Below are 251,652 nucleotides of genomic sequence, written 5' to 3' on the forward strand. Positions count from 1 at the left end.
TCAAATATTTAGTCACTACTCAAACCAACAGTTTCATTTTTGTACTCTAGAATTGATGTGTCTCCACAAGGAGACAAGCTGGTCCCACACTTCATTGGCAGGTTTGAGGGTTCTCTTTGAATGTATACATGCCCCCCTTCTCTTTTTCCTTGAAAAAGTTGTTGTTGTTGTTTGGTTTGGGGGGTGTGGTGTTTTTGGAAACAGGGTTTCTCTGCATAGCCCTAGGTGTCTTGGAACTCACTCTGTAGATCAGGCTGGCCTTGACCTCACAGAGATCTGCCTGCCTCTGCCTCCCAGTGCTGGGATTAAAGGCATGTGCCACCACCACTGGATGAGAGCAATCAGACATTTTATACCTTTATCAGAAACAGAATATAATGACAATTGCCAGGATCATACAGCTGTAGTTGCCAGGATACAGTGACGTTTGCAAGCCATACAGGGTACACAAGGTTAATGTCTAAGACCAATTGTCCTGTCAAGCCTTCATGCTTCCTTGACTACTAAGGGAACATACAGAGAAAAACAAAGTGGTGCTTTGCTGCCTGTGGGAGTGCATCCGTCTCTCAGGAACTGGAAGGTACATTGTGCTCCAGGAGCCATGAACTCTAACCTGCAAACCCTGTGATGCATGCCTCTCAAGGCAGCTAGGCCAGGCCAGCTCCATGGTTCCCTGCAACCTGTAACTCCAGTTCCAGAGGATCTGGAGCCCTTTTCTGGCTTCTGAGAGCACATTCACTCACACACACATACATCCTTACACACACACACACACACACACACACACACACACACACACACACACACAATTAAAAATAAAACTAAAGAGAAAATATAGCATGAATTCATGTTAACATTTCCATCCCAATTTACACTGAGTTTTCACTTAATTTTTTTTTTTTTTTTGGTTTTTCGAGACAGGGTTTCTCTGTGTAGCTTTGCGCCTTTCCTGGAACTCACTTGGTAGCCCAGGCTGGCCTCGAACTCAAAGAGATCCGCCTGGCTCTGCCTCCCGAGTGCTGGGATTAAAGGCGTGCGCCACCACCGCCCGGCAATTTTTGTTTTATTTTTATATGTCTCTTATGCAAAAAAAATATAGGTTCCTAACAACAGCATAATTATTAATTGGCTTTATTTCCTAAAATAACATCAATATTATTTTTGAAATGCTGATAAATGAAAGATGGTTTTTGTTACTTTCCTACTTAGGGCATATTCACCAAAGACGTACAGTAAACTTCTTCCTTTTTTTTTTTTGGTTCTTCGAGGCAGGGCTTCTCTGTGTAGCTTTGCGCCTTTCCTGGAACTCACTTGGTAGCCCAGGCTGGCCTCGAACATAAACTTCTTTTTAAAGCCATTCGGAATATAAATTCTGTGTGCAGTTAGCTTACTCTGTTAGTTTTGGTGTGATTTTTAGAAACTTTGCGGGAGGGGTAATTTATTATACAATATGTAAAATGTTTACAAAGTTCCAAATCAGTACACGGAAAAATAATAAAGATAACATATAGAAGTTTAGTTTCCACTTCCTCCCTCTGCTGCCTATAGTAATTTTCAAAGGCAGACAACTGTGCCCTCTAGGGGACGTTTGGGATGGCTGGTCTGCATCATTATTCAGGGAGGTGTGAGATGCTGCCACCCTTCCTCCCATGCCATCTGCTATGACAAAGACCCATCCAGTCACAGCTACTGAGAAGCACTGCTGTTGTTCGAGTCTTAGATGGTCTTGTTAATGGAAAACCCAGAGCTGGATATTGGGGTGAACGCTGAAAGATCAGAGAGGCAGAGCAAGCCACAGCCACCACCTATCACCTCACCAACTCCAAGAACTCTCTGACTGAAATTCTCTAACTCCTCACGCAAAAGGGTCTCAGCTGAACTGCTTTCGTTCCTGTTTCCTCACGCCTTACATACCTTTCTCCGCCCTGCCGTCACTTCCTGGGATTAAAGGCATTTGTACTTTCCAAGCAAAGGTATGTGATCTCAAGTGCTGGGATTAAAGGTGTGTGCCACCGCTGCCTGGCTCTGTTTCCAGTGTGGCCTTGAACTCACAGAGATCCAGACGGATCTCTGCCTCCTGAGTGGTAGGATTAAGGTTGTGTGTGCCACCACTGCCTGACTTCTATGTCTAATCTAGTGGCTGGCTCTGTCCTCTGATTCTCAGGCAAATTTATTAGGGTACGCAATATATCACCACACACTGCCGTGTAAGTAAGCCCTTTTCTCCTAGATTTGGGTTCCCCTTCATTTATCTTAATAGCAACAAAAAAAGTAGTCCTTCAAATAAAAAGAAACTATAATGTACACAATCTGCTCCTCCATTATTCCACTCAGTATCTAGGAGCATTTCAAAGCAGTAGACAGATATATACATCAATGCTTTCTGCAGGAAGACTACACTTCATTGTGCAGATGGATGATAATACATTGAACTCTTTCTTTCTCGTAGATATTTGTCTTTTCCTCTGTGGAAAATAATTCTACAGGGAAAATTTTGGCACATACACCTTTTTGTAGTTTTACAAAATCCACATATTAAGGTGAATTTCTATAAGTATTAATACAACTTTGCTAAGTGCCCCTGATCACCCTCCATGGAGCAACAGCAAATTTGTACATTCTGGTCTAAGAACTTAATATATTGTTAAAATTTTGGTTTATTGCCATCCTGCTATCTGAGAAAATTATGTCTACATAGTTGTAATTTGAATTCCTTTTATCTATAAGATTGGACATCTTTTTTTTACTTTATTAGAGGAAATGAATTTCTTTATTACTCTTATTAGTTAAATCTTTTTTAATTTATTTATTCTTCTCTCATCCATCACATTCTGACCACAGTTTCCCCTCCCTCCTCTTCTCCCAACCCCTCCCCCTACCTTCCTTCTCCCACAGATCCACTCCTCCTCCATGTCTCTTCAGAAAGGAGCAAGCCTAGAATAGGACCAAGCATGACTGGCAAAAAAAAAAAAAAAAGTCAATGAAATAATTCCTAATGGTATTCTGCTATACTCATAGACTAAAACCTCATCATCAGAGAGGTCCCATCCAGCAAATTATAGGAACAAATGCAGAGACCCACAGCCAAACATTAGGCAAAGCTAAGGGGTGGCATCACAGATGACATATATCCACCAACATATAAAGCTGTACCTGTAACAAAATATTATCCTGCCCAACACCTGTGTAGAGAATGTGTTGCAAAACACTCATTGAGACCAGGGGTGTGCTCATGGCACATTTCAAATACTGGGATATTTGCACATTCCAAGAAATGTAATTATAGCTACATTTTACTACAGCATTCCCTTACATAGCCCTCAGCATTAGTTTCCTGTTTGTGCCTTTACTGTCTTGACTCTATCTCATGAACTCATCAGGCCAAGTTCTTACCTGCTCCAATAAACAGAAGCATTTCTTTAGCTACAGTTTACTGAGACTTGTTACCTTCTCATGTGTTCCTTGCAGTTTGCAGTATCCCACTCTTCCCCACCCCACCTCCACCTTTCTTTAGATATATTTGACTACACCACATCCTATGACACCACAGAATTGGTGTGCCAGACATCTCCCAAAAAAGTTTCACTTCCCAGTTGTGGCCAAAACACAATGCTCCAAATCTCTTCTTTACCACGTTGGAAAGAGATCCACAGGATGCATAAGCCAGGAAACCAACTGAGAATCAATGGCATACACACTGTTGGATTTTGGTTTTGTAAGCTTACAGGTATCTTTCCCACCTCTTCATTTTCACATGCTATGACTTCCTTTAATAACTTTACCAAGGGAACATAGATGCTCTTGAGCAACATAATTACCCAGGAGCCTTACTTAAACTTCTGCTTTATTGTTGTTATTGTTATCTGCAGCCTTTTACAGAAGAATGCTGTCTCGTCAACAGTGATACCTACCAATCAGCTCTGCTTTCTATTTCTTCTTCCACCTACACACCCACAGCTAAAAAGGCTTGATTGTCTTGGGGTGCTAATTAAACTCCTTTTCAATAACAGGTAGCTCAACAGTTGTTGAGATTTGATGAATCATCTGCCCTTATTCCAGACTATTTGCGTATTCTTATTAAATGCAAAGAAAAATGACGAGAGAAAATGTAGAAGAAAAACACTACACAAAATTGTTCTTCAAAGGACTTTCTAGCCTTTGTCATGAAACTAGTAATGTGTTCAGAAGCTGGGAATTCTAGTATTTAAAGAGCTTAACAAGATGGAGGTAGGGTAGAAATATACAATTTACTGACATAAACTGTAAATGGACTTTCTGAATTGTTTGGCAAATGAAGATCTATGGGCCAAATCCAGTCTGCCACTGATTTTCAAATGGCCCAGAAACTGGTAAATGTTGCTTACATTGTTGAATGTTTCAAAAGAAAGCAAAAGGACAGTAATATTGTCGACATGTAAAAATAGAAGACAATTTAAGTCTTGTTTTACTGAAGTTTTATTGGGACAGTGTAAAGACTGTTCATTTGTCAATAGCTCTTTCTGTACTTTAAGAGCAGCCTGGTGTCACTGCCACAAAGACCACATGGTCCACCAGGCCTAGATTATGACCACATGCTGCAAGTCCATATGCCTGTATCCCAGCTCTTGGGAAGATGAGGCAGCAAGATCAAGAGTCTGATGTCCAACTGGGCTCTATTACAAAGCAAGATTCAGCCTCAAAAACTAAACGGAACTAATAAATGACCAATTAAAACATGGAAACCTAAACCAGTTACTATATGATCTTTTAAAGAAGTAAATGTAAATAGTGTCAAAACAGTTTAATCAGAACTGGGAGGCTAAGAGCACTGGCTGCTCTTCCAGTTCAATTCCCAGCAACCGCATGGTGGCTCACAACCATTTATAATGAGATCTGGTGCCCTCTTCTGGCATGTAGGCATACGTGCAGACAGAACACTATACATAATAAATATTTCTTTTAAAAAAACTGTTTAATCATCAAATAGATGCTAAATATTTCCATTTGAAAGCAGTAACAGTGGGACCAGCCCTTGACTCATGCTCCAGTGCTGACTCTACAGCAAATATCTTCTAAGTTCAGTTTGCTTAAGTGTAAAATAAAGATGCAAACATGACCCATCTTCTTAAAAATAAACAGTCTCACTGAAGCACAACATAGACAAGAGCACATGCATACAGCTTAGTGGACATTCACAAGGTGAGCAAACTATTGTAACTCCAACATCATCAAGGACTAAAATATTAGCAATGCCCCACAAGTTCCCTGCGGGTCCCTTTCCAATTGTAGTTAAGGCTGTGTCAGTTCACTGAAGCTAAAAGGTGCCTTGGAATCCTTCTCATCTGTCTTAGTTAGGGTTACTACTTCTGTGATGAAACACCATGACCAAAAGCAACTTGAAAAGGAAAGGGTTTATTTCACTCACAGTTCCATATAACAGTTTTATCATCAAAAGCAGTAAGGTCGGGAAACATGGAGGCAGGAGCTGATGCAGAGGTTATTGGGAGGGGGGGTGTTGCTTACTGACTTGCTCCTTTTGACTTACTCAGCCTGTTTTCTTATAGACTCCAGGATCACCAACCCAGGGATGGCACCACCCACAAAATGCTGGGCCCTCCCCCATCAATCACTGATTAAGAAAATGCCCTACAGGCTTGCCTACAGCCCAACCTTAAAGAAGCATTTTCTCACTTGAGGCTCCCTCCTCTCTGATGACTCTAGCTTGTGTCAAGTTGACATAAAACTGCCAGCACACTGAGCCCTTGTCAGTTGACACACAAACACATCACTGTTAAAGTCAAAACCTTTCCTTTGTTTTTCATCCCAATGTCACACATTAATATAAACGTCAGAATACAAAACATTATATAAACTTAAAAAGTCCCACTGTCTTACAGATTTAAACACTTTAAAAAGTCTAGCTCTTTAAGAAATCCAAAACCTCTTTTAAAATACAAAAGTCTCTTTTGAAATTGAAAGTCTGTCAACTATAGGCTCCTAAAACATCAAAAATAAATACTTTCTTATTTCAAGAGGGAAGAACCAGGGCAGTCTCACAATCAATTCAAAGCAAAACCAAATTCCAACTGTGTAAAAAACTCAATGTCCAATGTCTGGGGTCTACTCGTGATTTTCTGAGTTCCTCCAAAGGGCTTGGTGACTTCTCCAGCTCCACCCTCTGCAGCATCACACAGCTTGACTTTTAGGTTCCAGCTGGCTCCATTCCACTGCTGCTGCTGTCCTTGGTGGTCATCCAAGGACACACACCATGGTACTGGTGTATCTAAAATGCTGGGGTTTCTTGCTGCAACTGAGCTGCATTTTACCAGTCACCTCTCCTGGGCTCTCTCTGGGGACTCCAGAACTGCCACACAGAGCCAAGCCTTAGCTGTTCTCTTTGACTCCTTCAACCTTCAAAACTAATACCACCTGGATGACTCTTCTAGTACCAGGTTTGGCTGACAACAGGAGGTACCCCTTGGCTGCCTCTGTGTGCTGACCCTGAGGAAACACTTCCCAGAAGACTTCACCTCAATGATACTGGTCTCTTCTTAATCACAGTTGATCCTTCATCCCCAGATGACCAGCATCCATGGTCTCAGCTAAGCAAAGCATCTACTTTAGTGGTTCTGGTTTCTTGATCATCACAACCTATTCTTCAGCCAGTTGACCAGATACCACGGACTCTTCACACAAATTGCCCAGTAGAGTCTTTACTTCGCTCTGAAACTTCACAAGCCAGGTCTTCATCATCTGCACTACTCTCGACTTTTTTAACTTTTTTTTTTTAGCAACAAAACATAACAAAATAAAATACAATAAGATAAAATGAAAACCATCACCTTGAAGTTGGACATGACAAATAAACAGAAAAATAAAAAAAGCCACAAAAGCAGTCACAAGAATCAAAGACCCACTCATTCACACATTCAATGAAAGGTGTAGCACATGCGCTGGTGACCTGAACAGACCCATGTAGGCCCTATGATTGCTGATTCAGTCTGTATGAATTGATATGAGCTTTGCTCAGTTGTTTTAGAGGGCCTTGTTCTCCTGGTGTCCTCCATCCCCTCTGTCTGCCCTACTCCTTCTGCCTCCTCTTCCCTGAGCTCTAAGAGGAGGGATTTGATGGAGACATCTTGTTTAGAGCTATGTGCTCCAAGGTCTTTCTCTTTGCTCTCAACTTTCTTATTTTCCAGGCTCTTACAGAACAGCCCACTGAGCTTTCAACACTCAACGGTTTTTCTATTCCAAAGTTCCAAAAACCTTCCATAATCCTCCAAAAAAAACATGGTCAGGTCTGTCACATCATCCAACCCCCTCCTCCCATCTTGTTGATGAAAAGAACAAAGACTGACAGAGATCAAGATTTTCCAGCTTGTGAAATGGCCAAAGTCAGTCGAGCTAACTCTGGTCACAGAAACATGTTTAATCATGCCCCAAAAGGAAGCGATCTCATGTCTGTGATCACAACAAATGGTTGTCCCCTGGTTATATAAAATGTATAAAATATATGAGCACAAATAATTTAAATTGATACATATCTTGATATAATGAGCTTCTCCAAGTCCTTACATTTGTACCATACAAGATCTTCATTGCCCACAGGTAAAGGGAAGGATTGCAGTGCCCTCTGGAGTTTCAGCAAAAGAAAACAGTTTGTAGGGGAAAATAAGTGAATTAAAACATCAATGTGGGCCAGAAATTCACTTCCCCTTCTTAGATGAGATGAAAATATCTATATAAGATCCCACATTTTAAGCAGAGTACATCGTAGAATCATTGAAGATACCTATTCATATAAAAACTAAATGAACCATTAAATACATGTATGTAGATAACTATAGATTATTTTGAAAATGGCACAGTTACCTTTAGAAAGTAAAGGTACTGGCAAACCAGTACCTTTAGAAATCAAATTCAGGAATAGTTTTCACGTTTACTCTTTCATTATTTGAATTTTAACTATACACATACATTAATCTTATGGCAAAAAATTAATAACTACCTACTAAGAAAATACCATGTACGCACACTTTAAGGGTCTCCAGTGTGGAGAGAAAGGAGAGAAGGAGCAAGTGACAGGACATTTGCTCCCCCATTATAACATCATGGCTACCAGCTCAAGATTTTAAATTCCCTGTGGCTGCTTCTTAATATGTTTAAAAATTCTCCCGAGCTCCAGAACTAGCTTGAATCCACCTGTACGTGTCAGATCCACTCCAGATAAGTATAATTCAAACTTTCCTGGTCCCAGGACCCCCCCTTCCTCACCCTGGTACCCCTTGGGGAACCTCCAAGCTAAAATTTTTTCTAAACTTCCTCTTCTGCCTCACAACAGCCACAGAACCCTAAGCAGCAGAAGGCAATGGATGACTCCCAAAGCAGCGGACATCCGGCTACCCCAAAAGCTCCTTTCCCCACCTCCAAAAGTTAACCGACACCCACCGAGTCAGCTGGAAGCAGTTTTGGGAGACATGGCACCCCCATTCCCGTTCACTCACCATTTTTATAATAAACAAAGAGTCTGGAATGATAGAATTCCTAGCCACTCCCCCATGACCATGCATGTACTGGCAAGATGCTTAGTCATCCCAGGGCCTTACGTCCTACGTAATCCATGCGCTGCATGATCACATAATTTGCGTGCAGCGTGATCACATAATCTATGCACATGTGTGGCTTAGCTACATAAAGCCGTATGTGCATGTGTGGGGGAATCTATAAAAGTAGGTCCCACATACCCGTCTTCGCTTCTTCCTGAATGATCATTCCCATAGGATGCCTAAGCATCCCTTCTGTTCACTTCCCTTAATAAACTCTTATAGTGGGCTTTGTTGTACCTCTTGGCTTTTCTCACAAGGTAAACAGTGCCACTTAATAAATAGCATTGGTGCTGAGACAAAGCAGGCCCTCCGAGCGCTCTACATCTGGGATCCTGTACCCAGGTTTAGTCTGTCTATGACTGCCCACTTTTCCATTTGCCTGGCCACCAGACTTTGCACAACACCGACTGCTTTGATTGGTGAGTTTTCCCTTTCCAACCAGCAAAAACAGGCTTCAATCTCTAGCCATTTCCCACTGTGGTCTGAGATATTTTCATTGTCAGACCCCTTGGGGGTCCTCGGGAGAGGTTTCCAGAGTAAATGGTTGCCTTCTACTCACAGCCTAGGAAAAAGACATGTGGGTACAAGACAAGCAGATGAGTAGACAGTATTAGGAACTAGTACAAAGCCTCCTCCACAAGCTTCTATGTTCCTAGTGAAATGGTACAGAAAGTCTTGAAGAAATACATGAGTCGTTTTACTCTTACTCTCTCATATAAAAAATTCTGTAGGCTTTTCCTCAACATGAGAATGAGATCCTTATGTTTTATTATAGACTAGAAGACCCATAAGACCTTGCCCCACCTTCTTTCTCCACTACCCAAAATTACTAAGTCCCAAGGGTGGTACAGGCACATAGCAAACTCTAACAATCCCTGGATTCTTTGACATACTTACCTGTCTAACTGGAAACCTCTGTCCTTTTCCCTCCCACAACTGATTAGTGCTTATACAGTGTACAGTCCCAAGCAGCTTCTCTAAATCTTTCTGAAACAGCCATCTGAAATTCACTCCCCCAACCCAGAGCAGTGGTTCTCAACCTTCCTAATGCTGCCACGCTTTAATACAGTTCACCGTGTTATGGTGACCCCCAACCATAACATTATTTCATTGGGACTTCACAACTGTGATTTTGCTGCTGCTATGAATTGTAATATAAATATTTTTGGAGATACAGGGTTGCTAAAAGGGATCACGACCCAAAGGTTGAGAATCTTGGCAGAGGCTTTATGGCTGCAAGAAAGATGATTTCTCACCTGAGCAGCAGAGGTGAAGGAGATGGAGTGGAAACATCTAAAGATTGTGTCTGGTGGAAGAAGGTATTCTGGGAAATCTGGGAAGCCTTCCTTGGAGGATCAGCCTAAGAAAGGTTCTGACTTTGAGAAAGAAGAAAAAGATCTGGGTGCTTTGGAAGAGGGTGTTGACGAAGAAAAGACTCCAGTAATTGATAAACATGGAAAGAAAAGACCTTCTGCAAGAATAATTGGAGATACAGGAGGTAAGTTATAGAATATGCTTGGGGGAGGGGGGAGCTGGCATTAACAAAGCTCTTCTTGCCAAGAGAAAAAGAACAGACATGTATACAAGAACTTCCTTCAAAGCCAGTAATCAGAAAATTGAGCAAATTTGGAAAACACTAGAAGAGCAAACATAGAAGCTTAACAATGACTATTCTCAGCAGTTAATGAGTGTGCTGCAGCAGTGGGACCTGGGTATGCAGAAATGTGAGGAACAGAAAGAAAAACTAGCTGATCTCATTCAACAAGAGTTTTCAGCAGCCAACAACTGTTCAGAACCAAAGACTGAAAGCGATCAGAGAGCTACATGAGCAGTTCCTAGGGTTTGGAGTATGTGGAGAAAAATAATGATAATCTCTTTACTGGCTGTCTTAGGGTTTTCATTGCTGTGAAGAGACACCATGACCATGGCAACTCTTATAGAGAAAACATTTCATTGAGGGTGGTTCGCTTACAGTTTCAGAGATTCAGTCCATTATGATCATGAAGGGGAGCATGGCAGCGTGCAGGTAGACATGGTGCTGGAGCTGAGAGTGCTACATCTTACAAGCAACAGGAAGTCAACTGACAGTCACACTCAGTGAAGCTTAAGAAAAAGACCTCAAAGCCTGGCCCCCCGCAGTGACACACTTCCTCAAACAAGACCACACCTACTCCAACAAGGCCACATCTTCTAATAGTGCCACTTATTTTGGGGGCCATTTTCAAGCCACCACACTAGCACACAAAGTGAACTTTAAAAAGAAATGGCTATGTTGTATTTAAAAAAATATAAAATAAAATAAAATAAATAAAAATTTTAAAAAGGTTAAATGAAAACTGTAAATTCTACTTAAAATTGCAAAAATATGGATTAATGCAAGCCCTGGATGTTTTCTTTAAGGAATTTTTTTCTGAGAAAGAGTTTATCTGTGTACCTCTGGCTGTCCCAGAACTTATTCTGTAGACCAACCTAGCCTCTGAATCACAGAGACCTGCCTGCCTCTGCCTCCCAAGCACCAATATTAAAAGTGCACGCCACCACTGCCTGGTAAGGTATTCTTTTGTTGGTTGGTTGGTTGGTTGGTTGGTTGGTTGGATGGTTAGTTGGCTGGTTTGGGTTTGGGTTTGGGTTTTTCCTAGACAACATTTCTCTGTGTAGCCATGACTGTCCTGGAATTTGCCCTATAGACCAGGCTGGGCTATTTTACTATTTAGTATGTACTTCCTGCCTCTTCCTCAAGAATGCATTTCATGAGAAGCTTGAACACTTACTAGCTTCTCTTGTTCTCTCTCTCTAGCTTTATTTTTTTACTCTGTACCCTGGGATAAACAGATATTTGTAGCTGGAGTTGATCTCCAGTTCCGCCGGGGCCCGCTCAGACTCAAGTAAACACACAGAGACTTATATTACTTATAAATTGTATGGCCGTGGCAGGTTTCTTGCTATCTAGTTCTTATATCTTAAATTAACCCATTTCTGTTCATCTATACCTTGATACGTGGTTCGTGGCTTACCGGTATGTTTACGTGTTGCTTCTTTTGGCGGCAGCTAGCAGCGTCTCCTAACTCAGCCTTCCACTTCTCACAATTCTCCTTGTCTGTTTATCCCACCTATACTTCCTGCCTGGCTACTGGCCAATCAGTGTTTTATTTATCAACCAATCAGAGCAACACATTCAAAGCATACAGAATATCCCACAGCAGATATTTGTGCTCATTACTACCTCTCCTAAGAGAATAATAGCCCTAAGACCACATGCACTAGGTCTAGTCTAGTCATTCTTGTGTGTTCTAAGCCTAGAAAAATATCCAACATAAAGTAGTTTCTCAATGGATATCTTTTTTTTTTTTTTGCACTGCTAGTGATTAAACATAATGAGGCAGAATCCTCAGCCCCAGCCCCCTTTTTATTTTTTATTTTGAGACTGACTAAACTGCCCTTGAGGCCTTGAACTCAGTCCACAACCCAGACAGGTTTTGAATGTGGCCATTATTATGCCCAGATCGCAGGGACCTCCAAAAGACCACCACAGAGAACGAATCCTGTATGTAAAAGTGAAGAGCCTTTATTTTCAAGCTCCAAGCTTGGTCTCTCTGTCTGTCTGACACAGTGGTGAGAGCAGAGAGCCCTAAACTCAGGCAGGGTGGGATTTTTATCATAGCAGAGGTTGGGGTGAGGGTATTTCCAGGATTCAGGACCCTGATTGACTGACATTTGTCTAGGTGTATCTACAAAACAGAAATAGGTGTGTGCTAAACTCAGGGACATCTGGCCATCTTATCTAACCTTATCTAATAGTTGGAATGTTTGGGATGTCAGGTACTTCCCCTTAGATGTAGGCCCTTCTTGGGTGGGGTCAGCTTATTACTTTTCCTGGGTCTGTTTCCTGCCAGTAAGCCTGTCACAGAAGCTGTGTCTGGGCCTCCAAGCCTGTCATGGCAGCTGTGTGGTCAAGCTGTTTGGGAACCCATAGCCATCCTGCTGCCTCAGATTGCTGAGTACCTGGGGTTACAGGCCTATACCATCAGGCAATATCTTTTTCATTAGTGTAAATTAATTGTACAAGACAATTTGTTTTGTTATGACATTTTTATACCTGCATATTATATCCTTTTATCAAATTCGACTCCTCTTACCTTCTCAGGCCCCCTCTTTTTCCCTCTAATGAATAATGTTAGGAATTATATGTGGCAGGACCCCCCAGATGCAGCAGCGGGCTGGCAGGAGGCCCAGTCCATGTGGGCATGGCAGTGGGGTGGCAGGTAGAGATACATAACCCAGACGCTGCATCTGCATTGAAATGGTTTCTTATAATAGAGAGATGAAGAGGCAGAAAGACAGAAAGAGGGAGACAGACCGGGGGGGGGGGGGGGGGGGGGGAGAAAGAGAGGGAAAAAGAGAGGGATAGAGGGAGGTGAGGGGTTCGAGAGGTTCGCACCTAGTGGGAGGAAAATGGAAGAGAGAGAGAAGAGAGAGAATTGGGTGGAGTTTTCCCTTAAGAATAGGCTTCTATGCCGGGCGGTGGTGGCGCACACCTTTAATCCCAGCACCCGGGAGGCAGAGCCAGGTGGATCTCTGTGAGTTCGAGGCCAGCCTGGGCTACCAAGTGAGTTCCAGGAAAAGGCGCAAAACTACACAGAGAAACCCTGTCTTGAAAAACCAAAAACAAAAAAACAAAAAACAAGAATAGGCTTCTATGTCAGGGCATAAGGTGGCACCAAATGGTGGGATCAGAATATTAACATTTTTCCAATTTCAATTATATAAAAAGGAGGTGAGTTATGGGACCCAGTAGGGGAACAAGGGTCCTGAATTCTCGAGGCTACTTCAAGCTGATGAGGGCAAAGTGGGAAGGGGGAACCCAGGAGTCACGCACGGCAAGGGGTGTGAGTGAAGAAGCATCCAGTTAGCTGTCATTGTGGAGATCTCGTGTCTGTTCCTTGAGTGAGCTGAGGGGGCAGGTTACAGCAGTGAACTGAGGAGTGTGTTCTTCAGGATTATAGGAGCCATCACATCTGCCGTTTCTCTGGAGGTGGGGGTGCATCCATCTCAGTTGGTGTCCTTGGTTGGGGGTTGGCCTAGCTGGAGAGCCCCTTGACCCATGCATGGAAGGAAAACTGCAAAATATTCTTGAAAATGGATGAGATTAAAATGGGCTCTGGAGACTGTTAATTTTTATCAGACGAGATTTTTTGATGCAGTAGAACTTTTCCCAGGGACCTGTAGCTATCTGTAAGACAGCTGGAATAGATTTACATCATAGCAAAAAGGGTTGAAAATCTATAGAAATTTAAGAGTCTTAAGAACTGTTTGTAGTCAATGTTCTATCAGTTTATCAAAGCTGCATTTATAAGTATTAAAACTTTGAACCTCTGGAGTTATATCTGAAACTGGTCTATCCTGTACCATGAAGTCTGTGAATGAGGCATTATAGCTGAAGTTTTTTCTGGTCTTGCCCAGCCCTACAGACTCCACAGCCACTTATAAAAATAATCACTCAGAAGCTTATACTAATTAAAACTGCTCAGCCATTAGCTCAGACCTACCACTGACTAGCTCTTACATTTAAACTCAGCCCATTTCTGTCGATCTATATGTTGTCACGTGTTCCGTGACTTTACCTGTGTGCTGTTACATGCTGCTCCCTCAATGGCGGGCTGGCGTCTACTTACTCAACCTTCCTGTTCCCAGAATTCTCCTTGTCTGTTTACCCTGCCTATACTTCCTGCCTGGCTACTGGCCAATCAGCTTTTTTGTTTATCATCCAATCAGAGCAACACATTCACAGCATATAGAACATCCCGCAGCAAGGCATAGCTTTCTATGGAAACCTGTTAATGGACTGTCAGTAATCTTGGGATTGGGGCTGTCTAACTGATACACTCTAGTCATCAAACATTGTCAGACCTGAGAAGGATAAATTTAAAAAGTGAGACAGCTACCTGGGCAGCAATCCCAAGTCTCTCTGTGGTCACTGGCGTCTTGTACAGAAGCCCAAAAGACAGCACTTGTTCAGATAATAGGCCCAGAAGATCTGACAGATTTTTTTTCTGTGGAGTAGAAATTTGGGGAGACTGTCCCACCTTGACTTTGCAGTATGAGGCAATCGGTCTTCCATTGTTACACCTATTCAGTCTGGACAGGATCTCAACATGCCACTGCGTGGAGGGCCTTGCCATAAGTTTCCAGGTAAAGGTTCTGCAGCCATCCATCTTCTTGGAGAAGTTACAAGATGCTGCTGCCAGGAGCTAACATGTCTCTTTGCCACAAAAAGCTTTTATATTAAATGCCATATTCTCAGATCTCTACAGATGTTTGAGGACTGGGGGAACAAAATCTGCTAGATGTATTTATAATTTTGAGAGCATAAATCTGAATAAACAGGTTTCCCAGTTAGTCACAGCTTAATAAAGTTAGCAGGGGCAGGGGGGCTAACTTTCTTAAGCCTGAATAGACCTTGAGTGAGGAGAGACATTCTTTAAGCTGTTGACAGTGGTATCTGAATTTTTCAGGCCCTGTAGCTATAGTTCTGATCTTTGAGAACAGCCAGATTATCTAGGGGACCCTCAGATGCAGTGGTGAACTGGTGGGCGGCCAAGTCTATGTGGGCATGGCAGCAGGGTGGCAAGTGGGAGATACAGACCTCAGACAATGCATCTGTGTGGAAATAAATGTTTTATTATAATAGAGGTGAAGAGGCAGAAAGACAGAAAGAGGAAGGGGGAAGGAAAAGAGAGAGAGGGAGAGAGAGGGTTTGAGAGGTTTGCACCTCATACCTCATGGGAGGAAAGCAGAAGAAGAAAGAGAGAAAATGGGTGGAGTTTTCCTTTAAGAATAGGCTTTTATGCCAGAACATAGAGTGGCACCAAAGGGCAGGATCAGAATATTAACAACATCTCTTGATGGACAGCTCTGATAAAAGAGATAACCCAAGGGCACAGATCATATAATGGAATATAGTCAATCTTCAAGAAATGCTGCCTGCTATATAACGATAGCTAAAACAGTATGACAACAATCGTAAGCACGGCTGTGACGGTTCAATAATTCTGCCCTCAAAATCCCTTCCTCACTTCTGAGCCTGCAAGTACATGTCCTATTTGTCCTATTTGTCCGCTCTTTTAAAAAATTAAAACAGGGCAGGGAAGATGGCCCAGTGAGTAAGGCCACTTGCTGCCAGCCCTGACCACCTGGATTGGATCCCTGGGATCCAACAGGGCAGAAGGAGAGAACTGATTTCCCCAGGTTGTCCATGGTTGCCTCCCTGAGGCTGAAGTCCTTGTTGCTGAACACAACACATACCTTGTCAGGACTTGGAAAACCCGAGCTGGTTCTGACCTGGAAACCCCTTCCCTGAGGTCTAGCGTTATTATTTTGGTTTCTCATGCCTAGTCTTGTGGGTTTTGTTCAATAGTCTATGGTTCTAGTGCGAATCTTTGTCCGCTTCCCACAAAATGTTTCCCGTTTTCAGCGATTTTCTTCCCTAAGTCACAGTCAAGGGAAATGAAAGTTAAAGAAAGAAAACGGAAAACGCCTCAGTGCGGTTCCGAACGAATACAAAAAAAAAAAAAAAAATCTTCCTTTCCTGACAAGACCGTGACTTCCAACTCTTCCCATTGGAGGCTTCAAAACAAAACAAAAGTTGGTTCGGTTTGGTTTATTTTTTAAAGATTAGAATTCTTTTGTCCTGCAAACTGCCAGCTCTCTGAGGGTGGGCTAGGGAGGAGCTGGTGTTCGGTGGCTTCTGACTGACAGTCTATTACAGGACCACTCTCCAGCAACGTCGATCTCAATTCCGTGATCCCTGATCCTCCCCCGCCTACTCTGGATCTATGGACACGCCTCCCGCCCCGCCTCCCGCCCCGCCCCCTTGCCCTCCCCCCGCCCCGCCCGGCACGTGGACTGTCCCGTGACGTCACGACGCGGCGCGGCCCAATCAGCTGCGACGTCGAGGACATTTTAAACTTGAAGGCGGGGCGGGTCCTGGAGCTTGGTGGGCGCCATTGGGCTTCTGCGTTTTCCTGGGCTGCAGCGGGCGGGATGGCGGAGGAGGCGGCGGTGGCGGTGTGCGTGCGGGTGCGGCCGCTCAACAGCAGGTAGGCGGCGGGCCGGGCGGCCTGGGGCGGCTGCCTGCGGCGGCCGGCCGCGCTGCCCTCCGGGCTGGGGGACCTGCACCCCGGCCCGCGCTGCCCCGGGTCACACTGACGCCCCGGGGCAGGACTCCCTGTTTGCAGCTGAAGACAAGTTCAGACTGCGACTCTGCAGCCGACGACACTGCGATCGTCGTCTGATGGACGAGGGCAGAAAATGTGCAGTAGTGAAGAAGGGTCGGAAATGCTCGAAAGAAAAGGCAGGAAGTGGGAGATGCAGTCTCCTGGGTTTGCTAGCTTCTGGCGTTCAGCTAGAGATGCTAAAGCTTTTGGTGTTCGCGAAATTGGTATTGAACGGGTTGAGATTCTCAAAATTGGGAGTTTCTTGTACTTCAGAAGTTCCTTCCCTAGTTTAGGCAACGTTGTATCCTAGCTAGCTCTAGCTGTCAACTTAACAGCCCAACTTTATTTGAGGGAGTTTCAACTGGAGGGTTACCTCGATGAGACTGGCCTGTGGGCATGCCCTTGTGGCGTGTTTTCTTGATAACTAGTTGATACAGGAGGGCCTAGGCCAATGTGGGTGGTACCATCCTTATTCATGAACTCCAAGGCTGTATAAGAAAGCTAGCTGAGCAGTAGCCAGAGACAGCAAGACAGTAAACAGTGTTCTTCCATTCTGCCTCTGCTCCTGCTTGAGACCCTGCCCCAACTTCCTTCAGTGCTGAAAGTGTAAGCTGGAATAAACCTTTTCCTCTCCAAGCTGCTTTTGATAAGACTATTTTATCACCGGGCAGTGGTGGCACACGCCTTTAATCCCAGCACTCCAGAGGCAGAGCCAGGTGGATCTTTGTGAGTTCAAGGCCAGCCTGGTCTTCAGAGCGAGATCCAGGAAAGTCGCAAAGCTACACAGAGAAACCCTGTCTCGAAAAAAAAAAAAAAATTTTATCACAGCAACAGCAAGCAAACTAGAGCAGCATTTGTACAGACATAAGCCATTATAATACACTGTGAAAAGTGAACGTGGAGAATGTTGGAAGACACAGACATTGGCCCTTCAGAGGTGACAGATTGGTTGGGGCACCTGGTGTCAGGAAAACCCAGACACTTTCCATGAATGAAAGGATAGGCGGTTACTTGATGGATGGGTCACGGAGATTCGACGGTTCATTGATGTGGTGCGTGGTGTGTATAGGAGTTTAGAGGAAAATGGCATTGAAGACAGAGTGGTGCCTGTGGTAGCTTGTGGCTTTAATCCCAGCGCTCTGGAGGCAGAGGCAGGGTATCCGAGTTGTAGACCAGCCTGGACTACCTATACCTAGTGAGTTCCAGGCCAACAAGGGCTACATAGTGAGACACTGTCTCCAGAGAGAGAGAGATTAGTGACATGATCCAGGTGATTTATGGCATGTTAAGTTTTCTAGACGTTTCCAAAGGTTTTTTGTTTGTTTTCTTGAGACAGGGTTTCTGTGCAACATCAATGACTGTCCTGGAACTCACTCTGTAGCCCAGGCTGGCCTTGAAATCAGAGATCCGCCTGCCTCTGCCTCCCAAGTGCTGGGATTAAAGGTGTAGCCACCACCACCCCAAGGGTTTTTGGTTTTTTTTCGTTTTTAAGGATTTCAGACAGGCAGTAGAAACCCCCGCCCCCCCCCCCCCCCCCCCCCCCCCGATGCAGCCAAAGATAACCATGACTATAGCTCAACATAAAATCATAATTGTACTTGAAACTATAAAACTTCATTTTGCAAGAGTTTTTGTAGTTGTTGCTGTTGTTTGTCTTGTTTTGTTTTTCTTTTGTAACATTCTGTTGTAAGGTTCTCAGGGGTGAACTTTGTAGATGACAGCATCATTGTCACATGTGAAAGGTCAGACACCCCTAGAAAAGAAGGTAGAGAATTCGCACAGAGCTACCCCTGGTCTGGCTCCAGAGTGCCCCTAGTCCGCTCCATCTAGCCTTAAACCACCTTTTGTTTCTCTTGTTGCCCTCTGTATGAATTTGTCTGAGAGTCTCTAAAGGTGCAAAGCCTATGCAGACTTGGTTGAGGAACAATCTGGAAAGGAAAACCATGGTATTCCTTAACTGAGAATTTGCATTTGGCATTGCCCCTTTTTTAAAGCTTAGGTGAGAGGTGTTGGGGACAGAGATTAACTTGCTGAAAGGTGTAATTTGGAGAACAACAAAAGGGCCCTTTGCTACAGCTGGAAAAGGCTAGATCATCCTTGGGGTGCCTTTGTGTCTTGATTCCATGGACCCTCGTGAACCTACACCCACACCTGATATACAATGTCATAAGCAGGCCGGGCAGTGGTAGCGCACACCTTTGATCCCAGCACTCTGGAGGCAGAGGCAGGCGGATCTCTGGTTTTTGAGGCCAGCCTGGTCTACAGAGCGAGTTCTAGAACAGGCTCCAAAACTACACAGAGAAACCCTGTCTCAAAAAAAACAAAAAGAAAAAAGAAAGAAACATAATCAGAGTAGCACTATGTTTTGCTCTCCTACCATGCTGGTATTGGAGTGAGGGGCTTCACTAGGGAATTGATGGGAAGCAGACCACTAAGCTTCATTGAAGAGAGCTGAGTCCTGACCCTCCCAAGGTAGACTTTTTTGTTCTTGCCGACTTCTAGAGTATTCTTCAGAATGAGAAATGTTTTAAATGATCCCTCCTGTGCTGTGACCTCTGTGATCACTCACACTGTTCTGAAGTGTGGTTTTCTGTTCTTCTAGAGAAGAAGAACTTGGAGAAGCCGCCCATGTGTACTGGAAGACCGACAACAATGCTATTTATCAGAGTGATGGGGGGAAATCCTTCAATTTTGGTAAGTTTATCAAAAGTTATCGTATGCTGGGTGCGGTAGCCTCTGTTCCCTGCACTCTGAAGGCGGGGAGGATAAGGAGTTCGAGGCCAACCTGAACTACAAAGTAAGTGCAGTAAACAGAGCCATTTTCCCAGACCCTACACTGTCATCCCATTGTTAAAATTAAAGTGAAAACATTTTGATCAGAGAAGTACAGGAAATAAAATGATCCCTGGTAAAGAACAATTTTATAATAGAGTTTTTAAAGATAAAACTGTATATTTAAAAGATTATAAAACCAAGATTACAGGTCCCCAAGAGTTCAGGCTTCAGTATTTTAGGCTTTGGTGGCCTGTGGTGATATATTGTGTACCCCCATAAAGCTTGCCTGGGGATCAGAGGACAGAGCCAGCCACTAAATTAGACATAGAGGTCAGGAGTGGTGGCACACACTTTTAATTCAAGGCCACACTGGGCTACATGAGAGAAATATAGAACCAGGCAGTGGTGACACACACCTTATCCCAGGAAGTAATATGGCAGGACACAGAAAGGTATATAAGGTGTGAGGAAACAGGAACTCTCTCTCTCTTGAGGCTGAGGATTCCGTAGAGGTAAGCTAGTGGCTGGCTGTTCTGCTTCTCTGATCTTCAGCTTTCACCCTGATATCTGGCTCTGGGTTTTTTGTTATAAGACAATGTAAGACTCATGTTATAGTGGCCCTATACACATATAGAAGATTGGAACTCATCAACTGCTTGAGGTTGATGGTATTAAAATACAAACATCTACCAACTCCCCTTCGCCTGAAATCCTGACTTCAACAGCCTCTCTGTGGTGCTTGATTTTCCCGTTTCTTCTGCCTAAGGGACAGCTGTTAGAAGCACAATGATTGCTGAGCTTCTTGTTGCCAACACATTTCCCTGTTTTAGAAATCTGTTCCCTGTGAACTTTTTCACCATGGAAAGTGTCACTTTTTTTTTTTTTTTTTTTAGTTCTCTAACAGAAGCCAAGATTCAGATCCTAGAATGGCAAATTTATCAGTACAAATGCCTAAATTTAGAAGACAGACGATTGTTTCATGTAACATTTTTATTCAGTGTTTTCTTGAGTGAGGCTTTTAACAAGATACGTTATAAAACAAAATTTCTCAAAAATTAATAACTGCTCACATTTCCTGAGTACTAATATGTTTGCAGTAATTCTGTAAAGATGGTAGTGTGCCTGTCTTGTAAATTAGAGGCCAGGACCCAACATTGAGAGGATCTAATCAGGACTACCTAACAGACTCTAGACCCATCTGAGCCACTGTGCCCTGCTGCCTTTGAAAGTCCATAGAGTTGTTGACGTATATGTTTTTTCTGAGATCAGAGCATTTTCCCTTTGAGAAGGGTGTTTTCTGAAAAGAATAAAAATGAAATGACATCCTAGGTGTGTCACCATTTTAGATCCTGACAGTTTACTTCTTTGGGGATTTACTGATTCTTTGAAAATGCAGTTGATATGTTTGGTTGAATTTCTGTGTTGTTCTTTTTAGATCGTGTCTTTCACAGTAATGAAACCACTAAAAACGTGTATGAAGAAATCGCAGTACCAATCATCAATTCTGCTATACAAGGCTACAATGGTTTGTATTCACTTCGTGTTGCAGAAACATCTTCAGTGTCTGTTCCTTTAAGTATTGATAGTTTTATTCACTATAAGTTTGAGTCTTTGCATTGATTTATTTATCTATTTATTTTGCTTGTTTTTACAGGTACTATATTTGCTTACGGGCAAACTGCATCGGGAAAAACACATACTATGATGGGTTCCGAAGACTGTTTGGGAGTTATACCCAGAGCCATTCATGACATTTTCCAGAGGATTAAGAAGGTAACGACTTCACACTTCCTAGCACACATAGAAAAAGTAGTGGTAACTGAGTGGCAGTGGGTGTTTTCCTCTTGAAACAGTGAAAGAGAAAAAGAGTTTCACACTCATTCCTGACTTTCCTGGGAAAAGAAAAAAGCATAGCATCAATTCACACACTTCATAGAACTTGAAGGTCTTGGATTAATTTTCCCGTTGAGTCCCGGAACAGTATTATTCCCAACCACAAGTAGACTAAATGAAGCAGTAGGAGATCCTGTCAGAGCAATTAGTTCCATGTTAGCTTTGTTTGGTTACTAATGATCTTAAGTTGCAATAAAAAGTAGCCGTGGGTAGAAGAGAAGGAAGGCAGCGGGCAGAGTATGCCAGCTGATCATTGGTTTAGGTTGGTTTGAAATGAGCATTTGCATGAAAGTAAAAGCAGCTACTGTCAGGGCTTTCTTTTGAGCCTAGACAATTCATTATTTCTGAAATAGTGCTTCTGTGTTTTTTAATCAGCATACAGCCGTGGATTCTGTTGGCTTCACAGATAACTTTTCTTGGGGTCTTTACGCAGTGTGTGAATGTATGATGCTAGTTTATAAATGGGAGCTTTCTGATGCTTCACACATTTTCTTTTTCTCCAAGTTTCCTGAGAGAGAATTTCTCCTACGGGTGTCTTACATGGAGATCTACAATGAAACCATTACAGACTTACTCTGTAATGCTCAAAAAATGAAACCTTTGATAATTCGGGAAGACATCAACGTGAGTAAAAGAACTAGATGACGTCACTGGTCAGCCCAAGAATGAGCCTATCAGTGGTCAGTCAGGGAGGAAGGTGGCATTCGGGGACCCTCTGAGCACTGCTGACCTGTTTGCTACAGGGAGAGAAGTCATTGCCCTCACTTGTGAACCTCAAGTGGATCCAGTTTGGATTCAGTAGCCACATAGATGTCCCTGGTTAACTAGAGTCACCAAACTAAAAATCGTGTTGGGAACAGTACTGGTACCAATGATGGGGGTTGATAGGGATGTAGGGGGATAAGAAAAGGTGGAAGAGTAAATTGTGAATAAGTTGCTTTTTTTTCTACAGAATAGTTGTTCTTTTTTTTAACTTTCTCAAATTCTGAGTAGATTATAACTTTGAAAGCAGACTTTGTTTTTCTAATCTTTTCCCAATTAAACTGTTTTCAGAGGAATGTCTATGTTGCCGATCTTACAGAAGAAGTGGTTTACACCGCAGAAATGGCCTTGAAGTGGATCACAACCGGCGAGAGTAAGGCTGCTGTACTTTCAATGCACATCAGAACTCCCCATCGTAGTTGTTACTGAGCTAAACTAAGACAGGCTCCCACTAGACTTGTCACAGTGAGCTAGCGGAAGCCTGGCGTCTGTCCTGGGCTTAAGTTAATACACAGTTGACGTATAACTCATTTTTACAGAGAACCGGCATTATGGAATAACCAAAATGAACCAGAGAAGCAGTCGTTCTCACACGATTTTCAGGATGGTAGGTAATTCTGTTTCTCCCTACATTTGGACCTTCCAAAGAAGAATTCACTCATTTTGACAAGTTGCCTTTTCTGTATAGATTTTGGAAAGCAGAGAAAACGGTGAATCTTCTAATTGTGACGGGTCTATCAAGGTGTCGCATTTAGTGAGTATTTTTAAACATAACTTTCTATATGGGCCCAAGAAGACAGGTTATTGGGTGATTGCTTGAATAAGAACTCTTTACTAAGTAGGAACAAACGGTCAGCAGTTAGCAGCGTAAGTGATCGTCGGAGTAGCCTCCGGTACTAGCTGAGATGTTAGTGCAAGGGTTAGCCTCAGGTACTAGCTGAAGTGTTAGTGCAAGGGTTAGCCTCGGGTACCAGCTGAGATGTTAGTGCAAGGGTTAGCCTCGGGTACTAGCTGAGATGTTAGTGCAAGGGTTAGCCTCGGGTAGCAGCTGAGATGTTAGTGTAATGGTTAGTGCATCTTTGTTCCTGTGTGTGGTGCCTGCAGAACTGCAGCAGCTGAGTCTTTCTAACCACCAACAAAGTCTCTCGCCTGAGAGATGAATCTTGGAATTTGGATGCGTTTTTTTGTTTGTATTCTTTTTAATCCTAGCCAGTGTATCTTAGAAGTATATGATAAAACAAAAACAAAACAACACCACCAAAAAACTAGGTAGAATGGTTAAAACAATTTTTTTTTTTTGTAACAGTGAGAAAACATGTCTATAAACGGTGGGAATTTTGTGTTTTGTTTTACTATAGTGATCAGCCTTAGGGCCCTGTGCATGTTCAAATTATACTGAAATATCACCAGTCAGACTTGGAGAACAAAACACAGGTTAGGTAGAGGTTCCTACCTCTACCACTGAACACCTTCACCATCCCCACTGGCCCGTGAACAGTATTTTAGACTATAAGTCTCTTAAACAGAAGAGGGATGTCTTTTAGTACAACATGTTTCATGGTCTGTGCTTATTACACATTCATTGAATATGAGCATTATGCAAACATTGCTGTGAGCACATAAGTAATCCTCCCATTTATTTCCTTTTTTATTATCAGATATCACCATGTAGCCCAGGAGGTACTTAAAATCGTAATTCTCTGCTTGACCCTAGACAGGCACTACCAAGCTTTGATAAAGAGATGTTAACATCTAGTCCTAACTTCTCTTATTTTGCTGAAAACATGTGATTTGTTTTAATAGATTTCAATATCTTAATAACAAGAACCTCTACCTAACCTGTGTTTTGTTTTCCAAGTCTGACATGATATTTCAGTATAATTTGAACATTTCTCTTAGTTTGACTACTCTTAACATGTTTCTTTTGTTCATTCCTTTGCTGATTTGTCGCGTGTGGGTCTTAGGATACTGCCTGCCAGCCTGCCTACCTCCTGTAAAACTGGAAAGAAGTGTTCCCTTTGGAGTCATCTTCGGGCTCTTTGGGTGGCTGATTGCTGGTTGTCTCCTGGCCTTGCGGGGTGTTATTCTCCGGCTTCCCTCAGCTCTGCCTTGTCTGTATTGTCTTTTCGCTTACCCTTCGGTCGAAATCGTGAGGGTTCTGTGGCTTTTCACATTTCAGGGCCGCAGTTGTTCCTTTAGGAAGTTGAATCACACTGTATTATCTCTTGCATAAGCTTTCAGGTAGCTCCCTTTGCATTTAAGAAGTCCTCTGTTTTCAGTCTTGTTTACAGGACACTGCATAATCTGGCCCTGCCTGCAGCGGTACGTTGTCACTTCAGTTCACCAGTGGTGCCTTAGTGTCCTTTCTCTGGTTTGGTGGATGTTTGGTTTGGCTTGCTAGGACAGGCTGGCCTAGGACTCTGTGTAGTCTAGGCTGCCTGGAACCCAGGGCAGTCCTCGTGCGGTTACTTCCCAGATTCTAGGATTACGTACGAGCGGCTAGAGCCTTTCTGGGTTATTAGCGCACGCTCTAAGGGGGCTGCTTTGTGAATTGGTATGCTGGCCTTGTATGTATACAGCACTGTTTCTGTTCATCTCTTCGTAGCTGACCCCCTCCCTCTCCTCTGTCATTCACATGTGGGCCCAACAGCAGGCCTTCCCTGCCACCTGTCCCCTTCCCCTTTCCAGCTAGCTAACTCTGCGCTTGTGTTTACCCATCCCCCCCTTCTCACAAACCTCGTGTGTACTGTAAGGTCTGTATGAGCAGAGCTTATTTGTGTGGCTCTCTGCTGTTGCTCCAGCACCGAATACACTCACTGCCCACAGTGTAATAGACACTCACTTTTTTCCCGTGTTCCTTACGGAATGGAAGAGAGGCCAGTGCTTTCAAAAGTGCTACAGTGTAGTATGGTACTTACGTGGCCAGCCCACAAAAATTAGTACTGTGTGAATAAGTCTTACCTCTAAAAGCTTGAATGCAGTTACAGATGCATTCATTCCAGATGTGCGAGAAGGGTGAAGGTGGCAAAGCCCCACTGAGAAGACAGTGTTAGTCTTGGTTCTTGAATGCAGAGGAAGGATGGACTAAAACGTTAGAAATAAAGAGAAAGAGCAGCAGAGGCCGGGTTGCAAAGATCATATTCTCCTTGGTAAAGTTCTGGACTTTGTGTAGGACATACCTCAACAGCATGGAGTATATGTAGAGAGGAGAGAGAGAAGGAACAAGGCGTGGAGGCCAGTGTGCCTCAGTGAAAAAAGGAGAGGCCTGAGCAGTAGCTAGGAGACAAGGATTCAAGGGGATATGCCAATGTATCGTGTCTTTAAACTGTTTCTTCACCAAGTTAGAGTTTATTCTTTCTAGTTACACCTCCTAAACATATTTTTATCGTCTTACAGAATTTGGTTGATCTTGCGGGCAGTGAACGAGCTGCTCAAACAGGAGCTGAAGGTAATGAGAACTTGATAATGTCTGACCATTTATGTTAAAGTGTTGAGAATGGAATGACTTCCAGATGAAAGTCGCTACTATAAAAATCAAACTGGCTCTCTTTCCGCACTCTCTCCTTCTGTAGTCTCCCCCCTCCACGCAGTCTTTCTCTCTCTCTCTTGGCGCCTCTCTCTCTCTCTCTCTCTCTCTCTCTCTCTCTCTCTCTCTCTCCCCCCCCCCCCCTCTCCCCCTCTCCATCTCTCTCTCAATAAAGCTCTAGAAAGGTTAAAAAAAAAAATCAAACTGAATTCCTTTGACTTACTGCAGCACCAGCTGAAAAATTCAGGTTTGCAGTTGACAGGGCTGTGTAGCTGGGCAGCCCGGGAATGTACTATGAAAACCATCTAAGCTATCTTAATTCGTTAGAAATTAACAAAGGTGGTGGGAAGCGTCCTTCTAGTACTAATGTACTGGTTCTGTACTTTGCCATTTACCTTGACACCGTATTTCAGAAAGCTTTCCCTCCACTAAAAACACAATGACCGTGACCAGTGCTGAGAAGAGAAAGAACAGTAATCAAAGTCATTCCAAGACGACTTCCTAACATCTGAACTGCAGAGCTCTCATACGGGATGATTGCAACATCGAGGCCAGATTTATCTGGATAGTTCTAAATTTTCATGACAAGATTGACCATTTGATTTTTCCAATTCTCCTTGTAAGAGTGGGGAAAAAAATGAGAAAAGTCAAATAAAAGGTAGTAGCATTCAAATAAATCAATAAAAATAACTCTCATAAGCAAAAAAAAAAAAAAAAAAAAAAACCCCAGGTTGACTATTTTAGTGAACAAAAAAGACTAGACCAATAAAATGTGCTCTCTAGGAAGATACTCAAAGGTTGCATAAAACTAAAGTTCTTAAAACTCAGAGGTTGTAAAGACTTAATGAAAAAGCACATTCAAATGTGAAGATTCAAAATTATAAAGATGTCATGTATATGTATAGTCTAGATTTAAAACATTCCTAGTAAAGTCAAAAGTATATTTTTGCATTTAAACTGGATACAATGATTTAACATGTGTATGGAAAACTGAAAACAGACAAGACTGTCTGAGAAGGACGGTGAGTGGAAATTCAGCCCCACAGGCTAGTAAAACCTGAGCTACCATAATTAAATTTGTGTAATACAAGCTGGGCGGTGGTGGCGCACACCTTTAATCCCAGCACTCAGGAGGCAGAGGCAGGCGGATCTCTGTGAGTTCGAGGCCAGCCTGGTCTACAGAGCGAGTTCCAGGATAGGCTCCAAAGCTACACAGAGAAAAAAAAGAAAGAAAACTTGCATAATACTGAATGAACTGTCAGCCTACTTGGACGGAATCAGGAATCAGGGGCTAGAGGTCCCTCCCCGCCTGGAATCCCCAGGACCCAGGAGGCTGAGCTGGGAGGACTACAAGTTCAAGGCTGGCCTGGGATCCACAGGGAGATCCTGTCCAAGAAAGGAAGGGAATGAGTGTTAAAAGTCAGTCCACAGTGGGAAAGACTGTCTGTCTACTACACGAAGTCTAGAACCTGAAGAAAAAGGCTGGTAGCCAAGAGAGTCGGATGGAAAGGTATAAATGGGCATTTATAATGCGCTCCTAACAAACGCACTAACTATGAGAAGAGCCTCTGACTCAGGAATGAGAACGCAGAGGCAGAGCTCATCCCACAGCCTAACTGGAGCCACCCAGCAAACTGGTCTGTATACGCCACACCAGTGCACGCTCAAGTGTGTGAGCAAGAGAGACATGCTGCTGTACCACACCAGTGCACCCTTGGTGTGTGAGCAAGAGACACATGCTGTACCACACCAGTGCACCCTTAGTGTGTGAGCAAGAGAGACATGCTGCACCACACCAGTGCACCTTCAGGAGTGTGAGCAAGAGAGACATGCTGTACCACACCAGTGCACCCTCGGTGTGTGAGCAAGAGAGACATGCTGCTGTACCACACCAGTACACCCTCAGGAGTGTGAGTGAGAGAGACATGCTGCTGTACCACACCAGTGCACCCTCGGTGTGTGAGCAAGAGAGACATGCTGCTGTACCACACCAGTGCACCCTTAGTGTGTGAGCAAGAGAGACATGCTGCTGTACCACACCAGTGCACCCTCAGTGTGTGAACAACAGACATGCTGTACCACACCAGTGCACCCTTAGTGTGTGAGCAAGAGAGACATGCTGCACCACACCAGTACACCCTCAGGTGTGTGAGCAAGAGAGACATGCTGCACCACACCAGTGCACCCTCAGGTGTGTGAGCAAGAGAGACATGCTGCACCACACCAGTGCACCCTCAGGAGTGTGTATGTGTGTGTGATGTGAGCAAGAGGGACATGCTGCTGCTTAAGCTGATTTGTTGGGCATCAAGATTGGCTAGTAACTAATGGAGCAGAAGTAACATTGGTTCAAAATTATTTGTCACACTTTTTTATAGGAGCAGAAGATTGGAAACGTGTCTTTCAAAAGGGCAATTAAAGTGGGATAAACACACAATGGAATTTTATGATATAAAATGAAGAAGGCCAATCTTTACCAATAGGGAATTTTTTTCTGAAATACATTTTCAAGGGAAAAGGCAAAGTACAAAGTAATATGTAAGCCAGGTGGTGGTGGTGCACACCTTTAATCCCAGCACTCAGGAGACAGAGGCAAAGAAATCTCTGAGTTCAAAGCCAGCCTGGTCTACAAAGTGAGTTACAGAACAGCCAGGGCTACACAGAGAGGCCCTGTCAGCAAAACAAAGTAGTGTGTATAGTCTGGATAGAAAGGGAAAAGATGACGACTTTATATGGATGTGGTTTTTAAGTCTGGAAGAAAAGGCAAAGGAGCAATATTGGTTTTCTAGTGAGGAACAGGAACTGTCTGAATAGAGGAAAGTGGGCATGTGCTTTTCCAAGGTTTGCATTTTTCCTTTTAACTTTTTGAATCGTGTAAGCATATTGCATATTAACAGTTTAAAAGTAAAAATTACTGACATTTGGTTGGAAGTCCATGATCACCTTTATTTAAATGTTTATGAAAAGATTGAACTGAGAAGTCAGAGGACCTTGGGAAACAGGCATTTTTCCCCTTAGTCCTGTTTTCTTGATGTTGTTTTCTCTCAGTGGTGACGTTTCTGTTTGACTTCATCTGTATGTAGGCAGATTAGAAAGAGACCTCTTAGTGTTAAAAGTGAGCTCAGGTTGAACCACAGCATAGATTTTAGCATCTGACCCTTTCACGTCTGACTTACAACTTACAAGCAAGCACTTTACTTCGTACAGAAGTTCATTTTTACATTTGTTTAACTCAGGTGTGCGACTCAAGGAAGGCTGTAATATAAATCGGAGTTTGTTTATTTTGGGACAAGTGATTAAGAAACTTAGTGATGGACAAGTTGGGTAAGTTTTATTTTATACTTATTTCTTGTGGTTTTTATTATATGGAAAACTGTAATGCTTCAGTCATAATCAAGTGTATCGATTTCTTCTGCACTGTTAAAAGATTTTGGGTTTCTGTGAGCTGGCTTTTTTTAAGCATGTGTGTTTATTTGAGATGTGATAATTAGACATATTTACAGAGTACAGTGTGACATTTCAGTGCACATGTGGTACAGTGTGGATGATGTTTCCTCACTTAAGAATCTGGGATGTCCTTTTGTACAGTTTAGTGTTTTTATCTGCTCCTAATCATGTGGGAGCCCGAGGTGGTTTGGCCTGCTACTCTCTAACTCCCTTCTCAAGGCCCTTTCATAGCTGATGCCATGCACACTACCTGGGTTAGAGCCTACAGGATTCCCATCCCCGCCTCCAGCATTGGTCTGCCGTCTGCCAGCTACACTGTGTCGAGATCCCAACCTGAGCTGCTTGCTTAGAGAGCCTTTTTCTTACAGTTTTGTTTTTTGTTTTTGATTTTGCAAACACAACTGACAGTGAGAGGACAGCTCTTAGGAATCGCTTCTCTCCTGTCGCCTTGTGGAACCCAAGAATCTGATTTAGGTCTTCAGAACATTGCACAAGGGCCCCTACCCACTGAGCCATCTCACCAACCTGGAGAGTCCTTTCTCAATTGTTTTTTTTTATTAGCATACAATAAGTATATATAATAATGTGCTTCATTGTGGGATTTAATACACATGCATAATTTATGAGCATAGCTTCTTGTCCATATGACTCTAACCTACTGAGTTTATTTTCTACCTTAAGTAGTTTGAATTAGGAGCTTGATCTGCCTTACACAAACTGTAAAAACTTAGTTTATAAAATGATGACTGTTCATTTTTTAAAGGAAAACATTTATATATAGTACCTTCTCAATCTTTTTCTTTCCACACTTGTTTCCTGCTAAGTGGTTTCATAAATTACCGAGATAGCAAATTAACACGAATTCTTCAGAATTCCTTGGGAGGAAATGCGAAAACACGTATCATCTGCACAATCACTCCAGTATCCTTGGATGAAACCCTAACCACTCTCCAGGTGAGTTTCATTTTCATCTGACTACACTGTAGGGAATGACTAACTTCCATTGACATAATGCCTGTTATAAAATTGATGTACAGTCTAGCAATTAGCATTCCTTAATTTAATTTTTCCAGGCTTTAATATTTGTATCCCACCTCTATAGTTTTGGGCACACCCAATACTTTTAACTGAAATGATTTGATATTTTCTTTAACTCACTTTTTTTCTATTGATACATGGTAACTAGAAGCTTTATGTGAGGTTCATAAATGAAAAACTAGTGCTACTTGCCACAAATAGTAATCCAAAAATATATGTGTGTGTGACCAAACATTTAGTGAATTTCTCCTAACAATTGGCTGCATATAAGCGGCAGGCCCACATTTTCTATTTAAAAAGAAAGGAAATGAAAAGGAAAAATGGAAAACAAGTTAATATAGCAGCTTTCTAGGTGAGGGATCCAGTGTTGTTAATGGTCACTTTAAGATAGTCACATACCATCACTTAGCTGTTGGGGGGCAGGGGGATGGATGTAGGTCTGAGAAGAATGCTTGCACAGCATACGCAGACCCTGAGTTTTCCCCATTGGGGGAAAAATGCTTCAATACTTCAAAGTTGGGCATGGTGGCACATTCCTCAAATCCCAGTGTTTAGGAAGCTGAAGCAGATGGACCAGCCTGGGAAACATAAAACACTCTCTAAAATGGAAAACAAATTAAGCCAAATATAATGATGTATGCCTCTAATTCTAGCTTCTGGGAAGCAGAAACTAGATGGTTCCTCTGAGTTTGAGGCTAGCTTGATTACCTATCTAGTCTCAAGCCAGTCTGAGCCATGTAACAAGATCCTGTATAGAAAAGAAAAGAATTAAAGCTGTTGAGTACTGGCTCAAGGTACTGCCGGCCTCACACCGTTTATAAAATAGATAAGACTTGGCTTCCAACATGATTCCCTGATGGAGTCCTGGGAACTGGAGAGATGGCTCACTGGACCAAGCCCTCTCTTCACCAGTGTGAGGACCAGAGTTCAGATCCCAGCATCCAAGCTGGGCAGGCATAGCACCTCTCCTGCAATCCCTGCACTCAGGAAACAAAGACAAGGGATCCCAGGACAAGCTACCTGGCTGCACTAGCCAAATCCGCGAGCTCCAGGTTCAGTGAGAAACCTTGCCTCAGTAAAGAAGGTGGGGCAGTCAATGAAGATCTCTAACCCCTGTCCTCCATACGCACACACGTATATGAACACATCACATGCACATCACTCTCCCCCCTCCCCCAAAAAGAGTAGAAAAAAATAAAAGAAGGGCAAATACTTTCAGCCAAAAGTGCTGTGGGTTTTTGTTGTTTTTTATTTTATTTTATTTATTTTTTTCAAAAAAAATTGATTGCAAAAAACAATTATTATTGGAATTATTTTAAATATTGAATATCTTATACTTTGATGTTTTGTCCCAGTTTGCTAGCACTGCTAAATATATGAAGAATACTCCCTATGTTAATGAGGTGTCAAATGATGAAGCTCTCTTGAAAAGATACAGAAAAGAAATAGTGGACCTTAAAAAACAACTAGAGGAGGTATGTATGATTTTATTCGGGTGACGGACTAACAGCCAATATAGAATGATGGAGATCTGCCTAAGAGACTCTGTAACTTTATAAAAGCTGAATTGCTACAACTTAATTTTAAAACAAACAGATTTTAACTTAAAATAATTGAATTCATAAAAATTTAGCTTTAGTAATTGTGAGGGAACTCAGTGGTAGAGTGCTGCCTGGAATGTACAAGGCCCTGGGTCCGTCTTCAGCAACAACAAAAGAAATTTACTGTGAGCTGAAATATCTTGTTTCTGACTATTGGAGATGTCGTTAAGTCAATAGGATGATTGCCTGCTGTGTACAAAGCACTTCAGAAAACCAAGCCTGGTGCTGGATGCCTATAATACTAGCACCTTGGAGTTGGAGGCGGGGAAATCCAGGAGTTCAGGATCATCCTTTGCTGTGTAGCCATTTCTGGACAAGCCTAGACTACATCTGTCTCAAAAAACAAAAACAAAAGGAGGGGGCATTTCTTGAAATTAGTGGAGTTTCTTGAAATTGTAGAAATTTCTGAGCTATGTTAAGACACCATGTATCTTTGTACGTGGATTGTATGGTGACCTAAAGCTACCTTCTGTGTTTTCACACTCTCCTGAATGCCCCTCCACCCTGAGGGTTATAGCCAGCCCGCTAAGTGTAGAACAGTCAGCCTATTGTTCTACTTCATTCGTTTTTGTCATCATGCTCCCATATCTTGTTAAAAACCCTTCATTTTAGTGGATTTTTTTTAATGAGCTAAAATGTCAAGAACATCTCTAGTGTTATAGTCAGTTTTCATATTTCAGCTTCTATGACTTCCCTACCTATTCATATCTTCATAGACAATTAATAGAATTAACAACATTATCCTAACATGAGATATAGTTTCCTAATGAGAAGAAATGCATGTATTTTATCTCTTATGTTTAAGTAACTATTGGCTATGATAGCTACATGTTGGGTTTCTGCGTATAGACAATATCTTATTTTAAAAAAATTAAAGTTCTCATAGATTACATGCAAATGTAATTTTCTATTGTTGAAGCTACTTCCAAGGACTCAGTTTTGCTACGTTTACAGTTAACATAACCCAATATTTCTTAGGTAAATACAAAGACTCGGGCACAGGAAATGGAAAAGGATCAACTGGCCCAGCTCCTGGATGAAAAAGACTTGCTTCAGAAAGTGCAGGATGAGAAAATCCAGAACCTGAAGCGGATGCTGGTGACGTCGTCTTCTATTGCATTGCAGCAGGAGCTGAAGGTAGGTCTGCAAGATGGCAGAAAACAGAATAGATCTTTCTGTGTGCTAAGATTAATACTTTTTATCCTTTGATACGGGATCTTTAGGAAATCTAGAACATTCTGTGTGTTTGCCATTTATCATCTCTACCTAAGAAGTGAGTTATAATTACCTCTCCCCAGTTCTCACGTGAAGAGATACTAATTCAAAAAGTCTAGGGTGTTGGTAAAGACTGTCTGAACTATGATTCTTAGTAAAGTCTAATGAAATTTATGAGATGATTAGGAACTAAGATCATAGGGTTTATGAAAGTATCTTCTACTTAATTAATAGTAATGTTAACTCAGGAAAACCTATTGACATTATAAATCAGTGTAGGGATCAAAATCTTGCCTTCCAGCAGGTGTCCTTTTTGTTTTTCCTGGGATAGGTTTCTGTTTGTCCAGTAGACATGACGGAGTATTTTGGTTAGGGTATCCTTCAAAGCCAGACCAACTGAACTCTAATCTCAGTTCCATCAGTTACTAACTATTGACTTTACCTGAAGGATAGCTTGATGTCCAGTCTCATGAATATGTGTAACAGTCCTTTCCACACAGAAAATCCTAATGTGAGTCTTCAGTATAATTACCAGTAGGCACATTGTGTAAGTCACTAGCAGATGTGCAGACATTGAAGAAGTACTGGTTGATGTATAGGTAAGCGATGAATAGGAATAGCTCAATGGAAGATGCTTCAAGAAGTAACCTACATTACCAAAAGTTTAAGAGTTTTGCAAATGCATGGTAAACATACTTTGAACTTACAATGCACAGTGGCCAGGGTATATTGAAGCACATTGAGGAATGTGAATGTGGCATTGTGCTAAGGACAACAGAGCTTTGTATGTGACATCAACATTGAGGTTCAGAAGGGTGTTACTACTGTCTGCATCAGGTAAGTTGCATCTCTGGGGGAATTGTGACCCTGGAAAGGGAGCAAACTGGACAAATTGGGGAGGAATTGAGAGAGAAACTAAATAGGACTTTGATGTTTTGGGTTTTGTTCCTTGACTATGGATACAGTGAAGCCTTGACTTATTTGCAAGAGCAGTCTTTAGTTATATGGTGAGGACGAAAACTGCTTTACAGTGAGTCAGGGTAGACTGTTGGATGAATAGAGGAGGGAGGGTTTGGGAAGGAGAAAAGAGATGTACTTGATTCTAGAGTCAGCACTTGATCCTATAATTGACAAAAGTGCTTACATTTCTCTCTTGGTTCTTGGGATTTAACCCAGGGCTTTGTGCAGGTTAAACATGTGCTTACCACAGAGCTCAGTGTGTTTTCTTAAAGTCCCAAAGTAAACCAGACCTAGGAATTCTACCATGGTGTTTACATAAATAAAAAATAAGAAGTAGCTTCCTTATTCTATTTTGTCTGAGTTTGGGTCTGTATGGAATAATTTTGATTTCTTTTGTTCTTGTTTTTTCAGGTTAAAAAGAAGCGAAGAGTTACTTGGTGCTATGGCAAAATTAACAAAATGAAGAATTCAAACTACGTCAATGAATTTCAAGTCCCAACAAACGTAACAACAAGAGCACACAAAACTTCTGTGACTCTTTTGAGAGAAAACTCTCTGATGAGGTTAGGAGAGAATGATGAATGTGAGTACTTCTCCAGGTGGAGCTCTGTTGGATTATAAATGTGTCTCCATAGACACTAACTTGGCTAATATGAGAAATATGGTTAAGTAAAGTATGTATAGTTCAGATATGATTAAATAGCAAACATTCATGAAATTCTGTTGATTCCAAACCTCTTAAGATTTAGATGAAATGTAAATCAAGTACAGTGGCTTGTGAATACCAGCACTTGAGATACTAAGGCAGGAGGATTGCCAGGAATTCAGAGCTAGACTGGGTTATAGTAAGACCCTGTCACAAACAGAACAGTATAGTTTAGTTGGAGCATATAAGTCAGATGCATGATTTATTTTTGCTCTAATGTTCAATTAAAATGGTACAGTCTTCACATAACATCCCACTAAACTTATTCTAGTTTTATTCTAGTTTATTCAGGGTGTGTCATTTATATCATTTCCATAGGATTGTGTTTCAAAACTATGTCTCCAGCATTATAATCATCTTTAGGGACATTTTAATCCACTGACACTGATCAATTCTCAGATACAGAATTTGTTGTTTTTATCTGTATTGTTTCAAAGATCTTTATTTTATCACAAATTCTAGCCAGCTTTCTTAATTCATACAATAATATGATCAGTGATCATATCTATTGTTGACATGCTCTTGGCAGTCATACCTGAGTGTAAGTTAATTTGAGCTTACATCTAGTCAGAATTCTTTATTAATCTCATTTTTATTTTTAGCAAAACATACTAAATATATTTATAACATGCGTCTTTTTTTTTCTACTTACAGCACTCTCGTTTGAGTCTGATGTGTTCAGTAACACTCTCGATCCGTTGCCTGAGGTAGAGTGGAATGCAGCAACAAAGCTGCTAAGCGAGGTAACTAAGTATTCAATAGAGCATCTGTCTTTACGATTTGTTTTTCCTTTTGTTTTGTTTTTCTTAAGATTTTTATTTCATGTGTGTGCATGTTTCACGCGCGTGCCTGCGTGCGTGTGGGTGTGTGTGGGTGTGTGTACACCACTGCATGTCTGGTGTCTGCAGAGTCAGCAGAGGACATCAGATCCCCTGAAGTCAGAACTACAGGTGATTTGAAGCTGCCCTGTGGGTGTTGGGAACAGAACCGGAGTCACTGGGAGCCTTACAAGTATTCTTACTGCTGAGCCCTCTCTTGCTGGATTTGCTGTTACACTACATTGTTAACCCTGCCTGACTTAATATCAGAGACAAGCCTGATTATAGGGAAGACTGTTATCATTTTATATCTCTGCTAAATAGCTCTGAGATATCTAGAGATAGACTAAACATTCTGTGAAGCAGGTGTGTGCTAATGTAATAGAAACCTGCTTACAGCTCTTACTAACAAATCTGAGGATCTGTGATAGTTTTAAGTTTTATATTTTGATTTGAGAAATCCCTTGAGGGTAAACAACTGATTTAAAAATGATAAGAGTCGTGGTGGTGGCACACACCTTTAATCTCAGCACTTGGGAGGCAGAGGGAGGTGGATCTCTGTGAGCTGAAGGCCAGCCTGGTCTACAGAGTGAGTCCCAGGACAGCCAGGACTGTTATACAGAGAAACCCTGTCTCAAAAAAAAAAAAAAAGCCCAGAGTCTCGGGTATATAGTAAAGTTGTCTAAATGTATAATAAGGAAATTTTGTTTTTAGTTTGGAAACATCTGCAGTGCTCCCTGCAATTCTGGGCACTACTAATTGATGACTATCAAGGCAGAGTGTTCTGCGCATGTTCTAGAATTTGTTTTTTAAAAATAAATAAAGGTCTGGCTAGATGGTTAAGAGCACTGACTGCTCTTCCAGAGGACCCAGATTCAATTCCCAGCACCCACATGGCAGCTCACAACTGCCTGTAACTCCAGTTCCAGGGGATCCAACTCCCTCTCTGACCTCCACAGACAGTATACAACATAAAATTTATAAACATGCTGGCAAAACACTCAGAGACTTTTAATTTAAATTTTAAAGACTCCCAAAAATAAATAACTAAAAATCCTATGTTAAGCTTTTTTTCTTCCTCCATCATAGTTTTTTTCCAAAGTAGCATAGAAAATAGAAATTTGCGTAGAACTGAATTGTATTGCAAAATAAATTAAAATAAATTTAAAAAAAAAAAAAATAGAAATTTGCTTCTCCCGGCATGATATGGTAAAACATGGGAACTGTTAGCAGCATAGAGGTCAGTCCATCCCACTTCTCTTTCCTTTCCAAGCCCTCTCAGGAATGAGTCAGAGGAGCAGTTAAATGATCAGTGGTATCACCGAGTCAGTGACATGGTCAGTGGGCTTCAGTGTTTTCTCAAATGGTGTTTCCCTGTCTGGGATGGGCAGATATATATGTAAATGTCAGATTAAAGAAGAGAACAGCCTATGTCAACTGATTCAGAGTTGAATTGATCATTCATTTGATCTACATTTTAGTTAGCTAAGCAATTAAGTGGATCTGAATTTTCTCTGATTGGAAAATTTATTTCTGTTTATAATAGGAAAACTTAGAAAGTGAGTTGAGCTCAGTTCATGCTCAATATGATGACCTAGTACTAGACTATGAGCAGCTAAGAAGAGAAAATGAAGAACTGAAATTGAAATTAAAGGAAAAAAATGACTTAGAGGAATTTGAGGCGCTAGAACGAAAAGCAGAGAAAGATCAAGAGGTAAGAGAAATAGAAATAATGAACTATAATGAAAACAACACGTTCAACAACAGTATCATTCTCATGAAGACATTTATTTCTGAGATTGGGGTATTGATGTTTTTCATATGTGTACACAACTTAGCAAATTTCACCAAGAGGTAATTAATGTAGCCATATTTGTTTTCCATTGTGCTTGTGCAGGAGAACAAATGGAAATATCTTGAAGGGTTTAGTGGCTTTGTCTTTCCACAAAGTGGTTCTGTTTGGTTGTTTGGGCTGGTTTTGGTCTCTTGTGGCTTACTATAAAAGTTTCTGGTAGTCAAAAATTCAAAGGTGCACACACTTTGATAAATGACATTAAGACAAATGCTTCTCCTTTATACTTTCAGGTAGTTGAGCAACATAAAGCAGTAGCCTCATTTTCAGTGTTTTCCTGAGAATAGATGAACAAAGAGTTGATAATCCCACACCCATGTAGGTTCTCAACAGCAGTAATAATAAATAGCTTAAAGTTCCTACATGAAGTGGCCCTAACCCAAACCAACCTAGCTTCAAATCATGTCAAAGTATGTAATTGTAGAGGCAGATGGATAATTAATTGGAAGGAAAAAAACTAAGATTCCACAAATCCAGTCTGTCCAAAGTCTAGGTTATTAAAATTGTAATTAGAGTTTGCTAATTTACTAGTGATGTCGTTGTGGCCTTATACGATAATTATGAAAACGTGCTGCGATTCTTTTCCTCATTTGTTTGATTTGTGGGTTTGAGTTTGTTTGGGTAGTGCTTCTTGGATTTTAAGATCTGATTATTTATTACATGGAGGTGCATCCGTCATTGTTTACGTGTAAGTGTGTACATGTATGAGTGCAGGTGCCCACAGGGGCATCAGATCCTATAGTGCTGCAGTCTCAGATGGTTGAGATGCCTGGCGGGATGCTGGAACCGACCTCGAGCTGAACTGCTGAGCCCACTCTACACCCCGCTTTTCTTGGACTGTTAGATTATGAGGTGCTCTCCTACACTTAGTCTCTCAATCCCTTCTGAGATGGGTGTTTCTGAAGCAGTAAAGAATGCTTTTTTTGGTTCTCTTTCTTTTTTGCTTTATTAACAATTGGTTTGCTGTTTCCTGTTCACATGCTCTTACAGATGCAACTAATTCATGAAATTTCCAACTTAAAGAATTTAGTTAAACATGCAGAAGTATATAATCAAGATCTTGAGGTAAACATTTATCTTAGTATTTCTTTGATAAGTAACTACAGCTTAAAATGTGTGTCCTCTAATTAAACATGATTACAGAAAATAGAGGAATTATATTTCAATATTAGTGAATTTTGACCAATTTAAATTTTTAAATATAAGTTCTTTTGTCATTTTAAGTTCAAATCATTTATTAAATTCAGTTTCACTGTTCTTTGATTCTTTTAGAATGAACTAAGTTCAAAAGTGGAGCTTCTTAAAGAAAAAGAGGATCAGATTAAGGACCTGCAGAAATACATAGATGCCCAGAAGTCAGAAAAGATGAAAATAGACTTGTCATACTCTTTGGTAAAATTGGGTTTTCTTTTGTTGTGTGATTGACTTGGCATCTAGTACATCGTCATAATCATCCTAGTAAATGGTTATATTGAGCTGATTGTGTACCAGGCTTGGTCACAGCCTATTTACATATGTTTAATATGAGCATAAATTTTTTATTAATGAGCTGTTAGTGTAATCAGCATTTTACAACAGAGAGTTGAAATAAATGCTTCAATAGTTTTAGTTGGTTTTTTTGTTTTGTTTTTTTTTCTCTGTGCCAGTGTGGGGGAATTGGTTTGAAATAGGGTTACACTGTGTAGCTCTGGCTGACTTGAAATTAGATATGTTGGATAGGTTGGCCTCTTAACTCAAGAGATCCACCTGCCTCTGTCTCCAGTTCTGGGATTTAAAGGTGGGTGCCACCATAACTGGTTTAAGTTTTTTATTAAACACTAACCAGTTTCTTAAATTATATTCCAGACCAGCTGTTGTATAGAAAAGTATAGCCAGAATTTCTATCCTGTCTTCACCCTTTTTCATTAGCTAGGAATAACATACATGTGTGTATGTTCTCCAGCGTAGTTTCCAAATCTGCCAAAACTGGACCTCCTGAGTCCTTTTGTCCTCTGTCTAGGAACCCACTGAAGACCTGAAACATGTGATGCAAACGTTGTCTGATATGGACACTGTGGCCCTTGATGCCAAGAGAGAGTCGGCCTTCCTTAGAAGTGAAAATCTTAAGCTGAAGGAGAAAATTGTAAGTAATTTTCAGAATTTTTGATGTCATAGTTGTAGTGATCAGTATGGTGTCATCAAAATTTCAATGTTTTTCCAACAGAATGAACTTTCAGATTCTTGTAAGCAAATGGAAAATGACATTCAGGTGTATCAGCGCCAGCTGGAGGCAAAAAAGAAAATGCAAGTTGATCTAGATAAGGAATTGCAGTTTGCTTTTCAAGAAATATCAAAACTCACTGCCCTGGTAGACGGCAAAGGTACCATACAAATTCAGATATTTGCACACTGGCCCCTGGGAACTCACCTAAAGGGATTAAGTACATTCCCAAAATTAAGTGCCTGTTAAGCTCTTACTTTTTAAAAAGAATTTACTATTCAGTTTAAATGTCTTTAATGACCGTGTTCATAAATACTTCTATGGGCACAATAATAAAGGCTTAAAATTATTTTTCAAATACATTGGACATGACTTGAGAGGTGGTTTAAAATCTATTAAAAATTAGATCACTTTCATATCAACATAAGCTAATTTATCAAAAACTTCTAGGTTTGCTGTCATATTTGGAACTGGAAAAAAGGATTACTGATCTCCAAAGAGAACTGAATAAAGAAGCTGAAGAAAAAGAAACTTTGCGAAAAGAAGTTAGCTTGCTCTCCGAGTTGAAGTCTTTACCCTCTGAGGTGGAAACGCTGAGGAAAGAGGTAAGACAGGAGACACTGTAAACATGTGACTCAGCGAGTGATGGGAAGACAGAATTCACGCTCTCACAGTGCTCAGTAACCTAATCCATGCACTGGCTGTGTTTGGTCTTCAAATGTGTTCACATACTTCTAGCCCACTTCTTGGTACAAGACATGTCACTGTGTTGAAGAAAAAAGAATAGAAATGAGAAGGTATTGGAGATGGTAGTTCATGCCTATGATCCCAGCATTCAAGAAGCTGAGATGGGTTTACTAGGAGTTCCAGGCCAGCCTGGGCTACCATGTTAGACTATGACTCAAAAACAAATTTCTTTAATGCAAAAAACAAATGTCTGTGACATGTATTTTATATGTCCTTCCAGGGCTCAGGGAGCCTCAAGAACAAAGGGATGGAAGGATTGTAAGGGCCAGTGATTAGAGGGGGCTAGGGCAAAACAGTATCTTCCAGATTTGACAAGACTTGTGTGCTTATACTCAAGCAGCTGCCTGAAAAACTATTGGCAGTTGATGGCCACTAGGGGAGGGAGGGAGAGACAGTTTTCTTCAGGAGTTTGGTCCCTAGTAGGTTTACCATGGTCAAGCAGGTGGCAGCATAGTTATGCATATGCCCAGGTGACTGGTTGAACTTAGAAAGTTACAAAACCAGAGGACGCAAAGTTGGGAGGGGGACTTAGTGGGATCAAGGAGGAATTGGTAGGGGGCTGAATGTGATTTAAATACATTGTATGTATGTGTGGAATTCTCAGAGACTAAATTGAAAATTCCGTATTTAAAAAATAGCAAGGGCTGGAGAGAGAGAGCTCACTGGTTATGAGCACTGACTAATCTCCCAGAGGAGCCAGGTTTGATCCCAGAACCCACATTGCAAATTACAGCTTATCCTGTTAACTCCAGTTCCAAGGGGATCTGAAGCCTTTTTGTGACACCCATGAACACTGCATTCAGATGGTACACAGATATACATACAGGCAAAACACCCAAACATGTAAAAAATAAATAAATAAATTTCAGAATAAAATGCAGCAAGGTTAACACTGATAGTTTTTTCAGCCACTATAAATTTTCCCAATAAAGGCATCTGCAAACTCACCTATCAGCTTCTCTATCTGTCTGTCTATCTTTCAAAAAGAAATAAAAGGGCCAAGAATTTGAGTACATACTTTATGGCAAATATCTTGCTAAAGAACTTGGAAACCTTATCTGTCCTGTAAACAATAAGTCCCTTTACCGCTCAGTGCATGAAAAGACCAGCAGGTGCTCTTTTCAGGCCCCCAAATAGTTGTCAGGCTAGTCGCTGAGCCACATGGGTGTGCCCCTAAGCCGGTCGCTAGCCTCTGCTTTTGCCCTTCTTTTTGTGGGCTGTTTAGCTCTCTCCTTTTCCTTTCCCAATGATCGAACTACCCATAAATATATTGTGGGTTATTTAATTATTTAAAATGATGCTTCATACATAATTCTTAAAAGCATAGTTTATCCATGGTAGCTGAAGTTTTCTCCCGTCCTGCCTGGCCCACGGTCAGGACAAACTTTCACCCGCCAGTCCCACAGCCGCTCAGACCCAACCAAGTAAACACACAGAGACTTATATTGCTTACAAACTATATGGCCGTGGCAGGCTTCTTGTTATCTAGTTCTTCTATCTTAAATTAACCCATTTCTATTAATCTGTATGTCGCCACATGTTCCGTGGCTTTACCTGCTGCCTTTACATGCTGCCTTTACATGCCTTTACATGCTGCTCCCTGGATGGCAGGCTGGCATCTCCTCCCACTCCGCCTTCCTGTTCTCTCAATTCTCCTCTCTGCTAGTCCCGCCTATACTTCCTTCCTGGCTACTGGCCAGTCAGTGTTTTATTTATACAGAGCAATATACACAGCAATCCATAGATTAAATATTTAGAAATGACTTTAGTCGGGGGACAGGAATTTCAAATTTTGAGGAACACCTGAAGTGCCTGCCACACAGTCACATTACAGACTACTTTCAGATGCCAGCTAAGGAAATAGATAAGTCTCAGTTAGCTGTTTATACTGACTCCTCCGTGTATTCTTTACCTGGAGCCCAATGACATCATGAAAAAAGCATTTACGATGGATTTCAACAGGCTAAATGAAGAGTTAATGACAAGAACATTGCCCTCTACTGTAGACAGAGCGTGCTTGCCCAGTGTGCACTGGGTTCTACGTTCCATCCTCAGCACTGCAAATCAAAATAACCACCATTCCTCAGTCAGATCTTTGCTAACTTGACAATTTTTTCAGAAAGTTGCTTCAGGGTATCCAACATATTTTGCTAACATCCCTAAATCTTACTTTTTTCCATAGCTGCATGAGAAATCTGAAGAGCTCTGTTTAATAACTGCAGAAAGAGAAAACTTATTTTCTGAAGTAGCTCATAGAGACAGTAGAATTCAAGGCTTACTTGAAGAAATTGGAAATGCTAAAGATGACCTTGCAGCTTCCCAGCTGAATTACGAAAGCAGAGATGAAGCATGCCAAACATTGAAAACCCTTCACATGGAACTTGAGCAAAAATATGAAGTGCTCTTGGAAGAGAAGGAGAGGATGAAGCAGGAAATAGGAACTCTCTCTAAAGAAGCAGAAAACCTTGGTTTAAGTTTGGATTCCTTGAAGGCCGAGGTTGGTACAAACTGTCGACAAGAGAAATGGGCTTCTGTTTTCAGAGTATCGTCCGTGTACACGGGTGTCTGTCTCTGTGTGTGATACAACGTTCTGCTTTTACTGTATCACACTTTCTCTTTAAAGCTTTCTCACAAGACTCAAGAGCTTCAGCAGAAAACCAGCGAGGGCCAAGAAAGGTTAAGTCAAATGGCGGAGCTGAGAGAGGAGTTGGAAAGCAGAGACTCAAGCCTGCAGTCTGCAGAGAAGGAGAGGGCACTGCTCACTGAGAGGCTTCAGCAAACCTTGGAAGAAGTAAGAGCCTTAACCCAAGAAAAGGAAGACCTGAAGCAACTCCAAGCAAGCCTGCAAACGGAGAGGGACCAACTCCGAAGTGACATTCAGGACACTGTGAACATGGTATGGGCCAACTGTTAGAACTGCAGAAGTCATGTTATGTATGATCAAGTAGTGACTATAAGGTTAGTGTGCCTCACATACTAATGGCGATCGTTTTCTTTTTCTCTTACAAAGAATGTAGATACTCAAGAACAGTTACTAAATGCTCTTGAGTCTTTGAAACAGCACCAAGAAACAATTAGCATGCTGAAGATGAAAGCTGCTGAGGAAGTGTCCGAGAATTTGCATATAAAGGACAGGGGAGGAAGTAGAGATGAAGTTCAGCAGAAGGTAAAGAACGGTGGTTGACTTTCCAGATGCTTCTACAAGCTTTTCCTTAATAGCAGACAATGCCTTGGTTTCCTGCAATGATGGACTATAACCTGCGAGATGAAATAAGCCCTTTCCTCCCCAAGTTGCCCCGATCAGCGGTCCGTGACAGCAACAGAAACATAAGTAGGAAAGTACACGACCAAAGGGTGGAAGTGGGGGGCAAAGACTGAGAAATGAGGACAGTAAAATAATGCAAGGATAAAGGATGGCTGATATTAAAGCCCTGAGGTAACAGCAAGCTGTAAGAGTACTTTTAAAACCTCTTAGTGGCTAGGAAGACAGAATTTGAGACTAGGTGACACATGAGTTGAACAGGGATAAGATCATGAAGCGTCTGTTAAAAATACTGGAAGTTTAGACTTTTTACAGAAGCCTATTTTTTAACACTAGGTTCTCCTTCAAGGTGGTGCCAGGCCACTCCTCCCTGAGTCATAGAGCATAACAAAATGTGTTGTTTTCCCAGCACTGACTTACCTGCCTGAGGAATCATGGTTTCACCAAAACCCATGTTTTACATACGTTGCTTTCTTGTTGCTCTGACAAAATCTAACAAAAGCAGTTCAGGGAAGGTTTATTTTTGCCTCACAGTGTCAAAGGTATAATTCACCACGACAGGGAACTTGCGGCAGCAGAAGTAAGAGGTTAGGCACATCATATTCCCAGTCAGGAAGCAAAGAAAGGTAAATGCTGTATAGCTCAGCCCCCTTCCTCCAGGACCAGCCCTTGACGTACTGCCCACGGTTCCCACTTTGATACAACGTCTGTTGTTTCTTATTCCAACTGTAACCATCAGCACTCAGGGAAGCAAAGTCCTCAGTATTCTTTTTGTAGCAAAAAATAAAATAAAATAACCAGAATACTACCATTGTATAACTTAGAAAATGTTTAAGGAAGATGTGTAGACAGGAAAGGCATATGCCTTGATTATCTAATCAGTTTGAATAAATGAATGTCCACAGCGTCAGGTTAACCTATTGAACATGAAAATTGCAATGTATATAGCTTCCTAGGCATCTCTTATCAGTGAACAGGTCTAAAAATACGAGTACTAGAGCCAGACCACTTGCATCCAAAGCTGGCTATATGCTCTCTGCATAATGCATAAATGAATGTAAGTTCCCTAATTACCAAATAGAGATAGAAATAATGCCGAGCTCCTAAGGTTGTAGAGGAGACGCAGTGTGTTGATAAGAGACTAGTACTTGATACAAAATACAAGGGATAGATACTTCCCTAATATTAGAGTAGATGTTAACAACTTAAATTCTTCTTTAATGTGTTCATGTTTTAGATGGATGGCACAGATGAAGAACAGAGTCTGCCTGCTGAAAACGCCCCGACATTGATTGCAGGTGATAATGATAATGAAGTCACAGAGGAACAGAGGAAAATACACTCTCTACTGCAGGAGAATAGTGGACTCCAGCAAACATTGGAAAGTATTATTGCAGAAAAGGAACAATTGAAGATGGACCTAAAGGAAAATATCGAGATGGTAGGACCTAGCTCTCTGCAGTTGGCTATACATTTCTATCTGTTCACTTCGATTTTATTAACTTTATTTGGGTAGAATCTATATGCAATAGATATGTCATGGAAATGTAAGGTTGGATGACTTTTGACAAATGTCTCTGCCTAAATAGAACCACTGGGGGTTATGTGTTAACTTGATAATAATTTGTCAGATTGATTTTCAAATCAGCTCTACCATTTTACAATCCCGTCAACAAATAGAATTCTGGTGGCTCCATATTTCCCCTTACCAACACTTTATGTTTTCAGTTTTAGCCATTCTTTTGCTAATGTACCTATTTTACTTTGCCTTTCCCTAACAAAAGATGTTGAACATTTTTTATAAGCTAATTAGCCATTGAATATCCTTAATGATTTATTCTCTTAATGTTGTATTATGGTTTGCTGGTATTATACATAATTTTTTTTAAATTGCTTCCTAAATGCCTCTCTTTAATATTGTAGCTTTTAATTTTGTTTTAAGTCATTCATGTTTGTCAGTAATCCCTGACTCAATTTTTTTTAATCTGTTACAAGGCTCTAGAATCTGTAAGGTTGAAATTAATAATTTAGGAAATTCCCTGTGGATCCAGTAGAACCTGATACTTGGTGCTGTTTCTATTTTCTGTATTTAGAATTGTCTGGTTTATCAACAAACTGAATGAAAATTAGCATGCAAACACACAGTGTGTTCTCTGTAGACTTGTTATGTCTTGGTGACCTTCATGTAGAGGCCTGCTGCTGTGTGGCCTTCATAATGAAGTAGCCTACATCCTGCCAGCAAGGAGTGGGAACCATTTTGAGTTGACTGGTCACTTAACAGTGCTTGAATCTAAAGTCATAAAGCCTAAGAAAAAAAACTGTGACTTTAGTCTTTTGGCCACTAACAGCAGCCTGACTTCACTTTACACTTCCTTTTCTATGTAGTATCACTTCGATTTCTTCATTTTGAGTCAAAAGTAATTTCTGGGTTTTCCTGATTTCATAAAGGTAAACAAATACTATAAATGCTAATCTGGGACTTTTTTTAAACTCTAGACTATTGAAAACCAGGAGGAATTAAGACTTCTTAGAGATGAACTCAAAAGGCAGCAAGAGATAGCTGCACGGGAGAAGGACGAGGCCACCAGGAAGAGCGAGGAGCTCTCCAGGGCGTGGGAGAGATTAGCAGGAGTAGAGGGAGAGTTAAAGGAAAAGGTGAGCTTCCCGTGCTGCCTTCCTGGCTGTTTGTCCCGACCACACACACTTTACCAATAAATTCTTTTCCTCTACTCTTAAATTAAGAAATAGTGAATATCTCCAAAAAGGAGAAGTATCAATGTTAACAGTTTGAAGTTTCAATTTGAATTGAATTCTTAACATTCCTTGCAAAGATTGTATAATTATAACATCTTTAGGTAAGAGTCAGGCAGCCTTATATGGTCCAAATTAATCATATAATATAGTCATCCATCAAAATTTATTGAGTACTACCATGGATTAGACACCCTGCTGAGTACTTGAGACACATCAGCCAACAAACAAAGGTTCTCTCCATATGGAGTTGTGTTGGAGTTTCTTTGAAATGTAAGACTGTTCACTATCCCCATCTTGGACGCTAACAGGTTTCTGACTCACTGGTAAAGAGAAGTGCTGTTGTAAGACATGTGAGACCTGAGACTGTGACAGGGGACTCGGTGACTCTAAAACACACTCAAAGTCCCTTCTGTTCAGGATGAGAGCAGCGCCACTGCTTGATGGCACACTGTAACTTGTGCCACTGTTCTCGGGAGCTTTCTTTCTATCTTTTTTTTTAGCCCTTCCATATAATTGGATTTACTTTAAAACCTGTGTCTTTTCATACTCCTAAGAAGTGAAATCAACAGCTGGTCGTAGTTGATGCTCTTGAGTTTATTTGGGTCATCCCATAACCATCCTGTTAAAAGTAAAAGATGGCCGGGCGGTGGTGGCGCACGCCTTTAATCCCAGCACTCGGGAGGCAGAGCCAGGCGGATCTCTGTGAGTTCAAGGCCAGCCTGGTCTCCAAAGCGAGTTCCAGGAAAGGCGCAAAGCTACACAGAGAAACCCTGTCTCAAAAAACCAAAAAAAAAAAAAAAAAAGTAAAAGATGATGGGAAGCTAGGCGTGGTCACTCATACCTGTAATCCCTACAGTTTGAAGTCTGAGAAAGGGGATCACTGTAAATTTGACACCAGCCTGGACTTGATAGTGTGTTCTAAGCCAGCCTGGGCCACAGCATGAGACTGTCTCTAAATAAACAAATGATATGTGTATATTATGTATTTGTATCACAGGGAATTATGGTTCTGTATTGGTATATTTTAGTCTTGGCATTTTATTTTATTTTCTCATTTCACCTTGATCAACCTCTGTAAGTTTCCAAGGTAATACCAGAATTGCCATAAAGTTAGTGGCTTACAAGATGAGAAATGCATTGTGTCGCTGTTCTTTCTTTCTGTGTGTGTGGGTGTGGGTGTGGGTGTGTGTGTGTTGAGACAGGGTCTCACTAAGTAGCTCTAGCTGTCCTTGAACTCACTATGTAGCCCAGGCTGGCCCCGAACTCACCGAGATCCACCAGCCTCTGCCTCCCCAGTGCGGAGATTGAAGGTGTGGGCCTCTGTAGCATGAATCTTAAATGGTCTTATTAATAAAATCAAATCCAGGGCCAGGTATTGGGGTGAGCGCTGGAAGATCAGAGAAACAGAACAAGCCACAGCTACCTCACATCGCCAGTTCTTCAGCTGATCCTGTTTCCTCAGACTGGATGCCTCTCAGCTGAACTGTGCTGTGCAAAAGCCTGAATGCTTAACCAGCCAAATGCTTCTAGTTTCTGGTCCTCACACCTTACATATCTTTCTGCTTTCTGCCATCACTCCCTGGGATTAAAGGCTCGCTTTCTGGGATTAAAGGAGTGAGTCACCATGCTTGGCTGTATCCTTGAACACATGGATTTCTGCCTCTGGAATATTAGGATTAAAGGCGTGTGCTACCACTACCTATCCTCTATGTTTAATATTGTGGCTATTCTCTTCTCTGACCCCAGATAAGTTTATTAGGGTGCACAATATTTTGGGGAACACAGTACCACCACAGGCCTCCACATGCTGCATTGTCACTGTTCTTGGTCCTTAGGTTTAAAAGTTGAAGTGTCAGTCGTGTTCCTTTGGATAGCTGAGTGAAGAAGCCTTCTTTGCTTCTAAGTAGTATCTGATAGCTCCCAGCTGCCCTGGGCTGCAGCACTCCAGTCTCTGATGCTATTTTTCCATAATCTGCTTTTCCAGGTTTCTCTGTGTCCTTCTCTGTCATTGATTTGAAGGACCACTGTAATCCAAAAGAATCTAGTCTCAACATTTACAATTATATGTGTAAAAGTCGCATTTCCAATCAAGTTCACATTCTCAGTTTCTAGATGGTCCTGAACTGTTTAACCCACCATAAACATTGTGTTTATGGGCTAGTTTACTTTTAATTCTGCTTGTCTGTTTACATTGATATAGACAATGTTCTGTTAATGGTACTACATAAAAATTAGGCAAAATATCTGCAACATGATAATTATAAAAAATTGTCCCTCCTAAGAACCAGAAACTCCAAGAAAAACAGCAGCTACTTCTTAGTACACAAGAAGATGTGAGTAGGATGCAGGAAAAGATGACTGAAATGGAGAGCTTAAAGAATGAATTTAAGAACCAAGGATTGGCATTGGAGCGCATGGAAACAGAGAAACTTCATGATAATTGTGAGAAGATGAAATCTATAACCGAAGAAAGAAATGATCTAAAGGAATTGCAGGAAGCATTTGAAATTGAAAAAAGACAACTTAAAGAATATGCTACGGTAAGTAATGCTGTATGTAGCCTTTTCTTTATCTGTTAAACGTTTCTTTAGAAACCCAGTCATCTGGCAAGAGGGAGGCAGTGTTGAGCAAAGGCTGTAACATTCTTTACATTTCATCTACTGACTAAGGGCCTACAAACAGAACTAAACATTGCTCACACACATCTGAAAGAGCACCAAGAAATCATCGACAGGCTAAGAAGCGTTTCTGAGAAAGAAGATGAAATAGCAAGCACTCGGGACACAGACAAGGCCAATGCCGAACTGCAAGGAAAGGTATGTCATTGTTCCTCATGTCCTTGGCCACATCTTCCTTCCTCCTTTGAAGGAAAATAAGTAAGCAGTTATGATATATTCACTGGGTAAGAATTTGTTGACTGTCTACTGTGACAGACATAGTCTGGGTTACAGATATAATGGGGAAAGTCAGTATGTTGGTGCATACCTATAACCTCAAAACTTGGGAGGTGAAGCAGGAGAATCAGGAGTTCAAGACCAACCTGGACTCCACAGAGAGTTTAAGGATAGCCTGATATATGTAAGATCCTGTCTTACCAAAGAAGCGAAAGGAAAACAGTGATAACAGGGACAAAATCCTTCTTGATCTGTAGTAGAATAATGTAGTAGATAAATGAGCAATCAAATGAATAAGATACTATCAAAGAGTTGTAAATTATGTGGAAAAGATGGCACTGGGATAACTGGGCAACCTGCTCTCTGCCAAGCATTGAAACTACTGTATAATAAAACAGGTCTTTTTGTCAGTGTATATACATGTTTAAACAGTTCTTCGATTCTAAGGTAGTGACTATAGAAATATGATATACAAAGTTACATTCCAGTAGTTATTAGAGTGAATAGGGAATTAGTGTGCACAAACAGAAAACTTGGGAGATATCATTTGAATTCAGCAAAAGATGGGGACTACCCATTTATTGGAATGTTCATAAACACCTAAGATTATTTCCTTTTTTGCTTATAATTTGAGTACCAGTCTAGAAATTAAGTCTGTAACTGACTGAGTTAATAGTGTGATGATAATATATAAAGATTGGTTCAACTTCGAGTCTAAGATGAAAAGAAAGCATGGCAGACTGAAAGTAGACCTCACATAGAATCAAAGGGATTTACAGTGAGTGTGCAATGGCTTATTGGTCCAAGGGAGACTCCAAGATTCAAGGTCACGTTCATTGCTGGGTAAAATTTCCTGACCTTTTCTGTTGGAAAAATGTAATCTCTAGATAGTAACCTTGTGCTTTATGAATATCACAAGATCCCAGAGCTCCAAGAACAAGAGCTGCTTCCTAATGTGAAAGAAGTCAGAGAGATTCCAGGAAAAGTGAATGAACTGAAGCCATTGGAAGAACACTCCAGAACACTGGATTCAGAGCCACCAGAGAACATAGAAAGACTTGGGCTGACTGAGAAACTTCAGGAAGAGATCAGATGTCTCACTAAAGAGAGGGACGATCTGAAAATGGCACTAGAAGCACTTCATGTCGAATGTGCCCAGCTGAGAGAAGATGCCAGGAAAGCTTTGGCTAAAGTGAGTCTTTGTTTTGTTTTGTTTTGTTTTGAGATAATCTCATGTAGCCAGACTTGGCCTTGAACTCATTCTCCTGCCTCCCCTTCCCCAGTTCTAGGATACAGGCATATGTACCACTCTGCTTGGATAAAATGAGTTTCTTCCTTCTTAACTAGTCTTTTATCAAAATTAGGTTCTTAGGAAAGGGTTGCTTGTGTCACATTTAAAAACCTTGCTACTAACTTTTTGCAAATGTTTCTTAATCATGGAGTGACAGGAAACAGAGTAATTAGAAATTGCTCCTGAATGTAAAGAAATGATTGAAACTGTCCAGACACCTTGTTCTTAAGTATTCAGAATTGACTTAGAAGAACCATTGCTTTAGTCACAGAAAAGCGAAAGCAGAAAGAAATATTTTCTTTCTTTCTCCGTGCCATCCATGGTGCTAGGCAACTGTATGTAATCTCAGCACTCTGGGATTCTGAGACAAATAAGGAAGATTATGTATTAAATTGTCAACAAACCTTTTCTCTTATACGGTATTACCGTCTTCTTCATTGCTTCTGTTAGAAACCTGGAAATCATCCTGCTCTTACTTTGTCTTCCCCTTCACTTACTCTATAATACAGTTTCCAAACCTTGTTGTTGTTGTGTGTGTGTGTGTGTGTGTGTGTGTGTGTGTGTGTGTGTGTCTGCACACATGCACCCAACCTGCATTAAAACCCTCCCATTTTTCTATCCACATTACCAATACCCTTATACAATATCACCATTATTTCTTTGTAGCTCCCTATATTCATTTTGTTTTAGATTTATTTTTATTTTATGTGTATATGTGTTTTGCCTGCTTGTACATCTGTTTACCACATGCATGCCTGGTGCCCAAGGAAGTGATGAACCTCCATGTGGGTGCTGGGAATTGAACCCAGGTCCTTTTCAACAAGTGCTCTTAACCACTGAGCCAACTCTCCCATCCCCTTACATTCATTCTTACACTTCTCTAACACAATTCCCATTCTGAGACAAAGTGATGCTTTCTTGAATTTGTTCATTATATTACTGTTACTCTTTAAAAACTAGAATCCACTGCACGGCCCATGAGGCCCGAGACCATAGAGCCTGCCGGTGTCTATCCTTCTGCAGCCCTCCCTTCCTGGGATGCTCTTCTGTACTTCTCAGGAATTTTGACTGCTCTGATTATTTCTCCACCTGCAGTACTTACACACCTTTGTGTACCTAGTGTTTTCATCCCTCACCTCTCAGTTTTCTGTCCTCTAGGAAGCCCTTCCTAATCACCCATGATAGTAAGTATGCTTGGCATTAATGCCCTAAGTAGCCTATCTCTTCTGTTTGGTGAAATTTGGCATAGTATCTGTCTTTTCCCCTTAAGTATGATTCTGGCAGAAAGAATCATAGAAAGAAAGAAAAAAAATTCAACCATTTTATCTCTAGCCTTTGTCTAATGGGATACTTGACAATACGGTGAGTCCTTAAATAAATCGTATTAACTACCTAGAGAATGGGAGAAAGTTACTCTGTAAATGAGCCCTTGGATCCTATCTTCATTACATAAGAGAATGACTAATTTACTTCCTTCTATAATTATCTTTAGTTATCAAATGTATTGTCTTGGAATCCCCTTGAGATGCAAGAAGCGCTCCACAAAAAGGAGCAGTTCTTCACTGTGGGAGGAAAGGGCAGTGAGACTGCTGAAGTAATGAGTGAGGTGTAACAGCTGATGAGCGGTGCAGAGGCAGAGAGTCGGCATCAAGCATCACTGAGAGAAGAAATAGAAATGCTCGACTTGGAAAAAGGACAAATATTTAGAATGTAGCTAGGGATTATGCTGGCTTAGTAAAAAGATGTTTATAGGTTCTCCTCCCAAGATCCATGACTTTACCAGCCCTGAGTAGTTGGTCGGGTTCCCAGGACCGGGTGTGGTGTCCTTCTTGTTGATCGGCTCTTAAGTCCAGTTAGAGAGCTGTGGTTGCTGCCAGTACATGCTTGCCACTGCTGCACCTTGGGTTATTGACTGTACTGGTCGAAGGAAACAGGTGAACTACTGTGCCTGCAGCAGGCTCTCCAGGCGTCCCAGTATCCCAGGACTGTTGCAACTAAGATAGTTTCCTCTTTGCTCTGTATTGCTTTTCCTTATTGCTAAATCTTTTCAAAAAGGAGTTGGTTATACTATAATGGTTATATTTCCATAAATGTCTTGCAATTTTCTCTAATACTAAAGTGTCTAGAAACTGAAGAGGAACTTAACATTGCTCATTGTTGCCTGAAAGAGCAAGAGAAAAAAATTGACACACTAGGAGTGAGCCTCTCCCAGAAGGACATTGAGCTGTCAAGTATTCGTGTGCAGCTAGAGTCGGCCACTGATGAACTAGAGAGAAAGGTAAATTGAGGGTGAAAAGCAGTGGGAGGAAACTTGAAGGAGATTGCTGACTTGAAGACTGCTGTTTACATAATGAGCTGTTTTGAAACCTGTTTTATATTTTCCTTTCCTTGGGACGGAGGGAGGGAGGAATAGAGAGAGAGAGAGAGAGAGAGAGAGTTTGGTATTTTGTGCTAATAACTTATTTCATTGATGTTTGAAGGTTCAAGAACTTGATGAGAAACAGGAACAACTTAATATAAAGGAAACTAGTGAGTCTCAAGAGAAAATGAAAGAACTAGACAAAGTCAAGGCACTTCTCCTAGCCAAGGACTCAGCACTACAAAGAATGGAAAGTGACAGGCTCCAGTTGACTAAACAAGTAGAAGAAAGTCAAGAGGAAGTAAAAATTCTAATTAAGGAAAGAGATGAACTGAGAAGAACACGAGAGGCTCTTCATGTGGAAATCGAACAACAGAAAGAAAACATTAAAGAAATTGGTGCTCAGGTAAGTCTGTCTGCTAATTTGGAGGAAACAAAAAAAATAGGACTAAGATGATTGTGATGTCACCTATTAAATTTTATTAATTTTTCTGTAATGATTAAAGGGAACTGAAAACTGTTCATATTCATATGAATGACTGAATGACTACATAGAAATTACTAGTTCAAGGAATGTTTCAGGAAAGACAGATCAAGCAGCAGGTACTCGGAGAGATTTAGGAAAGTCAAATTCTGGGTTACAGGAAGAAGGCCTTCCTTGTTAAGTGGAAAAGCACATGTACTTATTCTTTCCTTCTCGACTCTCATCAAAGAAAGCACAGCACACATCAGACAAAATTGTAATTGGAAATTTTCCTGTTTCCCTCCCGGTCCGCAGCCACTCAGACCCAAATAAACACACAGAGGCTTATATTAATTATAAACTGTATGGCCATTAGCTCAGGCTCATTACTGACTAGCTTTTACACTTAAATTAACCCATAATTCTTATCTATGTTTAGCCACGTGGCTTGGTACCTTTTCTCAGTTCTGCCTTGTCATCTTACTTCCTCTGTGTCTGGCTGGTGGCTCCTGACTCTGCTCTTCCTCTTCCCAGAATTCCTTTAGTCTGTTTGTCCCACCTATACTTCCTGCCTGGCTACTGGCCAATCAGCATTTTATTAAACCAGTGTACAAAAGCATTATCTCACAGCATTTCCCCTTTTCTGTTTAATTAAAAAGGAAAGTTTTAACTAATAAAATTACATATAATGAACAGTTATCAAGCAAGAATTACAGTTACAATATCTAGTCTATTTGTATTTGGTAAAATTAAAGAAAATATTCTATCTATCCTATATTTGTGAGTCTAAAGTTTCATATCTAATTTATCTTTTATCATAACTTAGCAAAATTATAACTATGACTATTTAGTCTTCAACTACATCAGAGACCCCAGAAGGATATAATATTACCTAAGTAAACAGGAAATGCATTGTAAGCAACTTCCAAAAATCACTTCTCCGTGTGTCCTGTAGAGTATCTGGCAGTCTCCTCTGTGAAGCAGGAACCTAAAAGGTTCAGTGGTCACTTTCCTATGGGTCCTGCATGTCTAGTCGATACAACATCTTGTCAAGCAGTCCAGGCAAGAACTGTTTCTTGCCCAAATGGCTACTTTTGTCAAGAAGAAGATAAACTCCATGTGGAGTGTCTTTGATGCCCATCTTTCTCTTTGAAGTAAATCAGTGCTGCCAGGAGCAGACGTGTCTCACTGTGCAGAAAGTCTTAAGTTTTTGAAACATTTTAAATGCCATATTCTATAGATCTTTGAAGTGTTTGAATACTACCTACCTAACTGAAATATATCTCTGCATGTCTATAAAACCTAAGTAACATGACTATAAGTTTGACTATTGTAGATGACTATTAATTTGTATTTCTTAATTATACGTTACAATTTTAATGAGCTGCACAAACATAATAACCTTAAACAAGAGTAGAAATATACATACAGTATAACAAAATTAACTTTAAATTTGTATCAATAAACTAAAATCATAGCAACAGAAAACATTTTAAACAAGTTGTTGCTCTTTAAAAGTAGATTCAATAATCTACTCTTTTATCCTATCATATCTATATCCTGTATTTCTATATCACTAAATGGAAAAGTTTCTGCCTTGATGTAGGAATACATCTTCCTTTCTCTTAAAAACTAACAAAGCCCACTTCTGTGTACCTGTGTACCAACTTATTTTCTCAGCTCCAAGAACTTCAGGACAAAGAGCATGAATGTCTTGCAATGGAGACTATTAATGAAACTCAAGGAAATAGATGTGAAGTGGAATGCTTGAGTAAGCAGTTGGAGGACCAGAAGTCAAAGCTGGAGAGGGTGGAAATGCAGAATGTAAACTTGACTCAAAGACTTCATGAAACCCTTGAAGAAATGGGATCTGTAGCAAAAGAACGAGATGAGCTTAAGAGTGTGGAAGAGCGTCTCACACTAGAGAGAGACCAGCTGAAGGAAAGCCTTAAAGAGACAGTAACTAGAGTGAGTTGCCATCTTTATGCCGTCGTACAGCTTAATGTCCAGTTGACACTAGGCTTGAGGTGGGCAAAGTATAAAATTGGTCCTGGGAGTCTAGTTGTAACTGTTTACACTCTACACATTGGCATAGTCTTGCAAAGATACTTGTAGCACATTCACGCCGTCCATTAATAGGGAACTAGTATAATAAACAGCATTTGGTTCATGGAATGCTGTGCCTTAGCTAACAAAGTAGACTGACACTATTTGTAGTGTCCTATCTTGGGGAAAGATAAGTTGACCATGGTTCATCTAGAATATGTGGTCACATCCCAAAGCAGCTCAAGAGAGTGAGGACCAGGAGGCCTGAGAGAACAAGAAGACTTTTACTTCCTTTTGTATAGCTTATGTTTGAAATGTATTTCTTCAATTCTTTCTTTTCCTAATAACTAAGGGTCTGGAAAAAGAGGAGGAGCTGAGAGTTGCTTGTGAGCATCTGCAGGAGCACCAGGAGACTATCAGCAAGCTCAGGGAGAGTGTGTCTGATAAGGCAGAGGAAATATCACGTGTTCAAGGGGACTTAGTACATACACATGCTACGCTAGAAACACAGGTATTTTTTCATCTGAATAGTCGGAAATGGAGTCAGATCTTCTGTGTAATGAAACAGGAAACAGGCTGTGAACCTGTCTAAGTTTGAAGCACAAGATTTGCTGCTTCAATTTTAAGACTGTTGGGGGGGGGGGGGGCTGTTCATATGTTCAATGCTCTAACTTATTATATGGTTGTATTAAGAGCCAAGAACTCCAGGAAAAAGCACATCAACTTTCTCAAGTGAAAGCTGAGCTCAGGGAAAGTATGGATCAAATGGAGCAATTGAAGAAGCAGCTAGAAGCCCAGAATTCAGCTCTGGAGAACATAGAAATAGAGAAGTTAAAATTGACTCAACAAGTTTATGAAAACCTTGAAGAAATACGACTTGTTACTAAGGAAAATGATGACCTAAAAATTATGGATGAAGCCCTCAGAGTACAGCGAGACGAACTGAGGAAGAGTCTTCAACAACTGGAAGCAAGTGTAAGTTCCCACCCTGCCCTAGCAGGTTTCCGAGTCATCTGGGGGGTGGAGGGTGGGAGTCCATCATGGCGACAGAGGAATGGCAGGCGGTTTGGTATTCCCGAACTTGGTGAATTCAGCATTTCTTTATGGAATTTTAACCTAGGTATACACCGATTCAGTTGTTAAAGAAATGTATATGCAAATGAGTGTATACATAAACATACAAATAGATCCCAAAGTTGCTTGGTTATATCAGTTTGTGATAGGAAACAACCTAAATGTGTCTTAGGAAGAAACTGGTAAATACAAGCAATAGGCCAAGATCCTGTACAAGCAGCTCAAGCACATTAAGAGGGAAGCAGTTTGTTAAGTAAAATGTGTGATATGTTAGCCTCTTGAAGTAAGAGTATGGGAAAATGAAATGGGAAGGAAAGTCTATGGATTTCTAACAATAAAGAACATTAAGTAGTAAAAGCAGCCCCCTCCTCCCCCAGTGTGGTTCATCGGGTAAAGCATTCCCTGCACCAGCCTGATGATCTGAGTTTATTCTCTGGAACCTGTGTAAAGGAAGGAGGGGGAAACAGACACCACAGAGCTGTCCATTGACTTCATGCGAAGCTTTCACATACAATAGTAATAATAATAATAATTAAGGCAATTTTTTTAAAGGAGTTAAAGCAGACTGTCCCACTCAATATCAGAACATCTGCTTGCTTGTACAAGGTCTTGAGTTCAACTCCCAGTTCACAACAAAAAAGAAGTAAAAACATGATTTTTTTAAACTAAGAAAATATATTACTTACTTTTAAAAATACTATTTAATGTTGAGATATGTTCCTGTTTTAAAAGGATCTAGAAAAGGAAGAGAAACTAAGAATTGTTCACATGGATCTGAAAGAGCACCAAGAAACTATTGACAAACTCAGAGGGATTGTGTCCAAGAAGACAGATGAAGTGTCAAATATGAAAATGGAATTGGAAGATGCAAATATTAAATTACAAGAAAAGGTATTGATTGGGCATCCCATTTGTTCATGCCTAAAAGCCTTTGGGGTTATAAAGGTTCAACCATACTGGGAAACAGTTTAGCAGTATTCACTGTAAAGCCTAGCGTTTCCTTTCCTTGGGTGTGTACTGAAAAGGACAAGGATCATTGTTCTACACAGTCTACAAGAATGTTCATAGCAGTTTTATTCAAAATAGTGGGGAAATGAAAACAATATCAGCAAGTGAATGGATGACTCCATTGTCATCGTCAGTTCAAAAGGAAGCAAAACTGATCCAGGATGTTAAAGGTCAGATTAATATTAACCTCAAGGAAAGGATACACAGATGTTGGATACTGCAAATGCTATCTAGTTTGGTCCGGGGTGTGATTTTATAGATGCATGCATATATCAAGAATGACTGAACCGGGCAGTGGTGGTGGATGCCTTTAATCCCAGCACTCAGGAGACAAAGGCAGGCAGATCTCTATGAGTTCGAGGCCAGCCTGGTCTACAGCAAGAGTTCCCTGACAGTCAGGGCTACATAGAGTATCCTGCCCCCCCCAAAAAAAAACACAAAAACCACCAAACTCTACATTTAAGATTAGTATGCTTTATATGCTTTATATGTGTTATACCTCTAAAGAAAGTGGGTGGGTGCCTTTAGAAAACATTAATGAGAATAGCATGGAAAGATTACTATCTTAGTCAATTTAGAAATTGTTCTTTTCTTCCCTCCACCTAAAAGTACTGGGGTTAAGGCATGAATGACCACTCCCAGCAAAACTATTCTTCAGCTTTCTTTTAAAATAGTCTTTATCCTGGCCTGGAGAAATGGCTCAGCAGTTAAGAGGCAGAGGACTGGAGTTCAGTTTCCAGCATCCATGTCAGGTGGCTCAAAGCCTGGTCCTCCAGCTCCAGAGGCTCCTGTATCTCTGACTTTCATGAGCAGCTCACTCACATAATGAAAAGTGAATAAGCTTTCTTGAGTTGGAGAGATGGCTCAGTAGTCCTCTTCTAGAGGACCCAGGTTTGATATCCACAGCCTACCTGGCAGCTCACAACTCTGTCTTTTACCTCCAGTTCCAGGAGTGACACCCTCTTCTGACTTCCATGGGCACCAGGCATACATATGGTGCATAGACATACATGTAGTCAAAACACCCTTAACCATAAAATAAAGCAATAATAAAAAATTAAGTCTAAAAAATGAAAAATAAAGCTTTTTTTAAAGAGTCGGTGCCCTAATGTGATTTCATGTCTTCAGATTCAGGAACTTAAGGCAAATGAACTTCAACTTCTTAAGTTGAAAGAAGATGCCAGTAAAACACAGAAGCAGCTCAATGAGCAGGGGTTAACTCTGAGTAAGATAGAGATGGAGAATTTAAACCTGGCTCAGAAGCTTCACGAAAGCCTCGAGGAAATGAAATCTGTAATAAAAGAAAGAGACACTCTAAAGAGAATTGAGGAAATGCTCAGGATGGAGAAAGACCAGCTCAAGGAAAGCCTAAGGGACACCATGGGAAAGGTGAGTTGTTTGCCTTCTTCCTGTCTAGAGACACCACTCTACCTGAAAGTGCAGGATCCAGAGATGGACTCTCACTCTCTCTCTCTCTCTCTCTCTCTCTCTCTCTCTCTCTCTCTCTCTCTCTCTCTCTCTCTCTCTCTCTCTTCCTCACTCCCTCTCTCTCCCTCTGTGCATGTGTGTGCCTGCATGTGTGTGTGTGTATGTCTGGTACCTGTAATGGCTAGAAGAGGGTGTTGGAGCTCCTGGAACTGAAAAAAGCAAGTGCTCTTTCCAGCCATCTTCCCAGCCAAACAGTGTCTCTTTGAAAACTTCCCAGTGCATACAGTACATTTGGTGCAGCAGTACCACTTCTAGGAATTTACCCAACCAGTATATTCACTGATTTCGCCAAAATACATTGTTCTGTGTAGAGTGATTTGTGGAAACCAAAATCTAGAAGTAAGCCAAGTATCCACCCGCAAGGCACTGGCTGAATGGGGCTCATCTATATGATGGAATTCTAAGTCTCATATTATTTATTGACTCTGACCATAAAAGATGGTGACAGAGAAAACAAGTCAGTTTTCAGTGGGGAGCAGCACCGAGGGAAAGGAAGGGTCAGAACTTGTACTCTGGGTCCTTTGGATCTTTGTTTTGTTTTGTTTTTGTTTGTTTTTCAAGACAGGATCTCTCTTTATATCCCTGGCTGTCCTGGAACTCACTCTGTAGACCAGGCTGCCCTCGAACTCAGATCCCCTGCTTCTGCCTCCTGAGTGCTGGGATTAAAGCCCGGCTCCTTTGGCCCTCTTGTACCCCAGGCATATTGTCGAGCTCATTTCTAACTGAGCATACATTTTTTTTCTTTGAGCTTATTAAAAGTATTTAGTCACTTAGAAGTGATAATAAAATACATAAATATGGGCTAAGGATTCCTGGTCTGCTATGTGAAATGCTCAATTTTAGACAGGTTTTGAGCACCAGTGTGAAGTTCAAAATCTTGAATTTGGGAGGATTTTAGATGGGGGTTTTTAACCAGCAAAGTCCAGACTGCAAACACTATAAATCTGAAACACCGATTTCGTAAGGTACTCTGATAATGTATGTGTACATACACAACAGTAGACATTGCCCTTCTGTGAAGAGATTCTTTATTCTGTTCTATTTTGTAATTATCTCAAGATCCAAGAACTTCAGGAAAAAGAACTTCAGCTTCTTAAAGAGGAAGAAGATGTCAGTAAAGTTTATAAAGAAATGGAGGCAATTGAGCAGTTGAACAATCAGTTTGAGGCTCAGAATTCGTATGTGCAAAGTGTGGGTGAAAATAACTTGGACTTGATTAAGAAAATTCACAAAAACCTTGAAGCAATAAGAATTGTAGCCCAGGAAAACAGTGAGCTAACCAGGATAAGAGAGTCTCTCACAGTGGAAAGAGAACAGTCCCAAGACACCATCAGTCACATGCTGATGAGCGTAAGTTCAGAGCCCTCCACTGCCGTCCAGTAGCTCTAAGACTGAAGCGTTGGGGGTGGTCACAGTGTGTGCTGTCTGGATTTGCCTGCTGTGGGTTTGGGTTTTTTCCTCTTCCTCCTAATTTTTTTTTAAACTTATGTAGATACTAAACTGTGGTGGGAAACGTATAATTATAACACAAAAAGGAAGCATTAAAGCCACAATGCTTTTCAGAAAATTAAATTCTTCATCTTTAAGAAAAGATTTGTTATTATCCTTCTAAATTTCTGAAACAACACAAAAAGAAACTAGCATTATTTTAAGTGGAAAAATATTTCAAAGACTACATTTGCAAAAGATTAAATGCCTCCAGTTCCTATAGTAATGGACTTCTAGAAACAAATGGGTTTTCTTGACTGAAGTTAGAAGGAAACAAAGTAGAGATTAAAAGGGAGTTTTCTTGACTTTATTTCAGAATAATCTTTAAAAGTTTAATTCATTCCTCTAGAAAGTAGCAGAAAATCTATAACTTTATTTTCATGTTCGAAGGGTAAAATAGAAAGCCTAATGTGCAGTCTTATCATAAACACTAAACACTTGTGAGTCCAGTACATGTAGGGCCTGTCTAAATTGACAAACAGACATAATTTGTTTGACAAATCTGTATCGAGCAGATAGTCTCCTAGGTATTACAGTGGCCAAGTTAAACTAATGTCTTAGTTTAAAGAGGGAGGGTATGTTTGTTCTGTGCTTTTTAATCAGACACAGAAAGAATATGAACAAAATTTAGACTTTCCTCCCCAGGGTGGAAGAATATACAAGGCTTGGGTTTTCTGGTGTATTTGGTTGGTGACAGTAATTCTAATGTAGACATTGAGAGGTTACAAACTAGAAATCTAAGGCCTAATGAGGAGCAAATCCTTTTCTGGATATCATGTACTTCTCACACGTATTCCTTCAGTATTCCTTCAGTGAGTTGAAGTCATTCACCATGTAGCTTGACAGTAATTATTACTTCCTCTTTTTGCCTATTTTAATACTGTTTTTATATTACAATGAAATATTTAATTCTGTTATTGAAAGATGATGTAAGATATAAGCATGTATGATTAGACATGTGGTGTGCATGTGGTTATTGCTGTGTATTTCTTTGTACCAGGACCATCAGAACCATGCAAAGAGGTTACTAGATGATGGAGAACAACACAGTATAGAACACCTTCATGAAAAGTGCCTCAGGATAAAAGTAAGAGCCCTATAGGAGCTATGTGGCATTGTAGCTACTGTTCCAAAGGCATCCTGTCACGCCTAAGAGAATTAAAGGAAACTGTATAGTGGGTAGATGATAGCAAATGTTTTCGTAAGCAGTATGGTCTAGTACAGCTATGCATGCATATACATGTACACATAAATGTACAGATGACACAGTGGGAGTTTGTGATTTGTTTTTTAAGGCCCGTGTGGGAAAGTATTCCTGAGCAAATCTCTAAAAGCAGTAAAGAGCTCGATTTACTCTGGGGGAAGAATGTTGTAGATAAGGGAACTGTGGATACAAAGCTGATGGAGAAGGCTTTGTGTTCAAGGAGGAGTGGGCTGGGGTGGGCTGTGAGGCCACAAAAGGACTTGGGGTTTGCTCTGAGTAGATGCAGCTGGAGAGCTGTACAGTGTGAGAGACACAACACGACCCACATTTGAAAAGGAAAGATGTGAATACTGAAAGTTGAGTATAAGCAGAGAGCCTTTCTTTTTGTTTTCTCAACACAAGGTTTCTCTGTGTAGCTAAGGCTGTCCTAGAACTCACTCTGTAGACCAGGCTAGCCTCAAACTCACAGATCCACCTGCCTCTGCCTCCTAGTGCTAGAATTAAAGGCAAGAGCCGCTGGCCAGTGAGAGAGCCCTTTTGAAAGATGAATTTTTTTTTTTTTTTTTTTTTTTTTTTTTTTGGTTTTTCGAGACAGGGTTTCTCTGTGTAGCTTTGCGCCTTTCCTGGGACTCACTTGGTAGCCCAGGCTGGCCTCGAACTCACAGAGATCCGCCTGGCTCTGCCTCCCGAGTGCTGGGATTAAAGGCGTGCGCCACCACCGCCCGGCTTGAAAGATGAATTTTAATCATGTGAACAGATAACGGAGAGGTAGAAGTCCAGACAGTATTAGCAGATCACAGACATGTGTGGAGTGACTAGAGCAAGATGGGGAGGGGCAGTTGAGTCATGGTCATTGATTTATCCACAGACTCTTACTGCTTTTATAAGCATAAGCCAGCTCTCAGTCTGGTGTGTGGTGCACACGAAATTTATTCAAAAGACCAAAAGAAAAGTTGGTTTTCTTATTTTCCTCTGGTTGATTTTCACAACATTATACATTACTTCTATAATCTAAAAATTACTATTATGTCTTCTAAGCACAAAGGTCTTAATTTCTTTTTTTCCAAGAGAAGGTATTACAGTGTTCTAGTATTCATTAGAATGAATTCTAATGTCCTTTAGGAGCTCCTGAAAAGATACTCAGAAATGGGTAATGATTATGAGTGCTTGAATCAGTTCTCTCTTGACTTCGAGAAGGAAATTAAAACCCAAAAAGAGCTGGCAATTACTGTAAAAGCAAAGCTCTCACTTCCATACTCACAAACCAAAGAGATTAAAAAGCTTCTTGCTGAACACCAGAGATGTTCCATGGAATTCAACAGAATCCTGAAGAAACTTAAGGTACCAACTTTTTTTGTATTGGCCTTATACTGATGTAATTATAATTTCAATTGTATATTTCAATGTATTTAAGTCCTTTGGGAGTTATCATATATACTGTCTATATAATATGTATATACAAATTAATATGCATCTGAAGATAGGATTCATTCAACAAAACTTGAGCTCTGCCTGTATGCCTAGACACCATGTGAGGGTACTCAGAGTCCACATGAGTCATATCCCAAAGATCTCATAATCAGGTGAGGCAGGCTTGTGACCGGTTATAAGTGCAATTGTAGAGGTACTGACAGGTTTGTTATGTGACAGATTTTTCCCTGGGGATATGTAACACATGTCTTCACCCCAGATAGGGAATCCATAACAGACCAAAATAACAATTACACCAAAGTCCAACTTCAACTTAGTAAACCAATGAATTCATTGGGGTTACAGTTTATGGGGGGTGACTCGGGATGACTCAGACAGCTGCATTGGCCGCAAGCCCACCCCAACGGGTGATCACTCAGCAAAGCTGCACCCTGGGGCCTCCTGCTCAACATGGAGGCAGCTCAGTCATCTGAGCTCCCCTCAGCAACTTGCTGGCCAGAGTCTCCTCCTCCAGCAGTGACTTCCTGCTTTTAGAACCCTGAGGAAGCTCCTTAGGAATCTTGAAATTTTCCAGGACATATAGGGTTTCTTTAGTTGATAATCCTCTCATAGATTGTGACAGTTGGATACCCAAAATTTATGAGGTTGGGGAACATTGTAGCATTAAAATTATCATTATCTTAAAGCCAAACATCTAATTATGCTTAATAAAGAAATCTTGAAGCATGTAACATTTTGGGGTTGTTAGTCAGACAAGAGTGTTAGAAGAATATTTTGAAAATCCAATATGGGGCTGGAGAGATGGCTCAGCAGTTAAGAGCATTTACTGTTTATACACAGAACCCAAATTCAGCTCTTAACACCCAGGTCAAAGCAGCTCACACCACCTGAAACTCTGGCTCCAGGGGTTCTGAAGGTCTCTTCTAGGCCCCATAGACACCTAAACTCATGTGCATGTACCCACATGTATACATGTAATTTTATATAAAATGAAATATGTTTTTTAATCTCAAATGTCTGACAGTAGGAGATTGACAGAACAAAAAATTATTATAAGAAGGCTGGAGAGATGTCTCAGTGGCAAGACCCCTGGCTGCTGTCCCAGAGGACTCAGAGTTGACTCTCAGCACCACACTGTGACTCACCGCCATCTGGAGCTCAAGTGCTAGGGGACCCATGAACACCAGACACACATGTTTAGTCACACACATAAAAATAGGAAAAAGGGAGCTTATAGAAAGTGTCGTGTGACGTTTTAAAACACTCCATATGAGACGTCCCATAGGAAGTCAAACATGGAAGCAGCAATCTGGAAGGGTTACTTCCCCAAGAGGCTGAGAAGAGAAAGTTGAGGATAAAGAGTAACTGCTTCCTTCTTCATCTCTGTCATAGTATAACTAATCAACAGGAGACCTCACCATCTCAGACGTTGTCCCCTAAATACAGTGTCTCGTTTGTCTGTTTACCTCCTTCAGTACGTGTTGACCTACATTACTCGGCTGAAGGGAGAACAGCATGAGGTCATCAGTAATGTCGAAATGGCTGTCGTCCAGGAGGTGGAAAAGCAGAATAAACTTCAGATTAAAATGCGGAGCTTTCAACAGGCTTATGATATTCCATCCAAAGACTTAGAGAACCTCAGACTGAGCCAGGATATGGACCGCCATATTGGGGTATACTTTTTTAACGCCTTTAATGTAATTTTAAGCCTTTTGTAAATAGATACCTTTGTGTGCGTTTGAAATTACTAGGAACTCCTAGAATGATAGCTGACCCAAGGACTGTTTAGACGCTGCCAGGCCTACATAGACAGGAAGTATATTTAACATCAGCAAATGAGAATTCAGAGAATTGTAGGTTTCCCAGGGCCTTCCTGCACCGTGACTGGAAGTCAGAATTCTTTCCTGTATCAACTCTACAAGGACTTTCTTGCTCTCCCGACAATGTAAAGCTGGCTGCAGTTCCCAACACATGTGAGGCCTGTCATGTGCATAGAATAATAACCACCAGAACCTATAGGTAGACTACCTCTGTCATGTAGAATTATTACCAGCATTCTCTTATGCACGTAATTGGAATAGTTTTAAATTAGAATTCATTTACTTTAGTGTCCTAATAAGTAGAGTACGGTAGGTATTTTTCCCCGTTATGATATTTTTATAGTTTATATATTATTTGGGTGAAATCTTTCCTAATGTTCATATAGTTCAATACCTATTTTTCACACAGGAGATTCTTAAAGATTTTTCAGAAAATGACTTCCCCACCATAAAAACAGAATTCCAACAAGTACTAAGTAATAGCAAAGAAATGACTCAGTTTTTGGAACGATGGCTGAATGCTCCTTTTGATGCAGAGAAACTTAAAAGTGGCATCCAAAAAGAAAACAAAAGCATTTGCCACGTGAATAACCTCTACAATAGCAAAGTAACTGTGAGTATAACTGTTCGTCATTCGGGCTCTTTTATGCTTTGCTTTTATTTTTCTATTCATTCCTAAAAGGGTTAGACTGGCTAATATTTATACATAGGGGCTCTATGAAAGTTTTGATTATATAAAAATTTTGTCTTATTGTATTATGTTTCTTCAAGATAATTAAACCAGTTTGTACTTGGGAAGGTAGCAGGCTGTTTGCATGTGATACTGAGTTCCCACTTAGGAGATTTTGCCTCTCCTCACTGTTCTCTTCCCATTCTCCTCTCAGTGCTTGTGAGGAATGAGCCTTTGCCCCAGTGGCCTCAGGGAAACTGAGATGTAAGTCTGCTAGGGCTGTGGGCGGCAGCTGAGGTAAAGCCACAAGCGATCCTGGCTGGCTGCATCTGGGGGACTCTGTGTGCATTCACCTCAGTAGCTTCACGGTCTGTCACATGCTTTAATCTGAACTGTAGGTTCCAATTGTTGTTTTGTTTATGGCATGTGTGTCAGTATTTTTTTTTTTTAGTTAAGTTTATGGAAAAATTAACCCATCAGTACAGAGAACTCTCATCCATACAGATAATCAATCTCTCCTATTACCAAGATCCTGTACCAAAATAACACATCTGACCCAGTCATGAATTCCGAGCTCACACCTGGTGTTGAACATCCTGTCGGCTTCTTAATGTATTGTGACATATTCCCATCATCCCAGTGTCAGCCAGCCTCCAGTGTCAAAGAGAATAGTGACTTTTGACTGTTATTGTCTACACAGGAATATAAGATTTATAGATTAATTAGCAAAAATCAGTAAATTGGGGCAGGAAAGATGGCTCAGCCGTTCAGAGCACTACCTAGTCTTCCAGATGACCTGGGTTCAGTTCCCAGCACCCACATGGTGGCTGGCCCACAGCTGTCTGTAACTCCAGTTCCAGGGGATCTGGTGGCCTCTTCTGGTCTCCATAGGCTCCAGACTCATACATGGTGCACAGGCAGACATACAGGCCAAACACCCAAACACATAACAAAGGGGTTTTAAATCAGTAAAGTATTTCTCTGTGGGCTGAGGTCTGGAAAGAAGTGGAGAGAATAGATCATTGTTAGGTTTACTTTGTGAGCTCTGCTATTGCTGACTTTAACCCTCACAGTTCTTCAGTTTCTCCTCCTGAGGTACTGTAAACCTAACGAAATGATCTTGCAGATCAGCAGGATCTTCTCAAGCCCTTCTTCTTCACACCATTATTAACATCCAATATGTTGAAAGAGAAATGTGCATTCATTGTCTTGAGCACTGCCCTAAGACATTCTAAATAATGAATTTCAGCATGTGTACTGTCCTAGAATTCTACTTTTTTTTAATGTAATTTTAATGCATCAGTTATCTTAAAGCTGTAGTGTCTCTTACTGTTCATAGGCCATGATAAATGAGTCAGCAGAGTTTGAAGAAGGAAGTGCTGCCAGATCCAAAGAATTGGAACATTACCTGAAATCACTGAAAGAAAAGACTGAACAACTATCTAAAGACTACCAGACTGTGACTGTCTCCCAGTCTGCTGCCCAGGTTTATCCTACTCCACATTCTTCTACAGAGGATGGTAAAAATCCTCATGTCACGTCAGTAGGTGAACAACTAACATCAGAGGTATGAATCTTCCTGGAGTTTAGAGCAAATATATAGCACCAATATATTCACTAAATATGAATACACTATTGTAAATATGTGTGATGAGTTGAATTTTTACATATGGTTGTACTGTAGTTACCATTCAACTAATTATGAAACTTGATATCATGTAAGATCTTTCCTGTGAGTTAAAGAAACAAGTCATAGTTTAAAGACTATATACAGAGTAGTTTATTGCCATGTATGGTATATCTACAGTATCCTATAAGTTTCTTAAAACATGAATTTCAGCTAAACTATAATGTGCATGGAAAACAAGTTAGAGAAACATAGCAGTTTAGCTTATCTTTAGCTGTTGTCTTGAATATTGACTAATATTATCATCATAAAAGCTAAGAGACTCAAGTTTAGCAGAATTGTTAGGCAAATTAACATGTGTAAGAATCAGTATCATTTGAACAACCCAGGTAGACTATTAGCTGCCTTTGCTTGGGAATTTGTCACAACAGCAAATATGCTACTGTGTTAGTATGCAATGTCTTAGTGGGAAGTCAAAAGCCAATTATAATTTATCATTTTTTCCAAAATAAATACTTAATATAAAACATCAACCTTTAGCTTGACATTTACCATTAGAAACTAGAAGATCACAGATTTGGGGTTTTTTTTCCCCCAAGTATAACTGTATGTTTATTGGGTATAGTTGACTATTTTCATAAATTTTATACTTATTGCCCAGAAAATTTTTAGGGGTGGGGCGATACCCAAAAAGGTTTCATAGTCCTTGGTTAGCATCTGGGAGAACTTTATTTTCATTTTGGTTTCAAGGTTTTTTTTATATGTTTTCACCTTTAAATTACTTTAGAAAGTCCAAGTGTCCTTTATTTAAAAGGTGACTGACTACTAAATGTGCTTACAACTTTGCTAACTAGTATGTCATGTAACTGATGTGTTCTCACTTGCATGACTTAGAGAATTAGCTGACAGGTTGTAATGTGAAATTTTGCATTCTTTTAACATGTAAAATATTATTTTCTAAGTAAAAGGACTTATATTTGGATAAATTAAACAATATTTAACCTCAATGTTTGTTGATTGAGTCTGTGAAAACTCAATAACTAGCTACAGATGATCGTTTTTGTCTCATTTAACATACTGTGGATTTGCCCTATGGATCTGTGCTTTCTCTAACAGAAAATTCGGGAGCTGGAAGCCTCTTTACGGGAAGCTAGAGAGAGTGCCATCCGTAAGGAAGGCCAGATGGCAGCGGTGCAGAAAGAACTGGCAGCAACCAGGGCCTTCGTAGCAGAACTCCAGAGCCAAGTTCATGAATCAAACAAGTGCCTTGAAAACACACGAGCAAAGGTACAAACACTTCAGGTAAGGCAGACCAGTTTCATAAATAAAAATGTGTTGTAGCCTGTTGGATTGAGTAAATAATTGGATGCTCTGTTCCCCGCTCTTACCACAACCTTACCACAACGCCTGTGTAAGGGCCCAAGTTCATTTCTCAGACTTCAAAAGAAAGTGACTGCAGGAAATGGAGTATATTTGCATGTGAAATACTGATTATTTTTAGTATAGTGGAAAAGGGAATTTCAAAATGGAATAAGCAACACGTTTTGTCAAACTCGGTTAAGACTGCCTCAGGCATCAGGGTACTGCAGGCCAGCAGAATGATGTACCAGGATATGGCTTTGTTCTGTCCTGAAGAGAGATCCATAAACTCTTTTCATAGTTTGACTTTTTAAGATTATTTCTGTCGCCGGGCGGTGGTGGCATATGCCCTTAATCCCAGCACTAGGGAGGCAGAGCCAGGTGGATCTCTGAGTTTGAGGCCAGCCTGGGCTACAGAAGGAGATCCAAGACAGGCTCCAAAGCTACAGAGAAACCCTGTCTCAAAAAAAAAGATTGTTTCTGTCAATCATATTTTTAAATCTGTAGTATCCAAAATACTTAGTTCAAAATTTACTCCCAAGGATATTTATTTTATCCTCTGCATACAGCCATGTAATATAATAGAGCATTTATTGATTGAAAAAGAACATAATTTGAATAAAATCTTGGTAAATTTCTTCTTGTAACATTACAAATTGCTCAAATCAGATAGAAATGGATTTGTTTAAAATCTGAACTATACTGGACCTTTATAATCATCCTATACAATTGCTTTTTCAGAGATTATAATGACCACAAAAACTAAAATAAAATGCTTGAATCGTAAAAAAATAAGAACATGTAAAAAGAATGAGTTATAAGCCGGGTGGTGGTGGAGGCAAAGACAGACAGATCTCTGAGTTCGAGGTCACCCTGGTCTCCAGAGTGAGTTCCAGGACAGCCAGGGCTACACAGAGAAAAATGCTATCTCGAAAAACAAAAACAAAACAAAACAAAATAATTATATTTGAAAATGGGATGTAAAATAAGAAACTCACCATGTCCCAAATCAGAACTGAAATGAACTTGTAGGGATTTTCCCATATTCATTCATTCATTTTTCTTTTTTAGATGTTTATTTTTAACTGCGGGGGGGGGGGGGGGGGGGATTAATGCAGGTGCCTGAGGTGGTCAGAGGCATTGATCCCCTGGAGCAGGAGTTACAGGAGCCTGTGAGCTCCCTGAAGTGAGTGCTGGGAAGAAACATGGGTTTTCTAGGAGAGCAGATGTGCCCTTAACTGCTGAGCCATCTCCCAGCCCCTCCATTATGAACTTCTAAATCTAGGATGGCTCAGATCAGATCAGAAGCACAGAGGGCTATGTTTCTAGTGGAAGAATAGTTAGCAGAAAAAAAAAAAAAGTTAACAGAATCCACCTAACCTTCAAGGGCTAAACAAGTCTTAGTAGCTAGGAATTCCTATCTCAGTCTTTTAAATTAATAACGCTTGAAGGCCAGCAGGTTTTTTGTGAGTATCACTCTAACCACAGGTGATACATTTGCCACATGGAGTTCTTACCGTCATCATTTCTAAATCAGCTTTTCCAGTTTTGATTTCCCTGAGACAAGAATTGTTTAGATAGTGTTTTATGTGATATTGTCTTTGTATCATAGCCAAAGAATATCTGCAATTCCTACACTTTCGGCATATACTGAAATTTTCTTGTCGGTGTGTTTGAACTTTTAAAACAGTATCTAGTCAAACAGATCAGTGGGACACAACAGACAGCCTAAAGACAGACACACTCACAGGCAGCCCTGGGATCTTGTTAAAAAGGACAGAGGGAGCCGGGCGGTGGTGGCGCACGCCTTTAATCCCAGCACTCGGGAGGCAGAGCCAGGCGGATCTCTGTGAGTTCAAGGCCAGCCTGGACTACCAAGTGGGTTCCAGGAAAGGCGCAAAGCTACACAGAGAAACCCTGTCTCGAAAAACCAAAAAAAAAAAAAAAAAAGGACAGAGGGACCTCAGTGGAGAGAGGATGACCCATCAACTGTTGATGCTGGACACCCACAGCCAGGAGTGACAGCATATAGGTGTGGTCCCAGTTGCTCAGGAGGCTGAGGAGGGAGGATGGCATGCTCTCACTAGCCCAGGACCTGCCTGGCCAACATAGCAGGAGCCCTTCTTAAAAGACAAAAGAAGTCATGGACATAAATGTAAATAATGAAGATAACACAGGAGAAAATATACCAGAAAGGAAATCAAACAACCTGATACAAAAGGACAAAAATTAGAATGGACTCCACACTGTCAAAAGAAGACACTGGGCGCATTCTGGTGTGTCTCTACAGTGTTACTGCACTGCTGAGAAGTAGTGAGAGGACTAAGGATGAAGCACAGCTGGTGGGGTGCTTTCCTGACCTGCCGGAAGCCATGGCTTCCATCCCTAGCACTTCGCAAAGAAGGCTTAGTGACACAAACCTCTAATCCCAGCCCATGGGAAAGGAGATGGGGATCAGGAGTTCAAAGTCATCTGGAGCTGCATAGCAAGTCCTAGATCAGCCTGGGACAGGAGGACACACCATGATTCCTAGAAGACTAGATGTGGTAAACCTATAGCCACCACCATACTGAAAGGAGAAAAGCTCCAGTCACCCCACTAAGATCAGAAACAAGTATCTTCTCTCCACTCCTCTTCATTACAGTGCTTGAAATATGAGCTAATGTCATAAGACAGTAGCTCATGAGATGGAAATTAAGGGGGTACAAATAGGAAAAGAAGTCATAAAGTATCCCTCTTTGCTGATGATGTGCTTCTATACACAAAAGACCCCAAGGACCCCACAGAAAATCTCAGAACTGATAGACAGACACCTTCAATAAAGTGGTGGAATACAAAATTAACACGAATCAGTTAACTTCCTGTATAACCCCATTCACAGTAGACAGCCACAAATAAGTCTGGGAATAAAGCTCACCAAGAATATGAAAGATCCTGTCTGTAAAAACTAGGGATGAGAAGAGAGATGTAGCAAGTCATGAAAAGACACAGGCCCCGTAAAAGCATAGTTCTAAGTAAAAGCCACCTGAAAAGGCTCCCTATCTTCTAGAAAAACTTCAGACAAAACTAGGAAGACAGTAAAATGATTAGCATTTGCCAGGAGCGGGGAGAGAGAGAAAGATGAGTCAGTACAATGTGGGGAATCTAGATCCCTCCTGTAAAAGTATTAGTCCTAGGCAGGTGTGGTGCTGCTCACCTTTAAAGCCGGTTCTCAGAGTCAAGCAGATCTCTAGTGAAGCCATACTTGTCTAAATAGTGAGTTCCGGGACAGCCAGGGCTACACAGCGAGACCCTATCTCGAAAACTAAACAAGATGCTAATGTTAGTTCACTTGTAGAAAATGTACTGTACTAATACATAATTTTAGTAGAAAGTAAAAAAGAAAAGGGACAAGGCATGTGTGAGAGTTTTCCATACTTTCAGTTTTTCTGTAAACCTAAATAAAACTCTACAGATAGTCAAGAGCCTGTGAAATGGCTCAGTGGATAAAGATACTTGCCACCAAGCCTGAGTCTGTGCCCCAGAACCCACATGGTGGAGGGAGAGAGCTAACTTTGCAAGTTGCCCCAGTCCTGCACAAAAAAGTAAATGTAGAAAACATTCAAGTATAGTCATGATTTTTTTAAGATACATATCTTTGCAGACATGTAAGGTTATATGGACTTCCTAAGTCAAAATAGCTGTCTTTGTTTCACTGAGCTGTCCTGCTACAGAACACCCGGGAGGTTCTGTGGCCCGAGCACCCATCTGCTCTGTGCCCACACTGCCGCGCTCCTTTCCTTTGTTCACTCATTTCATTTTTTCTGTCGTGTGTGACTGTTTTTCCTGCATGGGTCTCTGCACCACGTGCTTGTCTGGTGCTGGAGTTAGAGTTGTGAGCTGTCCGAGGTTGTCTGCAGGGGCAGAGCCAGTTACTCTTAACCACTGAGCCATGGCGCCAGCCCACATTTCATCATTTCCAGTTTTCTGTTCATCTGGTAAATTATATCACATTTTCCATTGGAAAAGAGTATTTTCTTTTTTTTTGTTTTTTTGTTTTTTTGAGACAGGGTTTCTCTGTGTAGCTTTGCGCCTTTCCTGGAACTCACTCTGTAGACCAGACTGGCCTCGAACTCACAGAGATCCGCCTGCCTCTGCCTCCCAAGTGCTGGGATTAAAGGCGTGTGCCACCACTGCCCGGTGGAAAGAGTATTTTCTTAAAGAAACAATATTTGCTTGCATATAGTTTCAGATATACTTCATATCAAATATTGGGATATGCCTTTACTGTCTTCTTGTGTAAGGAGTTGTAGGCAGGTTTCAGACATTTCTGCTGCATCAAAGGCAGCCACTTCACAGCTAGCAAATCCAAAACTAATCATTGTTTTTCTTTACTTTTTTTTCTATGACAGGACAAAGTTGCCTTAGGAGCTCTGCCCTATAAAGAAGAAATTGAGGATCTCAAAATGCAGCTGGTGAAGATTGACCTAGAAAAGAAGGAAAATGCCAAGGAATTTGAAGTAGAGTAAGTCTGTCTTTGGCTTTGTTGAACATGGCTTTAGTCACATAGCATTGCTTTATAAACTTCACAGATATCTTTGTATTTGTTTACTTTTTAGAAAGTAATTTGTAAAAATATTTCTTTACGTTTAAAAAAAATATGTAAGCACCCATAAGTTTCAAGTTCATTAAAGTGTAGAAATTATTAAAAAATTGAGCACAGTTCTGGCTGTGGTATAGCCAGCAGTAAGGTGCTAGCCTAACATGCCCAAAGCCCTGCTTTTGATCCCCAGTGCTGAAAAAAATAAGCATGATTCTCATCAGTTAGCAGGGTGTCTTTGAATGGGTCTGCCTCAATGATATCTGAATCAAAGCTTAAAGGTGACTTGTCATCCTTCAGAGTGGATATTGAGAGCCTTTGCTTTTTGTGTGTGCACGGGTGTTTGATTGACTGAGGTTTCAGCTTGGTTCTATCGATTCTCTTTTTTCTCCTAATGTGTTTTTGTGTAAAGATTGTTTTCTTCTAGTACTTGGGACCCCACAGCATATCCTCTTTTTACCATAATAGCATACCTATAAAATACAGTCAGCATGTATTGGTGTTTTGAGATGGTTTCTCTGTATCCCTCGCTGTCCTAGAACTTATTTTGTAGACCAGGCTGGCCTCCAACTTAGAGATCAACTCTTTAGTGGGACTGAAGGCCTATGCCACAACACCCAGCACTATTTTCATTGTTTTTAAGAACAGCATTTTTTTTTTTTTTTTTTAAGATTTATTATGTATACAGTGTTCTGCCTGCATGTGTCCCTGCAGGCCAGAAAAGGGCACCAGATCTCATTACAGACAGTTGTGAGCCACCATGTGGTTGAAGGGAATTGAACTCTCAAAGAGCAGCCAGTGCTCTTAACTGCTGGACCATCTCTCCAGCCCAAGAACAGTATAATTTTTAAGACAGGATTATAATTTATCATTTCTGATTAATTCTTGAATTGCTGACTAACAATTCATAAAGTATCCCTTTCTCCTGGGGAGCAGTACAGAATTTGACTTTTGACTCCTTTGCCCAAAGTCAGAGCTACAGTGAGGATTTGCTCTCCTAATAGTATGGAAATTAGTGGTTTGGTTTGGTTTGGTTTGGTTTTCCTGTTCCTTTTCATTCTCTGGTGATTTTCTGTTTATATCACCCATGGTGTAATAGTTCATAGGGTCTCCAAAACTAATTTTGTTCAGTAGATAACTAATGCCTATTACATTTCTAGAAGTTTTAAATGACTTGGTTTCTCAATAATAAAGCTGGACTGTTCGGACAGCTAAACAGAATGGTTGCATTTGGGTGTAGCCATGAGACCTGAGACCTGAGCCATAGTCCAGGGACTGATGTGCTACAGCATAGGGTGTCATGTCTGTGTGGCACATCAACTTAGAAACCCTCGGCAACAGTTCTGTTTACCCTTCTTCCACTTCAGATCACCCGGACATTTACATATTTTCCTTATCTTACTCCTGTTAGAGTTCGCTCTATAAAAGCCACTGTTGAACATCAAAAAGAAGTGATAAGGCAGCTGAGAGAAAATCTTAGAAGAAATCAACAAGCCCAGGATACCTCAAGTAAGTTGAAGAAGACAGATTTTTTTTTCTCTCCTACAATATATCCCGACTGCAGTTTCCCCTCCCTCCACTTCTCCAAGTTTCCCACCACCCCTCTCCCCCAGATCCACTCCTCCTCCATTTCCCTAGAAATGAGCAGGCCTCCCAAGATCTTCACACATCACTCAAGTATTGACTTCTGTAAGAATGGCTCAATTATCAAGGGAAAACTTACTTCCCAATACAAACCAAACACATCCAAGGAGGTTTTAGCTATATGCATACAACTAAGAAATTCCAATGGCTGCATAATAACAGTGAATAAGTATTAGCTGATCTGCTCATAAATTGATACTACATTGATAATGACATGAAAACTGAAATTTGCCACAGACATAGTTTGGGGGTTGAAGGGTCGAATTTCTTTCTGTATACTCCTTGCAGTAGCTTTTTTTCTTTTCTTTTTTTTTTCTGTCATGTGCTTTGTTAGAGGAAGAATGCTGACTGGGTATTAGAGCAACTTTATGTACTAGAACAAGCATTAGCTGAAAATTGGAGGAAAGTCTTTGGACTGAGTGCCCTCGGTGACATGTGACATGTGAACTAACCTGACCTTCATACACACGAGCATCAAACCAGCAGGTGTAGGAAAGCACTTTGCGAAATCTAAATGCCCAACAAAATATAGCATATATGTGTTATGCTTATTCTCAAAAGAAAATGGAAAGGAGAGAATTAACCTCTCTGAGGAATGATAATTTGTCACCAAATACAAAGTAGTCAGCCCTGGAATCGTGTATGCAAGCCACACTGAACAGACTCAGTAGGTTGAATGTTTATGTCTATATGTGTAACAGTATCAAAATCGATTTGAGAGGAAGTAGTAGCCGTGTGGCAGGGGTTGAAGGGAAGAAAGGCAAGAAAGGAAGTGATGTAATTATATTAGTTTTTTAAATGTAATAGAAAATGACAATAGTATGTTAAATATGTTGTCTGGTATCTAATGTGGCCTGAACTTCCTAAGTGTCTATTGCAGTGATCTTGGTTCCTGACTGGAAAGTTTCAAAGGATAAAATAGAAGTGAGGCTTCTTTGTTACAGAAGGGCCAAGATAATAAGTATATACAAGGTGAACGTCCCTTATCTACAATTCCTGGAAACAGAAGTGTCTAGGATTTTGAACTTCTTAAGATATTGAAATATTTGCATTGTCAAAATGAGATATTTTAAGGGGTTTGACCCAAATTTAAACATAAAATTGATTTGACTTCACATGTACATTATGTGCATAGCTTTAAGGTATTTTGTTTGTTTGGGGTTTTTTTGGGGGGGTTTTTTGTTTGGTTTTTTTTTTTTTTTTTTTTTTTTTTGGTTTTTCGAGACAGGGTTTCTCTGTGTAGCTTTGTGCCCTTCCTGGAACTCGCTCTGTAGCCCAGGCTGGCCTCGAACTCAAAGAGATCCACCTGCCTCTGCCTCCCAAGTGCTGGGATTAAAGGCGTGTGCCACCACCACCACCACCACCACCACCACCACCACCACCCGACGCCTTAAGGTATTTTGGTATGTTCTCTTTTTTTTTTTTTTTTCCATATCCTTTACCCTCCCACAACTCCTAGATCCTCCCCCAACACACACCCAACTTTGTTTTTTCTTTCTCTTAAAAAACACAAAGCAAACACCTGTTTTGTGTTGGTCAGCTGTTCCTGAGCATGGGGCCTGCCAACAAGTGTGATTGGTTGATGTACCCAGTGTCATTCCATTGAAGAAAACTGATTTTTTCCCTCTCCCAGCAGCTATCAATTGCAAATAGCCTCTTGGTTAGGAGTGGGACCTTGTGCCCACTCTCTTCTCCATGCTGGGGTTTTATCTGGCTTAAACTTGTGCAGGTCTTATGTGTATCGTTACAATCTGAGTTCATACATGCCTCAGCCCTGTTGTGTCTCTACAAGTTTCCTTGGAGTCTTCCATACCTCTGGCTCTTACAGTCTTTCTACACTAGATCCCTGAGCTTGAGGAGTGGACTGTGGTACAGACGTCCCTCTGGGGCTGACTGCTCACAAGCCTCACATTGTCTGACACTGTCCAACTGTAGGTCTCTTAATTTAACCATCTACTGCAAGAAGCAGCTTCTCTGATGTGAGTTTAGCAGTGCACCGATTCTAAGGGTATAGTAGTATGTTATTAGGATTCACTTTATTGCTACAGTCATTTAGCAGAATAATGGTATTAAGTTTCCTCTGGTCCCATGACCTATCTAGTCTCAGATTCTTGATGTCATTGATAATATTAGGTAATATGGGTTCCATCTCATGGAACAGGCCTTAAATCCAGTCAAGAATTGGTTGGTTAGTCCCATAACATTTGTACCACTATTGTACTATGGTGGTTTGAATGATAATGGCCCCCATAGGCTCATGTATTTGAACACTTAGTCACCAGGGAGTGGAAATTCTCTATTAGAAGGAGTAAGGATTGGCCTTGTTAGAGGAAGTGTGTCACTGGGGGTGAGCTTTGAGATTTCTAAAGCCCATGCTAGGCCAAGCAGAGAGTAACCGATACCTGCACAGGAAATATTATTTGATAGCATATGATATCTAGTTAGGGCATTGTCTCCCCCATTATTTGGTAACTCCCATTTCAATTGCTTTGATATATGTGTGTATTTAGGAAGCTTCTTCAGATAACCATTTAGTGTTAGTTCCCATATTCCCTTCTCTACCCTGCCTTCCAGTTCCCTCACTGTTTAACCCTCCTATTCTGATTTCCCAGTCTCCCTTTATAGCACTGTATTCTATTTCCCCTTCCTTGAAGATTCCCCTTTCCCTCTGCTTCCTACTAGCTGCCTTAACTCTGCATGTGCTGAATGAAGCTCACATCTAAAGCCTAAACGCTACATCCACATGTCAGAGAAAACACGCAGTGTCTGTCTTTCAGGATCACCTCACTCAGATGACTGTTTCCAGCTCCATCTACTTACGTGCAAATTTCATGATCTCATTGTTCTTAACACCTGAATAATAATAACACTCCATTGTGTAAATGTACCACATTTCCATTATCCATTCATCAGTTGATGATATCTAAGTTTTTATCAGTTTCTATTGTGAACAGAGCATCAATGAACATGGATGAGCAACTACCTGTGTAGTAAGATTTAGCATGCTTTGGGTATATGTCCAAGCGCCGTAAAGCGGAGTGTTGTGGTAGATCTATTTTAATCTTTTGAGGAATCTCCACACTGGGTCCCATAGTGGCTGTACCAGTTTGCATTCCCACCAACAATGAATAAGTGTTCCCCTTTCCTGCACATCCTCACCAGCATGTGCTGTCACTTGTTTTACTAATCTTGGCCATTCTGACTGGTATAAGATGGAATCTCAAAGTAGTTTTAATTTGTATTTCCCTGATAGCTAAGAATTTTAATATTTCTTTAAGTCAGCGATTTTCCACCTGTGGGTCCTGACCCCCACAGGGATCACATTTTAGATATCTGGCATATCAAATACTTAAATTGCAATTCATTAACAGTAGCACAATTACAGTTATGAAGTGGCAATGAAATAATTTTATGGTTGGTGTCATCACAACATGAGGAACTGGATTAAAGGGTCACAGCGTTAGGAAGGCTGAGAACCACTACTCTGTTTCTTGGTCTTTTTTGTTTCATCTTTGGTAACTCTGTTTAGTTCTATACCCCATTTTTAAATTGGGTTATTTATTTTCTTGATGTTCAGGGTTTTTTTAGTTCTTTTTATATTCTAGATACTAACTTTCTGTCAGATGGACAATTGGTAAAGATTTTTTTTTTCCAGTTGCAAGCTGCCATTCTACTAGTATGATGGTGTCCTTTGCTGTACACAAGAGTTTTAGCTTCATAAGGTCTCATTTATTAATTGCTGGTCTTAATGCTCTGCTCTCAGGGTCCTGTTCAGAAAGTCTTTTCCAGTCCAGGCCTAGTCCCTGCTTTCTCTCCTGTCACATTCAGGGTATCTGGCCTTGTGTTGAGGTTCTCAATCCATTTGAGTTGAGTATTGTGCAAGGTGACAGATGCGGAACTAATTCCCCTCTCTCCCTGCAGCCCTCCAGTTTGACCAGCACTGTTTGTTGAAGATTCTGTCTTCTCCAGTGTGTAGTTTTGGCTTTGTCAAAACCCAGGTGTCCATAGGCTTGTGGACTTATATTTGGGTCTTCAATTCTATTCCATTGATCATCATGTCTGATTTTATACCAATACCATGCTGTTTTTATTACTATATAGATAGCTCTGTGTTATCATTTGAAATCTGGGATGGTAATAACTCTACCAGTTCCTTCATTATTCAGGATTGTTTAGCTATCTCAGGTTTTTTTATGTTTCCATATGACATTTAAATTATTTTTTTCCATTTCTATGAAGAATTGTGTTGGAATTTTCATGGAGATTGCACTGGTCTATAGATCACTTTTGGTAGGATGGACTTTTTTCACAATATTAATCTTACTGATCCATGAGCACGAGAGATGTTTCCATTTTCTGATGTCATCTTCAATTTCTTTCTTTAATGTCTTAAAGTTTTTATTATACAAGTCTTTTCTTGTTTGATTAGAGTTATTCCAAGATTTTTTTAGGAAGCTTACTGATTTTTGTATGTTGATTTTTGTATCCTGCTACTTTGCTGAAAGTATTTGTTAGCTGTAAAAGTTTCCTAGTGGAATCTTTAGAGTCTCTTATATATAAAATCATATCTGCAAATAGGGATACTTGGACTTTTCCCTTTCCTCTTTATATCCCCTTAATCTCTTTCAGTTGTCTATTCCTCTCAAAAAGACCTGGAACACTATATTGAACAGGAGGGAAGAGAATGGGCGTCCTTGTCTTGTACCTGATTTCAGTAACAATCAAGACTATGACTGTGGGGATGCTGTAGACACTCTTTATTATTTTGAGATATGTCCCTCCTATCCTACTCTCTCCAGAACTTTTATCATGAAGGAAGGCTGGATTTTGTCAAGAGCCTTTTCTGCATCTAATGAGTTGCTCATCTCTAATCCACTGGGACACTGGAATAGTTCTGATTTTCAGAGATGTCTGCCTGTATTGTACCTGAATGATAAAAATGACCATCACTAATCTCCTCACATATCTTCTCTGTCTCTTTAGTAAACTGCTGATGACCACGTGGGTTGTTAGATCAGTAACACCTCCTCCGTATTTATACAGTTTTGGCCACAATACTGACAGTTTTACTCTCATCTGGAGGTGTGTTTAGTTGAGTGTATGTTGAGCACTTGCAGTGTACTGAGTGACTTTGGGGCAGTCTCTGCACGACCTGCAGCAAGGTAGCAGGTGACAAGCCCCACAGGTGATTAGAGCATGGATCGGAGACTCAGGATAGCTCTGATTATAAAAGGCTGCTGTTGCTATAATGGGATGGAAGGTGCGGTAATGTGAGTATTGGAGGCAGATTTTGGGGAAATAAAGAATGATGGTCAAGTAGACTGAGGAGAAACAGAAAAGCAGAGATGACTTCTAGGAAATGGTTTCCATAGTGGCCTGTTGCAGTTTTTAATATTTCTTTTTTGAGCATCAGAGCTTATCTGCCTAGCTGGACATGGTGGCACATTGTTTATAGTTCCAGCACTCAGGAGATTGACGAAGGAAGATCAGTTCCAATCCAAAGCCAGCCTGGGCAGCACAGAAACAGAAGAATATCAACCTGTGTGTATGTTTGCCTCTTTCAGTGATATCAGAACATGACTCTCAGCCTTTGCGTAAACCTTTAACCTGTGGAGGTGGCAGTGGTATTGTACAAAGCACCAAAGCTCTTATTTTGAAAAGTGAATATATAAGGATGGAAAATGAAATTTCTAAGTTAAAGCAGCAAAATGAACAGCTAATAAAGCAAAAGAATCAACTACTAAGGTAAGTTCTAAGCCTGGGTGTGATGGTACATACCTTTAATCCCAGCACTCTGGAGTTCAAAGCCAGCCTGGTCTACATAGTAACTTTTTGGTCAGCCAAGGCTACATAATATAGAGAGCCTGTCTCAAAAAACACGGTGGTGGCGCACGCCTTTAATCCCAGCACTCGGGAGGCAGAGGCAGGTGGATCTCTGTGAGTTCGAGGCCAGCCTGGGCTACCAAGTGAGTTCCAGGAAAGGCGCAAGGCTACACAGAGAAACCCTATCTCGAAAAACCAAAAAAAAAAAAAAAAAAAACACACAAAAACAAACAAAAAAGAAGCCAAACAAACAAAAAAGGCCAATTTTGTTTACATGACATATCCTGTTTATGGCTACATGTGTTGGAACTATTTGCATTTATTTTCTGTAATTGTCAACCTTTCACTAATTTGAGGGAAAGCAATTTTTAGAGATTGTGTAATAAATGTTTATTTTAAAAGAAATGGGAATAACCAGGCAGTGATGGCCCATGTCTTTAATCCCAGCACTCAGGAGGCAGGGGCAGGCAGATCTCTAAATCTGAGGTCAGCCTGGTCTGCAGAGCAAGTTCCAAGACAGCCAGGGCTACTAAGAGAAACCCTGTCAAGAAAGAAAGAGAATCAGATGGGAATATCCTGGCTCCATTTCACATTTGCTGTTCATTAACTGTGCAGACTTGTCCATGTGGGGGCCAGAGGTCGGTGTGAGTGTCTTCCTCGGGTGCTTCTCCGGCGTGTTTTGAGACCAGGTCTCTCACTGATTCAGCTAACCTGGCTGACCAGCAAACCCCAGAGAGCTTCCTGCCTCCACCTCCCCAGCACTGGATACAGACGTGTACTATGCACCCAGCTTTTCTTTTAACTTGGATTCTAGGAATTAAGCTTAAGTACTTGACCTGCTAAACCATCTTCCCAGCTATTCTGAACTATTTTTAAGTAGGTCAAGAACCAGGAAATGAAGACCATTGAGAAGACAGCTTCCACAATGAAGCTGTATCCCACAGAGGACCGCGAGTCCATTATTTACAGGCCCTATTTACAGACAAACTGCAGCTCCTCCTACCATAGAAGAGTAGAATTTTTGTGCCAAACACTACTGATGGTACAGTAGAAGAAACTTGCACATTACGGAAGTAGAAAGGGCTAGTAGTCTAACTCAGTGGCAGAATGCTTGCCTCCACGCACAAGCCCTAGCTTCCATTCCCCAGCGCTGCAGAAATGAGTCACTGAATAAAATATCCCCAGCCAAAGAAGTTAACAACTACATCTTTTATACTGAGCAACGTTAAGCAAAAACAAAGGGCCAAACATTGTATGGCTGCAATTCCAGAACTCAGGAGGCAAAGACAGGAAATTCATGAGGTCAAGGCCATTAGAACTTACTGAGACCCTATCCCAGCAAAAACGATAAGCAGGGTATGGTTAACTTAAATTACATTTTGAAGGAAGAATCTGATCATATGCAGATAGATTCAGGAAGGTGAAGAAGTTGCGACCAAAAAAGTGAAGAGAAATTAGAATAGATGAAAATATACTTCTGTAAAGGTTCAATAAGCATTCTATAAACCTAACTACAGTAGCACATAAACCACTCAATGTTATAGACTCATTCAAAAACCTGAAGTTAAACTTTGAATTTTTTTTTTTAATTTTTTCAAGCTCCATTATCAAAATTTACTTTGTGTTGGACATTGGTGGCACATGCCTTTAATTCCAGCACTCAGAAGGCAGAAACAGACAGATCTCTGTGAGTTCTAGGCCAGCCTGGTCTACAGCCAGGGAAACACAGAGAAACCCTGTCTCAAAAAAACAAAAACAAACAAACAAAATTGTACTTTAGTTCTTCAATTTATATAGCTCCTTTTCACTTCTGAACCATGGAAGTAGTCTAGACAGAAAGCATTGGGGTGAAATTAAAATGCAAATGTAATAAAATGGTAAGTTTCGTGTTAGAGATTTTAGTAGGGTAGGGTTGTTTTTACATTTTCTCCATACCCACATTTGAGAATTGAGTCGTCTGCTCTTTCTGCTTCCATTCAAGTGAAAACCCTCAGTTCTCCAAGGAGTTTAAAACCTGGAAGGAAGGAAGCCTTAAAAAAGACACTTACAGAGAAGCAGCTCGTGAGAATTCTCCAAAGTCTCCTAAAGTGACTGGGGCAGATTCTAAAAGGAGACAGCACACACCTTCTCGGTGCAGGGAACGGAAGTTGCAGGATCCTGTGCCAAAAGAGTCACCGAAATCCTGGTTTTTTGATAACCGGTCAAAGTCTTTACCAGCACCCCATCCGATTCGCTATTTTGATAACTCCAGTTTAGGACTGTGCCCAGGTAGGTAAATGCACAGGTTGCTGGGTGTCACTGGGGATAGCACCGGCTTCATCTGCAGAGCCTGAGTCAGAACTCAGGTTCTGTTGTCTTGGTTACACAGTTACATGGTGTTTTCCAGACTTGGGTTCGCTCTGTTCCCTTGCCACTTGCTGTCATTGTCACAATTACAGAAGCAGGCATCTGACTTCACCCACTCAGTCTGTACCCAGCTCAGAGTCAGAGACGGCTAGTGGTCTGTGAAATGCATATTCCTGTAGTTCACCTTTATCTGTGAGAGATTCATCCCAGGACCTCCAGGGGACGCGGAAATCCTGGATAGCATAATCCTATGTACTGCTGGGGTTTTGTTTGGTTGGTTTTTGTTTTTTGTATGCATACAGATTATAGTAAAATTTCCCCTTTTCCCATTAGCATGTTCAAACTGCCAACATCGCTAGTGTTCTTCATGGACTATTAAGTAAAATAAGAGTTCCTTGTATACAAGCTTTTCCACCAAACACATGTGCCAATCACCCTTCCTTCCTTAACCGCCTGCTTCACTGTCCTTTCTGCTTCCTGCCGTGCTTGCCTCTGTGTGTACTTGAATAGGGTTAATTTGTCTTTATTTTCTTTGTCAGAGGAGCCAGCTGCTGAAGTAGAGAATGTGGATCCTAGGGCAGACCTTTGTCAGCCCTCCTCAGGAAGAGATGGGCCCGAGTGCAAAATGCAGTAGATGCCCCACCCACAGCATCCTTTGGAATGGCTTTCTTCATGTGTCTACTTCATGTGACAGTGATGTTGCAGTCCAACTTAATATCAGCCTAATTTTCACTCTGCCATTATAATTAGAAGATGGAGGAACAAGAAACTAATTTATTCCAGTTATTTAGAATAATGATACAGTACCTTCTGCTTGTATTTGTGATACTCCCAAAAATTGGACTGTTTTATTTATTTTTATATATTGAAAGAATAAAGTTCTTAAATCTTCAGGCTTTCCATAGCACAAAAATTAATGTAAAGCTTTGTTATATGATGAAACTTCCTGAGAAGATGCAACACACAAGTCTACTCACCCCAGATGGAGAGCCCATGACAGACCGAGTATGAATACCACCTGTGACTTCCCAGCCACAAGTTTGCTTTCTGGCTCACAGTGCTCCATGAACTCCATCTCATGGAGCAGGCCTTAACCAGAAGACTGTTGGTCTTCCCCATGACCGCCAAGCCACTTCTGCACAAGCAAATACATTGTACCTGGCATGTTGGTATTTTAGCACACATGGTCCATAGGAATGTTGATGACAGTTCACCAGCAACCTGCATGGCCCCCTCTGGCGCTGTGAAAGCTGTCTCCAGGTCAGTCCCAGCTTAGTTCTCCCTGTCTACATGGCCCCCTCTGGCACTGTGAAAGCTGTCTCCAGGTCAGTCCCAGCTTAGCTCTCCCTGTCTACATGGCCCCCTCTGGCACTGTGAAAGCTGTCTCCAGGTCAGTCCCAGCTTAGTTCTCCCTGTCTACATGGCCCCCTCTGGCACTGTGAAAGCTGTCTCCAGGTCAGTCCCAGCTTAGTTCTCCCTGTCTACATGGCCCCCTCTGGCACTGTGAAAGCTGTCTCCAGGTCAGTCCCAGCTTAGCTCTCCCTGTCTACATGGCCCCCTCTGGCACTGTGAAAGCTGTCTCCAGGTCAGTCCCAGCTTAGCTCTCCCTGTCTACATGGCCCCCTCTGGCACTGTGAAAGCTGTCTCCAGGTCAGTCCCAGCTTAGCTCTCCCTGTCTACATGGCCCCCTCTGGCGCTGTGAAAGCTGTCTCCAGGTCAGTCCCAGCTTAGTTCTCCCTGTCTGCATGGCCCCCTCTGGCACTGTGAAAGCTGTCTCCAGGTCAGTCCCAGCTTAGTTCTCTCTGTCTTGCAGTCATAGCATGCACATGCAGCGTCTCCAGGAATAGGGTCTTACCGTCTCGTTTTCATATACAACAGCAGTAGCAATAGCCTTTATGGTTTGTGAGGCCTAGAGGGCCCTTGCTCCATATCCTCACCAGCATGAGATGCCATTTGTGGTTTTGATCTTAGCCAATCTTAAGAGGTGTAAGATGGAATCTGAGTCTTTGATTGGCATTTCCCTGATGGATAGCCAGAAACTGGAAACAACCTAGATGTCCCTCAACTAAAGAATGGATAAAGAAATGTGGTACATCTACACAATGAAGTATTACTCAGCTATTAAAAAACAATGACATGAAATTTGCAGGCAAAACTCAGAAAGACAAACATGGTATGTACTCACTCAATTATAAGTAGATATTAGCTGTAAAGGAAAGGATGACTGTGCTACAATCCACAGACCTAGACAGGCCAGATAACAAGGAGGGCTCAGGGGATGCTTGGCTCTCCCTGGGAAAAGGAAATAGAATAGATGTCAAGGGTGGGAACAGAAGAAACAGGAGGTGTCGGTGCTCTGTGTTACAGGTCAGTCAAAGAAAGAGGGTCACTCCAAAGTGTAATTCAGGCTTAACAACAGCAACAGGGGAGCTAGCATCAGATGACCTGACTGCTCTGAGGCTTTGTCGAAGCCTCATTTATTGTTACACAAATTACACCTCTAGCAAGTCAGTCTCTGAATACCAAAACCTCTTATCCAGAGTTGTTTGAAGGAACCATTTGCCTAAGCGGTTCTCAGTCATGAGACCTGGTTTGCCAGGTCTTCTCAAGACTAAGTTATGCAAAGGCTCTGGAGTGCCTTCAAAAGAACAACTCGAATAAGAATCACTTACTTTAAACAAAAGATAGTTCAAAGCCTGGGTACTAGCACTCAGGAATTCAAGTCAGATGCAGTGGCTCTGTGGGATCTCAATATAGGAGGATCAAGAGGTGGGGTGGAGGGGGAGAGTACTGGAAGAGATGACTGAGCTAGAAACCTAGTGCAATGGAAACTCCCAGGAATGTACAAGGGTGACCCTAGCTAAGACTACTAGGAATAGAGGATACAGAGCCTGAACTGGCCATCACCTATAACCAGACAAGACTTACAGTAAGGGATTGGGATACCAACCCAGCCACAAAACCTTCAACCTGAAATTTGCCCTGCCTACAAGATGTGCTGTTGTACCCATTTCTCGAAACCCCCAGAGACCACCAAGGAGCCAATTTCTGATGCAAGCACATAAGGATCCTTTTATTCAAGTTCAACCTGGGCCACCACACGGCAGATGGAGGGAAATGCAGCAGCGGCCATGAGCCCAGGTGTAGAGAGTTTTTATAGGGAAAAACCACAAGCTGGGAATTGGCAACTTGGGGTTGGGTAGAAGGGATATGGGGTAAGGTGACTTTTTGAAACTATGGGTCTAGACTTTGGGCACAAAACCAATGGGGAACCACAACCCACTGAACAGGATTATCTGGACTGCTCAGCAGGATTATCTAGATATCTTCAAGGGCCATAAACTGAAGACAGGATGTCTGCAGGAGGAGACTGCTCTGTATCCTTTCGAGTTGTCATGGCACATTCCTAAGGTCCTTCCAGGAACTGAGTACAGCAGGTGGTCTGAGATGGTGGCCTTTCCCTAAGATGGAGCCTGTAAAGTCAAGTCTAGGTGGCCCTTTCCCTAAAATGGAGGCTGTAAAGTCAAGTCTAGACCTTCACAGTGCTGAGGTAAGGGTGGTGTAGAAATTGTGGGAATGGCCAACCAATGGCTGGTCCAGCCTGAGACCCATGCCACAAGATCAAGACCACCCCTGACACTACCTGGAGCACCAGGACACAGAAGATGGATAGATAGCCCAGAGACCTAGGCTAGAACCAAACACAACTGGCTGAAGCGTGAACCTAATTAGTCTTATTCAATAAAAACCTAGAGTCAGATATCGAAAGTGAAAGGTAAAAGAGAGAAGCAGAGCAGCCAGCCACCAGAAACTCCTTACCTCTATGAAATCTCAGACTGAATGGGTGAGATCCTGTCTCTATGAATCCTCAGACTGAATGGGGCTGAAATCCTGTCTCTACCTCCCTAGTGCTGGGATTAAAGGTGTTAGCCTCCCATGTGCTAAGATCAAAGGCATGGTCCTCCCAGGCGCTGGGATCAAAGGCGTGGTCCTCTCAAGTGCTGGGATTAAAGGTGTGAGCCACCAACGCCTAGCTCTGTTTCTCTTTTAGACTGGTTCAATCTCTACTGCAGCCCAGGGTGGCCTTGAACACCTGAACTTCCTGCTTCCTCAGCTCAAGTGCAGAATTAAAGGTGTGAGCCACCACTGCCTGTCCTCTATGGTTAGTGGTTAGCTCTGCTCTCTCATCTCCAGGCAAGCTTTATTTGTCAGGATACAAATGAGATATCATACAACAGCTGGCCAAAAGAAGTCAATGCCTTGCCCTTCTCTCATGTTCCTTCTGCCTTGCTGAAAACCATTACATTACATTCCAGAAACTAGCCACCAAGGTCTATTCCCTTATTTGTCCAATTCCTCCTCCTGAGGCTCACTACCAAGGTCTAGCTATCAAAGTATTGAAATCTAGCAATCAAAAGCCCCCAATGCCTCACCTAATTAACATGCTCAATTAAAATTAAATACCCCCTCCTAACACAGGGTTTCCCTTTGTACCTTTATACTGTCCCAGAGGGACAGAGAACAGGGAATAAGAGCCAAAGACAGGAGACAGAGGACAAGAGAGAAGGGAAGAGAACAAGAGAAAGGGGGCAGGGTATTTGTCCTGGAGAGACAAAGAACGGCCTCTGGATAGAGAGGAGACAGTTGTGGCACATAGGAAAATGGCAGTTTATAATCTAATGGTTTTTAGCAAGGCAGAAGGAATGCAAAAGAGGGGCAAGGCCTGCCAGAGCCATGTTTGCCAAGCCCAGGCTGGCTAGAGTCCCTTCACTCCCACCTTTTTGTTTTGTTATTGGGTCACTAGGTGCTGAGTAAGTGGGTGTTGTTTTCTCTGGCTGCTTCCTGCTGACATTGGAGTGTTGTTGTTTGGGGACCCAAGGAAGCTGGGTTTGGGTCAGGGCCAGGAAGGGCAGGCTGTGTCAATCAATGTCCAATGTCATCAGTTTTTTCTTTGGGCCACCAGCTCACAAATAATGACACAGAGATTTCTTATTAATTATGAAAGCTTGGCTTAGTTTAGGCTTGTCCCACTAGATCTTATAACTTAAATTAACCTGCTTTTATTAATCTACGTTCTATCACATGGCTCAGTTACCTCTACTCTGTACCCTATATCTGACCACTTTAGAGTCTCCCTGACATCTTCTGTGCACTAGATTCTTTTTCCCTCTCCATTCCTCTCTTTCCCCGGAAGTCCCGCCTATTCTCTCCTGCTCAGCAATTGGCCATTTAGCTCTTTATTGAACCAATCAGAAGATGCCTTAGCCAGAGACACATCTTAGCTAGACACACAGTGTAAACAAATATTCCCCAATAGTCCAGGTTCTGTGGGACCATCTGAGGCTAAGGAAGTGTAGTCTGTGAGGCTGTACATTCCAAGGAAACAGCTATGGCTGGCTCTGGAGTTAACTGGAGTAATCTGTAGTTGAAATCTGTTGGAACAGATAGACTAGGGACAAAGAAAGGTGAAGTTAAGGAGTTTAGACCAAAAAAATTTCTTTGATGTACATTTGAAACTTTTAGGTTCATGGTCCTGAAGTTGGGAAGATGAGTCCCAAGACCAGGGAGAATGGGGAGAACCAAAGAAATGAGGGAAAATCCCAGGAAAGCGGGGAGAGATCCCAACCTTAGGAATAGGCAAAAGGCAGGCGAACTTAAATTAGGATGTTGGTTGGCAGTACTTATCTGGAGTCTGTTTGAGTTTTTGAGAGGAGCCAGGAAAATTGAGAGTGGCTATATAAGGTTAATTGGGGGAATAACCATTATATATGTTGAAGAGAATATAATTTAAGAGACTTATGTTACATCAGAATAGTCTTTTGGGGGGTGTGCAGGTAGGTTCTTAAATTGAAGTATTTTAGGAACATGGATGTTTGGAGAGGCTCTTGGCAAATGGTGAGAGGAATGGTCTGTAACAAGTTTTTGGGACTGGTGTGTGGAAAGGTTGAGAAAACTTGGCACTGGTTTCCAAAGGGGGAATTGGGTGGTCAAGGGGACAAGCAGTCCATAGTGGAGGTTGGACATTGGCAACTGGGATATCAGCGGCAAAGAGACTGCAATTAATGGAAGGCTTTGAAGAAGGCACAAAGAAGGCAGTGGGAGGCATTGGAGGAGATATCAGTGAAGCTTAGGAGAGAGTTTGTTGGATGACCTTGAAACAAGTGAGGGTTTGGCCATGAGAGTGTGTGTGTCACAGAGAAGATGGCTTGGGTTTAGTTGTGTCTCGTAATTGGGAGTGTAGGATTTGTCCAGATTGTTTGATGTCTGAGGCTGTCTGGACAGTTAATGAATTTAATTAAGGGAGTCAGTTGGCCGTGGATTTTTGGCGATCATTTGGGCAGAGGAAAAGTAAGAGTGTGAGAAGAGATGAGATTTGTGTGGAATGGGTGATCATGAGGATACTGGAGGAGGTTGAAGATGAATACTAATAATGGAGGGGTCAGTCTGATGTGGCTGTCTGACAGAAGGGAGCTGCCAAGTGTATAAAAAGTGTAAGCAGAAGTAGCTAGAGGACCCTCAGGTGTGTGAAAGGGATGGGGGAGGAGGTCCTTGAGAGTCTGGAACAGGAGTGCAGAGGATCTGGGGAACGTTGAGGCCAAGAAATAAATGTGGAGGGATTAAAGAGAGGACAGGTAAGGAATTCGAGTGATGAGTTTTCAATAAGACAAGTTTGGAGGAATGGAATCTTAGACAGTGGAAGAGATTTAGGAGTTGAGGGAGATATTGGTGGGAATAGATTGTGAGAGGAGCAATAGATTGTCAGAGGGAATGCCTGAGTTAATTTATTTGATTTAGAGATGAGCAGAGAGGCTGTGGCAAGAGCACATAGCCAGGGAGGTCACTGTGGAGGTTGTTATCTAGAGTTTTGGAGAGGTAAGTCACAGGGGCAAAGGTCAGTCTTAGGAAGTGTGTATGTGTTTTGGAAGTGTAAGGATGGAAAGGTTTGCATAGATCTGGGAGATGGAAGACTGGAGTATAAAGGAGAATGTTTTAAGTTTAAGGAGTTGTTTGTGGATGAGAGGAGGGAGGACGTCTAGGAGCAGCTTGGTGTAGGAAATGTATTAGGAGTGAGTACCCAGGGACCCATGAATGGAAGAAATAGGCCAGGAGGACAGAGATAAGGAGTGGAGATGGGAAAAGTGGTCTAAAGTGAGGTGTCTATGGGTTGGCATGAGAAAGAATTTAAGATAGGTGACTTGGGAGAGGAGAGTGGAGCTTTGGAAGGTGAGAGCAGGTAACTTTCGGAACTGAGGAAACTGAAGAGTGAGGCAGTGTCAGACTGGGTATCAGGGAGGGAAAGACTGTGAAGAAGGAGGCCATCTGCATACTAAAGTAGGCAGGAGGGACCGGAGAGAAGGCAGGCCAAGTCTGTAGTGAGTGCCTGGCCAAAATGGTGGGGACTGTCTCTGAATCTCTGGGAAAGGACAGTCCAGGTCAATTGTCAGGATCATTAAGTATCAGGATCCATCTATGTAAAGGCAAAAAGGTCTTGAGAGTGGACATCTAGGAGTATTAAGAAGAAAGTGTCTTTTAAGATTTAGGACTGAGTCAGGCAGTGGTGGCCAAGCCTTTAATCCCAGCATCCAAGAGGCAGAAACAGACAAATCTCTGTGAATTCAAGGCCAGCCTGGTTTACAGGGAGTTTCAGGACAGCCAGGGCTACACAGAAAAACCATGTCTTGAAAAAAAAAGATTTCGGATTGAAAAGCAATGGTCTTGTCAAGGATAATGGAGAGAGCAGCCTGAGGATTAGAGACCTAAGGGTGTAAAGAGACCACAGTTAATGGAGGGGAGGTCCTGGACTAGACGGAAGGTTTTGTTAGTTTATTGGTTTTTCTGTTTATTTGTTTGTTTGTTTTTGTTTTGTTTTGTTTTGTTTTGTTTTACTTTTAATATGGGGAGTATTAGGGTGGAGAAGGACATGAGAGAATGAGGAGAAAACAAGTTTGAAAGAACAAGTAAAGGGAAGGGTCTGGAGGACTGGCTGTGTGTTCTGACTGTGTGAGGGAAAGGGGATAGCATAGAGAGGAGAAAAGAAATCTGAAACAACTTTTCATAGACCTTAAATCACTTTCTCAGACCTATAAATCACTTTCTCAAACCTTCATGACTTACTTAAACTTTTATGTCTTTAGACCTTAGCATGAATTTTCATAACTTTAGGCCTATCTTAGACCTGCATACCTTGTATCAGTCATTTCTCCTTGACCTACATAACTTATTTGTCTGTTTCTCGTAACCTTCAGAAGCTCAGATCTTGGTCAGTGTGAAGTTTGTCAGCAAAGTAAACTGTGCATATGAAACAGACTGACCTAGAAGCTATGATTGCTGTTGTTAAAGCTACATTTAGCTATCAATGTCCTCAGAGATCTGTGATGGATAAATTTGAGTAGGAAGTATAACTTAAATGTTTTCTGTAGCAACTAAAATGTCAGAGACTTACTTAGACAGGCTTACATGGTGGTTCAATGCAGAAGCAGCCTGCCTTTAGCTTCAGGAAATTCAACATTTAATCTTCCCTTGTCCCACAGAGCATCAAGCCTTCAGCTGGTCGGACCAGGTCTGGGAATTCTTCCTGTAGAGGAAGAACTTGGGAAAATTGAGTAGTCAAAAGTTTCTCGGGTCCTGCCCAGCCCCTTGCAGTTCAGACAAATCTCTCACCCAAAGCCCCTTATAAAATAATCACTCAGAGGCTTAATATTATTTACGAACTGTATGGCCTATGGCAGGCCTCTTGCTAGCTAGCTCTTATATCTTAAATTAACCCCTTTCTATAATCTTATGTTTTGCCACATGTTCCATGGCTTACCATAGGCCAAAGCAGCTTATTTATTAACCAATGGGAACAACATATATTCACAGCATACAGAAAGACATCCCCCAGCAAACTGACCTTACTTTGACAAGGCATGTCTATCAGTCAATTCAAGTGTCCACAGTTGGTGCAGGTTCCTGGTGGCAGGTGAGGCATGGGGCAGTTTGCCCAGTGGTTAGAGTTACCACAGTCCAGGTTGAATCAACAGCCCAATGATCCATCTGTTTTCTTTGGAGACCTTAAAGGTTTTTTTGGCTAGGAGGGGGCCTCTGTTTATTGTGAAGAGTTTTTATTGAACATTTTAAATGCCATGTTTTTTAGCAGCTCTCTTAGGAGTTTGAGAACCAAGTATCTATTAAGGATACCTGATTTTAAGCTTAACCTTGAAAACACGTACAGGGGGCTAAATAAAGCTTATTTCTGTAAACCATAAGTGAAGTAGACTTTTTGTGGCATTACAGAATATTCAGAATATCACTGTTTCTTTTGTATGACTAAGTTGTAGGCAGTGTCAGGTGGGACAGGAAAGGGTTAAGGTGAGAAAGCAGCTAAGTGTATGGTAGCTTACTTGATTATCAACAGTGGAGAATTTGGCTTCCGGAAGGAGGGAGGAGGGTGTTGTAACGGTGTAACAGCAGAGGACTGTCACAGGCCTGACATGGAAGCAAGTGTGATCTTGACAGGCGGGCTGCTGCCCTTGGGCTGGGAGTTAAGGAGAGACAGTTGGGAGTTTGGAGAGACAGCAGTGAGGGAGGAGGGAGGTGCCATTGGATCGGCGCAGCTGGAACAAGTTTTGGGACCCACAGCAGTGGAGGGGGTGGTTATAGTAGCCCATACACGGGCCTGCAGAACTTCCAGGAGGTGTTGTAGAGGCCTTAGGGAAAACTTGTGCCCCGGGAATGAGCCTAAGGAAGCTGCATGTTGCTGCGGGCATGGGAGTAACCGGATGTTATGGAGTGTAGGACAGATTGATGTGCTCTGGGCAAGCATTGACTCCTCCCCGCCAGGCCAGGCTGGACTGGGCTTTGCAGAGTGGGCAGGGCTGACACAGGAGTGAGTGTGGCCAGATGATGGATGAGCAAGGAGAAGGAGCTCAGGAGGGCTGAAAGGAGGTGGTGGAGGGCTCTGGCAGCTGCGGATGGTGGGGACAGTAGTAGCAGCCACAGATTGGGCCTGAAGTGTGTGGCCTGTGGCATCCTCTGTGGGCTCGGCAGCACCCTGGGCTGCGGGGAGGGGGGCTGTTGGGCACAGAGTGCTGGTAATCAGTATTCCTGCAGCTTTTAGAGTTAAATAGGACATGAAACAGCACAAAGGCTTAGCTGGCACATAGCAAAGTTCAGAGAGTGTAGGAGTCACACGGAGGGCTTGGAGCAGACAGAAGAGAATGCAGAGACACATTTAGGCACCGAAGTTCTTGGTGAGTGCTAACGTGCGTGGTTAACAGGAGCTTTTCAGTTGGGGCAAAGTGTTTCCATTGCCAATGAAGGCTGTCGGACCAAAGTTGAGAGTGTCCTCTTGCAACTCGAGAGGCCCGAGCAGAATCACTGTCATCCAAACTCCAGCGCTGAAAGATGTACTCCAGTGAGTCCGAGGAAGAGTCTGTGACCTGGCGACAAGAATGGGGAAAGGGCTCTGGATTCTGGCAGTGCAACCACCAAAAGTGAGAGGAAAGCCTGCCAACAACACAGAACAAAATGGAATGTGCTTATCACTTGTCGTGGTTTCAAAGAAATTGGCCCCCAAAGAGAATGGCACTATTAGGAGGTGTGGCCTTGGAGGAAGTGTGTCACTGTGGGGGCGGGCTTTGAGGTCTCTTTTGCTCAAGCTTCCCGCCTTATGATGTCCAGTCAACTTCCTGTGGCCGGCCTGCAAGATGTAGGACTCTCAGCTACTCCTCCAGTACCACATCTGCCTGCATGCTGCCATGCTCCCCTCTGAAACTGCAAGCAAGCCACCCCAATTAAATGTTTTCTTTATAAGAGCTGCCGTGATTGTGGTGTCTCTTCACTGCCATAGAAACTCTAGGACATCACGTATAGGAATGCAGGGAGTTTTAGTGGGAAACTCACCTATCAGCCAATGTTGGATGAAGAAGGCCGGCACCTGTAGGTCTGAGTGTGAGAGAACTGGGTTAAGCAGGTCTTCCTGTAGGCTGAATCTGGGTCATGGAACCATATGAAAGGAAAAGTATCGGCTCAGGACCCCAACACCAAGTTCTCAGCACAAAGGAGATTTATTTGCCCCAGGGAGACAGAGGGCAGGGAAGAAGAAACTAAGACAGGAGAGAGGGAATGAGGGACAAGGGGAAGGGGACAGGGGAGAGGGGAGAGGGGTATTTGTTCCAGAGGACAAAGGACTGTCTGGATAGAGAGGAGACAGACATGGCACATAGGAAATGGGCAGTTTATAAAGGTACAAGGGGAAACTCTGTGTTAGGATGAGGTGTTTAATTTTAATTGGGCACGTTAATTAGGTGAGCCAATGGGGGGGGTTAATTGCTGGATTTCAATATTTTGGTAGCTGGACCTTGGTAGTGAGCCTCAGGAGGAGGGATTGGTCAAATAAGGGAATGGACCTTGGGGGCTGGCTTCAGGAATGTAATCTAACAGTTTTTAGCAAAGCAGATAGAATTGGAGAGAAGGGCAAGGCCTGCCAGAGCCACATGCTAGAGTGGGCTAGTGTCCCCTCAGTCCTGCTGTTTTCAGGATTGAAAATAGAAACGTCTGGATGTGAATCTGTTCTTCCTTTGAGAGCAGGTCCTGCTGTGAAGCCCAGTTTGTCCTTATAACCCCCTACCTTGGCCTCCCAAGTACAGGGACTACAGACGAGTCCCTTGGATTTAAATCTTCACTGAAATTAAGAAAGAGATGCAGGAGTTGGTCTCAGAGCATTCTCATAGTCATTAAAAAAGTCTCTTTCGGGCTGGAGAGATGGCTCAGAGGTTAAGAGCACCGACTGCTCTTCCAGAGGTCCTGAGTTCAATTCCCAGCAACCACATGGTGGCTCACAACCATCTATAATGAGATCTGGTGCCCTCTTCTGTGTACATAATAAATAAATAAACCTTAAAAAATATTTAAAAAAAAAAAAAGTCTCTTTCAAAACCCTGGGAAGTTGAGGAAAAGACATGTTTATTAAAGCAAGGAGCACAGCCAGATGTGCGCTCACCACTGGATTCAGCATTAGGAGCTTTGTACAACAGGGAAGAGCAATGCCAAGTGGCGGGAGCCTTCCACAGCCTCAGCGTCCTGGGCAGAACTGCCAAGGCAACTAATACTCTGTCATTTACACTCTATTCCTCTGAGTGTCCTCTGTAATAAGTTGACATTTATCCAGCAGGTGTGCGAGCGGCAAACACTGGGTTACTGCGCTTGCACACCACACTGTTAGGATTCTGCCGCTCCTCCAGCTGCATGACCACACATGCGTAGTTCAGTAGCCAAGTAAGGGGCCTTACGTCTTACGTCATCAGTGCGCAGTGTGGTCACACAATCTGCGCATGCGTGGTGTAGCTCCATAAGCCCATGTGCTCATGTGCAGGGAAATCCTCAAAAAGCTGGTCACAGACTCCTCCTCCCTCATCTCTCTCTCCCTGCACCTGCCTGGTCTTTCACAGGCCTGGTCACTCTCCTCTGTCCCTACCCCCCTCCTCCTAATAAGCTCTGATTCTGGGTTTTGTCGTGCCTCGTGACCTGTCTTGCACAGTAACAGCGCCACATTTAAAACCAACACACACCCCACTCCTCCACACATCCTTGGTGTAATTGCTGCTTTATTCTCCTTTTCCACATAAGAACACTGGAGAGTTTGCCACTTTACAGGTTTTATTTCCTGAACTACTGAGGGGAGGCATAGGACTTGCCAGTGTTTTTATTTTTAAATTGAGCTCTTTTTTTTCCTTTGAGGGAGGTTGGTTCCTGTTTGAATAATGATCTTCTGTAGTTCAGGTTGGCCTTGACGTTACTAGGCAACCTTTGTGATCCTCCTACATCTCTTGCTTGCGCTTGGATCTCAGGCAATGTGCCACCATGTGGGGCTTTATGAGGTGCTAGAGGCTGAAGGCAGGTCCTGTTGGCATGTGAGACAAGCACTGAGCAGCATACCCAGCCCTGTTGTTCTGTTTGTTTTCATTATTCTTAACCAGGTAATACCAGCAGCAAACAAACACAAAACACTGACGAGCAGTGATCAGAAGTTTCTGCCCCCACAGAGTGCAGAGGAGTCACCCTGAACCAGCCTGGAAGGACCAGTTCCTGGTCATGCTCTGCTCTGCCTTGCCCGTGTGCATCCGACTCTCAAACCCACACCACAGCTGCTGCTCAGAAAGAGGAGCAGAAGCCAGAACCTTCTGAGCGGCTTCACCTTACCTTCAGGAAAGAAGCCCTCAGAAAGTGCAGCCTCGTCTCCATGGCCAGATCTGTGTGACTGGCCAGCCCTGGCAACAAAGGAGGCTGGGAATTGGAGAGCTTTGTTTGGTAGCCTTCACAGTGCAAGAGGCCACGGCAAAGGGTGCCAAACATGTCCTGAGTACCTGGTTTATGTAGGACATTCCCACATGACCTACATAGTCACTCTGCCTAATCACACCAATCAGATTAACTAACCCACAAGTCTCTGGCCAACCAAGAGAGCACACCAGATCTAGTCCTTCCCTTTTGGCTTCATAGGTGTTTATTTCAACCAACTTGATTTCCTGTTGTTTAACTCTGTTCCTTTTCAGACTTCCATTCCAGCTGGGGGCACTCTACCACACCCAGGCCCAGTGTAGCCAAGATGCTCGTGTGCTGCAGCTGAAGGTGTGTTTGTGTTAGACCTGACCACACGTGACAGATGAGTGCCAGAACTAGACCTTAGCCACAGGGAAGTTTTCTCTTCCTCTCTCAACCCCATCTGGATTCAGGGCTGGGACTATAGAAGGTTCAGTGACTGGGGTTCCTTGCGTGCTGTCCTGCTGGCTGCACCTGCCATTTCCATCTCACTGGCTGAGTAATAAATAATACATGCAAAGACAGGGGCTTCCTGCTTGGCATTAGCAGTTCTACATTCTGTCCACTAGATGGCAACATGGACACACCTAAAGTTCAGGGCTGGAGCAAGCTCTTTTAAAAACTCAAGAAACCGGAATCGGCAAAGGCCTCAGAAGGAACCTGAACTCCACCTCCCAGCATGCATTTAATCAGCATGTGACTTCTCCTGCACAAAGATCTGAAGTCTGTCTTCTGAAGAAATCTGGAGGACTGTGTGGACTCCCTGTTCTAAAGTAAGATTTTTTCTAATAGTTTATAACGAAACTTGGGGGAATGAGAGGTGTAACTTTTATTGCCCTGTTCTCCAGATAGCCTTTTAGAATGGGATAATTCCTTAAGGGAGTTGGAAATTCTCCTATATTTATTAGAGTTCAAAAATAGCCAAAGAAAGAGAACTTTTCCAGTATCTGTCCTAAGTAAACTTTGCCTCATGAAAATATTTGGAATTCCTGAAAGTACTGTGAGCGTCTCCTAGTAAAAAGAAACCCAGGGTTTTACTACAGTCTTTAGCGTAGGAGAGCAGCCATGGTTAGGAGTGGGCTCACTTTACAATTTCTGCACATTTCCACTCATTGTCCCTCCAAAACCCATGTTGCTTTGAGAGTGATGCTTACCTAACTTCAGGGCTTTGGCCCCTAAATCATCTAGAACAGTCAAGAGGCCATCTGGAGGGAGGTTTGGAAGTAAAGGGAAAGGAAGCTTTGTACCCTGGTCGCCGCGGGGAGCACAGAGATGCTAAAGGAAGCCTGTAGCATGTCACTGGTTCTCAGCCTGTGGGTAGCGACATCTATCGACAGGGGTCGCCTATCAGATATTTACATTATGGTTCATCAGAGTCGCAAATTTACAGTTATGAAGTAGCAAGGAGATAATTTTATGGTTGGGGGTCACCAGAACATGAGGAACTGTATTAACGGGTCACAGCATTAGGAAGGTTGAGATCCACAGCTTCAGAGGGTGAAGGCCCAGCATCACCATGAAGGCACAGGATAGTGAGTTTCTTATGCTGTACTCAGGACCAGGGGAAGGCAGGGACTGCTGGAGCCCTTTCAAAAGGCACACATTGACTTTCTCTCAACTTCTACCACATTCAAAGTGGATTTTTTTTTTCCTCTCTGCGTGTCAGTAAAAGCATTCTGCATGAGAATAGGGGGGGGCACAGTGAAAACCGCTTCTCTGTTGTCCTATCTGGGAATGAGTTGGAACACACAGCCTGCTGGGCTGTCGGTTGGTCCCAGAAGCTCCCTCTTATAATATGGCTGTGTCTGGCTGCATCTCCGAGAGGAAGGCTCTAATAGGTCCCAACAGGCATGGCTTTTATTAGGGGAAAAACTGTTGTGAGAGAAAATTTAAAGGAGCCAGGTGAGGATGGGAGAGACTTCAGAGAGTAGAGTAAGGGAGGAAGAAGGGGAAGTATAGCTGGGCCGAAGCGCCCTGAGTGCTGCACCATGGGGGTGACCTTCAGCAAGGGGGGGTGGGGTGCCTAAGGAAGCTGTTGTTGTACCCGGGTCCAGAAACCCCCAGAGACCACCAAGGAGCCGGTTTCCAATGCAAGCAAATAAGGGTCTCTTTATTGTCAGGTTCGACGCCCGGCAGCTGGAGGGAAATGTGGTGGCCGCTGCGGCATGCCCAGGGGTAGGAGTTTTTAAAGGGAAAACCACAAGCCGGGAATTACATGCCTTGGAGTCTTGAGATTGGGTAAAAGGGATATGGGGCAAGGTGATTTTTTGAAACTATTCGTCTAGACTTTCAGCATGAAACCATATTTGAAACTATTGGGTTAGACTTTGGGCAGGGAATAACAACTTGCTGACAGGTTTAGGCACATTCCTGAGATTCTTCCTGGAACTGAGTACAGCCCCCAGTCACTAGGTGGTCTGGTGGTGGCCCTTCCCTAAGATGGAGTCTGTAAAGTCAAGTCTAGGCCTTCATATTGCCTTCACACTGTGGAAAAGGTCTACACATCACCCATCCATCATGGTCTGCCCTAGTGTGGGAATGGAGAACAAAGGTGTCCCAGGGTCAATTACTGGAGGATGGAAGGTACATGGCAATGGGCACCTACGTCCTGCTGTGAGTGGGAAAACTATGCAGCATTCCCTTGAACCTGTGTTTGGAAGTCCTTGCATTGAGACAATAGCTCTGAAACACTGGTCAAAACAGTCTGTGACTTTAGTGGCATGGGTGACCAGGTCCTGTCTGTCATCTGGAAGCACTCCCCACCCTCCCTGTCTCCATCCCCACTGTTTTGCCTGCCACTTCTAGACAAATGCAGTCATTTCCTGCTCCTGCGGCCTCACAGTCACTGACCAGCTCTGTTCTGTCAGGGATAGACCCTAAAATATAAATCGGAGAGTCCCCGACGCTTTCCCTAATTGCCTCTGTGCCAGCTGTGGACAAGTGTAAATAGGAGATAAGCCAGGCACGTGGGGGTGGGGGCAGGGGACACCCCTACAGGAGGGCAAAAGCAGAATCAAAAACACCTAGCAACTTTACCTAGCCAAAGAGAACAGGTAAGGTCAAAAGAAAGGACGAAGTGGGGCCTGGAGAGATGGCCCAGTGGTTAAGAGCACTGGCTGCTCTTCCAAAGCACCTGGGTGCAATTCCCAGGAACCACATGGCAGCTCACAACTGTCTGTAGCCCCAGCTCCAGGGGATCTGACACCCTCGCACAGACATGCATGCAGGCAGGACACCAATGCACGCAGAATAGAAATAAATAAGCCATTTTAAAACATTAAAAAAATAAATAAAGGACAAAGTAGGAGCCCTCAAGGCTGGCCCCCAGGCACTTTTTGGAGGATGAATGAGCAGAGGGAATGACTCCACACCCACCCAACACGTTTTCCCTCCTGCTCCTTCCTGTGTGGTGGCAGCAGCAAACAAACTTTTCAAATCACTCTTCCCTTTTCTGTGGCCTGGCCACCATGCTCGGTCAATGCAAACAAAGTGGGCACTGCTGGGGGCTTCCTGCCTGCATTAGAAGAGAGAGAGGCCTCTGGTTCTAACTGGAGTGCACTGAGAGCTGGCCAGTGACTGCCTCCTAGGTCTGGTTAAAGCGCTGCAAAGTAGGTTTACAGAAGACAATGGAGCATTAAGTACAGAATGACCTCAAAACCCCAGCAGCCTGGTATCACCATGTGGTCACCATGTGAACTGGGAGGGTTTGGGTGTTTCCAAAAAACAAGTCAAGATCGTAGGTTGGGGCAGGTCAGGTTCCAGACAGAAACTAATTTTAAACAGTACAGCATAACAGCTCCTGCCTTCAAAATGGAATCAAATGGGTTTCTCGTGCTCTTCTGCAAAAAGAAGGTATGGGCTGTGGTTTGATTTTCCAGCCCTTCTGGTTGGTGAATCTTAAGGCCCACTATGAAATCTTTTCAGGGGACAAGGAGAAACCACAAGGGTCTGCCTCTGTGACTCAGCAAAAGTTTACAGACGAAGAAACAGGTGACTTAAGACAGTGAAGGCTTTTATTTTCAGAGCCCACCCTCTGTGAGGCAATTTCGGGTCATAAATGCAAGAGCAGAAAGTAGGGTGGAGTGTTTTCGTTTGTGCCTGAGATGGGCCTTTGCTAGCAGTGACCAAATAATGGTGAGACATGAGGAAAATAAGGTGGGGTGATGCATGGCTAAGCATCTCCTATGGCCAGTGGTCATCAGAGGGTCTGTGGGGGGCATGGGAGGGTAAGCGGGGGTGGGGAGACCTAGAAAGACAAATGACTTTAATCCTGGAATGCTGGTTGGGGAGGCTTCAGGAAACTGCTGGAGCTTTTCAAAATGGCGTGGCTGTGGTTAATGGTTTTCAGAAGAGAACCTGAAAAACAGTTCCAAATAGCAAGTGCAGGCAAGAACGACGCCGTAAAACACGGGCCAGGCAGTGGGGGCAGAGAGGGAACTCTCCTCTCTGGTCTCAGCGTTAGAGGATGAGAAGGAAGCGAAGCTGGACTCCAGCCCAGTGTCCCCCACCAGTCATCACTTGAGTGGGCTGTGCTGTGCCCTTTTGATCTGCTCGGGCATCTAGAGGAAGCGCTCCTGAGCACTCAGTGGTGGGATAGTTGTCCAGAGGCCCTTTCCCCACGTTCTTAAAAGAGCAAGTTGATGTGTTCCTTCCAGATGTTACCCACCACCTGCACAATTGACTGGCTACAACTTGAGGCGTTAAAGGCATGTGTTTTTGGATTAAGCCGCAGGTTCCACCATGGGCCGACTGGAAGGGAAAGTCATTGTCCTGACGGCTGCGGCTCAAGGGATCGGCCGGGCTTCTGCGTTAGTAAGTTCACACCCGCTGTGGTTGACCTTCACAGTCTGGAGATGGGCAGGCCGGTACCACGGTTATTTGTTCTCACTTACTATTTTCTATTCCTCTTCCCCTTGCCTTTCTTCTTCCCTTGCATGGGTTTTCTTCTTCTTTTTCTTTCTCTTTGCAGCTTGGAATTGAACCCAGGGCCTCAAACTTGCTAAGCATACACTCCTAACCACTGAGCTGTATTCGCAGCCTTTCACTTCTGTTTTTCACCCTTTATACGTCTGTCTTTTTCAATTTATTAGTGTGTGTGTGTGTGTGTGTGTGTGTATGTGGGGTGTGTGTGGTGTGTGTAATGAGTATGTGTATGGTGTGTGTGTGTGTGTGTGTGTGTGTGTGTGTGTGTGTGTGTGTGTGTATGTGGGGTGTGTGTGGTGTGTGTAATGAGTATGTGTATGGTGTGTGTGGTGTGTGTATGTGTGTGTGATGTGTATGGTGTGTGTGTGTGTGTGTGTGTGTGTGTGTGTGTGTGTGTGTGTGTGTAGCATGCTCCACAATGCAAATGTGAAGATCAGAAGATGTGGAGGGACCCCAAAACAGCTTGACCACACAGCAGCCATGACAGGCTTAGGGGCCTAGACACAGCTTCTGTGAAAGGCTTAGTGGCAGGCAACACCCAGATCCAGGAAAAGCCTTAAGCTGATACCACCCAGGGATGAGGAAATACCTGACATCCCAAATATTCCAACCATTAGATAAGGTGGCCAGATGTCCTTGAGTCTAGCACACACCTATTTTTGTTTTACAGATACCGGAAATCCCCTCACCCCATCCTTTGCTATGATAAAAACCCCACCCTGTCTGGGCTCAGGGCTCTCTGCTCTCACCACTGTGTAGGACAGACAGAGAGACCAAGCTCGGAACTTGAAATAAAGGCTCTTTGCTTTTACATTCGGGATTCGATCTCCATGGTGGTCTTTCTGGGATCCCCGTGATCTGGGCATAACAAAGACAGCTCTGGGTGGTTCTTTCCTTCCCCATTGACATGGATTCCAGGGACTGACTCAGGTCTCTAGGCTTGTGTGGTAAGGGCCGAAGGGCTCTAGCAGGCAAACTGGAGCTGGCAGGCCTTACTTACCCTTTTCCCCTTTCCCTGTAAACCATAGATTACTTCCTTAAAGGTAGCCATCAGAGTCTATTTCCTTATTTGGCCACTTCCTCCTCCTGAGGCTGACCACCAAGTCCAGCAATGAAAGGCCCCCTTTGGTTCACCTAATTAACATGCCCAATCAAAACATGCCACCACATCCGAGCCCATTCTAACACAGACCTCCCCTTTTCCACCTCTTAAAAATGACACCTGCCCTGGGTGGCAATGGCACACACCTTTAACCCCAGCACTCGGAAGTCAGAGCCAGGCAGATCTCTGAGTTCGAGGCCAGCTTGGTCTACAGAGCGAGATCCTGGACAGGCACCAAAACTACACAGAGAAACCCTGTCTCCAAAAACAAAAAACAACACAACAACAACAAAAAAGACACCTGCAAGGTCATTTGCTTCTGTTTTCGGCCTGAGTCATAAAGTTCACTTTAACTTTTCTTCCCTGCTTAACAAAGGATCTCTCTGTGAAAACAGGTGTTTGGGTGTGGTTTGTGCCTAATCCAGGTCTTAGAGGGCGCCCCCACTGTGCGGGAATTTCTACCAGTGCCCTTAGACAGCCCATGTATCTTAAGTTCAAAAGAAAAGTTCCTGACAGAGAAGGACGGAATTCCATGTGCTTACGCGGCAGCACATAACTTTGGGCTCTGAGAATCACACTTCTCCACCCCGTTTATCTGCACCGTAAGGATCTGGCTGGACTGCCGGCTCCAGAGGATGCAGTTCTCTGCAGCTATATAAGTTCGGGATGAAGACCCAGAGTTGTAAAACTCTCAACTCATTTTTGCGAGGTGCCTCAATTTCTGCCTCATTGCACCCCTGCCTGACTAATAATGCACTAGGAAGACCATGCGGAGTGTGATCTGGCATTTCTGAAATTGCTGCTGTAGCCGTTGGAGGGAAACTTGCCGTTTTTCTCTTATTTTTTATTCATTGCTCACAAATGGCACAGGGAGGCTACAGAGCTGGCTCAGCAGGTAAAGAAAGGCACTGTCCTCTAAGCCCTGAGACCTAAGTTTGACCCCTGGAAAGGAGAAAGGAAAGAGGAAATGACTCCACAAAGGGTCCCTCTTAACCTCCACATGCCCGCACCACATACAAACACATACGCAATAAATAAATGTAAAAAAATAAAGACGTAAAACACAGATAGGAGCACTCGGGAGGCAGAGCCAGGCGGATCTCTGTGAGTTCGAGGCCAGCCTGGACTACCAAGTGAGTTCCAGGAAAGGCGCAAAGCTACACAGAGAAACCCTGTCTCGAAAAACCAAAAAAAAAAAAAAAACACAGATAGGGTCTCATCATGGAATAGCAACATTATTTTAGAAACAGGTGTAGGGGGATTGATTGCTTGTTTGTTTGTTGGAACAGGGTCTCACTATGTAGTCCCGGTTGACCTAGAACTCTCTGTGTAGACCAGGTTAGCCTCAAACTCACAGAGAGCCACGTGCCTCTGCTTCTCAAGTGCTGGGATTAAAGACATATGCCAAGAGCCAGCTCTGAGCTAGAGTTTTTGGTTTTTTGAAATATTTATTTATTTATATTTATATTTTTTTTATGTATATGAATGCTTTGCCTATGTGTATATATGTATGCCAAGTGCACACCTGATACCTGTGGAGCCCAGGAGAAGGTATCAGATATCCCGGACCTAGAGGTACAGACAGTGGTGAGCTGCCTTATCGGTGCTGGGAACCAAACCCAGGTCCTCTGGAAGTGTAGCCATCTTTTAACTGCTGAGCCATCTCTCCAGTCTTGAGTTAGAATTTTTTTAATTCTATAAAATACTATATTGTTTGATAATAAAAAGACAAAGTCAAATGGAAAATACAATGTATGCCATGCCGCTCTAATGACTGATAAATTATGGTGGGGTAAGGGGGAATGAGACTAGAGAGATGGAAATTCCACATATTTTATAGGAAAAACAGCAAAAATATTATGAAAAGAAAAAATGATTTCCAGTTTTGAGAGCTATTTATTCAAGTAAGCAAAGGACTGACTTGTATTTTGTTCCTGGCAGGCTTTTGCAAAAGAAGGAGCCAAAGTTATAGCCACAGACATCAATGAGTCCAAACTCCAGGAACTGGAAAATTACCCAGGTGAGCAACTTGACTGTGGGTTCAGAATCAGCCCAGTGTTAGAAAACAAAGACGCTGAGCATTGAAACGAAGCTCTGGCTGCTGCGGATACCTGTCTCTTAGAGTATCCTTCATAGCACATCTGTATTCCATGTCTACAGAACGTCGTCTGTACAGGCAGAAGTGTGAGGGGGAGGTCTGAAGGGACATACTTAAGGTTTTCTATTGTACCACATGTTGAGGGATTTTGCTCCCAATTACAAAGTTCTGTGAGAATTAACAGCTGTCAGGTTAACTATTAATGATGGTTTCACTGCTGTCCATGACTCCTCTGGAGCAGCCTTGTCCCAAGTCACATGATATGATCCTCTTGAGTTCTTGCAGAAATGCTTGTAGCCCCCTTGAAAGCTAAAAGGCAGGTGGAAATTTATTGGTCTTTTGTTTGTTTGTTGCATTTTATCATTACTTTTATTTTACTGGAGGGAAATGGAGACATTTCATGAAAAAGTGGAACTCACTGTTTAACACATAGATATTATTATTATTATTTTACCATTTTTTAATTTTTATTTTATGTGTATGGTTGGTTTACCTGTACCAAGTGAGTGCAATACCCATGGAGGCCAGAAGAGGATGATGGAGCCTCCGGAACTGGAGTTACAGACAGTTATTAACCACCACAGGGGTGCCTAGAATCAAATCCAGATGGTCTGGAAAAGCAGACAGTGCTCGTAACTGCTGAGCTATCTGTGTAGACACTAACAGAGATCTTATTGAGGGGGTAGAAGATGACACTTTAAGATTTGTACATCTTTAGAAGAGTTTTTTTAAAGATCTACTTTATTATTACTTATTTATTTATATATGTGTGAGCATGTGTATATGTGAGTGCCCACAGAGGTCAGAAGGAGATGTCAGATCCCTCAGACCTGGAATCACCTGATGTGACAGTTGGTATGTGAGCCCCAGTCCTCTGATAGAGCAGTAAGTGTTTTTAGCCACTGAGCCATGTCTCCAGCCTAAGATTTCTGCATTTTAATGACACTCTTGAGATGGCTAAAACGCCAGTGATGGCTGTGAGTCCTCTGCAGCCTAAAAGGAAATGCTGCATTCTTCACACTTCACACTACAAAACAGCCAAATCTTCAAGGTTACGTACTTTATGCATTCTATTTAATACTATCTTTTACTTCATTCTTCAGGCATTCAAACTCGAGTCCTTGATGTCACAAAGAAAAAGCAGATTGATCAGTTTGCCTCGGAAGTTGAGAGAATTGATGTCCTCTTTAATGTTGCTGGGTAATTAAATTCTTGTTTGTTTTGTTTTTTTTGTTTGTTTGTTTGTTTTTTTGAGACAGGGTTTCTCTGTGTAGCTTTGGAGCCTGTCCTGGAACTCGCTTTGTAGACCAGGCTGGCCTCAAACTCACAGAGATCCGCCTGCCTCTGTCTCCCAAGTCCTGGGATTAAAGGCGTGCACCACCACCGCCTGGCAATTTTAAACTTTTTATTTCACTCTTTAAAAAGTTTTCTATGATTTTATTAAATGGCTATTGATAGTGTAAAAGAATGATTACTTGACAAAACATGGCGCATTCCTTGGGAAGTCAGGCTAGAAGTCACACATCTCTGTACATTCAGTGAGTGAGACAGTGATGTCATCTGATGTGAACTTGGGGCCCACAGGCAGTTAAAGCTGAGGCAGGGCGTGGGCACTGATCTACAGTGTGGAAATGAAGCAAAGCAGTTGTTTCGGACATTTCTCTTATAAATGGTCTGCTTGTCCTTCTACAAGGCGGCATCTAGAGACACAGCATCAGTTCAGTCTTCAGCACTGCAGAAGATGCAGGAGGCAGTGTGTGGGTCTTGCTACGGAAGCTAACCAAGCGCCTGGCCAGAAGCCCTACAGTACGTGGGAACCATTCCAAACTACATCTTATGTTTGACGATGTAGTCTCAGTTCAGGGGACCACGTCTGTAGGGATGCCATGTTCAGGAAGTTTCCTTGAGGAAGAGTGGCTTGCAAGGGGGCAAGGGTGATTTTAGGATTTTGTCTGCTCTTCCTCCTTTGTGTTCTGCGTCAGATGCAAACATCCACAGTAATACTTCGCTACACTGATCTATAGGGGTTTGTACACTATACTAGATGCAAACAGCCACAGGGTTACTTCTCTACGCTGATACATGGAGACAGTGATTTTCCTTGTAGTTTGGATTTCCCTATAGAATTTTAGCCCGTGCCACCTGAGGGCGCTGTCGCCCTGGAAACAGGAGCCAAATGGACCAGCTGTCCTTGTTCATTCTCTGTTTTTAAAGCACTGGCGTTTCCAAAGCCCTGGGTACTGAGATTCTTATGTTTAGCAGCTCCTGCTTTGTTCTTTCAAGAGGATGATTTCTTTTTTCTTTCTTTTCAATGTGTGTGTGTGTGTGTGTGTGTGTGTGTGTGTGTGTGTGTGTGTGTGTGTGTGTGTGTTTGTGTACACGTGCGTGCTCACTCTATGGCATGTATGTGGAGATCAGAAGACACCTTGCAAGAGTCAGTTCTCTTCTGCTGTGCAGGTTCTGGGAATTGAACTTAAGTCGTTAGGCTGTCCCCAGCCTATCTCTTTTTTTATAGACAGGGTCTCACCATGTAGCTTGGCCGACCTGGAACTCACTCTGTAGACCAGCTTGGCCTCATACTCACAAAATCTGCCTGCCTCTGCCTCCAGAGTGCTGAGATGAAAAGGTATGTGTCACCATGCCCAGTTCCAATTCTTTTTCTTTTATTACATGTATGTATTTTGTGAGTGTGTCTGCATATGTGGAAGTCAGACAACCAGCTGGGGTTGGTTGTTTACTTTTACTTTGTGGGTATCAGAGCTCGAGCTCAGGTCATCAGGTTTAATGACTGGCATCTTTACCCACTGGACCATCTCACCAGCCCCTGAAAAACAATGTTTTCATATAAAAATATTGGCATTTTCACTAACGTAATATGTTAAATTATACTATGTTTGAATTGTTTAAAGCCTTGAAAAGGAAAAGGGACAATGGTCTAACTTGCAAGTGACAATAAAAGTGATCATTCAATAGATCAGAAAAAGTTGAGGGTTTTGTTGTTTTTTGTTTGTTTGAAGACAGGGTTTCTCTGGTTAGCTCTGGCTGTCCTGGAACTTGTTCTGTAAACCAGGCTGGCCTCGAACTTAGAGATCCACTTGCCTCTGCCTCCTGAGTGCTGAGACTAAAGGCGTATGCCACCACCACTCGGTTTAGAAAAAGGTTTTAATTGCAGGAGTGTGTGTGTTGTTTTGTTCTTATAATCCTAGGGGTTGCACACAGGGCATGCTAGCAAGTGCTTTTTTGGTTAGTCCTTAACATGTTTTCCCCCCTCTGTTAAATTACTCTTTCAGTTTTGTCCACCATGGGACCATCCTGGATTGTGAGGAAAAAGACTGGGACTTTTCAATGAATCTCAACGTCCGCAGCATGTACCTGATGATCAAGGCATTCCTTCCCAAAGTAAGAGGACTGGCAGTATAAGCAGGGCATCATCTTTCATACTGGGTGCACAGAGGATATGTACGTGTATTTGAGTGTGACGTTGACTAATGTGCATGAACGTTTATATCAAGGCAGTTTATGGAGTTCTTTCTTGAAGAGAGTTCCCACTATGGGAACTCAATTGACCTGTAATATAAATTGGGGTGGTTATGAATACCATGCAGGCAAAGGAGCTATGGTAACAGTGAGGCCCTCTTAGACCTCACTGGCAAGTTGGGATTCTTGGAGAGAACAAAATGAAGGGAGGGAGTGTCTGGAGAGATGGCCTGGCTTCTTGCTGCAGGAGCAGAGCAGTCCTGTGAGGTGAGTGAGTTTTCGTCTGTCAGCTGACTACACAGAGGGTAAACGGGAGACAGGAGGGAAGGAGCCTGGGCTCCTGCAACTAGAAGTGATGAGAGTCAGTCTGTGAAGCCCAGTAGCTCACCCTTCCACGTCTGAGCACACACTGTCAAGGTACTTAGGCCCCAGGGCTTTTTTCCACCACAAAGAATTGTGTGTTTTTGTAATTATTTTATTTTAATATTTTATGTGTGGGGGTTGTTTTACCTGCGTGTGTATCTGTGTACTCCCAGAGGCAAGACGATGGCATCAGATCCTCTGGGATTGGAGTTACAGGTGACAAGAGCAGTCAGTGCTCCTAACCACTGAGCCATCTCTCCAGCCCCTTTCTTTTGTGTGAGATACAGCCTCACTATGGAGCCCTGGCTGGTGGATATAGACCAGGCTGGCCTCAAACTCACAGAGATCTGCTTGTCTCTGTCTCCCTTGTGCTGGGATCAAAGATGTGCGCCACCATGCCCAACCTACATTTTACTTTTCAAATAAATCATAATGTGCCTTTTAGAGTGAAGAGCTCTTCTGGGTGTTCCGGAAGGGTGTAAATGTAGGAGGGATGTAACCCTGACCTGGCATGGCTTTTAAACCAGTAGTAGCAGTGAATGGGGCTGACAGAGGACAGAGCCAGCCCAGCTGCAGTGAAGGTACACTTTTTTTCCCCCTAAGACACTGTCTCACTATGTAGCTCCGACTGTCCTGGAACTCGCTCTGTAGGCCAAGCTGGCCTTGAACTCACAGAGATCCATCTGCCTCTGCCTCCCAAGTGCTGGGATTAATGGCATTTGCCACTACGCCCAGCTTGAAGATGTGCTTTTGAGTACTTGATTAATGCTTTAAAAGGATCTTTGGTCAGCCCACATGATATTGGACTCATTAGTCCCTCAAAAGTTTGTTTCCAGACAGGAGAATGACTCAGAGGTTAAGAGCACTTGCTGCTTTTCCAGAGGACCTGAGTTCAGTTCCCTGAACAACTAACTGCCTGTAATAACTGCAGCCCACAGCATTCAGCACCCTCTTCTGGCCTCTGGAGCACCCACAAACATGTAGGTACACATACGCGCATACACACATATACATGTAGGTGCACATACACTTAAATAAAAACGAAGTAAACCTTTAAAATGAGTAAATACATAAAAGTAAAATTGTTGCCTTTTTAAAGTCTACAAATGTTGTTTGGGACCTAAATGTATTTGTTGAAGACCAATAGTTAGTATAGGATTCGGGGGAGGAAGTGAAGGAGAAAGCTAGGTCACAGAGGGCAGCACACATATCTGTCGCAGAATATTTGTTTAACTATGTAAAGATGTGCTGCATGTGTTTAACTATGTAAAGATGTGTTACATTTGTTTAATTATGTAAAGATGTGTTGCTGTTTTACCTTGCCTGCCTAAGGCACCTACCTGAGTAGTCTAATAAAAAGCTGAATGGCCAATAGTAAGGGAGGAGGTATAGACAGGACTTCTGGGCAGGGAGAGTAAGGAGGAGGAGGAATTTCAGCTCAAGAAAGAAAAAGATGCCAGGAAGATACCAGGGGCCAGACAGACAGACACGGAGGAAGCAGGAATGTAGGACACACAGAATGAAAGAAAGGTAAAAAGCCCTGAGGCAAAAATGTAGATGAATAGAAACAGGTTAAATTAAGTTAAAAGAGCTAGTGGGACAAGCCTAAACTAAAGTCGAGCATTCATAATTAATAACAAGTCTCCAAACTGGTTGGAATGGTTGGCGGCACAAAGAAAATGCCAACTATACATATCCACTTCTTTGTAACCACAGCCTGCTGCAGGTCTGAAGCAGAGGCTGAGAGAGGAGTGGGTGTGAGGTACAGCACAGGTAGACTTTGTAAGGAGATGTTAGCTTTTTAAGACACCCATGCCAGATCATAAGTTCATGATCTTAGTGATGATAAAATACATTTTTTTTTTTTTTAGAAAAATGTATCAGTGACTGGGGTGTGGAATCAGAAGGACTCAGCACCATTTGTATAAAGTGGCTTTTACACAGGTGTGAGCAGGGGCACACACATGTAATCTCAACACTTGGGGGCTTTAAGCCCAGGTGGGACTTCACAGCAAAGCCTAGTCTTAGTGGGAAAGACGACACTGACCATCTTGACTGTTGGTCTCGGACATTGGCACTCGAGTCCCTAAACACACTCTGAGTTGCTAGGCTGCATGTCCTAGGAGATGGCACTTACCCCCTCTCATTGTCTGTCTCTTCCATCTAAGAATGAGGATGACACATTTCACATCACTTCCAGCCCTCATTGTCCAGGGATTTTCTGAATCATTAACTATGACTCATAATTGCCAGGTTAAAAATTTCCAGGATGTAAAGCCCACATAGATCTGAAAGGTCATTTGGTCAAAACATAGGAATACTTGGAGAAGGTTTTCGTTCACAGATAAATACACAGCACACCGTTCCTGGGTTGCAAAGCCAGTTGAGAGGCAGAGACCAAGTTGAAAACAGTGTAAGAACAGTAATTGCAGAATGCCAGGTCCCCTAGAAGAGATCCATCGTGGCAAAAATTTGGGGATGTCTTTGATATTTGGATTTGCATTTTATTTACTTTCCCCCTTCCTGTGTCTTATTGGGGTTGGTCACATAGAAGGATTTAGCAAACACTGGTTAAATAAATCAAACCTTTCAGTCCAGGGAGAGGCCAAACACTGAACCTGCTGACTTAGAATGCCACGAAATGACAAGCTGGGCTGAGCTCTGGTGATGGGTACAGAAGGGCTGTGTCTGAGTTAGACTAACTAGGTTCAACTAGAGTGATCCTCCACTTGAGTTTCCTGGAGATGAGTTGTTCTAGACCCATCACTTCACACTCAGCCCCGCCAGAAAAGTGCTGTCACACACGGAGCCTGGAGGAACAGCTCACTGTGACAGCTGGCACAGAGCCGTCACTGGGAGACAGCCTGGAAACAGACAAGGAACACAGAGCCGTGGAAGGAATGGACGGAACTGAATGGGCGGTGTGAGTGGTAGGCATATGACTTGCATCTCTGGGGTGACTGAGGCCTGAGTTTTTGCCCTGGAAACTACTGGATTTCCGAAGACGGGAGAAAGCCTTTATCATAGCCAGTCTACATACTAAACTGAGCTGTGCATATTATCTAAGTATTAAAAGTAGGTTATGTCAGATAAGAAAAAATGATAAACCAGATAAGAAAAAAAAAAAAGATTTTAAAACTTGGATTTGTGTTTGTTGTTGTTTTGTTAGTTTTTTTTTTTAGCATCATATGTCATGACCATTGCTCACCCTATACGATTATTATCCCCCCTACCCCTTATTTTCTTTTTGAGATGGGGTCCTACTACACATCTTTGGCTGGCTTAGAACTGACCATGTAGACCAGGCTGGCCTTGAACTCACAGAGATCTACCTTCCTCTGCCTTCTGAGTGCTAGGATTAAAGGGGGCAGATCAGGAGGCATTATGCCTAGCTTTATGATCCCCTTTATCATGTACAAAGACGCACTGCACCCTGGCATGGTGGCACACACCTTTAGTCCTAGCACTAAAAGGCAGAGGACCTCTGTGAGTTCTAGGCCAACCTTGTCTACAAAGCAACAGCCAAGGTTATCCAGAGAAACCATGTCTCAAAAAAAAAAAGAGAGACACATTTAAGTAAAATGTTGCTTCCCTGCTGTGTCCCTTGACATGGTTGGTTATCTCAGCCTCACCTGTGTGCTGTTAGCCCCTGCAGCCCAATGCCTTGATATTTGTCCTATACTCTTTGATCTTGGGTATAATGAGCCCCAAGAATTAATATGGAGAGTAAGAAAAATACCACAAGGAAGTGGATCGTCTTGGCCACCCCGGCTCTGGATCCATCAGTCATAAAACTCCTTTCCTACATTTCTTCTAAACCCTGGTAAAGAAACTCCCCCAGCAGGAGAGATTTTTCTAAGTCCTTTACACTGCCTGTCGAGATCAGTTTCCAGAAAGAACCATGTTTAATTGATCTTCATTATGTCACAGACATGCCAGACATCCTGTTCTCCAGCTTGTGCTCTGTCCCCAGCAGCTGTCTGAACTCTCCGCCGCTCTCCCCATTCCATTGCCTTTGCTCTCTTTTCCGTGCCCTCCACCTGACAAGTGACCTCACTGAGAAACTGGTACCCAATGCCAGAAGTTCTCTCAACTCCTTGTTTCTTCTCCCGAAACAGGTGAGAAAAGGGTGCCCACATTTTTGTCTGTTATCTGGAAACATGTATCTGAGTAATGGTCAATAACATCTAAATTAAAATTCATAGTAGCATTGTTCCTTGTACATGACTTCAGATCTGGGACAGAGCCCTGCCATCCGCATTTGAAAGTTGTACCAAGTGAATCACTGGAGTGTCCCTTCTAGGTACTGTTCTAAGACCCTTGTGATGATGCCACATTTTATTGAGGATGGCTGTCCTACCGTGTTGGTGCTCCCTCTCAGTGTGCTGCTCATCCTCCCTCTCGGTGTGGTGACACTCCAGGGTGCTGAGCAAGCAAGCACTCTCCACCTGTGTCCTGGATCTTCCTGCAGCTCTGCTTTTCCCACGCTCTCCCAAACCACTGCTTCTGCTTCTCCTGATCTGCGCCTGGCACCAGAGTAATCTCTGTAATCCCCAAATTGAAGGTTCCACTTCTCGTCCACCTTACATCCTTCATCGGCCCTGCAGTGCCTTCAGGGTCAAACCCAGTTCTTCACGGCAGCCTAGGCTCCACTCTGCAGCCTTACTGCCCCCAAGCCTCCATTCCAGCCACACCCATCCCCTCCTCCCAGGTCCCTGTGGAGACCTTATACTTGTAGTACCTCCTTGAAGCACCTCGGTTTTTGTTTTCTAGTTCTATGACGGACACTACAGTTTTAGCCGTTTCCTTCTCGGTAGCTCCGTGGAATGGCCCCCATCCCCAGAGGGGCCCTTCCTATCCCATCCTCTCCTCAGCTCTCTCTCTGCAGGTCTCCACTTTGACTGTCTTCTAGTTGTCTGCTGCTGTAGGCAGGGACTATGTCCTTTGTCTTTCAATTTCCTGGGTGTCACACAGTACCTGAGTTTAGAAGCTCTTCGATGCATTCATGTTAAATAAAATAGGTCTGCCCACATCAGGAACACACTGATGCTTGTTCATGTCCTTTTAGCTCAGGGTGCTGTTGTGGAATATTATTTTAAGATGTGTTACATTTGTTTATGCTGTGGAACATTTGCTTTAATGATGCAAAGATGTGTTGCATTCTTCTGATGTTGCATTTGTTTAACTCTGAAGCTGTGCTACTGTGCCTGTCTAAAACATCTAATAAAAAGCTGAACAGCCAATAGCAAGGCAGGAGAAAGGATAGGTGGGGCTAGCAGGCAGAGAGAATAAATGGAAGGAGAAAAAGAAGGATCAGGAAGCAAGAAAGGAGAAAGAGCAAGAGAACAAGGAGAGGAGGATGCCAGGGGGCAGCCACCCAGCCACACAGCCAGCCACTGAGTAAGAGTGAAATTAAGATACACAGAAGTAAGAAAGGGAAAAACATCCCAGAGGCAAAAGTAGATGGGATAATTTAAGACAAGCTGGCAAGAAACAAGCCAAGCTAAGGCTGGTCATTTATAATTAAAAATAAGCCTCCCTGTGTGATTTATTTGGGAGCTGGGTGGTGGGTCCCCCAAAAGAGCAAAAACAACCAACAACATTTTGGCATTCCAACGTGGGCCCATAAAAAGAAAAACAACAGGGTTCATTTTTGGTCTTGATGATAATGTCTTTGTACCCATAGGAGGTGGTAGCATGCCCTTAGAACACCAGTGGGTGTTTAGACATGCCACTAGCTCCCTCCAATGCATGGGCAAAGATTGTGGGTTCACATGTAAGACTGTTTCATAGAGCTTAAAGTTAATAGCTAATAAGATAATTAAATTGAGCCTAGCCTGGTAGTACACTCCTGTCCTCCCAGCACTTGTGAGGCTGAAGTATGAGGATCTTGAATTCAAGGCCAGTCTAGGATATAGTGCAAGAGCCTGTCTCCAAAAAGAAGATGAAAAAGAAACAAAGGAAAGGGTCTAGTTGGCTAGGAGTCAGTGCAAATGTGTCAGTGAACTATGGCTTCAACCTGCAGAGGAGAGACGTTTTTGCTTTGTCTTGGCAGATGCTTGCTCAGAAATGTGGCAACATTATCAACATGTCTTCTGTGGCCTCGAGCATCAAAGGTACTAGTGTCTTCCTTGGGGTCGGGAGTTGAGTTCACACACACACACACACACACACACTTTCATGAGCTGTGGATTTTAGAACTAAGCATAGACAAATTCATAAAACCTAGGAAAATTCAGAACAGCTTTTTTAAAAAAATAATCTTAAGTAGCTTATGTCATCAGGCTACTCATCAAATTAAATAAAAAATTACTGTCTTTGCTTTTCCTTGTATTCCTTCTACGTGCATGGAAGTGAAAATTGAGTTAGGAGAAGAAAAGATGTATCACTGAAGTAATCTAAAATGATATATTGAATGCAAGCTGAGCTGGATGCCCCTTGAATTCCCCCCAAAAAACCAAAAAACAAAAGAATTCACATTACACAAGGGGACACATTCTGTTTTGTGCTTCTCAAAGATAGTGTCTCAGGAAGCCCCTGGCCTCAAATTCACTAGGTAACCAAAGCTGGCTTGAACTCCTCCTGCGCTTCCTATCTCCCGCTTCTGAAGTGCTGCTAGGTTATCAGTGGGCACTCCCAGACTCAGCCTCACATTCCATATTCTGCGGTGTAGCAGAGGTTCTCACAAAGTGTACCACATGTGAGAGGTCCTTGTGCTTGTGAGTTTGAGGTTGCAGCAGACAGGGGCCTTGGGCCCTGAAAGGGAAGTCAAGGAGAAGGGCTAGGACTAAATGGAAAGAATGTCACAGCCTGGCATTGACAGATTTGGGAGTTTAAAATGAAATCACTGTGGAGATGGCATTCTTTCCCTCTGAAATATATGTGAGCAGGATGTAAGGGAGATGGGCTTTTGTTTCTGCACTTAGGAAGATCTAGAGAGGAATGAGGCTTTCCTGCAGCTGTACTGTCAGTGAACAACAGGTAGGGAAAGCTGATTTCATTTTTTTATTATAAATAAATAAATAATAGATAAAAGGAGAGCTGATGGGAAGAATATGAAAATGGTTGAGTGGGGAAAACTCACTGTGTTCCTTTCTAAAGGAAACTATGTCTCTAATTTTTCACACCCAGGAGTGGAAAACAGATGTGTGTACAGTGCCACCAAAGCGGCTGTGATAGGCCTCACAAAGTCTGTGGCTGCAGACTTCATCCAGCAGGGCATCAGATGCAACTGTGTGTGCCCAGGTGAGTCGGGTCAGGAGGGCTGTGAACTTGGCCTTTCTTACGTTCCCTTTGGCACCATAAGCAACGTTTTCATCAGCTTGTTTATCAAGTGTTCAATTTCTCATCATTGAGAGACATTTAAACTAAAGGTTTGGCCTAGTTAGGAGGACAGTACAGCTTTGGATGGACAGAGGTTCCAAGTCACTTGGAAGAAGCCTCGATGTAAAGGATTTAAAACCCAGCATGTGTGGGACAGTTGAGACTCCAGTGGCTGAGACACAAAACTTGCCAGAACCTATTGTTTTAAAAGCAGACAGACCATGGCGACCTCATTAGTGGAGGGTCAAACAGTAGTGGGACAGCAGAGTGCTGTCAGTGGGACAGCAGAGAGGAAGTCAGGGGAGCCTCGTGGAACACAGGAATCTGCCAGAGTCCCAAATGACACCCCTAAATCAAAAGGATGCTGTGGCCTGTTTTGTAAGTACAGCTTACTGGAGACACTCCCACCTGCATGGTTTATGCATTCTTGCTACAAAGGCAGAGTTGAGAGGTTGCAACAGATCACATGGCTCTCAAAGCAAAAATATTTGCTACCATTGTGAAAATAGTGTGACCGCCCTCCTATGAAGATGCAAAAAAACGGCTTTGCTTTTCATTTGTTTGTTCTGTTTTCTAGCTGCCTGGAAATCACTGTGTGAACCAGGCTGGTCTGTATCTCATAGGTATCAGCCTGCTTCTGCCTCCTCACTACTGGGGCTGGAGGTGTACATCACTAGGCCCAGCAAAACCCCTTTTCTTAGTAACTGTGGGTGAGACACAGTTTCTGGGTAACTGTGGGTACACTACACTTCTTTCTGGTTCCACCAACCCAAAATGAATACAGGGTACCTAACAGTGCCAGCTGAAACCAAGACATCTCAGGCCACCATTCATAGAGTTGGCTTCTGAGAGCTCGAAATAAACAGGTTTCCCAGGCTCACAGCTGTTGGGGGTGGGGCAGTTTTGATGCACCATGCAACGATGTACCATGCACTAACATACCATTCACCAACACACCATGCACTGATGCCCTGATGCATCATGCACTAAAAAGCACTAAATAACACAAGATCTGTCAAAGCAGAAATTGCTGCTTCGTATGACCTTGGCGAGTCAGAGCCAAGGAATGCTGCAGCGATCACACCATGCAACAGATCTCACAAAAGAGATGTATGTGGTGTGGGGACAAGAGAGGGAGAGACAGAACAAGAGAGTGGCCTGTGATGGCGGGGACCTTTTAAAGGGTACAAGTGTGAATTTGGTTGTAGCTAACGTTTTCCTGCCTGGCCCACAGTCAGGGCAAATCTCTCTCACCCGCCAGTCCCACAGCCCCTCAGACCCGACCAAGTAAACACAGAGACTTATATTGGTTACAAACTGTATGGCCGTGGCAGGCTTCTTGCTAACTGTTCTTACAGCTTAAATTAATCCATTTCTATTAATCTATACCTTGCCACGTGGCTTGTGGCTTACCGGTACTTTACATCTTCCTTATCCTGATGGCGGCTGGTAGTGTCTCTCCCACCCAGCTTCCTGTTCTCTCCATTCTCCTCTCTGTTAGTCCCGCCTATACTTCCTGCCTGGCCACTGCCAATCAGTGATTTATTCATTGACCAATCAGCAACACATTTGACATACAGACCATCCCACAGCATTTGGTGACTGGCGATGATTCGGCTGCTGGTGCCAAGTTGCTGAAGGCAGGCTGGGAGAGCACCTGAAGTTTAACACAGATGGGCAAGAAGAGGAGGTTATCCAAAAATCAAATGCAGCAATGGTCTTTTCGATAGAACTGCCCCCCTCCCATCACTGCCATAAGAGAAGTCTTAAAACCAAGGAATTCAAACTCTGACAAGAAGCGTTGTATGTCCAGCACTAAAGTTTTCAATAGTCCGATAGTCCACAGCCAGAGCTGCGGTGCTCCACCTGATGGGCATGCCGGAATTGAGGGGAGGTATTGGTAGGAGATCTGTGTGTCATTTGGGAAGTCCCAGAGAAGATTCTATTCGACTCTCAGGTTGGGAACCACAGATGTACACAGGAGAAACTATTAAATATCCTTCATGGCTGAGCTGCAGAGATTTAGATGGTCTGTGTCACTTGGGGGGTGGGGGGGGGAGAAAATGCAGCCACCAGTAACAGAAATAGGACACTCTCGCCATTCATACTGGACTACACCTGATCTTGGTGGCACTGGTCATCAGGAAAAAATGACAAAGATCTCAAAATAGGATTGTTTCCACAGCTAGAATTTTCATAGGACTTGGAAAATCTGTTATTAAACTTCTGGAACCAGGAACTAGCTGTGATTCATGGAGGTCACCCCAGAAGCAAAGGAGGAGCAAACGTGCCTGGGATAGTGCTGATGGTTGTGAGTCACCCCATTCCAGCCACAGGTGTATACATGGCACAGCAGACACCAGTGAAGTGGATTAATCCGAGGACGCGGGCTTGTACTAGTTTTCATATTTATCAGTGACGGTCACATGTAAACTATGACCCCCACCCAGCACGTACAGCTATACGATTTTGAGGACTGTTAGGGATAGCTTAAGGTGAACATGGGTCGGTAAAAGTTTGATCTTTTTTTTTTTGGTTTTTTGAGACAGGGTTTCTCTGTGTAGCTTTGCGCCTTTCCTGGGACTCACTTGGTAGTCCAGGCTGGCCTCGAACTCACAGAGATCCACCTGGCTCTGCCTCCCGAGTGCTGGGATTAAAGGCGTGCGCCACCACCGCCCGGCAAAAGTTTGATCTTTTAAGTAGGCTGTTGACAAGCAAAATGAGGAAGACTCTGTAAATTGGTTAAGTGGGGTGTCTCTTCTGCCGTAACGTGGATATTCAAACTGTTGCGGATGGGTGAGTGACCCGGCTGAGGTGAAAGTGCTGCCCGTGTGCTGCAGGACCTGACTGAGAACCTAAGGGGATGGTTCTGCACAGGAGTCATGGTCTGAGGTTCTCCACCTCTCCAGAAAAATGGCAAATGATACCAAAATTAAGAAACACTTTCAGCCGGGCGGTGGTGGCGCACACCTTTAATCCCAGCACTCGGGAGGCAGAGCCAGGTGGATCTCTGTGAGTTCGAGGTCAGCCTGGTCTACAGAGTGAGATCCAGGACAGGCACCAAAACTACATAGAGAAACCCTGTCTCAAAAAAAAAAAAAAAAAAAAAAAAAAAAGAAACACTTTCAGAACAGAGTCAAATCTATGTATGGCTGCTGTGGGATGCCTTTGAATATGTGTTGCTCTGACTGGTTGATAAATAAAGCTGCACTGCACAAGGCAGCTTAGAGGCAGGTGGGAAATCCAAGCAGAGATATGGAGAGAAGAATGGAGAGGAGAGGGAGCCGCCAGCTGCCACCAAAGGAGCAGCAAGATGCCAGCAGACCGGTAATGCCACAGCCACGTGGCAATGTACAGATTAATAGGAATGGGTTAAGTTATAAGAGTTAGCTGGCATGAAGCCTGACAAAGGCCATACAATTGGTAATTAGCATTAAGCCTCTGAATGATTATTTTATAAGCAGATGAGGGACTGCGGGATCCGGGGGGACCAGAGAAACCTTCCTGCTACATGTGGCCTTCTCAATGGCTTGGTCTAGAGGTAAAGCTGAGAGGATGCCTTAAAATTTGTATACCCCGAGAAAGAGCAATTGATTCCCCAGAGTACTGATGCTCTGAAAACAAAACAAAAAGCCATCAGTGTTCCACAGAGTTTACAGATTACATGAGTTAGGGGAAAAGTCCAGGCTTGGGTACTAAGTGGATTTTATTTATTTATTTATTTATTTTTATTATGTATGCAGTGTCTTGGCTGCATGTATGCCTGCACACCAGAACTCATTGCAGAGGGTTGTGAGCTACCACGTGGTTGCTAGGAATAGAACTTAGGACCTCTGGAAAAGCAGCCACTGCTCTTAACCTCTGAGCTGTCTCTCCAGCCCCAACTAAGTGGATTTTAAATAGCTAATCCGAGGAGTTATTTGGGCTGGAGAGATGCCTCAGTGGTTAAATAGCTAATCCTTCTTGTTTTTTCGTTCTTAGAAAAACAAATTATGTTTTATTAGAACTTTGAGCAATAGTTAAAAAATGCATATTTGAAACAAATGAAAGCATAAAGATGGGCTAAGTCTATAGCAGCCATGAAGTTGAGCCCAGGATCCCCGTGGTGAACATCCCAGCAGAAAAGAATGGTTTGAAACTACTTAGGTAAACTGGTGAAACTCATATTTGCTTCTCAAGACTCCTCTGGGGACCGGCTGAGATAACATGTAAAAAAAATACTTACAGATCTAAAGTCAAGTAAACCCAGCGTGACTGTGTGTTACTGAGAATGCCTGTTAACTCCGCTACAGTCCCAGCCTAGTGTCCCGGAGAATCACTGTGTGTGTTTAAAAAGCATTTGGATGTCATTACAAAAGTTATAACCCTTCAAGGTCAGGCAGGTAGAGTTCACAGTGTCGTTTAAGGGGAAGGACAAAGATTTCACTGCTTGCTTATCACACAGAAAAGGAGTTCAAGGTTTAATTCCCCTTTCACTGGAAGTAACCATGGTGACTGTCTCCTTTGATTTAGGAACGGTTGACACCCCATCTCTGCAAGAAAGAATACAAGCCAGAGACAATCCCAAAGAGGTATGCATATCTAGCAGTCTGAATGTTTTCAAACCTTTTGACTTGTTTTTTTTTTTTTTAATGAAATGCCCTATTCCTTATCTAGAGTAGACAGATTCATAGAGACAGAAAGTACAGCGGTGGCTGCCATGCCTGACGGGGGAGGGGGAGACATTACTGCTTAGCAGATGGAAATGTTTATTTTTGCAAGATGAAGAGCAAGATGGAGCCTGGTGCTCACGGCACCAGGTGTGTGTGTGCTTATTACCCCGGAGCTGTGTGCTGAAAATGCCTGAGATGGTCAAGCTGATGTTCTATGTCTGTTAATTCGTGGTTGTTGTTTTGTGATAAAGAGTCTTCTTATGCATCCCAGATGGGCCGTCACTTGTGCTGTCCTTCCTCAACTCCCCATGCTGGTCTTACAATCATGCCCCAGCACTGACCTCAATGGCCTGTTCCTAGTGGCTTTCTTTTGGTATTTGTTTGCTTGTTGTTTGGGGTTTTTTGTTTTTGTTTTTTTATTTTTGTTTTTTGTTTTTTTTTTTGAGACAGGGTTCCTCTATGTAGCCCTGGTTGTCCTGGAACTCACTCTGTAGACCCGGCTGGTCTCAAACCCAGAGATCCACCTGCCCCTGCCTGCCAAGAGCTGGGACCATGCACCACCATGCCCAGCCCTAGTGGCTTTCTGACCTATCACAGTATCCGTAGATTTCAGTGTATCCTGACTAGTGGTGACAGAGGTGGATACACTGAAATCTACAGCAGCCTCAGCGGATGGCCCTAGTCCCTCCGTGGATTCCTTGACGATGTTACAGGGGCACATGCATGCCAGCCCACATCTCTTATCTGGAACTGTCTCCTGCCACAGGCACTTCAAGGTTTCCTAAACAGACAGAAGACGGGGAGGTTTGCCTCTGCGGAAGAAGTGGCCCTACTCTGCGTGTACTTGGCCTCGGATGAAGTAAGCGCTGCTCTTCCCATTTGTTTTTCCGCCACACTGGGCTACGGTTTGCTCATTCTCGTCACATTGTTGCAAGTCTATGGGGTATATTGCTAAAGGGCTTCATGTACACGGTGGTAGTAAGTTCTGATTCCATTCACTCGAAGAAAAGGCACTCTTTTCTGTGACAGTGGCCCTTCCTCATCAGCTTGACATGACTCGGCGTCATCTCATACATGAAAAAATACAGGAAAAGATTTACAGTGCATCACTTTCTGAGGCATTTGCTTTTTAAAATTACAGTTGTGGACACGCTGACTAAATATAAAAACCTCCTGGGCCAGCAAGATGACTCATGGGTAAAGACCTTGCTGCCAAGCCTGATGACCTAAATTTGATTCCTGCCACCCACACGGTGAATGGAGAGAACAGACTCCCAACAGCCATTTTCTGACCTTCACTGGTGTGCCCTGCATTCGTGCACACGTACACACACATAATAAATAAAATAATTTTAAAAAGCCCTCTTGATGTGAGGGCTGAAGGGGGATATGGGTAGATTTACCTTTTAAATTGGAAGCTCTGCTCCAGCCTCACTCTCCCCGACTCCAAACCACACCCCCTCTCAGAAAGCCCACCAAGCGGCGGCTCCTCCCCCAGAGCTGCTCCAGACTGCATCTACGGGGTATTTAAGCTCCGGTCCAGAGACCTGCCATGTGATTTCTTCTTCCCCCAAGATCACCCGGGAATGCTTTGCTCATTAAACCTAGACTTTTAATTCTGCTTGATTTGGTTTACTGCATCGGCGGAGAAACCTAATACTGGGGATCCAAAACTACTTATTATTACCAGCTTTCATTGTGTTTGGGATAGAGTTGGTACGTGCTGTTTTAGTTCACTAGTGGCCTGATTGGGAGGGTTCTATGATTTTCCCTGTTGTTTGTCATTGTGTGTAGAAATGCCTAATTCGGTCTCTTCGACTTTACACATGTTTAATAACTAATTTCTTCCCTGGTGACTAGTATGTATGACTGATAAAGCAAAAGCGGTTACAAGGTACAGAGCATAAAAACATCCTCTTCTATTTTTTTAAATTAATTTATTTATTATGTATACAGCATTCTGTCTGCATGTATGCCTGCAGGCCAGAAGAGGGCACCAGATCTCATTACAGATGGTTGTGAGCCACCATATGGTTGCTGGGAATCAAACTCAGGACCTCAGGAAGGGCAGCCAGTGCTCTTAACCCCTGAGCCATCTCTCCAGCCCCAATCTTCTTCTATTCTGAACCCGAAATAGACAGAATAGCAATTGGGAACGATGAATTTTTACAGGAGTTCCTAACAGGAGTATGTTCCAGGGGTTAATTACAGGAGCAGGGCTGACTTAGAAACAGCTGTATCACTGAAAAGCCCTCCTTAGTGTGGGTGATCACCCCGGAGCACTGGTGACGGCAGATGCCTGATCAGATCTCCCTCTCCTCCAGCAGTGTCGGCTTCCATACAGTGAGGGGTGGGGGCAGAGCCTTTGAGAAGCCTGCATGCTTTCACTTCTGGAGGTGTGTGAAGATTGTTTCCCTCCAGGGTCTCCTGAGCCTGCACCCCCTCCTAGAGGGACTGTTTCAATTCTTTTTTTTTTTCCCCAGGGGGATTACTTACCTATAAGTTCCTCTTCATAGTAACTTGGTGCCATCCAGATAATTGGTGATTTTGACAGACACAAAGTTTGAAATGGTTTAGTAAACACTCCTCAAGACTGTTGGCAACGGTTCCTAGGAGCTGGGGAATTGCTAGATAAATTATTATTGAGTAATTATCAGTTTTCATGTATTTAACTAAAAAAAAATTGTACTTTCTTGTAAGATGAATGGCTAAACGGTCTTATTAGTAAAAACCCCGGAGCCAGATATTGGGGTGAAAACCGAGAGATCCGAGGAATAGAATGAGCCAAAGCCAACCTCACCTCACCAGCCCTCAGCCTCCAGAGAGACCTGCTTCCTGTTTACCCGGGCCTGTATGCCTTTCTGTCCCTGCCATCTCACTTCCACTCTCTGCCCAGCTACATCACTTCCTCTTTCTGCCCAGCTCTGTCACTTCCTGTCTGTCTGAATGGACCTCCAGACCTCTATGGTTAACTGGTGTTGGAATTTAAAGGTGTGTGCCACCACGCCTGGCTCTGTTCCCAGTGTGGCCTTGAACTCACAGAGATCCGGATGAATCTCTGTCTCCCAGTGATAGGATTAAAGGCGTGCGCTACCACTGCCTGACCTCTATGTTTACTATAGTGGCTGGCTCTTTCCTCTGATCCTCAGATAAATTTATTAGGGTGCACAATATGTTGGGGGGACACAGTATCACCACACTATCCCCTGCCTCTTTCAGTGACTTCAGCTTTAGATTCATGTCCAGCTAAAGACAAACACGAGAGTTTATTACCCATTTTCAGTGAATAGATTTTTTTTTAATTCTTTGACAATTTCATACACCTCTATAATGTACTTTAACCACATTTATCCCGTTACTCTGTTTCCCCCATCGCTCCTTTGAGCCCTCTCTTCTCAACGAGTCTCCTCCCACTTTTATTTCCTGTCTTTCTAGGGCATGGGTGTGGGGTTGCTGACATGTACATGGACTACCAGTGGCCACGGCACTGAGGAGGAATGACTCCTTTCCCTCAGCAGCCATTAACTGCCAAGAGTTCTTTTGCTAAGAGAGGGACTTTATGAGCCCCTCAGTCACCAGTGATGGAATGTTAATGTTTACAGTCTGAGCAGGTAGCCACAACTGCTATGAACCCATGAGTTCAAGGGTCTGGCCATGTCCATGTCCAGAAGGCAAGCTGAAATATTTTTAAACATCTACCACAACTTCAACTTTAGTTCTCTGGGAAATAGAAATGTTTACAAACATAAGACAATGATTATTTTTAAACCCTTTAGTGTTATATGGAATTGGGCATCTGAATTTAGCGTGGAATATTATTTGACACGTTAATGGACTGCAATAATTATTGCCTATATAAATCTTAAAAACATATTTAGAGCGAGATCCAGGACAGGCACCAAAACTTCACTTGAGAAACCCTGTCTTGAAAATCCAAAAAAAAAAAAAAAATTAGTATGCTTTCATGAATTGATCAGTTAATAAGCACTTTCCCCATTGTTAGCATGACCACTTAATGACAGACACACATTAAAAAAAAACTTACTGGTGATCTGAAAGTTAGCTGTCTTTGAATGTTCTGAGTTTCAAAATGAAAGTGTTAAGAGCATGTACTATTTCAGCATGTACTTTTTATCACCCCCTGTTAACTTTGTGATTCTGAAGCCAAGCACCTAACAGACCATGTGAAGAATGTGACATGCTCATTTGCCAAAGCCATGTGCTCCAGGTCATGGGATGCTCAGCTGTTCTCAATTATCCAAACTTTCATCCCTCCTATCCCCAACCCCTCACCCCTGCCCTTGAATTCTGTTACGGTTTCTGTTATCATCAACATCAAAGGTTTTGTTATCCTACTCATAAGAAATGTTCAAAATACACCCTGGGTGCAGCGTGGTTGACTGTTGCGTCTTCTGTACCTGTCTGTCATTGCAGTCTGCCTACGTAACGGGCAACCCTGTCGTCATCGATGGAGGCTGGAGCCTGTGACTGCAGGAACTCCTTGCTGAGAAGGCAGGCCCTTCCTATGCACAGAGAAAAGAAACTGATTCAATGATCAGCTCTCCTATGGATGACACTCATGAAAACAGCCCCTTTGAATGATTGTTCCAGAGTGGGAATCTTTAAATAGACTCTTGTCTCTTCTGAAACTATGGTAAATAAATCAAATAAAGTATATAAATAATTCAAAAGAATAGTTTTTAAAATAAGCAAAGATTTGTGAGATCTTGCTGGCATAACATATAACTATTACAAATATAGCTTTAAAAACTGGACGTCGGCCTCTCACGCCTACAATGGAGCAAGCTGCTGAGAGATATTCTATCTAGTGAGGATCCTGAGCAGTGTTTTGAAAAATCTCCAGGAGTGGGTATCTCCACCAATGCAGTAAAGCCAAATCAAACCGAATTAAAAGTCCAGACTTAATGAGCAAAGCATTCCTGGGTGGTCTGGGGGTGGCGAGGAGAACTGCATGGAGGAAGGCCTATAGACCCGACCTTAAATACCCTGTAGGGAGGTCTTGAGGAGCTCTGAAGGAGGAGGCTCCGTTTGATGGGTTTTTCTGAGGGCGGGGCTTGGAATGGAAGGAGTGGGGCCCCATCTTGGGGGGTCGGGGGTTAAAATGAGGCCGGAGCTGGAGATTCCTAACATCTCCGACTCCAGGTATTCAGAGGGGCACATTGTGTGTCTTCACTTGAGAAAAGCAGAGGAAAAGAACCCAGGCCTGTACAGCACTTTTGTAAGGCATTCTTCCCTAACTGGAGAGGACCTTTCGTTACCTAATTACTTCCCAAAGCCCTACCTTTGACCAGTATCACACTGGGGGTTCAGATCTAACACAGGAATTTGGGGAGGACACCTTAGTTTATAACAAGTAAAATTAAAATATGAATACAAAGAAAAAAGTTTTTAAAGGAAAAATATTCACATTCATTTCCAGTTTCACTTTAGTTTTCAAAACTGAAATGTGTTTGTAAAGTTCTGCATTGTTCTGTTTGTTGATACTAACACGAGATTTTTACACAACCATAAATACACACCACAGGTGAGAAGGAGCTTGCTTTAATGACACAGTAGAGGAATTCTGATTCACAATTACATTCTTTGCCTTGTTATGGAAAAGAAAAAACGACCAAGTGTTTACTGCATATTAAGCTCTATTTCCTTAGTCTAGACATTACTTATTAAAATCAGCAATTATATTCAATATGGGACTAAGAATATATAATTAACGTGCAATACAGTCAATTTAGGAGGATTTTTGTAGATTAAATTCAGTGATGTTTTTCAATGGTTTCCAGGATAACAAGTTAAAAGCACATGACTCTGAAAATAGGCTCTGCATAAATATAACTCAGTCACTAGCAGGAGACAAGTGAAATTAAAGAAAATAAATTATTCTAGAAGTGTTGGTGAATTTATGAATGATAACTCTATAGCATTGTTTACAAGTGACTCTTTCCAGCTTTGAGGTTGTGTGTGTGAGCTATTTCTTGTCACCTTAGAAGACTAGATGATGGGAAGCCAGCACTTGGCTCCTTGCCTTTTCTCAGAGAGACTTAATTAGCCAGGATAGTTGTGGGGTCCACAATGCAAGGATAACATTCTGTGTATGAAGATGGTGCAGTTGATGAATGTGGATTGAAATTCACAACAAAGGGTGCTTGAGTAGCAGGGCCAACAGCTCCACTGATAAGGTTAGTTAGGGTTCTGGTCAGGTAGTCTACAGGCAGGTGGGGGACTGGTGCGTGAGCTTTGTTTATTCAGGCAGCTTCTCACTTTGTAGCTCACACTGGCTTTGTTACCACCACTCTCCTGCCCCAGGACTGCTAGGAATATAGATTGTGCCACCAGGCCTGGCTAGGCTTTTAGTTTATGAAATTAGGGATTTGTAGATGAAATCCTAAATGGTCTTATTAAATAAGAAACACAAAGCTAAATACAGAGTTAAAAGCCCAAGAGGTCAGAGCACTAGCGAAGCCTTTAGCTTACCAGTCACTGCCGTCCTTACCCTCAGAGAGACTGTCTTCTGTGTGACCCGTCTTTTTATTGCCTTTCTGTTCTACCTTCTCATTGGCTCTAAACCCAACCACATGATTTCCTTGTCACTGCCTGTCTATACAGACCTCCAGGTCTCTATGGTTCATACTGGGATTAAAGGTTAGGGTCACCACTTGGCTGTGTCCTTGAACACACAGAGACTCTGCCTGCCATGTGATTGGATTAAGGGTGTGTGCTACCACTGCCAGACTCCTGCTAAATGGCTTGTATTTAGCTCTGATCCCCAGGCAACTTTATTTATTAACATACAAATAAAATCACATTTCAGCACAAATAAAATATCACCATAGGGATTTGGGCTAAATGCCTCATCTTTCCTTTTGTGTATCACAATCAAAATGCTTGAAATCCTTATCTAGTAAATGAATGAACACCGGAATGGAGAATAATGAAATACTGTGTGTTGTGAGCAGGTTCACGTATAGTTAAAAACAGATAAATTCATTTAAACATGGTGACTTCTACAAGATAAATTCCAGCAAGAGATGTTCAGTTCCTTCTGTCAGAGCTTAGACATTATAAGCAATGAAACCAGGAATGAATCTAGCCAAAAAGTTCAATGTTTTCCATTCATGCCAATCAAATAAAGAGACATCAAATGAACATCATATGACCAATGAGGGGGGAATACTTCTTAGTCCTGCAGGAAGAGGAAGCTGATGAGAATGGAAATTTTTGCAAGTTTTAGAAAATGAGTTCATATTAGGAAAAGAATCATTTCGTTGCCTCCGAGAAAGGGCACTGGATGGAGCCTAGGTTCATTCCGAGGACGGGCCAGAAGAACCACCCATGATTTCTGTCCGGCGTAGAAATTTATGTGATACACCTGCATCCCTGAAACCCAAGACTGAATTTAGCACTTGCTCAAGGAGTGAAACCAGGTAAGGGATGGGAGCGACTGTCCTGAGAAGCCCACCCTCCCATATTTGGGTGTGTCTTTCTGACTGGGAGCGTTTCACTTCCTTAACCCTAGTGTTTAGCATCCACGTTAAAATAGCATAACGAACTTCAACTCTGCTTTAAAAGAAAAGAAGTAGGAAAGGAAGACACCAAACTGGAAGTCAGAACTAAAAAAACAAACGGCAGGCGGGAGGGTTCCTGTGTAAAACAGCACAGCAACAGGCCCACAGTGATAAACTCTACTCCACGGTTTCACCCCACCACTTGTCACCTGACAGAAGAACCCTGCCTCTCCACAATCCCTGGGAAGACACTGAGAGTCCTGGAGGTGGCGTGGGATCACAGAGTTTAGGAGATTGGGGAACAGTGAGCCTTGTGAGGCTGCGGGGAAGCGGGGCGCGCCGGTCGGGGTCTTCCTCCAGCTGAGCCCCCGGAGCCCTGAATCCGGAGAGTGCGCCCCGCCCTGCGCCGCGCCCCCGGACCTCCCGGTTATCCGCAGGCCCCCAGGCGCGGCGCCGCCCCGCCGCCTAGCAGACAAGGCTGGGTTCCCAGTAGCCCGGTGGCCTAAGTCAGCCGGGTGGCCTGTGTCGGAGACTGCCGGCAGTGATGTGAGTAGCACACCATAGTGTGTGGGTGGGGTGTCTGTATGTGTGTCTGTGCGCGCGCGTGCGCGCGTGTGCGCGTGCGTGTTTGGGGTCTTTGTGTTACTGTTGTTAGGCAATTTGAGCGGGGCTTTCCTTGTTTTTATTTTGGGACTGGGTAGCACTTCAGCGTGCTGAGGATCATCGGGTCTGGACACTGGACCGCATTATGCCTGCTCAAAGCACTTGAGCTGTGTGGCTCTCTTACTTGCCGGGTATCAGCTTCTTGTCTCATTCTTGCTCTAGACTCGGGTTAGACTTATTTCACCAAAACATTAATGGCAAAAAGCTTTAGCCTCCCAGCAGGAAACCACCACCACCAGACGGAATGGAGAAGGTGTCTGACACAGGTCTTCTGTTTGCCCCTACCTCTCAATCCCCACCCCCACCCCCACCCCCTTAGCAGTAGGTGCTCCTGCTCAGGCTTCTCCACGGATGCTGGCTTACCTTCTTCCTTCCAAGTCCTCGAATGAAGAGTTTCAGTTCCGCAGACAGCTGCAGGTCTTCTCTGCGATTGTGAATGACATACTGTTTCCACCTACAGGAGTTCAAAATGCAACTCTGGGATCAGAGTATACCTAAACAGGAAGTTAGGCCCTCACCATACACGATGCGCTAGGGGTGTGGGCCAAGTATCAGTCTTCTATTGCTGTGATGAACACCAGTACAAGCTACCTGGGGAGGAAAGGGTTAATTTCATCTCACAGTCCATCATGAAGGGAATTTAGGGTAGAAACTCAAGGCAGGAACTGAGCTAGAGGCCATGGACAAACACTGCTTATTGGTTTGCTCCCCCTATAGCTTCCTCGGTGTGCCTTTTCATAGGCCTCAGGACCACCAGCTCAGGGATGGCATTGCCCACAGTGGGCTGGGCCCTCCCCCACCTATCATTAGTTAAGAAAATGTCCCACACACTTGACTACAGGCCAATCTGATGGAGGCATTTTCTCAATTGAGATGCCCCCCTTCCCAGATGATTCTAGTTTGTGTCAAGGTGACAAAAAACTAACCAGCCCAGTGACTAAGGCATGCTATCTATTTTCTGGCATAACAAGTCTCTAGGGTTACCACCCCATCAACTATATTCTCTGTGCTTTTGGAGTACTCACATAAGGCCTTAAGAATGAGCCAGATGAGCTGGGTGTAGTGGCACATGCCTATTAATCCCAGCACTCAGGAGGCAGAGGTAGGTGGATATCTGTGAGTTCAAGGCCAACCTGGTCTATATAGTGAGTTTTGGGACAGTCAGAGCTATATAGTGAGACCATGTCTCAGAAAAAAAAAGACTAAGCCAGAGGTGTTAGTGATAGTATCCCAGGTTTACATGTGAATGTGGAAGTTGACACTCATCTGCTTCTGGCATGTATTCTTGTCTAGCACACCGTGGAAAACTAAAAACATTCCACAGACTTCCTTCCCTTTGAGTTTGGTTGTCGATCTAGAGTCTAGCAAGCAGATAATGTGCCTAAGGTGGGGCAAGGCCAAAGCCATCTTCCTTTTTTTTTTTCAATGTTTTCTGTCCTCAAGGAAGGCCCTGGTGATGGCAGCCTTCAGAACTGCTGGTGCTGGGGCTCCTGTGCCCGGAGACTTTCAGACTCAGTCATACTGTGTTAAATCCTCAACCTTGAGGCTGTTGGAGGTGATTGGAGGGGACGGGGGAGTCACAGTAGGGCAGGTCTGTAATTCCAGACTTCAGGAGCCTGAGGCAGCAGAATCAAAGTTGGAGGCCAGTCTAGGCTACACAGTGAGACCCTGTTTTAAAAGTTAGTTGAGGGAGGTGATTGAATTGTCTTAGTTACTTTTCTATTGCTGTGAGAAGACACCGTGACCAAGGAAACTTATAGAGGAAAGGCGTCTGGGGGCCGCTCACAGTGTCAGAGGGTTAAAATCAGTAGTCATCATGGCAGCAGGCAAGCGAGCAGGCGCCGGAGCAGCAGCGGAGAACTCTCCTCTTGAAATATACATTGGGAATTTTGTGGGCTTTTGAAACCTCAAAGCCAGCTCTTAGTGACACACTTCCTCCAACAAGACCAAACCTCCTAATCCATCTTTCACACTTCTACCAACTAGTGTTTGAGTATGCAAATACATGAACCTATGGAGTTCGTTCATGCTCAGACCACCACAGATACATTCTTGTTCTAAGCAGATTGCATCCGGATCTCAGCTTCTCTAGTGGCAGCTACCATGATGCTCTTGACTATCACACACCCTGGGCAAACTCTCGCCTGTGGCAAAAATAGAACATTTATTTATTTATTATGTATAGAGTATTCTGTCTGCATGTACACCTGCAGGCCAGAAGAGGGCACCAGATCCCATTACAGATGGTTGTGAGCCACCATGTGGTTGCTGGGAATTGAACTCAGGACCTCTGGAAGAACAGTAGATACTCTTAAACTCTGAGCCATCTCTCCAATCCAATAGAACATTTCTTAATGGTCAATTGCTAGTACTCTGGGATTTGTCCTTGAGGGTCCAGCCTAGATCTTGCTTTTCTAACACTTCAAAACTCTCAGGATTATTCTCCATGTAGCATATCTTTCTGCTTAAAATACCTAGAGTGAGCTGGGCAGAGGTGGCTCACACTTTTTATCCCAGCACATGGGAGGTATAGGCAAGCAGATCTCTGAGTTCGAAGCCAGCCTGGTCTACAGAGTGAGTTCCAGGACAGCCAGGGCTACACAGAGAAACCCTGTCTCAAAAAATCAAACCAAAAAAATAACAACAAAGAATACCAAGAGTGATTTCTGTTATGTGTATGGATCCTAAAACCATCTAAACCTAAACTCCTGTTGTTTGGGGGTGTGTGTTTGTTTTTATTTATTCATTTTTGTTTGTATGTTATATGGGAAGTGAAGTTACGAAGTTAGGTCTAGAGGCCATTTCCTCAAACTGCTCACATTTGTGTACCTGCTATATCCTAGGTCATATAGCACATAGAATTCCCATCATGAACCTTCACGTCACAAATAATCCTTTCTCCTACAATTTCTTTGTCTGGAATGGTCTGTTCTATGACTTCTAAATGAAATCATCGTTCAGGGTTTGAGTCCAGCATCTCATGATGATCAGGAAGCGAGGCAGTGTTTCAATACCGCTTCTCATAAGAAGTTCTGAGAGCAGGTTCCAAAGCAAATTCACCTATTGTAGTTGCCAGAATGTTTTAGGCATTTTGTAGTAATGATTTATTTTTCTGTCAAAACTCCCTTTAAAATAACCGAATTCCCTTTCTCTCAGAGCATGATGTATAAGGGGTAGTGGTCTAGGGTTTATTCAGTAGGCCAGTGATCTCAGGGCTCTAGATTGCTGTCTATGATTAGCCAAGTTTGACTTTTCCTCCATGAGTGAAGGCTGGCTGTTAAGGTTCCAAAACACATGATCAGTCAAAGCTTTCCCTCAACACAAATGGGCACTTAAAGACAAAAAGTTAAATTTTCTCCTTTTCTTTCTTTTTACTAAGAAAAAATACATTAATCCATTGGCATGAATCCTTCATAGCCCTAGACCAAAATCTGAAAAAGAGTAATGTTATTGAGACTGATTTAGACCAGTCCTGACTTTATCCCTAGAGCCAAGCGAACAATCCACTGTTCTATCTGAACAAGTGGCTTTTAGATATGCAGTAAGCCATATCTATAACTCATAAGCAACCCCAAATCTAAAATAAGATGTTAAATTTGCAATTAAACTTTTTGCCCTTGGAAGGAAGATAGAATAGAGAGAAACAAGAATTGGATCCCTCCTTCTTTTGGTATCATTTTCTTACATTTATGTCTCCAGTGTTTTTCATCCTGAAGTCATCAGTCACTGGGTTTAAGGAACCAAACATTGTAACCAACGCTTTCCTTTCTTAACTTGACCTCATGTGGTCGACACACTAGAACCCTCAGAGAAGGTCATTCTCACAAAGGGAAACATTCTTAGCCATTTCAGGAATTCTCAAGAAAAGTTCTAACCTCCTCTATGTCCTGGTCAGAACTCTTCACTGCTGAGTAGGGGACCTTTTAATATGGAACCTTAGATTGAGAACCCAGAGCTATAATGTGGGAGGCCAGCTCCCACCTTTTCCAGGGTTCCTATGAGGAGGAGAGAGGGATAAGAAAATACTACAAAGATAGCGAAGAGGAGAAAGAAACACAGGATAGCTTCGGGAGGACCTGGGCCAATGCCCGACGGCCCTTTCCATTTATTCAAAAGGGCTTTTTATAACAATGCCAAGGGGCGGGGCAAAAGACCTCCCCCTTGCAAGATCAAAGCACACTGCACAGCCAAGTGCAGACCCTTCCAAACACCTGGCAACCACGCCTGTGGTCAAATCATCCCCTTATGCAGCCCTGCTGGGTAAAGCAAGCTCAGATTCTCGGACCCTGAGTAAGTTCTCTTGGATCAAGCTACACAACTGTCTGGCCATGTAAAGGGACTAGTCGAGTCCCATGTAGGCTCCTCAGTCATTGATCCAACTTTCATGAGTTCCCTCTAGATTGGTTTGGTCATCTCTGCAGGTTTCCCCCTCATGATCCTGATGAACTTGCTCATAGAATCCCTCTTCTCTCTCTTTGACTGGACTCCTGGAGCTCTGCCTGGTGTTTGGCTGTGGATCTCTGCATCTGCTTCCATCAGTCATTGGAGAGAAGCTCTGTGATGACAGTTAAGGTATTCATCGGTCTGATCTCTGGAGCAAGCCAGTTCATTTCAGGCACTCTCTCCACTATTTCTAGTAGCCCAGGCTGGGACCATCCTTGGGGATTCCTGGCAACTTCCCTAGCACTAGGTTTCTCTCTATCCCCATGATGTCTCCCTCTATCATGGTATCTCTTTCATTGTTTTCTCACTCCATCCCTGTTCTAGCTCAACCATCCCATTCCCTTATTTTCTCATCCCCTATTCCCTACCCTCCATTGCCCACCCCTCACCCCCAGTTTACTCATGGAGATCTCATTTATTTCCCCTTCCCAGGGTGATCCATGTGCCCCTCTTTGGGTCTTCCTTGTTAGCTAGCTTCTCTAGAGTTGTGGGTTGTTGTCTGATTATCCTTTGCTTTACATCTAGTATCCACTTAAGAGTGAATACATACCATGTTTGTCCTTCTGAGTCTGGGTTACCTCACTCAGGATGATATTTTCTAGTTCCATCCATTTGCCTGCAAATTTCATGATGTCATTGTTTTTCTCTGCTGAGTAGTACTCCATTGTGTAGGGTAATGAACTCTTAAATGTATACAACACAGAGAGTATCCCAACAGTCAGTCCACTCATGCTGCTCTAACAAAATACTACAAGCTGGTTAATTATTAGTGTAATAGTAGATACTTTTTTCTCATAGTTTTAGAGGCAGGAAGTTCCAAGGTGTGGAACTTAGAGATTTGGTGTCTGATAAGAGCTTGCTGTTGGTTTACCAGCCAGTACCTTCTTGCTGCATCCTCATCCTCATGTGGAGGGATGGAGGAACAATATCACTTGACATTGCAGAATGGGAAGAGCTGTTCTTTCAGCCTCCTTTTCTACACACACACACACACACACACACACACACACACACACACACACACACACACGACAGGTTTATATACCCCTGGCTGTCCTGGAACTCTCTATGTAGACCAGACAGGTATTGACCTCACAGAGATCTGCTGGCCTCTGCCTCCTGCTGGGATTAAAGATGTGTTCAAGTAGGGTGTGGTGGCACACCCCAGGCAGGCAAAACTCTGAGTTTGAGGCCAGTTTGGACTACAGAGTGAGTTCTAGGACAGCCATGTCTATACAGAGAAACCCTGTCTCAAAACAAACACACACAAACAGACACACAGACAAAGAAAAAAGGTTGTGCCACCATGCCAGCCATTCAACCTCTTTTAATGAGCAGCATTCCATTCAAGAGAGTGGATTACTTCGTAAAAGTAACTTAATCTCTTCCTAGGAATCTACACCACTTACTGATATCTCTTTGGTTTAAGTTCTAATGTGAGCTTAAGAGAAATAGATATATTACAAATGGTATCAAGCAATGTATGTAAATTCCCAATAAGATTCCCCCGTTAAAAACATTGGCCTTGCCAGGCGGTGGTGGCGCATGCCTTTAATCCCAGCACTCGGGAGGCAGAGGCAGGCGGATCTCTGTGAGTTCGACGCCAGCCTGGTCTACAAAGTGAGTTGCAGGAAAGGCGCAAAACTACACAGAGAAACCCTGTCTTGAAAAACAAAAAAACAAAAAAACAAAAAAAAAACATTGGCCTATCCATATCATGGGGAAAAAAAAGTAATCATTAATATTGACTGTCAACCATTCGACTGAGAATTATCTAGGAGAGTAGAAAACAGGGGTCTAACCTAATGAGTTGATTAACCTCTTGACTGCGTCATAGAATTGTGGCATTATTAAGAGGAAGTTAAATTATGAGATAAATATGAGAGTCAGTCCAGCTGAGCATCGTTCCACCCCCACCCCCAAGGGAGCTTCCCATCAGAGAGTCTGATCCTCGAGGGCAAAAGATCTTCACCCAAAACTCTTTTAAGAAAGAGATGTATTTGGGGAGGAGGAGTCCAGGAGAGTGGCTGCCTCTGCCAGGGTGGAGGACAGCTGATAACCGAACAGGCACAGGGCTCATATAGGGATTCTTAGGGGTGGAGTTTGTCCAGGGAGAAGATTTTCAGGGAGGGAATGGGTCAGGTTTTGATCCTCTTGAGCTTGGACAAGCTCAGGGATTGTTGGCTTTCCTGTTCAGGGATTGGTTGGTTTCATGCTAGGTTGGTCAGGGGCAGATTTGGCTGTAGTTTCAGGGCCAGGGTGGATTTCTTTCACTGGCTCTGGTTCCAGGGCCAAAGTGTGTTTCTTTGGCTCTGGTTTCAGGGTTAGGGTGTGTTCTTTGGCTCTGGTCTGAGGGTTAGGGTGTGTTTCTTTGGTTCTGGTTTCAGGGCCAGGGTGGGTTTCTTTGGCTGGCCCTTTTACCCTACACAGACAGAAAACTGCTTCAGGTTTCCACTGGTGAATTGTCTCTGCTTAGAATGCTTCCAGAGCTTGCAGGCTCGACCCACATGTGCCCTGAAGTCCTTCAGCTGTGGCAGGCCAGGGTGTGGCATTGTTGGAAGTCCCAGAGGTCCTTGAGAGCATTGGCCAGTGCCTAGCACTGACAGGTGGACCTGTATGGGAAGCAAGACTCACATGAAGGCCAGTCTCAAAGTCCTTTTACCTGTTGGGATCAGCACAGAGGCTTGAGATGCAGCATCCCTAGAGCATGGCGGTGCGGTCCCTAGGGGCCACTGTCTAGTTTCGCTTCTTAAACTCTTTATGTATTTCAGTGCATGGGTCACCAGCTCACCAGGTCTTTAATTTTGGGGTATTTTGCACATTTTGACATAAATATTTTTCTGTTTTGTTCACAGGCAAAACATGTTAGGTTTGTAAATATTTTTCTTCTTTCACAACAATAATGTTCTTTAAGTCAAAACATGTTTGTTTATATTCATTTTGTCAACCAAATTGTTATTTCATAACAACATGACGTGTTTTCAACGCATTTTCCAAGTTACACAAAAAATGGTTTCACTTACGTTCCTATCACTAACTAATGCAACAAATAAGAAGGTAGCCAGTCTTGGGGCTGGAGAGATGATTCAGCATTAAGAGTGTGTAGTGTTCTTCCTGAGAACCTGAGTGGGTTCTGTGGGAGTTTGAAGGAGAATGGTCGCTATAGGCTCATATGTTTGAATGCTTGGCCCCCAGTTAGTGGAACTACTTGGGAAGGATTAGGAGGTATGGCCTTATTAGAGAAGAGGTATTACTGAAGAAGGGCTTTGAGGTTTCAAACGTGCATGCCAGGACTAGCCCCACCTCTGTCTGAAACTTGTGGGTCTGCTGTACACTCCCATCTACTGCTCCAGCACCACGCCTGTTTGCCTGCCTGCTGCCGTCTCCTCATCCCCATCATGGACTCACCTTCTGAAACTGTAAGCAAGCCTCCAGTGTTTTCCTCTGTAAGTTGTCCTGGTCCTGGTGCTTCACCACGGCAATAGAACTGTAACTAAGACAGGTTCCCAGCACCCCCAGCAGGGGGCTCACAACTCTCTGTAACTCCAACTCTGTGGGATCCAGTGTCCTCTTCTGACCTCCCTGGGCGCCTGCACCCATGTGCACTAACAAGTACTCATACACACTGAAGGGGACTCCCGCACATCAGGGGCTCCTTCCCAGACCCAGATTAGGCACAAACCACACCCAAACACCTGTTTTCACACAGAGATCCTTTATTAAGTGGGGAAGAAAAGTTAAGTGGCTGCCTTCTGACTCAGGCAGAAAACAGCAGCAAATGACATTGCAGGTGCAATTTTTAAGCACAGAAGAAAGGGCTGTGTTAGAAGGGGCTAGGACATGGTGGTGTTATGCCCAGATCACAGGGACCCCCAAAAGACCACCACAGAGACCGAATCCCAAATGTAAAAGCAAAGAGCCTTTATTTTCAAGCTCTGAGCTTGGTCTCTGTCTGTCCCTCACAGCGGTGAGTGCAGAGAGTCCTGAGCCCAGGCAGGGTGGAGTTTATATCATAGCAGAGGTTGGGGTGAGGGGATTTCCAGGGCTCAGGACCCTGATTGGTTGACATTTGTCGAGGGGTATAGGGAATATTTGGAATGTCAGGCATTTCCTCTTAGATGCAGGCCCCACTGGGTGGGGTCAGCTTATGGCTTTTCCTGGGTCCAGGTGTTGCCTGCCAGAAGGTGTGTCTGGGCCTCTGAGCCTGTCATGGCAGCTGTGTGGTCAAGCTGTTTTGGGGCTCCCCACAGTGGTAGAGGAGATAGAGGATGAGAGAGAAGGGAAGGGAACAAGGGATAGGGAGAAGGGATGTTTTTCTGAGAGGGACAAAGGACTGACTGCCTCTGGTTAGAGGAGACAGATGCGGCACATAGGCAAATGGTGTTTATATAGGTAAAACGAGAAACCCTGTGTTAGGATGAGGTGTTTAATTTTGATTGGACAGGTTAATTAGGTGAGCTAAAGGGGGCTTCTGATTGCCGGACTTCAATGCTTCCATAGCTGGACCTTGGTAGTCAGCCTTAGGAGGAGGGAGTGGCCAAATAAGGGAATAGACTTTAGTGTCTATCTTTAGGGATGGATGTGATCTAATGGGTTTTTGCAAGGCAGAGGGAATGGGGGAGAAGGGCAGGGCCTACCAGAGGCAGACTCACCACACTGGCCAGAGTCCTTTCACACACAATTTAAAACAAACTCTTCAAAGTAAAGGAAGCAACCAGTCTTTGCCCATGCAGAAATCTCTCAACAGTATTGAACTCATAGAAGGAAACATGCTTCACTTGACATTTGCAACTTTGTAGCAGGAAGTAATTTCAGCATTGAGATTGGTTTTAAAAATTAAGCTGCAGAATGGAAGGCTTGTTTAACAAATTCCTGACATTATGGAAAAGTATATTTATAGAGACTTTTCAAACTCTGCATCACTTGCCTGTAGAAGGACAAGGATGTGGCAGGCCCATGGTCACCTGTCCCATTTGTTGGATTTAAGGATTTTGTTTCTTTTGAGGCCACATTTCTGTCTTAGAAGTATTTGAAAACTGCTGTAAAAGATCCCTAAGCGCTTCCTTGCCTGCTCTGAAAACCACAAAAACAGAAAATGATCTCAAATTGCGGCAAGAAAAATTAAGTTATCCCCTCAAATTTCAGAATATATCCAGGAAAATTATTATGGTTAAGGCAAACTATATAATTTTCTTTTCTCTCGAGCTTTAAAGTTGCACAGACTCAGTTCTAAATGGACTCAAAGTTTCACCTGGGGAAATCTTACTGCAACAATCGTAACAATACAGAAACACAGACGAGGCAGAAATAAGTAGCTCTCAGGAAATAAGGAGATCGGGATAGGGTTCCACAGGTGACTCATTCCTGGTGTAAACACTGGAAAGTTACCTGACCATTCCTGCCTGTGGAGTCAGCCCATTAGCTAGTACAATCTAGAAGTGATATTGCTCTGTGTGTTTCAAAGCATAACCTGCAAGGGATGGTGGGAAAGGAATTAAGATGTGATAGGCCAACAAGGGTTTATTTTAAGAGTAGCCCAAAACTTGATAAGAATGAAGGTAAATATGTTGGGCTCAAAAAAAGGGTCAGTGATGGGAAGGGGAGAGCAGTCTGACGTAGCGTGGGCCCACCCTCCTGGTTCCAAGGAAAGAAAGAAGTGGATTTACTCATCTACTTCCAAAGGTCTTCAGTTACTGCTGGGTCTAGTCTGTGTTTCCTTCAATTCAGATCTTGTTCCACATCCCTGAATCATCATCTTTGAAATTATAAGACATGGAGGATGAAGATAAGACAGTTGGATGTCAGGAATCAAAGCCATCCACAGGGACCAGTCACACAGCTTCTGTGCATCAAGGACCACGGGTAAGATCTCCAGTCAAAGGCAGGAAATCCCAGCTGTTTCCCTAAGCATACTACTATGTGTTTCCAAGCTGAGAGAATTGTTTCTCCTCACTCTTTACCAGTCAGCTAACAATTTAGGTGACACATTCCCAAAATGCCAGCACTCAGAGAGTGATGTAGAAATACTATGAGTATGCAGCCAACCTGAGTTACCTAGTGAGACCCTGGAGAGGGGGAGGGGGGGGAGGAAGGGAGGGGGGAGGGAGGAAGGAAGGAAGGAAGGAAGGAAAATTCTCCTCATGCTTAATCCTCATGATCATATAGACCAGGGTGGATAATGTCTACCAGTTTCCCAGCTCAGGTCATTGGTAGCTGGTCCCACCCAAGGTTGGCAAAATAGCCTGTGAAATGCTGTGTGTTCCTGGCCTAAGCCCTAGGAGGATTTTTGGTCTTGCCATCCTTGCTCTCTTTCACTCTCCCTCCCCCTCCCCCTCCCCCTTCTTGAATATTGAGTACTTTGCTATATTTACCTGCTATGGTCTTGAATTATTATTGATTCCCCAGGGTCCAAGGGAGCTTTGCTATGTCCGGCGTGGGATATCAGGGAAAAAAAATCTACGTACTCTATGTTCTTATGACTTTTAACTTTATTCCTCTAAGACAAAATTACAACAATTTAGCTATTGTTCCACCAGGCATTCAAGGCAGGAGTAACTCTAGACATACCAAGCTCTATATCTGTCTACTTTATTTCTCTGGGATGAAATCCTGTCTCCATAACTACAGTTCCTTCCAGCTCCCCAGCTCATAGCCCAGGTGATGACTAAACTATGCTTTCAGCCTCATCTTAGTCCTCTGTATCCTCTTTCTCCATCTCTGCTGCTCTCTACTCCTGGCACTCAGAAAACTCTACTCCAGATCTGCTTGCCCTCTATGGAACTTCTGCCATCCTCTCTTCTCTCTCGCCATGCTGTTCTGTTCTTGTCTACAGAAAATGTCTGCCTTTTCTTTCCCTGGGCACCTTGTTCCCTGCCTCCTCAGGAATGTTGTTTTACCTCTCACCTTGATAGGTAAAAACCTCTTTTGTTTTCAGTCAAAGTGCTCTGGAGAACCACTAGGCCTCTTCAAGGCGAGGGGATGGTCTGAGCTTCACTAGCACAGGAAACAAAGCTAGGTGTCTCCTGCCAGTTTGTCTCCTAAGCTCAGCAGGGCAGTTAGTAACTTAGTAGGTTCAGCAGGTCTGGGGAGCTGAACTGTTTATTAATTGGTCTGGGCACGCAAGGTTTTATAGTAGAAGACAGCTGGAATATTAAAGGCTGGGTAACACCAAATATTCTTAATAAATGGCTTTGCCTTTTGACAGACCCTTGGCCAGTCAAAGTTCAGCTTTAATACACAGCTGAATCTCTATGATATATTCTTGCGGCCCTCAAGAAATTATGTCTTAATTATAGCAATTTTGGGGCCTAGTATTGTACAATGTAGCTTTATGTCTATGTGACTCAGTCATTTAAAATTCTAAACTAGGGGCTCATTGTTAAGTATTCTCCAGTGGTTCTTTTTCTACGCACTAGCTGACTTGTTGGTAATGAAGTTGTGTGTTTCTCTATAAGCTATTATCCTAGATTTTAATAATAGCAATTTGATTTGAAATGTGATAAGCCAATAGCTAAAAGATGCACGAAAATACAGTTTGAAAGATTTAAAAAGTTTGATTTAAATACAGGAGGAGAGAGTCATGAACCTCAAAGATGGGAATGAGCCAACAGAAGACAGCAATCTGCTCAACAGTGATGAAAAAAAGCCGCAGGAATTGGCAAGAGAATCCAGTCACCTGCAGAGTCTGAGACGGATACTGGCTTGCCCTCCACATGGCTGGCTGAGCAAAGTGATAACCAATGGTGTGTATATGGCAGGGATGAACTCAAAAAATAAAATAAAAAAGAAAGTCACAGTGAGAGTTTCCAAAACCATATGGTTAAAAGGACAAAAGAAATGTACTTCTGCCGGGCGGTGGTGGCACACGCCTTTAATCCTAGCACTCGGGAGGCAGAGGCAGGCGAATCTCTGTGAGTTCGAGGCCAGCCTGGTCTACAAAGCGAGTTCCAGGAAAGGCGCAAAGCTACACAGAGAAACCCTGTCTCGAAAAACCAAAACAAACAAACAAAAGAAATGTACTTCTTTCTTAAACTACTAAGTGGGACAGCTGACAGTGGTTGTGACTCTGCTCCACACAGTCATGCGGGGGAGTGAAAAACTCCACCATCTCAAACTGTGGTTTCGAAGGTGTCTGTGGCCACCACATTTGAGCTAGTATACTTTTGAGTCAAAAGAGCAGGGACTAGAGAACTTTTTCTAGATCTGAATAATTTCACACAATCCCTGTAGGCTCCAATGAGAACATAGACGTAATGTCTGGTTACCGGAGAAGCATTATGTAAATGTCGATGTCATTACAGCGAAAGCAGTGTGACTAATATTGAACAAAACAGTGATCACTTTATGCTTCTAATCATCTCCTGTCATTTTACAAGTAAGAATCTTGGTTTGCAATTCAACCATTTCTTTGTAAACTTTGAGAGTTTGGGGGAGGGAGAAGGATTTATCCAGACTGTTTTGGATATTGTTTCAGTTGAGATATTTTTGTCTTTTAGTCTATGAAGGTAACCTAAAATGCGTTAGAAATTTGATGAGTGTATACATGTTTATAATCAGTGGTACAATTGTTTGTTCACAGAGGGGGAGAGAGAGGTGGGGGGAGTTAGGAAAGGAGGGAAGGAAAGAGAGTGTGTGTGTGTGTGTGTGTGTGTGTGTGTGTGTGTGTGTGTGTATGTGTGTGTGTGTGTACACGCATGTGCACACGTGCATGCATGCACTTTCATGGTGAATGTTAACTGTGCAATAATACAAGAAAGAAGGGGTTGAAATCTTTCTATAAAAGTAAATTTTAAGACAGTTTTGGAAACTGTTGAGAAATGAAAACATAATTGCAATATATGTATGGCTTTCTATGTATTGTTTCCTGAAAACCTAGGCTCAATTCTCAGTTCCCAGTTACCTTGAGTGTGTGTGTGTCTGGGTGTGTGTGTGTGTGTGTGTGTGTGTGTGTGTGTGTGTGTGTGTGTGTATGTGTGTGTGTGTTGCTTTGTTTCAACAAAGGCCGCCTGTGTCGCTCAGGACTCATGATCCTCCTGCCTCAGCCACTCCAGTGCTGGGATTGCAACCCTGTACCACTCACCCAACCTGAGCTAAGTTTTTGGAGCTGCACTTTAGAAGGGGCTCTCACAGGGATTTTATATCATTTTCATACAGGACAATGAAAACAGATATAACATGTTATACTTTAGGCAGTGTATGTTTTTACTGGAAAAGTAAGATTCTGAACCAATGTGGGAAAAATTATTAAACTGTTTGGAACACAGCAAACCAACTGAAGAGGCCGCACATAATTTGATACTTCTTTTCTCCTTTATATTACTTTTAAAAAATTTACCACTGAAAATATGACACAAAACTAGTTAAAAAATTTATAACAAAAACAGATACTGATTCCCCAAGGAATATTTAAAAATGAATAATGTGATTTAAGAACTCATTTTTATTTTTATCCTTTTTAGCATTTTGTGGCATTGCATGCTTCTGTATGTGCATGTGTGTGTTTATGCACTAGTATGCATGTGTGTGGAGGCCAGAGGTTGATGTTGGGTCTTCCTTTATCACTCTCCACTTTATATATTGAGGCTGGTACCTCACTCTTTGCATGACTTGGCTCCTGGGCCCTGACTAGGGATTGACCTAACTGGGGAGGCGTGGATGTGAAAACACACACACAGAGAAAAGCTGGAATCAGGTGGGCCGGGCTCTCTGATGGAGAAGCTGCCGTACCTGGGGTGCTCAGCATGTTTATTGTGTCCAGCTGAACATGGAAGAGGGCTTATTAAGTACAAATAAACAAGGAGTCAGGGTTATTACATACAGCTGAACAAGGAGACAGGTTTCGCTTACCTGAGTGGGAGCAGACTCTGTGGGGAGCAGTCTTCGGGCTGTGAACATCCAGGGAAAAGGCTATAGTAGACACACTGTCAACATTTGCACTTGGATGGGAAGACGGCTTTGCTGTCCCTTTGAGCTTCACATGGGGGAGGTTTTGCTACTCCATGGGGCTGAGGCATTGGTCCTTGACATGGCCATGCCCAGATCAGCAACACACATTCCCTGAGAATTTCACTGGCTTCCTACAGCAGGGTCTGGTTTGGGTCCACTGATTCACCTGATGTATCTAGCCAGCTTGTTCTGGGATCCCATCTGTGTCCGGAGCATTGGAATTACAGGTAGATTGTGTCAGCACTCACCTGCTAGGGATCCGAACTCTCATTCTCACACTTGCTCGGCAAACACTTTACTCGCTGAGTGCCCTCTCCAGCCTCAGAACTCACTTTTAAATTTAGAATTGTTCAGAAACATTCCGGGAAAGTGAGGGCTCCTGAGGGCTCCTGGTAGATAAGCATGTGCTCACTGTTTCCCTACATTTCTACTTCTGAGGTTGGTGGCTTTGTTCTGTATTCGCTCCTGTGTCATTTAACGTAATATACAAACGCTTCCTGGGAAGTAATTATTACACAAAAGTTATGTTTCTCCAAAATCTTAAATGACGAATAAATTATTGACTGAGTTAAACCTGATTTAGAGATACCTTATAAATATACACATAAGTAACATTTACAATTGTATTTCAGGTTTTGGGAATGAAAGGAGAGTTAGAGACTTTTAAAGTGATCTTAGCATGGAAAAATGAAAACTCTTACCTCTATGAGTGGAATTATTGAAAAGTTCAGTTTATGCTTTAATAAAGTCGGACGTAACAGCTGGCAAGTCGTGCCCTCCATCCTGCCTGTAACATTTTCTGGTAATCTTAGCTTGTGTACACCATTGGAAAATACTGAAAGTGCCTTAGATATTTCACTGGGATAAGTGCTTACATCTCTGAAAAAAAATTTTTGTGAGGTTTTAGAAAAGGGGGCCTTAGCTTGGTCACTGGGTTAATTACCTTTCTCATTTTGTGGGAACATAGCAATAGATCATGTTCTTAATTTTTTTAAGTGTGATAATTCTGAGCAAACATTGACGGTCGAAGAAGTGATGGTTAATGTTTAATTCAGGGCAGAACTAGATGCTGGAGTGTAACTAGAGTGCAAATGTTCTCAAGTCTCTACTAAGAGGGCAAAGACGTGATTGTTCTCTGTAATATTAATTGTTCCTGTGCTGCAAGATGGTGGTTCCTTCTAGCACTGTGAAGGGAAATGGGGCTGAGAACAGGGAACAGGTGTGCTCAAAAGTGCCGGGAGTTCCTCCAGTTCTTAAACCATCTGGCAATCGCCTCATTGTTTGCGACATCGTGTCCTTTATAACTTATGACTATAAACATTTGCATATGGATTCAATGTTTATTTAAAAATAATTTCAGAATACAATGAAGTTGGCATATAACAATTAGTTTTCCTGGTGTTTTGGCTTTTATTTTTGTCAGTTTTTTTTATTCTTTTTTTTTTTTTTTTTCTCTTTAGGTACCATGGTTGTTCTCCTGTGGGCTGTGGTGTGGTCAGTTACCGGCCCCGAGTGTCTTCCTGGAGGAAATCTGTTTGGAATCATAATCCTATTCTATTGTGCTGTCACTGGAGGCAAAATCTTTGGACTCATTAAGTTACCAACCTTGCCTCCTCTGCCTCCTCTTCTTGGTAAGTCCAAATGCTTCCTGATTTCCTCAAAACAGATGATAGCTTTAAAAAAAGCTTTCCAGAAAGCTTTGGGAAATTGAAGAATAAATTATTTCAGTATTTGCTATCCTGGAGACAAAAGCCAAATTTTAATTTAAAAAAATTATTTTGGGGGTTGGAGAGATGACTCAGAGGTTAAGAGCACTGACTGCTCTTCCAGAGGGCCTGAGTTCAATTCCCAGCAACCACATGGTGGCTCACAACCATCTGTAATGAGATCTGGTGCCCTCTTCTGGCCTGCAGAGATGCATGCTGTATACATAATAAATAAATAAATCTTTTAAAAAAATTATTTTGTGTGTGTGTGTGTGTGTATGTACACGTATGTATGCTGCGTGTACACGTATGTATGCTGTGTGCAACAGTTTATGGAGTCCGTTCTCTACTTTCATCTTCATGTGGGTTCTGGGGTTCAGACGCAGGTGTCTCTAGGCTTTTGAGGCAGGCACATTACCAGCTAAGCCATCTCTGTGGTGCCAGTTGTTAAAGGACTTTTGTGCGCCAGTTGTAGATGTGGCGATTTTTTAAAATTAAGTAGTACAAATTTACAATTAAATAGTTTACATGTGAGAAGAAGTGTGTCACTTCCTAATTATTTTTACTACATTTCCTCTTATCTAAGCTCTTGAGATTATGGCTACGCCATTTAATGATGTGCCTCTGCCCATTTTTTTTTCTGAACTCTATAAACAGTAACTTCATGTGGACACACTAAAATCCGCTGTGCTAGAAGTGTCTGTGATGCAGAAATCAATAAATGCTGCAGGGTGGGGCTTGTTAAAGTTGTTTTGTTTGGGTTTGGTTTTGCGTGGTGGCCCACAGAGGCTTCCTCGTGAGACCTTAGTCAGGGTCAGAGAATCTGAAGTTGCTTTACCCAGCAGGGCTGCATAATAGGATAACTTGGCCACAGGCATGGTTACCAGGTGTTTGGAAGTGTCTGCCTTCACATGTTTGCTGCTGCCATCTTTCTCTGGTATCTGGCATGGTGTGAATGGGTGCGGGGAGATCCTCACGGCCTATAATGTAGTGTGTTTATCTCATAGAAATATCCTATGAAGATGATTTCTTCTTAATTGATAGATACTGTCTAATTGATAATAATAATGGTAGTTTAAATAGTATTTTGATGCATGGTTACCAGGTGTTTGGAAGTGTCTGCCTTCACATGTTGACTGCTGCCATCTTTCTCTGGTATCTGGCATGGTGTGAATGGGTGCGGGGAGATCCTCACGGCCTATAATGTAGTGTGTTTATCTCATAGAAATATCCTATGAAGATGATTTCTTCTTAATTGATAGATACTGTCTAATTGATAATAATAATGGTAGTTTAAATAGTATTTTGATGATTAAAAATAAAACAAGGAAGTGTCACACAGCTAGAACACATGAGTTTCTATTGAGGAACCATATAGACTGTGGCTTAGGTTAATGATTAAGAAAAACAATTGAGTCCCAGTAGCCCAGCTAACTTAAATTCTTTTAATCTTAATGTTGGGAGATGTGTTCACAGGTTTCAGAATATGTCACAGCTGAAACAAAGTTTTGAAAATAACTTAAAGTTAGACTAAGATGTTTTGTTCAATAGCTTTGAGGGGAAAAACCCAAGATGACAATCTAAAGTTTTAGAAAGGCACATAGTTGAGTGAGGAACTCGTTAAGGGCAGGGAACAAGAACAAAGCAGCCCAATTATCATTAGCTGACTCGCCTTTCTTGCTAGGATTGGTTGATGACCAAAGGTGGTGATTAGTTCCTTTTACCCATTTCTGGCCTCAATCTCCTGATATAAGGAACTATTGATGAGTGGGTATGTACCCTAAAGATTTAAAGTAGAGCTGACTGATTCCTTTTTCATATATAAAAGTTTAGGTTTGTGATTCCTTTAAGATTCCTTATAAGATTACCTTTCAAGATAAGTGATAAAGTGATTGGTCCTTTCTTTGTAACCACAAAACACAGCCTGGCCGTAAGAGAATGCCTTGCTTGCCTACACTGATAATCTATAACAAGTTGCTTGGATATGAATGTACATAGGTTTTGAGACAACTTGTTTTTCACTTGTAATATGTAAAATGTTTAATCATGTAAGAGATATGGAAAACATGCTGTTTTTTACTTGAATTCATTGTACTCATTCACTTGAAAAATGGAATGTAACATTGTAATTTTTATATTGCTTGAAAGATTTTGTTGGGGTATATACGCTGTAAGGGAAAAAATAGAGTTAGAAGGAAGGAAAAGGAAAATGGGAGAATGTCTTTCTGTACACTGCAAATATGTATTGCTCTGATTGGTTGATAAATAAGCTGTTTGGCCTATGGCAAGGCAGCTTAGAGGCAGGCAGGAAATCCGAAGGAGAGACAGAAAGAAGGCAGGGGGAGATGCCAGCGAGCCACCTAAGGAGCAACATGTAATGGGACTCAGGTAAAGCCACGGAACATGTAGTGATACATTGATTAATAGTTATGGGCTAATTTAAGATATAAGAGCTAGCTAGCAAAAGGCTTGAGCCATGGCCATGCAGTTATAATTAATATGTGTGTTTACTGTGTGTTTACTTGGGTCTGAGTGGTTACAGGACCAGGCGGGACACAGGAATTTTATAAGTGGCTGTGGGACCTTGGTGCTGGGTGAGCACAGGAAAACTTCAGCTACACTGGGCCCCCCTAGTCATCTGTCTTTCCTCAGTCTCATACTGTCAGGGTTGTTGTTTCTCTAAAGCCAGAAAGCTTGTTGCCATATTACAGTTCCTAGCATTCGTCTCTATAAACAGAACTCATAGTCTTCTGTCTACATATGATTCCATGTTCATTATCTTGTATGAAATAATAAAGAGATCCAGTAAATGGTGAGTAGTAAATAAAGGAAGAAGCACTGTCTGGTATGGCAGGGTCGTGTCTGGTTACCATAATTGTCTTCCAAACCTTTACAAAGTGTGTTACGTGTATCTTACTAAATGGTCTCCTGTGAAGGTAAATAGAATACATACATATAAGTATTAATTGATAGCTCAGGTAACCCGACATTGCAAATAATTTAAGGAGCTGTTTGCACTCAGGGATAACTGAACTGACAATGGATTAAAGCATCTTATTTAGGATTTAATCATTATTCCCTGTAAACGCTATCCTTTGTGTGTCCCTATAATCAATTATTTGGAGAATATTAATTATTCTAATCATTTTACATATGAAGTATTTCTTTGATCCTTTTATTTATTATACTTTTAAAATTATGAGTTTAACTTTATTTCATCCAAAGATTAAGCATAAGGAAAAACTACATTGTAGTCCCTATCACATGTAAAGTGATTGAAAAAAAATCTCCCTGTTTGAAAACTTAACTAGTCCTGTTTGGCTTATCCGTTCCAGGCATGCTGCTTGCTGGGTTTCTCTTGAGAAATGTCCCAGTCATCAGTGATAATGTCCGGATCCAGCATAAGTGGTCTTCTTCTTTGAGAAGCATAGCCCTTTCTGTCATTTTGGTTCGTGCTGGCCTCGGTCTGGACCCAAAGGTATGAAGTATGAATTTCTAATTATTGAATAGTAAACATATTCTTCTGATGTTACAAGTATTTATAATATTAAGCTTCAGGAAGAGAATGGACAATGCACATGACAGTCTCAGGAAGAGGGAGGAGTTTTTGCCAGGCAGGATCATTGTCCTCCCACCCTGTGCCTCACGGGAATCCAAATGTTCCAGTACTATGTTTTGAAGGAACAGGTGTTACTGTGGAGCAGGAAACACAGATATCAGTCATAGTGAGAGGTATTGATTATGGGGAAACAGTGTGTCAAGTCCAGTATGTGTATACAAAACATCACACAACAGCATAGGGCTGACTGTATTGGCTCAGGGAACTGCCTTCCAAATGGAATGCGTTTTTTTTTTTTTTTTGTATTTTTGAGACAAGGTTTCTCTGTGTAGCTTTGGTGCCTGTCCTGGATCTCACTCTGTAGTCCAGGCTGGCCTCGAACTCACAGAGATCCTCCTGGCTCTGCCTCCCAAGTGCTGGGATTAAAGGTGTGCACCACCACCGCCTGGCTCTTAGGTATGCTTTTTAAAATGCTCTTTACCCATATACCTTTGAATGTGCAATGTGAATGAATACCTTTGGAGACAAACATCCTCATCTGGCCTCATTCTGGGACTGTAGGCCACAAGTCAAATGGGTAGTCAGACAGTATGTGGGTTATAAACACAGACTCTGAAGTCACCTGTGTGACTGTAAACTTGGCCCCAACCCTCACCAATTTCATGGACTGAGACCACTCATTCTAACTTGTGCCTTCTTACACGGTAACATCTGTAAAGAGAAGCAGTAGTTGCCTGTTGCAGGCTATCTGTGAGGACTGGGTCCACTGTCTCCCAAACACGTAGCATGCAGAAATGCCTGCTGCATAAAACTAGCTGAGAAACCATGATGACCAAGCATGGTCTGAGAAAGCGCTCGAGGTCATATTGCCCACATGTTGAAGGAACATAATATGTGCACTCTTATTTTTCAGGCGCTGAAGAAACTGAAGGGGGTGTGTGTCCGACTGGCCGTGGGTCCCTGCGTTGTGGAGGCGTGTACTTCTGCGCTCCTTTCCCACTTCCTGATGGGCTTGCCTTGGCAGTGGGGGTTCATACTAGGGTAATGACTTTTTTTTTTCTTTTCGTATGAAGGTATCAAGGGGCACTTGGAACTTCCTGCTTCCATTTAAGAATGTAAAAAACATTGTCTTAGGAGAACCATAAAATATATCATAGGCACTGCAGCACAGTCTAAAGAGTCTGGCTTTAAGACACAGTTTGTGTCCCTGTAGTTGCTAACTTCACAGTGACTGTGGGAATCTAAACTACTGAAGAAGTTCAGTTTCTTCCCCTCTATGCCCATGCCTCGAAGTTAGCTGCTGGATCCCACCCCAGAGCCTCCATAAGCAGCTGGAACCATTGGTTTCCTCCTGCCACCAGACATTGTGACTTGAAGCCTCTTCTGCGTGTTCTTTCTAGTGTCATGTTTTCACGTCCAGTGGGTGGGAGCCATGAGACGTGCCCACATTAAAAGTACATAGCAAGAATTTAGTGTTTATGTATGGGCATGAAGACATTATTACACGTCAGAAGTAGGACTCAGGGTGCACCACCTAGATTCCAGCTCCAGTTCTGTGATTTCCAGTTATCCCGTCTCTCTGTGCCTTGATGTCCTTACTTGGATCTATTTTGTAGTGTTATAGTGCTGATAAAATGAGTTCCTTTTTTTTTTTTTTTTTTTTTTTTTTTTTTTTTTGGTTTTTCGAGACAGGGTTTCCTTGTGTAGCTTTGCGTCTTTCCTGGAACTCACTTGGTAGCCCAGGCTGGCCTCGAACTCACAGAGATCCACCTGGCTCTGCCTCCCAAGTGCTGGGATTAAAGGCGTGCGCCACCACCGCCCGGCTTTTTTTTTTTTTTTTTTTTAATGGTTTTTCGAGACAGGGTTTCTCTGTGTAGTTTTGGTGCCTGTCCTGGAACTCCCTCTGTAGACCAGGCTGGCCTCAAACTCACAGAGATCTGCCAGGCTCTGCCTCCCGAGTGCTAGGATTAAAGGCATGGACCACTACACCTGGCCCTGAAATGTGTTCTTATGTGTGAGGTCCTCACAGTGGGTGTTCAGAGCATAGTGAGTATGTAAAATGCTCCCCAGCCTTACACCTGTTGCTATTACTAGCTCACTGTCCCTGTCTTCATAGCCTCTTCCTTCAGATCTGTGGTCCTATTTCACGTCTAAAGACCTAACTGAAGCCCTGTTGCAGTTGAGAATGCCCATGATAATAAAACATGACTGGTATATATATATATATATATATATATATATATATATATATATATATATATTTTAAAAAAGCACCTACTGTGGCCTAACTCCATTACTGACTCAACACCTCTCATGCTACATATAATTTAGGCAACCTGGGTCATTGCCAACAGACTGTCCATTATTATACTTCAAAAAGCAGTGTTTTATAGACCTTTCTGTATATGTGGTGTTTCTGGGCTGTTTGAGAGACTGCAGTCATCCAAAGCCTAACCTTTGAAGGTATAGAAAAAAGGAGGCATTGTTATGAGTGCTGAGGTCGTCATAGCGAGCAGCAGCTTCCTTGGACCACGGTGTCTGACATCTGGCTGCTCAGTTTTGTCATAGGTGCTGTGTCTCCAGCTGTCGTGGTCCCTTCGATGCTCCTTCTGCAAGAAGGAGGCTACGGTGTTGAAAAAGGTGTTCCAACTTTACTCATGGCCGCTGGCAGCTTTGATGACATTTTGGCCATCACTGGCTTCAACACATGCTTGGGTGTGGCCTTTTCCACAGGTAATCTCACCTGTCCAGAGCACGCTGTTCTCTTGTCCTGCAGAGATGGAGTTAAAGTGTTCAAACCATGACGTGATTGCTTAAGGTAACGCCTGTGAGGAAGGGGCTGGATCCTTCCTCAGAGCCATCAGCAAGCGGAGGCTGCCTGTCTCTGGCTCTTTGGCCTTAGAGATGTAGGACAGGAGAGGCGGGTACAGGGTAATGAGGCTTACTGAGAGTCTTTCTTCTAGGAGACGTCTAAGGAAGTTGAAGTGTAGAAACCACACAAAGGTGAGGGAGGTTTTGCCATAGGCACACACCAGACAGCAGTCCCGGTGGGAGGGGTATTGTGATTCTAAAATAGGAGCATTCTCTGTCCTCAGCTTTTTGTCAGCCCCTTGTAAATTAGTCTCCTGTAAGGTTTTACAGTGTTACTTTCTTGTTCTGTAACTAAGGGGTGTTCCCTGCTTCCCTAGGAAGATCTAATAGGTAATCGTCTTTAGTTGAACTCTACAACTGCAGGCAAACCTACTTTCCCACTGCTGCCCTTGTGGGAGCCTTTAAAGCAACAGTTCTCAGCCTTAGCTAGATAGTACCGTTACCCAGGGCACTTTATTTATTTGTTAATGTAGACATTGCTGAAGACCAATTAAAATAGGCACCCTTGGGAATGGAAGCCAGTGTAGCCATGGTGAGGAACTGTGGCTTCAGAGCAACAGGGTTTGCCTTAGGGTCACAGAGGACGCAGGGAGAACAGAAGGTGGATAGGAATTCTTAGAGGAGTCTGTTTGGGGCTTTCCACAGCTTGAGAATCTTCCTGGCTGACTCTAACTCTTTTCTGTCACTTCTGCCAGCCCCCTAAGTCCTGTTCTCAAGAGGTTTTGAATTTGAACCTGACTAGAATTTTTGGGTATGAGCCCAAGATTTTTTGTTTGTTTTAAACAATGTTTTACCATACAAGAAACTGAAAGTATTAGTTACATTCTAGATTCTTGGTACAGTCTTCCCCCCCCCCCTTTTTTTTTGGTTTTTTTTTTTTTTTTTTATGTATACACTGTTCTGCCTGCATGTCTGCCTACAGGCCAGAAGAGAGGGCACCAGATCTCATTACAGATGGTTGTGAGCCACCATGTGGTTGCTGGGAATTGAACTCAGGACCTTTGGGAGAGCAGCCAGTGCTCTTAACCTCCGAGCCATCTCTCCAGCCCTGGTTTTTGTTTTTTCCAGACAGGGTTTCCCTGTGTAACTCTGTCTGTCCTGGAACTTGCTCTGTAGACCAGGCTGGCCTCAAACTCAGAGATCTGCCTGCCTCTGCCTCCTGAGTGCCAAGGTTAAAGGCATGTGCCATCACCGCCCAGTGTGTAGTACATTCTTTCTTGAAACAGCTGGAGTGTGATGCATCACAGATGGGCTTTTTGTTTTGTGTCTAGTAGATAGAGCTGGGAATGGAACCTAGGGCCTTGTTCATGTCAGGCAAGTGTTCTGCTCACTCAAATCCCCAGCAGTTCAGCAGGGCACCTTTGACAAGCACACTGCTCACCTTCCAGAAAAGCTGTCTTTGCCAAGGAAAATTATGTAAGTTTTTTTTTATATGTATAAGAGAAATGCTTATTGTATCAATAAGAAACCACATCAACTTGTTGGTACCCTTTGTCTCAAGGCAGTTGAAAAATGGCTTTATGAGCTGGAGAGATGGCTCTGGGCTTAGGAACACTTGCTGTTCTTGCAGAGGATCCAGGTTCAATTCCCAGTACCCACATAATGGCTCACAATCATCTGTAACTCCAGTTCTAGGGGATTTGCTACCCTCTTTAGGTAGGCACACATGTGGTGTGCAGACAAAGTACCCATACATATAAAATAAACATGAAAAAAAAATGTCCTTTGAATGGAAAGAGGAAAGAAAAAGGACATTTAAAAAAAAGCTCCTAGGTATGGTAGAGGAGAAAGTTTGTTATAGGTATGTAGGAGAGCGTAGCCAGGGGCAAACACAGCTGGGGGAGTCCAGAGTGGGTGTGGCCAGGCTGAGCTGGCTGTGGGGAGAAGGAAAGGGAGAGGGGAGAGAGAGAGGTTTAATTACAAGTTAATTTTGGTCCTTACACAAACCTACTCTGAATGATGAATTTTATCTTTCATAATTTGGTAGTCTTAAGAAAACCATTAAGTAAGTAAACCTATGAAAAGTATCTTAAGTCACACCTTGTTTTGGTTTTGAAAGTCTTATCCAACAATGTTTTTCTTCTTCTTAAAAAATAGAAGCAGTTTTTTTGTTTGTTTGTTTGTTTTTTCTGGTTTTTTGTTTTTTGTTTTTGTTTTGTTTTTCAAGAAAGGGTTTCTCTGTAAAGCCCTGCTGTCCTGGGCCCTGTACACCAGACTGACCTTGAACTCAGAGATCCTCCTGCCTCTGCCTCCTGAGTGCTGGGACTAAAGGTGTGTGACACCACACCTGGTTAGAAGCATTTTAATAGATATTTAAAGTCATCTGTATTAAAAATGTGGGGAGTAGAATGTACCAGGCTTTGCTGACTCCCCATGGGAGGCCTTACCCTTTTGGGGGAAGGGATGGGGGGTGGAAACGCTGTAGGGGAGCAGGAGGAGGGATGAGAGGGGAATCTGTGATTGGCATGTAAAATGAATAAAAAAGTTTAAGTAAAACAACAACAACAACAAAAATATGGCGAGTATAGGGCTGGAGAGATGGCTCAGCAGTTAAGAGCACTGGCTGCTCTTCCAGAATATCCAATTTTGATTTCCCCAGCACTCACATGGCAGCTCATAACTGTCTGTAACGCCAGTGCCAGGAGATATAAGGCCTTCTGGCCTCTTTGGGCACTGCATGCATGTGGTGCACAGACATACATCCAGGCAAAACACCCATGCACATAAAATAATAATTTTTAAAAATGTGGAGCATAGGAAATGTCTGTAAGAACTCCCTTCTGTTTGGCTATGTGATCTAACTTGATGATGTTAGACTAAAGCTTGTGTATTAATGGATTTAGAGTCTTGGCTGAAGTTTTTCTTTCCATGTGTTTTTCAGGGTCTACAGTTTTTAACATCTTCAGGGGCATTTTGGAGGTGGTAATTGGCATGGCTACTGGATCTTTTCTTGGGTTTTTTATACAGTACTTTCCAAGCAGTGACCAGGTAAAAGAAGCAATCTGAGAAAACCGTGCTATAAATTGTCAATGGAAGAGACTTCTAGAACACCTTCCTCAAAGCTGGATGTGCCGGACATAGTTGAGGAAATGGCCCCTTTTTTAAGCTGCTGATTGCTCTATTGGTGCCATGTATGAGACTGAGGGAGAGGTACACACATGGGATCCCAATGCTGCTCTGGAATGTCCTATCTATAATTGTATTATGGACTCTTATATAATTAATATGAATATATAACATATTTGTATGTAATACATCATATAGAATTTCTATGTACATTTCAAATTTCATTGTAAAATAATATTAGTTACAAAATAATAGGATATGTACATTTTCAGAAGGTGTGTAGTATTCAACTAAATCAAGACTTATTGTGGAGTTTTGCACCCAGTTTAGTATCAAAATACTTTAAATTCTAGTGCTGTCAAGCAGATAAGACTTCTAATATCTCATAATAAAGTCAAGCATCTCTCTTCAAGATCAGCTTTCTTAATGAGAAGCAAAAGCTTTTTCTCTTCACTCCTAATTCTTCTAATATTAAAAAAGCATGTGGAAATGCTATCTTTATAAAATTTACATTATTTTGAAAATTCAGAACATTCATAATGGCATCGGAAATTTCACTAAAGCAAGTGTTGTATGCAGAATGTTTTTGTTTTCATCTTAAATCTTAGGTATAGAATAATCAATCATTAAAAATTAGTTATTTGAAATAATCGAGCTGATCACCTTTTCTTTCCTCCAGGACAACCTTGTGTGGAAGCGAGCCTTCCTGGTTCTGGGCTTTGCTGTGCTAGCTGTGTTCAGCAGTGTTTATTTTGGCTTCCCAGGGTCAGGAGGACTGTCCACACTGGTCATGGCTTTCCTTGCAGGCATGAGATGGAGTGACAAGAAGGTGAACTTCATTGTAATTTCATCTGCTCATGACTCCTTTTTAATAAAATTCCTTCTTTTCAGCTCTTTCTTAATGTTATACTAACAAACTTTTTCTTCATAAGAGCCATTTTCTATACATACACAAATGTATACCCAGTGTCCATATGCATATGCCTTTCGCCCATACACACTAATCATTTGCTTAAAATATACTACAGTCATATGATCACGATCCATCCCTACTCCTTTATAGATGCAGGGCATTGTACTAGATGGCTGGACCACATTTAATGTGACCAGTTTCTCTCCCTCCCTCTCCCTCTCTCTCTCTCTCTCTCTCTGTCTCTCTCTCCCCCCTCCCTCCTTTCTTCCTTTCCTTGTGGTGATATTTTATTTGTGGTGAAATGTGGTGATATTTTATTTGTATGTTAATAAATAAAGTTTGCCTGGAGATCAGAGGACATAGCCAGCCATAAACAAAAGTCCGGCAGTGGTAGCACACACCTTTAATCCAATCACATGGGCGGTAGAGTCTCTGTGTGTTCAAGGACACAATAGGGAACAGCCAAGCATGGTAACACATGCCTTTAATCCCAGTACCAACCATAGAGACCTGGAGGTCTGTACAGACAGGCAGTGACAAGGAAGTGAGGTAGCTGGGCTAAGAGCCAATGAGAAGGCAGAACAGCAAGGCAATAAAGACACAGGTTAGACAGGAAGAAGCTGGTTCTCTGGGGAAGCTACAGCGGTGAGGTGAGCTAAGGTTAGCTGGTGGCTGTTATTATTTCTCTGATCTCTACAGCTTTTACCCCTGTATTTGCCTCTGTGTTTCTTATTTAATAAGACTATTTAGAAATTCGTCTACATTTCCTTCCTTCCTTTTTTTTTTTTGTTTTTTGAGACAGGGTTTTTCTCTGTATTTCCCTGGCAGTCCTGGAACTAACTTCGTAGACCAGGCTGGCCTTGAACTCAGAGATCTGTCTGCCTCTGCCTCTTGAGTGCTGTGATCAATGGCATGTGCCATCACCGCCCAGTGTGACCAGTTTCTTACCAAAACATGCTATGTTGTACTTCTATGTCACAATAGTCATTACTTCAATAAATGGACCCTTACATGTACCATATTTCTTAGGTGCTTAGACGTTACCAATTCTATGTCACTCTTGCAGGCTACTAAGAAAAACATTGACAAACTATGATAGAAAATCTTAACTTGAAAAATGTTTTTAAAAATATCTTCAAATCAACAAAATACTGTGTTTTTTTTTAAAGATTCTCCATAGGATAAATCTCTAAAAATAGAATTGCTCTAGAGAAGAGTATGCTCACATATACATTTGGTCATATCAGCTTGCTCACGTATACATTTGGTGGTATCAGCTTGCCCTTTCTAATAGGCTGAGCCAGTTTTCATTCCTAGCAATATTTTGTGAGAGGATTGGTTTCTGTCTTGGGTATTTTACTAACCTGATAGGTGAAATGTATGTCCTGTTTTGATCTAGGTTGTTTCTCCACGCATGAATCAATCACCATTTCATATGATGATTGGGTAGTACAGGAACAGCCTTTTCACACTTTTTGTGCATGTGCCACTTTAAAAACTGACTTTCCAGAACACTAACAATGTGAAGTGTCTCAGTGTGTGTTGCTTTCTTCTTGTCCATGTGTGTGTGTGTGTGTGTGTGTGTGTGTGTGTGTGTGTGTGTGTGTTGCAGACACTTTAAAAACTGACTTTTCAGAACACTAACAATGTGAAGTGTCTCAGTGTGTGTTGCTTTCTACTTGTCCATGTTTGTGTGTGTGTGTGTTGCAGACACTTTAAAAACTGACTTTTCAGGACACTAACAATGTTGCGTTGATGACAGTTGCTGCTTTCTACTTGTGTGTGTGTGTATATGTGTGTGTGTGTGTATATGTGTGTATGTGTGTGTATGTGTGTGTGTATATGTGTGTATGTGTGTATGTGTGTGTATATGATGTGTGTATATGTGTGTATGTGTGTGTATATGTGTATGTTTGTGTATGTGTGTGTGTGTATATGTGTGTATGTGTGTGTATATGTGTGTGTGTGTGTGTATGTGTGTGTGTATATGTGTGTGTGTGTCCCCCACATGGGCGTGGAAGCAGAAGTTATGTCGTTTGTCTCCCTCTGTCGCTCTCCACCTTGTTTTTGAGTAGGGTTTCTCACTGAATCTGGAACTCTCTGCTTTAGATAGATTGTCTGGCCAGAGAGCTCCAGGAATCTGCCTGTCTCTCCCTCCACCCCACCCCCACTTCCGCTCCCCCGCCCCCACACACTGAGGTTAGGGATACTGACCCTGGCTTTAACATGGACACTGGGAACCTGAATTGGGGTCCTCCCACAGCACTTTGCTCACTGAGCCGTCTCCTCATTCCTGATGTAAACACTTGAAGGTTTTGACACGTTATCAGACTTCAGTCTGGAACTGTATCCCTTCCTTGTCTGACAGTGTAATACAGAGTCTGTGAGCTTAGATTGCTCCAGCTAGTCTCAGCTCTACAAGTTGCTAGGTGTACGATCTTGTCGTCAGTTCTTTCCTCTTACCAGTGGGTCCCAGGCATCAGACACGTCTTCCAGCTGAAGACCTGAGGTGGCAAGTGTCCTTACTCTCTGAGCTCTGGCTTATCTTAGACAGTTTAAAAATTAAAAAAATAAAAAAAAATAGGGCCTAGAGAGATCATTCAACAGGTAAGAGCACTTGCATCTTCTACAGAGGGCCTGGGATTAGTTCCCAGCACTCACACAGTGGCTCACAACTCTGTAACTCCAGTTCCAGGGGATCTGATACCATTCTGATCTCTACAAGTGCACATACATATAGACAGGCAAAACACTCACACAAAATAAACTCATCTCAAATTTAATAAAAATAATTTCATAGAGAAGACTCATTACTTCTTCCTCCTTCAGTGGAATTGCTTATTTGAATTATATTTGCATACTTTCCTTAACTATGTAGCACTAAGCAACCTAAAATTACTAGTCTTGATTTTTTTTTTTTCCTTTTTAGACACAGGGTAGTGTATCACATTCTGGTCTCAGATTTACTGTGTAATTAAGGCTGGTCTTGAACTCCCAATCTTCCTATCTCACAGGCTTGGAGTTCATCTGTTTGGCTTGATTTGCTACATTTGGCTAGGTTGGCTGCCTGGCCACAGAGCTCCAGGGATCCATCGATGCCTCTGATTTCTTACTGATCTCAAATCCATATCCCAAATGAAATAATTCAATTTTTTTGGCAGTTATAACTATAATAAAGTTTTCGTTTCTTCTCTTTTAGTCAGAGGTAGAAAAGATAATTGCAGTCACCTGGGACATTTTCCAGCCCCTTCTGTTTGGCCTGATTGGAGCAGAGGTATCTATTGCATCGCTCAGACCAGAAACTGTTGGTAAGGATTTCTCAGTGGTTCTTGGGCTAGAACTATATCTTTAAATCCTGACTTGGAATATCTTCCGTAGGTGTTTGTTTACCATTGTCACAGTTATATAAAGAATTATCTGTGATCTAAGTCTTTAGAGAAGTTGGCTAGAGAAAAATGCTTGATACTCTGAGTGAAAAATCAGGCCTACTGCCCAAAATAATGATGTTCATCTAGCCCTGTTCTGATCAAGAGCTAGAATTTTAAAGGTACTGGTTAGCTCTGTCATGTGTTCTCATGAATTGGAAATGCTTGGTATTTGTTCTTTATTCTACATTCAAACAGTATCATATTAAGATTGTCCCGATTGACAGCACTGCACTTGCAATTAATTAATTTGTAAATATCATTCCTCTCTTTACATCCCAATATTCTTCCACCCATACCAGGAATCCTATTTCCTGCCATCCTCTACTGAATTGCAAGTATTTCCCCTTATTTTTATTCATCTTTAAAAATGAGTATGCACAGATAGATGTAGCGCCTCTCTCTCTCTCTCTCTCTCTCTCTCTCTCTCTCTCTCTCTCTCTCTCTGTGTGTGTGTGTGTGTGTGTGTGTGTGTGTGTGTGTGGTGTGTGTGTGAATACAGGTGCACCCACGACCAAGCCGCACATGTGGAGGTTCAGGATTCAGTTCTCACTTTCCACCTTGTTGGAGCAGAATCTTTCATGTTGCTGCTGCTGTGCTGCATGTCCCAGGCGAGCTGGCCTAAAAGCTTCTGGGCCAAAAGCATCTCTCCCTCCCATCTTGCCTGAGGAATGCTGGTATTACAGATGCATGCCATGGTACCCAGCTTTTTAAGCGAGTTTCAAGGATTGAACTTGGGACATCAGCCTTGAGGAACTAGTACTTTTACACCATCTTCCTGGCCGTTTTTTATATCTGTTAATATGCCATCTACAGGCTTCTCTTTAGAATTTAAATTTTCTAATGTCACATTTCTTCAAAGAATATCCTTTCTTTCTGATACATACCAGACACGGGTGAAGTTTAACGACATTATGATAAGTGAAATAAGACAGCCACAAAAATGCCAATACTGTATCACTCCACTTATATGAGCAATATGTAACTAGAAACTAAGGCACGGTCACAATGGCATAAAATAAAAGTATGGGTTTCCAGGGCTGGGGGCTGAGGGAAATAGGAAAGTGCTGTTTAATGGGTATACAATTTAAATTTTGCTAATGAAAATGTTCTGGAGTTTGGTCACGCAGTAGTATAGATTTATTTAATGCTACTGAGCCCTGCACTTAAAAGCGGTAAAGATGGAGGATCTCTGAGATGGCACAGCAGTTCGAGAAGACTGCTACACAAGCCAGGACGCCCAAGTTTGAACCCACGAAGCCACGTCGAAGTGGAAGGGAGAACCAGCTCCACAAGGCTGTCCTCTACATGTCCGACCTCTAATTTCACATCGCGGCACAGACAGACAGACAGACAGACAGACCGATTTTTAAATTGGTAAAGGTGGCACATGTTATTAATATTATTAAAATTAAAATATACTGAAAAGTATAGATAGAGAGATAGACAGATAGATAGATAGATAGATAGATAGATAGATAGATAGATAGATAGACAGACAGACAGATAGATGCTTTCTCCGTTTCACTCACCCTCTCGCCTGGCACACACCCTCTTCTTCCCACCTTTAAACTTCTCAAAACCAGTGACAGCCTTCCAGCCATCCACATCCACTCCATCTCCTTTCTCAGTACCTATCCATCAGGCTTCTACTCCACCACACAGCCAATGGTGCTCATCAAGATTACCTGCCTAAATCCAGTCTGTGAATTGAATGCTCCTCCACATTTGTTGTTATTGTCTCTTTAAAACACTCCTCCACTGAATTCTGCTGTTTTCCTTCAGTCCCCCATTTACACTTTCTGGAGCTTAAATACTGGCTTTTATCTTTTTTCCCCCAACACCCTCACCCCATCGCTGTGCCCCTCACCAAGATCTCTGCTTTAACCTTGTCCACGCCACTGACATCAACTATAACCAGCCCAAATCAGCTTGTTTGTATCTTGTGCTGCAGGCAGTAGATGCTTTTGAAGATCTACTAGTCTAGGGAGCTGCTGTCCAACAGAGGGCTGTGGCTCCCTCCATCAAGACCCAGGGCTGCAACACAGCCTCTCATGCTGTGCACACTCTGATCTTGAGAAAGGGATTTCTCTTTCCTAAGCTGCAGACAGTCTCCAGCAGTCTGCTTGGGTTCTTCCTTCCATACTAGTTGATAAGTATCTTGAATAATATGTCTAGTCTTGTACTCTGCAAAGAAGTCACAGCTACTTTAATGAAAAGGTTGTTTTTGTTTTTGTTTTTGTTTTTTCACTTATCTATGCTTGCTTACTGGTTTGTCTGTACTCGACTTAACCACACCACATATATAAAGCAGATTTTTGTTTCTGACTTCTTCAAACTTTGAGGCTGATCAGCCCATAAAGTATATATTTTGTCTACCCACCACCTTGTTTAAAGTTTGGCATGCATTATATCATCAATTTTTTACATTATTTTATGTGTTTTGCCTATATGGATATCTTGTAGAATATTATTTTAAGATGTGTTACTTTTGTTTATGTTGCATTTGTTTAACTCAGTGAAGCTGTGTTATTTTGCCTGTCTAAAACACCTGATGATCTAATAAAGAACTGAACAGCCAATAGCAAGGCAGGAGAAAGGATAGGCGGGGCTGGCAGGCAGCGAGAGAATATATATAAGGAGAAATGTGGGAGGAGAAAGAAGAAGTAGCCAGAAAAGGAGGAGGACTCCAGGGGTCAGCCACCCAGCTCACAGCAAGCCATGGAGTAAGAGGAAGATTTACAGAAGTAAGAGAACAGGAAAAGCCTAGAGGCAAAAGGTAGATGGGATAATTTAAGGAAAGCTGGCAAGAAACAAGCCAACCTAAGGCCAGGCATTTATAAGTAAGAATAAGCCTCTGTGTGTGTTTATTTGGAGCTGGGTGGCAGGCCTCCCAAAAGAGGAAAAACAAAAACAGCATGGATACATGTGCACCACTTGTGTGCCTGGTATCTGAAGAGGTCAGAAGAAAGTGTTGGATCCCCTGAAACTGGAGTTACAGATAGTTGTGAGCCATCATGTGGGTGCTGGGAACTGAACCTGGGGCTCTGCAAGAGTAACAACTGCTCTTAACCACTAAGCTATCTCTCCAGCTTCACCTTATATCATTTAATACAGCCATGTTAAATCAGTGGTTCTCAGCCTTCCTAATGCTGTGACCCTTTAATCCAGTTCCTCATGCTGTGGTGACCCCCAGCCATAAAGTTATTTCTGTTGCTAACTGTAATTTTGCTACTTTTATGAATTGTAATGTAAATATTTGATATGCAGGATATCTGATTTTCAACTCCTGTGAAAGGGTTGTTCAACCCCCAAAGGTGTGACGACATACCACTGTGTTGAATAAACACATGGAAGAAAATGTGGATCTTGCTATAAAGTGTATGGTGTTGTGTCCGCCCAGTATATAATGTACTGACACTGGCTTGATGGATCTCAAAATATGAAGAAGGAAGAAACATCAACATCTAATTTAAATTTACTTTGCAAGAATTGAAATGTTTGATTAAATCCTGATTTTATAAAAGAAAGATTTTAAACAATGGTGTGATTGATCTTATTTATTGATTGATCAATTATATGCAACCATTTTTTGTATTTAATGTTTTAACATTATTCCTTATTGATAGTATTTTGAAATGTAATTTTTCCTGACATCTCATTATTTCTAAAACCTGAATATTTCTTTCAGGCCTGTGTGTTGCCACGCTTGGCACTGCAGTATTGATACGAATGTTGATGACATTTCTGATGGTGTGTTTTGCTGGTTTTAACATAAAGGAAAAGATATTTATTTCTTTTGCATGGCTTCCAAAGGCCACAGTCCAGGTAGGTAACAATTAACAGAAAGGTGTATCAATGTAACTTTCCTCTGTAAGACACCTTTAAATATTGAATAAGAAGACTTACCTAAGTTGGTAGAAGTAACCAGTTGGTAAATGATAGAAATAAGTGAGTGAATACATGGTTGAAAATTTGAGTATTCGAAGATTTTACACCAATCTACTCTAAAAGTTTCATTTGTGATGGCTCATTTAAATTTCTTTGGGTCACCAGGGTGAAGATTAAAAATCCAAAACCCCCATACAGACTAGAAAGCAACCATGACCAGAGAGGAAGATTTGAGTTTTTATCATTTAAAACACTAAGTCACCTGAAAAGAACCATTTTAACTCATCTTATCTCAGATTTCCCAAGAAGACAGGAGAAAGGGAGGGAGGGAGGGAGGGAGGGAGGAAGGGAAGGAGGGAGGGAGGGAAGGAAGGAAAGGAAGGAAGGAAGGAAGGAAGGAAGGAAGGAAGGAAGGAAGGAAGGAAGGAAGGAAGACAGGTAGACAGGCAGACAGGCAAGTAGGAAGGAGGGAGTGAGCATGGCTTGTCTTAATGTTTGGAAATCTTTCAATAGCCATATGATTGATGATAAATTACATTTGCCCAGATCTTTATACACAATGAAAGAAAGAGTAATTGAAAAGGAATTAAGGTTTTTTTGTTTTGTTTTTCAAGACAGGGTTTCTCTGTGTAGCCCTGGCTGTCCTGGAACTCTCTCTGCAGACCAGGCTGGCCTAGAACTCAGAGATCTGTCTGCTTCTGCCTCCCAGATGCTGGGATTAAAGGCATGGACCACTATGCTCAGTCTGAAAAGGAATCTAGAAATGCTTTACAGTGTTTACTCATCATCCATAGTTTCACTCTTTGTGGATTCTGTCACCCATGGTCTTTGTAGATTCTGGCAGCCATGGCCTAAAAATATTAAATGGAAAAGTGACAGAAATAAACATTTAAGTTTTAAAATGCATGCTGTTTTGAGTACCACAATGAAATGCTGCACTGGCTTGCTCCATCTTGCTTTGACTGCCTTTGTCCACCATGTCTGCCTTGTAGATACTGCTAATCATTTTACAGCTGTCTTAGCTATCAAATTGACTTTTGGAGTATCCTAATGCCATGGTCAAAAGATCCTTATTTTATTTAATAATAGTGCCAAAGAGCAAGAGTTGGGATTATAGCAATTTGCATATGTCAAAGAGAAGTCGTGAGGTTTTTCCTTAAAGTTAAGAAGTAAAAGTTCTTGACTTAATAAGGTAAAAATAAAGTATATGGAACATTTGATGCTATCTATGTTTTCATTGATCTACTGGGGACCTTGTCAATATCACTCATGATTAGGGGGAGACTCTTGTATTGATTTCCTAGATGAGTAGTTGATATTAACTTTCCACAGCTAGCTGAACCTCATGACAATAGCTTAGTCACGTGAATCAAAATTTGTACATTCAAATACACAAGTGATAAAGAGAGCACATACAGATAATCATTTGACATTGTTGAGCATTCATTTATCTGGATATCTGGAAATGCTAATAAAATTAGAATTGTATAGGTTATAATTTCTTACAAATATTAGAGATCTATGATTGTATTGTCTATTTTCAAACTAATTACATTACATAATTTAAGCATCCTAGAGACTATTTTGTAGTTATTGGAGTAGGCAGACTTTTATGGTTATGCAATGAAAATCAGATATGATGTTAATTTAGGGGATTATGAGGATGCAAACGTGCTGTGATTATATTCTAGGCTTCCTATGACTGTGGACTGGGATGTTAATTTAGGGGGATTATGAGGATGCTGTGATTACATTCTAGGTTTCCTATGGCTGTGAACTAGGACTCTATTCATTCCAGAGATTTTTTTTTAGTCAGTCTTTCCAAGATATCTAAAACCTAATGGTGAAGGAGAGTAGTGTAGAACAATAAATGGGATAATTTGTCTGACATAGTAGCTCCAGCTTCCACACTGCTAGTAACATTAGTAAGTAAATATCAAAACAATGACTTCATCTTTTTTTAATTTTTAAATTAAAGGCTGATACTCTCTTACCATGAAAACTATTTTTAAAATAGGATAAATTACATATATAGGATGCGTTGGGTATTGTATGTCTTGTGGAGGCAAACACAGTCACTCCTCAATATCCTCTGGGAATGAGGAATGAGTTTGAAGACCCTCCATGGATACCAAATCTGCAGATACTCATTCAAGATATTATAAAAAAGGTTATTGTCTACATATAACTTAAGCATATTTCCTATATGCTTTCAATCATCTCTTAATTACTTGTCATTGCTAAAACAATGTTCATGTATTATTTAGACAGTAATGATGAGATAAAAGTCTGTACACGCTCATACAGATGAAAATTTCTATGGTATTTCTGAGCTGCAGTTATTTGAATTTACAGATAAAGAACAGCTATAGAATGAATTATTATCATGTATGGAATTTTAGTTTTTCTTCTGTTGTCACTACATAAAAACAAGGAGGCTTATATGTATACACATATATATGTATACAAATATATATGTAGTTCTTAATAGTTTGGTTTATGATCTTTCATAGGAAATATATGTGTATATATTTTTTAAAGATATTTTTAAAATATCACATATTTTAAATCACAGTTTGGCATTCACACATATCCTAAAACATACACATACATATATACACAGCAGAACTGGAAGAAAAACATATATTGCAATTCAGAAGGTGATATTTTGCCAAAAAATTCATGAAATGTTCAATTACTTATTACATAGAATAAACCATAATAACAAAGAGCCTCACAAATAGCAGAGGAACTGAATGAGCTAGACTTTCTTTTCTTTCCAGTAGTCTAGCGTGGCCATTCCGGAGTTGACAAGGTGGCTGTCACTCTCGGCTTGTGCCTCTTACCCATAGGTTCAACTTGTGCTGCCATTTTCGTCCAGTGGGGAGGGGGCAGGCACGTGGGTTCGCTCTGTTTTGGGTAACAATCCACATCAGTGTCTCATCTCTACTCATCGCTCAGTGGTCAGAACATAGACATGCAGTTAATCTAAAGAGACTAGAAACATGAGATCTCTGTTTTGTCAGCAATATGACCAGCTGAAACCCGGGAGTTCTGGGATAGAAGAACAAAGGGGCTTCAGATACCTATGGACACCTAGATTCTGCCATTGTGTGACTGGCACACTTTTTCTCTCTTGCTCTGTTATCTTAGAAGCAAACATTGCTCTTCACTTGCTAGAAGGAGTTAGTCAGATGGATCAATGTACCTTTCCCTGTGTGAACTAATAGTATTGCATTTTGCTTCTAAGAGAAAATGAGCATTTTCACAATACATTCCAATAGATACATATTAAACAAAACACTACACCAACTGCTGGGGCAAAGAATTCACCAAATAACTAATGGATTTAACATTGTTTTGAAGGTCCCTACCATTTCGGTGTTTCATACTGTTTGAGAATTAGTGTATGCTCCATAGAAAACATACTGATCTAAAATTTTACTCACTTCTAAATAATAACTATAACCACTCCTGTAAGCTTTTTATTTATTAAAGTGATAAGAACAGGTACCAGACTTGATCTTAGCCAAAAGACTGAGACACGATAAGTATTTTCTTTATTGATACAAATTCTTAAAGTTAAAATAGAAAACGAACAGTAACTTCCAACTTTTGTAAGAGAAATGTATCATGTACAACAATATTTGATTAATATGGTGGGTCTGTTTTCCCCTAATATATTAAAATGTACAGACCTGTTACTACATGACCCATGTGTATCTATAACATAAATGTTACTCTCCATGTAAGGGCGGGGAGACTTTGTAGAAAATCAAACCAACTTCAATACACTTTGAAAGAAGACTAAGTTGAATTAGTCAAGCAAAAGGAAAAGCAGCTTGTTTTCCCAAATGATAAAATATGTCACTTAAAAAAATGTGCGCTTGTCTTACATTTCCAATCTTGTGCTAAAACTTTCATAGGCTGCCATTGGGTCTGTGGCTCTGGACACAGCGCGAACCCATGGAGAAAAGCAGTTAGAAAAATATGGAATGGATGTGTTGACAGTGGCATTTTTGTCCATCCTCATCACAGCACCAGTTGGAAGTCTACTGATTGGTTTGCTGGGTCCCAGACTTCTTCAGAAATTTGAACATCAAAATGAAGAGGAAGTTCAAGGAGAGACTTCAGCACACGTTCAGAGGTAAGAAAAGGAAACTGTTGATTGCAATGGCTAGAGAACTGTTTCCAGAAGCTAGCTGTATCAGGAGGGAAATTGAAATATATGATGTTGAGGTTCTAAATTAGGACCAAACACAGTTTGCAGTGGAGAAACAAAGGAAAGACCAAGATCCACACCTCTACTGTTCCCCAGAGCTTGCTCTCAGTTACTGTTAGCTGTTGGTTTCATGATTGGTGGTCTCCAGTCTCTTAGGCTGCAGATCAATTTTGGTTCCTCTTCCTTTCAACAGTTTCTGTCCCATTCCCCTGCTGCTCTGTCCTGTTCCCACCCTGTTTGCCTTGCTGCCTTCTATGAAGTGTTGAAACTGATTGGTCCTATTGACATGGGCTTTCTGCTCCTGGGCATCTCTAAGACTCGCCCATACCATAGTTCAGCACAGAGGTTAAAGACAGATCTGCACCATTGTCCTTCCAAGGCCCCAGGAAGCAGGAAGAAAGATGGAAACTGTGCTATTTATAGTCTTTTGAGACAAGGGCTCAGTATATAGTCCAAGCTGGCTTGGAATTTGTGATCCTCCTGGAGCTCTGAAGTGCTGGGATTATGGGTGTATACCACCACATGTAGCCTAGGTCAGTTTATTTCTAAGGAACTGATGTGGAAATTGGACATATCTTTCCTCTCTTTTGTATTAATGATTTTATCAACTATAAGGCGATAGAAAAGAGTCTCTGGCTCACCTTTAAGTCTTCAAGGAACAAAAGACTCGGAGGCCAGAGATATCATTACATTGAGTGCTACCACCACTTAACATCATATCTTACTAGGCATGGTGACTTATTTCCACAACCCCAGTTCCAAGGAGGCTGAGGCAGGAGGCTTGCCCACAAGTTCAAGGCCAGTCTGGGCTACAAAGTAGGTTCTAGATCAGCCTGGCTACACATAGAGACCATATCTCAAAAAAGCTTATAGGGACTAGGGATATAGCCCAGTCACTAAAGTGTTTGCTTTGCAGCATGGGGACTTCAACACCAATAAAAACACCTCAACACCAGTAAAAAACTGGATGTAGCAATGTAGGCCTTTAACTCTAGTGCTGGTGGGAGGCAGGAGTTGGAGGGTGGACAGAGATAAGTGAATCCCAGGGGCTTGCTAAGCAACCAGTCTAGCCAATCAGTGAGCACCAGGTTTAATGAGTGCTTCTGTCTCAAAACCTCAGTAAAGAGTAATAGAGCAAAATACTCAGCATTGACCTCCAGTCTCCACACAACCATGCAGAGCACACATACAAATACACAGACACACGAACACACGAGCACACACACAAACACACACACACAGCAAAACCTTTACAAGAGCTCTCAGAAAAGATACCTTCTTTTTCAAGAAGTTATAACATGCCAGAAGAGAAGGAATGAGAGGAAAGTCCTACCTGCATAGACCACAATTTATACCACATTCCAACAGAGCATCTTTGACCTTGTATATCACCCATTAGTTCTTCATTCTAGGTCACCTGTTGCCTAGTGAGTAACCGTGTTCAAATACAGTTTTCAGTTTCATGGTGTTGTGCACGTACCTCAGGTGTTTGTTTTTTACTTTTCATACCCAAGGTAACTTTTTTCACCTAGAATTCAAGGTGCATTTTAATCTTGCAGTATATTTGACATGTGTGGTAAGTAGGCGAATTGTGGCTGTTCTGACCCCATCCTGTGAACTGCAAAGGGGGGTCATGCGTGGTAGTTCACATCTGTAACCCCAGTTCCGTCTGCTCTTCTCTTATAGACTACTGTTGTAGGCTGTTCTCCTGTGACATTTAGGTTCCAAACTCTGGTTCTAACTGGTTCATTTAGATGTCAAAAATTATAATTCTGTGGCATAGTGTTTAGTATTTCCTGAATCCTGTGCTCAGAGTATTGACTAGATTTATACCAAAGGTTGGATATGTGGTAAAGGTTGAAGCAAACATTATTGGTTAGGTACACTTTGATGGTCACCATAAACCTAATGTCTATCTGTTTATCTATTTTTTCAGACTCTGAAACTACATCTGGTCAACAAATACAGTTATTTCTGGGTATCAGTAGATTAGTTCCAAAGCCCCCTCAGATACTAAGATCAATGGATGCCAAAATTCTTTATACAAAATACTGTATTTACATATAACATGTACATGTCCTCCTACCTTTTATTTAATTTAAATTATATTTTAATAGATTTCCTGTATATTTAATTATGTATTTGTGTGGGGCATAAACGTGACAGCCAATTGTAGAGGTCAGAAAAGAATCTCTGTACCCACTAGGTAGAGTTTGGGGATGGAATTCAGGCCATCAGGCTAGGTGGCAAGTACCTTTACCCCATGAAAGAACTTGCAAACCCAATATCACACTTTTTAACACACACAATGGACTAACTCATGTCAAGCTTGAATCTCAGGCTTTGTGAGAATTCCAAAATTTCACTTTTTGAGGAGCCCTTCATCTTCCTTCCATAGACATAAAGCATTTACATCTCTACGGGTCCATCACTTCTGGAGCACAGAATGGTGTTGTGATAGTCAGCATCCCCCTGCAAAAAGTCCATCTTCTCAGCTTTTACCCAAAGGTCATTTTGTCCTTCTTTCAGGAACTAACTACCAGTTCAAAAAGAACAAAGATTTGCTTGACACCATTACAACAACCTTATGTAATCCTTTTTTTTAAAAAAAAGTTCTTTTATTACATTTATTTGGAGTGTGTGTGTGTGTGTGTGTGTGTGTGTGTGTGTGTGTGTGCGCGCGCACTCATGCCATGGAATGTATTTGGAAGTCAGAAGACAGCTGACAGGAGTTGGGTCTCTCCTTTCACCATGTGAGTCCTAGGGATAGAACTCAAGTTGGTAGTTTTTGTGATGAGTGCCTTTAACTGCTGAGCTATCTCACTGGCTCTGATCTTTTAAAAGAAGGTCGAAAACGACTTTCAATCTTTATACATGTATCCAAATCATGTGGAAGGTGGAAAGGTATTGTAATAGACAGGACAAGCTCTCATTGCCACTGAAGAAATGGTTGCAATGTGAATTAGACCTTGTATTGGTCAGCTTTCCATAGACGTCACAAGCTACCTGAGAATAAAGTCTACTTATAGAGAAGACATCATTTTAACTTAGAATTTTAAAGGTTTTAGTCCACAGCAGTTAACTGCATTGCTTTTGAGCCTGGGGTAACGGCGAGCACATGGCGTGGAGTGTGTGATAGGGCAAAACTGCTCACTTCACTGCTAGTAATCAAAAGGAGAGAAGATTGAGCCTGGGTTCCCAAATCCCTTCAAAGGCACATATCCAGGGTGCTAACACCTCCCTCCGGGACACACTTCTTATTGCTCCCTTTAGTATATGGGCCTTTGGAGGACATTTTAAATCCAAGCCATAGCAGATCTTTATGATGAATTTAAAAAGAGACAGGGACAGTGTGGTGGTTTGAAAGAAAATCCCCCAAAGGGAGTGGCACTATTAGGAGATGTGGCTCTGCTGGAGTAGGTGTGGCCTTGTTGGAGGAAGTGTGTCACTGTGGGGGTGGACTTTGAGGTCTTTTTTGCTCAGCTCAGTGCTACACACAGTTGTTTCTGCTGCCTGAGTGAGGATCAAGATGTAGAACTCTCAGCTCCTCCAGCATCATGTCTGCCTGCACACCACCATTGCCACCCGCCATGGCGATAATAGACCAAACCCCTGTACTGTAAGCCCGCCCCAATTAAATATTTTCCTTGATAAGAGCTGCATGGTCATGGTGTCTCTTCACTGCAATAGAAACCCTGACTGACACAGCCAGCAAGCTAGGTCAGGAGGTAAAGGTGCTTGCCTGACAACCTCAGTTTGATCCTGGATCCAATATGGTAGAAGACAAGAACCAGTTCCATCTTGTTGTCCTCTGAACTCCATACACCACATTGTGGCATGCAAGCACATGTGAGCACATGCAAGCACAATAAATAATAAATAAATAGATAAATAAGTTAAATAGAATACAAGATTCAGGTGTAAGAGTTGTTTTGTGTCAGGAAAAAGATAGGAAATGCAGTTGTCCATCTAAGTAGCTTGGTCTTTTTCCAATAATAGTTCTTTCCATCTGTTTTAGGAAGCCTGGGGAGTCCATTACAGAAGCTTGATGTACCTACCACGTTTACCATCCCAACCCAAAGGTTTGGGCTCACCTTCAACCAAGACAACTCTATTTCCCTTCGTTTCAGATGAAACATTTCCCATGAGATTTCATAAGCAAAAAATTAAAAACATTTATGCTGCTAACAGTACCTCAGGGATTTGCTTCCTGAGAGAGATGGGGGAATAGGCTACTTTAGAAAATGAGAGAAGATAATTTTAACAAATGAAACATTCACCATTTTGTTAAAAGTCTTGAAACATTTCTTCTTATAATATTAAAAAGTTTTCACAACAAAAAGCAATGAAATTTTTTTTAAAAATTGGAACTCTGCTGTCCTTTCATGAACATCCAAAGTAGGAGTTTTTTTCTTTTTTTAAATCTATGTGGAGCCGGGCGGTGGTGGCGCACGCCTTTAATCCCAGCACTCGGGAGGCAGAGCCAGGCGGATCTCTGTGAGTTCGAGGCCAGCCTGGTCTCCAAAGCGAGTTCCAGGAAAGGCGCAAAGCTACACAGAGAAACCCTGTCTCGAAAAACCAAAAAAAAAAAAAAAAAATCTATGTGGAATGAAAGTAAAACTGTCTAAGGGAACAAGGGGGACTGATGGGAGAGGGAGGGGCCAAGAAGAGGGAGAGTAAAGGGCACATGCATGCCAGTGTCCATATACATGTAGCAAAACCAGAGAACATGAAAAGAATGAGAAAAGCAGGAGATAATGGGATTTAAAATAAGAGACACTGTTCTTAGGTGAGAACAGAACATGACTACAGAAATTTTCCCAATTTAATTTTTTTCAACTTAGTGTAATTCAAATCAGAAGCTAAGGAATATTTTTTTCTGGTAGAACAAGAACAGCTAATAGAATCTATCTAAATTAGAGGTGCTAAGCAATTCTTACCATATTTCCCAAGGTTTTTCAGTTTGTTCAAAATACTTGGAAGCTATCACTATTTCTACTCACACATCTTTGCCCAGGTGTGATGTGTCTGGTACATGGAGTGAGTTCTCACGCTACTCCATTCTAAATCAGTTTCTTCCAGTGCTAGTTTTCTGAGACAAGATGTATTTAGACAGTATGTTACATGACTATTTTCTTTCATTACATCATGATCAAAAATACTTGTGCAATTTTTTTTCTTTTTGCACATATTGAAGTTTTCTTTTTGGTATCATAAACAGGTTTTTAACAGTTTGTTTCAAATTTCAAATAGATCAATGGGAAGGAAAAAAGTAGCCTATAGATGGACACACTCACATGCAGCCATGTGACCTTTGAGAAAAGGACAAAGGGACCTCAGTGGGGAGAGAATGACCCATCAGCTATTGATGCTGGACACCTGGACACCCATGAGCATTTCATAAGCCAGGAGTGACAGCGTACAGGTGTGGTCCCAGTTGCTCAGGAGGCTGAGGCGGGAGGATGGCATGCTCTCACTAGCCCAGAACCTGCCTGGCCAACATAGCAGGAGCACTTCTTAAAAGACAAAATAAGTTATGGACATAAATGAAGATAATACAGGAGAAAACACACGTCACCTTGGATTAGGTAGTGACTCTTTACATACAAATCAAAAGCACAGTCCATAGAATTAAGCACAAATATATCAAACTCTATTCCTGTTCAGAAGTTCTGCTCTCCAAGACTCTGGCCTGGGATGAGGGTGACTCAGCAGTTATAGAGGACCCTAGTGTAATTAATTCTCAGCACCCACATAGTGTCTCACAATCATCTGGAACTCCAGTCCCAGGGGATCTGGCACCCTCTTTTGACTGCTGTAGGTACCAGGCACACATGTGGTGCACATACACCAGCGGTTCTCAACCTTCCTAATGCTGCGTCCCTATAATCCAGTTCTTCGTGTTGTAGTGATCCCCAACCGTAAAATTATTTTCCTTACTACTTCATAACTGTAATTTTGCTACTGTTACAAACCTTAATGTAAATATTCATGTTTTCCAATGTTCTTAGGCAATCCCTGCATAAGGGTTGTTCTACCCACAAAGGGGTCACAAACCACAGGTTGAAAACTGCTGACACATACACATTTTTTGCTGGGCGGTGATGGTGCACACCTTTAATCCCAGAACTTGGGAGGCAGAGGCAGGCAGATCACTGAGTTTGCAGCCAGCCTGGCCTACAGAGTGAGTTCCAGGACAGCCAGGGCTATACAGTGAAACCCTGTCTCAAAAACAACAAGAACAAAAACCAAAACAAAACAAAAGAAGTTGTCTGTTTTTTAAATTAAAAAAAGACCGGCTAAAAGAATAAAAAAACACAGATTTGAGCGAAAACACCTACATATCCAATAGATTACTAATATCCAAAATACACAAAAAATGCTTTTTCTTTTCTATTTCTGAAAAATACTTTTTCTTTAATGAAATATTTTTGAAATTTTTATTAAATTTACAGAACTCTTAAAACTCAGCTGGAAGGAAATCGAACAGTCTGGTTTGAGCATGGGCTTTAAAAAGGGCTGTCTAGACGGCTCCAGGTCCAGATGTTTGCCACCAAGCCTGAGCCCCGAACCCACGTGGTGGGAAGGAGAGAACCAGCTCTGGTTAGTTGTCCTCTCACCTGTGTAGACACACAACTACGTGTGCCCACCCTGATCCTCCCACCAAACAAAGAAGTAATGTAATGACCCTGGGAAAAAGATGGGAATGGATCAGGTAGCTCTCTCAGAAGACAGACAAGTGACAGATAAGATGGCCACGTATCATTAGGGAAGTTACACATTCAATAAAAAACTATCACATACTTCTTGTTATGTTCTTATGTTAGAATGAACAAAATCTAAAATACTTGTAAACAGTAAATTCTAACAAGGACATGGTCAACAGGCCCCCTCACTGCTGATAGGAATGCAAAGTAGTGTGGCCATTTTGAGAACGATTTGATAGTTTCTTAGTAAAATAAACGCATTTATCATGTGTTGAAGTGATTGGCTCAATGTATTTACTCAAAGGAGTTAAAAATGTATATATACAAAAAGCTATTCATGTATGTTTCTGGTATTCATAATTGCCAAAACTTAGAAACAATCAAAATATCTTCCCACAGGTGAATGGATAAACCTCCATACACTATTAATAAGAACTGTTAGAAAAAGAAATATTTTTTAAAGAAAATGAAAAGCACAGTCAAAACAAACAAATAAATAAATAAAAATGAAAGAGGTGGAGCTGGGCATGCAGCTTAGCTGGCGGAATGTTGGGCAGCATGTATGAATACAAGGCTGGTCCCAGCATCCAATAAACCAGATGTAGTGGTCCAAGCATGTATGCGCAGTACCTTATGACCTGGGCTCACAGACAGCGACACTGATTGTTCAAGATGCCAGCATAAAGTAAGACTGAAGAAGACAGTCTTGAAAAGGGGGGATTGGAGTTTAATCTCAACTAGAGAACTGTCTTATTGACAAGTCTCTTCCAAAACCCTCAAAAGTTGAAGACAAGGCATGTTTACTAAAGCAAGCACTCAGCATTAGGAGCTTCGTAAAACAGAGAACAGCAATGCCAACCAGCGAGAGCCTTCCACAGACACAGGGAGAAACTAAAGACCTGGACAACCAGTTGAAAAGGCTACCAATACTACCAGTTACACTTGCGTTCCTCTGAGTGCCCTCTGTAATAAGTTGACATTCATCCAGCCGGTGTGCGGCAAGCACTGGGCTACTGCACTTATATCCTACACTCTCCTCCCTATACATCCCCCGCATGGCTGCTGTTTTATCCTCCTTTCCCATATAAGAGCATGGGTAGGTTTGCCATTTTGTAGGTCTTGCTTAATTCAGCTAAATGTGATATGCCATAGGTGTTTTAAAACCATTCTGGCAGTTGATTTTTACTGTTTTGAGTAAGGATTTCATGTAACTCAAGTTGGCCTTGAAGTTGCTAGGTAGCCAGGGATAATCTTGCATTTGTGATCATTTTTCATCCACACTACTTATGTTGGGGTTACAGACATGTGTCACCATGTAGGGCTTTATGATGTGCTAGAGGCTGAAGGCAGGTCCTGTTGGTATGTGAGACAAGCACTGAGCAGCATACCCAGGCCTGTGGCATGGGAGACAAACATTCAAGTGACTGCCCAGCCCCCTGCTGGACTGGTTGTTTTCTTCCTCCTCCTCCTCCTTCTCCCTCCTCCTCCTTCTCCCTCCTCCTCCTTCTCCCTCCTCCTCCTTCTCCCTCCTCCTGTTCTTCCTTCTTCTTCCTCATCCTCCTCCTTCTTCCTTCTTCTCCCTCTTCTTCTTTCTTCTCCTCTTCTTCCTTCTCCCATCTCCCTCCCCCTCCTGCTGCTCTTCCTCCTCCTCTTCCTCCTTGTCTCCCCATCCTCTTCTTTCCTAACCAATATGACTGTTAAGAATCACTCAGCTCCAGGTAATTCCAGCAGCAAACAAACACAAAACACTGTCGAGCAATGATCAGAAGTTTCTGCCCCCACAGAGTGCAGAGGAGTCACCCTGAACCAGCCTGGAAGGACCAGCTCCTGGTCATGCTCTGCTCTGCCCTGCCCGTGTGCATCCGACTCTCAAACCCACACCACAGCTGCTGCTCAGAAAGGGGAGCAGAAGCCAGAACCTTCTGAGCGGCATCACCTTGCCTTCAGGAAAGAAGCCCTCAGAAAGTGCAGCCTCATCTCCATGGCCAGATCTGTGTGACTGGCCAGCCCTGGCAACAAAGGAGGCTGGGAATTGGATAACTTTGTTTGGTAGCCTTCACAGTGCAAGAGGCCACGGCAAAGGGTGCCAAACATGTCCTGAGTACCCTGGTTTATGTAGGACATTCCCACATGACCTACATAGTCACTCTGCCTAATCACACCAATCAGATTAACTAACCCACAAGTCTCTGGCCAACCAAGAGAGCACACCAGATCTAGTCCTTCCCTTTTGGCTTCATAGGTGTTTATTTCAACCAACTTGATTTCCTGTTGTTTAACTCTGTTCCTTTTCAGACTTCCATTCCAGCTGGGGGCACTCTACCACACCCAGGCCCAGTATAGCCAAGATGCTCGTGTGCTGCAGCTGAAGGTGTGTTTGTGTTAGACCTGACCACACGTGACAGATGAGTGCCAGAACTAGACCTTAGCCACAGGGAAGTTTTCTCTTCCTCTCTCAACCCCATCTGGATTCAGGGCTGGGACTATAGAAGGTTCAGTGCCTGGGGTTCCTTGACCGTTGTCCTGCCGTCTGCACCTGCAGTTTCCTGGGCCTTCCATCTCACTGGCTGAGTACTACGTGCAAACAAAAGACAGGGGCTTTGAGAAGCTAAAGAAAATGGTTTCATCATCTTAGATGAGCTATGATAAGCATATATGAAGAGTTCTCCTAAGTCAGTTTATTCCCCCAGTTTTGTTTCTTTGAGACAAGAATTATTTAAACAGCACGTTTAAACACTTTCTTTTATTACATTATGGTCAAAAATACTATGTATGGTGAGAGACAGGATCTATCTTTTTTCTTCTGTATGTCAACATCCAGTTTTCCCAGCACCGTTTGTTGAAGAAGCTGTCTTTTTTTTATGGTGTGCATTTTTAGCTTCTTTGTCAAAAATTAGGTGATGGTAACTGCATGGGTTTACAATGGGATCCTCTGTTATGTTCTATTGGGTATTTTTGTTAGTGCCAGGACTGTGCTGTTTTTCTTACTGTGGCTGTCCAGTAAAATTGAAGTCATGGATGGTAACATCTCCATCACTGTTCTTTTTGGTCAGGTTGCTTTGGCTCTCCAAGGTCCCTTGGACTTGAGTTTTATACTTTTGTTCTGCTTCTGTGAAGAATGGCTTTGGCTTGAGGCAGGGGGTGGGGCTTGGACCTGCCTCTACTGAATATAAGGCTCTGCTGACTCCCCATGGGAGGCCTTACCTTATAGGAGTATCGGGGGTGGGCTGGGGGAGAGGCTGAAAAGCAGGAGGAGGGAAGAGGGGGATCTGTGATTAGTATGTAAAATGAATAAAAAATTTTTTTAATAAAAAAGTATAAGATGAAATACACTCAAAAAAAAAGAATGGCTTTGGGCTATTAATGGGGCTTTATTGAGTCTATATTTTGCTTTTGGCAGTATAGACATTTTCACAAGGTGAATTCTTCTAATCCATGAGCATGGGCCAGCTTTCCATCTCCTAGTGTCTTCAATTTGTTTCTTGATTTTTTTCAAAGTCTTTATTGGTTAAGTTTATTCTAAGTATTTTTTTCCTGAGGTAATTATAAATGGGCTGCTCTTTCTTGTTCCTCAGTATGTTTATTTGTTAATATGAAGGCTACTGTTCTTTGTATGTTAATATTGTATTCTGCCTTTGCTGAAAGTATTTATCATATCTAAGAATTTTCTGGTGGAGTCTTCAGGATCTTTTGTGTACAGAATAATATCTGTAAATAAGGATAACTGGACTTCTTTTTTTACTGTTTATATCCCATTTTATGACTTTTTAATTGATTCTTTGTGGGTTTCATATCATGCATCCTGATCCCATTCATCTCCCCATCCCTTCATATCTCCCCTCTGCTCTTGCAACCTCCCCCCACAACATAAAATAAAATTTAAAAGAAAAACAAACAAAAAACCCACAAAGACCAAAACGAAAACTAACACACACACACACACACACACACACACACACACACACACACACACACACGTACGTCTCAGTGTGGAAGGTGTAGTGTGGCCCAGTGAGTCACTCTGTATACACCTTAATCCATATATCTTTACTTGTAAGAGTTCATTGCAATGAGTCATTGGTCTGGTTCGAGGCTTCTGGCTTCTGTTGCACCCTTGATTCTGGGCCCTCACTATGACCCCTCTTGGACATCCTGCAGCTTTGGATTTGCAGGTCCAACCCCTTCACATGCTCTAGTGGTTCATAGATGGGGTGGATGCTGGGGTGGGCCAACATATAGCCCTGGTTCTGGGCCTGGGTGGTAGCTGGGTTGGTCAGCCTGCCAGTTTTCCCACATCCCTTGGTCTGACATGGTCACAGGTGGTGGCCCAGCCTCTGGGCATCCACAAGGCCCTCAGTGGTAACAGGAGCCATGAACATCAACATAGACCACCACAGGTGCATTAGGGCCATAGACCCAGACATGGCCCTTGGCAGCAGCCCAGGCACAGATATCACCATGGCCCTGGGTGACAAGAAGGCCACCCATGTCACCTGATTCCTCACCAACCTCAACTCTTCAGATCTGCCTCTCTCCTCAGCACATGACCCTTTCTGCCTCTCTCTCCCATTTCCCTACCATATACTCGTTCATCATAATGGTGCACGATTGCCTGGTGCTGGCTGGTGCTTGATCTCTGCCCGCCTGGGAAAAGTGTCCTGGGGCAGAGCTGTAGCTGTCCCCCATGCACCCAGAACTCATGGTGCTGCGTTTAGATGCCTTTTATCTACCTCTTTTATTGTTCTAGCTCCATTATACTGAATGAAAGAGGAAAAGTGAATACTTGCCTTATTCCTATGAATTAACACCAATACTTATTTAACATTTTCATAAAACAGACAAGGAAAGAATGCTGCAACTTTTCATGAAGACAGTATACCCTGATACCAAAGACACAAGAGAGAAACAACAGAGAGGGAGAGAAGGAGAAGGAGGGAGGGAGGGAGGGAGGGATAGAGAGAAAGAAAGTTATAAACCGTTCTCCCTAATGAACACAGATACAAAAAAAAAAATCTTAGTAAATTATTTCAAACCCAGTTCTGCCTTGTGGTGTAGAGTGGAGCGTGGTGGTGCATATGTGAACAGAGGTGGAACGCCAGGTGTGTGTGCCTAGTACAGGTGTGGAGTGCTGTGTGTGCATGTTACTGTTAGTTAGGGTGGGGTTTTCCTTGTTTTTGTTTCAGTCCTCAAAGTTCTGGACTGGGTTAGCACTCTTGAGAGGCTAAGAGTCATCCGATATGTACACTAGACAATATTATGCCTGCTCAAAGCACTTGAGCTGTGATTTGTTTTTTTTTTTTTTTTTTCCAGAAAGAGTTTCACTGAGTAGCTCTGGCTGGCCTGAAACTAGCTATGTACAGCAGAGTGGCAGTGAACTCAGAGGTCACTGGTATTAAAGGCGTGCGCCACCACGCCTGGAGGAGCTGTGGCTCTTGAACTTGCCAGGCATCAGCTTCTTGTCTCACTCTTGTTACTTTGCTCCAGACACTGGCAAAAAAAATTTTTTTGTCACCAAAACAGTAATGGCAGGAAGCTGTCCTGTCTTTAGCCTCCCAGTGAGAAACCAAAGCCACTCAGCAGACAGAGTGGAGCAGGTACCTGACACAGGTCTACTCTATTTTCCCAAAAAGACCCACTCCCTCTGCCATGGACCCCTCTCTTGGCAGTTACAACTGCTGCACAGTCTTCTCGTGGATGCTGGCTTACTGAAGTCAGGCCCTCTGCATCCACGATGCCCTAGGGATGTGGGCAAGATGACTAATGCACATTGTGTGTGTCCTAGCATATGAAGTTTTCAGGGCTACAGCCCCATAAACTGCGTTTTCAGAGCTTCCACAGAAGGCATTATAGAATAAGCTGAATGGCATGAGTGGCCCAGGACTCAGTCCCGGGTCTTACATGAAAAGTTGCTGTGTGAATACGGAAGCTGGCACTCGACTGCTTCTCATATGAATTCTTGTCCTTCCAGCTGAGTTTGGATGTAGAACTAGAGTCTAGAAAGTAGATGATTTACCTGAGGCTTCAAAGGCAGTGTGTGAAGCCAAGGCCATCTTCTTGCTATTTTTCTTGGCTTTCTGTTGGCAAGGCTCTGGGCTCAATCCCTAGCACTGCACTAAATAAATAAAGACACCCACCCACCCCCACCAGAGACTGAGTTAAAGAATGATCTCATTTCACAAATATTCATACATTCTTACCGGTTCCTTTTTTAAACTTTATTGAGTCATCTGCATGGATATAGAGAGTTAGGCAGGGACTGGAGTATAGTATGTCCAATTGTATTATTAAGCTTGGCTGATACTGGCTGTGTTGAGTAAAGCTGGCTAATTTCTGTAGATTTTAGTTTTCTCACTTAAGTATTAAAGATATAAGGCTTGGAAATTTCTAAACATGTTCTCAACTTTTATTATCCCATTGATCTGTGACTCTAAGTAACTTGGAAAAACATTCTGTTTTGGGATACTTCCCTCAATTTAAAATTTTTCTATCCCTTATACCCAATATCTCAGACAAATTATTAATATTTCTTTTGAACTTTCTCTAGGACAAAGTAGTTTAGTATTTGGATTTAAAAGACTTATATGAACACAATAAAAACAATTAAAGCATTTAATTGACTCTTGAGAAATAGTGCACTTCAGTTAATTTTATGGATATCTGAACCTATCTTATTGAATACCATTTTTTAAATATAGCATTCCCTTTAATGAAAATCTCTAAATTATGCTATGTAACAATGCCTTTCAAAACAGAAAAATCTTCCTATATAATTTTTTTCCTTTCATTATCTGGAGGATGCAGAATCGCCTTTTCAAACATCTGATATTACACAGAAGGTCTTTCAGGTACAATTTAGGTGTGATGGTCTTTATGGACATTGATTAAACATTCATTTGGTGTTTGAGTGAAGGAAACACAACTTGACTAGGCTTTTTAAAAGGGGGCTTTATTGACTTACCTAACAGAAAAATATTTACTTCCAGATGTTCGGATAATGTGGTTATCAAATTGCAGGTGGATCATTATCTTTCCCTATTGAGACTGGACTGTCCTCTATGGCTACTTAATTATTTAGATTCTTCTTGGGAGTCAGAGGGATTGTCAACATCCAGGTTTAGCAGTCCCACAGAAAGAGAACCCTTTCACAGTGATTTCCATACACACTACACACTGGCTGTCACTCACTAAGAAGGAGTTATGTCTCCTGTGTGAAACCTTTTCTTGACAGGGGAAGAAGCTGTCTCATTACTTGTGCTGTCCTCATCCCTGGAGTGTGGGAGCTGGAGAGGGAAGGGCGGCCTCATATAGATCACATGGGTAGAGAAGAGAGGGTGTGTGGATTCCAGAAAGAATGAGCATGGGGCTATTTGGGATGCCAAAGCTACAAATATCCCCTGTGAAAACCTACTCATCCCAGCACATTCCCCTCTCAGATCACTCCTTTCCACCTCTCTGTGTCACCTGTCATTCATGCTGCTCTTGGTTGGCCTTTATCATCACACTCTCTTCCATCAGGTGTGTCTCGTCCCCTGGCAGGGTTTCACAGTGTATCCCTGGCTGTCCCAGAACTCATTCTGTAGACCAGGCTGGCCTGGAACTCACAAAGATCCACCGGCCTCAACCACCCCCGCCCCGCCCAGTGCTGAGATTAAAGACGTGTGCCACCACCACCTGGCTCCAAATTGTAATTTATAAAATCTCTTCGGAGAGTTTGCAAACAAGGTGATCAAGGTCATTCAAATTATTTCTAGAGAAGAGATAATGGGCCCTGAGTGGAGTCTTAAGAAAGAATTATAGAATCTGATGGCTTATTTATGGACCTTAAAAGTCATTTTCGCACTTTAAAATTTTTCTTTGCAAATCTGCCTTCATGCTAGAAATGTACTAATATAAATCACAAACCCAATGAGCATAAACAGTAGATATCATGAACATGGTTGCTTTAACTAAAGAAAAGACTTTTGATGTTTCCCTAAATTTAAATGGATTTTTTACAAGATAGATATTTCATTTTACTTTTCTGTTCACAGCACCTTTCTGACTTCAAATACACACTTTGACATCCATGATTATGGGAGAATAGGGATTTTTTTAAAATAAAAAAACTCTATAAATTCCTACATATAGCATACATTGTACAGCATGTTAAGTTGTGATTGTCATGTTTAGAACAATCACAATTACACGAAGCTCTCAAATGTTTCGTTTTAACCATCCGTTTCTGTATGTAAATAATGTCATACCTGTTCTTCAGGGGTGGCCAACGTGGTTGACGCTGAGTATTGACAGAGGTGATTTGTCCGCACTGCCTAAGAATTCCTATGTAATTCAACTAACAAGAAGGGTAGAGCAATGAAAACAGTGACGGTTATATCCTCGTGATCTAGAGTTGGGTTTGAAGCTAGTGAACCTAGTGTGGTGAAGCCACCTATAATCACAACCCTTGGGAGACCGAAGCAGGATGCTAATGAGACCTGTTCCCCCGCCCCCCAAAAAAACCCAAAATCAAAAAACAAAACAAAACGAAGAGATATTGGCCTTGCAATAAGGTTAAAAGAAGTATTAAAATAAAATCCATGTGATTAAGGATTTCAGAGCGAGGGTCTCGGCCAGGAAGCCCTTTAAGGGTCCCGCCCCCGAGCCCCGCCCTTCTGCTTCCGGGAAGTCGCAGCCCGGTTTCCGTCCTGGAGATTGGGTCCCTGGCTCTCCTGACGCCCCGGCCTGCGCGCGGCTCCTGCGGCGACGACGGTTGCTGGGTGCCTGGGCCGGTGAGACTTGCTAAAGGAATTGTAGGTCTGCCCAGTTTTCTCCATTCTTCCGCTCCAGGCCCTCGGATACTGTTCCTGCTATCACCTCCGGTTCATTAGCTCAGGAAGGCCTCCTCCTTCCCTTCGCTTCCCTTCTCACGTGGCTCATCGCACTGGAAGCCCCCTTCTGTCTTCTTCCTGATTCATTCCTTTCCTCTCTCAGCGTGCGTCTCTCGTTTTTCTTTCTCTCAACAGCCCTTGAAAGTAAGACAAGAAGAAATCTTCCTATCAAGACTGACAGCAAAATTAACCCACTGGGCAGACGCCGTTTTGTACAAATGGTGAATCCGGGGAGATGAAGCTTCACGTGCCCCTGTGATTACAGATGTGTTCCAGAATTAGTTTCTGATTTCCAGAAGAAGCCTTTCGTTCCTTCCCCCACACCACCGACCGGAATTCCTCTTGGACTTATCACAGTGGACAAGCAATTAACCATCAATGCTTTTGAAGGATTAAGGACTGTAATCGCACGCACAGTGTGTCAGGCACAGCATTCAGGAGTCCTGACGGTGCTCTGTGGTGGCGCTGTTCTTGGAATACTACCCTGTTAAGATGCCTTAAAAGCTTGTCACTACTAGGTTGTAAGGTTCCCCGCAGGAACGCAAGGTATCTTAAAACTGCAAACTCCTGAAAGATCAGGTAGGTTGAGCAGTTTTCATACTGTCAAAAAGAATGCTAAATAGTTGCCTTTAAAATTGTTTTTTGCGTATTTAGAGTCCAGTCTTATGTATGCTTTCCCACACAGTACCTCAAACCCCAGGAAAGATCAAATTGATGGATGGAAAGATGCAGTTGGCACCTAGGAAGGCAATCTCTCATACTTCTGATTTTCCGCTGGGATAAATTGAATTCAATGAGTCAAATAATTGTGGAACAGTATCAAAAAAAATCCTTATTATTACATGTGGGGAAATCATTCCCCATTTTCATTATAATGCCTATGCAAGGTACATATGGAAGCTGGGAATATAGCTTAGTCTATAAAGTGCCTGTTGTGCAAACAAAAGAACCAGAATTTGGATCCTATCACCTTACATATGCCAGGCATCATATCTATAACCCTATCTGGAGGGATAAAGACAGATGGACAGCCAGTCTATCCAATGGGTGAGTCCCATGTTCAATGAGAGACCCTGGCTCAAAAAATAAAAGGTAACAGCTGGGGAGATGGCTCAGTGAGTAAGATCATTTTCAGTGTAAGCATGATGACCTGAGGTCAAATTCCTGGATCTCAAAAAATGTTCATCTTACCTAGTAATTAAGGAAAAAAGTCTTAAGGCACCATCCTCTCTCTCTCTCTCTCTCAAATTATATTTAGTATATATAAGTATATATACACATACACATGACAATGTTTATATACTATCTAACAAAACCCCTAACACCAGGCATGAGAAGCCCCTGAATTAAGTTATTAGTCAGGATTGTCCAAGAGACTTCCAAAACATTATAGGCTATTGCCTTTGCCCTTGGTTGCATCCCAGAGGTGGAAGTTAAGTCCCTATTGCTGAAGACACCATGTACTTCTGACATAGTACCTTGATGACCTGACCTGGATCTGACCTGAAACCCCCTACCTGAGGAGTAGCTAAGAAATATCTCAAAAAATGTTCACCATCCCTAGTAATCAGGGAAATAAAAGCAGAACAACTGAGATTTCATCATACCCTAATCAGAATGGCAAAGATCAACAAAACAACAATAAATGATGGAGAAAATGTGGGAAAAATGGGAACCTTTATTCATTTCTTTTCTTTTGACTGTGGTTATATTTTATTTGTGCTGAAATGTGGTGATATTTTTTTTGTGCTTTAATAAAGTTTGCCAGGAGAGCAAAGGAAATAGCAAGCCATTTTAAATAAACGAATAAGTCTGGTAGTAGCACACGCCCTTAATCCTAATCACTTAACAGGGGGGTCTCTGTGTGTTCAAGGCCACACTGGAGAACAGAGCGAAGTGTGGTGACACATATCTTTAATCCCAGTACCGATCGTAGAGACCTGGAGGTCTGTACAGACAAACAGAAAGTGACAGAGCTGGGTAGAAGAAGTGAGGTAGCTAGGCTAAGAGAGCCAATGAGAGGGCAGAACAGCAAGACAAAAAAGGCATGGGTAGACAGGAAGTAACTCGAATTTGGAAGCTATAGAGCTGGTGAGGTAAGGTTGGCTGGTGATTTTTCCTATTTCCCTGATCTAAGGCTTTCACCCCTATATTTGGCTCTGTGTTTTTTATTTTATAAGACCATTTATAAATTAGTCTACATTTGACGATTCTCTGTTCAGATCCTAAACCCATTTGTGAATGGGTCATTTTTGTAAACTCTTTGTTTCCTGAATTCTTTATATATTCTCAATATTAACCCTCTGTCAGATGATAGCTGGTAGATTCACTTCCATTCCCTGGGCTTCCTCTTCACGAAATTGTTTCTTTAGCTATGCAGAAGCTTTTTAGTTTTATGAGGTCCCACTTGTCAATTGTTGGCTTTAGTTCCTGGGCAAATGGGATCCTGTTCAGAAAGTCCTTTTCTACACCTATATCCTGTAGGGTATTGCCTGTGTTTTCTTCTGACAGTTTCAGTGTTTCCAGTTTCACATTTAGGTTCTTGGTCCAGTTAGAGTTACTTTTTTTGTTCAGGATGATATATATGTTAGGGTCTTAGAGAAGTCCCATAGAAGACCATGAGTCACCTTTGCAATTAGCAAGAGCGTTTATTATCTTGAGAGTAAGAGTTCTAGCATGCTGGGTTGAACATCTGACACAAAGGCAAAATAGCAACCCAGAGAGAGGCTTGCAGGCTCCTTTATACACAGCTAAGGGGAGTTTTAGGGACAGTTAGGTCACTCAGATATGATTGGTTAAACAAGCAGCAGTTACATTAGTACATCTCTGATTGGCTCAGTTAGCAGGGCCGGCTGTGCTACAGGTTTACCATCTTTGGGCAAGTTTGGTCAGGTTCCAAGGGGAGGGGGTAGAGGATTTGTCCCTATTTGGTCATTGCCATGAGATATTGCTGGGGATTGCCCAGGCTTGGTTCATACTGTCACCTTGTCCCTGCTGTCAGGGCAGTTGAAGATTGTCCATTTTTTGTGGTTCTTTCAGAAACTGCTTGCTCAGTCTCAGGAAGCTGAAACTGAGGCCTGATCTCTGACAGAAGACTGAGCAGTCTGTTATGGTGTCTGCTCAGCTTATCCACAGGTCTAATTTCATTCTTCTTCTGTATGTGGACATCTAGTTTTCTCAGCACCATTTGTTGTAGATACTATCTTTTATCCAGTGTGTGCTTTTGTCATCTTTGTTGAACATTAGATGGCCATAATTATGCATATTCATGTTTAGGCCACTGATGTCAGAAAGCTTATGACTTCCTACAACTCCAACTCTAGAGGGAAATCTAACACCTCTAGCCTCTGCAGGCACATGCATACACATGTACAAACCCACATGAAGATATAAATACATATAACATAATTTAAAATAATAACTAAATCTTAAAAAATGAAAACTCTTCTTGTTGCTTTCTAGATTTAGGCCATTGTCTTTAGAGAAGGCATATGCTGTGGTTTCTACTTTTTGAATTTGTTGAGGCTTGCTTTATGGCCTGACATATCCTTGAGAATATTCCATATGCTGATGAGAATAATGAGTATTCTTCATTCTTTGGATGAAATGTTCTATAAATGTCTGTTGGGTCCATATTGTTTAATTTTAAGTTTCTTAATTGAGATTTGTCTTGATGTAAGTGGAGAGTTGAGCTTCCAGCTTTTATTGAGTGAATTATATAATTGGATGTTGGAGCCTTGGGCACATATATATTTACAATAATAACATCATCCTCTTTTTAAAATTTGCTTTTAATCATTACATAGTTACCTTTGTGTCTCATTGCAATTTTTGTCTTAAAGTCTATAATCAGGTATTTTCTCTTCATTTGGTTTTTGACTTGAATGAAATATCTTCTCCCATCCCTTCATTTCCAGTCCTGGTGTCTTCACTAATGAATTTCTTGTGAGCAGCATATCTTTGGGCCATTGGGTGTGTGTGTGTGTGTGTGTGTGTGTGTGCGCGTGCGTGCGTGTGTGTGTGTGTGTGTGTGTGTGTGTGTGTGTGTGTGTGTGTATTTAGTCAGCATAAAACTCACAGAGATCCACCTGCCTCTGCTTCCCGAGTGCTGGGATTAAAGGCCAGCATAAAACTTTTAACCTAGAAAGTTAGTCTAATTATTATGAGTAGGTAAATATTTGCTTCTATCATTATTTTTTCTGATTGTTTTATATAGCCTTTATTCTTTGTCTCCTGTTGTTTATCTTTGGTTATATTCTGTATTGATAAGATTTGGTAATTTTCCCTTTTGTGTGTCTGCTGTACTAGTGCATTTTATACTTTTATGTATTTTAATTATGGTATGTTATCTTTTATTTCTGTATATAGGATCCCTTAATCATTTGGGAGATCGGGAGGGTAAGTAATGCCAGTCTTGAGATAATGAATTTCCTGAGTTTTACTTGTCTTAGAAATACTTAACTTCTGGAGGGCTGAGTGATTATGCTTATTCGTAGTTGGCAGTATTTGCTTGTTTTTGAAACAGGGTCTTGTTATATAGCCCAGGCTTTCCTTAAACTTGTGACCCTTCTAAGTGCTGAACAGCCCATGTGCATCACACCAATCTTGGCACTTCTTTTCTTTTAGGGATGTGAATATGTCATCTTATTCTCTTGGCCTGTAAAATTCTACTGAGAAATCTGCTTTTAGTCTAATAAGGATTCCCTCATATGTGTGCTACTGATTTTTCTGTTTTTAGAATGGTTTCTTTGTCCTTTGTCTTTTACTTTGAATTGCCCCAAAAATGACTTTTTTGATCAAATCTGTTTGGGATTCATTGAGACTTTTTTGTCTGAACACTTATAATATCTTTCTTAAGTTTTGTTTCTGTTATCTCATTTTATACTTTATGCCTTCCCTCTTCTTCTGAAACATCTATAAATTAAATTTGCAAATATTTGTTTGGTGATGGTGATAACTTCATTTGTCTTAAAGTGTTTATTTTTTTGTTTTTTGAGACAGAGTTTTTCTGTGTAACCCTGACTGTTCTGAAACTTGTTCTGTAGACTAGGCTTGGCCTTAAACACAGAGATCCACCAGCCTCTGCCACTCAAGTGCTGGGATTAAAGGTGTGTGCCGTTATACCTTGATTTTTTTTCTTATTAATTGATCTCACAAGAGCTGCATCCAGTTCAGAAATCCTTTCTACTACTTGACACCTAGCCTGTGGTTGTGAGTCTTTTTTAAAAAATAAAATCTCTTTATTGTAATGAACTCAGAAGTAAAAGCATTACACAGCTATATTAAGGTAGCCACTCAAACAAACACATGCCCAGTTCCAAACTCTATACATCTCATTCAACTTGTAAACCGTTAGAATAGCCATTCTGAAGCCATGGAGTTTTGTGTAGGATTTACACTTTCACTATCAATGACAGTTTTCTTCATGTATCTACCACAAAGGGGGAGGGAGGTTTTGACATAATTGAAATTAGAAAAATTAGCTTATGTCCTCTCTCATGACGCACGTGTCCTTTTCCCATATTCCATCTTTCCTCATCATCTAGTATTGCCCTTTCTTGGTCGCTTTTCTGAATGTTATACTACATTCATGCTTACAGCTGTTTACATATGGACATGTGTATATTAGAGGCTAGGATCTGCATAGGGAGACCATGTAGCTTTTCCTTCTGAGTTTGGGTGACCTTGTTTAATATTATACTTTGCAAGTCTATTTTCCTTTAGATTTCAGTTGTTTTGGAGCTAAAGAGTGTTCTATTTTGTATATGTGTCACAATTCACTATCCATTCATCTGTTCCATAATAGCAGATTAGGGTTCCTCTTTATCTATATCCTCTCCAAAATTTGTCATCTGATTTCTTGATGCTAGCCATTCTGACTGGGGTGAGGTGGTATCTCAAAGTCATTTTAATTTACACTTCCTGATTACTAGGGATGTTGAACACCTTTTAAAATGATTTTTGGCCCTTTGTGTTTCTTCTTTGGAAAACTACGTTAATTGCTTAACTCTTGACTATATTTTTTAAAATTTCACTTATTGAGTATTTCAGATCCATGATTATTTGGTTCTTTTTGTGGTCCCTCTCTTTACTGAGTTTCGTTTTCATGTTATAAATGGTTTTCATTTTTTGTTTGTTTTTTAAGATTCCCACTGTGTACTCTTTTGTGTACTGAATTTTCCTGGAGTCATTATTTGAAGTCTTTTGGGGCCCTCATCTTCCTTTTCTTTGGCCCTATTACTACCTTTAGAGATGTGTGCTGCCCTACTTTTTCAAGGTTCATATATCCATATGTTGATATTTGATTAATATCTGATTAACCTGCTACTTCTAACAGTGTTGTAGAATGACTTTCACGGTGAGAGACTTTGTCCTGAAGACTGTTTCTGTGGCACTGGCTCCGGCTCCAGAGGGATGCAATAGTGGAGTCGACAGAGGTTCCTAAGGAAAATCATTGTTGAGAATCCTATGGCAGCAAGTTTGCTAAGGACTCTGTGTGGCTCATGCAGCCCCCCAAAGCAGAGTTCCCAGCAACTTCCTTAGGCTGTGTGACTGCAGGGCTGATGTGGCAGGCCCAGGAGGGGAGATGTGGCTAGTGAAAAAGCAGAAGCATAGCTCCGTCAGGTAGTTTTGGCTGTGAGGGGCAAGTCAACTCTAGCAGACAGGCAGCAGGAATGGGCAACTTAAATATCAGTGGACTGGTGGGGTTGGGGTGGCTGCGCCAGGAAGCCTCAGTGGATGTGGTCCTTGACACAATGTAGCACCAGCTGGATGCAGGTGGGTTTAGGGTCAGCATGGTTCTGACAAAAGCCTGGGTTGAGGAGGGTACAATAGGAATTGAGCTTCACTTCAGCAGTGCGATGGTGTCACTCCAGCAGCTCCCCAAACCAGGGTCTGTGTCCCAGAGGCTGTCAGATTACCCAGCTGCAGAATTTCAGATGTTTATGTCATCACTCGGAGCTATCTTCTTCTTGTCACAGGAAAACATTGTTAGTTTCAAGCTGATCCAGACTAGGTCAGTCAATGTAAAGTGCCTGCTTCACTGTAGGCTCTTCTGGGTCTCTGTCCTCGGTGTCTGTCAGCCTCACTGTAGCCCAGCACTCTCTCCCAAGTATTCCACCTCAACATCAGCTTAACTTTCTCTTTTTTTTTTTTTTTTTTTTGGTCCATTGTGAAAGACAAACTTCCTCAGGTTCTGTATAAGCATTCCTCCAGGTTTCATTTTAATTTTCTTGAAGTCTCATGGAGGCTTGAAATACACTAGTTGGTGACTGAAATAAAGAACTGATTATCTCCCACATGCTTTTAATATATTGCACATTCTTATGAAATTGGTGAGAAATAATATATTTCTTCATGTCAAAAACTTTTAAAACTTAGGCGCTTGGGGCCAGTGAAATATTTGGCTTAGTAGGTAGAGGCATTTGCCACCAAGTGGGATGACCTGAATTCATCCCTGGGACCCACATAGAAAAAGAGAACTAATTCCAGCAAGTGGTCCTCTGACCACACACATGGATAAATAATCATAATAAAAAAATTTAAGCTTGATTTTGTAGCTTTGATTAATAACTTTAAGTCAATATTAAAAATTTTATTACTGTGTGTGTGTGTGTGTGTGTGTGTGTGTGTGTGTGTGTGTCATGGTACACATAGGAAGTAACTTGTGGGAGTCAATTCTTCCTTCTACCATGTGGTTCCCAGGGATTGAACTCAGGTACTCAGTCTTGGCAGCTGGTGCCTTTACTCACTGAGCCATCTGACTGGCCTTAAGTGAGCATTTAGATTTTCTTTTTCTATAAAGGTATCTGACTTGGCTATGATAAAATTTTATTATTTAAATGTTTTAAATATTAATGTAACTTAACCAAATTCATTTTCATATCAATTTATAGACTTGCCTTTTCTTTCAAATTATTTTTCTTTTAAATATTAGCATGTACAGAACAGAATCAAACAATGAGGATGATTTCCAGCCATCTACAACTACTCAACCGTCTACAGTTACTCAACTGACTACAATTACTCAGGTAAAAACTTAAAACTACATTGTAATATAGGATGTCTAAATCCATATTGAACATGAGAATCTGAGTACCCATATGGAGAGCCTAGCGTGGTGCATGGACTTAGAAGCCCAGCACTGGGGAGCAGAGACAGGCATAGCCTGGAAACCCATGGGCCAGACAGCTAGCCTTGCTGAAACAGGGAGCCTCCTGTTCACTGAGAACTGCCAAGGAACTAAGGCAAAGCGCCCCAGAGGAAGAAACCTGGCATCCTTCTCTGGTACACATACCTGCACGCTCAAGTGCATGAAACACACACACACCATATGCAAGTATACACCCAAAATAAAAACAAACAAACAAATCCAGTTTGGCATGAGGACAACGAATACCCACACTAGTAATCATAGGAGCTGGGAGGCTGAGGCAAGAGGATCCTGAGTTACAGACATCCCGTGCTATGTAGCAAGACACTGTTTGTTTGGTTCTTTTAAAATTATTTTTTGTTTATTATTATATAGATTTCTCTTCAATGTGTCTGTAAAAAGTGAAAACATATAATTTTTGAAATGGCTATTAAATTTTAATGGGTTCTAGAAAATGAGCAGAAAGGATGAGACAGATGAAAAGGAATTTTTTGTACCTAGACTGGGCATGTTTTAGAATAAGGCAAATATAGCTTATTTCCTTATGTGTGGTAGAAAATTTCAGCAATTTAAATCAACAAAGGTTATGTATTTTGAAGAAACTGGGAAGAGGGGGAGTGTTGTCTTTTGAGCATAGAGAGTACACCATTAAGTCTTTTGGTAATCTAGTTTTTCTAAATAATTGTTTATAGTTAGAATTATAAATTGCTTTTTTTTTTTTTTTTTTTTTTTTTTTTTTTTTTTGGTTTTTCGAGACAGGGTTTCTTTGTGTAGTTTTGCGCCTTTCCTGGAACTCGCTTTGTAGACCAGGCTGGCCTCGAACTCACAGAGATCCGCCTGCCTCTGCCTCCCGAGTGCTGAGATTAAAGGCATGCGCCACCACCGCCCGGCCTATAAATTGCTTATTTTTTTAAATAGAGATTCCTACAATTCTTAAGCCAGAAAGCCCAGTGTAATATTATAAACATCACAGTCTGTGATTAATTCATCCTAACCTATGTCCATTTATTGTATACTCTGAAATATAAAGTAGGATGCTCTGATTCACTGTGTGTGACTCATGACTTTCCATAACCCTAATAAAAACCAGCTGCTGTGTGTTCAGCATTCTGTACAGTGATGGAGACTCTAGAAAACACCTATGTTGTTGGTTGTTTTTACTCTTTTACTTTTTGGCTCTTTGCTCCTTTGGGTGTTCTGCCATACAGCTCCCAAATAAAAACACATGGAGGCTTATTCTTTCTTATAAATGCCCGACCTTAGCTTGGCTTGTTTCTTGCCAGCTTTTCTTAAATTATTCCATCTACCTTTTGCCTCTGAGCTTTTTCCTTTTTTTGCATGTGTATATCTTACTTTCACTCTTACTCTGTGGCTGGCTGTGTGGCTGAGTAGCTGGCCCCTGATGTCCTCTCTCCTTTTTTGCTTGCTCCTTGATCTTTTCTCTCTCTTTTTCTCCTTCTGTTTATTCTCTCTGCCTGCCAGCACCACTTATCCTTTGTCCTGCCTTGCTATTGGCCATTCAGCTCTTTATTAGATCAATCAGGTGTTTTAGAGAAGCAAAGTAACACAGCTTCACAGAGTTAAACAAATGCAACATAAAAGAATGCAACACTTCTTTGCATCATTAAAACAAATGTTCCACAGCATAAACAAATGTAATACATCTTAAAATAATAGTCCACAACACATCTCTACCCTGGAACACAACAGACTGGTTATTAGATCTGAGAGCTTTGTCTCAAAGAGCTATAGAATGTGTACTTAGCAATCAGGTGCAGTGTTGGCTCCATCATAGACATTCATTTTAACCCGCTGAGCCCTTGGTTATCAGTGCAGTTAGCCTTTACTACACTTCTGTAGAAGTGCACTCAGAATGTTAGCAGCACACTTAGTGTTGGCACATATGTGCACCCACCCACCTACCCATCCGTCCATCTTGGCAATGATACGCTAAACACAGAAGTCACTATTCCAAGCTTCACTCTGGGTTTGTTGTTGGAATTGTTTGTTTATATTAGAAGAATCTTCTCTGCACTCTCACAAACCACAGATATTTCACTAAATCAGCAGTTTCATAATTACGTTAACATTCAAAGGTTGGGAGGGAGGACTGATGTATACCATAAATTATCAAAATATGTATAAATATTAGTGGAGGCACGCTTGAATTTCTGAGGATGTTACCTCTGGTTTTCTCATTTTTTCAGTTATATAATTTTTCATATTTAACTTTCCAATTTAGTTATATTTTCACTTCAGGAAAGTTTTGGTGATTAATCTAAGGGAGATAAACAAAGGGTAGACAGGTTCAATTGTTAAGCCTACAATAGAGACTTACTTGTTAAGTATATAAATGGTAATAGTAATGGTGGAGATGCAGCTGTAGTAACATATGAGTCATGGTTCCTTGCAAAATAGTCTGCTGTTACATCCTCTATTTCTGAAGCGTGTGATGGGTGTTTCCCATATTGACAGTAATATGAATTTAGTTATGAAATGTCGTGATTGCTTACATTCATAAAATTATGTGGCGAGTACAGTTCTTAAAAGAGTTCCTTGTTTGACTTCAGGTTTCCAGTGATCCTGCTTTTAGTTCAACATATGAGGACGCTAAGGAAAGGAAACAACAGGTGAACAGAAGTACAAATAGTTATTGTCCTCCACAAGGAACATTCAATAAGATAATTACAGATGGTATGTGAACTAAATGTACATGGGAAGAAAATGAGAAATATGTGCGCCTAATAAAATGCAGATAATAAGGCCACTGCCATATATATGATATATACCTCAGATGGCAAGCTCAGTTCTGAACAATATGTAGACAGAACAAATATTTCCTCACCCTTTCAAAACCAAAGTATTACTTGATTTATAGTTTATTCTTTTCCATGTATTTTAATATTAAATGTGGGGGTTAGAAGCCACATTAATTAAAGATTCTTGTTGCAGACTTTCTTTTGATGGCCTTAGTTAGCCAGAAGTATTATTATCCCTGGCAATACTAAGGTTCTTAACATTGGGTCCCAGATTTTAAAATAGCTGTGGCCTTATATAAAATTTGCATCTTATTGTTGCCAAATAAATAAAGATTTTTTTCTTATTTCTTTCTATTTATTTATTTTTAGTGCATTGGTGTTTTGCCTGCATGTATGTCTGTATGAAGGTGTCAGATCCCCTAGTACTGGAGTTACAAAAAGCTGTCAGCTGCCTTTGAGTGCTGGGAATTGAACCTGGGTCCTTTGGGAGAGCAGACAGTGCTCTTAACTGTTGAGCCATATCTCTAGCCCCCTAGTTGTTTATTTCTTTGTGAATATTCTATACAATGGAACTCAGAGATTTTGACCACCAGCTGTATATAACCTATACAGAACAAAAATTAGACTAAATATAGTGAAGCATAAGTAATTGAAGTTTTAGTTTTCGTGTATTCTTATTTGTTCTTTGCTAACTTTAAACTTTTAAAAGCAAATTTTATTCATTGATTTTTTTTCATTAGCAATGGCTGCTTCTTAATTAACATCAGTGTTTTAAGGACCTTGAATTAAGTTTTCTCTGAACTCGAAAAGTCCTCATGTGACTGTGAATTCCTGGGCTCCTGTTTTCGTTTTACTTTCTGCACATAGCTCTTGTACATCTCTGTTCGTTTCCATGACCCTGTCTATTTAGCAGGCTGTTTCTAGAGTGTAGTTGTTATGAGAGAGGAAGAGGAATGTGCTGATCACCAACGTTACCCTCTTCAGGTTGGATTGCAGACAGAGTTCAATACCAGCACTGAAATGTCAACCTTAGGTCAATGACTTATTTCCCCCCTTTCCCCCCAATTTTGGTTTTGTAGTTTTAGGGACATTTGTAGGAAAAGAAGATTTCATAGCTTCCATGTTCTGTTTTAGGGATACACATTTTAGTACTATCTTTTTTCAAGCCTCTCTCCTTATACATACATCATCTAGGTTCTTACTGGTTCCTCAATACACACTTCCAAATCAAATTCAGGAACACATGAAGATTATATATTATGATCAGGTGTGCTTCATTCTAGAAAGTCAAGGTTGGTTTGACTTATGTAAATCAATAAGTGTAATATATCATGTAAATAAACTTAAGGACAAAAACCACATTATCACTTCAATTGATGCTGAAAAGGACATTTGGAATTCTTTCGAGTAAGAAAAAACAAAAAACAAGAACAGTCGAACTTAGAAATCCACAAAAAATGACTTGCTAACAGACCAGGCACAGCGTCTGGATTAAAGAAGAATGTGCACCGGTTCAGTGGCTTTCCTTTGAAAAAGGCAGCATCCAATATAAAGAGAAGGAAGAAACGTTGAAAAGTTGGGAGATGTGCTAAAGAGCATCCGTGAGGTTCTTGACTTGGAGAGATGAGTGTGAGCAGTGAACTAGTGAAGAGGCTGTTGAATTTCTTAATGTAAACCATTGCCAAGATCTAAAACACCTTCAAATAAAGGTGGTAAAAAGGAACAGAACAGTTCTGTAATGACAGTGAAGTCAAAGCAAACCAGACATCCTGAAATTCTGTCGGATGAATCCAGTAGTGATGAAGATGAAAATAAAAATGAGATAAATGACGAGGAGCAGCTACCAAAAAAAAATCTAAAAAAGAAAAATCCAAACAGAAAGCTACTGCTAAAAGCAAAAATTCCCCCCAAACCTGTAAAAAGTGCTAATGGTGAGGAAGCAGGAAGCATACCAGGAAGAGTCGAGACAGGTCAAAATAGTCTGGATCTCGATTGAGACAGATAACAAACCACTAATTCAAACATCCAGGAAACCCACCTCCAGACAAAGAGTTAAAGGAAATAGCGAAGAAATTATTGGCCAAATTATTGCTAATTTGGAAGAAGTCACAATGAAGGAGATTTGCAGAGAGGTATATGAAAATTATTTGACTGAGAGAAAGCATCTCATTAAAATAACTGTAAAGCTGGGCAGTAGTAGCATACTCCTGTAATCCCAGAACTGCAAAGGCTGAGGCAGGTGGATCTCTGTAAGTTCGAGGCCAGCCTGGTCTACAAAGCAAGTTCTAGAACAGCCAAGCCTGTTACACAAAGAAACTCTCTCTCAGAAAAAAACAAAAAACTAACAAACAGAAAAAACAGCTCTAAAGAGCTGGTTCCTTGTTATGGAGGACGGATGGCTTGTTCTCAGATTTGAAGAACAAAGAGAATGTGTTTTCTAAGTCTATTGAGTTCAGAGAACTCATTGCTGTCCTTTGAGTGTTACATACATCTGAGCCTGCTGTTTTAAACTGGATTTCTGTACAGCTTTTAGCTTAAATCTTGCATGGCAGTAATTATTCCTTGCTTTTTGTGACTGCACATTTTGGATTTCTTTATGTAATATCATAGGTTCCTGAACTGTAGTGAATTATAGTGCACTAATGTTAGCTTGCTTAAGACATACTTTTCATCAAGTAAAGTAAAAACTATTATAACCAGCCTTTATACGTGCAGAGAATAATACAGTACTTACTATAAGAAATATTTTGAATACATCTCTTCAGTCCTTGTGAAAACGTAGTGGCAGTTGCTCATATTAGAGCAAAGCTGTTCATATGACTCCAGTGAAACTTTTTCTGCCTGTGTATACATGTCAAGTTGTTGGTGTGACAGATGTTTGTTTTGTATTTAAAAAAAAAAAAACAATTTAGGGCTGGAGAGATGACTCAGCCATTGAAGGCTAGGCTCACAACCAGAAGAATATAAAAACCAATTTGTTTTATATGATGTACTATTTTTTGGTGCAGATCAGTTTTTAAGCCCATATAGATAGGTGACTTATGCACTTATAAACTATAGTCAGTGTTGAGGCAGGTGGCAAGACAGAGCAGTCAGAGTTCAGTGATGGGGACACTAAAGGACTGTCCAGTTCTGCTTTGCCCTGAAAGTGTCATCAGTTTGTGGTTGTGGCGTTAACTGAGTGTCATAGGAATTTAATATTGAGGATAAACCAAAATCAGCACACCAGAGCTCCAGAAACTGGGAGAGGGTGAAATGAAGCACATTTGGCTTGATGGAATGTAAGTGAACTGGTAACTTCTTTTGACCATATAAAATATTACTTACAGGAAACCTGGCTGCCTTCATAATTATGATTAAAGGTATCAGATATAATGCCCAAAGATGGTGTGTGGGCAATGTAGGTATCCCTGACAAAGTAGTTCTAAAAAACCATACATTAAGTTTCTTTAATATTAAAAGTAAGCAGGCTGGAGAGATGGCTCAGAGGTTAAGAGCACTGGTTGTTCTTCCAGAGGTCCTGAGTTCAATTCCCAGTAACCACATGGTGGCTCACAACCATCAATAATGAGATCTGGTGCCCTCTTCTGGCCTGAAGGGACATATGCAGAAGCAGAACATTGTATACATAATAAATAAATCTTTAAAAAAAAAAATCTTAAAAAAAAATGGTCTGGAGAGATGGCTCAGTGGTTAAGGGCACTGGCTGCTCTTCCAGAGGATCCAGGTTCAATTCCAAGCACCCACATGGCAGCTACCAACTGTCTGTAACTCCAGTTCCCTGGAATCTGACATCTTCACATCAATGCACATTAAATAAAAAGTTAAATAAATTATAAAAAAATAAGCATTTGTATAGTCAAGGTTATTGGATTTTAAATTTTGGTCAATCAAGATTTTAGGTGATAAACATGGTCCACCTCTGAATTTAAACTAAATTTTGGCTTTTGACTGTCTTAATAAATAGCCTGTTTCTGAATTTAAAAAATATGCTGCTTGAAAAAAATGATATTTTATTTACTGAGTGTTTTTTTAACCTTTACATCATAGAGCAGATGTAGTGAAATAATATTTAGTGTTAACAGGTATTTTCATATATTTGACTTGTTTAGTATGCTTAAGAGTGAAAGGCATAAGCAACTAATTGAGGACTGAAAATTGGTCTTTTCCTTTAAATAATTTGTTATAAACCTTGGCAATAAAGAACAAATGGATATGAAGATGTTAAAGCCAGAGTGACGCTCATGGCTTTAGATTGACTGTTCTAACTGTACAGAAGGTCAGTGCACTGTATAGACTTTGGGTCTGATTAATTTCAGTGCATGGCATTTTTTATTTGTAAGCTCTTCATAATGAAGGGTTTTTTGTTTACTTGTAAATTACAGTGGTTTTATTTTACTTTTATTTTGTGTGCATTGGTATTTTGCATGGGTGTTGGTTCCCTAGAACTAGAGTTATAGGCTGTTGTGACCTGCCCTGTGGGTGCTGGGAATTTCACATGGGTCCTCTGGAAGAGCAGTCAGTGCTCTTAACCACTGAGTCATCTCTCTAGCTCCATAATGAAGTTTTTAAAGATCTTAATATCAGTTTCATGAGGATAGCAATCTTGGAAGTTTAAGATTCAGAAATAATACTCCAGACACTTTCAATTTCTGAAGCTTGCCTTTAACCCCAGCACTTGAGAGGCAGAGGCAGATGGATTTCTGTGAGTTTGAGGATAGCCAAGGCTGCATAGAGAGGCCCTGTCTGTAAGTAAATAAAGAGAAAATGAGGTGGGAGAATCCATCTACACCTCTCAGTATAATAGATAAAACTTCAGAAATGAAAGAGAAAACCTGAATAAGACAAAGAAGAAGCCTTGCCTATATGGGAGTCCTAATAAAAATTGCATCCTCTCTCCTCGGAAGTGACGGAAGCAAGAGGGGTGGAGTGGAGTGTTGTGAGCAAAAATAAACACCAGCCCAGAATTCTGGATCTTAGAAATTATCCTTCAGAAATCAAGGTGAAATAAATTCTTTTGGACTAAAAACTTTTAAGGTATACTATTTTCCATTGATTTACCTTGCAGCAACTGTCAAGAGGTTTTCAGATAGAAGGCAATTTTATATAGGCCAAAAACTCAGATCTACAGAAAAGAGAAAAAGAATTGAAGGTTAAAAAAAGCCTTTTCTTTGCTTTATCAAATGGGTAAGTTTATTCAAACCACAGTATATTCAATAATTATAGTTTAGGTATGTGTGGGCTGAATAACTATGGTAGAAGAAAAAGACCAAAAGCCAGGAGTACTTCGTTACAGTTATATGTTGAGTAATGACTTTCTGTCAGTGATGGACTCTGTACAGTATGGTCCTGTTAGAGTGTAACTGTGCTCTACAGTTCCTGTTGTCTAGTGACATCATAGCTGCCGTGCCGCGCCGTGCTGTACTGCAGCACCTGTTAGTGGTGATGCTGATATAAGCAGAGCCGCTGTACTCCAGTCACTATGTAAGTATGTTACATAACTTAGTACAGAAGTGTTGGTGAGCTGTCCCAGCAGTAAGAGCACTCACTCTTGTAAACACAAGGGCTTGAGTTTGAACTCCCAGCACCCACGTAAACCACTGGGCATGCCCATGCCTTTTAACCCCAGTACTAGGGGGTACTGTATGATTTTTACAGAATGTTTAAATCACTTAAAAACATCCCAGGCTGAGCTCCAGGAGTCCAATCCATGAGAGAGAGGAAGGATTCTATGAGCAAGGGACATCAAGATCATGATGAGAAAATGTACAGAGATGGCCAGCCAAACTAGTGGAGATACATGAACTGTGGACCAATAGCTGTGGAGCCCCCATGGTACTGGAGTAGGCTCTCTGGATAGACAGTTGCTTAGCTTGAACTGTTTAGGGGGCCCCCAAGCAGGCAGTGGGATCGAGACCTGTCCCTGCTGCATGAGCCGGCTTTTTGGAGCCCAGCGCCTATGGTGGGACACTTTGCACAGCCTTCGTGCAGGGAGGAGGGGCTTGGAACTGCCTCAGCTGAATGTCCCAGGCTCTGCTGACTCCCCATGGGAGACCTTGCCTTGGAGGAGGTGGGAGTGGGGGATGGGTTGAGGGGGAAGGCTGGGGATTGGGAGGAGGGAGGAGAGAGGAATCTGTGGTTGGTATGTAAAATGAATAGAAAAATCTCTTAATAATAATAATAATAATAAATTATATATGGTTCTGAGATATATGAGGACATTTTATTTGTTTTTGTTTTTTTTTTTTTTTGGTTTTTTTGAGACAGGGTTTCTCTGTGTAGCTTTGCGCCTTTCCTGGAACTCACTTGGTAGCCCAGGCTGGCCTCGAACTCACAGAGATCCGCCTGGCTCTGCCTCCCGAGTGCTGGGATTAAAGGCGTGCGCCACCACCGCCCGGCCATGAGGACATTTTATACAAATATGCTTTGATCAAATTCCCCTCATCCCTCCCAACCTCACCCTTCTCAACCTTTACTATCCTGTTAGTCCTCCTTGTTGCCATATTTATTTATTTGTTGCCATGGTCTCTGCATCTGTTTCCATCAGTCACTGGCCTCTATGATGACAGTTAGGGTATTCACCCATCTGATCACCAGAGTAGGCCAGTTAAGGCACCTTCTCAACTATTGCCAGTAGTCTAAGGTGGGGTCATCTTTGTGGATTCCTAGGAACAAGTTTTATTTCTACTTTCATATCATATACACATATGATTTTATGTGAATACAAAATCCATAAATCACAAATGAGAAAAAGGTGATATTTTTCTTTCTGAGACTCATTCAGTTGGTTGTCTTGAATTACACCCATTTTTCTGCAAATGACAACTTTGTTCTTCATATATTACATATTTGTTACTCATCCCTCTGCTGTTAGGTGCCTAGGTTAGCTCTATAACTTAGCTATTGTGAACAGTGCTGCAGTAAACATGGATATGCAGATCTCTCTGTGATATGTTGACATGTGGTAACATGGGTAAATACCCAGGAGTGGGATAGCTGGGTCATATGGCCGATTGATTTTAGTTTCTTCAAGGAACCCTCATGCTGATTTCCACAATGACTGGAGTACTGTACATTCCTACCAAGAGTGTGCGTTCCCATTTGTCTGCATCCTTGCCAGCATTTGTGTTTGTATCCTTAATGACTGCCACTCTGACTGGGGTGAGATGGAATCTCAATGTGGTTTCCATTTGCATTTCTCTGATGGTTAGGGAGGCCATGTGTACTTCAGCTTTTGAGACTTTTCAACTCATTTCAATAACACATTTTTTAAATTAAATTGTTTGATTTTTTTGTTAGATTTATTCTAAGATTTTTTGAGGCAATTATGAATAGAATTATTTTGTCTGATTTCTTTTTATCGTGGTTTCTGTTGGCATATAAGAAGGCTACTAATTTTTGTTTGTTCATTTGTGCTATTTAATTTTGTTTTAGTTAAGTCATGTGTATGTGTCTGCCATGAGGACCTAGCTTGACCTTGTTTGTATCTTTCCTTCCTCTCTTCACCTTTTAACTTAATCAGACCTTGCTCATTTATTTTGTATATTCTGCACTTGAGGTTGGACAAAATATCAAATAGATTAATTTAAAAAGAAGTGCTTATTTATTTAGTGAATATGAAATTAATAAAATTTTGTGAAATATGATTAAAATATTGGAAAATATGTGGGCACATATATGTTTTATAACCTTGCTAGAAGAAAACTATTAGGAGCATGGCAAGAGCCAGGAATTCCCAAGACCTGTTTTGTCAGTCTGCCTCTTGAACAGTGAGATCCTTCTATCCCATGGCTCCCAGTACCTAATGTCTTTTATAAGTGTCTGCTGTCACTGTTCTTTTGTTTGTCTTCTTGTGGGTTTCCTGTGTACTTATTACATAACTTAGTAGACATCTGGTGATTTGGAGGCGGCATTCTATTCAGGTGAGTGGACAATTTGAGGTGAGTCAGTTCTCTCGTTCTACCTTGCTTTTGAGAAAAGATGTCTTCTTACTTCAGATCTCCAACTTGTTTCAGCTTTGTTGATTGCAACACACTTCTTCCTCTTGGGCTGGTTCCACTTCCTGTTAGCAGATCTCCTTGGCAAGTATCCCACGGCTCTGGCATTTCCAACATCTTGGGGTCTCTACAGCAATCTAGGCTTCACCTTCACAGCTTCACACAATGGCCTCTCTAGGCCTCCATGCAGGGACACCCCTGACACATGCCTGGCCTCAGCAGCTTTCCTTAGTCATGGAGAGTGATTCCATAACCCCTTTCTTCTATCCTTGACTCTAAAGCCAGAACCATGGGTCTGAAGGTGCCAAGTTCTCTTGGTTGCTGGGGCTGGAACATAATCCCCTCATTCAATTACATCCCCATGAGCTTTCTGCTTTCCATGGTTTTCCTCATTGCCTAAGCTTGGCTGTCCTGGAATTTGCGCTGTAGACCATGCTGGCCTTGAACTCAGAGATCCGCCTGCCTCTGTCTCCTGGGTGCTAGGATTAAAGGTGTGTACTTCCATGCCTGGACCTAAGCTGTTCTTTAATTCCTTTTCACAAGTTGAAATCTTAGCTGGGTGGGGTCTTATCTTGAGGTCACCACTCTTTTTATTCCTTTTAATATCAGGCTTTTCTTGTATCTGTTTATCTCCTTGAACATAGGACTTAGCCCCATTCCACTTCCTGGTGCCTCCTTTCTTCTCAAGCTGTACATTTTGTAACTTTCCCTGCTCAGCTTACTCCTTTACATTATAGATTTGCATAAGAGTGACCTCTAATAACCACACAAAAGAGTCTATACCAGGCTGTTTTGAGATTTCTTCTGCCAGTAGAATTAATCCAAAACTCTTCACTTTAGCCTCAGGCAGACTTTTCAGACAAGGGCAAAAAGCAGCTACATTCTTCATCAAAATATCACAAGACCAGTCTATAGCCCATGTATTAATATTGTCCTCTGAAACCTCTTGAGCATCCTCAGCACCACGGTCTTCCACATTCCTACTAGGATGACCCATTAAGTAGTGCTTAAAGCATTCCACTGCTTTCCTAACCCCACATCCCAAAGTCCACATTCCTCTAAACAAAAGCATGGCCAGGCCTATCACAGCAATACCCCAGTCCCTGACACCAGCCTCTGTCTTAGGGTTTCTGTTGCTGTGAAGAGACACCATGACCACAGCAACTCTTATAAAGGAAAACATTTAATCGGGGTTGACTTACAGTTTCAGAAGTTTAGTCCATTATCATCATGGTGGGACATGGCAGTATGCAGGCAGACATGGTGCAGGAGAAGGAGACTGTGTGCCATACCGGGCATAGCTTGAGCATATGAGACCTCAAAGTGACATACTTCCTCCAACAAGGCCACACCTCCTAATAGTGCCACTCCCTATAGGCCAAGCATTCAAACACATTAATTGGTGGGGGCCACACCTATTCAAGCCACCACACCATAGAAGTGCTAGTTTTGGGATTAGATGTGAGCCATAGCATGAATCATTTTTCCTTGGATGCTCAAGATCAAGTTTAGGTAGTCAGAGTTGCGTGGCAAATGCTCTTACCTGCTGAACCATCTCACTAGCTCTGTACCACCTTTGTTTACTCACCCTGTCCACCAATACTTCCTGCACATAAGGTACCTTGTAACCATTCCCACAATGTCCATGTTTGTTTTCCTGCAGGCTTTGCCCTTTCTAATAAGTACAAAAATATTACCTGAGTAATTTTTTTAGTACAAAGACTTAATCTGCTCATGTTTAAAAATTTGCTCTGCTATTATGATCATGAATTAAGTTGAGAATTTGTATCACAGCCAGTCAGACTTGTAGTCTTCCTGGAAAAGCTGTTTTAAAACTCAAGAAAATCTCATCATTGTCATGACATTCCTTCATAATGTGACATTATGGTGTGGGTGATAGTGCTAGCTATTAGAGGCAGAGGCAAGAGCACATTTGAAAGCCAGCATAGGTGACAAAGCCAGACCCTACCTTAAAACAAGATAGAAAGCCAGGTGATGGTGGCACACGCCTTTAATCCCAGAACTCGGGAGGCAGAGCCAGGCGGATCTCTGTGAGTTCGAGGCCAGCCTGGGCTACAGAGTGAGTTCCAGGATAGGCTCCACGGAGAAACCCTGTCTCGAAAAACCAAAAAAAAAAAAAAAAAAAAAAAAAAAAACAAGAAAGAAAAAGAAAAAGACCTTTGTGTACAGAATTCAAGGGTATCAGGGGTATCCTTAGCATGTGTGAGACCCTAGGTTGAATTCCCAGCACTACAAAGAAAAGCAATTCACATAGAGTCTGAAATTTTTGTTTTAGTGTCTGTGTGTGTGCATGCATGTGTGTACATGTGTGTGTAATGAGAAGACAAGTGTGTCATGGCACATTTGTTGAGTTCAGGAAATAGTTTTGTGTATCGGGTTCTGGTTGTCTCCTTCAGTATTTACATGGTATCCAGGGAATGACCTCAGACCATTGGGTTTCACGGCAAGCACTTTTACCTGGCCCCCTTAAAATGCTTTAAAAAAAAATTTGTTTAATATTTGTCCACTAATCTGATAGGGTCTTTGAAATATATCTTAATAACTAACTTCAACTATACCAGTATGCAATGTTAATCTATGCTGTGCATAGCTATATAAGTCTGTATGTTAATATATTTAATAGAATTCATTTTTGGTCACGTGTATTTATGCTTATATAGATGTAATCTTTTTTATATTTCAGGAGTTACACTCATTTTATTATGGGTTCTACTCTGGGCCCTTATGGGCCAAGAAGTTCTCCCTGGTGGAAATTTGTTTGGACTTATAGTTATTTTTTACAGTGCCTTCCTTGGGGGGAAAATTTTAGAAATCATTAGAATACCTGTAGTGCCCCCACTTCCACCTCTTCTGGGTAAGTATATAATTAGCTATATTCTTTGTTGACTATTTGTAAATCTTGAACGTTTTCTACTTGGACTAGATATATTATTTTATTTTATAATGTGGATCTAGAGTCTAATTATATATATTTACTGTATGTGGATATTTAGCTTTTTCATATAGGTTTATTCTCTACATGCAGGTTTTTTTACAGTCTATTTTTGAAAATAATTTGAAAATCCTCTATGATTTGTGTTGCCTTATTATTTAGTAAGTTTTAAACTTAAAGTGCATTCTAGAAGAAAGGAAACTTAGAAAAGGCTGAAGTTCTGTACATGTCATGTAACTAATACGTTGCACATATTATGACAAGTGAGGCACTAGTATCTTATGATAATTGAATATGCTGCGTGGGCATCTGTACTGTGTGTACCCATTTGCCACTGCTGTATTATGTACTGTTTCTTTATCCTTTTGTTCTGTGACTCTCCAGGTAGACAGGAAAGTTAGTGGGAGAATTTTTTCTGAGGTCTTATATCTCTAAATGCTCACTGAATCTTTACCCTCTTCTTCACAACTTCTATCTTGGGCTGTTCGCTACTTTGCCATGAACAATGGCATATCCTTCTTACTGGTCTCTGTGGCCTGTTTCATCACTCTCTAGTTCACCCAGACCAACACATAAAAACTGCAAGATCCTTACAGCAATTCCTCTATGAAACCTTCCCCTAGCCCCTGACTCTGCCAAAGAGGAGAACCTTTCCATGATCTGGCTTCTCCCTATGGTCTGCACTCTCATCCCAGCATCTCTGAATTGTTTGCTATTATACCACACTTATGCATGTTTGTGCTTCACACCTCTTTACCTGTTCCACTTCCTCTCCTTGTGTGCAAACTACCCTGCATATCTCCCTTGGAAAATTAACTTCAGATACACTTTCTTTTCTCTTTCTTTTTCTTCCCTTCCCTCCCCTCCCAGGCATGTTACTGGCTGGTTTCACCATCAGGAATGTTCCAATTATTTATAAATTTGTCCATATTCCTACCACATGGTCTTCAGCTTTAAGAAACACGGCCCTTACTATTATCCTAATACGAGCTGGGCTTGGACTGGACCCGCAGGTAAGTTTCCTATTCAACTTTGAGTAAAATTCTTTTACATATTAGAAAATAACAGAAAAAAAAAAGAAATAGGATTTTTGTTATAGCTGTTTTAAGTAGAGTCTGCATGTAAACCTAAGATGGCAATCAAAGACTTGACCAAAATACTGGTTTCATAATTTCTATTTCCAGCCATCATTATTTATATGAAGAGAAATCACTATGATGTAAGATTGTTATTAGTGATCATATTCAAAAACATGCATAGAAATAGATGTACCCTAGGCAGTACCACTATTAATTGAGAGGCTTTTCTATGGATATTATTTGCTTCCAGTTAAGAAAGGATAAGGTAATCCTATAAAAGTTTCCTTGTCTCTCTGTTTAAAAGAGAGATTAAAATTTCAATAATTTGTTTAATGACTATCTAGAAATATGTTCCTGATTAACTTTACATTATTGTTATTTAAATTATTTCTTAAAATACTATAATATGGAGATCAGAAATTTGTTTGAATTATTGAAAAGTGACTAGTCATAGATATGATAGCTACAGAATCAAGTGTGGAAAGTTTATATAGATTTAATGAAATTATACCAAGAGGTTAAATAATTATCACTCATAACATCATTGAACAACTAAGAAGATAGACAAGTATTTCCTTTTGAAATAATGTTTTTTACTGTGACATGTTAGTATTTTTTATTATTACTATTAAATTAAATAGTTCACCACTAATTAACTGGAGGGGAAAATCCAATGGGATATTATCACTGTAGTGTGCAGTGGGAAAATTAAAGAAGGTAGAAATAATCTTGGAGAAATAAATCTTTGCAAGTCTCTAGATGAACACTTTATCAAGTGTGAAGTTGCTATCCCTCAAAGAAATGCTATGTTACAGTGTTTGCTTAGATAATTTTCTTGTTGGCCTTTGTAAATTTATCTAAATGCCACCTTTTCTATTTCAGGCTTTGAAGCATCTGAAGGGAGTTTGTTTGAGGTTGTCATTCGGTCCATGCCTCATAGAGGCGTGTTCAGCTGCTTTTTTCTCCCACTTCCTTATGAAGTTTCCTTGGCAATGGGGGTTCCTCTTAGGGTAATATTTTTCTCCCTTCCCTCATAACATGAAATTACACAGTTAAATGTGTTTGGTTAAAGCTTTGGGTACTCTGAATATTGTATAGCCAAGTTCTCCATTAAGATCATTTTACCAGGGTTGGGCAAGAATCAAAGGTAGAGTCATGTTCCACTTCTACCAAATCCAGCTGGGCATGGTGGCACACTCCTGTAATCCCACACTAGGGAGGCTGAGGCAACATCATACATAGTTCAAGGCCAGTCAGAGGTACAAAGCAAGATCCAATCTCTGTAAAAGACTACTGTCAGTTACACAAACAGTAATGGTCCTCGGGGTTTAGTGCCAAGTAGTCCAGTCCCTCAACTTATCCCCTCTTCTGTTGTGTGTCTGTGTTTATTAGTATGTCAAATGACCACTTTGTCATACAGTATTGTGTTTTATTTATGTGTATATATGTGAGAGATTTCATTAATGGACACATAAATAAAAATAATTCTCTTTTCAAAGCAATAAAAACACAAAACCTTTTCTCTTGGTGTAGGGCCACAACTATCTTTTCTATTATCCATTCCCTCATATCAAAATTCTTCAAGGCTGGAGTCACTGTCTGTAGCTCCAAACTTCTTTTCATTAATTCTTGCATCCACTTCTACATTCCAGTCAGATTTGTAAAAAAGTGTAGCCATTGCATACTCACTGCCAAATATAGTGGCTTTCAAACTTGTATTGTAAAATACCTTCATACATACATACATACATACATATATGCACACATATATCTGTGCTGGAAATCAAACTGACTGCCTCAAGTATATGAGGCAAGTATTCTATCACTAAGCTACATCCCAGCCTATTTTTATTATTTATAAAATGAAAAGACATCCATGTGAAATGTCTTCTGATTATACCTTCAGTCTTTAGGATCACAGGGCGTCACATCCTCTGCACTGATACTGTTTACTTATGCACCGTATTTTCTAGAGACTATAAGTGGTACTCTGTTTTGAACTTAGCTTCTATTTCTTTGATAACTACTGGCACTGAGCTTTGTTTTATACACTGGAACTAGTCATACAGCTTCTTTGGTAAAATGCCAGTTCAAACCTTTTGCCAGTTTTAAAAATTGAGTTGCTCGATTTCTTACTGAATTTTAAAATTATGTATAATCTTTTTTATGTGAATGGATCTTCTGCCTGCATGTATCTGGGCACTGTATGCATGCCATATTCACAGAGGTGAGAAGAAGGTGTTAGATCCCCTGGAACTGGAATTATAGATGATTGTGAGCTGCCCATGTTGGTCCTGGGTATCAAACCCAGGTCCTGTGGAAAAGCACCCAGTGCTCCTGACCACTGAGCCACCTCTCCAGCTTCCTGTGTTTATATTCTAGACCAAAGTCTTTCATCTAGTTTATACATTATAAACTTTTTTTCTAATATGTGACTTGCCTTTTGATTCCTTTGTTAACTAGTTAAATAATTAGTGAATAAAACAGCAGAAATTCACCTCTTAAAGATCTGAAGGTTGGAAGGCCAAGGTGAAGATGCTGGCAGGTTTGATCTCTCTTGCTGTCTCTCTACCTGGCTTGTAGATTGTTCCCTCCTTCCTGTATCTTTACATGGCCTGTCCTCTCTCTTTTTTTAAAATTTTATAATTTAATTTTACATATCAGCCATGGATTCCCCATCCTTCCTCCTCCCGCCCCCCCCCCCCCGCCCTTCCCCCAACCCATCCCCCATTCCCATCTCCTCCAGCACAAGGACTCCCCTGGGGATTCAGCTCAGCCTGGTAGATTCAGTCAGGCAGGTCCAGTCCCCTCCTCCCTTCACCCAGGCTGAGCAAAGTGTCCCTGCATAGGCCCCAGGCTCCAAAAAGCCAGCTCTCACCAAGGACAGGTCCTGGCTCCACTGCCTGGGGGCCTCCCAAACAGTTCAAGCTAATCGACTGTCTCACTTATCCAGAGGGCCTGATCCAGTTGGGGAATCCTCAGCTATTGGTTCATAGTTTCCACTAGTTTGACTGTTTGTCCCTACTCTGGTGATCAGATGGCCAAACACCCTAACTGTCGTGGTAGAACTCTCATCCAAATGACTGATGGAAGCAGATGCAGAGATCCATGGCCAGGCCCCAGGTGGAGCTCCGGGAGTCCAATCGGTGAGAAAGAGGAGGGATCGTATGAGCAAGAATTGTTGAGACCGTGATTGGAAAAAGCACAGGGACAAATAGCCAAACCTGTCCTCTCTTGAGGCGTCCTTGGGATCTGTTTCTATTCTTATGAGACACTGGTCCTCTTTGATTTGACTCCACCCTTATGACCACATTTAACTTTAATTGGTTCTTCAAAGGCTTTGTCTCTGAACCTGGCTTCATTGCTGGTTATCTTCCATGTGAATTTGTGAGGATGCAGACAGAGTTCTGTCCATGACAGTTTCTAACTTGGCAAGCCTTTCTTCCTGTTTGCCCTAACCCTTATCCTTTCCTTCTAGCATTCAAATAAAGGAATAATGTGGGACCAGTATTAGATCTCTTTTTTCTTATTTTCATTCTTCTGTAATGTCTAATGATTTCAAATGCTATCTGTAAGCTATAACTTCCAAATACATAATTCAAGTCTAATTCCTTTAAGCACAGGAATTAATAGTCACATAATAGCTTCTCCAAGTGATACTGTCACATCAAAAGAAGAGAGTCCTATCTCCTGAGTCAGAGGTGCATGCCCAGTTCTCGAACACCAGAAATGCCCATCTGAAATTGTTAGTTACTGCAGTAATGTATGCATTTTTGTCATATTTGCTGTCTGCCACAGATTCTTCTGTGAACTTCTTACATGTTAACTCATCTTTATAATTCTCATGATGGTTTCATTCTCACATTATTCCAGTTTTACAGAATGAAAAACAGACATATGATGGTTAAATGAATCACTTCAAGTTAATACAATGTGCTGTGAGTGTAATTACCTTATAGTCTGAATGCAGGGCTTACATGCTTGGCCATATGCTTATGTGTGTAACACTGTGATAAGATGACATTTCAAGTCAGGATAAGGAAATTCTAGTCAGAAATTATATTGGGTAACTGAAATATGATTTAAGGAAAAATAAAATATTGTTATGATATTTTTCTTAAAGTACATGTCAAGTGAAGTAAAGACAAACATAAAATGTACATTTTTAAAAGTAGAAAACTTTCAGATTTCTTTTTTAAAAGCATTTGTTTGTTTTAAATAGGCAGGTAAAATGATCTGTAGTGATATACAGCATGATACTTAGAAATATACGTGTATCATGGAATGGTTAAATCTAACTGCAGTATTATTACCTAACAGTTACTGTTTTGGTGGGACTGCTCAAGACTATCATACATCATCCGTTGTCACTATGCACCACAGCAAGTCTCTTGATCTAGCCCTCCTGTCCAGCTATAGTTTGTATCTTTTGACCTGTGCCTTTACAATCTCTCCATTAATTTTTGATGGCCTCTCAGAGGAGATTGAAAATTTGATTTCAGTTTTCTGTTTCTTTTATGATTTTTTCTATTTGTATAACATCGTAGATTCTTGCCAACTTCAACAAAAATGCTTGTTGATTTTTTTTAATCTCTCATAGAAGTTTCATAATACAAGCTTTTGGGCATAGGCAGGTACATTTGCTACCGTAAGTCAGTTTTCATTGTGTGCCATGAGATAGGAGCCAAGATGCTTTTGCTAAGGCTGTATGGTTGTTCCTACACCAGTTACTGCAGGTGTTATCCACATTATGTCATTGTAGCAGCTTTGCTGAAAAAAACCTGTGCATGTGTGTGTGGTTTTATTTCTGAATGTCTATTCTCTTGCATTGATCTAGATGTCTGGTCTTAACTACAGTTTCTTCATCTCTATACTTTCTGATGAATCTTGAAGTATGATTATTTTAGTCTTCCAGATTCATTATTTTTCAGGATTGGATTATTTGTTCTGAGTTCTTTACATTTTCACACTCATTTTAGATGAGTTTGTCAATTATTATAAACAAAAATAACTTCTTGGGTTTTTAATGTTTTAATTGACTATATAATTTGGAATTAGTTAGCTTACACAGTGTTGAATCTGTGACTGTGGCCTAACCTACCCATTTATTGAGGCTTATTTAATTTTTTCAATCAATGTTTTATAGTTTTCAGGTGTTTAATGTAGCTATTATCCGTGCTTTTAAAGTTGATTCCTATGTATTTTTATGTTTTGTTTTGTTTTTCGAGACAGGGTTTCTCTGTGTAGCTTTGCGCCTTTCCTGGAACTCACTTGGTAACCCAGGCTGGCCTCGAACTCACAGAGATCCGCCTGGCTCTGCCTCCCGAGTGCTGGGATTAAAGGCGTGCGCCACCACCGCCCGGCGTATTTTTATGTTTTAATACTCCTGTAAAGTTGTTTTTTAAGTTCCAGTTACTTGTTGCTATTCTATAGAAAAAGCAACAAGTTTATATATACAATTTGTGCATTTAAAGTCAATTTTGTTTTTTTGAAGATTTGTGTCTGTGTATGTGTGTTAAAAAGACATTTATCCATAGAAAATATACAAATGGTCAACGAACATCTATAATTCTTGTCATCGATAAGTATTAGAAAGCAAAAATAAAGCATCATTGTGGCTACATTAGGCTAGCCAATATATGTGTGTAATATTGGCAAGGATGTGGAGAATCTGGATCTGTTGTGTTCTGCCAGTGGGATTGTGACATGGTGCAGCCATTGTGAAGAGTTTAGAGTATCTACCATGTGTAGTTAGGGTGCCTTTCAAAGTATAGCATCTCTTCTGCAGCAGTGTTAGACACACTGGACTTGTGTTTTCTTCTGAAATCCTCATCTAGCTCTGACTGGAATACTCTTGGTTTCTTATCCATTGAGGATTCTCTTGTTGTCTGCTACTTGTATTATGAATTTTCTCAATGTATTGATATCTTCATTTTAAACGATGTACAGATAGAGGGGAGACCTGCAATTTATGCTCAGTCCAGTTTCTTAGGACACGTCTGAGAACTTTTATTCAACAGTAAATGACATGCACAGTGCTTTATCACCGTTAGGAGGCTTCACTCAAAGGCAGAATAATGCCATGTGAGATTGACAGCAGAACACTAACTGCGTAAAGGGCTGGGTGGGTTTTCAAAGTCTGCCTTTCAGCTTTGTTCTAGGTGCTGTCTCTCCTGCTGTTGTGGTGCCCTCCATGCTGTTGTTGCAAGAAAACGGATACGGTGTTGAGAAAGGCATTCCAACCTTGCTGGTGGCCGCCAGCAGTATGGATGATGTTGTGGCCATCACTGGATTCAACACATTCTTGAGCATGGTCTTTTCCTCGGGTAAATAAGAAAATGTTTCACTTATGTTTTTTTCTGTAGTCCTTAACGCTGGGTTTCTGGCATTCTCTCTATGTTTATTAACCAAGACTTTAATATCTCTTTATTCTTCATAGAAGCTCATCTTGACCAGGTAAGATGCTTCAATAGGATCTTTTAAAATTTAGAATATAAAATGAATTCTCCAAAAGCTCCTAAATAGTACTTAACTGTAGATGTAACCAATGGTCTTATTAAATAAGAAACACAGAGCCAATTCAGAGAAGAAAGCCAAGAGGTCAGAGCTAAGAGCCTCACCCTTCCTGATTCAGGGATCCTCTTCAGCCAAGAGAGCTCTCCGAAAAGGACCTACTTCCTGTGTGTATGTCTTTAAAGTCTTCCTGTTCTGCCTTCTCATTGGTTGTAAACCCAAACATGTGACTGCCTCGTCACTGCCTGAATGTACCGCCCTCCAGGTCCTTAAAGGCGTGTGCCACCGCCGCCACGTACTTGCTATGGCTCTAATAGCTCTGGCCCCCAGACAACTTTATTTATTAACATACAATTAAAATCACATTTCAGTACAAGTAAAATACCACCACATTTCCCCTTTTCTATTTCAATAAAAAGGAAAAAAAAGAAAAAGGTTATAACTAACAAAAGAAAAACTATATACAAAAGTACAATGACTATATACAATATATACAAGTAATAAATGTCTAGTCCATTTGTATTTGACAAATTCAGAGAAAATAATTTTATTATCTATCCTATTTTGTTAAGTCCAAAATGTATCTAATTCATTTTCTATCCTAATTAATCTTTAACTATAACTAACTAACCTTCAACTATAACTAACTAATCTTCAACTCCCTCAGAGACCCAAGATGGAAATAATATTAGCTAACAAAAATAAAAACAGAAAGTGCATGCAAGCAACTTCCAAAAAATTTGTGAGTTGACAGAAACAGCCAGCTGCCTGGACAGTCACCTGAGGTTTTTCCGCAATGCTGGGGCATCATCTTCAGCCTATAGGCTTAGCATATCTGACAGACTCATTTGTGAAGTAGGATGTACATAAGGTCAACAGTTCAACCTCACATTGGGTGAGAGCAGTCCATGTACCAGAAACACCTGAATTCCACTAGTGTCATGTCATGATTCAGGATTTTAAATTCTGGAAATTGTTGTTGGTTTTTTAATTCAGCTGTCCATTCTTCTTGGCTGTGTATATATGGCTTCATCTCAGCATCCCGTTCTTCTCCACATCCCTCTGTCAAATGCCAGTTTACTATTGCGAGGCGTGAGCTTAGTTACTCTTTAAGAATAACTGTTTAAGCTGCTGTTCCATTGCACATCAGAAGCCATCGGCCCACTGCCTATTTAGCTGCCTTCGAAGAAAAGGGCACTGTACCTTTTCCGAATTGCGAAGGCCATTTCAGGGATGGTGCCATATTGTCCTGGCCTCAGAAGATGCCTTTTGATAAAGCCATAACCACACTTGTTTTGGCAAGAATCAGTAGTTTTTTGTTTCATGTCCTGTCTGTTCATTTTGTCAGCAGTTGATTCGAGGATACTTTGTTGTCCAGTGGCTAACTTTTGCCATAATGAAAGTTAACGCCAAGCCAAGTTAAGCGGTTTTTAATGGATTCTTGTCACGTTGGGTGCCAAATGTAGATGTAACCAACGGTCTTATTAAATAAGAAACACAGAGCCAATTCAGAGAAGAAAGCCAAGAGGTCAGAGCTAAGAGCCTCACCCTTCCTGATTCAGGGATCCTCTTCAGCTAAGAGAGCTCTCCGAAAAGGACCTACTTCCTGTGTGTATGTCTTTAAAGTCTTCCTGTTCTGCCTTCTCATTGGTTGTAAACCCAAACATGTGACTGCCTCGTCACTGCCTGAATGTACCGCCCTCCAGGTCCTTAAAGGCGTGTGCCACCGCCGCCACGCACTTGCTATGGCTCTAATAGCTCTGACCCCCAGACAACTTTATTTATTAACATACAATTAAAATCACATTTCAGTACAAGTAAAATACCACCACACTTAACAAAATGAATTCATTTTAGTACTGAACTTTTTCAACTAATTTGATTATCTGCATCCTTGCCATTTATCTGATTTTTGTGCTTTGGAATTTTATCAGTTTATAGTGTTGTTAATACATTGACTAAGTGTTTTTGAAATGTATGTTTCTTACCATCCTAATAACAGGTTGCTTGATATTAGGACAATTCAAACATACAAAGCTGGGACAACAATGTGCCCTTTTGGTAGTGTTAAGACAAAATCTTACTACACCAGTTTAGATTTTCAAGGTGACATTTGGTCTTGACCAGCACTACAGATACTGTGAAAGTAGGAACTGGGCTCACAAAGAGCCCAGACTGCAGTGAAGTGGGAATAGCCACCTATCACTAGAGCCCATGCTGTCTTGGGGCTGGTAGTGCCCATGCTTCACCACTGCTGAGAAAAGCCGGAACCACCAGGGTGACTTGGACACAGTAAGTGTTAGATCCACAGTCAAGGAGAGTGTGGCCAATTGTGCCAAGTTCAAAGAGGATACACTGGAATTCACAATTGATGAGAGGCCCTAGAGAGGCTGTATGCTCAAAGCCCTCCTGAGGAGACAAGTGGGAAGCCAGCTGCCCCTAGAATTCGGCTTTGTCAGTACAAGAAGCTGAAGCGATATGCAAAGGACGTTGGCCTCTTTCCCAGTGCCTCTTGATGGATGAATGGTGGATGAGTTTCTGTATGGACAGAGTTGGAGCAGCAGACACTAACACTTGTCTTTTTTAGAGAAGATAGCCAAGGAAGCTCATGGTAGTTGCCCACAAATGCAGTTGATAGATAGCACAAAGCCCGTGTATCACAGCCTGAAGCCCCTCAAACCCAGCTTCTGCTTCCTCCAGTGACCATTGTCTGAGGTCACCACCTGTTGCTCATCTCAGAATATCAGAAGCTCCTTCCTGACATTCCCAGAGGGTACTCTAGAATTTGAAAAGGCATAGTAATGTCTGTGGCCATGGTGGCTCTGTGGTCACGATGTTGGAACATCACATAACTCTAGACAAGACCAGGAAGAAGTAACCACTCAGCCTTCCTGGAGCTTGAGGAACTGGCAAAACAGGCGGGGTCAGGTGGGGAAAGCACTGGGTCTCCAGCCATGCAGCTGCTCCCCTGTGAGCGAAAGGACCTGCAGTGGGAAAGAGGCTGGGAAAGTTCACAGTGGCCAACAGGAAAGTGCCAGAAGGCTGGGCATGCTTACTGTGAAGGTAAGTGAGCACAAAGACTGCCCTCCTGAAGACACAGTTATGGAGTTGTTGAAAACTGTTGACAAAGATGACACGACCACAGGAGAATTGGGTAGGAAACACTTAGCAAGAAAATCAGGTCTCAAAATTGGAATTCTTAGTTTTAAAGAAAAGTTTTCAAAAGCTAGCATTTCCACAGTCAGTGGTGCTCTGATTATCTGCAGTATTTAAAATTCAGTTGTCTACATTCTAGAAGCATTAAGATAGTTTTAAAAGTGGTGTGGATAAGAGCTGGATGTGGTAGTGTGCCTATGTCAGCATTTTCGGAGACTAAGAAGGGATCACATGAACGCAGGAATTCAAGGCCATCCAGACTCTGTCTCTTTTTAAATATCAGAAAATATATTTAAAAATATAAAAGATAAAAATAAAATCTGTAATAGTCATCCCCACTAGGTAAGAATATTTTCTCAGCCTTATATAAATCTCTTTCCCCTCTTCTCTTTATTTCTGTCTCCCATTATTCTGTGTGTTTCTGTGTCTAAGCATGTACATATGTGCATGTACATATGTACATATGTATGGTTGTGTGGCTATGTGCACACATGTGCATGTGGAGACCAGAGGTTGACATTGGATATTTTCTTCAATTGTTCTTCAGCTTATTTGTTGAGATAGGATTTCTCCCTGTGCCTAGAGCACAAGAGTTTGGCTAGGCTGACTGGTCATCAACAGGATCTCTCTGTGTCTGGAACTCAACAGTTTGACTAGGCTGACTGGCCATCGACAGGATCTCTCTGTGTTGAGAACTCAACAGTTTGGCTAGGCTGAGTAGTCAGTGAGCTCCAGAGATCCTCCTGTGCCCACCTTCTCATTACTGTGATTACAAAGGTCCAGCTCTGTTAGTGTCTCAGGCTTGCCATCTAGCATTTTACTAATAGGGCCATCTCCCTAGTCCTCTCCCATTATAAAAATCACTGAACATTGACCACACTGTCCGCAGGAGTACCATGAGTCCAAGGCATATGAATAAAAGTATTTACCAGACCAGAAGGACAGCAAACTAAAGAAAAAAGAAAGTGGTGTACCCTTGAGAGGGAATGTTTCCTTTTATATAGCAGTTAAGAGAAGTTATCTGGCCTTGCCTCCTGGGCCATTTGTGTGGAGTTGTGTTTTAATTGAGTTCAGGAGGGCAACTCACTATGTTGAGGTAGTCAATTGAATAGGGCCATGTGTCCTTAAAACTGGCCATTAGGAATGAGGTGCCATTAATAGTTAGTCTCTAACTGTTTATGGCATCACAATCCACTGGGCCAGCAACTGAGCAGTTAGAGCCCCACTGCTAGGGAACGGAGACTTTTGCTCTTTTTGGCTCCTTTATTTTTGCCTTTATTATTATTTTATTTGTTGTTACTGTGGTGGATATGGTGGGGTAGAGGGTATGAGATGCATGCCACTGAACATGTGTGGAGGTCAGAGGACAAGTTTTAGGAGTTGGTTCTCTCCTTTTTTTATTTTAATTTTCATTTATGTGTATGTATGCCACATGTGTGTGGGTACCCTCAGAGCCTAGAAGACGACACTGGATCTGGAGCAGAAGTCACAGGCAGTTGAGAATGCTAAGGACAACTTCCAGCCTCTGGAAGAGCAGTGTGTTTTAGCCATTGAGCCATCTTTCCAACCCCTTTTCTCTCCTTGCCACCATGAGTCCTAGGGATTGAACTCAGATGGTCAGGTCTGCATGGCAAGCGCTTCTAACTGCTGAGCCATCTCAACAGCCCTAATTCTTAAAAATTTATTTATTTTTATTGATTTATTTTTATGCATATGTATGTTTTGCATACATATAAGTTTGTGCACCATGTGTGTTTAGTGCCCACAGAGGCTAGAAAAGGGTATTGGATCATCTGAACTAGAATTACAGATGGTTGTGAGCCTCTATGTGGGTGCTGGGAACTGAACCCAGATCCTCTGCAAGAGCAGCAAGTGCTCTTAACTGCTGAGTCATCTCTCCAGCCCCATTGACAGCCCCAATTTTTGCCTTTCATCTCTACACATAATCTAAATTATTTTGCTATTAACTTTTATTATCACAAACATACTTTTCATATAGAAAATAATTTGGAGACAGGATTGCTGTTGTTATACTGGCTGACATGGAATTCATGATCCTTCTTGCCCAACTTACCAAACAATCAGAACTAGTTACTTATAACTATCCAGGCAATTTCTGTGTCATTTTGAATGGTTGTATAGTATTAGTGGATTGCTTTAGAATTACTAACCTGTACAAAATTGTAATTGGCTATAATATTTACTATTAAAATAATAGATTGAATATCTTGTGTAGAAACATTTGTGCCCATGTTTAATGTTATCTTTCCTTTTTGTTTTGAGACAGGCTCACTCTCTAGCCCAGACTGGCTTGGAACTCACTGTATAGCCTAGGCTAGCTTTGCATTTGCTGCAATTCTCCTGTCTCAGGCTCCCCAGTGCTAGGATAAAAGTGTGAGCCACCACTCCTGGGTTCTTAATGGAGAAAGGAAAGTTTCTTCTGCAAACAGTGATGGGGAAACTAGATGTTCATATTCAAAAGAATAAAATTAGGAAAAAGCTTTATGACACTAAACTTGGCAATAGTTTCTTTGATGTAACACTAACAGGCTACAAAAGCAAATATTGGTAAAATAGGGATATCAACCTTAAAAACATATGTGACACAACAACCAGAGTAGAAACATGACACTTGGAGAATGTCATCAAGGAAGTTTGATAATGTGAAGATTATATGGAAGAACAAGAAAATGCCTCAGGCTAAAATGAACGAAGCCCTTTGCTACAATCTGAAAGTTTATGTGTCTCCAGAATTCAAATCCTGGAACCTAATGCCCAGTGAGATGTCTGAGCTTTGGCCTGTTGGGAATGATGAGGATGAGGGCACTCCTCCTGGATGCTATTAGGGCTCTGATGAAAGGTGTGGCTGGAGCCCTTTCACCACATGAGACCACAGAGAAGGTGGCCTATGAGGGAAAGACCTTTACCAGACACCAGAGCTGTTGGTGCCTTGATACTGACTTCTTGCTCTCCAGAATTTGGAGAAGTAAATTTAGGGTGTTTACAGATGACTAATGCTAAGAGAACAGGAATTAGGCTTGAAAGAAGGTACACAAATGACTAAGAAGCATCTGAAAGTTATTCAACATATGTAATCATTAGAAAAATACAAATCAAGAACAGAATATTGGCAGCTCTCCTTTGAAGAGTCCATACCCACCCACACTTGGGTTTTACTTTCCGCAGGTCTTCTTAGAGAAGACCACACCTATAGCTGGAAGTTTCTCCAGTCCTGCCCAGCCCCATTGCCCCGCAGACGCTTATAATTACACAGAGGCTTATATTAATTACAAACTGTATGGCCTATGGCTTTAGCTTCTGGCTAGCTAGCTCTTTGATCTCAAATTAACCCATTTCTATAAATCTACATGTTGCCACGTGGCCATGGCATTACTGGTCTGCTGGCATCTTGTTGCTCCTTCAGCATCAAGCCTGCTGGCTTCTCTCCCAACTCCTTTCTCCTTTCATTATCTCTCTTGAATTTTCTCACCTGGCTCCATCCTGTCCTGCCATAGGCCAATGAAGCTTTATTAGCCAATGGAAATAACACATATTCACAGCATACAGAAAGACATCCCACAGCACACACCCATGCTCTTAGGTGTAGCTTACTTTCCTCTGGGTACCCCTCTTTCTCTTAATCCTTGTGTTTAAGCCTGTATTAAAATACTTGAACTCCAACTGTGCTTTATAAAAAGAACAAAATGTCAAATTGCACATGCATTAAGATCACTAGTATGTGGTTCTTCACTGTCCCTCAACATTCTATATAAATTTTAGGGTTCTCTTTTCCATTTCTAGCAAGCTATCCATTAGAATTTTTGATAGGAATCACATAAAATAAAGAGGTTTCTTCAACTAGTATGGAAGTATGGACAACATAACTATATTGAATCTTCTAATCATGCACAAATACATTTTCCACTTATGTGTCTATAACGTCTCTCAGCAATGTTTTCAATTATCAGTACAAGCCTTTCACCTCCTTAATTACATTTATTCTTTGTTTCTTTTTATACTATTCAAAAATGAGTTCCATAGTTTTCTTTTATAATTCTTTATTGTTAATATATGAAACAACTGATATCTTAGTGTTGATTTCACAGCACACAACTTTGCTGGTTTTGTTTATTAGTTCTGACAGGTTGTGTGTTGGAGGATAAATATTAGGTTTCTCTCCCTGTATCTCATTGTGTGTGTATCAGGGGGTGGTGTGCAGGTGAAAAGCATGCCTGAGTGTACATGTGGAATCAGAGAACTACTTCTGGTGTCAGTCTTGACCGTCAACCTTGTTTTGAGACAGAGTCTGTCATTATTCACTGCTTTGTATACCAAGCTAGTGAGCTTCAAGCTTTCAAAAATTCTACCTCTGCCTTCCATCTCCTTTTACTGGTTGTTGGAGACAAACTGCATCTGACTTTCTAATGTGGGTTCTGGGATCCAAACTGTATATAAGGTCAATCTACTCATAAAGAGGGATTTTTTTTCTTTTTCATTTAGATGCCTTTTATTTCTCTTGCCTAATTTCTCTTGCTAGAACTTCCAGTGCCTTGAGACTAGAATTGGGGAAAATGACATCATCGCCTTATTCCCGATCTTTAAAAGAAAATTTCCATTTGCCAATCTATACGAAGTTGCCCCTGGGCTTTCCTTACAGGGCTATCGAGAGATAAATTGCTTCTATTTTAAATTGAGTGACTTCATCATAAAAGGTTATTGGACTCATCAAATGCTTTTTTCTGCATCAAACATTATGGTCTTATGATTTCTGTCCCTTCTTTTAATTTACTGTATCTCATGACAGAGTTTTGTATCTTGACCCTAGATAAAAAACATTTTTGGGGAGCTATAGAGATGGCTCAGTGGTTAAGAGCATTTGTTGTCTTCTAGAGGACCTGGGTTTGGTTTCCAGCATCTACATGGTGGCTCCAAACCATCTCTAACTCCAGATAAAGACAATCTGATGCCTTCTTCTGGCATCTATAAGATATCAGACATGTACATCTTACATATACATACACGCAAGCAAGATGCTCATAAAATAAATAAAATCTTTTTAAAAAATCCATTTGCATCCCTTTACATTCCAGAATTAAATCCAACTTGATCATAATATATAACCTAATTAATGTGCTGTTCAATTTACTTGTATTGAGGATTCTTGCATAATTATTAGGAATATTGGCCTGTAGTTTTCTTTTTTTAATTTAACTTCTTTATTGATTCTTTGGTAGTTTCACATCATGCACCCCAAATCTGCTCACCTCCTGGTCCTCCCATATTCTCCCATCACCTCTGCAGCGCCCCCACACACACGAGAAAACAAAACAAAGTAAAGCAAGGAAGCAAACAAACAAAAACAAAACAGAACAGAACATAAAGAAAAAAAACTCTTTGCTTCTTCTTTCCTGTCTCTCCAGCCCCTTTTCGTTCGTCCTGGTGACATTGGGGGCTCTCAGTGTCCTATCAGCTTTACTAGCAAATGTTCACTGCAATGAGTCATTGGTCTGGTTCAAGGCCTCTGGTTTCTGGTACTCCATCATCACTGGATAGTTTACTTACAGTATGTTTGGCATTGGCATCAAGGTAGTGATGGCCTTATAAAATGAGTTTGGGGGTTCTTCCTCCAGCATATATTTTCTAAAAATTTGCAAAGTACTGATGATTTTCCTTTATATGCTTGGCACAATTTCAAAAGCTCTCTGGTTCAGGAGCATGTTTCTGACCTCTCCTTTGTTCTTGACAACACTTGGGCATCAGGTTAGAAGCAGGAGAGACAAAGACCAATGCTTTAGGCAGCCTCCAAAACTGCCCCTGCCTTCTCTTTTCCTTTCAATGGGGAAGTAGTGAGTGGGATTACTCCCCCCCCCCCGCCCCCGCTGTGCCAGCTTGGGGATGGGCTGCCAGCAGCACAATGCACACTAGCAGCTTCCACTTGTTTCCAGGCCATTGTTCTTGACTTTCCCCTTGCATGACTGCCACATCTTCTTAATTGGCACACAGAGTTCCAGGAAGGCCTTTAGGCTGTTTGTTATTGTTCAGTTCTGGTGTGTCTGTGGGGTCCAGGCTCAGGATTCCCATTCCAGCATCTTAACCAATATCACTCTATTCTTTTGAGTGGAAAATATTTCTAACACATATGTTTAGCTAATTCAATGCTCATAGTAAAACCAAATAATTTTTTAAATTGAGGATCGAGGGGTTTTTTTTTGTTGTTGTTTACCTTTTAAAATACACAATGACTTAATATAAAATATTTATTCATTTGAAAACCTAATTGACTCATCTATATTTAGGCTTAACTGTAGCATACAAATGTTTTATGTGGTTGTTCTTGGTAAGTTGTTCTTTCTACATTTAAGTGTGTTTTACACACAGCATATCAGAATTGTCAGCATGGCCTGAGCAGCCCACATCAATGTTCCTGTCGCTCGCTCTCCCATTTTCTCCCCTACAGGTCTGATAGGTTGAGAGTAAGGAGAGCACATGATTTCTTTGTTTTCCATTCCATTTATACAATGGATATTTTCAGTTGTGTGTTTATATGAAATTATTAAGAATAGACATTTAACTTCAGAGAGCTCTGAATATGTTTCACACATGCCACTATTAAGGGTACAATTTTGTAATTTGTTCTATGAAATGTTATTCTTCCTCATGAACCACTGTAGGTCTTATTCTGTAATGTACAGTGTACATGAAAATATTTCTCAGTGAAAAGTTTCTTTTATTTTGTGCCCTTACAGGTAGTGTAGTCAGCAATATCCTATCATCCTTGCGGGATATATTTATTGGTGTGCTGGTAGGAATTGTTATGGGAGTTTTTATTCAGCATTTTCCAAGTGGAGATCAGGTAAATAAAAAAAAGTGGTTTGTACAACTTTAGTGTGTTAATCAGCCTCCCATCACTGTAATGAACTACCTAGTATACCCTTAATCTTTAAAACAGAAGGTTTATTTAGCCCACAGTTTGGGGGGTTGCAGTCTGCTACAGACCTCCCTCATCACCCTGGCAGTGTACCACTGCAGGAAGGAGCGGCAGAGCAAAGCTAACTATGTCATGAACCCTGGAACACAGCAAGAGAAGGAAGGGACTGGACCCTAACAACTTGCTTAGTAGCATGCTTCCCTGATTTCCAGGGGTCCTGCCATGCCCCATACCACCACCCTGAATCAAGCTTCTAATACAAGGACTTTGGGGGACAGTTCACGTCCAAGCTACAGCATGGGTGCAGCATAAAGCTTCCTGAGACAACTTTAGAAAGACTTTGAAACAAAAGTCTATGCTTAAGACTCTTTCCCCAAACGTTGCCTCTGATGCCTACTGTATGCTTAAAACCGAGCCTAATAGTGGCTGATTCCAAGCAGTCTTGGTTAACGTTGCTGTGTCTTGATCTGGTAGATTAAAATACTGAGAACAGTGGATGTGACTCCCCTCTTCCTTCCACTCCACCCCCACTTCCACTAAATCATCTATTGATCCTCGACAATTTTCTTAGTCTCTTTTTCCAAAACTTTCTCCTGAACATCTTTGCAACAGAGATAAGTTCCAATTTACCTATTCATATTTTCTGATTTAAATTTGCCTCCTTCCCCTTTGACAAGGGTTTTAGACCTGGTTGTTGTTGGTGGTGGTGGTGGCAATTTTGAGACAAAGTCTCTCTCTATATGTAGCTGAGTCTGGTTTTGAACTCAACAATTGTCATTTGTAATTGTTTGCAATTTGGTAACTTGCATCAAAGTTATCAAATCTTTTAAATAAAGAAATCTTCAAACAATTTACTTTGAACAACTCATTGTTGGAGGAACTGTCTCCTCACTTTTCAGGTAGTCTGGTAAGCATTTTCGTGTTGCTGTCAGCACTGTGTAAAGAGGGAAAGTCTCATATTTGATGAATTACTTGGTTTTGAATTTGCTGAAAGTTTTGATGCAAAATCAAATCAACATTTTAGAGACTATTTAATACAACCTTTACAAATATTGTAGCAAAGGGTAAGAAAAAGATAATGCTACATCTTGTATGTTTAATGTAAAACAACTTCTAAATATGTATTTCTAGGAGAGACTTACGCAGAGGCGAGCCTTCCTTGTTCTGAGTATCTGTGTTTCTGCTGTCTTAGGCTGTCAGCACTTAGGCTTACATGGATCTGGAGGACTGGTCACACTAGTGTTGTCGTTCATGGCAGCAAAAAAGTGGGCTAAAGAGAAGGCGAGTATTTCTAATTTCTTTAGAGATGAAATAGCTGAATTTTGAACTATATAACGGGCATTTAGAAAACTGCCTCCCTCCATCTAGTGGAAGATGTTCCACTTCCCCAGGATGTGCGTGGAGTGAGGACTTATGCATTAAAGAAAACCTCTTTGAACTATAGTAAAATGCAATTAGAACGTGTGTTCTCACATCAGGATTTCCTCTAAGTTTTATGTGATTTGATTATATAGCTCTTATTAGATACTTTATTTTTTATATTTTTAGTTCTACAATTTATCCATGAAAACATGTTCCTAAAATTTAGCATATCTGTGCCCCAAATGCTATATTGGGTTTTGTTTTTTATTCTATTACACTAGTTAGTACTTGAATTAAGTTGGCTAAAAGTGAATATTTATTCTGATCACTATTTGTTTTGGCTTTCCTTTCATTGAATGAACTTGTTTAATTTATACTTCATTATTATTATGATTATTACATTTATTTATGGGAAGGGCAAGGAGGTCAAAGGACAACTTATAGAAGTCAGTTGTTTCTTTCACTGTGTGGGTCCTGGTACTTGAACTCAGGTTGTCAAGCTTTTGTGACAGGCAGCTTTACCCACTGAGACATTGTACCTGCTCAACTTATACTTATACTTTTTTTTTTGTTTTTGTTTTTTGTTTTTTGTTTTTCGAGACAGGGTTTCTCTGTGTAGCTTTGCGCCTTTCCTGGAACTCGCTTTGGAGACCAGGCTGGCCTCGAACTCACAGAGATTCGCCTGGCTCTGCCTCCCGAGTGCTGGGATTAAAGGCGTGCGCCACCACTGCCCAGCAATTTATACTTCTTTAACTGATGGCATAAAAATGGTACAAAAAGGAAAACATGTTCATAAAGATTAAAACATATAGGCCGGGCGGTGGTGGCACACGCCTTTAATCCCAGCACTTGGGAGGCGGAGGCAGGCAGATCTCTGCGAGTTTGAGGCCAGCCTGGTCTACAGAGTGAGATCCAGGAAAGGCACAAAGCTACACAGAGAAACTCTGTCTCGAAAAAAAAAAAAATGATTAAAACATATAGACTGAATGCAAATGATTCCTTTATTCCTTACTCCCCCTAAATATTCAGCTTATTCTCCTAAATTAATCATTTTAACCAATACTATATTTATAGATATGTATATATATTCTGTTTTTAAAATAAAAATGTCACTACCATGAATGGATTTCTTTTTTTTTTTTTTTTTTTTTTTTTTGGTTTTTTTTCGAGACAGGGTTTCTCTGTGTAGCTTTGCGCCTTTCCTGGAACTCGCTTTGGAGACCAGGCTGGCCTCGAACTCACAGAGATCCGCCTGGCTCTGCCTCCTGAGTGCTGGGATTAAAGGCGTGCGCCACCACCGCCCGGCATGAATAGATTTCTTAATGTAGCCTTTTCATATATACAAGTGTCCTGTAGGGATAGATTCATAGAAATGGGATTTCTAGGTTAAAAAAAAAATAGTCTTTATTTTGACGGCTACTGCTAAATTATCACTTGGAAAGATTTTCAGTACTTACACTCCTGCCAACAGAATAGGAATGTTACTGAAAATAATTTTGAAGTACTCAACATGAGTCTTAGGAAGCAGGCCTAGCAAAGTACCAGAGTATTTTCTTCCTGCTTGTTTATGACCTATCTAAATTCATTTCATACACTGGGTTCCAGAATTGTCATTTGGCAGGTTTTCCTACACCCTTCTGAGGGACCGGGAGGCTGAATGAGCTGGGTATGTTCTCATCCCACGTGCTGTGTTTCTGTCCCTAGTTCTGAATATTATGAGGACTCCAAAGACTTTTCCTTTTCTGGAACACAGTGATGAGATGATACTGCTTATTGTATGGCTTTGTTTGTTTCCTTAACCAAATTCTGTTTGAATAAATGACATTGCTCAATTTTTTTTTTTGTTTTTGTTTTTGTTTTTTGAGACAGGGTTTCTCTATGTAGCTTTGCGCCTTTTCCTGGAACTCACTTGGTAGCCCAGGCTGGCCTCGAACTCACAGAGATCCGCCTGGTTCTGCCTCCCAAGTGCTGGGATTAAAGGCGTGCGCCACCACCGCCTGGCACATTGCTCAATTTTCATAAGTTAAGTTTTAACATTTTCCCTAAAAATGAAGTATCATCAGTTTATTAAATTTTAAAAATGTCTTTAAATTTCTGAAATGTAGCCAAATGCATGTACACAATAACCAAAAAAATGTAAAATTCCGAAGTGCAGTTATGCCATAATAACTGAAATGCATTTCTCTTTCTTATAGGTTGGAATCCAAAAAATTGTCGCAAATATGTGGAATGTTTTTCAGCCACTTCTTTTTGGCTTAGTTGGAACAGAAGTATCTGTTGAAGCTCTTGAATCGAAAACTATTGGTAAGAGTACATAAAGCACAGAAGATATAAACGGATTTTTAAAATTATGAGTACTTTATTTTTCTGTATACCATACCTTTGAGTAACCTTAAAGACCTTCAAAAATTACACTGAAGCGCATCTGCTGTCTTTTCCTCTACCTGTGCATTTCTTTGTTTTCATCAAAGACAACCCAAGTGATCCAAAGAAAGGGATTACAGGAAACATTAGCTATCATTAGATGCTTCTGACTGCATTCCTTTAAACATGTCCCCCAAAAAGGCAGTTCACAATTAAACGCATTCCATTCAAAATATATTACCTCAAGTGAACTGACTGTCCTGTCATCCTCTTTCTTTTCACGGTACTCCCACCTCACATAATCTAAACTGTAGTAGAAGCCTCTGTAAAGGCTGGGGAGATAGCTTGGCTGGTAAATTGCTAGTCATGTGATCCTTAGGACCCATAGATGATCCCGGACACCCATGTAAAGCCCAGTCTCAGCAGCACTGGGAGGTGGAGACAGGAGAATCCCTGAAGCTTGCCAGGATAGCCAATTAGTAAGCTCCAAGGTCAGCACCTTGTCTCAAAAAGAAGCCATTGAGGGCTAGAGAGATGGCTCAGTGATTAAAAGAGGACTTGGGTTCAATTCCCAGCACCCACATGACAGTTAACAACTGTCTGTAACTCCAAGATCTGACACCCTCACACAGACATACATGCAGGCAAAATACTAATGCAAATGAAATAAAAGTAAATAATTTTTTTTTAAAAAAAAAAAGAAGCCATTGAGGAAGACACCAAACATAAACCCCTGGCCTGCGTAAGTGCACATGTACACTCCGACACACCCCTATACACATATACACACTCAACAACACCTCATTTTTACTTTGTATGCTTTATAATTACTGTTATTTACTTAAAATAGATATAGTGAAGCAACAGCCTCAAAATATTTTCAGAAATTTTAGAATTCATCTCTCTAGGCAAAAATAGCTTCCTCCCAAATGCTTTGTTTTTTACATTTGTTTATATGTATTGTAGGCATGTGTATTGCTACTTTGGGTTTTGCATTATCGGCTCGAATTATAGCCACTTTTACATTGATGTCTTTTGCTGAATTTCGTTTTAAGGAGAAAGTATTTATTGCTTTATCATGGATCCCCAAAGCTACAGTCCAGGTAGGAACATACTCAGTCATTAATAATAATTTTAGTTTGGACAAGTTTTAAAAGTTCTAAATGAGGGCTGGAGAGATGGCTCAATGGTTAAGGGCACCGGCTGCTCTTCCAGAGGTCCTGAGTTCATTTCCCAGCAACCACATGGTGGCTCACAACCATCTATAAGAGGATATGATGCCCTCTTCTGGCATGCAGAACACTCATACATAAAATACAAATAAATTCTAAAATAAAAAAAAAGTTCTAAATGAGGGCTGAAGAGATGGCTTAGCGGTTAAGAGCATGGGCTGCTCTTCCAGAGAACTAGGCTCACAACTGTCTGTAACTCGAGTCCCAGGGATCCAGCACTTTCACACAGAGTATATACAGGCAAAACACCAATGCACATAATAAATAAATAAATAAATAAATAAATAAATAAATAAATAAATAAATAAATAAAACTTTAAAAAAAAGGAAAGGTTTCCCATCTCCTCCCCATCCACAAGTTCTAAATGAAAAATATTTCTCTAATGACAAATTGTGCTTCCCATGTTTGATTGATAACTATTTTTTAAAATCTAGAACTGGGGAGATTGCTCAAGGGGAGAGAGTGTTTGCCATGCAAGTATGGAACTGAGCTTGGATCCCTAGCACCTACATGAAAACAGGCTTGGCTTCAGTGCCCGGAGTCCTTGGGCTGGGTGTGGGAGGGCAGGGCAGGGCAGAGATGGTTGGAGGACTGCCACGGCTTGCCAGCTGACAGCCCATTGGTAACCTGGGAGCTCCATGGCTCACAGGAATCAGGCAGAGTGACTAAGGGGACAGCTGACATCTGGCCTCCCCATGTGCACAAACAGGCACATACACTCGTGCATACTTGTGTGTGTGTGCGCGCGCACACACACACACACACACACACACACACAAAACACAACATTTAAAAGATTTGTTTTTAAAGCAATTGTTCTGAAATTTAGAAGAGTGCTTTTAAAGGGCAAATGATTTCTAAATTTTATGAAATTTTTTTTCTATTTCCCTAAAGTATGAAATAAGCCCAGGCATGGTGATGTATACCTTTTCCAGCACCTGGAAAGCAGAGACAGGCATTAACTCTGTGAGCTAATGGCCAGCCTGGTCTACATAGAGAATTCTAAGACAGCTGGGGCTACATAGAGAGACCCTGTCTCAAAAAATCTATACAATAAAATAACATCATAATATGGGGTTATTTTTCTTTGGCTGAATGCTATAGAGGCAAATGTTACACCTTTAGAGACACACTGGTTTCGTAAGTGTATCTTTCTGCACCCTGCCACTCACTCCACCGCACAATGCATACATGTTGGTTTTAATTGGACCTCTGTTTCTATGTCATATGACTGTGACTAACAGGAAGGACAGAGATAATGTCTTTTGGGGGCATTTTGTTTGTTTCCTTTCTTGTTTTTTCCCTACTGTTTGACACAATTCCTGGCAGGAGGAAAGTTGTCTTAATTAGGATTTCTATTGCTGTGATAAAACACCATGACCAAAAGCAACTGAGCAGAGAAAGGGTTTATTCATTTTATACTTCCAAATCACAGTCCATCATCAAGGGAAGCCAACATAGGAACTCAAGGCAGGAACCCGGCAGCAGGGAGTAAAGCAAAAGTCAGGAGAACCTTGCTTACTGGCTTGTTTTCCATAACTTGCTCAAGTTTGTTTTCTTATACCATTCAAAACGATGGGCATAAGCGTAGCACCTCCCAAAGTGGACTGGGCCCTGCCACATCAATCATTAATCAAGAAAATGAGCCAGACGGTGGTGGCGGCGCACGCCTTTAGTCCCAGCACTTGGGAGGCAGAGCCAGGTGGATCTCTGTGAGTTCGAGGCCAGCCTGGGCTCCTGAGTGAGCTCCAGGAAAGGCACAAAGCTACACAGAGAAACCCTGTCTCAAAAAACCAAAAAAAAAAAAGAATAAAGAATAAAGAAAATGCTACGGAGTTGCCTGTAGGTAGTCTGATGGAGACATTTTCTCAGTGGTGGTTCCTCTTCCCAGATAACTCTAACGTGTCAGATTGACAAAATACAAAACAAACAAACAAACAGAAAAACTAGCTAGGACAAAGGTAAACATGTCCTGCATACCTACACAAATAAATGATTGAATGAATGAAGACTTCGTAGTTTTATCCTCTTATTCTATAATACTTTCCTTCTTTTAGAAGGTATTGCTACTTACTGTTCAACTGTTAACATTTGATGGCAGCATAAAACCTTGCTTTCCTGGGATTTTTTCCCCTCCATTTTGCGGTTACAAAATAGAAGCTTGTACATTTCTCTTAAACAAATTCTCTATAGTGTTAGAACCACAAGCCTTTAAGGCCAGATTGTTGCTTTTGAATACTATGTTGCTTGCCTAGGCCTTTAGGGAGTTACTTCTTTGTCTCTTGGCTCATTGAATTCTTCCTTTTATATAAGGATCTATGACAATATCTACTGAATGGTGGTGGTGTGAGGTTGGATGAAATAATCCCTGTAAAGCTCTCAGTACAATTTCTGGTACACAGTGGTGTTCCATGAACAATATTATAGTTATTTTGTCTTACCTTGAAGTCATAGAATAACATGTTTTTTGGGCAGCAAACAATAGATCTATAAGAAGAATCTTCATCTGTCTGTCTGTTACCCTTCCTTCCATTGATACACTTGTGTTTTGGTTTATCCATCATTTCCTAAAGCAGAATGAAAACCAAGCAAGTATGAAGAAAGCCCACTACCCAAGCTGCTTTATTCTGCTTCCTCTTGTCCCTTTTCCTAGCATCCAAGCTAAGATGTATTCTGTACAAACATCAAGAACTGGAAAGACATATAGAAACTTTTTCCCCCAAACTCAAGATCTTGCGCATAATAGGCTAGTGCTCTACCACTTAACTATACCACCAACATTTTCCAGGCAAGAAGAACGTTGTGTCCCATATATGAGTTAGAACAAAAAATTTAAGTTTAACATTTCTTCCCATTCTTCTCTTTTCTGCTGCTGAAATAGTGTCTGTGACCCCTGAGCATCATAGACAGCTTCATCTGTCGTCTTGACACAAACCTAGTCACCTAGGAAGAAGGAATCTCAACTTAAGAGTTGCCTTGATCATATTGACTTGTCTGTGAGGCCCTTTCTTCATTGCTAATGGATATAGGACTGCCTAGCCCACTGTGGATGGACTGTCCCTAGGCAGGTTGGCCTGGGCTATCTAAGAAAGGACAAGAGCCAGAAAAGCCAGTAAGCAGCACCCCTCCATGGACTTTACATCAGCTCCTGCCTCAGGTTCCTACCATGGCTTCTCTCAGTGATGGACCATAAACTGTAAGATGGAATAGTCCTTTTTCTCTCCAAGTTGATTTTGATCAAGGTGTTTGTCACAGCAACAGGAAGAAAATTATGACACTAGTTGGTACCAGAAGTGTGGTGTGTGGTAGTGTTTGGAACTTTGGATTAGAAAATCTATTGAGCACTTGGAAGATAAGAATGCTGAAAGAAATTTAGACAATGGAGGCCTAGTCTGTAAAGTTTCAGAGGGAATTTTGAGAATCCTGCAAAGATTCTGTCAGTACTGTTAATATGCTATATTTGAATTAAGAATTTGTGGAAGTGAAACCTTGTGTGCTTTACTGGGACAAAGGATGCTGGTCAGCTGGGACTGAAGAATCAGCTGTGATTGATAAGAGACTGGTATTATTGAAGTGGAATTCTTGGAAGGAGTTCCTTAGAGTCAGCATACATACTGTGGTGGTGGTGGTGCAGAACTGCATCTCAATTTGGCAGCCAACCTTGGTAAAGTTTAAGAGTCTCCTGTGTGATACTGGTTTTTGCACCTGAAAGATGCAGGATTGAAGAGGTCATGGAGACAAAGTGAGGTGTGGCATCATGTGACAGGTTCTGAGTCTCCGAAGAAACCAGGAGAGGTCATTAGTGAAGGTGTAGCCTCAGTTTCAGAAGAGACCCCAGGATGTTTGAGATGCTGGAGCTGTGGGACATGATCCAAAGACAGTGGCAGTTGTGGGGTGGAGATTTCTGGAATGGAGCCAGCCTGAGCCTACTGGACAAGCTGTGTGTACTATAGAAGTGAGGCCACCCAAACCCTTTAGATCAAAAGATCATGAGTGAGTCTGTGATGTTGGAACTACAAAACATGAATTTACACTGATGGACTTTGGTTTTGCTTTGATCTGGTTGTAACTGTACCTTGATTCTTACCTTTTGGAATAAGCAAGTATGTAACTTTTTTTAGATTTATTTACTTTAATTTTATGTGTATGAATGTTTTGCCTGCATGTATGTGTGTGTACTACATGCATGCCTAGTGTCTGCAGAGGCCAGAAGAGCATATTGGATCCCCTGGAATTGGAGTTGAGACACTGGACTTTTGAAGTATTGAATTTTTTTTAAAGACTGTGGGACTTTTAAAATTATATTTTATATTATGATGTTAATAAGAGATATTGGGGACAAGCAAGAAGGAAAAATTATGGATTAAAGTGATGTGTTTGTGTGTCAAAGTTGACAGTGTGAAATGTCAACCTCAGCTGTCATCTTGACATAAACCAAGAATCACCTGGGAAGAAGGGGCTGCATCCCAAAATTGCCTTGATTGGATTGGCTTGTGGCCATGTTTGTGAGGCATTTTCTTCATTACTTACTGGTGTGGGAAGGCTTAACTGACCAGAGGTAGCACCATCTCTAGGCAGGTTGGCCAGAGTTATATAAGAAAGGTGGCTGACTGTGAGCCAGAAAGCAGGTCAGCAAGCCAGGTTCTCCCCTGGTCTCTGTCTCTGTTCCTGCCTCCAGGTTCCTGCCATGAGTTCCTGTCCTGACTCCCCTTCATGATGGATGACAGGTGTAAATAGAATAAACCTTTTTCTTGTCAGATTGGTTTTAGTCGTGGTGTTTATCACAGCAGTGGAAATCAGACAAGGACACTAAGCTTTAGACTTTCTCTCATGCCTTTAGTTAGAGATTCTGGTGAAAATTAGAGGGAAATGGTAGAAGATCACAAAGATGTTCACAGATGTAAACTCAGCTTGCTGTCTGAGTTTTCCAATGAAACGATAACTAAATCTCTGATGTTTAGTGAGGATATTTACCTTCTAATAGTAGTTCCCATGGGGCAAGTTTGTCAAAGGAGTAAATGAGTTAATACATGTAAAGCTTTAAGAATGGCACTTACTTCATGACAAACACTACATAATTGTGAAAATATTATTATTAATGTTACTATCATCATCTCTTAACATTTTTGACAGTTCTCTTATGTTCAAAACCTCATATAGATTTTAGTATTCTTTAGAACCTGTTTTCTGTCTGCTTCTTTTCTCCCTGGCATCTAACACACTGGCTTGTGTTCAGTAAAAAGTTATTCCATGGGGCTGGAGAGATATAGTTCATTGGTTAAGAGGACTCAGTGCTCTCACAAAGGCCTGGGTTCAGGTCCCAGTACCTACACGCCGGCTCACAACCGTTTGTTCCAGTTCCAGGAAATTAATGTCCTCTTCCAGCCTCTGAGGGTACCTCTGCATATGGCATGCATACACACATGCAAACAAGCACTCATTCACATAAAATAAAAACAGTTTAAAAGTTATCATTAAAAAAACCCTTAATGATTGATCTTCAGTGGAGTGGGGGGGTTCTTTTGCCATAATGTCCCACATGAGAAGTAACATTTCTACCATTATGCCATTACTGTACAATTCCATAGATGATGTGTACTTATATTTAATTCCTGGAAATTTTAAGGCAATTTCTTGCCTAGATTTGTATATGTAAATAATAAGTAAATATAAAGACAATAAATAAAAAATATAAACCAGCCACAGTAGCTGTAATTAGCCTGTAATTCTAGTACTCAGGAGGTAGACATGGGCTGTGCGGTGAGACCTTATCTCAAAAACAAAAGAAAATAAGTAAATAAATGATCAAAGATAACTAGCTGGGGGTTGTGAGTGGGAGGCATGGGCACCTTTCTGACTCAGTAGGAATTTAAAAGAATGTATCTCCTCAGGGGGAAAGAAGAGAGAAACTCAAAATTATCTGAATCCTTACTGTGTGCTAGGTATCCTTTGTAGTCTCCTGTTTCATTGTCATAACCATCCAGTGAGGTGTTGTGGTGCAGACAAGTGGTTAGGTCAATGACCTGGAGTCCCTGTTTAAGGGGTCACTCACCTGATTGGGCCAGAACAGGATTCAAAGGCAGTTTGCCAGATTCCAGCTCTGGCCAGTTTCCCATTCATCCCATACAGGAGGGACAATGGGAGGAGCACACACCCTGGAGACATCAGTGTTTGTGCTGTCTTGTTGCATACATAAACCTAGTGGCATATGACAAAAACGTGTAAGCCATACTGGTCCACTTGTAAGCCCTAAGTTCAGGGAACAGTGTGAGCACATGAAAGAGGTGCTGAGGTGGGAATTCCACGGGGAGAGGAGTACACAATTGGCTCCCAAATGTCTACTCTTTGATTTGTCCAGGTTGTTTTCTTCCAGGTATATTTGCTAGAAAATATACAATTAATGATTAAATGATAGAAATTACTCCATATTTGGTCTTTTCTCTCTAGTACTTTATCACTCAGTTTGATTGTGTGTGCTTTTATAACAAAGCCATTTATGTTTATCATATGTTAACTCTGAGTAACATTTTTCATTTGCTTTGTGTCTTCCCTTACTGCAGGCTGTCTTAGGTCCTCTGGCTCTAGAGAAAGCAAGGGACATGGCACCCCACTTGGAAGCATATTCGAAGGATGTGATGACAGTAGCCTTTCTAGCCATCCTGATCACAGCTCCAAATGGAGCTCTCCTCATCGGCATACTGGGACCCAAAATACTTGATCGTAGTGATGTGACAGGCCCTATAGAAATGGAGCTATCACAGTTTGAACATTAAAAAGTTTGCCATCACCCACCTGCTTCATCTAATGAATTATCTCATGTGACAGAAAAAAAAAAAAAACGTTACAGTACAGAAGGTTGAGATTGTTCATAGAAGCCTGGAGTCAGTAAATGCACAATTCCTATACAGGGTTTCCCTCTGTCTGACTTTTGCGTCCAAAGTAAACTTAATAAAAATAGTATTAAATAAAATGCTTTTTTAGTTTTGTATTTGCCTATTTTAAGAATAAAGTTAGTCAGCAAATACCGTAGAAAAATGCAAAGTAATCCTTAAGGCTGAATTTTATGTTGTAATACAAAATAAGCATAGTAAAAACTAAATGAACCCAGGTTGGGGATTTAGCTCAGTGGTAGAGCGCTTGCCTAGCAAGCGCAAGGCCCTGGGTTTGGTCCTCAGCTCTAAAAAAAAAAAAAAAAAAACACAATAACAAAAAAAAAATTAAAAAAAAAAAAAAACAACTAAATGAGAGGCTAAACTTCAAGTGGGAAGAGCAAAACCACCATTAGAGGCCAGGCCTGGTGGCACACCAGCCCTGGAGAGAGAGGCAGGAGGATGTCTGTGAGTTCAGGACAAACTTGATCTACACATCGAGTTCCAGGCCAGTCGGGGCTGCATAGAGAGACCTATGAACAAACAAACAAACAAATTAGCAAAAAAGCAAACTCGACAGGAACATAACACTCAAACTTCCCATAAGTCTCTGAGGAGACTGAAGTTTTAGGTAAACAGGTGACAGAACCAAGGCTTAGATCACTTCTGTGACAACCTTACCAGCTTTAGATGAAACACTGTCTGTAGTCAACTGCAGACATAAGATGAAATCACAAATGGTAATGAACTGAATACTTTCAACCCGTCCATTAAAAGCAGTCTGCAGAAATGAAGGTTAGTCGGTTAGTCTCCATTGAAGCTGCTCTTCATGAGCAGCAGTATTTTTCAATATTAGCAGAAGGGATCAGCCATGCCAGCCGAAAATTTGCTACAAACCAAGTGCGGCTTCAGTTGATTGCAAGATTCTTTAGGAAGAGTCATGCAACAGCTTCTCCAAAGAGGCAGCTGCATGGCTTGCTGTTTGGTGAGGGCGTCTGACTGCAACCCTGATGACTGAGTTTGCTCCCCAGACCCAGAAAGCGGAATGGCGAGGGCTGACACCACAAAGTTGTACTCTGGCCTCTATGTGTGCCATGGCACATTTACTCACACGGGCACATATGTATTTTTAAAAATAAAAGTTTCTCAATTTGCCTTATTTCATGGCCTCTTAAAAATTGTACAGACTTAACAAAATCCCAGTGCAGAAATTAACGTTAATGCAATTCCTCTTTTTGTCTTTGACATAGCAACATATTGAAGGGGCACCGAATGTAGAAAGAATCACACACCAAAGTGCTAGGGATGCAACTAAAATGGAAAACAATCAACTCTGTCACTACTATTAAGACCAAGGTGTTCTGAGAAATATGTAACCAGACCTAACAAAAATTTAAACCAATTCAGATAATTCTGAGCAAGGCAGCAGCTACAATTGTCTCATCTTTTTTTAATGCACTTTTAGGACACAACACAGGCTTCTTGACTTTCAGCACACAGCAAGTTCCAAGCCAGCCAAGATCCTGTCCAAGAAGAGCCTGTCCCCCACACCTAAATCCCAGTACTCAAAAGGCAAGTGCTGAAAATCAAAGCCAGCCTGGTCCACACAGCAAGTTCTAGGAGTGTCAGGACTACCCAGTAAGATGCTCTTCCAAAACAAACCAACTTTCTATTTTATTTTTTAAAGACTTATTATTTATTATGTATGCAGAAGAGGGCACCAGATTTCATTACAGATGGTTGTGAGCCACCATGTGGTTGCTGGGAATTGAACTCAGGACCTCTGGAAGAGCAGTCAGTGCTCTTAACCTCTGAGGCATCTCTCCAGCCCCAACTTCCTATTTTAAATTATTATTCTATTATGTGGCCTGCAATTTATAACGGAGACTAGGCTGGCCTCAAACTAAGACATAATGCAGGCAAAACATTCATATACATAAACATAATAAGTTAAAATGTTTAAAAAATTATGAAGCCAGGAGTGGCGGTGGATTCTATAATCCTGGCAATTAGTAGGATCACACAGAAAGGGCCAGCCTGAGCTACATAGTGAGCTCAAAGTAAGTGTCAGCAACCAGGGCTTTAAACTTACCATTTTCTGCTTTGGTGTGGGGGGAGGAGGGGAGGAGGTGGGGCGCTGCAAACATAGCTCAGCTGGTAAATGGCTTGTCTACTGGGATCCAGGATTCAATCCCAGTACCAATAAACCAGGAATAATCAAATGAGCTTCTAACCCCAACACTCAGGTGTAGCTGGAGTTTTTCTGGTCCTGGCCCACAGGACAAATCTCTCTCACCCGCCAGTCCCGCAGCTGCTCAGACCCAACCGAGTAAACACACAGAGACTTATATTGCTTATAAACTGTATGGCCATGGCAGGCTTCTAGCTAGCTGTTCTTATAGCTTAAATTAATCCATTTCTATCAGTCTATAAGCTGCCATGTGACTTGTGGCTTACCGGTACCTTACATCTCGCTTGTCATGGCGGAGGCTGGCAATGTCTCTGTGTCTCAGCCTTCCACTTCCCAGAATTCTCCCCTCTCCTTGTCCTGCCTATACTTCTGCTTGGCTACTGGCCAATCAGTGTTTTATTTATTAACCAATCAGAGCAACACATTTAACATACAGAACATCCCACAGCACTCAGGAAGTAGAGGCAGGAGGATTCAAAGTTCAAAATCATTCTCAGCTACTTGGGGAATCCAATATACTTTATTTTTAAAAGTGTTTTTACTGAGGCTGGAGAGATGGCTCAGCAATTAAGAACACTTATTGCAACAGGCCCAGGCGGGCAGGCGCCACTGTGATGACCAGATACATGGTGGAGAAATAGGAGGGAAGGGGAAGCTGAGCAGTCTGCGCACTGTGGAGAGAAGCAGAACTGAAGACAAGACAGTGGTGAGCAGTATGGATGGCCTATGCTGCCACCTGGGGCCATGTGATGTCTGGGCCTGTGCTGCCGCCAAGGGCCATGTCTGGGTCCTTTGGCCTACTGCAGCTGGGGGTTTATTGGCGCTGTTTGTCACGGCACGGGTGTGTGGGTTGACTCAGCAGGAATCCAGCTACAATTTGTGTTGACACCCATGTCCCCTGTTAACACCAAAGGCCAGACAGATACCCCAGAGTCTGGGCCACCACCTGAGGCCATGTTGATGTCTGAAGGCCATGCTGTGACCTGAGACCATGGTGATGTCTGGGCCTGAGCTGTGACCAATGACCATGTCTGTGTCTGTGGCCTTACTGAAGCAGGGATCTGAGATGATGTTACCACCTGGGGCCATGGGAGAGAGCTGCCCCTAACCCTCCCTGAGTGGGGGGGGGGGGTCTGTCCCAGTGGAGGCCCAGACTGACCAACTCAGATACCACCCAGGCCCACATTAGGGCTTTGAGTTGGCACTTCCCAACATCTACCTCATCTATGACCTGCTGAAGCACATGAAGAGACTGGTCCTGCAGAACCATAGCAACAGAATCTCCATGACTCAGGGGAACAGCAGGATATCTGAGAGAGTTTCAGTTAGGGTCCAGTATTGATGGTATACCAGAAGCCAGAGGCCTTGAACCAGATGAACAATTCCTTGCCGTGAACATTTGCAAGTAAAGCTCTTTGAGCAAAGGGATGTACTGCGTGACACACCGCACGCAGCTCCCAAGGCCACTAAGACAAATGGAAGGTGATGGAGAGGCTGGAAAGATGGAGGAGTGAAGTGTTTTTTCTTTTTTTCTTTTTTTTTTTTAATTCTTTTAAAATTTACTTTTTGGGGGAGGCCTCAAGGGTGGAGGGTGGACATGGAAGGACTAGGGAATGAGAGGGATTGGGGTACATGATGTGAAATGCCCAAAGAATCAATTGTTTAAAATGTTAAAAAAAAAAAAAAAGAACACTTATTGTTCTTGCAGAGGACCTTGTTCAGTTCCCATCCACGTGGTGGTTCACAGCCGTGAGTAACTCCAGTTCCCATGGATCCAACGCCCTCTGGCCTCCATAGGTACCTGAATACACATGGTGCATGTAAACTCACGCAGGCACACATACATATACACATTTTAAAAGAACTTTTACAAGAGCTAGGGTTGTGGCTTGGTAGAGTGCTCATCTAACATGCATGAATACATGAATTTGACTCCCAGCACTTCATAAAACTTATCATGGTGGCACATGCCTATAATCTCAACACTTGGGAAATGGAGCCAAGAGGGTCCAAAGTTCTAGGTCTTTATTGGATCTATAGTGAGTGTGAGGCAATCCTAGGCTGTATGAGTCTTGGTCTCGAAAACAAACAGACAAACAGACAAACAAAAACAGTAGGAGAGGCTTGCTGTGCAGATATGAAGATCTCAAATAGAAAGCCAGGGATGGTGAGTTCCCTTGTGATCCCCATGCCTGGAGGCACAGACAGATCCCTGGAGCTCTCTGGCTGGCCGGCTTTGCTTATTTTATTTTTTTTTGTGTGTATACAAACTTTTAAAAAATTCTTCTCATACAATACATCCTGACCCCAGTTTCCCCTCCCTCCACTCCTCTCACTCCTCCTCACCTCCCCTCTCTCCCAGACCCACTCCTCCTTTTCCCTTTAGAAAGGGCATGCCTCTCAGGGATATCAACCAAACATGACCTAGTACAGACTCCTTCAGGGCTCTGTGATCGCAGCTTCTGTCTTTGTAAGCCCTATGAGCCCTGCTTAGTTGATTCTGTGGGCTGTGTTCTCTTGGTGTCCTCGACCCATCTGGCTCCTACTGTAGTCTGAAGTTTTCCTGTGTCCCGTCCAGTCATACTTACAAACTATATGGCCTATGGCAGGCCTCTAACTAGCTAGCTCTTACATTTTAAGTTAACCCATTTCCATTAATCTATGTTTTGCCACGTGTTCCATGGCTTTACTGGTCTGTTGGCATGTTGCTTCTCCTTTGGTGGCAGCTGGCGTCTCTCCCAGCCTTCTTGTCTCTCTGCTTAGATTTCCTGCCTTCCTCCAAATTGCCTTGCCATAGGCCAAACAGCTGTATTTATCAACCAATCAGAGCAACACATATCCACAGCATACAGAAAGATATCCCACAGCATACTACAATTCTTCCTCCCTCTCTTCCCCCAGCTCACCAGGGAAAGACCCAATGAAGAGCTCCAATTTGGGTGCTCTCTCTGTCTCTCTCTCTGTCTGTCTCTCTGTCTCTGTCTGTCTCTGTCTCTCTCTCTCTGCCTAATGTTTGGCTGTGGGTCTCTGCATCTGCTTCCATCAACTGTCGGAGGAAGCCTCTTTGATGATGATTGGGCTAGGCACTGACCTATGATTATAGCAGAATATTTTCAGGAATCATTTCTTTGATTTTTTTTTTCAATCCTAGGTCTCTAGGGTATCTAGCCTCCAGTTCCTGGTCATCCAGGCCTTGTCCTGTAGGCGGAGTTTTCCTGTCCCAACTCCCTGCTCTCAAATAACTGGCAGCTACTTCCCACATAACTGACTCAGAGACTTAATATAAATTATAAATGATCAGCCAATAGCTCAGGCTTGTTACTCTTACATTACATTATTATGCTTTGCCACATGGCTCATGGTTTGTTATCTCATTTTCTACATGTCTTGCTTCCTCTGTGGCTGGCTAGTGTCTCCTCTGACTCTGCCCTTCTTCTTCCCATCATTATTCTAGTTTGGCTGTCCTGTCTATACTTCCTGCCTGGCCACTGGCCAATAAGCTTTTATTAAACCAATTTGAGTGACATATCTTTCTTTACAATGTACAGTGTATAAGTCTCCACAGCATTGTCCTGAATGGGTCCCTCTTGTGGTGTGGGCCTCACATTAGACCAGTCATTGGTTGGCCACTCACTAGGGCCACCCTTGTTGAATCCTGGGAGTTTCTATTGCATTAAGTTTCCACATTGTCTTTATTACTAATTTTACAGGAGGGCTCAGTTCACTGTGGGCAGCATCATCCCTGAGCAAGTGGTCTTAGCCTGTAGAAGCTAAGCATGAGCCACTGAGCAAGTCAAAGACTGAGCCAGCAAACCCTGTTCCTCCGTGGTTCCTCCTTCAAGGTGCTCTGAGTTCCCACCTTGACTTACCTCAATGATAGACTGAGACCAAATGATAAAATACTCCTTTGCTCTTGTGTGCTGCTTTTTTTCTTTTGCATTTGTTTTTAACATACATTTATTTATTATTTTACACCCAGATGGCAGTTTCCCCTCCCTTCTCTCCTCCCATTGCCTCTCCCCACCTCTCCTCCACCTCCCTTCAATCCAATCCTCTTCTGTTTCTGTTCAGAAAGGGGCAGGCCTCCCATGGATATCAACAAAGCATGGCATATCGAGTTGAGGTAGGACTAAACTCCTCCCCTTGTATTAAGGCTGGGCAAGGCAATCCAGGATGAAGAACAGGTTCCCAAGAGCCAGCCAAAGCATTAGGGACAGCCCCTGCTCCCATTATTAAGAGTCCCATAAGTAGATCAAACTATACAACTGTCACATGTATGTAGAGGGCCTAGATTGGTCCCATGTAGGCTCCCTCATTGTTGGTTCAGACTCTGAGTTCCTATTAGCCAGGTTAGTTGTTTCTGTGGGTTTTCTTTTGATGTCCTTGACTGCTTTGGCTCCTACAATCCTTCTTTTCTCTCTTCCACAGAGTTCCCCAAGCTCGGCCTAATGTTTGGCTGTGGGTCTCTGCATCTGTTTCCATCAGTTGCTGGATGAAGGCTCTCTGATGACAATTGGGGTAGTAACCAATCTCATCATAGGAGAAGGCCAGTTCAGGCTAGGTTATTCACTATTGCTATGAGTCTTAACTGAGGTCATCCTTGTAGATTTGTGGGAGTTTCTCTTGCATCAGGTTTTTACCTGACCCCAAAATGCCACCCCCTTTCCAGTCATCTCTTTCAGAACTCTCCCCTCCATCCACTCCCCACACCCAATCCTCAAGTTCCCATCCCCACCTGCTCCCAGTCCATCCAGGAGATCTCATCTATTTCTCCTCCCAGGGAGATCCATGTGTCCCCCCTTAGGCCCTCCTTGTTACCTAGCCTCTCTGGGTCTGTGGATAATAGCATGGATATCCTTTACTTTACAGTTAATATCAACTTATGAGTGAGTACATACTATGTTTGTTCTTCTGGGTCTGGGTTACCTCACTCAGGATGATCTTTTCTAGTTCCATCTATTTGCCTTCAAATTTCCTGATGTCACTGTTTTTAGCAGTTGAGTAATACTCCACTGTGTAAATGTACCACATTTTCTTTATCCTTTCTTCAGTTGAGGGGCATCTGGGTTGTTTCCAGGTTCTGGCTACTACAAATAAAGCTGCTATGAACATAGTTGAATAAATGTCCTTGTGGAATGATTGAGCATCCTTTGGGTATATGCCCAAGAGTGGTATAGCTGGGACTTGAGGTAGATTTGTTCCCTATTTTTTGAGAAGCTGCCATATTGATTTCCAATGTGAGCCTTGCTTATTTTATAAGTTCCAGGCTAGTGAGAGACTCTATATAAAAAACCAAAGTGGGAGCCGGGTGGTGGTGGTGGCACATGCTTTTAATCCTAGCACTCAGGAAGCAGAAGGAGGAGAATCTCTGTGAGTTCAAGCCCAGCCTGGTCACAAAGTCAGTGCCAGGGCTACATAAAGAAACCCTGATTTGAAACATATGTAATCATAGAAAGTATAATAATCTATTTCACATTCCCTTCTTGTTCGTAAGTGCTGTCTCTTTAAAAATAGCTGTGGAGTGGGGGTGCTGAAAAGATGGCTCAGGGGTTAAGAGGACTGGCTGCTCTTCCAGAGGACCACAACAGTTTGTAACTCCAATTCCAGGGGCCTCCATGGATACCAGGCAGGGACATGGTGCACAGACTACATGCAGAAACAAACAGCCATACACATAAAATAAAATATTTTGAAACAGCCTAGGGCTGCCCAGATGGCTCAGCAGCTAAAGGAACTTGCCACCAAGCCATGGCAAATTCAGTCTTTAGATTCAACATAGTAGATGGATGGAGAGAACTGTCATGGTGCTGCTCTATGATACGTGTACCTCCCTCCGCCCCAGATATGCACACACAAAATAAATGTAGAAAATGTTTATAACAATAAAAGTGGCCTTAACATTACTCATTCTGCCTGTTTCCTGAATGTTTACCAGGTTCGTTTACACAGGAGGAATTTCGGTTGCACCATCCTTCTCATTTGCAAAATCTACTGCTAAGGAGAGTTAAGGAAAACGAACAAGGGCTAAGTGAGCTTCGCTTCATTGATTATTTAGAAGATGAAAAGAACTGGTAGGTTTTTTCCGAGACAGGATTTCTCTGTGTAGCCCTGACAGTTCTGGAACTAGCTCTGGAGACCAGGCCGGCCTAGAACTGCTGCTAGATGTGGTCCCATCAGCTTATCAGTTTGACAGCTTCCGGCTGTTGTGGCTTTGTGTTGTGTTGCTGAATCACATGGTCATGTGACCACCCCTGCAACTACAGCACTGGGAAGGGCACTTCTTGGTACAAGGCAGTGGTGTGCAGGGTTGCACACTGGTGGATCAAGTATGTGGTTAGTCCTTGCACAGTGGTCCTGGTTTACACCTCGAGAATAGCAAAGACAGAGCAACGCTTAGACTAAGTAAGCTCAGTTCTAGTCAAGATGAATTGCTCTCCTTCCTACAGGGGAAGGATCCAATATATTCAACTTACTGTCATGTGGCTAGTTACTGTCCTTAAGGGATCTGCCACACTGAAGCCTATGTTGCTCTTTACTGCTGGCAGATCCCTTAAGGACAACATCCAGCAACAGTGGTAGCTTGCTAAGATGTGGCCCGGGGAAATGCACTCTATTTAGGCTTCTGAGCAGTGAATTTTTATGACCACAAGGAGGCATCAGCACACACACAATTCCTATGGGCCATCCCTGAGAGGTTCCCGACCTGGTGAAAGTAAGAGGCCAACCAGGAGGGCTTGAGGTTCAGGGCCCCCAGGGTTGGGGTGGGAGAAAGACCAGAGAAAAGGGCACAGATGTCCTAGTGATGTCACTCAGCATCGTGACATGGAGTCTTTGAGAGAACATCAAAGGGCAGCAAAGGCTTCTGGTCTTTATTATCCCAGGGTGTATAGAACATGGTGTGATATTTCAATAAATGTATATAAGATGTACTGATGGAGTCGGGGTAATTAACACCTTTATCTTCTTGTCTTCACTGCATTTGAAGCCTCTGAACTATTTTTGTCCCTAGCTATTCATAAAGGAGGTAACAGATTATTGTAAACAACTGGGCTACACAGCACTAGAACTTAATCCTTCTAGTAGTGGCTTGGTACCTATTATCTAAACTCCTTCTGTCTCTCTTTCTCCCACTTCTCAACCTCCATCAAATCAAAACCATGAGATATATCACCTCTTTCCAGTCAGAATGAATATATCCATCTATAAAGACAAAACCACAAATCCTGGCGAGGGTGTAGAGGAAGGGGCACTCTGTACACTCTTGTTGGGAAAGTTCAAACAGTCACTATGATAAACAGTGTAGTTCTTTTTAAAAAACTAGTTTTACCGTATGTCCAGCTATCCTACTTATGACTGTGTATTCAAAAGAAATGAAATTAGCAAATTAAAGAGATACCAATACTTCTATGTTTATTGCAGCACTGTTTGAGACAGTCTCACTATCATATCCCTGACTGGCCTGGAACTCACTCTATAGACCAGGCTGGTCTAGCTAGAACTCACAGAGATCCACCTGCCTCTGCCTCCTCAGTAATGGGATTAAAGGCATGTGCCATGTCAGGTTGTAGTTCTATTTTAACAGTTAAGATACAGAACCAGCCTAGCTGTCCACCAGTTCATGATGGAAATGGAGCTTATTCTGCCATAAAGAAAAAAAGAATGAAATCCTATCATTTATAGCACAATGAATGGAACTGGAGGCTTTTAGACAAATTCTGTTCATGTGTCCTGTACATACACAAAAGCAAAAAATGTCAATGTACCCATAGACTGATTGCTGGTGGGGGGCCTTTAAGAGAATGGTCTCAGCGGGTTATAAAGGACACACAAGAGGACCAGCACAGAGGCCATCTCTCCCTTGTTTATATAGCACACTCCTTCTACCCTTGGTTGTTGCTAGCTTATTATATTAAGTGTGTTCTTACTGATGTCCTTTGGTAATTAAGACTTCAGCACACTACGGTCCACTGTAACTCACTCTCTATTCAATGTTTCCCAGTATTTATTCACTCTATCCACTGTCCTCCTCAGCCAAAGCTGTTCTGGGTAGAGTCATCAATAAGTTTTATGCTAGCTGGTCTGCTTTATGGTTTAAATGTATTGTATGCACATATTTGTGCAATTTCAAAATGGAATTTTGTAACAGGAATTTAGTATTTTTTTTCTTTAACTCCTGTTCCAGGGATCCAATGACCTCTTCTGTATTCCATGAGCACCAAGCATTTAAAAAATACGTATGTTCACCGGGCAGTGGTGGCGCACACCTTTAATGCAGCACTCAGGAGTCAGAGGGTAGGTGGATCTCTGTGAGTTTGAGGACAGCCTGGTCTACAGAGTGAGTTCTACGACAGCCAGAGCTACATGGAGAAACCCTGTCTTAAAAAACAAAATGTGCCGGGCGGTGGTGGCGCACGCCTTTAATCCCAGCACTCGGGAGGCAGAGCCAGGCGGATCTCTGTGAGTTCGAGGCCAGCCTGGACTACCAAGTGAGTTCCAGGAAAGGCGCAAAGCTACACAGAGAAACCCTGTCTCGAAAAACCAAAAAAAAAAAAAAAAAAAAAAATGTTCACTTACTGTTTTCCCATTTGGAATTTCCCCCATATTATTACATATTACTGACATTTGATTTTGTAATGTGTTATCATTTGCCACAAAGGATTTACATTTTCAATCTCATTTTCCTTTTCTCTTACTCTTTCCATATATCTACATCATTAACAAATACTTTAGGACTGGCAAGATGGCTCAGTGGGTAGAGGAGCTTGCTGCCAAGAATAAAAACTCAAGTTCAATTCCCAGGACACTCATGGTGGAAAGAAGAAACAGATTCTGCAGGTTGTCCTCTCATCTCCACATGTGTACCATGGCACGTGCCCCACACCAAATAAAGAAAGAAAAGTTTTAAAAAGCCGGGCGGTGGTGGCGCACTCCTTTAATCCCAGCACTCGGGAGGCAGAGCCAGGCAGATCTCTGTGAGTTCGAGGCCAGCCTGATCTACAGAGCGAGATCCAGGACAGGCTCCAAAGCTACACAGAAACCCTGTCTCAAAAAAAACAAAAGAAAAAAAAGTTTTAAGAATTAATCGTTTTATGTCACAGTTCCATTGCCCACTTTCTCTATTCAAACAGTACATCCGTCTCACATTTCCATTTATAACGAAGTGGTCGGTTCTTTCCCGGCATCCTTGTCCTCTCCTCTCCTCTCCTTCGGGACAAGGTTTTGCTGTGGCTCAAGTTGGTGTCAAACACCAGGACTCAAGCTGCCGTAGCCTCCGAGGGAGCAATTTTGTTTTTGTTTTTTTCATAAACTGAGACTCACTAGCCCAGGCTGGGCTTGAACTACCAACCTCCTGCCTCTACCTTCCAAATGCTGGGATTATAGGTGAAAGCCACCACACCTGGCTTGCTTGTTCTTTTTTAAAGAAAAAATGTAGTATTTTAAATTTATTCTTTGATAATTTCACACAGGTGTATTTTTGGTCATACCACTCTACTACCACCTCCAGGAACACCCCCCCATCATGGTTTACTTGTTATTAATACAATTATTTTTCTAGTTAATTGACTTGATCTCAACAACTTCCTACCATGTATTAACATCTGGCGAGCAAAGTACCTTAATCTTTTTTCCTGACTTTGTCTTCTATATGAATTTCAACACTACTTAATGAATTTTAAATGAGCTTATGAGTCTAGTGTGAACTTTATTGGATTTATATGTAATTTTAAATTTATACTCTTAGAGTATTAAATGTTCTCATGTGTTTAAGTCTCAGTTGTTTTGACTTTTTTTTTTTCCTGAGACAGGGTTTCTCTGTGTAGCTTTGCGTCTTTTCCTGGAACTCACTTGGTAGCCCAGGCTGGCCTCGAACTCACAGAGATCCGCCTGGATCTGCCTCCCGAGTGCTGGGATTAAAGGCGTGCGCCACCACCGCCCGGCTGTTTTGACATTTTTGAAACAAGTAAATCTATTACTTTTGCTATTGTGAATCAACTGTCTTACCATCAGTCTCGAAGTGCTTATTAATAAATTTTGTATAATCATGGTTTCCAGTCACTAATCAAAATTCCTTTTGCATCTGTTTTACTTAATCACTGATTTTTTTTTTTTTCCAGACACGTTTCTCTGTGTAGCTTTAGAGCTTGTCCTGGAACTCGCTCTGTAGACCAGGCTGGCCTCGAACTCAGAGATCCGCCTGGCTCTGCCTCCCAAGTGCTGGGATTAAAGGTGTGTGCCACCACCACCCAGCTTAATCACTGATTTTTTTAGACATACAATCATATCAAAGTTTCTATTTTCCTGTATTTGTAATGATTAGTTGATTTTAATATCTTGCTATATATTAAAGGTAGTCTTTGGCATTAAAAATGGCAGTAGACATTCATGGTTGTTCCTGATGTTAACTGAAGTGTTCTGTGATGGGAAATGGATACTATAGAATTTTAATAAATGTTTAAATAATTCCCATTAAGAAACTTCACTAGGAATGGCAGCTGGCTCTTCTCAGGACCCCTCCCCGCATCCACGGCTGTGGCTAATTCATTTACATGTTTGCTAAGACATGAGCTGATGGTGAAATGTTCTAAAATAGAAGCTCTTTACCAAAACATATTATTCCTTTCAATGCTGGTTTATTTTCCCATTCCTATTTATAAATGAGATTGGTTTACTTCTGTTGGGTTTTTGCTTGTTTCTCTTGCAGGTTTTCGTGTTAATTCTATACTAGCTGTATGAAACAAATAATGGAGTGTTTCTTTACAACTGGAGGACAGCAGATGTGGTGGCACCTGTAATACCTGTATTATGAGCCTGAGGCAGAAGGATCATAAGCTCAGGGGCAGACCTCTTGAAATTAAAGAAGATAAAGAATGTTGACGTAACCTCTTTTTGCAACCTTAATTATTAGACTTTTTCTCAGCACTGGGGACAGAACTTGTGCCTTGTGAAGCTAGGCTAGTGCTTTGAGCTATAGCCCCAGAACCCTGAATTGTGGGTTTGAAAAACACACATTCCATTTTCTGCTCGGCAATTGGTCAAACAACATTATTTTTCCTTGCTGGGGTCAGTATAAGTCAGATGGCTTTTTCTAGATTGTCTATTTTCTTTTGGATTTCCCAGTCCTTTGCTGCCTACTTCAAAGGTATCTAACTTTGCCTCATTTCCTGGGAGCATTTTCTTCAGAGTTCTGTACTTCTAAGCTTTGTTCTTAAATCTGTCAATGAACGTGACTGATATGTTCCTCTAGCCTAGTGTGTTCATGCAGGGAATGTACTGAAAGCACCCGGACGGAAATTTTACTGACCTGTTTACAGATTATTTTCTTCCTAGTGTAAAGTTCTTCTTTGCAATTATGCAATTTACCAAGTTCCTCCCTTTTCTAGTTTTTGGAAATTACAACATTATAGTGCTAAAGAATGGTTATCATGGCTGATCCATTTGACTAATGTTTCAAGAAAATAGTCACAAATATGCTTTCACCATGATTGTTTAAAGCATGTTTTTGCATTTTGTTTTAGTAAACAATGAATCTGAGCATTTAAACCCCTGCAAAATTAGAGTGATGCCATCCTTGGCTCAAAACCCTCTTATTGCCTTTCTGCACATATTTTCAGTGTCCTTACCAAACAGTACAGGAATGTGTACTTGTTAATAATATGCACTTCCCAGTGTATGTATTGTATTTAATGACTGCTTCATGCCTTCACTAAACTAGACTTGTGCAAAAGATAAACTAGTTGACTTGGTGCATATAACAAACAAGCTTCCAGTCAAAGCCCGTGATGAGGAACTAAAGCATGGGGTCAGACGGAGCAGTTAAGGCAACAAAGCAGCCACAGGTGTTCTCCCTAACCCAATCTGCATGCAGCAAAGGTATGGGGACAAAGAATGGTTGTGCGCCTGGCTTTGAAGCAGGACTTTCCATTTTCCTTGGAGTAGGCAAGTTCTCTAGCACCGTTTATGTGATTTAAATCCCACCTGCCAGATTTAGCTCTTGCCATGTCTTAGGAAATTAAATTATGTGGTAAATTAGTAAGTAAGTTTGAATGAAAACATTTCAAATGAATGGGGCTTCCTGCAATAAAGCCCCCACACATCAAGGACATCCTAGACACCTGATATAGCCTGCTAAGCACTAAACTTTAAACTCAAAGTGGGCACTGGTATCAGTGAATGTAGCATCTTGCCTTCTCAACTATCACACACTACTTCATGCAAATTTATCATGAAACACTCCTTGTATAATTTGATCATGGAGATGTCTTCAGGGGCTGAGATACATGGTTCTTGGTTAAATCTCAAGTTACTAGCCTTTCATTTTCAATTTTCATTTGTTTTTTTGGTCATCTTTCCTACTGGGAGTCATAATTCATTGTTTCATAGTCATATTTCATTGTTTACCTGTTTGTGGAGAGAATGTTCTTGATACTGGTGATTTGTTTAGGAACAGAAAAAGATAACGAAGTTCTTGGGATGTGCTGTGAAGGAAAACTGAGATTGACAGTGGAAGAGGGCTCAGGTACTGACTGGCTTTGGAACACTGTGAGCATAGTTACCCAGCCTTGCACTTTTTCCGATTGGCGATGCAGCCCCTGATGAATCTAAATGAATGAAATGCAATTACTTAAACATGTAGGGTCGGTATCAAATAAGTCACCTATTTTTGTTTTGTCTTTTAGAGTGGAGCTTTACAATTGTTTGTTTAGGAATACAGTCTAAGTACACTTCTAATCAAAGACTGAGAAAAATCATACAGATCAGTAGCTAGCTTAATTGGCTTCCTATAAACTTATTAACAAATTAGGTTACAAAATACAAAAGCACTTCAGTGAATCACCATGAGGTAGCAAACTCAAAGCTGAGTTGTAACGTGCTTTCCACAACACAACTTGCTTAATTATCCACACGAATGAGTCATTTACCTCGAGCCTGATATTCTTCTGTAAGGGTGGTGCTTATCTGCTGAGTGAGGATTGAGTAGTTCTCTAAGTCAGCAGGATAGGTAGCCCTCACAATAGTCATGAGTAATAACAAAGCTGTCTCCCGAAGGTTCTACATCACTCAGGGCATACTTTAAGAGCCAAGTGGTTTATCAACTCATATGTTTGGTTATTCAGTGCCTATGTAAGGATAGAATTCTGTGAATTTGCAGATGATGGCCACTCTAATGCTCATGTGAAAGCTTATTAAAACACCAGCCTGCTACCGGATGTGGATTTCTGGGCATAGGAACAACTTAGTATGTTCTAAAGTGGAAAAACCATTTTACTCTCAGAGCACTAAAATTATCTTCTGGAAAAATTTTCACTTTTCTCACTACTCTCATTTGATAAAATTAAAAGTCGATCATTTCATTTTAGACTACCAATTTCCAATAAATTTGCCTTCTGTGAAACAGAAAGTATGGCAACCGAAACATTTTTAAAAGAATGTTCCTGTGCTGAGCAGTGGTGGCGCACGCCTTTAATCCCAGCACTCGGGAGGCAGAGCCAGGCGGATCTCTGTGAGTTCGAGGCCAGCCTGGATTACAGAGCGAGTTCCAGGAAAGGCACAAAGCTACACAGAGAAACCCTGTCTCGAAAAACAAAAAAAAAAACAAAAAAAAAAAAAAAGGGGGGGGGGGGACTAGCAGTAAATAGTTTTACAGACAGAGAAGCAGGATGACCAGAGACAAGGTATCCAACCTTTTGGTGAGGACTTTACCTCCAAAGTCTTGTGACCAACTGTGGAAAAATAATTGGTTAATCTGACACTTAGAGGCCCTGAATAAATGGTCTCAGAAAACAAAAACAAATAAACCAACCAACCAATCAACCTCACAGCCACAGAAGACTACCGCTCTACTACTCCCCCAGCGGTAGGCAGGAAGAAGAGTTTAGAGTTTGGGCATGGACCTGTAAAGCTCCCCCAGCACTGACATTTTCCAACTCTAGCTTTAGGATCCTGCTGTTGGTCCTGAGAAAGGTACGATCACACAGTGGAACTCACTGCCATGACATGAGATACGTTTATGATCCCAGTACATACTTAACGTAATTTCCGGGACAGATTCTCAATAATTCTTAGCTTTAATTACCACAATAATTGAATGCCTGTCTCCTGTACCTCCATGGAAAAAGATGACAGGCTCAGGAGATGGCTCAGTGAGTAAGATGCTTGCCACATGAGCATGAGAACCCGAGTTCTGATCCCCAGTGCTCACTGCAATGCATAACTGTAATCTGAGTGCTGGGGAGGTGGAGACAAGAGCAGCTCTGGGACTCACCAGGCTGGCCAGCCCAGCTCGATCCCTGAGCTCCAGATTCAGAGAGAACAATTGAGGAAGATACCCCACATTGACCTCTGCCCTCCATGCTCACAGGTCCACGCATCTGCAAACAAAAGTGTATACACACATATACAGACAGACAACAAGAAAACATCAGGAGCTGAGTGGACTGTATCTTTAATAGTTTATGGATAGCTATTACATGAGAACTGTAGTGTAAAATAAAACTAAAGCGACTCCTGATAGTGGGCTAAAATTACAAATAATCAAAATTTCCAGTAAACCTGTAACGAAAACTTTCTTGTATTTTGTTTCAATGGTTTATACTATTAACAAAATGTAACACAAAAGGGAGCTGAGTGTAAAGAGCTCTTGCCAGCATGGGTGAAGCCCTGGTTCCACCCCTAGTACCATAAAAGTAATTGCATGAACAAAAACAAACCTGTACCACTCGACTTTCATAACATTATGACTCCTTTCACATTCCAGTTCTTGACTTCTGGTTCAAAAGAGTCACTACCTCTTCATTCAAATGTGTTTATTCATTTTATTAAAAATTTTGCAGGGCTAGAGAGATGGCTCAGGTGTTAATAGCACTGGATGCTCTTGCAGAGGACCAGGGTTCAGTTCCCAGCACTCACATGGTGGCTCACAACCATTTGTATATTCCAGTTCCAAGGGACACAACATTCTCTTCTGCCTTGCTTGGGCATCAGGCATACGCATGGTGTACAGACATACATATGTACAGACAAGCACTTATACACATAAAAGAATAAAAATAAGTCTCTCTAAAACATGTCTATTTGTTTTAATATTATTCACACTTCACAATACACAAACATTAAGACTATAAAATGTGTCAGTGTAATTTAATTACATGGTAAGTTGACTTGTAATCACTTTCCTTTTAGCACGGAGGCTTGGCTTGCCATCACTCGTCTTTCTCAAACTGCAAGACATACTAGCTAATGAAAGAGAACAGAACATATTGCGTATGTGGCACCAGGCTCACTATTGCTCATTAAATAAATAAGAAACCCTAGAGAGGACCCATCTAACCCAGCAGACTTGACAAATGAGTGCCCCCAAATTTAACTGCCATCCTTTTCCGCTGCTCCCGGAGGTTTATGGCAGAGTTCAGGTACTAAACTAGATGTCACCCTTTGCTATATATCCCTATTTCACTCTTCATGGTGTGGATCATTTCACTTATGAGCCAGAAAATGAAATGAGTGGTTCTGTTGCTGTGCTGTTGTTTGCAGTATTTGCCAGGAACACTTGCATGGCTTCCTTCCTTGCACAGCTAGTGTGGAATAATCCACCTGTGCATTATGCTTCCTGCAATGCTGCCTCCATCCCATCTATTTTTACACAATCAATCTAAGGTCTCATTAGATGGCCCTAAAGAGCTTAATTGTGTTTGACAATTTTATTCAAAGTCTTGGTTAAAAAAAAAACTTTTTAGCCGGGCAGTGGTGGCACACACCTTTAATCCCAGCACTCGGGAGGCAGAGGCAGGCGGATCTCTATGAGTTTGAGGTCAGCCTGGTCTACAGAGCGAGATCCAGGACAGGTACCAAAACAACACAGAGAAACCCTGTCTCGAAAACCAAAAAACAAAACAACAACAACAACAAAAAAAAACCACTTTAAAGTATATAAATTTGGGGGGGGGGGATAGGGGGAAACAGGAGAGAAATGGAAAGTAAAAGCAATAAGCCTTGCTTTCCAAGTCATCGTCCTCAGAATATATGCAGATCATGCTGTGTCATATGCCATGGCAGACTGTTTCCTGTCATTATGCACACAAATATTTTATCT

The 251,652-nt window shown here is 41.8% G+C and overlaps 4 protein-coding genes and 3 pseudogenes across 22 annotated transcripts; 6 read left to right on the forward strand and 1 right to left on the reverse strand.

The window, feature by feature from the left end:
- The first annotated feature begins 9,863 nt into the window (after nt 1-9,863).
- LOC128106694 (synaptonemal complex protein 3-like) lies at nt 9,864-14,837 on the forward strand (annotated as a pseudogene).
- Nucleotides 14,838-16,575: 1,738 nt separating this feature from the next.
- On the forward strand, nt 16,576-83,868 carry Cenpe (centromere protein E). 2 transcript variants are annotated; one of them, XM_052730548.1, is made up of 47 exons: nt 16,576-16,681; nt 19,401-19,492; nt 21,009-21,098; nt 21,228-21,346; nt 21,971-22,090; nt 22,520-22,601; nt 22,768-22,835; nt 22,917-22,982; nt 25,625-25,676; nt 28,988-29,075; nt 30,023-30,152; nt 31,592-31,711; nt 32,816-32,974; nt 34,424-34,595; nt 35,373-35,461; nt 37,083-37,250; nt 38,379-38,453; nt 38,661-38,780; nt 39,388-39,510; nt 39,592-39,748; nt 40,039-40,193; nt 42,518-42,832; nt 42,959-43,231; nt 43,346-43,501; nt 44,835-45,038; nt 46,094-46,252; nt 48,634-48,891; nt 49,021-49,167; nt 50,165-50,437; nt 52,656-52,814; nt 53,017-53,301; nt 55,039-55,326; nt 55,757-55,915; nt 56,098-56,379; nt 57,211-57,369; nt 58,615-58,875; nt 61,463-61,549; nt 62,789-63,007; nt 64,573-64,770; nt 65,327-65,530; nt 66,927-67,154; nt 68,331-68,516; nt 72,965-73,077; nt 74,564-74,661; nt 80,361-80,541; nt 82,601-82,887; nt 83,505-83,867. In XM_052730548.1, the coding sequence occupies exons 1-47, from the start codon at nt 16,626-16,628 to the stop codon at nt 83,597-83,599; spliced, it is 7,575 nt and encodes a 2,524-aa protein (XP_052586508.1). In that variant the 5' UTR covers nt 16,576-16,625; the 3' UTR covers nt 83,600-83,867. The 2 variants fall into 2 exon arrangements, with proteins under 2 accessions (XP_052586508.1, XP_052586509.1); XM_052730549.1 differs by lacking the exon at nt 55,757-55,915 and having other exon boundaries at nt 83,505-83,868.
- A 13,007-nt stretch (nt 83,869-96,875) lies between these two features.
- On the forward strand, nt 96,876-124,755 carry Bdh2 (3-hydroxybutyrate dehydrogenase 2). 3 transcript variants are annotated; one of them, XM_052730128.1, is made up of 10 exons: nt 96,876-97,040; nt 100,994-101,079; nt 104,234-104,312; nt 105,494-105,590; nt 107,681-107,789; nt 114,286-114,346; nt 115,362-115,475; nt 120,066-120,124; nt 120,972-121,064; nt 121,347-121,474. In XM_052730128.1, the coding sequence occupies exons 2-10, from the start codon at nt 101,008-101,010 to the stop codon at nt 121,359-121,361; spliced, it is 699 nt and encodes a 232-aa protein (XP_052586088.1). In that variant the 5' UTR covers nt 96,876-97,040; nt 100,994-101,007; the 3' UTR covers nt 121,362-121,474. The 3 variants fall into 3 exon arrangements, with proteins under 3 accessions (XP_052586088.1, XP_052586087.1, XP_052586086.1); XM_052730127.1 differs by lacking the exon at nt 121,347-121,474 and adding an exon at nt 124,640-124,755 and having other exon boundaries at nt 96,885-97,040; nt 101,000-101,079; XM_052730126.1 differs by lacking the exon at nt 121,347-121,474 and adding an exon at nt 124,640-124,755 and having other exon boundaries at nt 96,886-97,040.
- On the forward strand, nt 124,750-182,255 carry LOC128105175 (sodium/hydrogen exchanger 9B2). 12 transcript variants are annotated; one of them, XM_052730112.1, is made up of 14 exons: nt 124,750-124,859; nt 138,562-138,696; nt 140,402-140,576; nt 144,240-144,410; nt 147,821-147,963; nt 148,958-149,085; nt 150,602-150,777; nt 153,797-153,903; nt 154,661-154,810; nt 158,094-158,202; nt 162,011-162,147; nt 166,137-166,357; nt 175,435-175,510; nt 182,142-182,253. In XM_052730112.1, exons 2-14 carry the CDS (start codon nt 138,607-138,609, stop codon nt 182,229-182,231), a joined length of 1,773 nt encoding a protein of 590 aa, XP_052586072.1. In that variant the 5' UTR covers nt 124,750-124,859; nt 138,562-138,606; the 3' UTR covers nt 182,232-182,253. The 12 variants fall into 12 exon arrangements, 8 of the variants coding, with proteins under 8 accessions (XP_052586072.1, XP_052586073.1, XP_052586074.1 ...); XM_052730113.1 differs by lacking the exon at nt 124,750-124,859 and adding an exon at nt 127,010-127,647; XM_052730111.1 differs by lacking the exon at nt 124,750-124,859 and adding an exon at nt 127,723-128,274.
- On the reverse strand, nt 165,583-165,759 carry LOC128106856 (uncharacterized; annotated as a pseudogene).
- Nucleotides 182,256-182,470: 215 nt separating the features above from the next.
- Slc9b1 (solute carrier family 9 member B1) lies at nt 182,471-233,293 on the forward strand. 5 transcript variants are annotated; one of them, XM_052730121.1, is made up of 13 exons: nt 182,506-182,585; nt 186,375-186,404; nt 189,943-190,036; nt 192,729-192,852; nt 203,619-203,789; nt 204,738-204,880; nt 205,829-205,956; nt 211,097-211,272; nt 221,362-221,468; nt 222,675-222,824; nt 225,101-225,209; nt 226,236-226,372; nt 233,063-233,293. In XM_052730121.1, exons 3-13 carry the CDS (start codon nt 189,944-189,946, stop codon nt 233,273-233,275), a joined length of 1,551 nt encoding a protein of 516 aa, XP_052586081.1. In that variant the 5' UTR covers nt 182,506-182,585; nt 186,375-186,404; nt 189,943; the 3' UTR covers nt 233,276-233,293. The 5 variants fall into 5 exon arrangements, with proteins under 5 accessions (XP_052586080.1, XP_052586082.1, XP_052586084.1 ...); XM_052730120.1 differs by lacking the exon at nt 186,375-186,404 and having other exon boundaries at nt 182,471-182,585; XM_052730122.1 differs by lacking the exon at nt 186,375-186,404 and having other exon boundaries at nt 182,471-182,585; nt 226,325-226,372.
- On the forward strand, nt 194,177-195,792 carry LOC128105849 (protein DEK-like; annotated as a pseudogene).
- Nucleotides 233,294-251,652: the final 18,359 nt, after the last annotated feature.

The sequence above is a fragment of the Peromyscus californicus genome, unplaced genomic scaffold (assembly GCF_007827085.1).
Source record: "Peromyscus californicus insignis strain IS unplaced genomic scaffold, ASM782708v3 Scaffold_9__1_contigs__length_137607984, whole genome shotgun sequence".
In the NCBI taxonomy this organism is placed as follows: Eukaryota; Metazoa; Chordata; class Mammalia; order Rodentia; family Cricetidae; genus Peromyscus; species Peromyscus californicus.

What these genes read in the sequence shown, in the direction of transcription:
- Bdh2 (XM_052730127.1), top strand. Translation starts at nt 101,008, where the DNA reads ATGGGCCGACTGGAAGGGAAAGTCATTGTCCTGACGGCTGCGGCTCAA. An exon ending in TCAAGGCATTCCTTCCCAAA is followed by an intron (nt 107,790 to 114,285) that starts GTAAGAGGACTG and finishes TTGTCTTGGCAG; the next exon opens with ATGCTTGCTCAGAAATGTGG. An exon ending in TGTGGCCTCGAGCATCAAAG is followed by an intron (nt 114,347 to 115,361) that starts GTACTAGTGTCT and finishes TTTCACACCCAG; the next exon opens with GAGTGGAAAACAGATGTGTG.
- Cenpe (XM_052730548.1), top strand. Translation starts at nt 16,626, where the DNA reads ATGGCGGAGGAGGCGGCGGTGGCGGTGTGCGTGCGGGTGCGGCCGCTC. An exon ending in GAGATGAAGTTCAGCAGAAG is followed by an intron (nt 43,502 to 44,834) that starts GTAAAGAACGGT and finishes TTCATGTTTTAG; the next exon opens with ATGGATGGCACAGATGAAGA. An exon ending in AGGGAGAGTTAAAGGAAAAG is followed by an intron (nt 46,253 to 48,633) that starts GTGAGCTTCCCG and finishes GTCCCTCCTAAG; the next exon opens with AACCAGAAACTCCAAGAAAA.
- Slc9b1 (XM_052730120.1), top strand. Translation starts at nt 189,944, where the DNA reads ATGTACAGAACAGAATCAAACAATGAGGATGATTTCCAGCCATCTACA. An exon ending in GAGCATGGTCTTTTCCTCGG is followed by an intron (nt 211,273 to 221,361) that starts GTAAATAAGAAA and finishes GTGCCCTTACAG; the next exon opens with GTAGTGTAGTCAGCAATATC. An exon ending in ATTTTCCAAGTGGAGATCAG is followed by an intron (nt 221,469 to 222,674) that starts GTAAATAAAAAA and finishes ATGTATTTCTAG; the next exon opens with GAGAGACTTACGCAGAGGCG.
- LOC128105175 (XM_052730112.1), top strand. Translation starts at nt 138,607, where the DNA reads ATGGAGGATGAAGATAAGACAGTTGGATGTCAGGAATCAAAGCCATCC. An exon ending in GAGCAAAGTGATAACCAATG is followed by an intron (nt 140,577 to 144,239) that starts GTGTGTATATGG and finishes TTTTCTCTTTAG; the next exon opens with GTACCATGGTTGTTCTCCTG. An exon ending in GCTCAGACCAGAAACTGTTG is followed by an intron (nt 158,203 to 162,010) that starts GTAAGGATTTCT and finishes TATTTCTTTCAG; the next exon opens with GCCTGTGTGTTGCCACGCTT.